General features: G+C 46.6%; 1 protein-coding gene across 2 annotated transcripts; it reads left to right on the top strand.

Moving 5' to 3' along the window:
- Positions 1–24,183: 24,183 nt before the first annotated feature.
- GRIN2A (glutamate ionotropic receptor NMDA type subunit 2A) lies at positions 24,184–245,800 on the top strand. 2 transcript variants are annotated; one of them, XM_081889073.1, is made up of 15 exons: positions 24,185–24,772; positions 26,155–26,341; positions 27,991–28,413; positions 160,071–160,663; positions 187,182–187,296; positions 191,790–191,995; positions 194,615–194,783; positions 194,931–195,084; positions 197,608–197,733; positions 200,725–200,954; positions 204,402–204,562; positions 229,552–229,739; positions 236,379–236,617; positions 241,283–242,729; positions 244,376–245,800. In XM_081889073.1, exons 3-15 carry the CDS (start codon positions 27,994–27,996, stop codon positions 244,444–244,446), a joined length of 4,119 nt encoding a protein of 1,372 aa, XP_081745199.1. In that variant the 5' UTR covers positions 24,185–24,772; positions 26,155–26,341; positions 27,991–27,993; the 3' UTR covers positions 244,447–245,800. The 2 variants fall into 2 exon arrangements, with proteins under 2 accessions (XP_081745198.1, XP_081745199.1); XM_081889072.1 differs by lacking the exon at positions 244,376–245,800 and having other exon boundaries at positions 24,184–24,772; positions 241,283–244,364.
- The last annotated feature ends 18,802 nt before the right edge of the window (positions 245,801–264,602 follow it).

Here is a 264,602-nt window from a genome sequence, read left to right as displayed (position 1 = left end):
AATAGACTCCCCACCCATTAGAATGTCACCAGCTTTTCCTCTCCCTTTGGACAATTTGCAAATCTGGGCCCTCCAGATGTTTTGGGACTGGAATTCCCATCATCCCTGACCACTGGTCCTGTTAGCTAGGTATGATGGGAGTTGTAGTCCCTAAACATCTGGAGGGTCCAGTTTGCCTATGCCTGTTCTAAAGTGTCCCACAAATGGGGCAGTGTCAGGCCACCTGGTTCAGTATTGCCTGGCAGCAGCTTTCTCCAGGGTTTCAGGCAGAGGACATTGCCAGCCCAAACCTGGAGATTTCCAGGATTGAATTGTTTGCATGCAAGGAAAATGCTCTGCCCCTGAGCTGCAGCCCTCTTCCTAGGCACAGCCTTTTCCTTTCTCCATTAGCTGTGCCAGGGCCCCCTAGGAGAACGGATGCTGTCACTATGCAGGGAGAACCTCTCTGGATCCCAGCTACGAAATCTCCTGTTCCTCAAGATCTAGGTCAGAAGCTGATTCAAGTGTAATAATTTATATTAAAACTAGGGCAGGGGAAAAAAAATCATTCTGCTATGCAGCCCTCTAAATATAGATGACACGAAACACAATACGTCATAAACTAGAAGTCTCAGTAAAGTCCCAAATTGTGGGCTAAGACATGGATTATCACTGCCACATGACAAGTTTCCTTACTAGCTACGGAAACGTAGAAACTGACTTATGATACTGAGTCAGAGCCCCGGCCCATCTGTGCTGTGTTCACTGAGCTATGTATGGCCGTTCCCTCTTCAGTTACAGTGGTACCTCAGCTTACATACGCTTCAGGTTAAAGACTCCGCTAACCCAGAAATAGTGCTTCAGGTTAAGAACTTTGCTTCAGGATGTGTCAGGGAACTGCCATTGGAGCCAGAGGGAGAGGGAGGGCTCCAGAGGGGTTCGGAGAGCGTCATGGGAAGGAGAGAAGCAGCCCATCTTCTGGGGAAGGAAATCAGCATAGCACCAGTGGAGAAGGGGGGCAGATGGGGGAATCGGCGAGGTGGTTCCATGACTCCTCGCCGGGGACCAGCAGGGAGAGCACGGGTCCTCCGCTGCCCATACCCTCCCTGCGCAGAAGGCTTCCGCGCAGGGAGAGTAGGTGGAGACTAGGCGTCAAAGAGCTTCTTTGCTGGAAGAAGTTCAAGAAACGCCCACTGACGGATTCTGCCAGCGATTGAGACAGCCACGGGCGAGTGGCTGTCCGGGTAGAAAGGGTTCACTCAGGTGACCCAGCCAGGTGTGGTGCCAATTTACGCATGAGCAACCCCTAGAACCATTACAGGATGAGAACAGAAATCGTACTCCGGCAGCGTGGCGGCAGTAGGAGGCCCCATTAGCTAAAGTGGTGCTTCAGGTTAAGAACAGTTTCAGGTTAAGAACAGACCTCCGGTACGAATTAAGTACTTAACCCGAGGTACCACTGTACAAGGATCAGACATACCTGGAGATGGAAGCACAGGATTGCAGAGTTAGAAGGGACCCTGACGGCCATCTAGCTCAACCCCCAGCAATGCAGGAACATGCAGCTGCCCCATACGGGGATTAAACTTGCAACCCTGGCATTCTCAGTACCCAAATGAGCTACCTCAGATGTGTGGGGTTGAAACTGGACCCACGGGACATGTGGTTCACCCCTGAGTTCTGGCCTCGTATCAAGAAGCCTGTATTCTTTCCCTGCCCAATAACCCCGGTTTTTAAATAAATTGCTCACAACAGACCCACACCAACTTCTAAAGCCCACCCGACACATATTTGAAGCACATGGCTTTCTCCCCACCAGCCGGGAACTATGTTTTCCTCCCAACCAAACTACAGTTCCCAGCATTCTTAAGCAAACCATGACAGTCCCAGGCATTATTTGGGGGACGGCGGGTGCTGTAAACGCGTGGATCCAGCTCTGCTATTTGTGTTGTGAACAACGCCTTTGAAAACAAAATGTATGAGATAAAATGTAAAGAAATATACAATAATAAGAGTACATTCATTTGTAAACAAAACCACAAGATTGACAGAAAGCCCATAGTGTTGGTGCAAATATTATTTTGAAATGGCTTTATGACAGAAAGCCCATAGTGTTGGTGCAAATATTATTTTGAAATGGCTTTATGACTTTTCCCCCCTTTTTTCTTTCTCTAGGTGCATAAATTTGGTATATAAACTTTGTATACATGTTGGAAATTATATTATAATATGCCCTGTAATGTAATATGATAATGTATACATATGTGACATAAGAACGTTAATAAAATAAAATTAAAAAAGAAGAAGAAAGGTTGCAGCATTTCATAGACCCATAGAATCATAGCATTTCATAGGTCCATGGAATCATAGCATTCTGTGGACCACAAGGATCATCTCCTCCAACCTTCTGCAGTGCAGGAATCTTTCGTTCAACATGGGGCTCTCAAATCCATGACCCTGAGATTAAGATTCTCATGCTACCAACTGAGCTACCCCAGTTTGGCATTGGGGACTTTTTGCTTTCGAGAAAAGGCAAGTAAGTGGCCACATGATAGAAGTGAATGAAACTATCTTTAATAAAAGATTGTTGTTTTTTTTTAAAAAAGAAGTGTATATAAGGATGTCTGGTATTTCCCCCCCCCCCTCTCTCATAACACTTAGGTAAAGGTAAAGGGCCCCTGGATGGTTAAGTCCAGTTAAAGGTGACCATGGGGTGTGGTGCTCATCTCACTTTCAGGACGAGGGAGCCAGTGTTTATCCACAGACAGCTTTCCGGGTCATGTGGCCAGCATGACTAAACCGCTTTTGGCGCAATGGAACACCGTGACAGAAACCAGAGCGCACGGAAATGCTGTTTACCTTCCTGCCACAGCAGTACCTATTTATCTACTTGCACTTTCAAACTGCTAGGTTGGCAGGAGCTGGGACAGAGCAACGGGAGCTCACTCCATCGCGGGGATTTGAACCGCCAACCCAAGAGGCTCAGTGGTTTAGACCACAGCGCCACCTGCATCCTCTACTCTCATAACACTAGAACATGTGGACTTCCAAGGAAGCTGGATGTTGGAAGATTTCCGGATGGAGAAAAGAAAATCAGGATACCTCTGACCTATGGAACTCGCTTCCCAAGGTGACAGTGACAACCACGAAGTTAGATGGGCTTGAAAGACAAATTAAAGGAGAAGAGGGCTATCGATGGCTATTGGCCTTGATGGCTATGTCTAGCTTCCACAGTTCTCTGAGCTGCTTCCATTCTTCCTCAGGATCAGGCCAGCCTCTCCCATGGTGCTTCTACTGGAGAAGAAGAAGAAGCAGAATTTGGACTTGATATCCTGCCTTTCACTCCCCTTAAGGAGTCTCAAAGCAGCTAACCATCTCCTTTCCCTTCCTCCCCCACAACAAACACTCTGTGAGGTGAGTGGGGCTGAGAGACTTCAGAGAAGTGTGACTGGCCCAAGGTCACCCAGCAGCTGCATGTGGAGGAGCGGAGACGCGAACCCGGTTCACCAGATTACGAGTCCTCCTCTCTTAACCACTACACCACACTGGACTCATGAGGAAGCACTCAATTTGCCCTAAGCCTCTGCTGGGTCTCACTCTGTAGATGGGGCTATTGCAAGACTCTCAACGCCAGCAATATGCTTTCGGGTGGAGCCAGTTTCATCTGTCGGCCCTCCGGGGTTTAGCACGCTAGCGATATATGCCAGCGTTAAGCCCTGCCCGACATCAATTGCCAAACTGCAGAGATGGAAGGGACCCCAAGGCTCATCCCCCTGCAATTCAGGACTCAGAGCTATCAAAGACAAGGTGCCCAAACCGAGAATAAAGTCATTTTCATTCATTGCGTTCCCCGACCGCACTTCAAAATTGAAGAGACCAAACATATGGGAAAGCTTCCTGACACTAAGAGCTGTTCAACAGCAGAACGGTCTCCCTTGGGAGACGGTGGGCTCTCCTTCCTTGGAGGTTTTCAAGCAGTGGTTGGGTGGGCCATCTGTCAGGGATGCTTAAGCTAAGATTTCTGCATTGCAGGGAGTTTGGACTACAGGACTCTTGGCGTCTCCTACAACTCTGCGATTCTATAATTTATGGGATATGGGGTGGTGTTTTCCGTTTTACGCTGCTGTTTTTAAATAGCAATGACATTAATTGATTATGGCTATATAACAGAAACGATGGGCCTGTTTGGCTCTCACCCCCCGCCCATCCTCAAATGCGGCCTCCCCCCCTTGGACCTCATATGTTCCATGACATTTTCCGATTGCAATGTTCTGCCCATTGGTGGGGGATACAGGACTTCCTGTTGGCTTTGCTCCTTCTCTTGCAGGAGGAAGCAAAGCGGCAGGATGTTTGTTCCTACCAGGCTATCTGGAGCCAATGCTGGGGACGCAGCCAGAGAGATCCAGGAAGGGGTGGAAATAAAGAACTTGAGGATCTAGCTGGCTGTTCTTGGCCTGCATGGCATTTCCGTGGTTTTGGGATGGTGCCAATAGAGTTGTTTTGTTGGATCGGAGGAAAGGTCCCAATCAGCCAGACATGGCAGTCCTTTTTTCCTGGGGTACTCAAGAGAATGCAGTACCAGTAACCTTTGCCCAAATGTTAAAAGTGTGGTGATGTTAGGGACTTCGCAGAGGAGGAATGCTGGAGACCACCTTTCCAGAGAAGAAGAAGACAATTCAGAATTACAACAGGGGCTTGAGGGAGGTCACAGCTCAGAGGCAGATGAGGAGGAAAGCTGGGAAATAATGGGAGAGGAGGAAGAAGAAACCAGAGGGGGGACAGCTGACGGACACAGGGTCTTTAGAAAGCATTCCAGACCCCGCCTCCCAGAACCCGGCGGGCATTGAAAGTAGTAGAGCAAATTTTTTGAGTGTCCATAGCACACTCTCAAATTCCCATGGGGCCCAGGAACCCAAAAATTAATAACTACAATTTGGAAGATAACTTGATCTTTTCTATTTTAGTTTTTTATTTTTATTGGATTATGATTTGATATGTTAATTGGATGTTTTTTATTGGAAAATTAATAAAAACGATTTAACAAAAAAAGAAAGAAAGTAGGAGAGCAAATATCAGAGACATGGCCGGCAGGGAGGAATCTGCAGAGGGGGAGGAATAGGAAGAGGCAGAGGAAAACAGGATCACACAATGAAAGTGAGATAAGCCCTTCTTGCTCTGGACTGCTGCCTGTAAGTTTTCACAGCAGCTCAGAGATGAAGGACTCAGGTGACAGGAAGGAGACTTGATTCTTCACCTGCCTGGTTTCAGGTGATGGAGGAACAGAGCTGCAGAGAGCATAGCCATCAACTGTCCCGATGCGAGTGGGACATCCTGGAATTATGGAAGCCATTCTGGCTTCGGATTGTCACGTTTTTGGTGCTGTCATGTGAGTCAGAGAGCTCAGCACAGAAAAATGTGCACATTTCATGCAAAAGAAGGTGGTCAAGTCAGAGCCTATGGAGGTGGAGGAAGGGAAGATGCTGGTCGTGCAAGCCAGGCCGCCCCCGCTAGGTCCAGAGGCTCCTCCTCCTCTGCCTGAGGAAGAGAAGCAGTCGATGAAAATGAGGTTGACGGTGGGGAAGAGGGGAAACTGGAGGTGCCAGTCCAGCACTTGCTGTGGGAACTGCTGTCGGTAACGGGGACAGGGAATGTAGACAGGGAAGCGCCATCAGGCTCGCACGGGAGCATGGCACTGAAAACACGCACCCCTCTTTTAATTGGTGGAACGTTGGTGTCTCGATCCAAGAAACAAACAAATACAATTCACAATGAGTAATTCATAATACACAGCTGTGTCAAAATTATTCATAAATGACATCAGTTGCTGGTGGCCTGCTGGAAGTGGGCAATCCCTGCCTGTTTGCTAAAAGAAAACAGTGGTGCTTTTGTGGGGGAAAGGATTCTGGAGCTGTGGGGGCCACTGCTGAAAAGGCCCCCCCAATGGGCTACGGCGCTAGGTAGTTCATCCTGCTTATGAGAGTGGCCTCATCCAGCAGCCTCGAGGTGCAGGCTGCTTGTTATATGAGAAGGCGTTCGCTTAGAAATTCAAATATATATCCCGAAGACTTAGGAATATTTTTATAAAGAACAGAGCCCATGAGTCATGATAACTGCTATAGTGGTGCGTCTGACAAGATTCTAATAGCTTTGGATTGAAATCTCTCCCCCCCTTTCCCTCCGTTATTCCTGACTAATTCTTCACACCCTCTTGTTAAGAAGGGATTTAATAATAGGCAGGGAGCAGGCATAGCAATCCGCTGTCTCTTCTCCTCCCTTGAGTCAACGTGCCTTAGGAATGAGTGGCAGCGCAAGTTGTGCTAAGCGCCCATCTTTTAAGGCGAGAAGCGGATGTCTAGGGAAATGCCGGAACTGAGGATCTGCAATCCACCATGACAAACGCTAAGCCCCGGTTTTCTGTCTTAATTTTGTAGTAGCTAATCCCAGCCAATTAAAGAGAAATGCTGAAAGGGAAGACGACACAAAGTTAAGGGGGGTGGAAATTCTTTCTGGGAATTGAAGGGTGCTTGAGGAACAGGCTGTATGCTTATGCAAGTCCCACTGGGGTTTCTTGGCTGAAACAGTTTTTGCAAGGTTCTTATTTTTCAATGTAGCCTGAAACCTACATAGCCTCATTGATTAGAGGCAAAATTGTGCAGAGTTCTGACTGCTTCACCTCAAAATATATACAGTGGTACCCCGGGTTAATTCGTTCCGGAGGTCTGTTCTTAACCTGAAACTGTTCTTAACCTGAAGCACCACTTTAGCCAAAGGGGCCTCCCGCTGCTGCCGCGCCGCCGGAGCACGATTTCTGTTCTCGCCCTGAAGCAAAGTTCTTAACCCGAGGTACTATTTCTGGGTTAGCGGAGTCTGTAACCTGAAGCATCTGTAACCTGAAGCGAATGTAACCTGAGGTACCACTGTATATTGTATGTACTGCAGAGCTGAAGTAGGTTCAGGAAAGGACAACCAAACTGATCAAGGGATCAGAGTGACTCACTGATGAAGAAAGGTTGCAAGGTTTGGAGTTTTTTTAGTTTAGGGAAACAGAGTATAGTAAAAGTCATGAATGGTGGGGGGAAAGCAGAGGGGAATTTTTTCTCCCTCTCTCATATTCTTAGAATGTGGGGCATTCAATAAAGGGGAATATTTGAAGATTTTGTGCTGACAAAAGAAAGTACTTCATGCAGGACATAGTTAAACTATGGAACTCCCTCCCACATGAAGCCAGCGAGGGCCACCAGCCCAAGCTTGAGGTTCCCCCAACTCCTTTGCTAGGGGAACCTGGTGACAACCGTGAGGTAGGGGTTGTGTGAGGTGTGTCAGTGACCAGGCAATCCTGGCATGGGTAGAAGGTGGGGGTCATGAGAAAGGCTTTGGGAATAAACCTTGAGGAACAACACATACCTGCTGTCTCATGGGACATCTTTGGGAAGAAGAAGAAGAAAAAGCTGCGGAGTAAATGCTACGCCAGAGCTTTCCAGACCTTTCACGTTGGTGACACACTTTTTAGACATGCATCATTTCGCGACACTAGCAAATCAGAGGATAAACTCAGGGGCGTAGGAAGGGGTGGGGTTGCAGTCTGCCCCAGGTGCCACCCTGACAGGGCTGTGTGTGACAAAATGGCGGGCATTATTCGTCACGGCGGGGCCTGCAGCATTCACGAGCCACAGGCTCCGTGCTGTTCGCCCTCTGCCTCCCCCCCCCGCTATAGGGCAGCTGAGGCCCCACTGTGCGCCCCATCCCTATATGGCCACAGTGCCCCTTCCCGTATGGGCACTGCACACCACATCTCGTCCCTATGGGTGCCATGCCCCATCCTGTATGGGAGCCACACCCCCATCCCTATGGGCGCCACGCCCTGTGGCACACGGTGCCGATAGGGATGGGCTGCGCCGCCGTGGTGCCCATAGGGATGGCATAGGACAGCATGGCATGGAGCATGCGGAGCCCATAGGGAAGAGGCATGCTGCGGCACCCATAGGGATGGAATGGCACAGCATGGCACGGGTGTGTGTGCAGCGCCTATAGGGATGGCATGGGATGCTGAGCACTCTGTTCCATCCCTATGGGCGCCATGTGCCCCATCCCTATGGGCAGTTTGCTCCACTCCGGACACTCTGTCCCAGGTGCTTCCTTCACCGCTGGTTAAACTATCCCCTTTCCAGCCCCGGGGGAAGCATTTGCGCGACACACCCACACACCGCAGCCAACACTAATGTAGGGGCAGCAACCTTTTTCAGCTTTTTCATCCCCCAGACCATGTGGGGCGCTGGACTATATTTTGAAAGGAATAATAATGAACGGATTCCTATGACCCACAACTAACCCTGAGGTGCATTTTAAGTAAAAGCACACATTCTACTCATGTAAAAACATGCTGATTCCTGGACTGTCTGTGGGCTGGATTGAGAAGGCGAATGGGCTGCATCCGGCCCCCGGGCCTTAGGTTGCCTACCCTTGCACTAATGTGTCATTTCACACAGTTTGGAAAGCTGAGCCCTACACAAATCCAGAGCGGAGTCCCTAAGATGGTTGGATGGCACCTTGTACACCTTCTGGCAACTCCTGCAGCCAAGCTCCTCCCGAATGTCTTGCTCTGCTTTCCTTAGGACCACACCTGTGAGGCTGAGAGAGTGTGGTGTTCTTGTCTGAGCAACCCAGGACTTCCATACACACTGCCTAGACTGGCACCTCAGGGAGGTCTCTTCGGTGCTGCACATCCAGCAAAAACAACACAAGAGACTGCAGTCATGAGTGAAAGGGTGTGGGAAAGCTCTGCGCTATGGTTTTCTTCAGAATGGACATACATTTAGTGGGAAACAGCACCTTTCATCCAAAATGCTCAGGGTCCATGTTCGTGTGTGCAGTGAAAAGCCAGAAAGTCTACAGATACAAGTTTCTGACTTGACCTACCCAGTCAGAGATGAGTAATTCAGATGCCCTTCATGCTACCAGCCTCCCACCCCCAACGAAAAAAGCCTGTTTCCCCTTTGGATGCTAAATGGAAAAAAAGGGATTTGTTTGGAGATGAAATGATTTTTGTGTTTGTGAATGAATGAGGGAGGGAGGGGGGGGCACATGGGGACTGTTCCCTGTGAACCTCAGATAACCTCCTGCTCCCCAGCTGCAGAAGAGAGAGGAGAAAGTCAGGAAATCTCTCCAGGGGATTGTCTGGCTGAGTTAAAAAGCCCCCGAGACGAAGAAGGGTGGGAGAGGGGGTGGCGCTTTTGCTGTCAGGAAGCAGCCAGCTCATGTCTTCTGCTAGCCCAGGGAACTGTGGGGGGGGGGGAGAGATAGGGATGGGGGCTGTTCAAGGCCACCGTTTCATGCATGGCTTGGTAAATTGCACGGGAATGACTGGGATGCCAAGTGCAAAGCTTGAGCCAGGTTTGCTTGGAGCGGGGAGGCCATCTGCTACCGAATGTTTTCCTGCAGTGCCCAGAACGGACGGGGGGTCTCTCTTGATCTTCCCATGTCTTGCTCTTTGGAGAAAAGGTAAGCCCCCCTTCCTTCGCACAGGAAACACCTTCAGCTTGAGGGATCCGACACTGGCTTACACCCAGTGGCGTAGCGTGGGTTGTCAGCACCCGGGGCAAGGCAAGTAATTTGTGCCCCCTAACCCATGGATTTTAGCAGGGGGCAGAGAGATGCGAGTGCGAGTGCCCCCCCCAGATGTTGCCCCCCTGCACCCCCCACGCTACGCCACTGCTTACACGGGACCAAACAAACCCATAAAGAGGGAAAGAGAGATTGATGGCAATGGCACCATCTGGCCAGGACAGCTAAAAGGAGTCTCCATATGCAGAGGCAGTCTACCTCATAGTACCAGATGATAGGGAGCAACACCTGGGGAAGACTTTCAACTATATTTGCAGGCTTTCCATTGGGCAGGGACATTGCTGCAGGCTCAAAGCGTTTGTAGACCAGGCGCAAACCAGAACACACCTTTATTTATTTGATGTATTTATATGCTGCCTTTCACCCAAGCTAGGATTCAAGGTGGCTTGGGTGCAGGTGGCACTGTGGTCTAAACCACTGAGCCTCTTGGGCTTGTTGATCAGAAGGTTGGCAGTTCGAATCTGCATGATGATGGTGATCTCCTGTTGCTCTGTCCCAGTTCCTGCCAATCTAGCAGTTCGAAAGCATACCAGTCCAAGTAGATTAAAAAGTACCACTGTGGCAGGAAGGTAAACAGCATTTCCATGTGCTCTTGCATTCATCACAGTGTCCTGTTGCATGAGAAGCGGTTTAGTCATGCTGGTCACATGAGTTGGAAAGCTGTCTGTGGACAAACGCCGGCTCCCTCGGCCTGAAAAGCGAGATGAGTGCCGCACCCCATGGTCACCTTTGACTGACTGGACTTAACAGGCCAGGGGGCCTTTACCTTTTACCTCAAGGTGGCTTCCAGCTTTTAAAAGCACCATTACAAAACAAGCCAGTTAACGAGAATGGTTAAAGTGCATCAGAACACATTCAGTGGAAGGGGCAAGCAGACTATAAAATGGAAGAATAGTATAAAGAGGTGTGGGGTATAGCTATTAATGATAAGTTAACATGTGTCATTAAGGTAAGATGGGTAACATGCAGGAGAAATGATTTCAAGGAGATATGGAGGGCGTTTGTAGAATTTGTACTGTTAAAATGGAAAGGGGTCAAACCATCGCAAGAGGTGTTGAAATTTTGGGAGGTTGGATAGTTACAGTGGAATGGTCTCAGTGGTGGGGTGCACATTTTATTTATTTATGATTATTACTTTGTCAAAATAATAATAATAATAATAATAATAATAATAATAATAATAATAATAATATAAATGCAAAAAGAAAAAAGGAACTCCATTTCCCGGGGAGGCGGGGGAACACATTTAGATCCAGCAATTAAAATCCAGTTTGCCCTGACAGCAACCCAGTGACCAGCATCTCAGTTAAACTGGAACTCGCTCCCACAGGAGGCAATGAGGGCCAGCAACATGGATGGCTTAAAAAGAGGCTTGGACAAATTCATGGAGGAGACAGATATTAGAGGGCTACTAGCCAGGATGACTATACTCTGCCTGCAGAGTTGGAGGCAGTGATCCTTCTGAATGCCTGTTGCTGGAGACCACAGGAGGACAGAGTGTGGCTCCTGTGTTCAGGACCTGCTTGCTTGGTTCTCCACAGTCATCCGGTCAGCCACCTTGAGAACAGGGATGCTGGACTAGGCAGGCTGTTGGCCTGACCCTGAAGCCTTGCCCAGGTCACAAGGTGGTTAGATTGGTCGCAACTAGGGCCAGGGCCTTTTCAGTACTGGCCCTGACTTGGTGGAACGCTCTGTCACAAGAGACTAAGGCCCTGCGGGACTTGACATCTTTCCGCAAGGCCTGCAAGACAGAGCTGTTCCGCCTGGCCTTTGGTTTGGACTCAGTCTGACCCTTATGTTTCTCTCCCCTTATGGTTTTGATGAGGCTGCATTTTAAATTGCATTTTAACATGTATTTTAAATTGGTTCCCCCCCCCATTATGTTTTTTACTGTTGTTTGCCGCCCTGAGCCCTGCTCTAGCCGGGGAGGGTGGGGTATAAATAATAATAATAATGATGATGATGATGATGTGCCAGGAAGAGAGAGGTTTGGTGGTGGAGATAGCGTATTGTACTAGGACCGTAATTTCCCTCGCAGGTTACGACTGGGAGCGCTCCTGCCAGCACCCACGGGGGAGTTACTTGGCCAGGCAGCGGCTTTTGGGGAAGTACTTTACGATCGAATCGGTGACAGCAGCACAATAGCAAGCCTGGCAGGGCCAGAGTCTTCCTTGCAAGAAGTGTGTCAAAGGTGAAATATATACCCGTTTTCCAAACCAGCAGCAATTCTTAATAAATGACAGAAGGGCTTGATTTAATGGCACTCTCCAGACAGGGTGACGCAATAGCTTTTGTTGTTGTTGTTGCTGTTGCAGGCTTTCTTATCCCTCTCCCCCTTTGGGAAAAAAATCAGGAAACGGAGCCAACTTTTGCAGCATGCATTAGAATTTCTTACAGTGTGCATAGCGAGAGAGACCTGCAGGATTGATTAATGGATTGATTGACTGCTTGTTTAGAATTGCCAGCAGAAACAGAAAATGCAGAGGCCGAGGAAGGTTATGATGGTAGACATCTAATCCAGGCAGCAGTGAAAGCACTGTTAATTTGACAGCGGGTTCAATTGCTTGCCATTTTACTAGATAGAGATCCGTTTTCCAGCTTGAGGTCCCATGTTCCCTTCTGCATGCCAGTGGTGGGCGGGGCTAGAGGCTCAAGTGGGTGGAGCAATGAATGTCGATTTTGTCCACCCTAACCTGCTGCGATGGATTACTGCAATGCACTCTCTGTGGGGCTTCCCTCCCGCTTGATCCAGAAGCTGCAGTTGGTGAAGAATGCTGCAGCACGACAGCTGACAGCACTAGGTAAAAGGTAAAGGATCCCTGGATGGTTAAGTCCAGTCAAAGGCGACTATGGGTTTGCGGCACTTGTCTCGCTTTCAAGCCAAGGGAGCCAGTGTTTGTCCACAGACAGCTTTCCGGGTCATGTGGCCAGCAGGACTAAACCACTTCTTGCGCAACTGAACACCATGACAGAAACCAGAGTGCATGGAAACACCGTTTACCTTCCTGCCACAGCAGTACCTATTTATCTACTTGCACTGGCATGCTTTTGAACTGCTAGGTTGGCAGGAGCTGGGACAGAGCAACAGGAGCTCACTCCATCATGGGGATTCAAACCACCAACCTTCTGATCGGCAAGCCCAAGGGGCTTAGTGGTTTAGACCACAGTGCCACCCGCGTATAACACCTGCGCTCAGAGATCTGCACTGGTTGCTTTGTTACCAGGCCAAATTCAGAGTGCTGCTTTATATACTAAGCTCTTAACAACTTGGGACCAGTTTACCCACAAGATCCCCTTATCCTGCCTGTGCCTGCTCAGCTGCTTCGATCTGAGAAATTGGCCCCACTACACGTGTCACATAATACCCATTCTGCATTTGCAATAACTCTACCATTTAGCGTAGCTCTTTGGAACTCACTGCCTATTGAGATCAAGCAGGTGCCCTCACTACTCTTTTCAGTGCCTGCTAAGAAATTTATTGTTTAGACAGGCCTAGCCAGATGCTCAGAAAGTTGATGCAAATTTTAATCTGTTTTAGTATTTTTATTTTTGCATGTTTTATAGCAGGGTTATAAGGTTTTCTTAATTTTCTTGTTTTATCTTTTTGTAAGCATGCTTGAGGTTTCTTTTTCTTTTTCACAATCAAGAAGCGTATACATTTTATTAAATAAAATCGTAATGACCTACCTCACAGGTTTGTTGTGGGGAGGAAAGGAAGGGTGGGGGAGAACACCATGAGCCCCTTGGAGAAAAGATGGGATTTAAAGGTAAATGTCAACAAAGGTCCGTATACTAAAAGCTCTGGTTTTCCCTGTAGTGATGTACGGAAGTGAAAGCTGGACCATAAAGAAAGCTGATCGCCGAAGAATTGATGCTTTGAATTCTGGTGCTGGAGGAGACTCTGGAGAGTCCCATGGACTGCAAGAAGATCAAACCTCTCCATTCTGAAGGAAATCGGCCCTGAGTGCTCACTGGAAGGACAGGTAATGAAGCTGAGGCTCCAATACTTTGACCACCTCATGAGAAGAGAAGACTCCCTGGAAAAGACCCTGATGTTGGGAAACATGGAGGGCACAAGGAGAAGGGGACGACAGAGGACAAGATGGTTGGACAGTGCTCTCGAAGCTACCAGCATGAGTCTGACCAAACTGCAGGAGGCAGTGGAAGACAGGAGTGCCTGGCGTGGTCTGGTCGATGGTGTCACGAAGAGTCGGACACGACTAAACGACTCAACAACAATAACAACAAGCACCTAGCCAATGAGACAATGGAGCTGCGCCATAGGCAACAGCTTTATTGGATGAAATGGAACCGTATTGCATGGATGTGGGCTGCTGCGAGAACAGGATGCTGGACCAAAAGGTGCCATTGGCCGGGTGCAGCAGAGCATTTCTTATTTCCACAAGTTTCAGGACCATGGATAGCTCCAAGTTAGCAACTCACTAAGGCAAAGGGTGTGAGCAGCCTTGGGGCTATAAACACATTTGTGGCTAAAAAAATACAGTGGTCAAGTATTTAATTCGTACCGGAGGTCCGTTCTTAACCTGAAACTGTTCTTAACCTGAAGCACAACTTTAGCTAATGGGGCCTCCCACTGCTGCCGTGCAGCCGGAGCACGATTTCTGTTCTCACCCTGAAGCAAAGTTCTTAACCCGAGGCACAATTTCTGGGTTAGTGGAATCTGTAACCTGAAGCGTCCGTAACCAGAGGTACCACTGTACAGGGCTCACCCAGACTTCCTTGCATGCCACAGTGTAAACTTTAAAGCTCCATGTTCAAGCTGCTTCTTTTGTTGCCCTGCCCCACAAAAACCTATTTACTGCTGAAAACAATTCCAAGAAAACATGAATTGTTGTTTGCTCCAATTCAGTGTTAAAGAGCAGGTTTTCTTGGGGAAACTGGTGGGGCATTTTTTTTTAGTGCTCAGATATGTGCGTGGAAAGCATGGGGCAAAAGGTTAGGGTGGACGAGCCCACAACGAGGTTGCTTACAACTTACCTACTGCATTTGCAAGCAGCTGAGGGGCTGGGGATGTCTTCACCTGACACTTATTACCTGGTTGCTTTCTCCGTTCCTGAAACCAACCCTCACACCTCCGATTCACGAAACCGCCATCTGCACACATGTGCAATGGCTGCCTCAAATGGACATGCCCCAGCTTAACTGGAAAGTGAGTTTTGGCTTGCGGTTTCCATCTGGATCCAAGCTGGTTTGAGGGGGAAACACATCAGCCAGCAGCATTTCTCAAGAAACCTGATAAGTACAGATCTGTGACTAATGTCCTGTGTGCTTGGCTCGAGACACCAGCAACAGGAGCAAGCTGGAACCAGAGTAAACGGTAATGTGTACACAACTGGAGACTTTTAAAGCCTCTGTCTCCAGATTACCTCTGCCATTATTCACCCTCTGGTGGAGAATTTCAGAACCTCAATGTGGTCTAAAGAGGGGCACTTCTCCTCCATCACCTAACCTAAGGTTACCAGATTTTTTCCAATGAATCCAGGGACACAATCAATACATACATACATACATACATACATACATACATACATACTACACATTTGGGATGTTGAAGCTGCAGTGATGGCGGTGGTAGAGGAGCGGCCGCCACCTTGACCTCAACCGCCATGTTTCCCCTTCCTCTGAGGCTTCTATCTCCTTTCTCCATGAGCCTGGGCAGCCCCTGAGTTGTTGGTTCTTTGGTGGTGGTGGTGGTGGTGGAAGCAGTATGCGGTGGGTCAGCCATGGAAGGCAGAGAAGCAGAGCTGAGAGCAGTGGCGGTGGTGAGGCTCGGGCAGCATGATGCCTCCCTTCCCATCGGAGCAGCCCCAATCCCATTCCTCCTTGAGTGCAAGCAGGAGAGGGCAGGGATCCCTCAGCTGGGAAGGGAGGCTTCCCATTGCCTAACTGAGAGATCCCTGCCCCCTCTTGCTTGCACGCAAGTAGGAGTTGGGAGGCTGTTCTGATAGGCAGCATGAAGCCTCCCTTCACAGCTTAGTTGCTGGGTTCAGGGAAGGTGGAGGCAGCCTGGAAGCTGCATCTTGGAGCTCCTGCATCACCATCATATGGGGACTTCTGAGCAGCTCCTGAAGCCAGCCATAGCCAAATGCTCTGGGCTGCTGAGACTGCGGCTGCTGCATTTCCCAGGGACATTAGATGAAATCCAGGGGCATTCTGAGGATAGAATTTGCCTGGGGACTTATTCAAAAATCTGGGGACTGTCCCTGGGAAACGGGGACATCTGTTAACCCTAACCTAACTTCCTGTTTCCTGTTCCACTGGTGAAGCAAAGTGTTGTGGAAAACATCTGGTTCCTGGGGGAAAGGCACTGCTCAGGGTCCAGGCTCTGAATTTACAGGGCCTGTTGGTCTGGGAGGTAGAAGAAGAAGAGTTTGGATTTGATATCCCACTTTATCACTACCCGAAGGAGTCTCAAAGCGGCTAACATTCTCCTTTCCCTTCCTCCCCCACAACAAACACTCTGTGAGGTGAGTGGGGCTGAGAGACTTCAGAGAAGTGTGACTAGCCCAAGGTCACCCAGTAGCTGCAGGTGGAGGAGCGGAGACGTGAACCCGGTTCCCCAGATTACGAGTCTACCACTCTTAACCACTACACCACACTGGCTCTCTGGAAGTACACTCGTACTTCCGAGGGTTCTTGTCCTATATAGTCTCCGGCTCAGTGGTTTCCTGATTTCCAGGAGACAGCTCAAGGCCCTGTACTTGATCTGATTTCATAGCTGGTGCCTCTCCAGCCTCCAACTCTGTGCCTGGATTGCTGCTGGATTCAGAGGTCAGGTCAGTTCAACTGTCTGTTGGCTTCTGTATGTGGACTGGTGGTAGGGGATGTCCTTTGCCTTAGGCTGTAGAATGTCTTGGCTTGGTCCCCGTTCCCCAACATGATGTCCTCTAGTTCATGCAGCCTACAGCTCCCATCAGCCCCAGCCATCTTGGCCACAAACAGTAGTAGTCCACAACATCTGGAATGCACCACATTGGCAGCCCTTGCTCTATGGCAGGTGCGGGGAGCCTTTGGCCCTGCAGATCATGCTGAACTACAATGCCCATCATCCCTGGCCATTGGTAATGTTGCATTAAAATGGCATCAAAAATGGTGCTTCCACCAGGTCGGAATTGCCTAGGAAAAAATGAAAATAAAACTCCATCTACTGGGTGCAACGTTCCAAGATTTATTTATTTAATTTGTTGGCCAGCTGGGCTTTCCCACCTTCCAGCAGCAACCGGTCTCCTGATGGCTCTGAGCGATATTAAACACAGAAGGGCAATTAAACAATTATGCAATATTAAAATGAAAATGAGCCAGGAAGATGAGGGTGGCATGCTGCCGGATGGCAATAACTGCTTAGGCTGCAATCCTACCTGCCAATGGATACTGAACCTCTTATTTGCCCCCAGGGCCGTATCCCCTTATGCGAGACATGCCCCCCCTAGGGCTGTGTGGTGGGTGGAGCCAGAGGCAAAAAGGGGCGGAGCAACGGGTGTCAATGGTACCTCCGTGCAGTAGAATGGTTCACCCCTCAAAGTAGAGCTGGGGAAGGGCAACATTCCCTTCCAGGCAAGCCTTGGTGGGCTGCATGCCAGCGGTGGGTGGAGCCTGCTGGGATTAATGGGAGTTTTGGTTCAGCAACGTCTGGAAGGTCAAAGGTTCTGCACACCTGCTCATGACCAAGGATGATTGGAGCTGTGGTCTGGCAACATCTGGAGGGAACAAAGATGAGGAAAGGCTCCTATGAAGAGGTGAATTACCTCTGTTTTCTGGATGCAGCAGTAGCCCGAGAGGGTTGGAAGAGAAGCCTTCTGACTTCTTTTCAGGATCTGCTTGAACTTGAACCTAGAGCCTTGACGTGGCTATGCATCTCTGCCTCTGGCATTAAGCCATTTGAGGCTACAGGCTGGGCAAGGGAGATTGTCCTTCCAGATCCAAACACATCTCTGCAAATGTCCCACCAGCCTCGCCAACGTTCCGGCAGCCCGTTGCTTGCTCCTGGCCCAGATACAGGTATCCTGGGCTGGCCCTGGGCACCAGACAGATGCTGGCCTTGGTTCCATGGCCTCCTTCCAGACACCTCTGCTTGCCAGATTTCCTATTGGTTGGCATGCTTGTTCCAACACCCTCTGAATGGGCTTTGTTGTTCAAAGCCCAGTCCTGGGTTGGGAAACCTGTGGCCTTCCATATTCTGTTGGGCACCAACTCCCATCAACCCCTACCAGTATTGCCCAGGGTCAGGAATGATGGGAGATGGAGTCTCAAAACACCCAGAGGAGGTCATGCCTAGCCCTGCCCTGGTGCAAGACACAGAGTCGTCAGAGAATGAAACACTCCCTGCAAGTTGAGGACGCTGAGTTCACTGCAAAGACCTTAACAGTACACCGCCTTAGCTTGCTCAGAGACAAATGTATGTCCCTGGCCTATTCCTCGAGATTTGAAAGACCCCTTTTGTCCACCTTGTCCCCTTCTGTCCAGATGTATCTCCTCCTTCTTGTGGAACCAACTTGCAATTCCTTGCAAGTATGGAATGGACCTGCCAGGGTTTATGACTTGTTGGCACCACAGTTCCAGCACCCTCTGAATGGACTTCACTGTGCAAAGTCCTAGTCTGGGGTCAGGAAACCTGGGGCTGGAAACACCACAGGCCTTTGGCTCCTTGCTCCCGACTGAAGTACACTCTCCATGAGATATTGACTTTGGCTTGATCCTGTTGCTGGATCACGTCTACACCTAGACTGAGGCCCCAGCTGCACTCTGCATTTTAGATAGTCCCGGCTGCACCAAAAGAGACCTGGGAGCTGTAGTTTGTTAAGGGTGCTGAGAATTGTTGGAAGATCTCCCTGCTCCACTCACAGAGCTACAATTTCCAGAGTGGTTCACCGGTCAATGCCTTTTCTCAGGGGCTAGGGGCAAAACTGGGTGCAGCAGCAAATGCAAAGGTCTGTTTTTGTATAGAAGGCTACTTTCTGCACATGGAGGAGGTGGACAGAGAAAGACCTACATTGGCTCCCACTATGCTTCTGAGCACAATTCAAAGTGTTGGTGCTGACCTTTAAAGCCCTAAATGGCCTCGGTCCAGTATTTCTGAAGGAGTGTCTCCACCCCTATTGTTCTACCCAGACACTGGGGTCCAGCGCCGAGGGCCTTCTGGCAGTTCCCTCACTGTGAGAAGCCAAGTTACAGGCAACCAGGCGTACTGGGAGCCAATGTAGGTCTTTCAGGAACAGTGTTATGTGGTCTCGGCGGCTGCCCCCAGTCACCAGTCTAGCTGCTGCATTCTGGATTAGTTGTAGTTTCCAGGTCACCTTCAAAGGTAGCCCCATGTAGAGCGCATTGCAGTAGTTCAAGCAGGAGATAACTAGAGCATGCACCACTCTGGTAAGACAGTCCACGGGCAGGTAGGGTCTCAGCCTGCATATCAGATGGAGCTTGTAGACAGCTGCCCTGGACACAGAATTGACTTGCGCCTCCATGGACAGCTGTGAGTCCAAAATGACTCCCAGGCTGCGCACCTGGTCCTTCAGGGGCACAGTTACCCCATTCAGGACCAGGGAGTCCTCCACACCAGCCCACTCCCTGTCCCCCCAAAACAGTACTTCTAATATTACCCCCAAAATGTCAAATAAACAAGACCCCTCATTCTTGGAACAAATAACATCAGCAGGCAAAATGCACCCATCAGCGCATTGCCGCCGAAGAACAGATTCATGAATAAGTCACAGCTTTATTTATTTATTTTTTGGTGTTTTTTAAAAAAAGGTCCTCTTCAATCATTTTTTAAATGAGTGCTGTCCCCTGTGGAAAGGGCGTTCGGGCTGATAGAATAGTCATAAATAATCCACATACCTTTCCTCTTGCCAGGCTAATGTGCTTAAAATAAAGTCTCTTCTCCCACATTTCCCCAACAAATAAGCATCGTCTGGCTCATTCAAGAAGAACATCTCTCTCATTCCTGGATTGGCAAAGAGAGAGGAGCAAAGGGGGGAGGAGTCACCCGCATCAAAAATGGTGCTTCTACCAGGTCGGAATTGCCCAGGGAAAAATGAATATAAAACTCCATCTATTGGGTGCGACATTCCAAGATTTATTTATTTAATTTGTTGGCCAGCTGGGCCTTCCCACCTTCCAGCAACAACCAGTCTCCTGATGGCTCTGAGCGATATTAAACACAGAAGGGCAATTAAACAATTATGTAATATTAAAATGAAAATACGCCAGGAAGATGAGGGTTGAAGAAATGAACCTATGCTGCCAATTCTCGTAGTAGAACATAAGTAAGCAGCATACAAGCGGCACACAAAACGTTACCAAACCATTCTAGGTTCTAAATCTTATATTAATAATCCAAGAATTGAGAGCGTTATGTACAAGAGCCACAAACAGAAAACTCATTCGAAGTGTGTCGAAAAGGAAGATTCAGTCTTTAAAGTTCCTTTAGCCAGGCTTCTGTAGACATCAACAAAGGTAAGCCTGATCAAACGAAGTGTCGGCGATGTTGCACTCAAGGGTTAAATATCAGCGAGGATAAGTTTGATCAAACGAAGTGTTGGTGATGTTACGCAGAAGAATTAGACAGGGTGCCGGCGTTTGTCACCTGTTTCACCCATGAAGAGTCTCGGGCTTCTTCAGTAAATTCTCTCTCACGGTTTTGATATATTTATAAACAGTCAACTTCATATGCTAAGTTCTTTCTTGATTTAAGCATTTATTCATTTACTAAGTGGGTGGCACTGTGGGTTAAACCACAGAGCCTAGGACTTGCTGATCAGAAGGTCGGCGGTTCGAATCCCCGCAACGGGGTGAGCTCCCGTTGCTCAGTCCCTGCTCCTGCCAACCTAGCAGTTCGAAAGCATGAAGTGCAAGTAGATAAATAGGTACTGCTCCAGCGGGAAGGTGAACGGCGTTTCGGTGCGCTGCTCTGGTTTGCCAGAAGCGGCTTAGTCATGCTGGCCACATGACCTGGAAGCTGTACGCCGGCTCCCTCGGCCAATAAAGCGAGATGAGCACCACAACCCCAGAGTCAGCCACGACTGGACCTAATGGTCAGGGGTCCCTTTACCTTTAGGAAGATGAGGGTGGCATACTGCTGGATGGCAGTAACTGCTAAGGCTGCAATCCTACCTGCCAAGGGGTACTGAACCTCTTATTGGCCCCCAGGGCCGTATCCCCTTATGCAAGACATGCCCCCCAAGGGCTGTGTGGTGGGTGGAGCCAGAGGCAAAAAGGGGCGGAGCAACGGGTCTCAATGGTACCTCCGTGCAGTAGAATGGTTCACCCTGCGAAGTAGAGCTGGGGACCCCTTTTCAGACCGAGGGCAACATTCCCTTCCGGGCAAGCCTTGGTGGGCTGCATGCCAGCGGTGGGTGGAGCCAGGGGCAAAAATTGGCGGAGCAATGATTTTTCCTTTGCATGGTAGGCTGGTTTCTACACACACACACACATACACACACCCCTCTCTGTCTTCCATCCAGACAAGAAAGAGGAAATATCAGGATTCAAAGGCATATTCCATCCAGGCAAAAAGAGTCAAGGAGGGTGCAAAGCAGGGCTGGTCAGAGATGTAGCCTGTGGCTGAAGAGATTAGTCTGGGGAGAGTCCTGCAGGCCAGATAGAGAGGCTGGGGACCACCGGGCCTGAGTTCCCCCTCTCCTGTCCTAAAGGATAGGAAATATTAGAATAGCAATGCATGAGCCATGTTGGATGACAGTATGGGTCCCTCACAGCTTCATCCCAGGTACCTGGAGACATCTGATGGGGCATGAAGGCAACGTTCCGTTCCCAGCATTGCTTTTCTGGTAATTTGGAGGTACACTGCCCCTGTACATGGAAGCTGCACTTCCTAGACTTCCTTCTTTATCATCATTGAGTGCTAGCCCTGTTGGTCTCCTCTGCATCTGGTCCTTCTGGGCTGATGAAGGGTCTTCTTGCTGCTTATGCTTGCAAGAGTCACATGGTGACCCCACCGCCATAGCTCAGTGGGTAGAGTATCTTCTTTGAATCCAGAAGTTCCCAGGTTCAAATCCTGACATCTTCCGTTAGAGCTCAGAATGTCCATTGCCTGGAACCCTGGAGAGCTGCCAGTCAGTGTAGACTAAGGGTTGTGGTCCAGGGATAGGCTTCAGGGCGTCTATGAACTGGAGATTTTAAAAAAAGATATTTCCAACACAATAAATTAAATTGTGGGGAATATTTTGTGTGCATGTGTCAATGTGCATTTTCTGCAGAGTTGCTCTGTAACTTCCACCTGGTTCTCAAAGGGGCCAGTGACCCCCCAAAAAAGTTAAGAACTATTGAATCATAGATAGTTGGAAGGGACCTAAACGGTCATCTAGCCCGACCCTCTGCAATGCAGCGGGTGCAGCAAATCCTAAAATACACGGACCCATGGTTTGATTCCGCATAAAGTTAGTAAGTGAGTCTCATTTTATTTAATTGGTCCTTCACTCAAGCAAGTGTGCACAGGATAGCAGCTTCCGTCTGTTTAATCGGTAGATTCAACCAAAAAAGCTTTAGTTGATCTGATTTTATTTGTCGGGGTCAAGCAGAATTCAATGGCGGACATTTGAATCAATGGTGCTCTGAGTTAAGGGCACATCTGTTTAATTCTTAAGCTGCTTTGGTTCTGGCATGTTACCGAAACAGGGTATGGAAATGTGAGAGTTTTCCCTCCCAGCGCTGAAGGATAGCTTGGCTATTACAAGGGCAGTGGGTAGTTCTCAGCCTCAGGGCCACAGTCACCTATCGGGCCACCTTCCAGGGGCCACGTGCCAGAGGTGCACAGGGCCAGAGGTAAAAGAAAGGTCACATTTTACCTGTGTGCACTAGTTATGATTCACACCTGGGCATCCTCCTCGATTCTCCTTACAGGCAGGTAAGAAGCAAGATCAGTGTTCTAGGACACATTCCAGTCAGGCAAAAACACGGAAGGATGGTGCAAGGACTAGGGAGATTGGGGTATAGCTTGATGGAGGCTTTAGGTTTCACGCTCCTAGTTTATGAAAGCATAAGAAGGTTGGACAGTGTTCTGGAAGCTACCAGCATGAGTTTGACCAAACTGCAGGAAGCAGTGGAAAACAGGAGTGCCTGGCGTGTTCTGGTCCAGGGGGTCACGAAGAATCGGACATGACTAAACAACAAAGCCTTCTTACCTCTATCAGCCCCTTAAAAACAAACAAACATCTACATTTGATCCACAGAATGCTCTATAACATGTTTACACTGGAAGAAGTTCTTCACAGTCCAGTGGGACTTGCTTCCATTCAAGTATTTATTAGTTATTATTATCATCATTATTATTATTTCATCTACGAATTGCTTCCTATGTGTGGCATTCCAAAGTGATTTATGTTGGATCAGACCCTAAATTATTGGCTTGGCTTGGAATTGAAATCATTCATGTGTATTCTTTTTTTTTTAAAAAAAACAACAACTGATTGCGGTTTTGCTGCCTAACATATCCTATTAATATTTCTGATTAAAAAACTAAATAATTAAGACTGGGAGCTCCACAAGGGCAGAATTACTCATGTTTAGGGGGTGGAAAGGGGCGGGGGGGGGGCCTAAAAGCAAACCTGCCCGTAAACCACTTTGAGCCTGTGGGGGAGAGCAGGACATCAAGGAAAGAAAACGATGGCACAGGACAAGCCAAACCCCATGAATCTGAAAGAATAAATAACCATTTATGCACCGGCAAAATCGAGGGCCCTCCCCTACTTTAGCATATTTTAAAAAATGCACATCTGTGCAATATATACACTGCCTTGATAGTTAATATGAGTTGGCAGCATCCCAAATTTTGTTGCTAAAAAAAAATATGTATCTATCTCTCACTCACCAGAGCCCTCCGTCTTCCAAGCAAGGGAGACAGCCTGCAACTTAAACAATCAATCAGCAGCTTTACAGGGAAGAGGATATAATTATTATTAATAATAATATTAATCTACAAAGTGAACATTATCTTGCCCGAGTCCCCTTCCCTCCCCTGCTCCCCTCCCCCATTTATAATTTTTTTTATTTTTTGCAACGGTGGCGGCGCGACCGGGTCCGCTCAGCCTCCCGGCCGCTCCACACCGACCTCCCGGCGGCGCGTGTGCACGTGTGGATGAGTGTGTACGCGGCGCGCTGCTGCCGGGTCGCAGGGCGGCCACACGGGGCGTCTCTCTCCTTCGCAGCGGCTCCGCCTCCCTCCCTCCCCCCGGTTTTGGGGAGGGGGTGCTGCAGAGAAGGAGCGAGGAAGACTTTTCTCCCTCCTCCCCGCTTGGGCTGGCGCTCAGGCGCTGCGTGTGAACCGCGCTCTGCTCCAGACTGCGGCCCCGCCGCCGCCGCCGCCCGCTCCTCCTCCGCCGCCCCGGGGCAGTGCACCAGCCGAGCCAAGCCCCTAGCAGCAGCCCAGCCAGCTCCGCTCAGCTGGGGCCTCCTCCTCCTCCTCCTCCTGCGCTCTTCAATCCCTCCAGCCGGCAGCCGCCTGCTGGCGAGTTGGCTCCACAATCCCTTTCCAGTGATGGAGAGAGAGAGAGAGAGAGAGAGAGAGAGAGAGAGAGAGAGAGAGAGAGAGAGAGAGAGAGAGAGAGAGAAGGGGGCTGCTGGTCTTTTTTGGGTGACACCCTCCCAATTCCTGCCCTGTTTGCTTCCACTGCAGCAGAAAAGCGCTCTCCAAACGTCGATGGGGACGAGTAATAAGTCTCCAGTTTGGGCAAGCGTCGCGCGCAATTAAAGCGCCTCGGGGTTTTTTGGGGAGAGAGATTAGCATCTCTCTCGTTTGCAAAGCAGGGCAAGCAGTTGAGGTTGTTGGACTCTGCGCGCTCTCCCTCCCTCGGCTGGGTTGGCAAACTTGGAACAGGGAGGCGGTGTATGTGTGCTTGTGCGCGCCTGTGTGCGCGCGCGCCTGTGTGTGTGAGTGTGTGTGTGTTGGATGGTTTTGGGAGCCCGAAGATGCTGCCTGGCGTGGTTCTCTCCCCCCCCCCTCTTGCGGAAGGGCACCTGAGCTGAAATCTGGGGATTAAGCAGACGCACACGCACACAAAACACAAGCACCCCCCCACCACACACTCACCACCTACACACACACACACAAACGGAGACGCGTTTCTGACGGGTGCCAAAGGAATCCTTTTGAAATGACTTGGAGGATTTTCAGCTTGGAATTATGTGGAGGGCGAATGCAGTGAGTAACAAGCGGCGGCGAAGGCGATTAAATAATAGCAATTATGATACATAAGAATTTTAAAAATGCGGAATGGGGAGGGAGAGAGAGGTGGGAGGTGGGGGGCTATGGATGGATGGTCGGTGGCGATCTTTTTGCCTGGCACTGTTGCAAAGGGGGGTGGGGTTGGGTTGCCTCGACAGTAGCGTCCATCTACCCCACCCCACCCCGCGCCAACCCCCGGCCACCCGCGAGTGAAATGGACAGATTAGGGTCCCGGCCTTTCTGCCGCTTTGCATGTCAATTTCGCCTGCCAAAAAAGAGCGAGAGAGTAAAAAAAAATTAAAATAAACGTCTTACCCCGGTGCGTTTCCCCATTTTTTTAAGCATGCAAATTAGTGCTATTAGTATTACTGGAGAGGTTTACTGAGCAGGTGGAAAAGATTTCTTTCCTCTCTCGCCGTGCCATCCCACCTTTACTCGAGAGTAAGCCCTTTGGCGCTTAGCTGAGTTTACTCTCGAGGAAGTGTGCGGAGGGTCGCTTCTTGCCTCCGTCCCAAAAAGAGGCGGCTGGTCCTCTTTTAAACACCACCCCCCATCGCCAGCCTATGCGTGTTTACTCCGAAACAAGTCCTCTTGACTTCAATGGGACTTACTTCCCAGGAAAAGATGGGAGCTAGAAACTCCTTGCGGTGGATTCCTCCAGTTGGGAACTTCAAGCTGCCAGAAGGGACCTTTACCTCGGGTAAAAGAAGGACCCTCCGTTAAATTGCAAAGGGGTTGCGGGTGTGTGTGTGTGTCTGTCCTTACTTTCCAAGTAGACCGATCGCAGCCGGGGTTATGGGAACGCAAGTTTTGGGGGGTGTTTACTCGGAAGCAAGGCCCGCCTATGCTCAGTGGGCTTTTTTTACTCCCAAGTAAGGGAGTCTGCCTAGGATCCCAACCTCTAAGGGGTGGTGTTGGGGGGGGGGCGAGGTCGCTTCATCGGTCTCTCTCTCCGCTCGCCCAAAACACACCGCAATCCTATGCATCCTGACCCGGGGAGGAAATTCCGTTGAACTCCGCGAGGGCTTCCTCGGGAGTAAGGACGCATAGGATCGCGTGCACGTCCTAGTGGAGAGAAATTGCGGCAGGAGGCGGGAGATGGAAGGAAGGACGGGGAACGGATTTCCAAGCAAGATCGCGGGCGAAACGCGCTCTCCGACAAATTACATGGAAGCAAATCAACTTTTCCCCCCACAGACGATCGGCTGCCCGGCCAGGATTTATTAATCCGCTGCGCCGCGAAGTTGCCGCTGTGTTATTTTGCGCTGTTCCGCCTGCGCTAACCTGGTGGTCTTTCTCTCGCCCCTCCCTTCCCTTCCCCTCCTCCCCGCTCTCCCCCCCAAAATCCTCCCTTTTAGACCCCCTTTGCACCGATAAGCAACCCTGCCTCGCGGGGAGGCGAGGATGTGGCGCCCCGATCTCAGCACCAACACTGGCGATCGCATCTCTGGAAAGCAGGATGGCAACCTCCCCTGACGCGCGGCGCTGAGGAGTCTTGCGAAATGCCAAACTTTGCGGCAGCGGCTACGATTTCTCACATTCCTGGTAATGCTGATTCTGATGCTGGTGGAAGGTGGCTGGCGGGGTGGTGGTGGGGAATGGGGATAAATAAATAAATATTTTTTTTTTTTGGGGGGGGGGAGAAAGTGGAGAGAAGCGCCATGGGGATGTTAGGAACGCGGCGGAGCGCCAGGAGGCGCTGTTGCTCTTGGTTTCCCTTTCGCCCCCATGAATGGAGCGAAGAAGCTAAGAATTCCCTCTCCTACGTAGTAAAGGCTAACGGTGCAGGATTTCGCAGCTTGTGTGTGTGTGTGTGTTGTGCACGGCTTTCTAATTGGTGCAAACAACCCCCCCCTTCTGCCAGCGTGGTGCATTTTTTTTTAACCCAGTGGGTTTTTTTTGGGGGGGGGGATATTTCAAATAATTAATACTTCCCAATGAAGGAGGTTTAAAAGCACGGGCTAGTGGGTTATGGCTTTACTATATAAACCCACCCACCCTCTTTCTGTCTTTTTTGCCTCTCGTGTGATCTGACTGCAGTCGGGGAAGCAGGGAAAAAAATCTGCCCTGCAACAGACAACGGCTGAGTTTGAATCCAAATGAGGTCTGGGAAAAGAGACACGTAGCTCCAGAGACCCCTCGCTCGTGCCCACCTGAAGCCTAGGGAGGGAAGAGGTTTACTCTAAGTCCCATATATCCCCCTGCTGCTGCTGGAACATGATTGATGATTGTAGATGTCAGGATGATGGGAGCATAGGATCAGAGATGCATTTCCCCCCCAGGGTGGTGGTGGTGGGGGGGTTTGATGCAAGTCAGCAGAAGGTGTAGCCCCCTCCCTCCACGAGCGGCTTTGCCACCAGACTCTGTGAGAAGGAACAACAGCCCCCCCTTTTCACCCACCCGCCCAACGAAATCCACGAAAATAAATCAGCATCCAGGGTCTTGACCCGAAGTGAAGGGGACAGTATGCATGCCAACGACTGGCCGACATCCCCGATGCCCAGCCAAAGTGGGTACATTGCCAAGGAGAGAGGGGAGTGAGGGCGGGTGAGGGTTGGGGGTGGAGAGAAGAGGGGGGGGGAAGGGTTAGAATAATGCATGTCTGAATCTGTTCCAGAAATTCAGCCAGTTCTGCGTGAGCAGCCAGCCAGCCAGCTTGAAATGAGTCTTGGAATAAAATACAATTTCTGGACAGAGGCAAGGGGAGGGGGCGGCGGCACACCAATCATTGCTGCTTCAGCCACAGCAGGAGGGAAGAGGAAAGGAGGGCAGGAAGCAGACAGGGCCTTCAAAGCCTTCAAAGATGCTTCGGAAAGTCAGGCTTTCCAAAAAGGCATCCTGAGAAGCTTCAGATATCTCATCTGCGCTGTGTCCTCAGCAGAGATTGAGCTGGTTTTATTCCCCCCCCCTCCCTGTAAGGGAAGGAGATGTGCAGGGCTGGCCAGCGGCCCTTCCGAGACCTCGAAGGCGATGTCAGTTTTGCTCTGGTGGGAGCTAAGTGTTGCACTGAGGCCGGGCGCTTAGCTGAGGTTGAACCTTTTTAGGGCCACCTTGACCCTGCAAGAGGACTCACTTCAAGGATGCCTGTTTGCAAGGTTAAGGACCGGGTCCCTGTGGGAGGCAGGGGGCTGTGGCAGTTCATCCTCGTCTTCCGCGTGATGTGACGCCCGTCCCGGGCTCCTTGTTCTCCGCAGAGCATGGAGTTGGTGAAGATGGCGCGAGTTTGCTGGAATCTCCTGGTGCTTCAGGCTCTCCTGGCAGAGTTGGCCCTCGTCTGGGGGGCAGAGAAAAGCTACCCCATCCTGAACATCGCCGTCATCCTGGGGAGGACGCAGTACGTCACGGAAAGAGAGGTCCGAGCGCTTTGGACCAGGGATATGTCCGGCGACCTCACCGTCGACGTCAATGTGGTGCCCCTTCTGGTCAACCAGACAGACCCAAAAAGCATCATCACCAATGTCTGTGACTTGATGTCAGGCACCAAGATCCACGGCGTGGTTTTCGGGGACGACACCGACCAGGAGGCGGTTGCCCAGATTTTGGATTTTATTTCGTCACAGACCTTTATTCCGATCCTGGGGATTCATGGCGGCTCGTCAATGATCATGGCGGACAAGGTAGGCGGAGAGCACATCGTTGTGTGAAGTTGGTGCCCTGCGGGGCAATGTATGCTGTCGCCTCCCTGTTTGGGCAGAAACGGAAATGGAGTGATCCTTTCATGCAGGGGTAACTAACATGTGCCCTCCAGATGCTGCTGGACTGCAGCTCCTGCTATCCAGCCAGCATGACCAATGGTTAGGGAAAGTGGGAGTTCCCACCCAACAACATCTGGAGGTCACTGAGTTGACTACTCCTGGCTTAATGGGTCGGTCTTGGCTTCCTTAAGCTGTTTGCAACTTCAGTTTCTTTGGGGAGGGGAGATATTTATTTCTGAATGATTAGACTTGTGGTTTAGCTTGGAGCGGCTTCTTCCTCAGTACCAAGACCTGCTGGTTCAGGAGCAATTTGTGGCTATTCCATGATTTTCCCTATCAACATTGGGCTGTGGGGTGTGAAAGATTAGCAAAATCTGTTTTTTCTTTGTCTTCGGTTCACAAAGGATGTTTAGATCTTCAGCAGCTTATGCACCAAAACTGCTTGGATGTCGCAAAGCCGAGGGTTTCACTCAGAACTGCATGTTTCCTTTGAGTTGTTGGATAAAAGTCTTCTCCAGCCACCCAACTCTGTGCTGAAAGGACCTCTTCCTGTCACTGTCCACTGGTTTCAGAGGTCTGATCTGCACTGCAGACTCAAGCCAGCTGAACTGTCATTTTCTTAGGGATTTTTTTTTTTTGGGGGGGGACACAGCTCTGTTGGGGATGGGGGCTAAGGATATATTTTTGCAACATGCACAGCTGCAGCTCTTGCGATCCTTAAGGGGTAACAAAGATTGCCATGCATGTGTAGTGTAGACCCTGGAAGTTATTAATCCAGCAAGCATGTCAAAAGGAAGCGATGGGGAGACTTTAACTACAGGCTAGGTGAATGCTGGCTTACCTACCTGGTGTTATGGAGAGCTGTTGGGATGTTGGCCAGGGCCGACCCTAGACATTTTACCACCTGGGGCAAACCACAAAATGGTGCTCTTTCCCTGCCAGGGAAGAAGAAGTAAATGAAGGTCTACACCAGGAACAAGGGGGTGGGATAAAGATCTACATTGGGATCTTCTGCGCCTGCGGTTCCTGCTTCTTGAGGCAGCCTCCTCACCTTGCCTCATATGTGGGCCGGCCCTGATTTCAGGAAAGTGGAACCCATTGCGGAGGGGAACTGTGTCAGGGTTGTGTGACAAGCTGCGAGTTCAAAGACTTGGGGCTTGGGATAGCACACTGTGCCTTGGTGTGCAATCAAACAAAAACTTAGCACAATGTGTGCGAGAGAGATAATAATCACCAGGGATTAGGCAACTGAGCAGTGGTGCAGTGAGACTGGATGAATCTCCAGAGCGCAATGGCAACTCTGCACATGGTACATTCGCATGATACATTTAAAGTGCTGTGATACCGTTTCAAACATCCTTGGCTTCCTCTTGCTAATTCTGGCAGCTGTAGGTTCTTACTAGTTTGCTTCCCAAGCTACAATTCTCAGAGTTCCCCATGAGGAAGAAGGCTTGATTGTTTAAACCACAGTGGGAATGGGCAGTGGTGTCTCTGGCAACTCCCAGCACTCTTAATGAACTACAGTTCCCAGGATTCCTTTGGGGGGGGGAGCCATGGCTGTTGAAAGTGGTATCATAGCACATTATCTGTCTGGTGTAAATGGGGCCTGAGGCCTCCATCTGTCAGTGTGTATAGCAAACCCTCGATAGTTCTCAAAGCCTGTGTGGAAAATGGCCTCTCTTTGTTTTGGCTCTGACAGAAGTTCCCCGTAACCCCAGCATGATGCCAAATGAAGTACCTCTTCCATGCAATGGATGACAAACGTACGAGTGTTTTCGTCACAAGGGTGACGGGCACCGCATTTGTTGACTTCTTAAAGAAAGGGATTCTCTTTGGTTTGGGAACGTCACGCCTGGGGTGAATGTGGCCCTCCAAAACTTTCTATCTGGCCCCTGGGATTTCCACAGGCCATGCCCCCTCTCCCCAGGCTCTGTTTTACACCCCCCTCGAGTGCTTTTGCTTGGCTGGGATGTGTCCTTGAACTGCAATCATGCCATTGGCCCATCCAGTTTGGTATTGTCTACACTGACTGGCAGCCGCTTCCCAGGACTTCAGAGCAAGCTCTCTCTCCCGGCCCTACCTGGTGTTAGAAACTGAGATATTTCAGCTAGGTGCCAAATGGCTCCTTAAACCAGGGTTAGAGTTGCCCAAGCAGAATGCCTGGTTGCTATTTTGGGGGCAAGATGGCTCTAAAGTCATATTTCTCAATACAAACTTTTGGGTTCCTGAAATTTATTCTGATTGTGCAGATTCTATAGGATGTGGTATTTGTGTGTTAAAACAGTTCAGATCCAGGGATCCCCGGGCATGTACCTCCAGGTGGTGGAGATGTCAGGCAGCATCCTGGTACCTGGACATCTTCACTTGGTCGCAAGTGGCCAATAGGTGCAAAATGCGCTGGGCTAATTTCTAACACTAATGGAGATGCCGTCAGGCGATTGAACCTTGAACCACCTGCAGCCCTTCCTCTCTCACTGGCCTGGATGGAGAGGTGTGTGCAGAAACCTTTGACTTTCTCTTGGCTGGAAGGTATGGTAGCTTACAGGGCAAAGGCCAGAGCTGCATCTGTTGCTCCACTTATTTTTGTCTCTGGGTCCATGCACTATTGGAATGTGTCATAGGTTTTCTGTAGGCGGAGGTAGGGAAATGCAACCCTCCGTTTGACAAATTCATTGCAGATAGAGGAGAAGATGTTCTTTAGCTGTTCTTCAATACGGCAGCAAAATGGAACCTCCATGGCAAGAGGCAGTTTACCTTTGAGTACCAGGCACTGCGAGCAAACAGATGCTGACTTGGGAAAGAAAGACCTGTCTGTCTGCTCTTGGAAGCAGTGTTCAAAATGCGCTAGGTGCGTTCTGCTACTGGGCTGGGTTCCATTGTGACTACGTGGAGATTTATGGGCACCTGGTTGTGACTGACATCTCCATCGAGCCTGCTGACTAGTCTGTAGCAAAAGATGCATGTCTTCTGCTTCTCGGCTGGCTGTGCTATAGCCTTTCCACAAGCCACCCAGATGGATCTCAGAGACCACAGTTTGCAAACCTCTGCCTTAGTCCATAGTTAAGACCTTTTCCTTTCTATGGTGTGTGTTTCTCCTTCTTGCACACAAGTGAGCTGTTGTAAGAGCAAGCTACAGTCGAGCAATGTGGCTGAGATCCTAGAACTGTAAAATTGGAAGGGATCATCTGTTCCAAGCCCCTGGTGAATAGACATTCCACTGTGGCGACCGTAACCCAGGTTTAACGTGTCATTTGGCGCCTAGTTTATATACCTGAGTTTCTAACATTGCTTGGAAGTGGAATGATGAAATAAATGGATCATTGGTTGGCTCCAGCAGGACTCTGGGTATGTATCGAACAGCAGCCTGTGATGGAGCTGGCCACTTTGCTCTTTGTCCCCAGCATTTGCTGAGCAGAGGTAGACTGCCTTTGACTATGAAGGCTCTCCGCTTCGCAATTCGAGATCACGATTAGCCATTGGTGCTTCTCTTAAATCTTCTTACACGAATTGGCCTACCCCTTTTCAAAAGCTTGTGGCGGAGGAACATCTCCCTGACAGCAAATTGCAGTGGTTAAAAGCATATTTTGCGAAGTGGTCCAGCCTTTGCTTGTCCGGAAGTTGAACGGTGAACCCAAATTCCACGGGGCATACGGGTTTACAGGATGTTATCTGTTATTACAAGCCTTAAGGGACAGGGGTGGCGCTGTGGGTTAAACCACAGAGCCTAGGACTTGCTGATCAGAAGGTCGGCGGTTCAAATCCCCACGACGGGGTGAGCTCCCATTGCTTGGTCCCTGCTCCTGCCAACCTAGCAGTTCGAAAGCATGTCCAAGTGCAAGTAGATAAATAGGTACCACTCTGGTGGGAAGGTAAACGGCGTTTCCGTGCGCTGCTGTGGTTCACCAGAAGCGGCTTAGTCATGCTGGCCACATGACCCGGAAGCTGGCTCCCTTGGCCAGTAAAGCGAGATGAGCGCCGCAACCCCAGAGTCGTCCACGACTGGACCTAATGGTCAGGGGTCCCTTTACCTTTACTATCACAAGCCTCTTCGCTGGGACGGTGGCTCCCGGGTGCATAGGATGGGGCACAACCTTTCTTGTGGCAGTACAGGGCCACTTCTAGGATGTGAAAGGTGATCTGGGAGCTCATCCCAGGGGTGTTGCACCCCAGGTCACCAAGCTGGATCAGGGCTTCCAGATTTCGAGAAGATGCTTCTGCTGGCAGCTGGAGCGTGGAAGCTCTGATCTGCAAAGAAGTTTATACCAAAGTGGAAATGGAAGCCTCTTGTATGGCAATAGGCTCTTTTGGTCCACACAGATGTGATGCACAATGAAGACCTTACAGCAGCATTAAAGTTAATTGTTACCTTCCTAGCCTTGCCTCTTCTGCTCTCCCCGGTTCTCGCCTTTGCTTGCTAGCCTTAGTTCTGCTTCCCTGCTTTTTTTTCTGTTTTGGCTTATGCCAGGGGTGGAATGTGGCCCTCCAGCTTTCTCTGTGTGGACCTCAGAACGCTCCCCAAGCCACACCCCATGCACTTTCGTCCGGCTGGATTCTGGTCCCTTGGATTCTGATAACGCCCCTTCTTTGCCTGCATGGACGATAGAGAGGAGTGTGTTTGTGCAGAAACCAGTCTACTGCAAGAAGCAATAGCCACATCCACCGTTCTGTCTCCTTTTGCCTGTGGACCTGATCACCACTGTCATGTGGCCCTCAGAAGGCTGCCCACCAGGGGATGTGGCCCCAAGACTGCGAAATCTCCCACCCGCCGGCTTTTATTGCATGGTGCCTAATACTACTTGCTGTGTTTATTATTCGTTTTATTGTTATGAACCGGGAATTGCAGTGAAGAGGTGTAACTGGCCCCATCCTGCCTGCACAGAACCTTGCCGAATCTATGAATCAGAGTAGTTCTTTTTGTAGAGCTGCAGAACTCACAACGAAGCCCCCTCTTGCCTTCCCCAGCATTGTTTTTGGCCCTTCCCTGGTCTTGCCTGCTTCCCTCTGTGAACGTTGGATGTAAGCAGCTGGGGTTGGGCAGCTGCTGTTGTTGCGGTCGTCGTGTGGCTTTGCAGAGCAGGGACAGCCAACTTCTGCCTTCTTGGGGTGTGTGTTCTGTGTCCTCCCGTGAACAGACTGGGGCCCAGCAATAAAATCTGCTGCAGAAACCAGAAGGCCAAATGCCATTTGGGCCATTTAGCATTTAAGGCTGGGTTGCAGAACCTGCTGTTCTCTAGATGTGGCTGGAGTGCATTGAATTTGTGATGCCTCAAAGGTTGGGACATGTGTCTAGGACAGGGGTGGGGAACCTGGTGCCTTCCAGGTGTTGCTGGACTCCAGCTCCCATAATTCCTTGCCATTGGCCATGCTGGCTGGGGCTGATGGGATTTGGAGTCCAACAGCAGCCAAAGAGCCACAGATCTCCCCCATCACTGATGGAGGACTTTACAAGCATGTAAGCATAGAATTATAGAATTGTAGAGTTGCAAGGGACCCCCAAATGCCATCTAGTCCAACCCCCTACAATGCAGGAATCCTGCCCACAGCCGTTCCTGGGTGGGCTGATATAAAATATTATACAACTCTGCTTAATATTTGACCGCTATCATTTACATTGCATGTGCGTGGGACGTTTCTTGGGCTTGGGCACATGGGGATTCTTCGTTGTATTTTCAGAAAACTGAAAAATAAGTTTAAAAAACCAAATCTGTCCACTGCCATCAAAATTCAATACAGTCATACCTTGGGTTACAGACACTTTGGGTTGCATGATTTCGGGTTGCGCACGGCTCTGAACCCAAAATCACCAGAATGGGTTACTTCTGGGTTTCGGCATCTGTGCATGCACAGAAGCACTAAATTGAGCTTTGTGCATGCGCAGATGCGCTGAATTGCAACCCGTGTGTGTGCAGACGCGGCACTGTGGGTTGTGAACGTGCTATCCGCACGGATCACATTCACAACCCGAGCGTCCACTGTAGAAAGATGTTAATGTTGGACAGCAGAAAGGAATATAATGTGTGTGTGTCTTTTGCAACTGAATATCTTGTTTCCTTTCCTTTCTGGCAGGCGATTTTTTTTTTATCATGTTGTGACCAAAAGATGTGGGGTGGAGGAATGAGGGGCCAGATAGATTTGCACCCGGGTGAGGAGGGCTGGGTCTGGCACTGATTGTCCATCTCAGCTGCAGATCCGGAAGGCTGAATCTGGTTAATTTCAGTTTCCCTACTTTCATTGTTTTTCTGGTTCGATTCTCCACAGTTCCATGTCACTTTTAAATTTTAAAACTAACAAAATCTTCGTGTACTGGGTGGTGTGTGACTAACGTTTACTCAGAACAGACCCAATATCTTTTTGGTACACATTACCGGGCTGGAGAACAGCATTGCAAAATTCATGGGAGTGTGAATTGTGAACAGTGACTGTGTCTTGTTTCAGTAACTGAGAACTGGGCAGGTTTGCCTTCAAATGCAAACTGGACATGATTTCTCCCTCCTCCCTTATCGACGGCACTAACCAAGATTGACCAACAGCCTGGGCCTGGTACAAGGCAGTTTCTGATGTTCTTATGTATGGAGAAAGGCTGTTAGCTGAGTGGTTGAGCATCTGCTCTGCGTGCGGAAGGTCGCTGGTTCGATCCACAATGGCCTTTCCTGGGGAAAAGGCTCCCTGTCCAAAATCCTGGAGAGCTGCTGCCAGCCAGTGCCGACAACACTGATCTAGGCAGACTGGTGGTCTGGCTCGGTGTGAGGCCGCCTCCTGTGTTTCTTCAACTCCAGGCGACGTAACACGTAGCTGAAGATGTGAAAGCTTCTTTCGCAAGGCTGAATGGCCCACCGTCACAATCCCTGCTCCTGAGATTGCCTCGTGTTTTGCCTGGGTGATGCTAGCTGCCGCTGAGGAGCCTTTGAGCCAATCTTGTTTGTCACTTATGTAAAGAGTTGATGATAATTCAGCGAGGCGTTTGCTGACTGGAGAGCCACTTATTAGCTTTTCAGCAAATAATTTCTCAGCACATCAAACCCCGAGACTGTTTCACAACAGTAGCGGAGCCGACTGAAGGCAAACCAGATATTAGAAAATAAAAATAGCTTGGGTTCTCCTCTCAATCCCCTCGCCTCCCCTCCTCGCTCCCTATAGCTTGCCTTTTCTGTAGATGTCTTTTCGGCATTGCGGTCGGGAGATGGTGAGGTAGAATTAAGAGATTTGCACCGTTTCGGGTCAGCGATCCCTGCAGATTCAGGAGTTGGGGTTGCAGGACAGAGTGGAGAACGGGCTGGCCTAGACTAGGATGCTGCATGTAAAGACTAACTGAACGATCACCCAATGGGAGTGCTGTGTGTTTGTGTGTGTCTGAAGCATGTCCCAATAGTCCTAGCTTTGTCTCTGCCTCACCTGCACCTCTTCTGCCTGCCACAGGGATTCGGCAACAAGGATGGCACAGCCACAGTCCAGTCGAGTGCTTGGGGGCAGCATAAGTACAGTGGTACCTCGGCTTACAGATGCTTCAGGTTACAGACGCTTCAGGTTACAGACTCTGCTAACCCAGAAATAGTACCTCGGGTTAAGAACTTTGCTTCAGGATGAGAACAGAAATCGTGTGGCGGTGGCACGGCAGCAGCAGAAAGCCCCATTAGCTAAAGTGGTGCCTCAGGTTAAGAACAGTATCAGGTTAAGAACGGACCTCCAGAACGAATTAAGTTCTTAACCTGAGATACCACTGTACTGCAATGCTGAATTAGAACAAAACCGATCAAGCCCCAGTATACTGTTTCCGACAGTGGTCAGCCGCTGGGCACCCATGTGCAAGATGCAGAAGGGACGCCTTTCTCCTGGTGCTTGTCCCAGCAGCTACTGAGAGCTATGCTGCCTCTGGGCATGCCTGTTCCATTCTGGAGTCTAGGTAGCTACGAACGCTCCATCTAGGAGTCTTGATAGTTATCATCGCCACTTTGCGGCTGTGAATCCCACAAGACTCATACATTAGCACCCGTTCAAGTAGCCCAGAGGAAGAAGTTATGACTAAACCTCAATCTACAGCCAGTTATCATCACCACCACCCTTGTTCTTAAATCAATAATAGTATATTTAATGTAAGATGCTTCTTTCAATGCTTTCCAAATACAGATATTTTCCCATGGTGTATGCGGATGAAGTTTAATCAAAATCAGAATTCTCGTCTTAAATGCTGAAGCAGAAGAGGCCATAAAGCTATTTTGATTTCAGATCTGCAATCTAGTTATGTGAAAAACCAAATCCCACCTCACAGACATTCAGAAACAAGGTACAGTAGAGGGACCAACTGAAAGCAGACTGAAGCAAAAGGCTCTTCAGGGACCAACCAAAAGAAAAAGGAGGAGGGAGCCAATTATATCTCTTGGAGGAGGGAGTTCCAGGGATGGTGTCACCACCGATAAGGCCCTGTCAGTTGTGCCTGCCTCTTCCACAGAGAAGGATGAAGGGTGGGAAGGGAGAGGTTTCCCATGGAGTTAGCTTATTGCCTCCCCCAACCACACAGGTGATGGTGGGAAAGGACTGGCTCATTCCTTGTTTCAATAATAATTGTCGTGCCCTCCTCTGGTGTCAGAAGTGGGATGTGCAGCAGAGATTTGTTGACAGGGTGATGTCTCTGCTTTTTAAGATACTCATAGCTTCCTCCAAAGTATCCTGGGAAGTGTAGTTTGTTAAGGGTGCCGATAGCCGATAGGAGACCTTGGTCCCCTTGCAGAGCTACATTTCCCCATGCATTTTAATTATCAATCCCTCTTCCCAGGGAACTCTAGGAATCATAGCTCTTGGAGGGGACCAATTGTCTCTTAAGAACTCTCAGCACCCTCAACAAACTACACTTCCCACAATACTTTGGGGGAAGACATTGCCATTTAAAGTGGCTTGATGTTCTCGTGAAAATAAATGGAGAGAAGGATGGTGCATTATAGGTGATTACATACATCACAATGTTAAGGAATATGTTGTCTTCAACTCTGTCCTTCCAATAACACAAACCCCTCTAACTGAAAGATTGTCTAGAGAAAACAAGGCCAGTGTTTACATGTATGAAAATGTATTTGACCTGTCTTTGACAAGAGAAGTCGGAAACCAACAAGAGAATAAGCTCTTAGAACAATGGGCTCTCTTCAGAAGCAAAAATACTTTCAGAGAGAGCACGTCTCTATAGCCCTGCTACTTGGGGAGAGAGAAAAGGAGATGGAGATGCAGACAGCATTCTTCTCAGTTGCTCGCTAAAAAGGATATTAACTAGCTGGAAGGTGTGCAGAGGATGGTGACCAAGATGATCAAGGGTCTGGAAACCAAGCTATATGAGGAATGGTTGAGGGAGTTGGACAGGTTTGGCCTGGAGAAGTTAAGACTGAGAGGTTGTTGTTGTTGTTTAGTCATTTAGTCGTGTCCCACTCTTCGTGACCCCATGGACCAGAGCACGCCAGGCACTCCTGTCTTCTACTGCCTCCTGCAGTTTGGTCAAACACATGTTAGTAGCTTTGAGAACACTGTCCAACCGCCTTGTCCTCTGCCGTCCCCTTCTTCTTGTGCCCTCCATCTTTCCCAACATCAGGGTCTTTTCCGGGAAGTCTTCTCTTCTCATGAGGTGGCCAAAGTATTGGAGCCTCAGCTTCACGATCTGTCCTTCCAGGGAGCACTCAGGGCTGATTTCCTTCAGAATGGATCGGTTTGATCTTCTTGCAGTCCATGGGACTCTCAACAGTCTCCTCCTGTACCATAATTCAAGAGCATCAGTTCTTCGGCGATCAGCCTTCTTTATGGTCCAGCTCTCACTTCCATACATCACTACCAAGAAAACCATAGCTTTAATTATCATAGCCACCTTCAAATATCTGAAGGGCTATGACATAGAAGAAGGAGTAGTCTTATGAGTAGGACTCAAACCAATGGATTCAAATGACAACAAAGAAGATTCTGACTCATTAGGAAGAACTTCCTGCTGGTTAGAGCTGTTCAACAGTGGAGGGTGGTGGACTCTCCTTCCTTGGAGGTTTTTTTTAGCAGAGCTTGGCCAGCCATCTGTCAGATCTTATTTAGCTGTGATTCCTGCATTGCAGGGGGTTGGACTAGATGACCACTGGGGTGCCTGCCAACTCTACATTTCTATGATTTGAAGGTAGTTTCCTCTTACCGTCCAGCTTCTGGGTCACTCAGTGCGACGGCACTGGATTAACTTGATGAACATTAGGCTTATTTAAATATTTTATCATATTAAATGTCATTGTGTTAATATTTAATAGAGCTGAGCAGGTTGGAACGTATTAGGTTACCTGTATTCATGTTCTGGCTGTTCTTTGGTGATCCCAACCACCCCTTAGAGGCACTTCCACCACAGAATTGCTGCCGATGTGCCAACTGCCTTTGCAGTTTACAACTTCATAGCAGAAAAATGCCACCAGCATAAATGGAAGAAAGTAAGAGGATATAGAGTGTAGCGTCCTGGCAACAGAACAATGGTTCTTACTTCAAATGGCCATTTCAGGACCAGGGAGAGCTCCAAAGGGTAGGAGGAGTTGCTCCAATACAGCCTAGGGTAATGCCTCACTGCCTCTCTACCAGGCCCAGTGCAAAACAGGCCCAATATGTCCTCCTGAAATGAGAGTCCTAGCAGCAGCCCTAGTAACTTGGATGGCTTTTAAAGAGGATCAGGCAGCTTCCTGGAATATAAGGCTAACAATGGTTGCTAATTCTTATGTCTAGGCTCTGCCTCTGTTGTCGGAGGCTATATGCCCCTGAATACTGGTTGTTGGAAACTGCTCTTGTGCTCAGGTTGGACTAGATGGGCCACTAACCTGATCTAGTAGACTCTTCTTCTGCTCTTACCTACAGGAATTAAAGTGGAGGCAACAGATATTGGTGTACCCTTCCTAAAGCCTGAGAACAGGCCTGCATATTTAGGTAATCCAATGCACCCCATTTTCATTCTTTGGCTGATAATCAAAGGGCCAGGTGACATTCCACAGGTCATCTTTGGTCCAAGAGGGTACCAGTTGCTGAACTTGAGCTTAACTCTCTCACACATGCACACACCAGCACCAGAATAAATAAGGTGCTACTTTTTGACAGGGGACCTGTGATTTGAATTTACTGGAAGGTCATTGTCATGCTTGTTGTAGTCAATTTGGGAATAGCATGTTGAATGCTATAAATAACTGGGTTTTGCAGGCCTTGCTTGCTGCCATGGTCTCTGTTGTGCAGGAGTATGGGTCAGAGTGATAGAGAAAATGGGTCAGAGTGATGGAGAAAAGGATGCTACTTAACCATGAAGCTATCAAAATCATCTAAATTGACTTGATCAGCGGGGAAGTGAGGATCACAAATTCGTACCTAAGCAGGCTGTCTGTAGATGTGAATGGAGGAGCTCCCTGGTTCTCCTTCCTCCTTCTTTAATCCCACCCCCTGTCTCCATGATTTTGAGATATTTCTAAAGCTCAATGAAACAGTCAAGGAGGTGGTATGGATTGTGGGGGCTTCCAGGTCAGCTTACCTGCTTGTACCTGAATTGGTTGTCTGGACCAGGCAGAAGAAGGATGCATATTGTCCCTGTCAAATGCATTTTAATTCTCCACTTCTTCATCCATTAACAGTGCTGGAGAATATGCTGGTTTTAATTGGAACTGACAGTTTAATAGCTTCTTTCTCTTTCTCTCACCTTTTTTGTTTTGCTGGTAACGTGCTTTGCCCAGTCTAATGAACAAGCATGTGGTTCTTGTGTGTGGTTTCTTTAAAAAAGAAATACCTTCTCAAATCTGTAGCGTAGTTCTGGACACAAGCTGGACTCTCTTGTTGGGGCAGATAATTGCAGAAGAACCCCCAAGCTGTGTACCTGCTCCTTTATAGGGTGGCGCTGTGGGTTAAACCACAGAGCCTAGGACTTGCCGATCAGAAGGTCGGCGGTTCGAATCCCTGCAACAGGGTGAGCTTCTGTTGCTCGGTCCCTGCTCCTGCCAACCTAGCAGTTCTAAAGCACATCAAAGTACAAGTAGATAAATAGGTACTGCTCTGGCGGGAAGGTAAACGGCGTTTCCGTCTGCTGCTCTGGTTCGTCAGCAGCAGCTTAGTCATGCTGGCCACATGACCCGGAAGCTGTACGCTGGCTCCCTCGGCCAATAAAGCGAGATGAGCGCCACAACCCCAGAGTCGGCCACGACTGGACCTAATGGTCAGGGGTCCCTTTACCTTTAAGCCACCAAGAGCAGGCAATCTCCCATCCTTCTGGTCTAGGGAACCACACACTAACAGTTCTGTCTGGATTGAGCTTCAGTTTGTTGGCTGTCATTGAGTCCCTTACCAAGGCAAAACAATACTCCAAATGCATTGGCTTCCTTGACAGCCCAGCATCTGAGACAATGTCTAGAGAAGTTTCACCTTAGTCAACTGATGCTGGAGCTTTGACAGTCAATTAGGAATGGGAGAGGGGGAAATAAATGAGATTCCGTTCCATTTAGAAGGGAACTTGCCTAGTTTACGTTTTCAGAAACGGTACGAGAACCGAAACACAGATTTCCCACCTTTCCAAATTTTGCATTTTGCAGAGAGTAAATCTGCATGTCCTCTGCAGCCGAGTCACGTGCACAGAAATGTATGCACTGGCATAAACTGTGCATAAAGATATTAGTGAAAATGACAGGAAATTAGGGGAAACCACTCTGCAAAAAAATGTGTGTATTAAGCAGAATTGCACACAGACATGTCTGTTAGGAGAAACGCACGCACGCTAAGATGCTGATGAATTTTCATTGGGACTTTAGAGGGGGGCAGGAATAATAAAAAGATGCCAAAATGTGGAGGACTGAGATGGAAAAGGGAGAAACGGAAATGTACAAGTTTGCCTATCCCTGGAGTCAATAGCTGTGGAGGTTCCAAAGACTGCATCCCTTCCATACCTCCAGTTTCTTCATCCTTTGTAAATTACAATAATCTGTTTAATTTCCTGGGTAGGTCGAGGGAGGAGCAGAACTTACCAGGACCACCAGTTTTATGTTGTAAATCTGCATGTTCTCTGCTTTGATTTAATGTGCCGTTCATCTTCCCCTGGCCCTGACAAGTGCCCTAAATACTACCCAAAGCCTGCCTTGGCTCTGAGGAAAAATGTGATTATGCCCTACTCAGAGTAGACCCATTGAAACCAGCCAGCTTGAGTCCATCATTTCAGTGGGTCTTCTCTGAGCATCTGATACTGGATAATGCTATATATCTATATATCTATATCTATCTATCATCTATCTATCTATCTATCTATCTATCTATCTATCTATCTATCTATCAGAATGGGGAACCCGTGACCTTTGAGATGATGTTGGACTCCCATTGGTCCAAACCAGCAGCCAGGAATGATGGGAGCTGGAGCTCAACATCTGGAGGACCACAGGTTCATCAGCCCCGCAGAGGTAGTCACCAGTAACCTTTTAGTTAGTTAGTTAGTTAGTATACTACCCTGTAAAAGGTAAAGGTAAAGGACCCAGTCAAAGTCAACTATGGGGTTGCAGTGCTCATCTCGCTTTCAGGCTGAGGGAGCTGGCGTTTGTCTACAGACAGCTTTCCGAGTCATGTGGCCAGCAGAACTAGACTGCTTTGGGTGCAACAGAACACTGTGACGGACACCAGAGTGCATGGAAACACTGTTTACCTTCCCACCACAGCGACACCTGCTTATCTATTTGCACTGGTGTGCTTTCGAACTGCTAGGTTGGCAGGAGCTGGGACGGAGCAACGGGAGCTCCCTCTGTTTTGGGGATTTGAACTGCCGACCTTCTGATCTGCAAGCCCAAGAGGCTCAGTGGTTTAGACCACAGCGCCACCCGCATCCGTGTACCTGCAGGTCTCAGATAAAATCATAATATAAAAAAACAAAATACATAATCGAAATAAAAACAAGAACAACCCAATAACCACCCCATCCCCAACTCATTTTAAAAGGGCATTAAATGTCAATCAACTAAAGGTCTGGTTAAAGAGAAATGTTTTTGCCTGGTGCCTAAAGGAAGGCAGCTGGCGAGCCTCCCTGGGGAGAGTATTCCACAAATGGGGAGCCACTGCAGAGAAGGCCCCGTTCTCGTGTTGCCACCCTCTGGATGAAGAAAGGCCTCGTGAATTTGTCCAATACTCATATATATATGTGTGTGTGTGTGTGTGTGTGTGTATGTTTTTAGCATATAATTTCCAACAATTATTAAACATACTTTTATATCTTATACAATTTTTTTGACTTCCATCAATCACATCTGAAAATTTTCCAATCTTTTCCACTTAATTTACATTTCTTACTTTCACTATTACATTTAAGTATCATAACTCGTGCCTCTCTTTTTTCTCTTCTTTGCAATATTTCATATATTCCTCCTTACAAAACTTCTTGTAGTCCTGCTAGCGTAATTTGTTGATTACAGTTGCTCTTCAAATAGTTCGTATACTTCTTCCAATCTTCTGCGAATCTCTGGTCCTGCAGGTTTCGAATCCTTCCTGTCATTTTATCCAATTCTGCGTAGTCCATTAATTTTGTCTGCCATTCTTCTTTCGTCGGTATTTCTTCTTGCTTCCATTTCTGGGTCAACAATAATCTTGTTGCTTTTGTTGCGTATAAAAACAATCCTCTTTTAAAGACACCCAGGTTGGTGGCCATTGCTGCCTCCTCCTGGAATGGGTTCCATAGCTGAACTTTGCACTGCATGAAAAAGTCCTTTTTAAAATCTATTCCAAATCCCCAACCTTCAGCTTCATTGGCTGTCCATGAGTTCTAGCGATAGGAGAGAGGGAGAGAGAAAGTTCCCTCCACCAATTTTCTCCTTGCCATGCATAAATTTATACGTTCCCATGATGTCGCCTCTTATAAAGCTTTTCTCTAAACCAAAAGTCCCAAACGTTGTAACCTTTCTTCTCCCCGGCTGCGCATCTTGCCCCCAAATTTCTCCTCCAGCTTTGCCCGATTGTCCAATTGTTTGTGAGATGCAAAGGAGCAGTCATGTTTGAAAAGCCACAAGCGACAAAGCAGGCATGATCTAAATAAGATGACAGCGAAGCCAAACTTCTGCCAAGAGCCCAAGGCAAAGGAAGGTGCCAGGAAGACCTTTTTATGGGCCCAGACTTCCCCCTCTCCCTTTCATTTTTGGTTCAAGAGCTGCTCATAATTCATTGCCAGCGTTGAGAGTTAACAGTGAGCAAGCTTGAGCTGTGATGTGGACAAACCACAGGAGGCCTGTTCTCAAACACCTCGCCTTACTGCTTATGCACGATGCTACCAAGGGGTGCTTCTGAACCACGCAGTCCAAATGCTCGGCTCCTCTGAAGTGCTCAGAAGAAACACACAGAAAAGCTCATGAAGTTTTGGGGGCCTCCTGCGCTGTACCATTCAGGGCTGGGCTGTACCACTTTAGGCGATCGCGCATGAACTGATTCAGAGCACTGGCTTTGACAGCTTAGGCCAGGTGTCAGCAAAGTTTTTCAGTCCACTGTCCCTCAGACCTTGTAGGGGGCCGGACTATATTTTGAAGAAAAAAATGAACGAATTCCTATGCCCCACAAATGACCCAGAGATGCATTTTAAATAAAAGTACACATTCTACTCATGTAAAAAACCAGGCAGGCCCCACACAGAGATGCATTTTAAATAAAAGGGCACATTCTACTCATATAAAAACATGCTGATTCCTTGACGGTCCGTGGGCCGGATTTAGAAGGCAATTGGGCCGGATCCGGCCCCTGGGTCTTCGTTTGCCTACCCATGGCTTAGGCTGCAGCCTTAACTGAAATTGGCTTACTGCAGTGCGCTGTCCGTGGTACTTCCCTTGACTTGATCCAGAAGCTGCAGTTGTTGCAGAATAAAGTGGAACAAAGGCTGGCAGGACCGAGACTCCGTCAGCATGTAATACCACAGCTCAGAAACTTGCACCAGTTGCCGTTTTGCTACTGGGCCAAGTTCAAACTGTTACAATTGGCACATAAAGCCCTGAACAGCTTGGGACTGGTTTCGTAGAATTGTAGAGTTGGAAGGGACCCTGAGGCACATCTAGTCCAAACCCCTGAAATGCAGGACTATTCAGCTGTTCCATAAAGGGATCAAACCTGCAATCTCTGCATCAAGGTCCATAAACAGCAACACCCTAGAGGTCCTGGGCCCTAAGGAAGTCAGATTAGCCTCAACCAGAGCCAGGGCCTTCTCAACACTGGCCCCGGCCTGGTGGAACACTCTGTCCCATGAGACCAGGGCCCCGCAGACAGAGTTGTTCCACCTCGCCTTTGGCTGGGAATCAACTTGATCCCCCTTCCCCTCTTTCCTTTTTCCTTTCTCCTTCTGTGATGGAACTCCTATTTGGGGACTTCCCTGGCTTTTTTCTGGTCCATGTAGGACCAGTCTGGATAGTTGACCTTGGTGAAGATTTGACGTTTTCATCCCCAAAAAGTTTTTGATTTGAGTTTCTACTGAAATGAGGCTGCATTTTAATATTGTATTTTAAGTTGTATTTTAATCAATTGTTTTTATACCTGGTGTTAGTTGCCCTGAGGCCCAGTCTTGGCTGGGGAGGGCAGGGTATAAATAAAAAAATTATTATTATTATTATTATTATTATTATTATTATTATTATTATTATTATTTAGCAACACACTCTCACCAACCAAACTTTCATTTTTTATTTTTTTATTTGGTTTTACATATTTAAGTTTACAATCATACACACCCAAAGTTACAAGATTCTCTTGAATCTCTGGACTTCCCATGGGTTTTGTTATTAAACCTTTTCTACTGCATCTTTTTAAAAATAATCCAAGTTTTTTTTTATAACTCCATTATATCCATAGTTCTCATTACATTACAAGTGTTATTGCAGTCCTGCTAATGTTTTCAACTGCTTACAGTGATCTTGAAGGTAAATTGAAATTTCCCCCCATTCCTTATGCCAGTTTTGATCTTCTTGGTTCCTGAGCTTTCTGGTCAGTTTTGCCATTTCGGCATAGCCCAACCACTTCATTTGCCATTTTTCCTCCGGTAGAGACTTTTCTCTTCTTTCCATCTCCAACTGAGCTTTCGTGGTTTGTTTGTGAATCTGCCTTACCCCATGTTGTTGATTTTGTGTGTGTGTGAATTGCAGTAAATTAAGGCTGATCAGTTCCGACAAAACTTGTGGAGTGTTATGTGCTTCTATCAATTGTGCAGAGAAGTAAAAGTTGAACAGGGACGCTGTCAAATGACAGAATCATTGGGCGCATCATCAAGGCTTCAACTATCTGTGACATAACCTCTCCATAAGTAAGCACGAGTGGCTGGAGGTCTTAATTTCATGTCACTTCTATTTACACAGTCGATGTACAGACCACACCTTACCCCAGATATGTGCCCTTGTCCACTCCCATCTGCAGAACTGTCACAGGTGCCGCATAACACTCGGTCTGCATTGGTAAGAAATCAATCTTTTAGTGCAGCCGCACTTGCCCTTTGGAACTCCCTGCCTTTGGACATTGGGTAGGTGCCGTCGCTGTTCACCCATCCCTGGCAGGCTGGCCACGTTCCCACTCAGGGTTGCCACCATGGGACCTGGATGTTGGACCAAGATGGTGTGGGAATGTTCTGGGGTGCAGGAGAGGATATATTGACTAATTATATCCTTATCCAACTTGTGCTAACAAGTTCCCAAAATATCAGCAGAGTTTATAAACATTCCCTTTTAGTTTGCAACGGTAACGTGTGCACAGGTTCGCTAGAACCTCTATAATAATTACTCTGGTAATTTCCCCTTTGATCCCTCTTAAAATACAAGACACTACACAGTCTTTATAAAAGTATAAAAGAGTTTACTCACGTTCTGTTCACAATATGATCCCAGAAGGCACACAGACTTAAAAAGGTAAAATACATTTAGAATCTATCTTGTAGCAAGATAGTTCTTATCTCCTCTCTTGGCTGGGAGCCAAGAGAGCATCCTTAGATGTTCCTCATGGAAGGAAGATGGCAGCGAGAGGCAAGAGAGAGAGGCAAGAGGCAAGAGAGACAAGAGGGAGATGGCTGGTCTGCCCTGTGCTTTTATCATTTACCTGCACAGGTGAGGCCACACCCACCTCTGGTCACATGCGGAGGAAGTCCGTCCCCAGGAAGTTCACCTGCTTGCTGGACAGACATCCCTCCCCATGTTCTAACATGTACACTCTAGGAATGTTGTCATTGACTGCTCCTGTGTTTTACATCCCACATACCCCTTCTCAGGCAATACAACATACACAAAATATAAACAACTTTATTCAACCACCCAGAGTCCCAGCTTGACACGTAGATTATGGAAACTCTCTCTTGGTAGGGGTTTCGTCAGGATGTCAGCAGTCATCTCTTGGGTGCTGCAGTAGGATAGCTCCACAAGTCCATCCTGGATCATCTGGCGTATGTAGTGGTATTTAACCCCAATGTGTTTTGTTCTGGCCAGGAACTTCTCACTCTGTGTCAGCTTCAGGCAACTTTGATTGTCCTCCAGCAAGCTGACAGGCCCTTTTCTCACCAACCCAAAGTCCTTTATGAGTTGATCAAGCCAGGCGATCTCTCTGCAGGCTTCTGTTGCTGCAACGTATTCTGATTCTGTGGAAGATAATGCTACACAGCTCTGTTTATAACTGCCCCATGCAACAGGTCCATCACCAAACATGAAAACATGACCACTTGTTGATTTATAATCAGCATTATCCCCAGCCCAATCCGCATCAGTATACCCAACCAACTTAGGGTCTCTGACGGCTGGTAACCTTAATTTACAATTCATGGTACCCTTCAAATATCGCACCACCCTCTTTACACCTGCCCAATCATGCTCAGTGGGAGAATTCACTTTTCTGCTAAGAATCCCCACAGCATTAGCTAAGTCAGGTCTACATGTGGTAACTAAATACAAAAGTTTACCAATCGCCGACCTGTAGTCATTGTTGTCTGGCAGCTGCTTCGAATCCTGCTGATTCTTCAGGAAGTCAGTAGCCATCGGTGTAGCAACTGGATGTGCATCTTGCATCTGCATGTGCTCAACTAGCTCGTGGATCTTCTGTCTTTGGCTGAGAAGAAATGAGCCGTCCTCTTCTCTTTCCACCTGGATCCCGAGGTAGTACTGGACATCTCCTAGCTCCTTGACCTCCACCTCTTTGCTAAGGTGTTTTACTATCTGTGTATAGTCTTTCTCACTTGCTGTGGCAATAATCAGGTCATCGACAAAAGCTAGAATATATGAGAATTGTCCATTATTTGACTTACTGTACAAGCACTTGTCAGCGTCGCCTTGCTTGTACCCAAGTTGCGTCAGCATTTTATGCAACTTCTGGTTCCAGGCTCTAGCAGCCTGTTTAAGTCCATAAAGTCCTTTCTGGAGTTTGCACACTAAATGCGCCTCATGTGGTTTCACAAAACCTTTGGGCTGTTTCATATAAATTTCTTCTGAAATCTGCCGATGTAGAAAAGCGGTAGCAATGTCTATGTGTTTCACTCTCATTCTCTTGGAGGCTGCAATGCTCAGAAGCATTCTTACGCTGCTGTACCTCACGGTTGGTGCAAAAACTTCATCGTAATCTTCACCAAAACGCTGTGAAAATCCCTGTGCTACAAGTCTAGCTTTGTAGCGCTGCACTTCTCCTTCTGACCCCTTCTTAACCTTGAAAACCCATTTACTGCCAATGGCCTTCTTACCGGGAGGCAGCTCAGTGAGTGTCCAGGTCTTGTTCTGATGCAGTGCATCCATCTCCTCCTGCGCGGCCTTCCTCCAGAGACTGGCTTCTGCAGCTGGCATCTCCTGTATCTCTTCCCAAGTGGAAGGTTCCTGTGGAAACGCCGACCCTGCAAAGTAGGACAACCGTAATGGTGGGACACCTTTGTTGGTTCTGGACGAGCGTCTGACCTCTGGTTCTGCAACCGCATCAGCTTCCTCATCCTCCTCCAACGCAGGCATGTCCCCATCTGAGTCCTCATCTTCGTCTCTGGTGCCGCCAGGGTTCTGGTCCTCTGCGTCTTCTAGTGTGTTGCCTGTAGGGGGCGCTGTAACACTCGAAGGCAGATTATTACTTTGTGGGGTCTCAAAAGGGAAATATACAAACTCTTGAGTCCTTTCTGACTCATCTGAAGAATCCACAACAGTGTTCTTAGTGTCTACTTTTCCATATTCATCAAAATAAACCGCATGGTATGCATTTGTCTTACCAGTTTGTAAGTCCATAATTCTGTATCCTTTGCCTCCAGAGGCATATCCCACAAGGATACCTGCTTTTGCCCTGGAGTCAAGCTTGTGTCTGTGTTCTTTGGGCACGTGGAAGTAACACGGACTTCCAAACACACGTATGTGCGAAAGATTGGGAGCTTTCCCATGCCAAAGTTCAAATGGTGTGCGCTCTGCACCTTTAGTTGGCAGTCTATTCTGCAAATAGACCGACGTGTACACTCCTTCGGCCCACAGCTTCTGTGGCAAACATGCATCCTTTAGCATGCACCTTGTCATGTCCATAATGGACCTAAACTTTCTCTCAGCTATGGCATTCTGCTGTGGTGTGTAAGGAATTGTGGTTACGTGTGCAATTCCTTCCTTGGCCAGGAGAGCCTGCGTTTCATTTGAGCAGTACTCACCTCCATTGTCACTCATTAGCACAGCTGGAGCTCTTTGGAATTTATTCTTGACCATGGCAATGTATTCCTGGAGCTTGTCCACTGTCTCACTCTTCTCTTTGAGGAAATATACAACACAAAATCTTGAAAAGTCATCCAGAAATATTAAAATATATCTATTCTTTCCCAGTGAGGGAACATTCATGGGTCCACATATGTCAGTGTGCACTATGTCAAGCACTTTGTTGCTTCTTTGTTCTGCACAACGTGGAAATGAAGGTTTTACAGCCTTCTCAGTAATACAGCTTATGCACTTTGCTGGAGCTTTGTTGCTCTGCTTTACCTGCAAACCTCTTACAAGATCTCTTTTCTGTAGATCCAGAATGACGTTGGTGTCTCTATGTCCAAGCCTTCTGTGCCATAGGTCCAGATCTGCTTCATCCTTCTGGCTGGAATGTGCCACTTTTGCAGACTGATGCTCTGAAAGATCAAGCTCATATACACCATTGATTAGCTTTGCTTGAGCAAACACTTTGCCATTTCTAGTCACTTTACATTCTCCATTTCCAAATGTGATCTGGAAACCTTTCTTGTCCAAAGTGGACACGCTAATTAAATTGCAGCTCAGCTCTGGAACATACAAAACTCTAGAGATTGTGTTCTCAATGCATTCATTGTTTATATTGCATTTCAGACTCATGGAACCTGCACCTTTTGCTTTAACAATGTTGCCATCTGCAATCTCAATTTCAGATCCTTCTTCATCATTTATCTCATTAAAATAGTCCTTTTTATATGAAAAATGTGAACTGGCACCTGAATCTAAAATCCATTTATTACGTCTATTCTCACGATTCTGGACTGTTAAATTCCTTTCTTGCAGTAGCCATGTGCATTCACATTTCCCCTTCTTTTCTCCTTTTGGCTGAAAGGGGTGGGGTTTCTTTGCTTTAGGAGCCCATTCTTTGCAATGTGTCCTTCTTTGTTACAATTGAAACAAATCACTTTCTTAGGCATCTCTTTCGACTTTGTAAATTGCCTAGATGCATAACTACTGTCTTTGCTTCTAGCATTTCTCACTGGAGATTCAGCTCTATCTCTGCATTCTTCTTTTAAATAACCAATCAAGTCTTTAAAAGTCAGACCTTGTCTATGATCCATCAAACTTACAAATGCGCTAAAGCGTGGTCCAAGTGATGATAACAAAAATGCTATCTTTGTATCTTCATCAAAAGCTTTGGGAGTCAAATCAATTCTTTGAATAATCTCAGTAAACTTGTTGATGTGCTCTGTGAATTCCTCTTTTGAATTCATCCTCAATCTGGTTAATTTACACACCAAGTTTCTGAAGCAGTTTATGCTAGATTCTCCATACACGCGCTCAATATCTCTTAAGATTTGAGATGCATCATCTGTACTATTTATTAATGATAGCTGCTCATCGCGAAGTCCACTCAAAATTATGTGTCTAGCTTCGCTGTTCATGCGTTTCCAAGCACTTATCTTGGCTAAATCCTCCTCAGACGATCCTGTAGGCTGAGGCTTTAAAGCTTCCAAAATGTGCTTATAATCTAAACATGCTATCAAGCGCTGCTTCCAGTGTATGAAATTGTGTTCATTCAGCACAGGCATTCCTAGCTTTGCATCACTATCAAAAGCTGCTCTAGCCATCTTAAAATCCAAAAATTTGAAAATTCTTCAAAATTTCAAAATTTCTCAAAATTTTAAAATCAAAATCTCAAAAATCTCAAAATATTTCTTCACTGCCTTGGGTCACTGTGAACTCTGAGGGAAGGGGGGGGTTGCTTAATCCCCACTGCACAATGGAACAAAGGACCATGTGCTTACCAGGAAGTTAACTCAGAAAAATACTACTCAACTCAAAATCACAATCCAAAGCAATCCTTCAAAAATACGCAGAAATATGCAATACTGGGCCCCATAACCCTTTGTGGGAATGTTCTGGGGTGCAGGAGAGGATATATTGACTAATTATATCCTTATCCAACTTGTGCTAACAAGTTCCCAAAATATCAGCAGAGTTTATAAACATTCCCTTTTAGTTTGCAACGGTAACGTGTGCACAGGTTCGCTAGAACCTCTATAATAATTACTCTGGTAATTTCCCCTTTGATCCCTCTTAAAATACAAGACACTACACAGTCTTTATAAAAGTATAAAAGAGTTTACTCACGTTCTGTTCACAATATGATCCCAGAAGGCACACAGACTTAAAAAGGTAAAATACATTTAGAATCTATCTTGTAGCAAGATAGTCCTTATCTCCTCTCTTGGCTGGGAGCCAAGAGAGCATCCTTAGATGTTCCTCATGGAAGGAAGATGGCAGCGAGAGGCAAGAGAGAGAGGCAAGAGGCAAGAGAGACAAGAGGGAGATGGCTGGTCTGCCCTGTGCTTTTATCATTTACCTGCACAGGTGAGGCCACACCCACCTCTGGTCACATGCGGAGGAAGTCCGTCCCCAGGAAGTTCACCTGCTTGCTGGACAGACATCCCTCCCCATGTTCTAACATGTACACTCTAGGAATGTTGTCATTGACTGCTCCTGTGTTTTACATCCCACAGATGGACCACTGGCCTGATCTGGCAAAGCTCTCCTCATGTCCTTAAACAAAAGGTAAAGGGACCCCTGACCGTTAGGTCCAGTCACTGACGACTCTGGAGTTGCGGCGCTCATCTCACTTTATTGGCCGAGGGAGCCGGCGTACAGCTTCCGGGTCATGTAGCCAGCATGACTAAGCCACTTCTGGCGAACCAGAGCAGCGCACGGAAATGCTGTTTACCTTCCCACCTATTTATCTACTTGCACTTTTGACGTGCTTTAGAACTGCTAGGTTGGCAGGAGCAGGGACCGAGCAACGGGAGCTCACCCTGTCGCGGGGATTTGAACCGCCGACCTTCTGATCAGCAAGTCCTAGGCTCTGTGGTTTAATCCACAGCGCCACCCGCATCCCTTTGTCCTTAAACAAATAAGCCTTCAAAACCACACAGATAAAATGAGAATGGGAGACATAGTGCTCCTGCAGCTGAGCCTTCCAATGGTCAGATGTACTGTACTCTTGTTCCAAGAGAGTTAAGAAGTTTTGAAAGGGAGGGGAAAGACTATAGTAGCCCCCCCTCACACCTTGGTCTTCCAGGGAGGGAAACAGACCTGGTGACATTCCTTGGTGAGGCAGACATCTGAAGGCAGCCCTGTTTAGGGGAAGTTTTTAATGTTAATGTTTTATTGTGTTTTTCATTTTCTGTTGGAAGCCATCCAGAGTGGCTGGGGAGGCCCGGCCAGATGGGCGGGGTATAAGAAATATGTTATTATTATTATATGCCCCCCAGAGGACCTTAAGGTCCACAAATGACAACACTTTGGAGGTCCCAAGTCGCAAGGTGGTTAGATTGGTCTCAACTAGGGCCAGGGCCTTTTCAGTACTGGCCCCGACTTGGTGGAACGCTCTGTCACAAGAGACTGGGGCCCTGTGGGACTTGACATCTTTCTGCAGGGTCTGCAAGACAGAGCTGCTCCGCCTGGCCTTTGGTTTGGACTCAGTCTGACCCTTATGTTTCCCTCCCCTTACGGTTTTGATCCATGGGCTACTTTCAAAATGAGGCTGCATTTTCAATTGCATTTTAACCTGTATTTTAAATTGTCCCCCCCATTATGTTTTTATTGTAATTTTACTGGTGTTAGCCGCCCTGAGCCCGGCTCTGGCTGGGGAGTGCGGGGTATAAATAAAATTTATTATCATTATTATTATTATTATTATTATTTTATTTTGTTTGTTTGTTTGTTTGTTTATCCTGATGGGTGGAATAGAGGCCTGAATCCAAGAGGCAAAGGTTTAGCTCTGGGGTGAAGGAGGAGGAGGAAGTGCAGCAAAAAAAAAAAGTTGCTAGCACATTTGCAAAGCTAAGCAGGGTCTGGTATGGTTTCAAACTGGATGGGGGACTCCGTTTTGAGATCTCTGCATTTCAGTGGGTTGGACGAGATGACTCTCGAGATTCATTTCTCTCTCTTTCGCCAATTCTCGGATTCTATAAAAAGCAGTGCCATACGGTGTATCGAACCGCCAGCTGTGGATTTCAAAAATGCTGTGAATTAGCTGGGCCCAGGTTGGAGCATGAGGCCAGGCAGCCATGGTGTAGTGGCCTGGGGTTCTGAGGAATTCAAAGACCCACGGCTATTTCTGAAGCAGGGTCCGCATCTCCCCTGCCCAACCAGCATAGAAAGGGAGCTTTTGCGTCCCTGAATCATCTTCTCACTCACTGTACTGATCTGAGACAATCAGAGTGAAAGGAGGTGAGTCAGCCATTGAGGACGGGCTCCCAGGGTCACTGTGGAGTAGCTGTGTGGGAAGAACACGGAGGAGATTTTCTGCACGCTCCAGAGCTAAGCATTTAGGAACGCTGAGAACCCAAGGCGCTTCAGTTTCAAGAGAGCGGCGAACAAGTTCTGTTAAGCAGAACGGATCTTCACGGGGGGAAAACACAACCTAAATCTCTCTGAAATAATATATCGGAGCACCTCAGACGATACTCCACTTAGCTGAAAGGCAACACAACAGAGATCTTCGTTGATTGCTGCATCCCTAATTATTTGTTGTTGTTGTTTAGTCATTTAGTCATGTCCGACTCTTCGTGACCCCCTGGACCAGAGCACGCCAGGCACTCCTGTCTTCCACTGCCTCCCGCAGTTTGGTCAAACTCATGCTGGTAGCTTCAAGAACACTGTCCAACCATCTCGTCCTCTGTCATCCCTTCTCCTTGTGCCCTCAATCTTTCCCAACATCAGGGTCTTTTCCAGGGAGTCTTCTCTTCTCATGAGGTGGCCAAAGTATTGGAGTCTCCACTTCAGGATCTGTCCTTCCAGTGAGCACTCAGGGCTGATTTCCTTCAGAATGGATAGGTTTGATCTTCTTGCAGTCCATGGGACTCTCAAGAGTCTCCTCCAGCACCATAATTCAAAAGCATCAATTCTTCGATGATCAGCCTTCTTTATGGTCCAGCTCTCACTTCCATACATTACTACTGGGGAAACCATAGCCTTAACTATACAGACCTTTGTCGGCAAGGTGATGTCTCTGCTTTTTAAGATGCTGTCTAGGTTTGTCATTGCTTTTCTCCCAAGAAGCAGGCATCTTTTAATTACTGTTGTATAATTCTAAGATTATAGTGTGATCCTAGATGGGACTTTGGGGCTGCGGCTTGACATGAAGGGACCCTGCACTTCTGAATTTTGCCACACCACTGTGGGTCAGGGGGCATGGCCTGGCCTGGCAGGCTGTGCCAGGAGCAGAGCTGGTAAGAAAACCTTCCCCGGTTTATTTTTTCTTTTGTGGCTGTTGCTGACAGATTGGGCCACCTCTTGTGTTCCAGTGTGTGGGTGAAGTAACTGCGCAGATCGGTGGGCAGGAGTGTGGAGCCCACAGCTGTCGCAGCCGAGTCCCCATCTTGTTCTCCCCCCACGGCCTGCCAGCCGAACTCACCCACCTCTTTTGGCTGAAGCAAAGGTTCTTAGGAGACGCATGTGCTGCAGGCAAGCACAGATCCTGCAATCTCTCTGTGTGGGATGCTGCGCGAGGGAGCATGGCAACTGCGCATGCCTCAGTTGTGGAGCTCAGACATGTGCCCTAAGCAAAACGGACAGCGCTGACTTTTATTTCATTTTATAATGCGCACAAAAATAATGTTGGCAACCGGCTCCAATCTTGGGCCTTTACGCCAAAAAAACCCCATCCGAACCATTTTTTTCCTCGCTGTCAGTTTGTCGGCAACCCTAATTGTTGTTTGTGTGTTCATAGCCACACAAAGCAAGGAATAAAAACTTCAGAAAAAGTCTCGCTGCTGGATCAGGTCCAAAGTAGTGTTGCCTCGTATCTGGGAAATCCTGGACATGTTCCCTTTGGGGGCGGGGTCAACGTGCCCACCTGGAGGGATTTTTACATTTTAAAGGAAATGTCTTGGGGTCTTGGGGTTTGTGTGTGTGTGTGTGTGTGTGTGTTATTTGTTTGTTTGTTTGGTTGACTCAGGCTCAGGCACAGTTGTGAGCTGGTCTGCATGCTGTGGCTGCTGCCAGCCTGAGCTGGGGAAAAAGGTGCGCAGGAGTGGAGGCCGTGGCTCAGGCTGGCAGCGGCTCGGGCAGCCCTCTCTTTTGATCCTGAAGATATGGCAACCCTAAAGTCTATGGAGGCCAGCATCCCGTTCTCATCGTGGTTAACCGGATACCCCACAGGGAAGCCTGCAACAGAGGTGGTTTTAGGGTAGCGTGACTGGTGTGGCTGTACCGGGTGCTGCCCTGCAGGGGGCGTCATGACAGTGCTGTGGAATGGAACACAAGGGGAGGGTGGGGGAACTGAATTTTAGCACCTCAGAGGGTGCTGCTGAAATTTGAGAGCCAAAAGTCCACCAACAGCACTCTCCATGGCAGTAAATTTCCGCAAATCATAGAGTTGTAGAGTTGTAAGGGACCCTCAAATGCCATCTAGTCCAACCCCCTGCAATGCAGGAATCTCAGCTGAAGCATTCATGACAGATGGCCATTCAGAGGTGTGATTCCTCTGATGGTGGAGGTAGAACACAGCCTTCATAAAAATCAGTGGCATAAAAATCAGAGCAGAGCCCTTGCAAAGAGAGAGAGAAAGAGAGAGAGAATGCTTGGAAGACCTGGGGTGGATCTACGCAAAGGAAAAAAACCCCCACCATAAATTAGTCAGAAATTAAAATCATTATAACAAAAGAAAAAAAACCTATGTAAAAATGCTATAGAATTTTTTTTGTGCTCTCTGGCACCATCTGGTGTTACATGTTTATAAAGCATTCAAATTGCTGCATTTTGGCTAATGAGTCCCTGGACTTAAAACAGGGTTGGCCATTTGTTTTGGGCTCCTGGGACCCATGGGAATTTGAGAGTGTGCTATGGACACCACCCCTTGAGGCTGCTTCTGTCTCTCACACCCAAAACAGACAGGAGGGTATGCGTGAGCCCCTGTGCTTTTCTAAGGGGCCTGGGGAGAACCTGAACCCAGGAGAATTAACGTGGATCTTCTTGAGTTTGCAGTGCACAGCAAGACATTATGGGTGTCAGCCCCATAGAAGCCCTGGTTCATGACACATTGATCTTTTTACACAGGATGACAACACAACCACCAACAGAGGGTGAACTAGGTGGTTTTGAGGGGGTCCCTTGTAAAATCCATCAGGATCTGGAATGCAGTGAATAAACCAGGAACATTGAAAGCAGGTGGATTACTAAATTTCATGCTGCCCAATAGTGAGAAATGGATTAGGTTGATTCAGCCCTCACCAGCTAGGTCTACTCCAGATATTTTGGATTGCAAATCTCATCATTCTTAAGATCCGCGTTCTTCCACGGGGACCAGCACTGGACAAATCCATCTGCTTCAGTTTCTCATGTTTGTAGTCTTTAATGCTCAGTTTCTCCACATTCAGTGCAGTTTCTCCACATTTCCACATTGCACTGTGAATTTTTCTTTACGTGCTCCTCGTGAAAATATGTATTTTTAAAAAGCAGCATTTGCGTGCCATTTTCTCTTTAATATACACACTTCTTGCACGCATTTTCTATGTGCCTTTATTGCAAAGTACACATTTCCTTCAACGCTTTCCCGTGCATTTCTCCGTAAAATGCACATCCTGCGTACTTTCCTTGCAAAAATTAGTATTTTTGTGCACACTCTGAAACAGCATCGCAAAATCCAGAGAACTGCACAATGCACCTGAGAAGCAGGTTCTGATCTGCAAGCAGCCAGCCTACTGTGAAAATCAGACGGCCTTCCCTTCTTTGGATTTTGAGAGCATATTCTCTCTCTCTCTCTCTCTCTCTCTCTCTCTGTCCCTCTCGCTCTCCCTCTGACTCAACATGGTTTCTGGGTCCTCCTGACATGTCTGTGTGGACTTGGAGCAAATGCATCTGAGCCGTGCTGTCTCACTCGCAGATGCTGTGAGTTGGTGTTTGCATTTTTAAAGAGTTTCCCATGAAAGGCAGGGAAGTGTAATTATTCTGCTGCTCTGGCAGCTTCCCCCAACTGAACCCTCCGTCCGTGAACCTCTCAAAAGCACGCACATAACAGATCACTAATTGCCAAGCAGTGAGTGAGAGGAATAAGAAGCTAACCAGGTCCTCAGGCGTCTTGCTGGTGGGCAAAATAGAATGAGTTCTGGAGATGGATTTCCATCGGTGTTGGAAAGGCGTCCATTTCCACACCTCCGATCCGTTAATAAGGCTTTGTGGCAGGAGTGGGGGCACTCGCGCCTGGGTGTCCGGGCTGGGTGTTAGGACCAGGTCATGGTGTCAGTGAAATTAGCTCGTTATTCAAAGAAACGAACAGCCCAGGAGGCCAGGCTTAGTGAGCATTGCAACTCCACCTGGTAGATCTTGCCCCAATGAGGCAGTTTTGGGGACTGAAGTCCCCGCCTTCTGACAATTGCCTAGGCACCCTCTTCTCCTGGGCCCTTCCCAAGCAACCTGAGACTCCATCAATCTGTCTGTCTCTGCTGTACCCTTTTCATACACCAGCGTGGTGTAGTGATTAAGAGCAGTAGACTCGTAATCTGGTGAACCAGGTTCGCGTCTCCGCTCCTCCACATGCAGCTGCTGGGTGACCTTGGGCTAGTCACACTTCTCTGAAGTCTCTCAGCCCCACTCGCCTCACGGAGTGTTTGTTGTGGGGGAGGAAGGGAAAAGGAGATTGTTAGCCGCTTTGAGACTTCTTAGGGTAGTGATAAAGCGGGATATCAAATCCAAACTCTTCTTCTTCTGGTCCTGGGAAACCAGGGGAGAAGAGAGCTGGTCACATGTCTGGCTTGGGGAATTCTATCCCTCCCCCAGTGGCAGAAAGAAGCAGGGAAAACCAAAGAAGAGTCTTACTAATGAGTTTATTCAACCTTTGCGGTGAGATTGCCATCAGCCTCCCATTAATGATGTTGCTCCAAATGAGCTCCTCTCCCTTCCCTTGCTACCAACATCACTTTCCCTTATGGTGTCCACCAGGACCCAGTTGTCTCTGAGTCCTTTGTTCTTGCACTCTTAACAAACACCGAGTTCTGGGAGAAGGGGTGTGTGTCAGAAATACTCTCCAGTGACAACGTGTCAGCTGGCTGCTCTGGTTCTGCCTCCCCTCCCACTTCTCCTAACACATCTTCTGTTCTCCTGTCTCTGAGCTGTGACCTTCCTCAAACCCCTGCTGTAAATCAATACTGCCTTCTGCTTCTCTGGGAGCTTCAGGAGAAGGGGGCGGGGTGCATGATCTCCACCATTCCTCCTCCAACTTGTCCCCTTCTGTCCAGTCCCTGACATCACAGCAGGAAGGAGAGACCCCCTGGCTTCTTCAGCAGCCTACCTGATCTCTTCCTCTCTGCTGTAGAAGCCAGGGGGTCTCTCCTTCCTGCTGTGAACAGCTCCTCCCTATCCTCTGCTTCTGCCTCTGTTTCTTGACTTCTCTCTGCCACAGCCTCTTCCTGCTCCTTAAGCCCTGTTACCTCCTCAAACACCTCCTCCTCCCAATTTATTCCCTCTTCTCCCTCCTTCTTCCTTCATAGCTTCTGTCCAATTCTGAGCTTCTTGAGTTAATGGTGACATCAAGGTGTATTCTTCTGGTTCTTTTTTCGTTCTTTTTTCTTTCTTTCCAAAATGTAGTCTGGCCCCCCACAAGATCTGAGGGACAGTGGACCGGCCCCCTGCTGAAAAAGTTTGCTGACCCCTGGTATGGAGCAATGAGGGCATGCTATTTGCTTTGGCGTTGGGTGGGGGCGGGTGCCACTCTGATGCTATTTGATGGCAGGGCCGGAGAGCCTCTCTGCCTGGCCCTCAAGACTCTCCCCAGCCACTCCCCCTACTGGCCCTCCTTTGCAGTGCAGGTGCTTTTGTCTGGCTGGGATGTGCCCTTTCCATGCCAACAATGCTTCTTGCTTCCCTGCATAAAGAGAGCAGGTCCGGGGGGGGGGCATATGGGCCACTTGGCCCGGCCCCCGATTCCAAAGGGCACCTCAGTCCGCATATTCACTATCACAGGGGATGCACTGGGGCGAACACGGAGGCACAAAGGCGACGGTAGCGGGAGGATTCCCTGGGGCCATGGCTGGCAGCGCACGAGAAAAGATCCCCGGCGTCCTTTTCCCTAAAATAATCCTTTTCCCTATATTGTTTTAAAAAGCACTATTGTAGATCTATATTTTCCATTTTGTCTTTATATGCAGATATGGTTCAAGCCTTGAAATAAAATGATTTGTCAGCATAACGTTTGTGAAAATTATTTATATACTTACTTATTTATAAGACTTCAGTTACCCCCACGGTAAAAAAGGGGGGGCACATTATCTACCTAGCCCGGGCCTTTGCCTGGCTCTGCAAGGCCCTGAAAGAGAGGGACGTGTGAGCGTGTGTAGAAACCAGCCTGCTTTAGAAAGGTAAATTTACACCCATTGCCCCACCCACCACTGACATGTTCCAACCCCACCCCCAGGCTCTCCAAAAAGGGAATGTTCTCTCTCCCCTGGCTGAAAAGGGGTTTCTTACCTCTAGTCGTATCTGCCTGCCTGCTGGGTTTGCTTACGTGTAAACAAAAATCCCCTAACCCCCCCCCCCCAGTGCTTTTCTCTCCGGTGATATGCGGTTCCACCCTCCCGGCTGCTCCCCTCCCCTCCCCGTCAGTTCTACCAACCCAGACTCACAATGGCTCACGATCTGCCTCCGATTTGGAAGCAGAGCATCGTCGCAGTGCTTGCGAGCGTGAGGATAACCAGGCAGCGGGAATGCAAAATTAACGAACGCGTCCTATTTGTTTTGGGCGCTGCTTGGCGGTGATAAAAGGAGTCTATATAGTGCCGCTCTTTGGGGGAAAGGGGGATGTGTTTACCCAAAATAGACTTTGAAAACATGACCTAAATCTTTGGCACTCGTCGGATGATGCTTTGAGAGCAGAGATGCAACATTCCGGGGCTGGGGAAGGAGGGTACCTTTGAGGGCGCCACGTTCATGGGAGCCTTTTGGGGTGGGTAACCGAAACGTCCTTCATGCCACCAGTGGGGCAGAGGCTGAAATGCTGGCTGGATCCTGCTTCTCCTTTCCTTTCCAGAACGCCAGTAATATTAACATTTGCATCATGCATCAGGCTTCTCCAGCTGTTTGGCTACTTCATTTTCTCAGGGGGCATCCAGACAAGCCAATTATTATTTTGCTGCTCGCGTCCTTTATTGGATGTGTGAAGTCTTTTAGCCTGGAGAGTTAAATGGAAGTTCCATTTAGGGGTAGGGTTGCCAGGTCAGGAGCATCCTAGACCCTGAGATTTCAGGGCCCAAACCTGAGACCTGGGGGCACCCCTTGGTGATGTCGCAGAGCCCCATGTAGAGTGCATTGCAGTAGTCCAAGCAGGAGATAACCAGAGCATGAACCACTCTGGCGAGACAGTCTGCGGGCAGGTAGGGTCTCAGCCTGTGTATCAGATGGAGCTGGTAGACAGCTGTCCTGGACACAGAATCAGTGGCGTAGCATGGGTTGTCAGCACCCAGGGCAAGGCAAGTAATTTGCGCCCCCTAACCTGTGGATTTGCGCCCCCTAACCCGTGGATTTGCACCCCCTAACCCCCATATGTTGCGCCCGGTGCGGCTGGGCCCCCCTGCACCCCCACACTACGCCACTGCAAAGAATTGACCTGTGCTTCCATGGACAGCTGTGAGTCCAAAGTGACTCCCAGGTTGCACACCAGGTCCTTCAGGGGCACAGTTACCGCAATCAGGGTACCCTTCTCACTGGCCCTGCTGCCATCCCCTGAAATGGCTGGCTGGAACTGGATCATTCCACTCTGACCACGTTTCTTGCTTGCCTGCATGGAGGGCAGAGGAGAGGTGTGTGTTCAAAAAGCAGTCTACTATCCAGGTAATAGTCACATACCTTGCTCTCACTACTTTTGCCTCTGGCCCTGTGGATCCCAGAAGATCTGAGGTGGCGCTTGGGCAAAGTAACCTCCGATAGGCCTCCTCCTCTGTTGTTGGGTCCGTTTACCTGGCAACTGTGCTCACAGCAATGCTATAATAATCAGAACCAGGTGACTGAGTCGAGCAGCTATTTATATTACCCACAGTGCCCCAGAGTGATGCTACGTCAGACACCCTGTGGGAAATAAATATGCTAGCTAGATAGTGAAGCCTGGCAGATTTTTTTAATATATATATAACGGGGTCCAGGGCCCTGATGGCAGCTTTTCCAAGTCGTTGGGTGCTAGCGCCAGCCTCCGTCTGTTGTGAGTGCGGCTCTCAACCCTGTACACATGCACAAATATTCTCTCCAGAAAAGCAGCTCAGAAGTTCTCCTTACCGATACATTCGCAAACAGGGAAGCTTGAGTCTGCAGTGCCTCACTAGGAAAATGCTCTGGAGCTTTAACAACTGCTTTCCTTGGGCCAAGGCCTGCCCAAAGCAGTTTACAATTAGAAAATAAGAGTCAAATGCACATGCTGTAAAATGATGGTAAAAGAGCCGCTCTAATAACTCAGAGCAGCCGAAATCAAACTGTAGCCCATAAAAACAAAGCATAGCAGCCATCAAATCTGAGTGAGTCTGCAATCTCATTATATGCCATATGTCATTCTAAATAAAATATAAGTTATAACTCTTTTCATGTGTGTGTCTTATGAAGGAGGGTAGAAATCTACTAAGCTTCTTGGGGTATTTAGAAGGGAGAGAGCATTCTTAAAATATTGATATCTATCTATCATCTATCTATCTATCTATAGCTATCTATCTATATCTATCTATCATCTATCTATCTATCTATCTATCTATCTATCTATCTATCTATCTATCTATCTATCATCTATCTCTATCTATCTATCTATCTATCTATCTATCTATCTATCTATCTATCTATCATCTATCTATCTATCATCTCTATCTATCTATCTATCATCTATCTATCTATCTATCTATCATCTATCTATCTATCTATCTATCTATCTATCTATCTATCATCTATCTATCTATCATCTATCTATCATCTATGTATATCTATCTATCTATCTATCTATCTATCTATCTATCTATCTATCTATCTATCTATATCTATCTATGATCTATCAATCTATCATCATCTATCTATCTCTATCATCTATCTATCTATCTATCATCTATCATCTATCTATCTATCTATCTATCTATCTATCTATCTATCATCTATCTATCTATCTATCTATCTATCTATCTATCTATATCTCTATCTATCTATCTATCTATCTATCTATCTATCTATCATCTATCTATCTATCTATCTATCTATCTATCTATCTATCTATCTATCTATCTATCTATCTCTATCTATCTATCTATCTATCTATCTATCTATCTATCATCTATCTATCTATCTATCTATCTATCTATCTATCTATCATCTATCTATCTATTATCTCTCATCTATCGTGTATATAGTGCTTTTTTCTGAGGGTATGCAGGGGTACGTGTACCCCTAAACATTTTGTGAATCTAAGTTTGATCTCATTGAGGGGCAGTATTTCAATATGAGTAGGAAAATGGGCGTACCCCTAAACATTTTAATTATAGAAAAATCTATCTCTCTCTCTCTCTCTCTCTCTCTCTCTCTCTCTCTCTCTCTTGTTTTTTTGCAAGTTGGGTAGGCCAGCCAGGGTTGCAGAATACAGTAGTACCTGGGGTTAAGAACTTAATTTGTTCCGGAGGTCCATTCTTAACCTGAAACTGTTCTTAACCTGAAGCACCACTTTAGCTAATGGGGCCTCCCGCTGCCGCCACGCCGCCAGAGCACAATTTCTGTTCTCATCCTGAAGCAAAGTTCTTAACCCTAGGTACTATTTCTGGGTTAGTGGAGTCTGTAACCTGAAGCGTCTGTAACCCAAGGTACCACTGTATCAGATACACAGAGAGAACACACAGAAACACAGTAAAATCTCTTTTCCTATTCTACCTAATAAAAAAGCCTCTCTTTTTTTTAACAAGTTATTTTTTTATCTCATTATAAATCATTTCCCAAAAGACTTTTGCTGATTTACAGGTCCACCACATGTGATAAAATGTACCCTCATTCTCTTTGCACTTCCAACATACATTAGACATTTTTAAAATACATTTTTGCAAGTCTTGTAGGCGTTAAATACCATCGGTACAATGCCCTAGTTCTTTAAAGGGACAGTGTGAATGTGGCGAATATCTGGCCGGCTTATCCTTGCTCTTGGGAAGCAACCCAAAGCGAATGCTGGAAAAAGTGGCCCCCACCCGCGCCAGTTTTCTTTCCCCGCATAACGGACTCCGAACCACACTCTTGACACAGCCAGGAAAGTCATGCCTGCAAATTAAGCTGCCTTTTTACATCTCGGGCTTGCAGGAGAAGATGCTGATGTGCTCTGACGAGCGTGTAGAAAACGGGGGTACAGGAATGGATTTGTCTTGTCTTTCCTCGGGGCGGAAAAGGGAGTGGATTTCCTGACTCGGCTTCTGCTGCACCTAAAAGCCCAAGTGCCTCGCTTTACATGGGAAGGGACATTGTTTTTCAGACTCCCCTGGGGGGGCGGGCCTTTCCAAACTGCCTCCGTGTACAGCCAGTAACTTTTGGGGGGAACGTGTGGGAGGTGTTTTCGCTTGTAGGTAGGTGCACTTAAAATAATGCATATCTAGAGCCCAGGGAGATTCAAGATGGAGATGCCCATTGATTTGATTGAGAGCTCTCGCTCTCTCATAAACTAGAACTCAGAGACCTCCAGTGAACCTTGCTGGATCCAGGATATATATTAAAAAAGTCCTTCTTTATGCAGCACCCGAGGGGGGGGGATGGATGGCGACCAACCTGGGCAGCTTGAAATGATGATATAGTAGTAATCATCATCATCATCATAATCATACAGTCATACCTCGGGTTACAGAGGCTTCAGGTTGTGGTTTTTTTTGGGTTATGGACCCATCGAAACCCGGAAGTACCAGAACGGGTTACTTCTGGGTTTCGGCGGTCACACATGTGCAGTAGCGCTAAATTGCGCTTTGCTCATGCGCAGAAGCGCGAATCGTAACCCGTGTGTGCGCATACGTGGCACTGTGGGTTGCGAACGTGCCTACCGCACGGATCACGTTCACAACCCGAGCATCCACTGCACTTTTATTATATATACCCCACCCATCTGGCTGGGTTTCCCCAGCCACTCTGAGTGGCTCCCAACAGAATATGAAAAACATGATAAAATTAAAAACACGGCGAAACTTCAAACATTAAAAACTTCCCAAAACAGGGCCTCCTTCAGGTGTCTTCTAAAAGTCAGGTACTTGTTTATTTCCTTGAGGGCACCACCACCGGGAAGGCCCTCTGCCCGGTTCCCTGTAACTTCACTTCTCACAGTGAGGGAACCGCCAGAAGGCCCTCGGCACTGGACCTCATTGTCCGGGCTGAGTGATGCAGGTGGATAAATTCATGGTGGAGAGGGCTACTGATGGCTGCTAGCCAGGATGGCTATGGTCTGCCCCGGTGAGGCAGTGATGCTTCTGAAAACTTAGGGCCCTCGTATTTATGGGACTGCCTCTCCTGGTACGCCCTGCAGAGGACCTTAAGGTTCATGAATAACCATAGTTTAGAGGTCCCAGGCCCTAAGGAAGTCAGACTATCCTCAACCAGGGCCAGGGCCTTTTCAGTGATGGCTCCGACCAGGTGGAATGCTCTGTCCCCTGAGACCAGGGCCCTGCAGGATTTAACTTCCTTCCGCAGGGCCTGTAAGATAGAACTATTCTGCCTGGCTTTCAACTTGAACTTAGCCTGATCTTTTATTCCCCTTCCTTCCCCCCTCCCCTTTTTTTAAGATTACGCACTCTGGGATCCCACAGCTAATTCTCCCCTGGCCTCCTTGCTGGCCCAAGTAGGACTAACCTAGCCAGCTAGCCCTAATGTTTATCGGATGGATTTTCCCCTAAATTGATTTTAGAACTTTGAATTTATTGTTATTCACGCTTTTATACTGTATTTTATGCTGTTTTTTGTTGTATCACAATTAAATGATTTAAATTTGTTGTTAGCCGCCCTGAGCCCGGTTTTCTGAACCAGCAAGGGCGGGGTATAAATAAATTATTATTATTATTATTATTATTCTGAAAACCAGTTGCTGGAAGCCTCCGGAGGGGAGAGTTGCTTTTGTGCTTGTGCCTTTATTGGAGGTTTCCCATTGGGGATGCAGGATGCTGGACTAGAGAGGCCACTGGCCTGATCCTGAAGCCTCATCTTCTGTTCCTACCTTGGGCAAAGCACCCTCCGTGGGCCTTCCTTCCTCCGTAATTCTACCTCCTCCCTGCAGCAGGTCCAGCAGGATCTTGTCAGTGGGGCCCTTTACTGGGACAAGGGCTCTTTTCTTTTCTTTTCTTTTTAATAATAATTTTTATTACATTTTCAGTTTTGTCCGAATCACAATTTCCATACATAAACCAATAAACTCAAACATCGTTCTATCCGAGCATCGACTTCCCTACATATTTGCTTTATGCTTAGCATTTCTATAACCACTTTTTTAAACCTTCTCTCTTATTTTTATGTTTCCCCTTATTAAATGTAAATCAGCTCCTTACATTCTCATTGCAAAACATTTCAACTCAAAGCTACAAACGTTTTCAGATGTTTACAATGTTCTTTCATATATAATATGAATTTTCTCCAGTCGTTTTGAAACAGTTCGTCACGCTGATTCCGGATCTTCCCCGTCAGCTTTGCTAACTCTACGTATTCCGCCATCTTACTCCGCCATTCTTCCAGCGTTGGGACAAGGGCTCTTTTCAGGATAAAGACCATGCTCTTAAGGAACGCCAGCCCCCGAATAATAAGTTCAGTTCATTTCTTTTTTGCAGCTTTCCAAGGCTCCATTTCGATAGCTGCTTACACTTGTTTTATTTGTTCTCCTCCATTTTTAACGTCTTACTTTTACTTACTGTTTTTACTGCCACCTTTCTGAAGCTTGTATGCTCAGAAGCCACTCTGGAGAGAGATTTCTTTCTTAAAATGTAGCAACCAGGCAGAGGCGGTGTTAGCGTAGAATGACCAGTTCAGCCGCACTGGGTGCCGTTCTGCAGGGCGTGCCACAACAACGCTGTAGAACAGAGCATGAGAGGTGTGGGGGGGGGGCCTGATTTTAAAAAATCTTATTTATTGATTTTTCACAAAAAACCCTTCACAAATTTTAACATAGACTGTAAGTTGCTTTATTTGTTGACTTCCTCTCATTCCCTCCCATAGTTTCCATATTTGCCCTTGAATGCTAGATGTATTCAATACATCTATTTCAACCTATTTGTCTTAATAAGTCACGCTGTTGCTCATATTTCAAGTCCTGCGTTTTCATCTCGATATAATAGTGTTTTTTTTAAACCACTCAATAAAATGTCTCCAGTCCTCAAGGAATTTTTCATCATTTTGGTCTCTAACCTTTGCTGTTAATCTTCCCCGTTCCAAGTACTCCATCATTTTCAAAAGCCAATCTTCCTTTCTTGGAACCTCTCCTTCGGCACCAAATTTTAGTGTCGCACAGCGTGCTGCTGAAATTTGAGAGCCCAAAATCCGCCACCTTATGTGGCTAAGGTTGCTAGGTCAAGAACAGCCTGGACCCTGAGATTTCAGACCCCGAACCTGAGATGTCACAGAGGAAGCCCCTGGAGATGGAGGTTAATTGGGAGAGGAGAGTGGAAGAGGGCAGACCCCCCCTCCCCGAGTGTCTCTGCTATCATTTGTAGGCAGCTCCTCCTGCGCTGCAGCTTCCAAGCCCATAAATATATATATTTCTCGCTCACCTGGAAATTCAAGCCCTCTACCTGCCACCTGGTGGGGGCCAGGCAAACTGGAGACTTCAGGTCTGCCCTGGAGGGTCTGGGAGCCCTGAGAGCCAGTGTGGTGTAGTGGTTAAGAGCGATGGACTCGTAATCTGGTGAACCGGGTTTGATTCCACATGCAGCTGCTGGGTGACCTTGGGCTAGTCACACTTCTCTGAAGTCTCTCAGCCCCACTCACCTCACAGAGTGTTTGTTGTGGGGGAGGAAGGGAAAGGAGAATGTTAGCTACTTTGAGACTGCTTCGGGTAGTGATAAAGTGGGATATCAAATCCAAACTCTTCTAAATTTGGCATAGAAATGTTTCAATTCAAAAAAGCAAATGAGTAACAAACCTGGCTTTTTCCTAGCACTGATGTTAACAGCTGCGTACGTAAACTATCATAAGGGGTTACATAGCACAGTTTGTGCTGCATTGTGGCTATTTTAGTCATTGAGGCCGAAGGAACAGCTTATGCATATTTTCCTTGCAGTTACACTGCAGCATGGGGTTTGTGGTTTTGATGGCTACAAGATGGAGGACTTGCCTGTCAAGAACAGAGTGGATCTAAAGGAAGACATGCAAATTCCTGGTCTGCCCCTCCACTCTCAAATTCAGAGCGTTGTTCTGCTCAAATTCTTCCTGGAATCCCATTGTAGGTAAGAACTCAGCAGGAACTCCCGATAGTCCTGAACGCACATTGTGAAAACTTGCTGAGAAAGTCAGATAAGTTACTTCAAACTGCCCTGAACCGACCAACGGAGGTTTCTAATTCTGCCCTCATCTCTTAATTAAAACGATTCCTCCCCCCCTCCGCCCCAATTTAGCTGCAGAGAAGTATTCCGAGATGCAATTAGTTAGTTTTGATTAAAGGTAAATGCGCCCAGGGGTAGAGAGGGTTGGTAATGAGATGCTTATGTAACATGGCGTGAGGTCGAGAGCTCGCAATTGGAGTTCCCGTAAAGTATATTTTGGGTCATCTTTTCTTAATTAAGAAGGCACTGAGGGTTATGGATGGCTGGGACGGAGCCTTCCTGGAAGAGAGTAAATATCCTACATGGCTGCGTGGAGCTCCAGATCATTAGGATGAACCCATATAAGTTTTTGAAGACACACACAGTCTCCGACGTGCCTCTCAGTCTGCTATTCTGTCCTTGTTTACCTGGGAGAAGAGTCCTGCTGGATTAGCCCAAAGGACCATCGGGCCTAGCCTCCTCTCTTCCAACCAGAAACCCACAAGCCAAAACATTCCTCTTCTCCCAGGCCTTGGGCTAATGAAACAACCCATGTTCTCTTAAACTCTCTCTGTGGGGTCATGGTTTTTGTCTGTTAACTATGTACAGTAGTACCTCGGGTTAAGTACTTAATTCGTTCCGGAGGTGTGTTCTTAACCTGAAACTGTTCTTAACCTGAGGTACCACTTTAGCTAATGGGGCCTCCTGCTGCTGCCGCGCCGCCAGAGCACAATTTCTGTTCTCATCCTGAAGCAAAGTTCTTAACCCGAGGTACTATTTCTGGGTTAGCGGAGTCTGTAACCTGAAGCGTTTGTAACCTGAAGCGTATGTAACCCGAGGTACCACTGTACATATTTTTGTGCTTTTCAAATTGCAAACTGCCCTATGATCCTCGAGTGAAGGGCAGTATAGAATATTTAACAACAACAACAGGGTCTGAACACAATAGCTCTTGAATTATGGTGCTGGAGGAGACTCTTGAGTCCCATGGACTGCAAGAAGATCAAACCTATCCATTCTGAAGGAAATAAGCCCTGAGTGCTCACTGGAAGGACAGATCCTGAAGCTGAGGCTCCAATACTTTGGCCACCTCATGAGAAGAGAAGACTCCCTGGAAAAGACCCTGATGTTGGGAAAGATGGAGGGCACAAGGAGAAGGGGACAACAGAGGACGGGATGGCTGGACAGTGTTCTCGAAGCTACCAACATGAGTTTGACCAAACTGCGGGAGGCAGTGGAAGACAGGAGTGCCTGGCGTGCTTTGGTCCATGGGGTCACGAAGAGTCGGACACGACTAAACGACTAAACAACAACATCCTGATCTGTAAACCCAAAGAAAGGTCCCTTGGGAGTGGATTGGAAAGAGGATACAGGATATCCAAAATGCCAGAATGGCCAGTTCCTGCAGTTTGTTAAAGAAAGGTGTAAACTTAAAACGCTGCCCACAGAGCCGGACAGGTCCTGAAACAGCAGGAGAAGGTCACAGCTTGCCCACAAAGTGCTAATCGGTTAAGCTTTGCTTATACAAAAATGAGCCGAGTAAGCTTGCATCAATGGCCCAGTTAACTCACTCCTGGCTTAAAGGTCCCAACTCTCACCCGTCTCCCAAAAAAGGAGTAGTTGCCACAGTGCCAGATTTATGTATAGGCTAAGTAGTCTGAAGCCTAGGGCTTTAGATGCACTTTCTTCAAGAGATAAGTTTAGGATAATATCCTTTATTCCTATATTAGATGCACTTGAAGCCAATTTAAAAAGAAGTACTGTGTACAGTGATGTTGCACAATTGTGTCCCATTCTTGCTATTCTGATAGCATCCAAGCAAGAAATTCAGCAAGGTGTTGAACTCTCGATGGAAGCACACCCAGAAGATGTTGACCTGAAACTTATTGAACTTTGCACTTTCACCTGTACACCTGTGGAAGACAGGAGTGCCTGGCGTGCTCTGGTCCATGGGGTCACGAAGAGTCAGACATGACTGAATGACTAAACAACAGCAACTCTTCATTCCCAGAAATTGGTATTCAGAGACACATTTTCCTTCTGATCCCAGAGGCAGTCTATTGCCTTCATGACTAACAGCTATTAGGGATGGGGAAATCTGTCAATTTCGTTTCCTCTTTGTTTCTTTATTTTTCCAAACAACTCTCTACATTTCTGCATCAGCTTACATTTTAAAAAGTATCAATGAAAAATCACCAGCAAATTTGTGTGTGATTTTGCTCTATCTACAAATGCCTGCAAAGCAATTTCCTCTAATATAATGCATTTTGCAGGTTCTGTTTCCCCTAATATATGCATACTTTATCAGTGCATTTGCACTTTGGTACACATTACTTGGCTGGAGAACTGCATTGAAAAATTCAGAGAAGGGTGAATGTCTAGGATAGCTAAGTTTTTCTTTGCTTGTTATTGAAAAAAGCGCAAATTATGTATGCTTGCCTAGAAATTCCTCCCCCCCCCCCGCTTTGTGGCCATTGATAGTCTCAACCTTCATTTCTCTGTCTAATTCCCATTTAAAGTCATCTAAGGCTGTAGTTCTAGCCCCTGGGAGGAAGCCCCATTGAATTCCGTAGGATTGACTTCTGAATTGGCATGGCTAAGACTGCTCTGTAAGTTAGTGGCCCTTGCCGCATGTCGTGGCCAGTAGCGTCATGGCAAATTCAGAAGCAGACACAGCCACTAAGGTTATGCAACCATCTAAGATTATACAATAATCTTACAATTAACAATAATCAGGATTCATTGCAATGATCAGTGCAGGTCACGAGACGTTGCCTTTCAGCGAGATCCACCATTTTCTGTGCAAGTGCTTTGGAGTGCTCAAAAATCTTCTTTCAAAGTGACTTAAGCTATGTTTCCCTTGACCTTCCCATACCCTCCAACATTTCTCCGATGAAAATGGGGACACCCTATTCCATACCCTCCAACGTTTCTCCGATTTCTCCGATGAAAATAGGGACATCCTATTCCATACCCACCAACGTTTCTCTGATTTCTCCGATGGAAATAGGTATGTCCTGCCATACCCTCCAATATTTCTCTGATGAAAATAGGGACTTCCTCAGGCAGGCATGGCCAAACTTGGCCCTCCAGATGTTTTGGGACTACAACTCCCATCACCCCTAGCTAACAGGACCAGTGGCCAGGATTGATGGGGATTATAGTCCCAAAACATCTGGAGGGCCAAGTTTGGCCATGCCTGACCTAAGGAAAAGCAGAGTGTTCTAGGATCAAATCAGAAACCAGGGCATCTTCTGCAGAACGATGGAGGAGACGCTCCTTCAGGTATACTGGGCCGAGGCCGTTTAGGGCTTTAAAGGACAGCACCAACACTTTGAATTGTGCTCTGAAACGTACTGGGAGCCAATGTATTGCCTACTGGCCAGCTTCTTTAGATGATCCTGGGTTCTAGACCAGGGCTGGGGGGGGAACTTGTAGCCCTCCAGTTATTGCTGGACTACAACTCCCATCAGCCCTGACCATTGGCTGTGCTGGCCAGGGAGTTGAAGCCCCAGCTGCCCCCACCCCCTGGGAACCAAGTCCTTTAGCCAAGAGAGATAAGCCCGGCCCCAATCCTGAACTCTTTCTCTGGAGCCACATTAAAACCTTTTTATCAACGCAGGCATTTTATAGATGGCTGAGTCAGTTGTTATTCCTCTCGGTTCCATTGTATTTTATGATGTTTCTAATACTGAATGACAGCTTTAAAACGTTCATGTTCTCCACCCTCCCGGATCTTTCTTATTTTATTTTTAAATAGAGGCATGGTACACATATTCTTAAAATAAAGTAACAGAATCCAATAAGCCAATTGCTTTTCCAGGTAAAGGAAATGTTCTAGCCTGTCGGTCATTTTGATAGCCCTATCCTGGCTTCTGTGGCAACCAGAATTATATGTCGTATTCCAAATGTGGCCACACCATAGATTTATATGAAGTTCTTACCATGCCGGCAGTTTCGTTTTCATGGTTCGTGATGTGAATTTGCGCACTCAGGTTTCTAAATAATAATAATAATAATAATAATAATAATAATAATTTATTATTTATACCCCGCCCATCTGGCTGGGCCTCCCCAGCCACTCTGGGTGGCTTCCATAAAAACCAAAAATACAGTAAAATATCACACGTTAAAAACTTCCCTGAACAGGGCTGCCTTAAGATGTCTTCTGAATGTCAGGTAGTTGTTTATCGCTTTGACATCTGCTGGAAGGGCGTTCCACAGGGCGGGTGCCACTACCGAGAAGCCCCTCTGCCTGGTTCCCTGTAGCTTTGCTTCTCACAATGAGGGAACCACCAGAAGGCCCTCGGCGCTGGACCTCAGCATCCGGGCAGAATGATGGGGGTGGAGACGCTCCTTCAGGTATACTGGACTGAGGCCGTTTAGGGCTTTAAAGGTCAGCACCAACACTTTGAATTGTGCTCGGAAACATACTGGGAGCCAATGTAGGTCTTTCAAGACCGGTGTTATATGGTCTCGGCGGCTGCTCCCAGTCACCAGTCTAGCTGCCGCATTCTGCCTACATCCTGTAGAAGTCTATCAAATATATTTTCTCTGCACAATCGGGATGAATTTGAGGAACCAAAATGCCTTTTCTGTGCAGCCTGGGCAGGAGGAGTGGACAATGTTGTAGTTAATGGTTGTCACTTGTCTTAACTTATCCGCCACACCACTGCCCTGCTCACAGTTCTGAAGAATATTCTGACGTTATGAATGGTCCCTGTCATCATTAAGAAAAAGAGGTCAGAACAGGCCAATATATATGGATCAAGTGACTTTTCTTCTTTAAGTTCTCAGAGTTCTTTTTTTTATATAAACAATTTTTATTGAATTTTGCAGTTCTATAAACAACATAGTCCATCAACATAAATCACAAAGAAAAGATAAGCATACAGTCCCTTTTCCATCTCCCCCCACCCTCAACCTCCCCTTCTGCTTCTTTTACTATTTTGTCATTCTGCATATTTTAGTATATCTTAACTTCATACCCTTTTACCTAAATGCACTGTTTTCTTCTAAATTTTATATCAAACCATTGAAATCACATATTGTACTTATTTGTTTTCATATCATCCTTCTATACCTTTAACATTCATTTTTATATATGTTTTCTCAAACCCTGCTAATGAGACTAGTTCTTTACAGTACTTCTGCAGATATAATATAAATAAGTTCCAGTCTTTTTAAAAGTCTTTGTTGTCTTTATCTCTTAATCTTGCTGTAAGTTTCGCCACTTCTGCGTAGTCCATCACTTTAAGTTGCCAGCTTTCTTTCTTTGGTATCTTATCGTCTTTCCATCTTTGAGCCAACAGAACCCTGGAAGTTCTCAGAGTTCTTAACCCAGCTCAAGGCTGTCATCCGAACTAGCCAATCACAGTCAGTCCATGAAAAATAAAGACTTGTCCCCAAATGACAGCCAGACATTCCCTTTTAGTGACTGTAACCTTGGTTTAAGGAGCCATTTGGTGCCTAGCTTAGATACCTGAGTTTCTAACTCCGGGCAGGAGGTGTATACAGTGGTACCTTGGGTTACATACGCTTCAGGTTACATACGCTTCAGGTTACACACTCCGCTAACCCAGAAATAGTGCTTCAGGTTAAGAACTTTGCTTCAGGATAAGAACAGATATTGGACTCCGGCGGCCCGGCAGCAGCAGGAGGCCCCATTAGCTAAAGTGGTGCTTCAGGTTAAGAACAGTTTCAGGTTAAGTACGGACCTCTGGAATGAATTAAGTACTTAACCCAAGGTACCACTGTAGTTCAAAATAGACAAGCAGTTTTTGAAAGGAAACAATGAGTTGAGAAGTTACACTTCCTGTGGAAGCCTGAGGCCACAGTTCTATGAATCCAGTCGTACCTTTATTGGCTCCCCAGATCACTGCAATATACTTTCTGGCCATCATTAGGGCAGCGTTGTGGAGTTGCAAGGAGCATGTCAGTGTTTCCCTGACAGCATGGAGAGTAAGGGTTCCTTCAGACTCTTGTTATCTTGCGAGAGGGATTCAAGGGCATTTTTGGAAATACAGGTTCATGCAGCGGAAGTGGATTAAAGTCCTCTTCTTTTTTGAAAGAATGACCTTTTGCAATCAGGAAAGAGACAGGGTAATGCACTGAAAGGTGTGGGGCGAGTGCAAGATTAACAGCAAGATGTGCAAGCACCCCACAAGCCAATCAGGATGAGTATCTGTGGTTGTATGACCATCCCAGGAGCAAATCAGAATACCGTATTTTTCGCTCCACAAGACACATTTTTTTCCTCCTAAAAAATAAGGGGAAATGTCTGTACGTCTTGTGGAGTGAATGCATGGTCCCTGGAGCCGAATTGCCCAGGGACAAAAAGCAGATTATTTTATTATTATTTTTTTTGGAAGGGGGTGTTGGAAACAAAGCAGCTGATCGTTTGCTGATCGGGGAGAGATATAAGGGAAGCTAGAGATAAAGGAGGCTGCCTGGGAGGGGGGAGGTAAAAGCACACGGATCCTCAGGATTTTTGCACTGGGTCACCCCAGATTTACCATCAGATCACATAGCATGTCCATGGCTATAGCCTGCACCAAAAAAATCACTTATCCACTGTTTTGTGGGGCCACAATGGTGCAAAAACATGGTTACAAAGCACGGATCCACATAGATCCTCAGGATTTTTGCACTGGGCTACCCCAAACTCACCGTCAAATCACATATCGTGTCTGTGGCCACAGCAGGAACCACAAAAATCATACATTCACTCTTTTGTTCAGAATATTTTCCCCCTTGTTTTCCACCTCTAAAAACTAGGTGCATCTTACGGAGTGAAAATAGCTCAGTAAAGACTGGGCACAGTCTAACCACAGCATGAGCATTGTGGAATCAAATCAGGACAAATGCTGAAAAAACAGGGTGGCTGGGAGAACCCTATGATCTATGGGCCCTGCTAGGAGTTCCCTGGTCCAAGCCCTTAAAAAACGGTGGGTTCCCTGCAAACTCAGCTGGTGTGCCTTGAGAGGTGTCCCAGCATCCCTTGCTGCATGAGAAGCCCCCCACAGCTCTGTGTTCTTCAACCTTGGTTCCTCACTTGCTATTAGACTGCATGTCCCATCATGCCCTGCCACCTTTGCTAAATCATCAGTGGTGATGGGAGTTGTAGTCCAACAGCTTATGCAGGTTCCCATCCTTGAAGAACACTGTGTGTAGCTGATTCAGAGGGGTCTCAAATGGTAAGTCACAGGTTTTTTGAATCCAAGAGAGAAAGAGAGAAAGAGAGAAAGAGAGAAAGAGAGAAAGAGAGAAAGAGAGAAAGAAAGCAATTTTCTCAGAAGCCCGATCTGTTTCTGTTGCATACAGCTGTTGTGGTTCTTTAAGATCTAAGCAAGTTGCTCCATTCTGACTTGCTTTGCTGCCATGGACATTGTTGATGGATGCAGCTGCGACAGCAAGCAGGTCAAGGGAAGCAGAGAATCCCAGGAGGGAACAAATGTTCTAACGAGATAAGAAGCGGGGAACGTTCGGCACTTGGGGAAGGGGGAGTTGGAAGTGGCATTGGTGATGCGATTAAATGGATCCAGAATGGAAAGAGGTGCCTTTGGCAGGTCGAGGTTTGCCGGTGGGGAAATCTAGCGCATTTGCATCCAAGCTATATCGAGGGCCTACAGCTTCCATTGTTCGATTGCAGGCAAGAAGACAAGATCGGAGCCAGTGGAGTGACTTGGGAGCTTCTGGCGAGATCAGGTCTGGCAGGCAGACCCTGAGCTTCAGCTATCATGTTCCAGGCTTGTATACAAGAGGCGTTTCTGAATGGTGGTGCATCATTGCTCTCTCTCTCTCTGTAATTGCAGCTGCCTTTTGGAACTGCTAGGGAGGGAGACAGGAAGGCCCCAGAGCCAACTAATTCTGGGTTCTGCACCATTCTCCTCCATGCTGAGTTCTGCAGGGACTTAGGAGGTGGAAGATGACAGCCAGTGGTACCCCCTGGGATGGCTCTTAGGAATAAGGCAGGCATGAATGGGTATGGCTGAAGGTGGACTGGGGTTGGTGGGGCAGTGCCCCATTTGACCCAGTGGACTAGTAGAGAATTTGTTTCATCCGTGGGTGAGAACTGGTTCTCCTGCACATTTCATTGTGACACCTTCAGCTCCTTTGGATGTGAGATTCTGTGAGGTGCTCTGCTCCAAGAGTAGCACATCTGCCCATAGAGTTATGTGATCCTGTATCTCATTTTTGCCTGTAAATGAGTGCTGAAGTCTCTCCTGCGAGGCCTGTTGGCTGGTTGGGTGGATTGATCGAAATGGTCCTTCTTTATTACTCCCTAGCAACAAATAAACACTTGCAGTGTAGCAGAGCTCTTATTGACCAGCATCTGCTTGGGTGTGGTGACGTGGACACACAGCTATTTTTAAATTCCCTCTTCTCCCAGCGAAATCAGAGGGAGGGCAATTTCTTGCATCAGGTCTAGAGCTTGTGTCAAGCTGTCCTGCTAAGAGGGTCCTGGTCGCAGGCTGAAGGGCCATCGGTCCTCAGCTGTGCCCTCCTCATTCCACCCGTGTCTCCACCCCATCTTTGCTCTTCCGAGACAGAACATTTGCTGCTTTCCATCAGACTAAACCATTTTCTGCCAGGTGCTATGCCTCCCCTCTAGTTAACATATAATCAAAGAATCATAGAATTGTAGAGTTGGAAGAGACCTTGGGGATCCTAGTCTAATCCAATTCCCTGCAATGTGGAAATATGCAGCCATCCCATACGGGAATCAAACCTGCAACCTTCGTGTTATCAGCACCACGCTCTAACCAACCGAGCTATCCAGGAAGCAGGAAAACAGGAAGCTGCCTATACGGAGTCAAAACTCCTAGTCCATCGAACTTACTCTCATTTACTACCTGTGATTCCCCCAGGATTTCAGGAAGGAGTCTTTTCCCAGATGCTTGGAACTGAATCTAGGACCTTCCCCGTGCAAAATAGGGGCTCTGCCACTCACATATGGCCGTCCCTGTGAAAAGCAAAGTAAGGTTCCACCAGGGGCAGATTTGGGGCAGTTCAAGCTGTCATTGCAGTTGCATGGGGCACCTTCTCAAAGCCCAGTATAGTTCTTGCCCATCTTCGGGAAGGAAGTGTTAGGGCTCTGACTGGGTCCTAGAGGAGTCCTTCCTCCTTCCCAAAGCTGGCCAAGCACTTGCTGGGCTTTGGGAAGGAGGTAGGAAGGCTCTAGGACCCTCCCAGAGCCTCATGCCTCCTTCCCAAAGCTCCGCTTAAGCTGGCACAGTGAGGGCTAGTGGGAGTGGATTACCAAGGTCTGCCCCTGGTTTTAGGGCTCATAAAGGGTTGGTAGGAGCATAGGAAACTGCCTTGGATTGCCATGCAATGGTCCATCTAACCCAGTACTGTTTACACTGAGTGGCAGCAGCTGTAAGAACCATCTAGCTCAAAGACCTAGTCAGGCAGAGAATTGGAATAGGACTTAAAAGTGCAGGAACACCTGCAAAGAACAATGTTTTCCCCCCAAAGAACGTTAACATGAGCAACAATTTCTGACCAGAAAGAAGACACCACAGAGCAGATTTACATATTATGCCCCTCCCCCCGTATTATCAGCATTACATCTCAAACCCAATTTGCAGCTGGGCCTTGTGCAAAAGACCCAGGGGTTGTGGCCCTCCTGCCCCAGGATTCCCCTTAACCATGCCCCTTGTTCAAGTAGAGTGTCTGAAAATGTCATGTTTCATGTACCGGTCTGCGTGGTGAAAGGAGAGGCAAGGATCAGGGCCTCTAATGTGGAATGTAGTGCTTGCAGAGGCATGTATGGGAGGAGGTTCAAGCTGTTGTGAGTAAATGCGTAGAACCTGGGTTGTGTATTCACACCAGGACAGTCTAAATCCTGCACCTTAGAGTGTGTTCAGAATATTGAGACATCTCATTCCATTCTGCCTTTATTATTAACTAGGGAGGGCCCATTTCTCATTTTTCCAATCTGAAATTCAGTTCTCTACATCACTTTATAATTTTTTAAGAAGTCCTCATAAAATTCACCAGAATTTTAGTGTGGATTTCTCCCAACATGCACACTTTTGCATGGAATGCTGCCTAATAAACACATGTTTTGCAATGCAACTTCCCCCTATAATAATGCATAGGATTATGATTATTAAATATATGCATATATAGCTAGACTTTACATTAGGACCTGTATTTTTCTACACATGACTTGGCCTGAGAACCTTATTGCAAGAATTGGAGAAATGCGAATTTCAGAGAATAGCTGTGTTTCAGTTCGCGTCTCATTTTGCAAAGTGTGAGTCAGGTGAGCTCGCCTGTAAATGTGAACTGGACTGAACTTCTCTCCCCATCCCTGGTTCTTACTAACAGCGCCCCTTCAAGGTCTGACATAAGGCTTCACTCTACTTGGGTTAAAACCAGCTAAAAGTCAAAATGGAACAGGAAATAATTCAGCTGGGCAATTTCAGCTTGGGATCAGGTCAGTTTTTCTATTATCTTATTTAAGTACAACACACACACCAGATTACATTGCAACGCTCACTGGCAAATGCACATGTCTCTGTCACACGCCCGCCCACTGTTCTTGTGTAGGAGTGTAATGGGCTCGGAATAGACAGACAAAGGCGAAAACTCTTCCCTAAGACAGGGAACTGAACATTTTGCTCCTCTCCTAGCCACGTCATCTATGCTTCTTTGTTTTTTTTCTACTCCCCCCACCGCAAAATTCTTCAACTTCTCTGCCTTTTCCTGCCAATCTTATTAGGCAGCTGTCAGAGTTTGCTCCTGAACCCCACATGAAAAACTGATATGCCACAGCAGCTGAGTGAATGAGATGTGCGTCAGGATATTCCTGTTTTGAGTTTTACATCTACTAGGGCCACCTTCCCACCAGCCATTTAAATAACAGAGTCCAAACTTTTAAACAACCATGGTTTCCTCCAAAGAATTCTGGGAGCTGTAGTTTGTTAAGGGGGCTGGGAGTTCATAGCAAACCCCTTGTTCCTCTTACAGAGCTACAATTCATTGGATTCATCACAAAGGGGAATGGATTATATACCTGAAAGAGCATCTCTACCCCCATCGTTCAGCCTGGACACTAAGGTCCAGCACTGAGGGCCTTCTGGTGGTTCCCTCACTGTGAGGTTACAGGAAACCAGGCAGAGGGCCTTCTCGGTAGTGGCACCCGCCCTGTGGAACGCCCTCCCATCAGATGTCAAGGAAATAAATGACTATCTGACTTTTAGAAGACATCTGAAGGCAACCCTGTTTAGGGAAGTTTTTAATGTTTGATGTTTTATCATGTTTTTAATATTTGTTAGGAGCTGTTCAGAATAGCTGGGGAGGCTCGGCCAGATGGGTGGGGTATAAGTAATAAGTTACTCTGAGGATTGTAGGTCTGGGAGGGGACTAGGAGGGTAGCAGACATATTTAAGTGGGTCCATATCTAATAGACATTTTTCCAGCAAGGTCACATCAGGAAAAGTTTGGTTTTGGAGATGCAGTGGTACCTTGGTTTACGAACTTAATCCGTTCTGGAAGTCCGTTCTTAAACCAAAGCTGTTCTTAAACCAAGGCATGCTTTCCCATAGCAGCAGGGGACTCAATTTACAAATAGAACACACTCAACAGGAAGCGGAGCATGTTCTCCTTCCAAGGCAAAGTTCACAAATTAAAACACCTACTTCTGGGGTTTGCAGTGTTCTTAATCCAAGATTCACAAACTAAAAGGTAAAGGGACCCCTGACCATTAGGCCCAGTTGTGACTGACTCTGGGGTTGTGGTGCTCATCTTGCTTTATTGGCCGAGGGAGCCGGCGTACAGCTTCCAGGTCACATGGTCAGCATGGCTAAGCCGCTTCTGGCCAACCAGAGCAGTGCATGGAAACGCCGTTTACCTTCCCACCAGAGCGGTACCTATTTATCTACTTGCACTTTGACGTGCTTCCAAACTGCTAGGATGGAACCGCTGACCTTCTGATCAGCAAGTCCTAGGCTCTGTGGTTTAACCCACAGCGCCACCCGCATCCCTATTCACAAACTAAGCTGTTCTTAAAACAAGGTACCATTGTAATACTACCTGCATGGCCGTTCAAACAAGCTAGTTCAGGACCATGGATAGCTCCCAGAGAACTTTGCTGGCTGTAGCTCTCTGCCATATTGTAGTCAATGGATTTTGTCTCAGCAAAATACCAACTCTCAGCATCCTTAACAAACGACAGCTCCCAGAATTCTTTTGGGGAAGCCATGACTGTTGAAAATGGTATCATAGCACTTTGAATGTAGGGTATGAATGTAGCCCAGGTGGTCATTAAAGAAGTGGCTGTAGTTGGCTCACCTACAAAAAGGGGTTGGGGGTTGGGAATGATGGTGATGATGCCTCCAGAAGCAACTTTGGTTCACATTGCTTTTTTTCCCTTTAAATGGGGCTAGTAGACCCATTCTGAGTCGCGTGCCTCAAATGGATTATTTTTGTTGTTGTATATATTTCAACAATCCCAAAGTTTGAGAGTAGCACAGGTGTTGTAAAGGTGGTTGCAAACAACTCCATTGGAGAAGAGAACAGTGACTACCCAGACCCCTTTGCTGGTTGTGAAGGCCCCCCAATAATCATAATAATATATTTATACCCTGCTCATCTGGCTGGGTTTCCCCAGCCACTCTGGGCAGCTCCCAACAGAATATTAAAAACACGATAAAACATCAAACATTAAAAACTTCCCTAAACAGGGCTGCCTTCAGATGTCTTCTAAAAGCAAGATAGTTGTTTGTTTCCTTGACATCTGATGGGAGGGTGTTCCACAGGGTGGGTGCCACTACCAAGCAGGCCCTCTGCCTGGTTCCCTGTAACTTGGCTTCTCGCAGTGAGGGAACCACCAGAAGGCCCTCAGAGCTGGACCTCGGCATCCTGGCGGAATGATGGGGGTGGAGATGCTCCTTCAGGTATACTGAGCCAAGGCCATTTAGGGCTTTAAAGGTCAGCACCAAGACTTTGAATTGTGCTTGGAAACGTACTGGGAGCCAATATAGGTCTTTCAGGACCGGTGTTATGTGGTCTTGGCGGCCACTCCCAGTCACCAGTCTAGCTGCCTCATTCTGGATTAGTTGTAGGTGTTGTAAAGGTTGTTGCAAACAACCACACTGGAGAAGAAAACAGTGACTACCCAGACCTCATTGCTGGTTGCGAAGGGGCCCCCATAACAGTTCAAGCATCAGGAACCCAAAGATGTAGGTCCGCCACTGGTGTTGGAGACAATAATGGTTCTGAATGCCAGTTTTACTGGAAGCCACAGGTGTGTGTGTGTGTGTGTGTGTGTGTGTGTGTGTGTGTGGGAGAGTGTTCTTGTGTTCCAGTCCTGCTCATGGATTTCTTACAGGCATCTGTCTGGCTACAATGAGAGAGGAATGATGGACAAGTTGGACCACCAGCCTGATCCAGCAGTCTCTCCTTATGTTCTTATGATAGCGCTCAGACTCAGTGAATGACAGCTTGTTAGCTTGCTAGGTTCCTATGCCAACCACCTGATGGCTTTTTCACCTTTGGTACCCCAGAGCTGAAGAGCATCTCTGGCTTTGCATGCTCAGATTTGGGTACAATTCCTCTCCTCCTGATGCATCTCTCCTTTTGAAACCCACATTCGTATACGGGAAGAAAAGGGAGCTTGGGTGTTGGAGCCTTCTCTCCCTCCACCCCCGCCGCCCCCAGCTCCCTAAAAGGACTAGCAAGAGAAAGCATTAATAGGAACAGTTCGTTCTCGCTGACACTTTTGTTAGCTTTGGGAACTTCAGTAGGAGGGAAAGTTTCAGCAAGGACGGAGGTGCGTCATTCAGGCAAGCGCTTGAAACGGGATCCCATCTTGACAGCAGCGAGACTCAGCGGTTCAGAAGGAAAGCGTTGGCAGGCGGGAGGCTTGAAGGCTAAGGATAGGACAGGGGTTCAACATAAGGTACAGGAAGATGCCTTACAGGGAGTCAGCCCATTGATCCATGCAGCATAGTGCTGCCTGCACTGGCTGGCAGCAGCTCTTCAAGGTTTCAGGAAGTGGTTTCTCCAAGCCCGATCTGGAGACACCAGGAATCGAACTTGTGACCTGCTTTATCAATGAGTTATGGTTCTGCAGTTTATTGTCAGCACATGGGTAGAACAGTGTCAGATTTACGTATGAGCTAAACAAGCTATAGCTTAGGGCCCCATTCTCTTGCCTCCCCCAATATACTTCTTCTTAATTGTATTTCACTATTAATATACTTCTTCTTAATTGTATTTCAGTTCAACAATTACTGTGATAGAATACAGATTTTGTTATGTGCGAATGGCTTTAGATACCTGTTAGGTCCATAAATTTCCACATAGTGTATATTCAAAAAAAACAGGGACAATTTGTTGTTGACAAAGGACAGCTGGACATATAATTGGCCCCATTACCTTCAGTTCGCAACTGGACCTAACGGTCAGCGGTCCCTTTACCTTTTACCTTCAGTAGCTTAGGGCCCCATCAAACCTAAGTCCGGCCCTGGGGGAGAATGTCAGAAAGAGCCATGTTCACACCATCTATTGGAAGTACTAGGAAGCCATGGCTTCCCCCCCAAAATTCTGGGAGTTGCAGGTTTTTTTTAAAGCTGCTAAGAGTTGTCCTTCACAGAGCTACAATTCCCAGAGTTCCCTGGGAAGAGGGGTGGTTGGTTAAACTGCTCTAGCAACTTGGGATGGCTTTGATTGTCTCCTGCTGAGTGTAAACGAACTGTGAAAAAGACTCTATGAATTGGAATGTGGAGATGATAGAGGTGCCTTTCCCTGTTTATCTGTTTTGCAACAAGAAAAATCTTGCTTTTGTTGTTTTTTTTTAAAGAGGATTGGACAAATTCATAGAAAGAGGGTGATCAATGGCTAGTAGCCACAATGTCTGTGCTCTGCCTGCAATGAACAAATTCCTATGCCCCACAAATAATCCAGAGATGCATTTTAAATAAAAGCACACATTCTACTCATGTAAAAACACCAGGCAGGCCCCACAAATAACCCAGAGATGCATTTCAAATAAAAGGACACATTCTACTCATGTAAAAACACGCTGATTCCCAGACTGTCCACAGGCTGGATTGTGAGGTCGAATGGGCCACATCCGGCCCCTGGGCCTCAGGTTGCCTACCCCTGTTCTATGCTTCCCACTTGGCCACTGTGGGAGCAGGATGCTGAACTAGAGAAGCTGTTGGCCGGATCCAGAAGGGTTTTGATGTTCTGATGTTCATGCAGAATGCCCAAGGCTGCTCTGACTCTCACGCTGTGCCCCTGAATCATCCCCTTAATCCTGTCCTTTGTGGACAGCACCGGCTGCCCCAGATGTTTGCTTGCTTCTGGGATCCTTGCTCAACCAACAAGAGTCCATCTCTCTCTTTCTCTCTGATCAGGATTGCCAGGAAAAACCCTGCGGCAGCCTTCTGCACGCTCTGGAATTATGGGTTGCCCATGCATGCCTGCTTTTCCAGTTTGTAGGACACACGCCTTAGTGGAACGATGTTAATGAATGCTGCCCCAAGGCACAGCAAGCTGGGGTCGTCACCTCGAGGGACACTAATTAACGGGTTGTGCTGCACTGCAGCACTTCTTTACCGGCTGGGACAGCTGCCAGTTTGGGTCATGGGTCCATTTCAAATTAAGGTCAGTTTGCCCCCTGTCTAAAATGGCATTCAAACCATGATCGACGTGCTCTTTCTGTTGTTTGCAATCAAAATAAATAAATAAGCGAGGCAAGGGCCCCGCAGCTGGCAACACCAGGAAAACTGAGTGTCTATTGATGTGGTTGCTAGTTGCTTGTGCCAAAGCATCATTCTGCTGCGATTGGCAGAGTTGGTTTGTGGATTTTTTTTTTAATGAACCACATGTGTTTTTTGATTATCATGCTTTATTATCTCTGGGTGTTTGTGCGTGTGTGTTTGTGTGTATGTGTACACACACAATATCTGCTCATTGGATCCTGCTCATGAATCACTTTGCAATAAAGTATCCCAAAGCGATTTAGCAGTAAAAACCTCAACAGCGAAAAACAGTTAAAAACCATTTTGTTTGTAAGAAGAAATTAAAAGTGTAAAAAACGTTTTGAAAGGTTGCAAGCTGCTTGGAGATCTCGTTTGTGTGACAAGCGACCAGCAAGTTCTAATAACAGTATTGATGCTATTGACATTAGTATTAGTATTGTGATTAGTATTGATCAGGGCAGCCAAAAAGAACAGCGTTATCAAAGCATTGAAGAGGGAGCCACCAGAACAAAGATGTTTAGGATCTAGATGCAAAATAAACACTGAACCGAAATCAACCTCCCCACAAAGCAAAAATTAGAGATCCAAAGAGAATATTGCTTTGCTGTAGGTGGATAGCAGCAAATCCAGAGTGTCCCAGGGAAGAAAGGAGAGTTGGTGCAGGAGGAAGTGAGCAATGGAAGATTAACAGGCAGCTGAATTTTGGAGCCTAAAGTCATCCTTCGGAAGAAACCTGCAAACGAAATCTGAGCGACTAAAATAAAGCTTGTTCCGAACTGGAACCAGTCCAAGACTGATGTGAAGGACATGAGGCAGGAGTTAATAATGCAGGTGAGCTGCGCATAGGTGAGCTGCAAGCAAGCTGCCGGCCAGCTCTGTGGAGGCTCCTTTTATTGACACAATATGCAAACCCAGGCAGATACATTTTGGGCTGTGACCTTCACACATCTTCCGGTCCCGAGATAGTGGAGTGGTACAAAGTTATTTTGGCACCTGTTTCCACCACATCATTGTCCCCTTGCACAGTGTATGACGAAGGAGTCAAAGATCTCAGAGACAAAGGTTACAGACAGGACACCACAGACTACTGAGACCCAAAAGGTTAGACAGAGGGCAAGATGTTCAGACAGCTGTGGCCTTATCTGTGAGGGGGAGTGTGCTCTTCACCCAGCGATCATTCCTACAGAGATCTATAGTCTGAGCGCTTGTTGGGGTGGAGAAGATGAGGCAAAGGCACTTTGCAACAAACCATGGCAGGCTGGTCTCCCCATCGCTCAGCCTGGCTTGACTTGCAAACCAAGTTTTCATTCATTTGTATGCCACTTTCCCACATACAAACACCAAGAAACCGTAGATGTCAGGAATGCCACTTGATCTGCTCTGGGCTATCATAGAATCACATAATTGTAGAGTTGGAAGGGACTCCCAAAGGTCATCTAGTCCAACCCCCGGCACTGCAGGAACCACAGCCTTTTGTCTGTGTACTCCCTGCATTTCCTTCTTTTGACCTGTGCTGCATGGTGGCGCCCAAGGGTCATTGGTCTGATACCCACAGTGGGTTTGAACTTAGACTTTGGTAGCTGGCTGCAATGTCTGTGCGCCAACACCAGGAGGCAGCATGCATCTGAAAACCAGTCACTGGGGGATGACTATGAGACAAGGCTTGTGGACTTTCTGTGGGTCTTTGGTTGGCCACTATGATGGGTGGCACTGTGGGTTAAACCACAGAGCCTCTTGGGCTTGCCAATCAGAAGGTCGGTGGTTCGAATCCCCACGACGGGGTGAGCTCCCGTTGCTCGGTCCCTGCTCCTGCCCACCTAGCAGTTCAAAAGCACGTCAAAGTGCAAGTAGATAAAGAGGTACCACTCCAGCGGGAAGGTAAACGGTGTTTATGTGCGCTGCTCTGGTTCGCCAGAAGTGGCTTAGTCATGCTGGCCACATGACCCGGAAGCTATATGCTGGCTCCCTTGGCCAGTAAAGCGAGATGAGCGTCACAACCTCAGAGTCGTCCGCAACTGGACCTAATGGTCAGGGGTCCCTTTACCTTTACCTAGATAATAGCCCTTTGGTCTGCTCTAGCAGAGCTCGTCTGATGTTTTGATGACAAATCTGCTCTTGTGATTTACCTCTGGGAAACGGAGAACTATATAGTGAAACGTACTCTAATAAACTTATTGTCAAGGCACCCTCCCCTTCTTATGTTTTAAATATATATATAAAATACTCTGGCCTATTACACACAGTCTGTGTAGTGGCACCGGGAGGGGGGGGGGCGGAGAGCAGGCGGAGGCGGGGCTGGCGTGATGGCACCCCACTGGGATCACACTGCCGGGGGCAGTACGCTTCCCCCCCACTCCACCAGTGAGTCTGTGTTTCCTGATTACCCAGCTTCCCTTCCTGCAATCCGAATATTATGAAGTGAGAAAGAGAAAGGAGAGATAGAAAGAGCAGGGAGGAAGGTGGAGAGAGAGAGAGAAAGAGATGAGTCATGGCTTTTAAATGGCAGCTAATAAAATGTTCATTAATTGACATTAGCCACTGAACCCGAATGCAATAAATCAAACCTTTCCACAGTTTTTCCTTAACTGGATGCTGGACTCGATGGGCCAAATGACATGATCCAGCACAGGCTTTCTCAACCTTGGCCCTCCAGATCATGGGTAGGCAAGCTAAGGCCCGGGGACCAGATCAGGCCCAATCGCCTTCTAAATCTGACCCACGGGTGGTCCGAGAATCAGCGTGTTTTCACATGAGTAGAATGCATCCGTTTATTTAAAATGCATCTCTGGGTTATTTGTGGGGCATAGGAATTTTTTCATTCCCCCCCCCAAAAAAATATATAGTCCGGCCCCCCATAAGGTCTGAGGGACAGTGGGCCGGCCCCCTGCTGAAAAGTTTGCTGACCCCTGCTCCAGATGTTTTTGGCCTACAACTCCCATGATCCCTAGCTAGCAGGACTAGTGGTCAGAGATGATGGCTATTGTAGTCTCAAAACATCTGGAGGGCCACGTTTGAGAAAGCCTGATCTAGCAGGCTCTTCTTGTATATTTTACGGCATCCAGCCAACCCGATGTGGCCTGAAATCCTTCTGCGTCAGGGAAGGGGAACCCCTGGTCTTCCAGATGTTGCTCAACAAAAACTCCCATCGGTCCCAGGAAGCAGAGGTGTGTTCCTTTCAAAAGGTACGTAAGCCTGGAGGAATCAAGACCAGGGTTGGCAGGGCAATGTCCCGTTTCATAGCCTCCAGCATTCCTCAGATGAATAGAGGGGCGTTTCTCATCCCCCCCGACCCTCCTTGACCCCCATTTTTTGTCCATCCCTCCCACAGAGCTTTTCCTATCAGAAGGCAAGTGCCACCATCAGAACACCAACGGGACACAGCAAACCCACCCTCCACCGTCCTGAGAAAACCCCTTGATTTGATTTGGTTCTTTGGCAGATATACAAAAAGAAAAACACACACTGATTAATTGACTTTAGAAAAGGGGCAAGATTAGACATGGATGCACAAAGCATTTTTAAAAATTCATTATTTCATCATTTAATTTCGCTACCTCTTCATATATTAAAAATATATCCAAGCGGCGTACAAAAAAACTTGAAGCAACAACGGACCACATAAACAAAATATTACGGAAACACACGATTACGCATAAAAACGTTACATTAATACATAAAGTGGTACCTCGGGTTGAGTACTTAATTCGTTCCGGAGGTCCGTTCTTAACCTGAAACTGTTCTTAACCTGAAGCACCACTTTAGCCAGTGGGGCCTCCTGCTGCTGCCATGCCGCCTCTGCACAATTTCTGTTCTCATCCTGAAGCAAAGTTCTTAACCCGAGGTAATATTTCTGGGTTAGCGGAGTCTGTAACCTGAAGCGTCTGTAACCCGAGGTACCACTGTATCACAATTCCTTTTTGTTCTGGCACACCCTTGCTCTCAGCCTCTGGGTTTTCAGCCAGGGTTCGAACAAACTCTCAGCTCACCCACAAAGGTTCCCCATTAAGAAGAGGTTCTGGAAACAGTGGGCATCAGCCTGGTCTCTCACTTCAAGCTGGATGTTACTTCCTTAGGCTGCTCACAGCTCTGTTCCCTTCAACTGCATTCTCCCAGCTCCAAGTACAGCAAGTTTGTTGAGTTTCCTAGGGGTTCCAGAGGGCCTCCCCCACTCACAGCTCTTTCTTAAGCCTGTCGTTTACTCCTCCTCCAGCTGCTTTTTAAGAAGCACCAATACGCCTTGCACTCATCTCTCCCTTTCTTCCTGCCCAGGGGAGTCCTACCTTCTGCCTACCCCTCAGATCCAGCACGTCAGGCAGAGCTGGGCCTCGGGGGATGGTAGTTTTTTCTCCTCCTTCTCCTCTCTCCAGGAGGCACTACGAGCTGCCCAAGGGAGGAAGTTAGCAGCCACTGCCGCCATCACTCAGGACAAATCCTGGCTCCTCTTTCTCCTCAAGCTCAGCAGTGGGTCACTGGTGAGGAAAACAGGAACATACTTGGATCAAATCAGAAGCCGGGAAGGCATTCATAATTCCGGGACAGTCTCTGGAAAATCAGGACTATTGGAGAGTACAGTGGTATCTTGGGTTACAGATGCTTCAGGTTACAGATGCTTCAGGTTACAGACTCCGCTAACCCAGAAATAGTACCTCGGGTTAAGAACTTTGCTTCAGGATGAGAACAGAAATCGTGCTCCAGCGGCAAGGCAGCAGCAGGAGGCCCCATTAGCTAAAGTGGTGCTTCAGGTTAAGAACAGTTTCAGGTTAAGAACGGACCTCTGGAATGAATTAAGTACTTAACCTGAGGTACCACTGTAAAGTGGTACAGTTTAAGAACAGTTTCAGGTTAAGAACGAACCTCCAGAGTGAATTAAGTTTTTAATCCGATGTACCACTGTATGCCTGCGAGGGCTCCAATTGGAGAACAGCCTTCACCAAAGGTGTCATGGGCTTTGAAGACACTCAAACTCAGGACACAAGGGAGAAACATGCTAAGAGGAAGGCACACTTGGCAAATCCACACCGTGATCAACTCCCACCCGGAAACCAATGTCCCCACTGCGGAAGGACGTATGGATCCAGAACTGGCCTCCACAGTCATTGTTAAAACTGTGTTTATGGAAGACAATCCTACTCGGCTACGAGGGATCGCCAAAGAAGCCATTTGCTCTGCTGCCCCAACACCTTGGTTCAACTTCTGTGCAACAGTGGCCTGCAGCCATCTTGCCACCCCTTTCCTCCTCCTTTCCCCAGAACGTCTGGGAGGGCCGCCTCTGTCGAATCCGAGAGCCAAGGTTTGACGCTGAAAGGAAATCACTCAGCAAGATGTTGCTAATTGGATTCCAGTTCAATCTAGCCGACCAAGCAAAGGCGACAGCGGAGAGATCTGAGTCTTTTTAGGAATGACATGAGAACAATGAATTAATCTGGAGAAGAACAGAGAGGGGCCTCTCTCTCATTTCTGAGGATGTAATTCAGCAGAGGGCTGTTGTAATGCTTCCTGGATATCGGGAACATCTTTTTGCCATTCTCTTCCTTATCTCTTTTCAGAAGCTGAGCTTGAAGATTTCCCCACCCCGGGTTTTTTTCTTTTTTAATTTCAGCTTCTCCTCCTTCTATTCAAGTCTTTCCTGCACTCTAAAAATATCCCCCGGGGCATTGGATAAGGGCACCGTCTGGCCCGGGTGTGACCCAGCAATGAGGAGGATGTCAAGAAGAGCTGAATTAGTTGTCCTGCTGACCTCTCATCCCCAATCTCCTGCTGAAGAATGAACTGAGGAGTTAAATGATAGTTAACACCAAATTATTTTTGCATGCAAAAAGCTTCGCCTCCAAGCAGGCCGCTTCTGGAGCTCTGCTTTTGCAGTCAGTAGGCATCTGAGTCCATGTTCCAGCTCCTTGCATCTCCTTCTACACCAGGGGCCAGCAAGCTTTTTCTGCAGGGGGCCGGTCCACTGTCCCTCAGACCTTGTGGGGGGGCTGGACTATATTTTGAGGAGGGAGCCCCTCCTCCTCTCCCTCCTCCCAACTATATTTTGAGGAGGGACCCCCCCAACTCTTCTCTCCCTTCTCCACAGCACTGGACAAGCCCCAGTGGCTGCTTACCTGTGCCTTGCGAGTGGCAGGGGCTGGCGGTGGTGGTGGAGGGACGATGAGCGTCGCAAAAGGGCTGGCTCCGGAGAGGGGCTGCTTAAAATGGCGCTAACCTAAGAACTAAATAGATTGTATATCCTGGTCAATCTGCTGGACTCTGATTTCTTATACAGTGGTACCTCGGGTTACATATGCTTCAAGTTACATACGCTTCAGGTTACAGTCTCTGCTAATGCAGAAATAGTACCTCGGGTTAAGAACTTTGTTTCAGGATGAGAACAGAAATCGTGCTCCAGCAGCAAGGCAGCAGCAGGAGGCCCCATTAGCTAAAGTGGTGCTTCAGGTTAAGAACAGTTTCAGGTTAAGAATGGACCTCGGGAATGAATTAAGTACTTAAACCGAGGTACCACTGTAATATGCTTTGTTTATATGATAAGTTGGTCTACAGAACCACATATTTTGATATATGTTGAATCGTATTTAAAAAAGACTAAAAAAGAATTCTATAAAAGAATTTAAATAGTTACATACATCCTGTCACGTTCTGTGTTTTGTATACCCTTCCTCCTCTAGGCAGGGCGGGGAGAAACCAGGAGGAGGGAGGAAGGAGGCGTTGCTGCAGTTTGTGTGTGTGTGGGGGGGGGGGATGGCACAGCCCAAACAATCAGAATCCCCATACTGATTCTCACGGCGATTCCCGGACTGTCCGCGGGCCGGATCCAGAAGGCAATCAGACTGGATCTGGCCCCCGGGCCTTAGTTTGCTGACCCATGTTCTACACAATGTAGGTTGTTATGGCTGCATTTTAAAGTGTGTTTGTGTGTACACATGCACATACATTGCTTGTAGACTCCCAGCTGAATGTGCAACCCAATTTTTTGAAAACGCACTGGGTTTTGTTTTGTTTTAAACTGCAGATATTGTTCCCACAAGGTGCAGTGAAGGCCATCCACTTAAGACAGCTTTAAAAGAGGGCTAGGGAAATTCACGAAGGAGAACTCTATTGATGGTCACTATCCACAATGGCTGCCTCCACAGTTGGGGCAGTGATGCCTCTTAATATCAGTTGCTGGACATTACAGGAGGGGAGATTTGCTCTTGTGTTCAGGTGCTGCTGGAGGATTTCCCATAATGAGCGCCTAGTTGACCACTGTGAGAACAGGACATTGGTCTGCATGGGCTGATCCAGTAGGCTCTTCTAATGTTCTTAGGACATTATGGTGGGGTTCTTGGATCCTGAACGCCCTGGAACTCAGATGTTTTGGCTCCTGAACGTCGCAAACCCGGAAGTGATTGTTCCGGTTTGCGGTTGTCCTTTTGGAACCCGAAAGTCCAGCGGGGCTTCCGATTGGCTGCAGGAGCTTCCTCCAGCCAATCTGAAGCCACAGTTTGGTTTCTGAACATTTCGGAAGTCAAATGCACTTCCGGAACAGATTCCCTTCGACTTCCAAGGTACGACTGTAATAATAATTTGAAAGAAGCTCCCTGAAGAAACCTGGGAACTGTAGTTTCCCCCACTGAACTAAAATCCTCAGCACCCTTGACAAACTGCAGTTCCCAGGATTCCTTGCAGGATGGATGTAAAATGAGCTTCAAATGCATAGTTTGTACCCAGCTGTCGTCTCTTGGGGAGTGGTGCAGCGCAGGTGTACCTGGGGCAGAATTGTGAGTTTTCCTGCTCAACCGAGCAAGTTCTTCCTCCTTCTTCCAGGGGGAAGTGTCAAGTGCAATTCAGGTGTGTGAATGAAGAGTGCCAGAGGCAGCCTGCCACCTCCTTTTTCCTTGGGCTCCTTGCTTGAGCCGGCTCCTTAAAGGTGACACTGATTTTGCGGTCAGCTCGGAGTGTGTTTGCAAGCCCTGTTTGCTTACTCTCTGAGTCATTGGAATATGACACAGGCATCAAGCTGGAAATGTACACCACGCAAGGCGGGCGGCCTTTGTTGCATTTTCAAAAAAGCAGCTTCTCGCAAGGAGGCAGCTTGATTCCCGCCTCCCTCCTGCCCTCTTCTCTGTAAGCACGGAAATAAACATTTGCTCATATTCAGAATGGGGGCAACATGACTCGTGGATTCTGGAACTGGATCGGCAGAAGAGGAGAGAGCAGCTGGCTGTCCCTTAGCCAAACGCAAGCCTTGAATCATAAGAGCATCTGAAGAGGGCCGCTGGATCAGACCAGCATTGTGGCCAACTGCATGCCTGTGATAAGTCCCACAAGCAAGGCATGAAGGCAATATCCCCTTCCCCATCAGTTAGCATCTGGAGGTAGACTACCCCCTGAATGTGGTGTTCCCATAAGCCATCATGACTAAGAACTATAGAGAGACCTCTTTTCCTTATATTGGTCCAATTCCCCTTTAAACTACATTATAGATGGGGAGCCTGTGGTCTTACAGGTGTTGTTGAACTCTTGTCCAGCTGTCAGATGCTGATGATGGTTGCTCATGAGTAACCAGGTAGGACTCCGACCTGTTTACAGGTTTTATTGTGCAAACTATTTACAGTGCAGATCTACAAAGTTCATGTACGTTTTAGTCACTTGCAGAATCCGGGAGTGCCCCCTTCCGGCTTCTCCCCCAACATAAGAACTTCGGCACCCCAAGCCTCCTCCTCCCCTCCTTACGTTTCACCCCTCTGCGCAAGCTGGGCAACGGAAGTGGCGTGTGTCCCTCCTGGCCAGCTTGGTGAGATGAGGTGCTTGGGCTCTCAGCAGCATGCTCAAGCCCTTTCCTCGCATGGCCGGCCCCTTCCCTCTCTTCTCCACTGGAGGTGTGGTTTTTCCCACCGCTGGAAGAGGAACGGCTCCTTAGGAGTTTCGGAGGCTCTCTGTATCCCAACGGCCCCCCTGCCTCCCTCCCCTGTTCCGATGGCAGTCCCCTGACACCATCTATTGAACTACTGTCAGGAGTGCAGGGGACTCCCAAATTCTGATGGGTGCACTCTAGTTCTGGGTTTCTCCATTCGGTTCAAAGGGGCATGGTTGGTTGCCTTGTGCCTCCCAGGCTCTGTTCACCCTCTATTCAGGCTCTGTGCCCCCCCTCCCGAGCACACACCTCCAGCGCAGCTACCCGGTCCACCAGGGTGGGTAGCAACACTTGCCCTGTCACGGGCTTCAGCAACCCATGCTATGACACTGTACTCAGCAGCCTCATGCGGCATCCACTGCTGGAAGTTGAGGGATACCACACCATTATGTGACAGCCACTGTCATGTGACTTAAAGCAGGGGGGAGGGACCTGTGGCCCTCCAGATGTTGCTGGACTAGAAGGCCCATCATCTCTCACCATCGGCCATGTTGACTAGGTCTGATGGAGTTTGGAGTACATCAACATCTGGAGGATGGCAAATCCCCTATCCTCGACAATGAACCTGGTTGCTCAGCTCACTCCTGAATCTTCTGCTTGCTGCTCAGCCATTCCCTGTCCCCATTTCGCCCTGATTGACCCTGCTTTGCCTCCTGTTCCAACCATCAGCAGGGGTTCCTGCCACTTCTCCATCTTTTAGCTCCATCCCCAGGTGCCTGCAGGCCTCCTGGTGTTCCCACCCCATCCCCACGGCTGCACTCAGCCACAATCCCTCGCCTCACAAAACCCTGTCATCTGCATCAGGCGCCAATTTCAGGCAACAGCTTGGGCGCAGCAGACCTCACCTTATCGACCGGACTGCAGCTCTGCAGGAAAGCTACCTGCTGCAAACCCGGCTCCTGGCTCAGTTCTCACTAATGCCGCGTAGCCCAGAGGCTGGGATTCCAAAGCCGCTAAGAGCCTTCCTCTTTTCACCAGTCTTCGTTTCATTATTTTGCTGCTGCCGCCCCATTAAGCACAGGCCATTCATCGAGACGGGACCGTTTAGTCAAGAGATGTTTGCTGGTGCACTGATAGGGCTACGCAGGAGGGGAGAGAAACCCAGAGGTTGGGAGGTTTTCCACTCTGGCCCATTGCTAGAACTCCCCATTTAGGACTGGGAGATAAATTCAGTTTAGTTTGCATTTAAAAGTGCATGCATGGTTTCTAAAACACACACACACGTTTTCTGTATGGAAATCCTTCGCAATTACAGTCGTACCTTGGTTTTCGAACAGCTTGCCTCCCAAACGCCACAAAACCAGAAGTGACTGTTCCGGTTTGTGAACTACCGTATTTTTTCCTCTATAAAACTCACTTTTTCCCTCCTAAAAAGTAAGGGGAAATGTGTGTGCATCTTATGGAGTGAATGCAGGCTGCGCAGCTATCCCAGAAGCCAGAACAGCAAGAGCGATTGCTGCTTTCACTGCGCAGCGATCCCTCTTGCTGTTCTGGCTTCTGAGATTCAGAATATATTTTTTCTTGTTTTCCTCCTCCAAAAACTAGGTGCGTCTTGTGGTCTGGTGCATCTTATAGAGCGAAAAATACAGTATTTTTCGAAGCCAAACATCTGACGGGGCTTCTGCGGCTTCTGATTGGCTGCAGGAGCTTCCAAGGTAGGACTGTATATACCCAATACACAGAACCTAACAAAGGGCCAGTACGAATGGGCTCTCTGCACCCTTACCATGGCAAAGAAAGACTGGTATTGATGAACTGGAAAAACAAAAATGTGTCTCCCTTCAGATAGAAGTTCTGTATAATCTTGTAATAAATGAATAAATTGTGTATAAACATAGAACTGACAGGGACAAATTTAATTATATTTGGAAATCATTTTTAATAAACACTATATTAGGTTAAATTTAGTATGAGTACAATAATAACCTTGCCAGTTTATGTCCCCCATCCTTTGTATTATTTATTCAGTGCTTTTTTTCTGGAGGGATGCAGGGGTATGCATACCCCTAAACGTTTTGTGAATCTTTGTACTTTTGTCCATTTACTGTATTTATTTTCCCCAATTTGAACTATAAAATGGTAATTTTCTTGATCAAAATGAGAGTACCTCTAAACATATATATATGCCCATAAACATTTTGTGAATCTAAGTTTGGCCTCATTGAGGGGCAGTATTTCAATATGGGTGGGAAAATGAGAATATCCTTCACTTTTTTTTCCAGAAAAAAACACTGTATATATTTATTTTTACATGGCTGTATCTTACCAGTTCTTATCCTTTTCATGCCTTATTATTATTTCCCCCTTTTCCTTATTTTTCAATGCTTTCTAAAACTTGGGACCAGTTTACCTGCAAGATCTCAGGCCCTGAGACCATACTTTGGGACTAACATAATGTAGGGCTAATATGGGCTCTTAATGAGGGTGAAAGCGGAGAGCGCAAAATATGGTCTGAAGCTCAACATCAAAAAAACGAAGATCATGGCCACTGGTCCCATCACCTCCTGGCAAATAGAAGGGGAAGAAATGAAGGCAGTGAGAGATTTTATTTTCTTGGGCTCCATGATCACTGCAGATGGTGACAGCAGTCACGAAATTAAAAGACACCTGCTTCTTGGGAGAAAAGCGATGACAAACCTAGACAGCATCTTAAAAAGCAGAGATGTCACCTTGCCGACATAGGTCTGTATAGTTAAAGGCATGGTTTTCCCAGTAGTGATGTATGGAAGTGAGAGCTGGACCATAAAGAAGGTTGATCACTGAAGAATTGATGGTTTTGAATTCTGGTGCTGGAGGAGACTCTTCTTCTTGGACTCTTCTTCTTATTTTAAAAGCGAATTATCTCTGTAACAGGCAGATCTTCCTCCATTTATATCACACCGAGAATAATATTGCTACTACAACTTTCGTTTGTGATGCACTGATTAGGTTTGGCTGAGAGGCAGTGGCTGGCACCCAAAGTTGCACCCAGTGAGCTTTGTGCCTGAGTGGGGGACTTGAACCTTGGTCTCTCCCAGGTCCTGATCTGAGCCTCTAACCACAGCAACACACTGTCTTGCAACGATCTTCCACTTGCTCATCACAAAACAATATGCAGGTTGTGATAAGCCTGGAAATGAGAAGGGTGAGACCAGCTAAAGATGCAGGTGGTGCTGTGGTCTAAACTACTGAGCCTCTTGGGCTTGGTGTTTGGAAGGTCGGCGGTTCGAATCCCTGCGATGGGGTGAGCTCCCATTGCTCTGTCCCAGCTCCTGCCAACCTAGCAGTTCAAAAGCATACCAGTGCAAGTAGATAAATAGGTACCGCTGTGGCAAGAAGGTAAATGGCGTTTCCATTTCCACTCTGGCACTTGTCATGGTCCTCCATGCACCAGAAGTGGTTTAGTCCTGCCGGCCACATGACCTGGGAAGCTGTCTGTGGACAAACGCCAGCTCCCTTGGCCTGAAAGTGAGATGAGTGCCGCAACCCCATAGTCACCTTTGACTGGACTTAACTGTACAGGGGTCCTTTACCATTACCTTTTACCTTAAAGAGCCTCACCTTTGCAACTGGGGCAGAGAGGGGAGAAACAACAACAACAACAACACCATGTTAAGCATGCTGGTTATAGCTTGCCATTCCTGCTCTGGACCAAAACCTTGGAAGATGACTAATGAATTTTCAGGGAAGATCCCAAAGAGAAGTGCAGGGATCAGTCATGGTTTATTCTGGATCAAAAAATGCAGAATCTGCTTTCCTCCAAAAAAAATATGGGGGAGAGGAGGGAGAGAGGAAAATTTGTGCAGGGTGAGATAAGAGTTGGCAACACCTAGAGCTCTAAATGGCCTCTCAGGATACCGTCCAACAATTAATCTTGATTTTGTTCAATATCCTGGCATTGGCCCCTTGCTCAGCACCACACTTCAGAAAATGCAGGCACTTTGTCACCCCTGTTGCTTTCATTACCTGCTGCCTCTGAGACTGCCAACTCCCTGGTCGTAGAATCATAGAATTGTAGAATTGGAAGGGACCACAAGGCTCATCTGGTCCAACTCCCTGTGATGCAGGAATATGCAGCTGTCTCAAATGGGGAGTGAACCTGTGCCCTTTCTGTTATCCCCACCATGCTCTTGTTGAGAATTTCCATTCCACCTTAAGGAGCAGACGTGTGGAACTGTTGCGTGTCACATGTCTGTTTACATTCCAGCACAGCTTGCTGGGAACTTCCGTTGTGTGTATTGCTTTTGCTTTTCCCTGTCTCTCTGAGAAGACGAAGAGAGAGACGACATGTTTCTTTGTCCTGATTTATGAATGATTGATTCATAAATGTGCACAGTTCGATCTGCTGCTAGTGTGCCCTGGCTTTGAAGCCTGGGTCGCTGATTTACGTCGGAGCAGAGGCCGATGGGTCTACACAGTGGGACGGCTAGAAGGAGACGGCCCAGCTGGGGCTAGCCGGCTGGCCTTACGGCCCTCTGCATGTCGACAGCTCTAACCATCTGGAAGAGGTTGTAGTTCAATAGGTAGAGCAGCAAAGAAGAAGATGATGATGATGAAGAAGAAGCTCTTCTAGGCTGCATCAACAGAGATGTAGTGTCCAGGTCAAGGGAAGTATTGGTACTGCTCCCTTGTGCCTTGGTCAGACCATACCTGAAGTCCTGTGTCCATTTCTGGGTGCCACAATTTAGAAAGGATATTGACAAGCTGGAACGTGTGCAGAGGAGGGTGACCAAGATGATCCAGGTTCTGGAAACCAAGTCATATGAGGAATGGTTGAAGGAGCTGGGTATGTTTAGCCTGGATAAGAGGAGATTGAGATATGAAATCCATCTTCAAATATCTTAAGGATTGTCACACGGAAGATGGAACAAGCTTGTTTTTCTCCTGCTCCTGACCCAAAACAATAGATTCAAGTTCCAAGAAAGGAGATTCTGACTAACCACCAGGAAGAGCTTTCTGACAGCAAGAGCTGTTTGACAGTAGAATGGTCTTCCCTCGGAAGATGGTGGGCTCTCCTTCCTTGGAGGTTTCTAAGCAGAGGTTGGATGGCCATCTGTCATAGTTTACCTGAGATTCCTGCATTGCAGGGAGTTGGACTAAATCAGGCTTCCTCAAACTTGGCCCTCCAGCTGTTTTGAGACTACAAGTCCTATCATCCCTGACCACTGGTCCTGCTAGCTAGGGATCATTGGAGTTGTAGTCCAAAAACATCTGGAGGGCCGAGTTTGAGGAACCCTGATGACCATTGGGGTCTCTTCCAACTCTCAATTCTATGATACTTGTCGTGTAACAAAGCTCAGGGTTGAAGCCATCTCTCATCTTCTCCCTCCCCACCTTGCCCTGCTCTCCGGTGTGATTCATTGCAGCCTCTAGAGCAGCAGATGGAGGTGTTCTGCTTGTCTGCATTCCCTTTGCGGCTCGAGGGCCAGCCAGCTCACGGCAACAAGCAAATCTAGCCCATTGATCTGTGCAGGAGTTTGAGTCAATTGCAAAACGAGATGTCCCTTCATCAGCACAGGTCATCGGAAAGGCCTTTGCCGGTGTGATGCTTGGCAGCTCTGCTCCAGCTTCGAGTACGATCCCCTTGGTTGTGTGCCAATGGAAATCTTCCAGCAGACTGTGTCCCTGAGGATAAGGAGACACCCTTGGTTTTGAGTCATCTGCTATCGCTACTATATTTATTGTCAATATTATGTTTTTGAGTATACTGCTCAACCACTGCTTTTACCCCATCTTCATAGCCCACCAACTCTTTTCATTTCAAATTTTATTTCCCATGTCACACTGTATTACAAATGTAATATTAAACTAGGGTGTAAATATATAGGTAAAGGTAAAGGGACCCCTGACCATTAGGTCCAGTCGTGGCCGACTCTGGGGTTGTGGCGCTCATCTCGCTTTATTGGCCGAGGGAACCGGCATACAGCTTCCGGGTCATGTGACCAGCATGACTAAGCCGCTTCTGGTGAACCAGAGCAGCGCACGGAAATGCTGTTTACCTTCCCGCCACAGCAATACCTATTTATCTACTTGCACTTTGACGTGCTTTCAAACTGCTAGGTTGGCAGGAGCAGAGACCGAGCAATGGGAGCTCACCCCGTCATGGGGATTCAAACCACCAACCTTCTGATCGGCAAGCCCTAGGCTCTGTGGTTTAACCCACAGCGCCACCTGCGTCCCACAAATATATATGTGTGTGTAAGTGTGTGTGTATTTGTGGCATTTGTTTCTTGATTTTATGAATAGTCAGGGATTTGGGAGATCAGTTCCAATGGCATACAGAATGGCTTGGTCTTTGCAAAGAGGGGAGGAAGATTGTAGAGTTGAAAAGGACCCTGAAGATCATCTAGTTCAACTCCATGCAGGAATATGCAGTTGTCAGGGACCGTGCTGAGGAGGGCTGCACTGAAGAGGAATGGTGGGAGCCATCCCCTCCCCCTGCTCTGAATCTTCCCAGGAGCAGGAGGACAGCATAGATTTGGAACAGTGGTTTGCAGAGGGGCATAGTTCAGAAGGCAGAAGCTGGGAAATACTGGATGGGGAATATACAGGGATGTGCACCTAGTAGATCACGATCTACCGGTAGATCCCCAGCTGATCCTGTTAGATAGCTGGATCCTTATTGTGTACAAAAAGTTACAGAGGGGAAAAGCTTAAAAACTCTGTGCAATCCTCCCCCCTAAAGCTCAGCAACTCTGGGCAACCCACCCACCAACCCCACCCACGCTTCTCCTCCCTCCAATGACAATGGGTAGATCACTGCCAGTAATTTTTACACTGGGAGTAGATCGCAGTCTCTTGGGAGTTGGACATGCCTGAGCTAGCAGAAGGAGAAACACTGGGAGGGAGAGGGTTCACAGATTCACAGGCATTGGACAGCATTCCTCCACCGCCCTCCGCAAGGTTGAGAAGAGCTCAGAAAGTATCGGAACAGAAATCACAGAGGGAAGAAGCTCAGACTACAAGACATAGGAGTGATGTAGATTAATAGGGATGGAAGGGGGAGTATCCCTTAATTGGGAGCACCACCATTCTGGTTAGACACTTTCTTCTTCACTGTGTTTATTACAGAAACTAACTGGTAAGGATTTCCTTTCGTTTGATCTGCTTATTTACTGCCACGGGGAAGGAATCCGATCCCCCAAGCCTGTCAGTAGTTGTCCCACATGGAGATTGAACCTGCAGCCTTGGCGTTATAAACACCACAGTCTAACCGACTGAGCTATTGGTTGATTATCTGAGTCATTTTTTGCATTGAGGGCACTCTGTTGTCACCTACAACGGGCTACGCTTTGGGGTCCTGGGGGTTGGCCTTTGGGCCTGGTGGGCACGCCAGTGTGAGCAATGGCACCAGGGTGTGCCCGTCAGGATCAAAACCAAGACGCCCTCTGAGGAGAAGGACTTCATGGCGTGACCATGGCATGCAGATGTAATACGACTCCGGAGAGGTGTATCCCCTCTATTTATTACTTGGACAAATTTAATTTGTTGCAATTTGTTTTATTTGGATTGCTGCAGATCCTCCAAGACATTATATTTAATACATATCCCCTGGTTGCCAAAGTTATTTGTCTCAACTCTTTCTCCGGCGGATGGCAATTTCAGTTTCTCATTCCCCATCTCCTCCCCCCATCTTAAATTCAGTTCTCCACACTTTCCACATCAAATTGCTGCTTCTTCTTTTTAAATCCTCATGGCAATTCATTGGCATTTTAGTGCAAATTTATTATAATGCAGTACACACTTTTGCTGTGTGCAATTTTGCCCAATGTACAAATTTCAGCAAAGCAATTTCTCCTAACGTGGTGCCATTTCGGTATTTAATTATCTAATGTTTTTCATACCCTGCCTTTCCTCCAAGTTGAGATTTAAGGCAGCTCCCAGCATCTAAAGAACATCAATTATAAAATATAGAGCAATGAAAACAAACTAATTGAAAACAATAGTCAAAATTCCTGTGACTGCTGCCACAGCTGGAGGAAGCAATGCTTCTGAATGCCAGGTGGGCCACTGGCCTCATCCAGAAGGCTCTTCTTATGATCTTCTGTGCCCTCGCGAGAGGGGAAATGACATAGACAGAGTCACCCACCTTCCCAATGGCAGAACTCACTGACTCCTGCCTCTGTTACCCTGCTACTCCTTAAGTTACCCTGCTAAGGTAAGGATTCTTTCTTTCTTTCTTTCTTTCTTTCTTTCTTTCTTTCTTTCTTTCTTTCTTTCTTTCTTTCTTTCTTTCTTTCTTTCTTTCTTTCGTTCCATAAAAAGGATACAATATTAGATAATAAGAGTTTATGCACTGCTAATGAATTGAAGCCTCCAGACTGCAGATAAAGGCCTATAATTTACCATTAATTTCCCTAGGTGTATGTGTGTGTGTAGATACATATGCGTGTGTATGCAAATATATATATATATATATATATATATATATATATATATATATATATATATATGCTTTCGTAGATTTTCACGGGTACAGGAATGTAGGTTTTGGTGTCCTCGGGTGTCTTCCCGTGTAAAAGTTGGGGTGTCTAGGCGACGTTTCGACGAGGTCTCACTCGTCATCTTCAGGCTGGTGCTTTCGGCTTCTTGTTACTGGAACAGAGCAGGATCTCAGTGTTTGAGTTCCTATAAATACTGTTGAGGGGGTGTGGTGTATAGCCTCCAATGTTCTGGGCAGAGGGGAAGTTCCCAGGCTAGTGTGCCTTTTCTTCTTTTGTTCCTTAATTACTTGAGGGATATCTTGAGTGATTTCTTGAGTGATATCCTGAGTACCACTTAGGTGGGTCATTAGGTGTGGATTAGTTGCTAAAGTCTTTGTGTCTTGACCTCTTGAACTTTGTGAAGAGTTTTTCTGAGAAGATGGCTGTATTGCACTTAGTTGTGCTCTGGCTTGGCTTCGTGTATAGGGGCGAGCTGTGGTTTTGTGGCCTGTGTCAGCCAGATCTGTGTAGGGATTGCAGGTGGGTGCAGCATCCGGAGGTGCCACCATGGTTTGGCTACTGGATGGTGTCTGTAATTTATCTGTGGAGAGGGTCTGGGTTTGGGTCTGGTGTGGTTGATTGGTGATGGCGTTCTGTGTGCCTCTGGATCTGGTGTCAGTTTTTGTGGGGAGGGCTAATTTCCAGATGTCTGGCAAGCGGGATGTGTCGTCACGCTTGTTCATGTTGTGAGGGTGTTTCTCTATCTCGATGGCTTCCATGATTATTCTCTTGTGGTGATGTTCCATGTTAAAGAGCAATTTGGAATCTGCAAAATTAATTTCGTGTCCTGTTTCTTTCATGTGTTGGAAAAGAGAGGAAGTTTTTTCTTCTTTTTTGACGGCATTCTTGTGTTCTGCGATACGTGCATTTATTCGTCTGTTTGTTTGTCCAATGTACGTGGCTGGGCAGACTTTGCAGGGTATTTCATAGACCCCTTGGTTTTCCAACTGGATTTTATCCTTGGGGTTTCTGAGGATATTGGCTATTATTTGGTTGGTGCAAAAGGCTGTTTTGATATTGTGTTTATGGAGGATTTTGCTAATTTTATCTGTAGTGCCCTTGATATAAGGAAGGAGGGCCATGCCATTGTTTTCTTCTGTGTCTTGGTTTTTGGGGGGTGTTTCTTTTTGGATTAGCTTCGTAACCCTGTTTTGCTGGTATATATATATATATATGCAGGTTTTGGTGTCCTCGGGTGTCTTCCCGTGTAAAAGTTGGGGTGTCTAGGCGACGTTTCGACGAGGTCTCACTCGTCATCTTCAGGCTGGTGCTTTCGGCTTCTTGTTACTGGAACAGAGCAGGATCTCAGTGTTTGAGTTCCTATAAATACTGTTGAGGGGGTGTGGTGTATAGCCTCCAATGTTCTGGGCAGAGAGGAAGTTCCCAGGCTAGTGTGCCTTTTCTTCTTTTGTTCCTTAATTACTTGAGGGATATCTTGAGTGATTTCTTGAGTGATATCCTGAGTACCACTTAGGTGGGTCATTAGGTGTGGATTAAAAAAGAAGAAAAAACTTCCTCTCTTTTCCAACACATGAAAGAAACAGGACACGAAATTAATTTTGCAGATTCCAAATTGCTCTTTAACATGGAACATCACCACAAGAGAATAATCATGGAAGCCATCGAGATAGAGAAACACCCTCACAACATGAACAAGCGTGACGACACATCCCGCTTGCCAGACATCTGGAAATTAGCCCTCCCCACAAAAACTGACACCAGATCCAGAGGCACACAGAACGCTATCACCAATCAACCACACCAGACCCAAACCCAGACCCTCTCCACAGATAAATTACAGACACCATCCAGTAGCCAAACCATGGTGGCACCTCCGGATGCTGCACCCCCCTGCAATCCCTACACAGATCTGGCTGACACAGGCCACAAAACCACAGCTCGCCCCTATACACGAAGCCAAGCCAGAGCACAACTAAGTGCAGTACAGCCATCTTCTCAGAAAAACTCTTCACAAAGTTCAAGAGGTCAAGACACAAAGACTTTAGCAACTAATCCACACCTAATGACCCACCTAAGTGGTACTCAGGATATCACTCAAGAAATCACTCAAGATATCCCTCAAGTAATTAAGGAACAAAAGAAGAAAAGGCACACTAGCCTGGGAACTTCCTCTCTGCCCAGAACATTGGAGGCTATACACCACACCCCCTCAACAGTATTTATAGGAACTCAAACACTGAGATCCTGCTCTGTTCCAGTAACAAGAAGCCGAAAGCACCAGCCTGAAGATGACGAGTGAGACCTCGTCGAAACGTCGCCTAGACACCCCAACTTTTACACGGGAAGACACCCGAGGACACCAAAACCTGCATTCCTGTACCCGTGAAAATCTACGAAAGCATATATATATATATATATATGATTCCTTCCCGCTATTCCCTCCCTCCCTCCCTCTCCCCCTCTCTCCATCCCACCCTTGACAATTTTCCAGAGGCTTTTAACTTATTACGACTGAGTGGTATTAAACTGGGTATTTTGAAACTTAAAGGGATTTAGAAAAGGATCTGATAAGCTTGCTTTTGCGAAAACTGGAATGCCTTATCTTGACCGCACAGAGGGGCTAATCTGTACTTCAGGGTAGCAAGCACAATAGACTGCACTATCCCCCCCAGCCCCCGAACCTTAACGTCAGATCTGTTCATTATTTGTCTAGGCGATGTATCAAATGTTCATTGCTCAGTGAGTATGGTGTTTGGGTTTGGTGTTTTTTTTGCCAAGAGTGGAACCGGGGAGATGAAAGGGCGATTGCCTTGCCTTCAAGATTAGAGATTCCGCAGTGATCTGCCTACTAGTCTGCCTGGGCTGGCTTCCTCTGTTGCCTTTCCATCATAGCTGTCAACGTTTCCATTTTTTAAAGGGAGCTTCCCTTATTCCGAATGGGATTCCTCACAAGAAAAGGGAAAAGTTGACAGCTTATGCTTTCCATGCCCGTTCATTTCTATAGAACCAAAATGGTGCGGAACCAAATGGTGAAAATGTCCTGGAAGTCTTGTCTTGTAAAGGCCATCTTGGTAGGCGAGATAACCCCAGGACTTTGCAAGAATGAGCTCATATGTTTATCTGCTTTGAAGCCTTAGTTTTGGTTCAGGAGAGGTTTCTCATGCTGTCTGCAGCGCTGGATTTAGATGAAGAGAAGCCCTAGGCTATTCCATTTGTGAAGCCCCTCCCAACCCCCCCAGCCTCACGACTAGAAGAAAATGGAAAAGAGTGTTATAAACAAAATTGAGTGAAGCCAAGGATGATGACGGGTATTAAAAATTCTGCAATTCACAATTTCTCCTCTAAAGGACACCAGAAAACTTCATCAAAATTTGTTTGTCTCAGTTTGTCACTTTCAATGTACAGAACGTTCAGTGCGGACAACCTCTCTTGAGACATTGTAGCCCTTAATTCATTTTTAATTCTTTTGAGTCTTGAAAAACTCATCTCTCCCGAGCAATTAGTGACCATAAAGCTAAGAAATAGCTGCAAGATTGTTTCCACATTAGGAAAGGCCATATGAATTTTTTTCTTGTATATGATATGATAAATTATATTTATCAAGATTGCTCTGCTGTAAGCCTATGGCTTTATCTCACATGAAAGTGCAAATTTCAATAAGTTTCAGGTCAACATCTTCTGGGTGTGCTTCCATCAAGAGTTCAACACCTTGCTGAATTTCTTGCTTGGATGCTATCAGAATAGCAAGAATGGAAAACAATTGTGCAACATCACTGTACACAGTACTTCTTTTTAAATTGTCTTCAAGTGCATCTAATATAGGAATAAAGGATATTATCCTAAACTTATCTCTTGAAGAAACTGCATCTAAGGCCCTAGGCTTCAGACTACTTAGCCTATACATAAATCTGGCACTGTGACAACTACTCCCTTTTTGGGAGACAGGTGAGAGTTGGGACAGGAGTGAGTTAACTGGGCTATTGATGTCAGCTTACTCTGCTTGTTTTTCTATAAGCAAAGCATAACCTCTTAGCACTTTGTGGGCAAGCTGTGACCTTCTCCTGCTGTTTCAGGACCTGTCCGGCTCTGTGGGCAGCGTTTTAAGTTTACACCTTTCTTTAACAAAGTACAGGAACTGGTCATTCTGGTATTTTGGATATCCTGTATCATCTTTCCAATCCACTCCCAAGGGACCTTTCTTTGGGTTACAGATCAGGATGTTGTTGTTTAGTCATTTAGTCGTGTCCGACTCTTCGTGACCCCATGGACCAGAGCATGCCAGGCACTCCTATTTTCCACTGCTTCCCGCAGTTTGGTCAGACTCATGCTGGTAGCTTCGAGAACACTGTCCAACCATCTCGTCCTCTGTCGTCCCCTTCTCCTTGTGCCCTCCATCTTTCCCAACATCAGGGTCTTTTCCAGGGAGTCTTCTCTTCTCATGAGGTGGCCAAAGTATTGGAGCCTCAGCTTCAGGATCTGTCCTTCCAGTGAGCACTCAGGGCTGATTTTCTTTAGAAGGGATAGGCTTGATCTTCTTGCAGTCCATGGGACTCTCAAGAGTCTCCTCCAGCACCATAATTCAAAAGCATCTATTCTTCGGCGATCAGCCTTCTTTTTGGTCCAGCTCTCACTTCCATACATCACTACTGGGAAAATGATATCTTTAACTAGACGGACCTTTGTCATCAAGATGATGACAAAGGATAACCCTGCCTATTTCCCTGTCAAGGCTCAAGGCGGCAAATCAGCTCCTCACGTCCCAAATCTAAGCTAGTAGCACCAGGCATTGTCTCCTTTGATAGCTGATGATGAGCCTTCAAGGAGACACCAGTGTCCTCAAGCAACCAGCTTCTCTAGGGCGTTGTTGCCCAAGAGGGAAGGATGCAACTCTTAAGACTTTTCCATTTAGAGAAATGGCAGGTCGGAGAAGACATGGTGCATATTTAAAAAAATTATACAGGACATGGAGAATGAGAACAGAGTCGTAAAATGGTAAAAGAGTATTGGGAAATAATCCATAATGAATTGAAAAAAAGATGTTTAAAAGTACTTTCCCCTCAGAATTATCCCCAACAAAAAGGACTCTGGTCTAGTAGCAAACTGCTTTTCACTCTGCCTTCCACCTCACTCTCTAAAGACAGGTAAATTCTAGCCCTACCTGGAGATACCATTGGGCACCTGGAAATTCCCAGGTGTCAAAAAAGGTTGTTTATGTATGCTACTACTGCAGCCTGTGTTTCGTTAGCCCCCAAATGGAAAGTGAGCGAGGTCCCAGAATGGCAACTTAAGTTGACAGAATATGCACAGCTTGCAGACTTAACATATAGAATAAGAGAACAAGAAGAACACACGTTTAGAGAAGACTGGAAAACGTTTATTGAAGATATGGGGGGAAACTGTGTGCACTTGAAAACGTTGGCAGCATTAAGATAAATTCAACAGTGTAAATAAGTTTTGATGGATGTAATAATGGAATACTGAATGGTTTAGTTTGTGTAAAAATTGTGGGGATTTATGATATGCAAAATGAACCATGGAAGGAGAAGAAGTCACTGATATAAGGATGTTTAAATGAGTATCTTAAATTGTAAAACAGAAAATGTAATAAAAATGATATACATACACACATATATATATATATATAGGATGGGAACAGAGATAAGTTTTTCTCCCTCTCCTTCTAATGCTGGAACTCATGAACATCCAGTGAATGATTGATGAATTGTACAGTTGGAAGGGACCACGATGGTCATCTCGTCCAACCCTCAATGATGCAGGGATCTCAGCTAAAGCATCCATGACAGATGGACGCCCAACCTCTACTTAAAAACCACCCATGAAGGATTGTCCGCAACCTCCCGAGGGAATCCATTCCACTCTTGAACAACTCATACTGTCAGAAAGTCCTTCTTCACATGCCATATAGTTAAACTTTGGAACTCCTTCCCACAGGAGGGGGTGATGACCACCATCTTGGATGGCTTTAAAAGAAGATTAGAGAAATTCATGGAGGAGAGGGCTTCTACCCACGATGGCTCTGCTTTGCCTCCATGGTCAGAGGAAGGAACACTTCTGAATGTTGCTGGAAGCCAAAGGAGGGGAGAAGGCTGTTATGCTTGATTCCTGCTTTTGGGCTTCCTTCTTCTTCTTTGGCAACCCCTCATAGCCGAGTAAGATTGTCTTCCATAAACACGGTTTTAACAATGAGTCCGTAAGTGACTGTGGAGGCCAATTCTGGATCCACCCATCCTTCCACAGTGGGGACATAGGTTTCCAGACGGAAGTTGATCAGGGTGTGTATTTGCGAAGCGTGCCTTCTTCTTAGCACGCTTCTCCCTTGTGTCCTGAGTTTGAGTGTCATCAAAGCCCATGACACCTTTGTTAAAGGCTGTTCTCCAACTGGAGCACTCACAGGCCAGTGTTTCCCATTTGTCAGTGTTTATACTACATTTTTAAAGATTTGACTTAAGACAGTCTTTAAACCTCTTTTGTTGGCCACCAGCATTACGCTTTCCATTTTTAAGTTTGGAATAGAGTAGTTGCTTTGGAAGACGATCATCGGGCATCTGCAAAACATGACCAGTCCAACGAAGTTGATGTTGAAGAATCATTGCTTTGACACTGGTGATCTTTGCTTCTTCCAGTACACTGGTATTAGTTCGTCTGTCTTCCCAAGTGATGGGTTAAATTTTTCGGAGACACTGTTTTCTGGGCTTCCTAAAAGTCTCTGGTTAGCTGCTGTGAGAATAGGATGCTGGATTGAATGGGTCATTGGCCTGATCCAGCAAAGATATTCTTGTGTTGTGGATGTACCGCAAATGATTATTGCTGGCAATGCCAACTTTGCCGAAATGCAGCTATTAGCGCACACACACACACACACACACACACACACTAGCAGGAAAGGGGAGGAGGGATGTGAGGGTAGGCTGGGAGGAAGTCCCATCGCAGCAGTTAATAGCAGGAATAAAAACCCTTTTAAATGTATAAATGAGGTGGAAACGAGGGAAGCCAGTGAGAGAATGCAAGCCCCAGTCAGGAGAAATTTGCAAAGGAGCTAATGATATCAAGCAAACAAACAATTTAATAAATATGCCAGACCCTGGAAGCTTGCCAGGGATTTAGCACCGAGCGTTTTGGAACACCCTGGTGGAAACTGTTTCCTGATTGACAGGGCCTTGCAGCAAAGCTAAATGTGTTCTTGGCTTTGTTCTCCCTTGAAGAAGATCTTGCGGAGATACTTGGGACAAAACAGTGCTTTTGTGCGAGGATAAATCAGGCGAAATCTGTCAGGGTTGAAGTGTTATAAAACAACTTGATAGCTGTGCTAATAGGTTAAGGCAACGTTTAAACTCCTTGTACTTTTTATTTTTTTTCCAAAGTCTAGCGTCCTTTAAAACTGGACTTTCCCTTTTATTAAAATATTGGCTTTTTAAAGCACTCTCCTCACTCAGTTCCACATACAGCAGGTTTAGTGAGTTTCCCTGGGGGGTCCCAAAGATGGAAAAAAACCCCACCCTGCCACTCACAATTCCTTCTCCAGCCTCTGACCTGTCCTCCTCCAGCTGCTTTCAATTCAGTTCCTTGATTTGGTTCGGTCTGCATATTGGCAGCTGCTGCAAAGATGCCTCTGAAAATGAGCAGAGGGCATCATAGTATTTACTGCTCCCTATCCCCAAAGTGGGACGCAGGTGGCGCTATGGGTTAAAGCCTCAGCGCCTAGGACTTGCCGATTGAAAGGTCGGCGGTTCGAATCCCTGCGGCGGGGTGCGCTCCCGCTGCTCGGTCCCAGCGCCTGCCAACCTAGCAGTTCGAAAGCACCTCCGGGTGCGAGTAGATAAATAGGGACCGCTTACCAGCGGGAAGGTAAACGGCGTCCCGTGTGCGGCTCTGGCTCGCCAGAGCAGCGATGTCACGCTGGCCACGTGACCCGGAAGTGTCTTCGGACAGCGCTGGTCCCTGGCCTCTTGAGTGAGATGGGCGCACAACCCCAGAGTCTGTCAAGACTGGCCCGTACGGGCAGGGGTACCTTTACCTTTACCTTTATCCCCAAAGTGATTCTCTTAAAGGCATGAAATCTAGGGGTGCTGGCAACCCAAACAGCTGTTCAATTTCCTTCCTTTGGGATGTAAAGGTAAAGGGACCCCTGACCATTAGGTCCAGTCATGGCTGACTCTGGGGTTGCGGCGCTCATCTCGCTTTACTGGCCGAGGGAGCCGGTGTACGGCTTCTGGGTCATGTGGCCAGCATGACTAAGCCGCTTCTGGCAAACAGAGCAGCGCATGGAAACGCCGTTTACCTTCCCGCCGGAGTGGTACCTATTTATCTACTTGCACTTTGATGTGCTTTTGAACTGCTAGGTTGGCAGGAGCTGGGACCGAGCAATGGGAGCTCACCCTGTCATGGGGATTCGAACCACCAACCTTCTGATCGACAAGCCCTAGGCTCTGTGGTTTAACCCACAGCACCACCTGGGTCCCCCTTCCTTTGGGATGAGGCCGAGTTAAAAATAATTCCCCCATCCGAGGAGCACCAAGGGTCTCCCAAACAGGGATGGTTTTGTCCCAGGCATTGGCCGAGAGTTTCCTGACGTCAGATCAATCAAGGGATTTGGTGTGGAATGCCTGCCAGGTAAGGGAACCTCCTGAAGCAATGCTTCTGGGATGCCTCTACTTTGGTGAAAGGAACTCTCCCAATCTTAGCTTGTGTTTAGGGAGAGGAAAAAAGACCGTGAGGATGGAGGCCAAAGAAGGTTAGAGGCATCTCTAATGAAGTGGAGGGGAACATTTTAAGCTGCAGGTAGGCCTTGCTCAAGCTGGTTAATCCCATTAACCAGTTAAGAGCCTCTTAACAGGCAGACTCCGAGGCAGTCCAGCCACAAGGAGAAGCGAAAGCTGTCCTGGTTCATATCTGGTGCCAGTGCCGGATTTATGTACGGTGGTATCTCGGGTTACAGATGCTTCAGGTTACAGAATCCGCTAACCCAGAAATAGTATCTCGGCTTAAGAACTTTGCTTCAGGATGAGAACAGAAATCGCATAGTGGCGGCGTGGCAGCAGTGGCAGGCCCCATTAGCTAAAGTGGTGCTTCAGGTTAAGAACAGTTTCAGGTTAAGAATGGACCTCCAGAAAGAATTAAGTTCTTAACCCGAGGTACCACTGTACAGAATTCAGCCTGGCGAGTAGTTGCATTTTACTTCAGCACTTCTGAAATAGTTGCATTTTACTTCAGCAGTGACTGGAACAGCATCCTCATGCCTCTTTTATTGACCATTCTGGGTCACCCAACCACTGCCCCAGTGTCCTTTCTCCTGGTAGAGTGTTTGTTGTGGGGGAGGAAGGGAAAGGAGAAGGTTAGCCGCTTTGAGACTCCTCTGGGTAGTGATAAAGCGGGATATCAAATCCAAACTCCTCCTCTTCTTCTTCTCTGTGAGGTGAGTGGGGCTGAGAGACTTCAAAGAAGTGTGACTGGCCCAAGGTCACCCAGCAGCTGCATGTGGAGGAGCGGGGAATCGAACCCGGTTCCCCAGATTATGAGTCTACCGCTCTTAACCACTACACCACACTGGCTGTCAATTAGCTGCAATTCCACCCGCCGCAGTTTCACCTGCCATTCAATCGCTTGAGTGTTGCCTTTCATTTCATTTAAATTTGGGTTCCCCTTCCCATTGTATTTCAACTGGATTATTTATGTAAGTCACTTTGGGAAGCCTACCAGAAAGAGGGATAAAAATGGAAGAAACACACAAATAAAGAGGAGCAAGCTGATTATCTTTGGTTGACGGAGTTCACAGTTCCACAGAGAAACATTGTGAGTTCAGCATTATGCAGGATAGCCAATGGCAGCTGGGAAGCTCTGCGGAGCCACCAAGCTCCCAGTCTGTTTGGAAAGAATGCTTTCTATCATGCTTGTCAATCAAGCCCTTGGTCCCGCCTGCTTCCTGGGTGCTAATTAACTGGCAGATAGCAAAATCCAATTTGTATTTATTTCCAGTCTTAGCAATAGTTGAAAGAAGGAGGTTTGCTGACCTGATGGCTGAATTTAAGGGCTATTATGCGGCGTATGGGCTCAGTGAATGTTCCTCTCTCGAGACATTCCTCCATTCCCAAAACTTCTGTCTCCAGCATGATGAATGCTTTCTTCAGAGCATGTGGGGATTATCCTTGAACTCTCTTACCCCAAAAGTGAGTTTTTGTAGTTAAGATTTATACCTTGGTTCATTGAACTTTTGGTTGAACTTTTGGTACTTTTGCTTGAACTGGGCGCTGTTCCACCAATCTCAGCCTTCCTTCCCCTAGTGTTGCAAAACAGCAGCGTCGGGGCTGAAGGAAAACTCCATGCAGTGAGTGAGGAAGAACAAAAGGTTTATTGCTTGGCTAGCCAGCAAGCTGACTCAGAGGAATCAGTTTCCAAAGTCTGAGCCCCTTGAAAAGGGAGGGGCTCCTTCATATATACATTTCTGTTATCTCTTAAGGCACTACATATGCATAAAGGTAAAGGGACCCCTGACCGTTAGGTCCAGTTGTGGCCAAGTCTGGGGTTGCGGCACTCATCTCGCTTCACTGGCTGAGAGAGCCGGCGTACAGCTTCCGGGTCATGTGGCCAGCATGACTAAGCTGCTTCTGGCGAACCAGAGCAGCGCACGGAAACGCCGTTTACCTTCCCGCCAGAGCGCTACCTCTTTATCTACTTGCACTTTGATGTGCTTTCGAACTGCTAGGTTGGCAGGAGCAGGGACTGAGCAATGGAAGCTCACCCCGTTGTGGGGATTCAAACTGCCGACCTTCTGATTGGCAAACCCTAGGCTCTGTGGTTTAACCACAGCACCACCTGTGTCCCATCGACATATGCATAAACTGTGGCAAAATCCTTCCTATCCTAGGCTACATCGCCCTATTAGCATACCATTTATGGTCTTTCCTTAATTGCAAATACATTAAGCAAGCACACAAAGAACTCTCTCTAAGCAGCACCTTGCTGCAGGTGATCCTTCTGCATTCCTTTCCTTATATGGGTTTCCCTAAGGGAGTTTAGGACATGGAGCAAGACATGTCTCCCTTTCTTATGCAGACACTCTGGAATGTGTTTTTGCGAGACAAAGATAACAGCTCATGGTATGAGAATAGGATAGCCTGGCTTGAAAGTCTCTATATGCATCACTAGCCCCCACCTGCCTGTCTTCTTGCTCTCAACCAATCCAAGGGCTGGAAATGGCTGTGAGTTTCACCCTCCTCTTGGTATTGTCCTTGAAGCATTCAGCTGGGAAGAGAATGGGGGCAAGGCTAGAATTAGCTGCCTCTGCCTCTCATTGGTTCTGGCTCCACATGCCTCTGAATCCCAGTTGCCAGGAATCACATGGGGAGAGTTGCTGGTCCTTCTTGCTGCTTTCCTGTATGGGCATCTGGTCAGCCACTGTGAGAACAGGACGCTACATGAGATGGGCCATTGGCTTGGTCTAGAAAGACGTCTTTTTATATTCTTAGATGGTGCTCTGGGGGCACAGAGCTTTGTTGGCCAGGTTTTCAGGCGGTTCCCTCGTTGCGAGAAGTGTGGTTACAGGGAACCAGACAGAGGGCCTTCTCGGTAGTGGCGCCCGCCCTGTGGAACGCCGTCCCTTCAGATGTGAAGGAAAGAAGCAACTATCTGATCTTTAAAAGACATCTGAAGGCAGCCCTGTTTAGGGAAGTTTTTAATATTTAATGCTGTATTGTTTTTAACACTCAATTGGGAGCCGCCCAGAGTGGCTGGGGAAACTCAGCCAGATGGGTGGGGTATAAATAAATTATTATTATTATTATTATTCACACAGGGGTGTACAGAGTGGGGGACGGAGGGGGCGGGTCGCCCCGGGTGCCACTCTGGGGTGTGTGTGACAAGATGGCCCCTGCCTCCCCCCAGCTGTAGAGCGCCCGAGGGCATGCACAGTCAGTATGGGCGCCGGTTGCGCACCATCCGTTTGGGCTGCCGCTCTCACATGCCGTCCATACAGGTGTCCATACGGGCTGTCTCTTGCATGGCGACTGTACAGGCTGTCGCGCATGCACACTCTGTACAGGATACTGCACATGCGCACCCAGTATGGGATGCTGTGCATGTGCAGTCCGTACAGATGTTGTGCGTGCACCACCGGGTAGTTCTCCCTGCCCCTCGGCGTCCCGCCCCAGCTGCCGGAGAGGGTTTCTCTGCCACTGCATGCACACAGCAGTTTACTCTATTTCCACGACATTTCTACATTATTATCTGAGCTTTCACACAACGTAAAAGCCACTTCTAGATACCAAGTGGAAGTTTTTGTGCCCATTTCCATGTCAACTGTTCCCATGCACACACACAAAAACCACCCTGTTTGCAGCCCCCTCAATCCAGAAAATTGCACACGGGTAAAGAGATGAAATTTGGGGGCAGATGCTGGCATAACATTTCATTCCAGAGATTTTCATAGGGGAACTGGAGCATGCATGTGCAGAATGCCTGAGGGAGAAGCGACATTGTCCAATGGCGTTTGTTGTTGTGACACACTAGCGGTGTGAATGACATTTAGAGCAAATTATTAGCCACAGTTCTGCAATGCAACAGGAACTTCAGGGTGAAAGGAATGTTAGGAAAACAAGTGCTAGCGTTACAATCCAGAAAACCAACAAAATGTTCCCCATGTGTGAATTCATCCAAAGGGAAAAATCATTATTGACACTTATTTAAGACTGGCAACATCTTACGGACTTTCTGCTTTAAGGAGAAAATGAAACTTGTAATACCTGGATTCGAAGACTGAAAAAATATACTGGTTTAGAAAAGTTAGAATGGTTGGATGTTAATGAGTGAATACTATGTTTAGCTGCAGCACAGAGAACCAGAAATCTTTTTATCTTTCTTTATTCTTTTCTCTCTCTCTTTCCTCTTTTCTTTTCTCTCTTTTCCTTTCTTCCTTTTTTCTTTTTAAAAGCATATTTTTATGCCTCTGTTCTTTTTTTGGGGGGCGGGGGATTAAGTATTTCAGTGCATTATAAAATGATACTTTGTGATTGGTATGATTTTTTGTATATATTTGGACAAGTATCAATAAAAATACTATTTTTTTAAAAAAAATGCACCCAAGTACCGTATTTTTTGCTCTATAAGAATCACTTTTTCCCTCCTAAAAAGTAATGGAGAATGCATGTGCATCTTATGGAGCGAAAACAGACTGCGCAGCTATCCCAGAAGCCAGAACAGCAAGAGGGATTGCTGCTTTCACTGCACAGTGATCCCTCTTGCTGTTCTGGCTTCTGAGATTCAGAATACTTTTTTTCTTGTTTTCCTCCTCCCAAAACTAGGTGCGTCCGGTGATCTGGTGCATCTTATAGAGCGAAAAATACGGTATGACACCGGAGCCATGCTATCAATGGGCCCAGTTTGGAGACCATGCCAACAACTATCAGTTCTATTTGCAGAATCAGGGATGGTGGATAATAATAATAATAATAATAATAATAATAATAATAATAATAATACATTATTTATACCCCACTCATCTGACTGGGTTGCCCCAGCCACTCTGGATAGCTCCCAACAAATTAGAAAATCACAGTAAAACTTCAAACATGAAAAGCTTCCCAATACAGGGCTGCCTTCAGATGTCTTCTGAAATTCATATAGCTGTTTGTTTCCTTGACATCTGATGGGAGGGCGTTCCACAGGGCGGGCGCCACTACTGAGAAGGCCCTCTGCCTGGATACCTGTAGCCTCACTTCTCGCAGGGAGGGAACTGCCAGAAGGCCCTTGGAGCTGGACCTCAGTGTCCTGGGTGAAAGATGAGGTGGAGACGCTCCTTCACGTGTACGGGACTGGAGCTGTGGGGGAAGGTGGGTTTGGAAAAGAAGGTATGGAAAATCCTAGTGCAGTGGTACCTTGGGTTACAGACGCTTCAGGTTACAGACACTTCAGGTTACAGACTCTGCTAACCCAGAAATAGTACCTTGGGTTAAGAACTTTGCTTCAGGATGAGAACAGAAATTGTGGTGTGGCAGCAGCAGGAGGCCCTATTAGCTAAAGTGGCACTTCAGGTTAAGAACAGTTTCAGCTTAAGAACGGACCTCCGGAACGAATTAAGTTCTTAACCCGAGGTACAACTGTATTTGATTGAGCAGTGCCAATAACCTTCACAGTATTTTCCTCCATTTTGGTGACGGAAAGCGGGAGAAGCCACTGCCAGAGACAACAAGCTGGGCACCCAAAATTAATTAGACAGGCATGATAAGAGCGGAAGTAGCAGCCAGGGGACAACTTTGCAAGGTTTTGCTCAGTCAAGCCTGTGACGAAGGGCAGCCTTGCGGAAGGAAAGAGGCCCGAGAGGCAAGGGAAAGACGCCTCCCGGATTTCAGAAGCTCTCCGCAAAGTTTTGCGGCCGATTCACTTCTCTGCACCCTCTAAGTGTTGTGGCAGGTGTGAGCTGTGTTTTAAGGGAGGGCTGGCAGGCGTGGGATGCTTTCGCTTGGTTGTGATGGATTTTGACACATTGAGATTGAGAGGTGCGCACCTCAAGCCTGAATGTGAGAAAAGGAAATGGCTGCAAAGTTTTTCTTCTTCACCGCAGTTATACCTGGCCTTTCCGCCAAAAGCGATTTCGGAACAGCCTACGAATGTTGCTTCTAAGACGGTCACTGGCCTCAGGCTTACAATCCAAAAGGGCATGGCACGCGAGGAAAAAAGGAAGGGGAGGGAGGAGTAAAAAGCCTGAGACCTTGAAGTTACTGTTCTTACACAGTGCTCCCCCCCTCCAAAAAAATGTTTAGGGGTTCACTCATTTTGACTCAAGAACACCACCATTTTATAGTTCAAATCGGGAAATACAAATAGAGTAAATGGACAAAAGTACAAAGATTCACAAAATATTTAGGGGTATGCGTACCCATGCATCCCCTCAGAAAAAAAGCACTGTTCTTACATATTATATACATACGTAATTTTATTTGTATGCCGCCTTCCCATAGTTGAAACCGCGCTCAAGGTGGCTCACAACATGAAAAAACACATAATTATAAACATAACAAAAGTAGTCATAAACAATAAATGACATTTGCTCTTTTCTTTCTATTTTACTATTCCCCAGTATTCCTGAGATAAGCATTTCTCTATTGACTGCTATCTTAACTTGAAATACATCAGAAATAAACTTTATAATCTTTTGCCAATATTCCTTTACACAAATGCATCCTTTCTTGTAACATGAAGCCATTGGTTCGAGTGACTATCCCCAAATCAACGACTGAGCTTCCCAGCTGAGTAGTGATTTGAACCCAGGTCTCCCTTGGGTCCTAGACTGAAACTCGGACCACTACACCACCCTGGCTCCCTAAAGACACCCCCAGTGAATGGATCAATCCAGCAAAACCCCCATGATGAGTCAACAAAGATTCATTTGATGGCCAGTGCTCTGGCTTGTTTCCTGAAGACGCCCCCTCCAGCCCCAGGTTTGGGAGGCCCTGTCCACCCTAATATACTTCACGCTTCCCATAAATCCCTCGGCACCCAGAACTCTCCTTGCCAGGCTCTCAACCTGCCAAGAGGGCAAAGATCCAGCATCTTATCTGCCTGCCCGAAATCACTCCAACTGAATCACAGGCTACCCAACCTCTCCAGGCTCCAACTGAAAATTAAACCATTCATTATTGCCTCCTACATCTCAGGACCCTTTGCCAGTACCTGATCTCATCCTCTAGGAAATAAACCGAGTCGTGTGTGTGTGTGTGTGTGTGTGTGTGTGTGTGTTTTAATAGAAGACTGAACATCGGCAGTAAATAACTTGCCGTTCCCACCGAACTACTGGCTCTCCATCTGCCTGGGGAGATAAAGATTGCACACCAATGGCCAAAAGCGCATTGGGGCATAATGAGGAGGACATCAGGCCCTGCGCCATTCCTCCATATGCATGTTGTGCCAGGTGAAAGGAAGCATTTTCATGCCTCTCTGGACAACGGCCGGCCCGCTGCATTCAGGAAAGGATTTGCTGCTACTTCTGCAATGCTACGAATCAAAGGGTGCAGCTCTCCATATGAAAACAAGTTTTCTACGAATGCTCAGCCACAGGCAAAATGTGAAGCCTTCGGTTTGTTGTGCTTTTATTTACGGGGTGAAGGGGGATTATTTGCCTGGCCAAACCCTCCTTGACATGCACAAACACAGAGAATCATACACCTAGAGAGAAGGGAGAAGGGAGAGATGGAGGAGAAGGCAGCAGCTTGTGAACTGCTTCAGCAAGAACGGAAGGTGGTGGAGAGGGAACAGAGAGATGCAGCAAAGCCGAACAGCTCACAACGCAACGCCAGTATTTCCAGGGCAGCTAAAATGAGAGGTGTTGGGTTTTTCCAGAAGGAGGACAGCTCCCAGAATTTGCAAGCCACATTTTAAGTGTACAAAGAGATTCACAAGCCTAACCACGTCTGTTCAAAAGTTAAGTCCTGCTGAATTTATTGCCAGATGTGGTTAGGCTTCCGCTGCAACTAGGGATGGGTGAATCGGACAATTTCAGCCCTTTCAGTTTCTCATTTTCCCACCTTAAATTCATTTTTCCACATTCCCATATCCGTATGCAGAATTATTAATTTTTAGAGTGCTCGTGAAAATCCACCAGCATTTTAGTGCTCATTTTCCCCATCCATGTACATTTTTGTGATATGTCATGCAGGTCAACGTCTGTAAAATTGTATTTTCGGTTTATGAAGCATTCTATATCCACCCAACACGCTGACGAAGAATTCTACGAAACAGTAGTCAATATCCAGAATCAGTGTTCAGTGTTGGACATCATATTTGTTGAACACACAAAGCTTCGCAGCTTGTCTTTCATCGTACAAAGTTTGGTACCTTTCATTTAAAGATTTTCAGAGACTTTGAGACTAAAGATTTCATTTTGAACTTTTTATGGTTTGAAAGAATTCTATCAAGATTGTCTATTACATATGTACATGATCATTGTGTTGCCTAGACATTGCTGACGTTCTCTTTGCAACACAGGGGTTTGTTTGGATACTAGTTGGACCACTAGTCTGCTTCAGTATAAAGCAGCTTTCTGCATTTCATTTTTTTGGGGGGAAAGACCATAGCTCAGTGGGTAAAGCATCCAGGGGTCCAGCTTCAATCCCTGGCATCTCCAGGCAGGGGAAAAACTCTCCTCTTAAAACCTCAGATAACTGCTGCCGGTCAGTTGGGCCATTGGCCTGACTCAGTGTCAGTCCATTTCCTATGCCTTAAGGAATTGTGGCTCAATAGCAGAGCATCTGCTTTAGATGCAGAAAGTCCTGACTTCAGTTTCAAGGCTGGGAAAGGCTTCAGCGTAGAGCTTGAGGGGGTGAGGGCCATGCATGAGGCCAGAGAGTCATGGAGGAGGCTGTCCCTTGAGCTGCCAAGAGTATGAGCCAGGCTTCAGTCAGGTGTTAGGGAACTTTGCCTCGGGATTAACTCAGCTCTTTAAAACCGGCCTTCCGTCTCCCTCCCCCCTTTTTTTGATGTAATGGAATATGAAAGGAGCTGTTCTCTCAGACAAAATTTTCCATCAGAAGAGCTTTTTATATTATTAAAATTGAATCAAGGCAAGGCAGAGAGATGGAGGGGGGGCTTGCCTGCATGCTTTCCCCCCGGACCACCAGAAATGCAGGCGCCGTGTCTTTTGAATGCACCACCTCTTTGGGCTAGATAAGTTTTTCTCTGTTCCGTTTTATTGCTTTCTGAAAAGGCCTAATGAGTCGCAGGGCTGCAGCTGAGGGGTTTCTCATGCACAAGGAGCTGGTCTTGCTCTGAGATGGGCCATTGGTCCATCTAACTCAAGGGAAAGTAATTGATTCAGCTAAATGCTCCAGGAGGACATTCCCAGTTCCACCTGGTAGGGAAGGCTGGTGTCCACTGGGTAGAAATTAGGGAGGCCAACAGCAGGTGGCGCTACAGCCTATGATAGGCAGAGCCAACCAATACTGGTTTCATCCCCACCTTCATTCCATGGTCTACAGCGGCAACACTGAGACTGAGGATGAAGCTGATAGCCAGTGCCACCCCCAAGACTGATTGCAAGCAAGGAGGTGGGCAGGTGTGGGCTGGCTGAGGGCAGAGTGATCTTGGTGGGGCAGTGCCCTACTTGCCCGAATGGACCAGCCTCCACTTCTATCTGGAGGTGCTTGAGATTGGACCAGGGACCTTCTGCCAGGACCGGCCCACCCGTGAGGCAAGGTTGAAGTGACCACCTCGGGTGGCAGAATCCACAGGAGCAGGAGATCTGCCTCTAAGGAATGCATCACTCACTGCTCAGTGGCACCCTCCTTGGAGGCCAGATTTGCCTCCTCCTCAGCAGCCCCTCTTCCCAATGCTGCCTCTACAGTGGCTTCTTGGTAGAGAGGAGGCACTGCTGGTCTCCTTGCACCCTTGTTCCTGATGTAGACCTTCACTCACCTCTTCTTCCCTAGTGATGGTAGAGTAGGGCCATTTTGTGTCTTGCCTCAGCTGCCAAATGTCTTAGGCCAGCCCTGCCTTCTGCATACAAATAAGATATTCTACTGCTGAGATACAGCCCTTCCTGGGTGCAGAATATGTCCAGTTCAATCCCTGGTATCTCCAGTTAGTGCCGGAAATGGCCCTACTGAGTTCAAAGGGAAATGGAGGCATCTTGTTTGGGTGTTGAGGTGGTTTCACACTCTCATTGATATCATCAGAAACATGGAGGGTTGTTTTTTTCTTCCTGCTTAGGAACTGGACTTGGAGGGTGGGGTGGGCTTGGGGAACCAAGCTATTTTCTAACTTTATAAATACACTGTTACATATCACCCCATGCTCTGAGTGGTGAGAAACTGCATTGGTTCCAGCTGCTTACCTAGGGTTCCTTTTCCTTGGACTGAAGATCAGCAGAGACTGTGGTGCCTTTAGGATATATCATGGGTAGGCAAACTAAGGCCCGGGGGCTGGATTCGGCCCAATCGCCTTCTAAATCCGGCCCTTGGGTGGTCCAGGAATCAGCGTGTTTTTACATGAGTAGAATGTGTGTTTTTATTTATAATGCATCTCTGGGTTATTTGTGGGACATAGGAATTCGTTCATTCTCCCCCTCCAAAATATAGTCCAGCCCCCCATAAGGTCTGAGGGACAGTGGACCAGCCCCCTGCTGAAAAAGTTTGCTGACCACTGGGATATATGGTTTAATTTACACACATACATACAACTTGAGCATAAGATGCTTCTCCAACAAGAGAGCCAGTGTGGTGTAGTCGTTAAGAGTGGTAGTCTGTTAATCTGGTGAAACGGGTTCGCTTCCCCGCTCCTCCATATGCAGCTGCTGGGTGACCTTGGGCTAGTCAAACTTCTCTGAAGTCTCTCGGCCTCACTCACCTCACACAGTGTTTGTTGTGGGGAAAGAAGGGAAAGGAGATTGTTAGCCACTTTGAGACTCCTTAGGGTAGTGATAAAGTGGGATATCAAATCTATACTACTATTCTTCTTCTTCTTCTTCTTCTTCTTCTTCTTCTTCTTCTTCTTCTTCTTCTTCTTCTTCTTCTTCTTCTTCTCCTCCTCCTCCAATAGTCACAGCACTGGATCTAGCACAAGTCAAGCATCTCTCTGTGCCTTTTGCAAGACTCACATGCAATGCACAGGTTATTGTTCTTCTACCTATCAGCTAGGGGTGGGAGGCCCACCCATTCATTCTATGGCACAGAGCAGCTTCTTTGGTTATGTTAATCATGGTGCTTAACTTGCCAGCCCAAGTCATTGCCTAGACCATTGGTTTTCAACCAATGTGCCATGGCACTCTGGGGCACCTTGAATGATGGTCAGGGGTGCTGCAGGCAATGCTGGCCTCTGTCCCTCTTTCCTTCCCTCCCTTCCTCTGATGCCCTCTCACATCTCTGCCTCCCAAAGGCTTGCACAACTGTTTGTTGCTGCACCCCTTGCTACAAACTCCCCAGGTGAATGGTGCCTCTGGGGCTGCCCGGGGGGGTGTTCCTAGGCCCCGGTGGGGCAGTGTGAGGCGGCACCTCTCTTTGGGGTGGGGCAGAAGCTGTGGCTGCCCAGAGGACTCCCCAGGAGAGGGGAGAAGAGAGGAGGCTGAGGGAAAACTCCACAAGGAAGGGTGTTTGAAAAAGGGTGAGGGGCTGCCAGCTTTGCAGGCAAGGGGTGACATAACTGGGCTCCTGACCCCCACGGGGTGCTGCAGAAAGTATATAGTTGGTCAAGGGAGTTGTGGACCCCCCCAAAAGCTGAAAGCCGCTGGCCTAGACAAAGGGGATGGTTTGACAAGCTTAGTCTCATACCTTTTACCCTGACAGATACAGGAACCCAGTAAGTGGAAGGGACTTGGGGCAGACTGATACAACCTCCGCAAGCCTAAAACAATACCCAGAGCCCAATTCCCAATCAAACTGTGATTCGCTTGGTGTTTTTCTTCTGCTAATATTTGACACAAAAGAAACCATGATCTCATAATGCAGGGTGGACTCTGCCTTGTCTCAGAGCGTTTTGATTTGGGTCTGCAAGTTTGAATGATTTCTCTCTCCCCCCCTCCTCCTTTGAAGGCTCCACATTTCTATTAAGACATCCATCTGTTTCTGTGCAGCTGTGACATCCTTGCGGAGTGATTCTGTCAGTCTCCTACTTTATTACTTTGAAATGACTTTGAGTATTGCTTTAACCCATCGGGGCTGAGGGCTCTTTTCTCGGCGAAATGTCCAGAAGAACTGAGAGATAAAAAGGGGGAGGCTGCTTCCTAGGGTTTCTCTCCCCCCCCCACTATTAAAAGGTGTGTAGCCCACTCTATTTCCAGGTTTTCAGAGGGGAGAACATGCTTTCTACCTCTCTTTCCCCAGAGCAGTAGGGAAATTTAGGGTATCAGTTTTTGTCATGCAGAGAGAGAGAATGGGTGCATGAGAAAGAGCATGTTCTGGAATCTTAGGCTGCCTTCTGCGATAAGCTCTTTATTGACCAGTGCCAATAGATGAGGGGGAAGCAGATGGCAATATCTCAATAGTTTTAATGCAGCACCAGTCCCTCAAAGGCAGGGGTGGGGAAAATTGTTTTTCAGCCAGTCACATTCCTTCCTTAGCAAACATCCAGGATCCAGTAATGGGTGGGACCAGAGACAAAGTGGGTGGAGCAATGAATATAGATGTTCCCTTTGAATAGTAGGCTGTTTCCTGCACACACCACACTCTTATCTTCCACCCAGGCATCATTCAGGGGTACTTCCCAGCAAGTCAAAGCCACTCAGCAGAGGTTATGGCTCTCAAGGGTTGAATTAAGTGGCCTGAAGGGTCATTGCTGGAAGCAGCATGTAACCCAAACTCTACAGGTATCCAGCTACCATTGGTCTAAAGATGCAACATTTTGGCTTTGGCCTTCTCAAGATGCTTTGATACAGAAAGTCCATAGTGGCAGAGTGTCTGCTTTGCACGGAGGTAGCCCCAGGTTCAATCTCTGAGCACCTCCAGGCAGCGCTGGGACATACTCCTTGCCTGAAACTCCAGAGAACTGCTGTCCATCAGTGTTGAAGACACTGAGCTAGATGAACCGATGGTCTGAGTCTGTGTAAGGCAGTTTCCTATGCTTCTGTGGTGTGAATTAAAGGGCGTTGTTGCTTTAGCTCATGGAGGATGAGGCTGTCAATGGCTCCTCGCCACAATGGCCTTGGCCTGTCTCCATAGTCAAGAGTTTGTTATGTACTGAATTGAATAGGATCCAAACTGCAGCAGTCTGATTGGTCCTAGAACAATAGGATCCAAAAGGCAGCAGTCTGATTGGTCCTAGAACAATAGGATTCAGAATGCAGCAGTCTGATTGGTCCTAGAACAATGCAGCAGTATGATTGGTTGGCAGGAACCACCCAATCATGCTCCAGATAGAAGTGAATCCACAACCTGATTGGCTTACAGTAGAATTCTGGAATTAGCCAATCATGTGCAGCCCATTGTGTAAATAATGTATATAAAGCAGATACTTTGAGGGGACTTTCATTCATTCCTCCTCACCACTATGAGCTGAATAAAGAGCATGAAATCACCTTGCGACTCTGAGTATATTTCAAGTTAGTAATGGTTCTCAATACCAGTTGCTGGAAGCTGTAGGAGGGAAGAATGGTCTTGTGCTCATGTCCTGCTTGTGGGTTTCCCAGAGGCATCTGGTTGGCCACTCTGAGAAGAGGATGCTGGACTAGATGGGCCATTGGCCTGATCCAACAGGCTCTTCTTATGTAGCCAATGTGGTGTGTGTGTGTGTGGGGGGGGAGAGAGAGAGAGAGAGAGAGAGAGAGAGAGAGAGAGAGGAGATCTTTGGGGAATTAAGTCCTACATTTTGGAAGTGTGGTGCTTCTCAAACTGGGTAATTAATGTGAGCAGAAGGGATATTACAAATAATGCCAAGCCAAACTTCGGGGTTCAGTGTTTGCTTTATCTCAAGGAAGCATTGTGTGGACAGAGATGATACCATTTTCAGCAATGAGCCTTATAAACAACAGTAAACATAGTGCTAAGTGTATCCCTGGAAAGGAGGCGTCATTCCCCTTCACATACTCCCCCCCCCCAACAAGATTACTTGAAACAAAATGCACACACACAGAGTCACATTTCATGAATACAAATGTCTGCCGTGTTGGGTTTAGATGTTTCAGAATGCTGCTGTTTATTTCATGAGGATTTTCAGGACAGGCTTTCATAGCAGAAGGGGCTGGAGTGGATTGATTAAGGAAGGCGGTGAAAAAAAGAGGGCTGTGAAACCGAGTGATAATAGAGGGAGGATAGCCAATGTGGTGTCATCCAGATGTTTTTGGGTTTCAGCTCTCATCAGCCCCAGGCAGCATGGCGATTGGTCAAAGATGATGGGAGCTAGCCTCCAGTAACATGCAGATGGCCAAAGATTCCACATTCCTGATGCAGACTATACAAAGTCTCTTCACTACATACCCATTTCATTTTGCATGCCACCCCTGGGCAAATTTCCATTTTGGGGGTTGGGAGGTATGGAGACTGTTGCCACTGGCTTCCATGATTAAAGCACTAGCTGGTGAAAACCTATTCACCTATTCCCAGAGGAGGGGCTTCCACCTTGGAAAGGACCTGACCTTGACAGTGTTTGGATCATGTGTAGACCAAGCCCAGCCAGTGCTCCATCTCTAAGTAAGGTTATAGATTAAAGCTTGCTCTTGGAGCTGAAATTGGAGGAGAGGAAGACCTTGCCATGGGGGCATCATGAATCGGGACCTGTGGAAGTCATGATACTCAAAGGAACTTGCAGACTGGGGGGCAGGCACAGCTGGACTTATCCCCCCATATTCTGAACTCTCTCAGTGAGCAACAGATCCACATGAAGAACAGCAGGAGCCATGAGCTCAACAGTGAGTGCATCCTCTTGGTGCAGCACAACACACCTCATGTCAAAGTCCTACTTGGGAGGAGGAAACAAGGCCAGAACAATATTCAGATTCAGGACCCGAACTTGAATGGAGCAAACAGCCTAGGTAACTTCACAATCCCACTCCCCTTTGCTCGCAGGAAACTGCTGAGGCAACAGTCTCCATGGACCGGCTGCCAGACTAGGTGCCTTCTGCTCATCTGCTCTCCTGTTCAGCACTAGGTGATGGACAGCTCCCTTGCCTGGCTGGAATGGGCCAATGCTTTTCAAAAACTCAGGCAAGAAGGCCAGAGGAATCAAAACAGGCTTTGCAGCCACTTCAATCTCAAAGGAGGGGAAAATATGGTAAGCTAAAATAGTTTTTGTTAGGAGGTCTGAGTTTACCATCCCTCCATCTATGCTGAAAATCAGCTTTATCTCCCCCCTCCCAATTTGTTTTTTAAATAAGGCTTTAAAAACATTGCCGACATAATGCAGACACTGGAAGCCGAAACGTACGAGAGTTTTGCAAAGTGACATTATTGCACCTGATAGAAATGGAACAGCGAAGACTACTGCGTATGCACTAGAAGAGATTGCATTGCTCCAACAGCCCAAATTAACCTTTTCAGGGATTATCTTAAAGAATTTTCATTCCTGGCCTGCCAGAAATTTCCATTTCATTTTCATTTCTGGTCTGCCCCTCCTATGAGCTGCAGGCAGGCAACCGTTTAAAACCAAGCAGATGTATCAGATCGCTACAGAGAAAAGAAACGGATTAGAGCCTTGGTTACGGTATTGGCAGACTGATAAAGGGAGACAGACGAGGGAGATCTGAATGGCTATCCAAAACTGGGCCTTAGTTACAAAGGTCTGGTGGAGGAAATGCCACTTTTATTTGATTGATTTTGCAAACTTAGAAGCCATCTAGTTTTGCAAAGACTGGGGTTAGAGGGAAGGACATATGGAGAGCTGACGACATCTCTCAGGGATTTGATATCTCCATCGTCTTCCAAGAAGCATTTAATGGAGAAATACTAGCAACTAAGAACCCAAGAACATCAGAATAGTCCTGCTGGTTCAGGCCAGTGACCCATCTAGTTCAGAATTCTGTTCTCACAGTGGTCAACCAGATGCCCCAGTTGGAAACCCTTGAGCAGGTAATCCTTACAACAGCCTTATAAGGTAGGCTTGCTGTACTCTCCTCGTATTACAGCTGGGAAGGCTGAGAGGAAAGGGCAACCTATGAAGTTAATGGCAGTGCAGGGATTCAAACTGGGCACTCCCTGATTTGTAGTCCAGCCTCTTTGTTGCGTGGTGGTAAACAGCTCCTTCCTTCCACACTTTCTCACCTTCTGCCAGCTGCCGGGCTCTGCCACTTGCATTCGAATCCATTCAGTTGCAAAAGCTATTTAGATTATTTTTAATATCGCCCTTTCCACAGGCCACAGGGTGGTCTGGAGGAAAAGCAAATTGCCAGATATGGGTGGTTAAATCCATTGAAAAGCAAGACAATCCTTTAAATTCAGAAACATACACACAAAACACCACAATGAACAGCAGCAGCAGCAATCAGATCTCTTCATCCAAACACTTGTCAGAAAAGATGACCAGTTAGAAGAGATGAGGCCCAAACTCAAAATTGAAGGATGGCCACCACTGAAAAGGCCCTTTCTTGAGGCCCTTGCACCACATACATCATCCCATGTAGGGACCAACAGGAGGGCCTCACCTATTGATCATAGGGTTGCCAGGTCAGGAGCATCCCTGACTTTAAGATGTCAGGGCCCAAAACTGACTCCTAGGGGCAACTCCTGGAGACGGTGGTTAATTGGGAGAGGGGAATGGAGGCACTCAGACCCCTGCCCAAGTCTTTATGCCGGGGTTTCCCAAACTTGGGCCTCCATCTGTTTTTGGACTACAACTCCCATCAACCTTAGCTAGCAGGACCAGTGGTCTGGGATGATGGGAACTGTAGTCCAAAAACAGCTAGAGACCCAAGTTTGGGAAACCCTAGTCTATGCTATGATTTGCTGCCAGCTCCTTCTGCTAGGAAGCTTGCAAGCTGCATGTGCAGTTTTCTTAATAATGTCATATTACTATCAGAGGCACTCCTGCACTGCTGGAGATTCAGGTCCTCTCCCTGCCACTTGGACTAAGCAAGTCTGGAGACTTCTGACCAGACCTAGCAATGCTAGCTGATCACATAGTAATTGCAAGCCAGTGTGGAAGAAGGTGTTCTTGCAGATATCTGGGTCCAAATACATTCAGGGCTTTCAGTGTCCAAGTAAATAGCCTTGAATTTGGCCTGGAAAACAACGAAAACATTCCCTATCAAAATGCCCCAGATCTGGAATCCGGGAGCTCCAGCTGATTTAGAAATCAAACAGCAGAGTCCAGGATGTGAGCTGACCTGGTTTGGCTTCCTTTTTGGAACAGCCGCTCTATCTGATTCTGCCTTGAAAAAGGGCAAGTGTCCACACACTTAAGGTGGCCGCAAGTGTCTGGTTCATGAACAGGTGTTACGCTGCCTTCCCTCCCTCCGCTCCCCTCTGGTTTCTCTCTCTCTCCCTCCCTCCCATTCCTCCATGTTTGCCGCCACTCAGTGAGACATCTTCTTCCTTTCCCATTGAGGAAACGCTGTTGAGGCAGGAGGGGAAGGCTGGAGTTTGAAAGGAAATGCGATCGGACATTCTGCAGGTAAACACCTGTGCGGAAACAGTGGCTCTGCCTGCCTGCCTGCATTCATTCTGTTAAACACACGCACACGCGCGCACACACACACACACACACACACACACACACACACACAGAGGAGAAGATGCCAAAAGCATCTCTGGAGAAGAAGATTCACTATGACTGCAAGCAAGTGAGGTACCACTGGGTGGCAGGTTTGACGCTGACCTCATTCCATGATTGCACAGCTAAGTGCTAAGCCAGGCTTTTGTTTTTTTTAATTCATTCAGAAAGGGAGCTGGCACTGGATTGAGGAAGGGGAGCCCAATGCATGGCAGGGAATTTAATCCCCCCACCCTCAGTTTGTTACTCCTACTTCACGTGGACCCATTAAAATGAATTGTTGTGACTAACAACCATCCCTTTATTTTAGTGGGTCTGCCCTGGTGGGATTTACTGTCTGGTGTATGCGTTTCTAAACCTGCTTTTGAAGCAAGTGACTATAGGGAAGTGAGCCAGGAAGGTAAGGACCAGCGTTGACCATGGCCACTGTGCTTCTGAGGAGGAATCCAGGCAGCTGCTCTTTTGCACCAAGAGCTAAAATGTGCATTAGGTTTGCCAGGCCTCTGTAATGGGTCCTATGGAGACATCAAGGAGGGGAACAGGCTGGTCCTGGAGAAGAAGGGGAGGACCTCATAGTTGTTGTTGTTGTTGTTGTTGTTGTTGTTGTTGTTGTTGTTGTTGTTGTTGTTGTTCTTCTTCTTCTTCTTCTTCTTCTTCTTCTTCTTCTTCTTCTTCTTCTTCTTCTTCTTCTTCTTCTCCTTCTCCTTCTCCTCCTTCTCCTTCTCCTTCTTCTCCTTCTCCTCCTCCTCCTCCTCCTCCTCCTCCTCCTCCTCCTCCTCCTCCTCCTCCTCCTCCTCCTTCTTCTCCTCCTTCTCCTTCTCCTTCTCCTTCTTCTTCCTCTTCCTCTTCCTCTTCCTCTTAATTTATTGCCTGCCCTCCACCATAAGGTCTCCCCCCCAAAAAAATACAAGATTAAAAACAATTTAAAACAACTTACAACCATAAAAAGCTAGGTCTCCTAGGTCTTAATCTGACTTTCTAACTACATAGCAACAACAACAACATAAATAATAATAATTTATACCCCGCCCATCTGGCTGGGTTCCCTCAGCTACTCTGGGTCTCTGGGTGGCTCCGGGCAGATTATTATTATTATTATTATTATTATTATTATTATTATTATTATACATTAAAAACTTCCCTAAACAGGGCTGCCTTCAGATGTCTTTTAAAAGTCAGATAGTTGTTTATTTCCTTGACATCTGATGGGGGGGGGCATTCCACAGGGTGGGCGCCACTACCGAGAAGGCCCTCTCGGCTCTCATGTGATGTAGACATGTATAGATGACTATTTATACAAAAATGCATTGTGATCAGTGAACGTTGCTTTGTGAAAGTGGGGATGGAAGGCAAAATTGCACCCAAAGATGTGTATATTCCACATTTATATATTATTTACTGTATTTTTCGCACCATAGGGCACACTGGACCATAGGGCGCACCCAGTTTTTTTGGGGGGAAATAAAGGGGAAAAAATTATTTTCCGCCCAGGCGCGGGGCTGGGACGGGGGAAGCTCGAGCTTCCCCCGACCCCAGCCCCCAAACAGGCAAGTCTCTGCAAGCCGTGGGAGCGCTCCCGCTGCTTGCTGAGAGGTCCGTGAAGCCTGGATGCGCTGAGCTCAGCGCGCGCAGGCTTCAGGATGCAGGCAACTCTCCGCAAGCAGCGGGAGCCCAGCGCTGTCTCCCGAGTTTGCGGGGCTGGCGACGGGGAGGAGCAGGCTTCTCCCCCCGCCAGCCTTCTAGCCAAGTCGGGGGACAGCGGGAAGGGTGCGCTGCGCCTCTCCCGCTGTTCCCCGTGTTTGCGGGGCTGGCGACGGGGAGGAGCAGGCTTCTCCCCCCCGCCAGCCTTCTAGCCAAGTCGGGGGACAGTGGGAAGGGCGCGCTGCGCCTCTCTCGCTGTCTCCCGAGTTTGTGGGGCTGGCGACGGGGAGGAGCAGGCTTCTCCACCTGCCAGCCTTCTAGCCAAGTCGGGGGACAGTGGGAAGGGCGCGCTGCGCCTCTCTCGCTGTCTCCCGAGTTTGTGGGGCTGGCGACGGGGAGGAGCAGGCTTCTCCCCCCCGCCAGCCTTCTAGCCAAGTCGGGGGACAGTGGGAAGGGCGCGCTGCGCCTCTCCCGCTGTCTCCCGAGTTTGTGGGGCTGGCGACGGGGAGGAGCAGGCTTCTCCCCCCTGCCAGCCTTCTAGCCAAGTCGGGGGACAGCGGGAAGGGTGCACTGTGCCTCTCCCGCTGTCCCCCAAGCTTGTGGGGCTGGCGGTGGGGCTCTCCTGAAGCCTGGAGAGCGAGAGGGGTCGGTGCGCACCGACCCCTCTCGCTCTCCAGGCTTCAGCGAAAGCCTGCATTCTCACCATAGGACGCACACACATTTCCCCTTCATTTTTGGAGGGGAAAAAGTGCATCCTATGGTGTGAAAAATACGGTATATTATATTACACATTTTTGGGTAATATGCACTAAAATGTGGGCACATTTTCACGAGGACTATACACACACAAGTGGAAATGATGTGGAAATGTGGTGATCCAAACGGAAACAATGGGAGACAGAGAGAATCTTAAATCAACAGCTCTGCTGAAAATTGACAGAGTGGCCCGACTATATTTGCAGTGCGCAGGGCCTGCCAGTTATTTGGGACCACTTTATAGAAGCCTGTGTCTTCCGAGTGTGCCTTTCACATATCTTTGAGAGCAGGTATAGGCAAAGTCGGCCCTCCAGATGTTTTGGGACTACAATTCCCATCATCCCTGACCACTGGTCCTGCTAGCTAGGGATGATGGGAGTTGTAGTCCCAAAACATCTGGAGGGCCGACTTTGCCTATGCCTGTCTGAGAGCATCCTCTTCCTTCCCGCTATGGCAGCATTAACCTTCCTTGCGAGCGAAACCTGGAGAGACTTTTTACTACAAGCTCAGGCCGCTGAATCGCTTCCAATTAGAGCTGATTTGATGTTAATTAGCATGGTGCTGCTTGGTAAGCTCTTTAGCACTTATTATAGGCGAGAGATGAAAGTGCCAGGGAATTACGAGCCCTGCTTTTGAAGCAAGTGACTTTTGGGAAGGAAAGGAAGGTGAGCCAGGAAGGCAAGGACCAACGTTGACCAGGGCCATTGTTGCTTCTAAAGAGAGATCCAGGCAGCTGCCCCTTTGCATGGTGAGCCACCAGCTCTGTGTAATTCCAGAAAGTGAGGCCAATCTTCAGGCTGACCACCAAACCAGTTTTAAAGGCCTGCTACTTAGGCCACACCTGCACTTTGCATTTAAAGCTGTCACTCTTTCAAAAAAGTTTCAACTAAGGCACCAAAAAGAGACAAAGAAAACAAAGAACCAAACATTTAAAACTATAAAACGTCACAGCCTAGAAGAACAAAAATACAAAGATGCAACTCCAGCTCCAAAGGGGTACTGAAGTAATGGGCCGCGGGTGGCGCTGTGGTCTAAACCACTGAGCCTCTTGGTCTTGCTGATCAGAAGGTCGGCGGTTCGAATCCTCATGATGGGGTGAGCTCCCGTTGCTTGGTCCCAGCTCCTGCCAACCTAGCAGTTCGAAAGCATGCCAGTGCAAGTAGATAAATAGGTACCACTCCGGCGGGAAGGTAAATGGTGTTTCCATGTGTTCTGGTTTCCATCATGGTGTCCCGTTGCACCAGAAGCGGTTTAGTCCTGCTGGCCACATGACCCAGAAAGCTGTCTGTGGACAAACGCCAGCTCCCTCAGCCTGAAAGTGAGTTGAGCACCGCAACCCCATAGTTGCCTTTGACTGGACTTAGCCGTCCAGGAGTCCTTCACCTTTTTTCTTTACCCTTTACAGAAGTAACAACTCAAAGATTCACTTAACCAATAATGAAGATTTATGAAAAAATCAAAGTGTTCTCCACCTGTAAGCACAAAAAATGATTGAGAATAAAGGTTCTATATAGCCTTAAATAAGCCAGACATGGGCATATATTGATGAGACTGTATGCCTCAATATTTGTATGAGATAGGAAATCATTCTATATATAAAAACTGCCATTCAAGCTCTGCCCTTCAGATTTTCCTTATTCTTCTGTTGAGTTCTGAAAGGGGCATCCTGAGACTGAGGAGGACATAGGAGCCAACTCCTAAAGGCTGAGGTCCCTTAGCCCCCTCCCCAATTAAATAATTGAGACCATTGCCTTCCATATGGTTGCGTGTGCAATGTCTTGTGATTGATTATGCAGGGTGGGGCTTACCAGGACACCCCCAATATTTTATTCAGGTTGGCACCCCTGGGGGAGGAAGAAGATGACAGCCAGGCCCCCACCCTCTGAGCAGGTTGAAAGTAAGAAGGTAGGAAGGTGAAGGGGGCTGAGTGAGATTGGTGGGGCAGTGCCCCATTGGATCTGCCTCCAAGCAGTGAAAGCTGACTCAAAAATGATGTGATGGCAAAGATGATTTGGGGAAAACTTTCCAATCTTATGGTTTGAGAACTTGTTTTTTTTTCTTCTGGAAATGCCTGTGTTTGGCTTCCTCTTGGGTCAATTGTGATGGCTGTCAACTATGGACAATAATAAAAGTCTGGCCGACTGACTGATTTGAGACATGGCTCGATCAATAGGTCTGATCGTGCGTTAAGGAAAAGTTGCCACTCTGCATTCTGTAACTTTGCAAAGAGATGTTCTAGCAAGTCCCTGCTCAGCCTTTAGTTGTGATCAGTGAAAATTTGGAAGCTGAGCTCTGGTATTATCAACTGGTTTTCCATTTGTAGTCTTCTTATTCCCTCCCCATCCCCGACTCCTTATTTCTGGTATTTTTATTAGAGCCTTTTATCACCTCGATCTTTCAAATGTGCCATTATAATATACTGTTCTGTCACGATGAGGTACTTTAAGTTGCATTTACATTTTATCACCATAGTGTTTGTCTGCAGGATAAGACAACGGGAGCCAACTGAGTTACAGCAAACTGGTTCCATTTGTTTCAGTGGAACCTACTCACGAGACCAAATGGTACAACACACAGTACACAATCCTATGTGGGTCTGCTCAGAAGTTTTATTGTTTTCAGCAGCTCTTACTCTCATTGGCTATATTCAAATGAAGGAAATCTACTGCATATCAACCTAAGCAAGTTGTGCTTCCTTTTTCTGGTTATTGGGCTATAACTTTTCATAGCACACAGATAAACTTTGTTGCGTTACGTTCTTCGTTAAATTATCTTTCCATTGTTGTATAATTTTATGCAGTGCTTTTTTTTCTTTTAAAAAATGTACTCTCATTTTGACTCACCAGAAAATCACCATTTTATAGTTCAAATTGGGGAAAATAAATACAGCAAATGGATAAAAGTACAAGGATTCACAAAATGTTTAGGGGTATGCGTCCCCTGCGTACCCCCAGAAAAAAAACACTGATTATGGTATGACTCCAAAAAAAGTGGTGTTATGAGCCATCAAACCTTGGAAATACACTTTCCCCAAAAGGTTTACACAATTTTGGCCACTAATGTACACGTATGAGGGGGTGGAGGATGGGCAAGAGACGAATCATTAACCTTCACCTTCCTGGGCCATAAAATATTATGACTGCTTCTCTCCAAGGGCCTGATAAGGCATAATTAATTAAGTCATGTTTGCTGTGCACATTCAGATCCACAGATGAAAGTAGTTATGTAACTGCACTAAATTGTTCGCCTTTCACAATCCCCTTCCTTCCACGCCCCCCCCCGAATCATAGCAGAGTAGACCACTTTCACAAATACCTTTGGAGCGTTCCTAACAACATTTGAATATTCACAACCTTGGCCTTTTTTGTTGGGGTGATGGAAGAGAAAAGGGGAGCGTCAAGGAAGGCCTGTAAAAATCTGTGCCTTTCTCCGACGTTCGTCTTCCTTAGAAAAGACCCATTGACATCGATGGACATGACTAATTTGGATCTATTAATCTCAGTAGAACTAGGCTGCGTTCACCTTGCAGTTTTATTCCTCCCCCCACCCCGCCGATATTTCCCTGCCTGCTAACTTCCACATTATGTTTGAGCTTCCACGTGGTATAAAAACCACTTCTGGAAATCTAGCGAAATCTTACGGAAGCTTAGCGTTCATTCCCATGTTGGTTTCCCCCAGCAAAAATCTGTTTGCAGCTCCATTAACCCAGAGAATCATGGGAGTAAATTGATGAGATTTGGGAGGGTACAACAACAGACATTTCTCTTCTTCCAGAGTCCTGGAGAAGCAGGCATGTAAGGAAAACCTGTGGGAATGGAGCTACATTCTCCAATGGCATTGGTGGCTGTGTCATTCTGTGCCCACTGGAGTAGATGGAATATAGTGTGACTTGCCGACATACCAATTTTTCAATTTTTTTTTAATGTTTAGGGGTACTCTCATTTTGACTCAAGAAAACCACCATTTTATAGTTCAAATTGGGGGAAATAAATGCAGTTAGTGAACAAAAGTACAAAGATTCACAAAATGTTTAGGGGTCTGCGTACCCCCAGAAGAAAAGCACTGAACATATCAGTCAAAAAGCTGCAGTTCTGTAACGCAACAGTTACTGCAATGTGAAAGGAATGTTAGAAAATAGAAAATAGACATGCTAGCATTGTAGCCAGGAAAACTAACACAACTTCCCCCATGTCTGAATGCATGCCTACTCTCAGTAAGGGTCAGTTGGATACCACTCAATACTCCTACATTATTATTTCTTTAAGTATCAATGCCTATTATGGAAACAGTTCTTCCTCTCACAAATAGAGCATGAAGGAGATGTCTGCTCCCCTTGTCTGTCCACAGCATCACCACTCCGTGGTATACTGCTCTTGGAGAGGGAAGTTTCATCTTCCAATGACGTTGTACAAATAATCGTTACTGTTTTGCAAACTTTTGAATCTTGATTTTTAAAAATCCCCCTCTTTCCTCCTATCTCCCTTCCATTTCCTGCACCGTATTTCACCTCTCCCTTCCCTAAGCCAACTACCTTTGTGGGAAAATTAAAAAGCACACACACACACCCAGAAAACCAAATCTGTGCTACTTTGATGTATTCTTTCCATGGCCCATTCAGATTGCCTTAAGTAGGATGTCATTTTAGGGAAGCTTCAGAAGGGAGGAAAAAACACCTGCACTGGATTTGTAGCTCTGAAGAGATTGAAAGAAGCCTTAAACGTAATCTGAGCAAAGGGCATCCACTTGCTTTGAGCCTTTGACAGTGGCTCCCTTTGATTGATTGGGGGCTTAAGTTATATCTGATGCTGCCTTAAGCTGAGCCGCAGCACTGCATATGATAATGCAGTCCCCCCTTCTCAACGCTGGCTTGCCATTGGACGTGCGGGGAAGAGGGACCATTTTCTATCTATTGGTCCTGAAACAGGTGCTGAGCATCACCCATGGCATCCTCGGGACATAGGAAGCCTCCTTATACAGAGTCAGACCATTGGTCCACCTAGCTGACCCACTTGCTGGATCATCGCCTTGTCATGGTGAGTGGGCTTGTATGTTCCTATGATGGAATCTCGTACTCCCAGTAGGGTCACCCAAGGTGGTAAGGTCAAAGGGAAGGAGCTAGACAAAGAATGATCCAAGAAGTCCTCAATGGCAGAACAGGTGGATGATAACAAGCGGTATGTTACAATGGCTGTGAAGGCGGATGAAGGCTGCAGCAGATAGGAATCTACCGGTTTGTCGTGACTACTTCATGCCATCGGAACAGAGCACTACTGCAAAGACTGTGCATTGGTCAGCGTGCACTGATCTACACACACAAAACAAATTCATGCACAGGTGTCTTCCCAAAAAATAAATAAAAAAAGATGAGACCACCTAGCTGAGTGCAGAAGGCTCATGATTCAGTGGCAGGGCACCTGCTTAGCAATAAAGAAGGTCCCTGGTTCAATCCCAAACATCTCCAGTTGGGGTGAAATTTTGGAGAGCTGCTGCTATTGAGCATGGACAATGCTGTGCTAGGCGGACTGAGATCTGGCTCAGTATGAGGCAACGCAACCTCCTGTGTCCACACTAAGTAGGTTACCGGTGTTAGAAACTCCAATATATAAGCTAGGTGCCAAATGCCTTCTTCAACTAGGGTTGCAGTCGCCAGAACGGAATGTCTAGTTGCCATGTTTGCGCAAGATGGCTCTCAAGTCTTATTGTTCAGATGATGGACTGACTGTGATGGATGATCAGTTAAACATCTGACTAGTTCAGGTGACCACCTCGAGCTTGGTTAAGAACTCTGAGAACTTAAAGAAGGTACAGGGACAGCCCACCTACTGTATTTTTCGCTCCATAAGACACACCTAGTTTTTAGAGGAGGAAAGGGGGAAAGCCCTATTTTGGGGGGGATCAGCTCACAGTTGTGCAGCTTCTTTTGCAAAGGGGAAAAGCCCCTTTTTTTGAGGATCAGCTCACAGTTGTTGAGCTTACTTTGCAAAGGGAAAAAAATCCTGTTTTTATGGGGTTCGACTCACAGTTCTGCAGCTTCTTTAGTAAAGGAAAGGGAGCCGTTTCTACAGTTTCCAGACAGATAATCTCATCAGCCAGTCACATGTCGCTGGGGAAACAAACAGCCTCCGTTTGCAGAACATTCAACAATGGAGGCCTGGGCAAGGGGCCGGGGCCGGAAGGGGAGCCAGTGATTGATCACACATTCATTCCATAAGACGCACAGACATTTCCCCTTACTTTTTAGGAGGAAAAAAGTGCATCTTATGGAGTGAAAAATACGGTATGTATTGGCCTATTGAGACCTCTTTTTCTTAAGGGTGACAGAGACCATTCATAACATTGGAATATTCTTCACAACTATGAGCAGGACAGTGGGGTGGGGGAAGTGAAGGCAAGTGACAGCCATTAATGTTGCTCACCACTCCTGCTCAGGGGAGCAACATGTTGGGCAGAAGATTCCTGCATTGCCAGGGGTTGTGGTCCTTTACAACTCTTCTATGGTTCACTGTTCAAGGACACATTCCAGCCATGCCAATGCCCTGGTGGTGGTCTTATCCTGGGGAGATTCCCAGGGGCTGACCGGAAATGTGGGAGGCCACCTTTGTCCTCTGGGTCTGTGGTTCCCAACCCGTGCTCTAACCACTGAGTGAGACAAGACTTGTCAACTGACTTTGGACCTTGACTGGAGCCTCCAGCTTTAGACACAGTCTACCCCTGTCTCCCTGCTAGTCAATAGGGGAAAGGGGCCATCCTTTTGCCCTCCGTGTCCTCATGGGCTTCCCAGAGGCATCTGCTGGGCTGCTGATTACCAGACATGATGGCCTGATCTGGCAAAGTGATCTTAATTAGCACTGAAGAGCATCAGGTTCTTGTTAATTGCCTGCCAGTCAAGCTCTGCAAGAGGGCCTCCTCTAAACAAATCCTCTTGAGACCCCTGCATCTTCATATTTTTGTTCAGTATATTATGCTGAGGTTAATGCCAGTTAACAACATGGAACAGGAAGAGGAGCAGCACTGCGGGAGGGTAGAGGAATTCATTTCTTGCATCGGTAGCAAAACGCCAAGATTCTTCCTAATCATATAGCCATCCCTCCTCGCTGCTGGGTGGCAGAGAAGCGGGTCAGAAGATTTTTGGCAGCAAACGGTCTTTTTGGATGCCGGGAGCTGGAAGCCAGTTGCCTCGCCTGCTTATTTCCTGACAGCAATAAAGGAATGGGATGCGGTCCCACGGCATTGCTTGCTGAGAGCTAAGCTTTCCCCTGGACTTGCTGAGTGGGCACATTCTCGCCTCTGCTATTTTCTGCTGCAGCCTCAAAGCGACTGCAGCCCCTGACGTTTTGCAGTCGCAAAGTGCCAGCGTTCTCTTGCAGTGCTACCACCAGCAGCCTGCTTTCGAGAATCCCTGTTTGCAGGCTCGGTCCCTGTTTCCAAGACCATCTCTGCAAGTAGAGCCTTTGCTAGAAGCCACGGATAATCTTATCGGCCATGAATTTGCCCAGTCCTCTTCTTTCAAAGTCATCCAAGTTGGTGATCATCACTACCATTTAACTAGCACTGTGCAAAGATATAATTTTTCTTCTTTTTTTCAATTATATTTCATTAAGTTTCAACATTTTTAACATATACAATCAAAGCACAATTGCATCTTTCCCCCCCCCCCCGTCGTCTTCCCACCCTGTTTTCCACGGAGTTGTTTTTTCTCCCTTTCTGCTACATCCTATCAGCTATCCATTAGATCATAACCATGATATTATAATCTAATTACTTCTGTTGCTCATAGGTCAAACCCTGCCTGCGAGTTCATCATACTATAATACTTCTTTAAATAATCCGAAAAAGGCACCCATTCTTCCACAAAACACTCATCATTAGATTCTCTTAATTTTGCTGTTAATTTTGCAGCAAAATTCTGCATAGTCCATTATCTTATCCATTCTTCTTTGGTGGGAATGAAGACGTACTTTCTTTTGTCTGCCCTGAATCCCCCAGACAAATCACCACCCCACCTTTGTCTGACTTTCTCCACTTTTTGGAGAAGTTTTTTTTTTTTAATGTTGTGAGTGAAGGAGCTAACTATTGTGGGGGAAGGCACCTGAGGAATAATTTGTTGTTGTTTAGTCGTTTAGTCGTGTCCGACTCTTCGTAACCCCGTGGGACCAGAGCACGCCAGGCACTCCTGTCTTCCACTGCCTCCCGCAGTTTGGTCAAACTCATGTTCGTAGCTTCGAGAACACTGTCCAACCATCTCGTCCTCTGTCGTCCTCTTCTCCTTGTGCCCTCCATCTATCCCAACATCAGGATCTTTTCCAGGGAGTCTTCTCTTCTCATGAGGTAGCCAAAGTATTGGAGACTCAGCTTCAGGATCTGTCCTTCCAGTGAGCACTCAGGGCTGATTTCCTTCAGAATGGAGAGGTTTGATCTTCTTGCAGTCTATGGGACTCTCAAGAGTCTCCTCCAGCACCATCAATTCTTCAGCGATCAGCCTTCTTTATGGTCCAGCTCTCACTTCCATACATCACTACTGGGAAAACCATAGCTTTAACTATACAGACCTTTGTCGGCAAGGTGGTGTCTCTGCTTTTTAAGATGCTGTCTAGGTTTGTCATTACTTTTCTCCCAATTTCATGACTGCTGAGGAAAAATAGAACGATAGAACTGTAGAGTTGCAAGAGACCCTAAGAGCCATCTAGTGGGAATCCTGCCCACAGCCGTGTCTGGGTGAGCTCAAACCACCGACCTTCTTGTTAACAGCTAGATGCATTGACCCGATTCACCATCTCAGCTGGGGAGATGGTAGAAAAGATGGGGAACTGGAGGCCAGTGAAAATAGGAATAAGGGAGCAAGAGACCAAGGGAAGGGAGGGGTAGAGAGGCAGAGGTTTGAGAGAGGTTGAGGAGGGAGGAAAGAGATAGAGACATCTTTCTGCTTGTAAGGGCTTTCTCAAGACTCTTTAAAGTGGTATGACGATACTTTAAATGCGTAGTGCAGATGGGGCCCAAAGTCCTACAAAGAATAGACCTACTGAAATTAGTAAGGTCAAGGTAAAGGAGCCCTGGGCAGTTAAGCCACGTCAAAGGCAACTATGGGGTTGCGGTGCTCCTCTCGCTTTCAGGCCGAGGGAGCCGGCGTTTGTCCACAGACAGCTTTCCGGGTCATGTGGCCAGCAGGACTAAACCACATCTGGCACAACAGAACACCGTGAGCACATGGAAACGCCGTTTACCTTCCTGCCACAGCGGCACCTATTTATCTACTTGCACTGGTGTGCTTTCGAACTGCTAGGTTGGCAGGAGCTGGGACAGAGCAACGGGAGCTCACCCTGTTGCAGGAATTCAGACTGCCAGCCTTCTGATTGGGAAGCCCAAGAGGCTCAGTGGTTTAGACCACATTAGTGGACCCAAGCTAGCTGTGTTTATTAACTTCAGCTGGTCTGTTCTGAGTAGGAAGTATCAAATCCCACTCTTAGACTGCAATGGCCCAAGTTCAAATCATTCCCTGGCCATGAAATTCACATGGGCTAATGACTGCCTCTTATCCTGACCTTCCTCATAAGGTGGTGTCCGGGGTAGGAGCAAGAATCACGAATGCCACCTTGGGTTCCTTGGAGGAAAGACAGAAGACAAATAAACTACCCCCCCTTTTATATGGTCATCTAACCCAGCAGCCTTCATCACACAGCAAATCCCATCGCCAAAGTATGCATCATACAAAATGGTACTTTTATTGTCTCTAAAGATGGAGGTACATCAAATAACCCTCACACAGCATGGCTAATGCTGGAGGATGGGAGTGTTGATGCTGGCCAAAGGCTCCAAAGTTAGCATGTGCTTTTAATTTATGGTGCAGATATAATGCTGTCTGTTGGCTGGGGAGGGGGGCAGGGAGGATGGGAAACTGGGGGGAAGGTTGCGCAGACACGCAATAGAGTGCCTGGAATACAAACCAGTCTATTTTCTCCACCCTTTCGTTCCTGTTTTAAGCTTTCGCTGGCTGTTTGAAATGCATGCCTGTGCTCCTTTGTCTTATGAAGTATGACTCTCTCTCAAAGATGCAACAGAAAATTGTCCCAGAAGACAATACAAAGAGGGGGGAAAAACAAAAGACAGTGGTTGGAGAGGAGCACGGGACTTTCAGTATGCCAAAAAGAAATGTTTCTTCATTTCTAACACTTGCTGGTTTTATTTTGGACAGTGAGGCTGCAGTGAGGCTGCCTATCCCTACTTACCCGCGATGTTGGGAAGGGCGAAGCAGTCAATTTCGATTTATTTCCATTTATTATTTTGCAGATCTTAAGTTCAGATCTCCACATTTCTACGCTGGTTTGTGGCTTTTGCTTTTTTGTGTGAAAATTCATGAAAATTCTACTGTGAATTTCTCTTAATCTACACATGTTCGCAAATGCATTTTTCCCTAGTATGAATGCTTTTGCAAAGTAATTTGGCGTAGCATGGTTTTATATGTGATCTTTCGTGGACAGATGGTTTCTTATGCACACAGACTATGCATTTTTGTAAGCATGATGACTGCGGAACTGCATTGTAAAATCTGGAGAGATCGCAGCACCCAAAATGCCCGCCAAGATCTCGTGCAAAAAAGCTCGAATTCTTTCTCAACAGCCAGTTTCAACCTAAGTCGTGTTAGGGGCAGACAGATGTGTTCAGGTGAATTCTCGGCCCAGTATACCTGAAGGAGCGTCTCCACTCTCATCGTTCTGCCCAGACACTGAGGTCCAGCTCTGAGGAGCCTTCTGGTGGTTCCCTCCCTGTGTAAGAAATGAAGTTACAGGGAACCAGGCAGAGGGCCTTCTTGGTAGTGGTGTCCGCCCTGTGGAACGCCCTCCCATCAGATGTCAAGGAAATAAACAACTATCTGACTTTTAGAAGACCAGATATCTTCTAAAAGTCAGATAATTGTTTATCTCCTTGACATCTGATGGGATGGCGCCATACTGAGAAGACCCTGTTTAGGGAAGTTTTTATTGTTTGATGTTATATCGTGTTTTTAATATTCTGTTGGGAGCAACCCAGAGTGGCTGAGGAAACCCAGTTGGATGGGCAGGGTATAAATAATGAGTTGTTGTTGTTGTTTGTTTGTTTATTTATTTATTTATTTATTAATTAATTATTATTACGCTGGACTGGATGGGCTTTTGGGTCTGCCAATATAGAGCAGGCCCCTCTATATTGTTATGAGAGCCCCAAGGGCCAAATTGAGGGGGCTGGAGGGTTGCTTTTGGTCTGTAGACATGAAGTTCCACAGCCTTGGAAAATGGCCTCACCCAGACCAACTCCAGCTCTCTTCATCCATTGGTTGCTGTAGATATTCAGGTTGACAGCAGAGGAGCGATCCATCTCCTGAAGAGTTCCATTGGCCTCTTTCCTTTCTCTTGGCAAGATCCAGGGGGATTGCTTTTTGCCTCTCTGTGCTGTATTTATGAGTAAAACTTGGGGGCTGCCATCTGGCTGCTTCTGCGAGCGCTAAATCAAGTTTTGAACAAAATGCAGGCATCTGGGCAGGGAGTGGGGTGGGTGTGGGGGGAATGCTGTGGGAAGTAATCTAAATCCCCAGCATTTACATTCCCGATTCCCCCAGTGCCGTTGGGATACTCCGCGGAATGCGGATCAGCCATTCGTTTAGCATAATTCAGTTGGGGCTATTGAGATAATGAATGTACATATTGCCATTGCTCTTCGTAGCATCTGTCTCTGAGGAATAATGCTCTGCCCACAGCTGTTTCCGTGTTGGGTGCAAGGGACTTGGGAATAATGTGGGGCAGGACATGCATTTTTCAGATGGTAGTAACAGCGGCAGTAGCAGCTGCAGCAACAAAAACAATAGGAGAAGGAGAAGGGGCAATGGAGCACACTGGTTAGAGCAGAGCTGGGGGATTCTTGTATATTTTTTATGTTGGTGAAAACAACATAAGCATTCATTATATCTAGTCCAGTGTTGCCTATGCCAAAGTTTCCCCAACTGCTGACCATGTCCATTATCTTCATTCATGTGACCAATAGTGTGTCTGCAAAAATAGAATTAAAATCCATAGAGCATCAAGCACAATGTGTAACAATTGCTAGGGCAGGGATAGAAACCATTTAAGTCATCCACCAAGAACCTCAGCAATTTTTGATTGATCCATGGGGGAAGAAACAACTTTGGGAACCACTAGTCTATACTGACTGACTGAGGTTCTCCAGGGCTCAGACAGTAGTCAGCCCTAGACATAGGAGTCAACTCTTAGGGGCCAAGGTCGCTTCAGCCCCCCCCCCCAAATTTGAGGGGGCCAATTTCCAAAGTTGATGGGCATTGGCAACAGATTTATGTATAAGCCAAACAAGCTACAGCTTAGGGCCCCACTCTCTTGGGCCCCCCAAAAAAAATTAAAGGAAAAAAAAAACTTGGATGTACATTTCCAAAATATAAGATAGAAAACAAATAAAATAAAACCTACATACAGTAACAGTGGCAAATGGCTTTAGATACTTAGTAGGTTCATAAATAGGGACGCGGGTGGCGCTGTGGGTTAAACCACAGAGCCTAGGACTTGCCAATCAGAAGATTGGCAGTTCGAATCCCCGCGATGGGGTGAGCTCCTGTTGCCCGGTCCCTGCTCCTGCCAACCTAGCAGTTCGAAAGCACATCAAAGTGCAAGTAGATAAATAGGTACCGCTCCGGCGGGAAGGTAAATGTCGTTTCCATGCACTGCTCTGGTTTCTCCAGAAGCGGCTTAGTCATGCTGGCCACATGACCTGGAAGCTGTACGCCGACTCCCTCAGCCAATAAAGCGAGATGAGCACCGCAACCCCAGAGTCGGTCACAACTGGACTTAATGGTCAGGGGTCCCTTTACCTCTACCTTTTAGGTTCCTAAATTACCACATAGCATATATTCAACACAAAAACCAGCGATAATTTGTTGTTGACAAAGGACAGCTGGACATAGGAAGGGCCCCATTACCTTCAGTAGTTTAGGGCCTCATGAAACCTAAATCCAGCCTTGGGCATTGCTATTCAAGTTGTGTGTGTTTGCCGTGTCTTGTGATCAATTATGTATCAGCCTGGATAGCTCAGTTGGTTAGAGACAAGGTTGCAGGTTCGATCCCTGCATGGGACAGATGCCTATTCCTCCATTGGATGGGGGGTTGGACTAGATGATCCTCAGGGTCCCTTCCAACTCTACAGTTCTATGATTCTATGTGGATACACTCCCCTATTTTGAGATGCCAAGGATTGAAACTGCTAGGTTCTGCATGCCAAGGAGATGCTCTGCAAAGCAGGTGCACTGTGCCTTTTCCCAGAATGCATACTGTCACTGAATTGCGCCCGATTCCAAGCCATCCCTTGAGTTGCAAACAGGAGTGCCAACTTGGCCCCGCGACTATGGGTGCCCGGGGCCATGGGTACCATGCAGCGTGTATGGCCCTTCCTGAAGCAATGATTCTTCAACATCAACTTCGTTGGACTGGTCATGTTGTGCGGATGCCTGACAATCGTCTTCCAAAGCAACTACTCTATTCCCAACATAAAAATGGAAAGCGTAATGCTGGTGGTCAACAAAAGAGGTTCAAAGACTCTCTCAAGGCAATTTTTTTAAAACGTAGTATAAACACCAACAATTGGAAAACACTTGCCTGCGAGCGCTCCAATTGGAGAACAGCCTTCACCAAAGGTGTCATGGGCTTTTAAGTTACAGATAGGTAGCCGTGTTGGTCTGCCATAGTCAAAACAAAAAAAAATCCTTCCAGTAGCACCTTAAAGACCAACTAAGTTAGTTCTTAGTATGAGCTTTCGTGTGCATGCACAAGAAGTAACTTAGTTGGTCTTTAAGGTGCTATTGGAAGGAATTTTTTTGTATCGACTATGGGCTTTTAAGACACTCAAACTCAGGACACAAGGGAGAAACATGCTAAGAGGAAGGCATACTTGGCAAATCCACACCATGGTCAACTCCTGCCCGGAAACCCATGTCCCCACTGTGGAAGGATGTGTGGATCCAGAATTGGCCTCCACAGTCTTTTATGGACTCATTGTTAAAACCGTATTTATGGAAGACAATCTTACTCGGCTATGAGTGATAGCCAAAGAAGAAGAAAGATCCTGACACCGAAATTTGTGGGTGCCCAGCTCCTTCATGCGGAGTTTTGTGGGTGCTCAGGCATCCAGGGCTCCAGGGAGTTGGCACCTATGATGGCAAACGTAGTCTTTGCTCTCCCTGACAAAAACCCACCCCTTTACCGTGGTGTGTGGTACATCTTATGAAGAGTTAGGGCTGGAGTTCCCTGGTAGTCTAGACAGTCATTCCAAACAGGAGGATTCCAATGACAGAGTAATAGTGTAATAGCAACAAATAATACATCTTGGGCATGAGCCATTTCCGTGATCAATATCATCTAATCAGTGTCGTTTTCTCCTTAGTTGTGAAGAATAGGGAGCCCGAGGGCTCTTGTCTGCTAAGCAATTTGATTCAATTTGGCAATTTGATTCGCCTGGCAATTGATCTTTGTGACAAAATGGATGCCCTTTCGTCTCCCCACGGTTCCTTAATTAAACACTATCTCTTTCTGTCTTCACCCGGCGAGCAACAGGTTGGATTCAACCTAATCCAAACGGGAGGGGAAGAGGGCAGAACTGGAACCTGGATCTTCCTTTTTGAGAGAGGCAAGTTGCTTAACCACCACGGTGGCGGTGAGTGGAGCTCAGTTGGCGGGAAAGAAGATTGTCAGCCTCTGAATCACAGCCAGTATTTGCTGGTAGGGTGAAAGGCAGGGAGGCCAACAGTAGGTGGCAGCAGAGTGAAGGATAGCCAGTGGGGGCTGTCTGAGAGCAGACTGAGGTCAGTGGGGCAGTGGACCAAACTCCACCGCTTGCAATTGCAGAGGAGCAAAAACACGAAGCTTTCAAGAGTCAGGATTAGGGATGTGTGACTCTGTCCATTTTGGTTTCTTCCAATCTTAAGATCAGCTCTCCACATCTCCACATCAAGCTTGCAATAAATAATAAAAAAGATTCTTGTGATAATTCAACAGGATTCTAGTGTGAATTTCTCCTCATATACCCAAATTTGTATGCCCTTTTGCTAATGCACAGATGTTTCCAAAGCAATCTCCCCTAATATAATGCATTCTTACATGTTGTCTTCACTGCCACAAACATTTGTATGCACACTTGATCCTAGTACACGCATTTGTGTACACGTCACCTGGCTTGAGAACGGCACTGCAACATTTAAGGAAGAATGGATTCTGAAGAATGGCTGTGATTCAGTCTTCATAAAAGGTAAAGGTAAAGGTACCCCTGCCCGTACGGGCCAGTCTTGCCAGACTCTGGGGTTGTGCGCCCATCTCACTCAAGAGGCCAGGGGCCAGCGCTGTCCGGAGACACTTCCGGGTCACGTGGCCAGCGTGACATCGCTGCTCTGGCAAGCCAGAGCTGCACACGGAAACGCCGTTTACCTTCCCGCTAGAAAGCGGTCCCTATTTATCTACTTGCACCCGAGGGTGCTTTCGAACTGCTAGGTTGGCAGGCGCTGGGACCGAGCAACGGGAGCGCACCCCGCCGCGGGGATTCGAACCGCCGACCTTTCGATCGGCAAGCCCTAGGCACTGAGGCTTTTACCCACAGCGCCACCCGCGTCCCCTCAGTCTTCATAGTATGCTGCAAAAGAGAATGAGGCAGTTTTGCTTTCAAATGTGAATTGAATAAAATTCCTTCCCTGGCCCTAGTCAGGGCACATGAGAAGTGCTCCAGGAGAGAGCCACCTTGGCCTCCTGCGTAAAAGCTAATTTTACTCTTGAGTAAAATTTACACGTGAGTAAATTTTACTCTTGAGTAAAATTTAGCTCAATAAAACCTTATGGGGTTGCACCCAATCCTATGGCTTGTATCAAGTTATTTGTTCATTTCATACTGTTTGATTGTAATCCCCTCCAAAAAACCCCCCTCATGTGGTTTAAGAAAAGAATAAACCAGTAAAAGACAGTTAAAATACTAAAAAAAATACCAGCAATAACACCCCCCCCAATAGCATTCTAAAAAGCTGGGTAAATCCTGTTAAACTCAGAGGAGACCTATTACAATTAAGTAACTCAAGTTAATCATGCCCATTCTTGGCAGTGGGTCTACTCTGAGCAGGGCTCTAACTCCCATTTTGTTTTTCACATTCTTATCATCATCTGCGAGGATGTGTGGTGGTTTTGCATGTTTCTAGATGTAACCTTTTTTTTTGTTTCTAGAAACCTTTTGCATGTTTCTAGATGTAACCTTTTAAAGGAGGTGCTTACTCCATAAAAAACCCCCGAACATATTCTGCACATTAGGTAAACTGAAAGTGAGGGAGCGAGGAGAGTTAGGAAAGAAGAAGTTTTATCCTTAATTGTTAGCTTCGTTAAAAGCCTTCCGATTTCAACCCAAATTCCATCTCCCAACACTGTTATTTTCTTCTTCTTCTTCTAAATTTATTGGGTTTAATGATAACCTTTCGGGAACAAAGAGCCTGGGGGATTTAATGTGCCACGTGAGAGCGAAAGGAAGACAAGATTTCTCTCCAATGTGGCGGGTAATTGAAAGAGGGTCCGGATGCTGCTGGGGGGGGGGGGATTTGGAATTAATAGTGAGGATTTCAGAACCAAGACACTTTCAAAACGTCTTAGAGAGGTAATCACCCTTAGCCTTGCAACAGGGCACCTTCCATCGATGTCCCTCAGGCATCAGCTGCCGTCGCAAGCCCTCGCTCACAATGAGCGAGTTAGCAGTGCAGAAGGAATCCTTTAATGCTTCTGGGTTTATAAAATAACCATGGTTTCCATTCAAGAGTGGAAGGGTTGGACTCCCTCCCCCCGTCCCCCACTTATCCTAAACTGCACCCAGGGCCGGACTTAGGTTTGATGAGGCCCTAAGCTATGGAAGGTAATGAGGCCCTTTCTATGTCCAGCTGTCCTTTGTCAACAACAAATTGTCGCTGTTTTTTTTTGTGTTGAATATATGCTATATGGTAAATTACGGACCTAATAGGTATCTCAAGCCATTTGCACATAACAAAATGTGTGTTTTATCAAAGTAATTGTTGAACTGAAATACAATTAAGAAGAAGTATATTAAATAGTGAAATACAATTAAGAAGTATATTAATAGTGAAATAATTATTAAGCTCTAACTTAAAATGATTTTTTAAAAATTCATAACAAATTTAACAATGCAAACACATTGGCATTTGGCAATAAGAAAAGTTCCTTTAGAAACACAATTTACAAAGTCTCATTATTTTTTGGGGGGGGCCCAAGAGAGTGGGGCCCTAAGCTATAGCTTGTTCAGCTTACAGTGGTACCTTGTGTTACATACGCTTCAGGTTACAGACACTTCAGGTTATAGACTCTGCTAACCCAGAAATAGTACCTCGGGTTAAGAACTTTGCTTCAGGATGAGAACAGAAATAGTGCTCCAGCGGCGCGGTGGCAGCAGGAGGCCCCATTAGCTAAAGTGATGCTTCAGGTTAAGAACAGTTTCAGGTTAAGAACAGACCTCCAGAACGAATTAAGTTCTCAACCCGAGGTACCACTGTATATGTAAATCAAGCACTGGCTGCACCTGCAAGAACAGACGTTTGTGCGTAGTCAAGAGGTGGGGGGCATTTTTTTTTCAAACCAAGGGCCACGTATGGTGGCCGTTGTAGTGAAGCAAAAATGGGCAGAGCAGCAAATGTCAATTTCAACTTTTTCCCCGGCTTCTTCCCTCTCGCAAACCCAACTCTGTCCTTGATCCAGGCTAGCGAGAGTTGAAAGGCACAATTCAACCAAGCAAACAAGTACAGTCATACCTCGGGTTGAATGTGCTTCGGGATGAGCGTGTTTGAGTTGCGCTCCGCGGCAGCCTGGAAGTAACTGAGCACTTTACTTCCGGGTTTCGCTGCTTGCGCATGCGCAGACGCTCAAAATGACATCACGCGTATGCGCAGAAGCGGCAAAAAGCATCGCACGTGTGCGCAGACGTGCCATCGCTGGTTATGTTTGCTTCTAGATGTGAACGGGGCTCTGGAACGGATCCCGTTCGCATCTAGAGGTACCACTGTACCTAAGGAACACACAAGGCAGGGTTGGTGAAGGATATCTGCTGATATTCTTCCTTCCTTTCCCCAAACTTCCATGTCAATTACATCAGAATTTTAGAGGTACCTTCCAACACTACAATTCTACAATTCCATGATTTGCAAAGCTATCATCTGTTATTTCTCTTTATTGAACTGTCTCAGGTTACAGTGGGACAGGATTGTCATGCAATCCTATGCATGTCTCTTCAGAAGCACATTATATGGAGTGCAACTGGGCTTTCCCCCAGGCAAGTGTGTATAGGATTGCACCTTCAATGGATCTGATTTTACTTTAGGAGTCCCTTTGCTGCCCATCTTTTTTCTCTTTTAAAACATTAACCCGCCACTGTCAGATTTACAGAGGGGAAATCTCTCTCTTTCTCACCTTGCCTCCAGTGCTGCTTGTCGGAAAGGATGAGGGCGAAAGCGGCTTTTCTTCTTTTGTAGTGCGATGCTATTCTCAATGGGATTTCGCGCGGAAGGGAATGAAATTGGAGCGGAAGGGAGGCAATCGTGGTGGTGGTGGGGAGCCAGGGCAGAAAATGCTCATTTGTTAAATAAAAAGGTACAGGGACACATGAGTGAGTCAAATAGATGATGGGAGCTCATCTTTGTTCTGCCTCTTTCTCCATGTCTCTCTAGATTTTAATTATCTGGCCATCTGCATATTTTCTTTCTGTAACCTCAAAATGCATTTGTCCTTAGCCTGGGGAAATCAGAGACTTGGGGTTGGTGGGAGCCGACTTGTGGAACTTCTGTCTTGCTTTCCTGTGCTTCTGAAGACCCAGTAGCCAATGTTGCAAATGCCATTGGTATATAATATTTATTTATTTATTTCCTGCCCATCTGGCTGGGTTTCCCCAGCCACTCTGGGCGGCTCCCAACAGAATATTTAAAACACGATAAAACATCAAACATTAAAAACTTTCCTAAACAGGGCTGCCTTCAGATGTCTTCTAAAAGCCAGATAGTTGTTTATTTCCTTGACATCTGATGGGAGGGCATTCCACAGGCTGGGCGCCACTACCAAGAAGGCCCTCTGCCTAGTTCCCTGAAACCTCACTTCTTGCAGGGAGGGAACCGCCAGAAGGCCCTTGGAGATGGACCTCAGTGTCCGGGCTGAACAATGGGGGTGGAGACGTGCCTTCAGGTATACTGGGCTGAGGCCGTTTAGGGCTTTAAAGGTCAGCACCAACACTTTGAATTGTGCTTGGAAACGTACTGGGAGCCAATGAAGGTCTTTCAGGATTAGTGTTATATGGTCTCAGCGGCCACTCACAGTCACCAGTCTAGCTGCCGCATTCTGGATTAATTGTAGTTTCAGATTGTATGTGCACACTGATATATCAGGTGTCAAGAGTGCTTCCCAGCCAAAGGATTGCACACAGCAGATGCTTAACTTTTTTTGGTCAAAGATAACACAGTCACTTCTACAGCTCTGCATACTTACTCACACCATTTAGCATCTAGGCAGCTATTTCCAGGTCCATGATCTCTGAAGCAGTTGGAGCCACAGACTAGACTTCTGCGACCTTCCTGTTGCGTTGACTGGGAGCTCAGCTCCTTTCTGGAATTCAAAATTCTTTTACCCATTAACTGCTGTTCTATCATTCTAAGCATGCATGTCTTATGCAGCTGGCTTCAGTAGGCAGATCTTAGTGTTCGAGTAAATCTCCAAAATCTCCAGATCTCAAGTCTACACTGCCCTGATGTAAAATGTGGTTTTGCTTTGGGTGAATCTACAAAACAAAAACGAAACATATTTTCCAATGGGAAGTACTTTCTTTCATTTTCTTTTAAAAGCGGTTCAAGTTAAGCCTCTCCTTATTCATTCACAGCTTGATCAGTTTAATTTGGAAAGAGCCGGTTTGCCGGAGAATGAGGAAGCTCTCTGCTATTAAAACCTATCAGGGAATAATTATCGCCCAAGTTGCACACTGATTTGCTATTTAGTGGGAGCGAAGAGTGGCCGACTTCACCACTGGCACAAAAAACGTAAAGAAACACACAGAGCGAGTGAAATGGTCCCAGCTAATTGTGCCTTCTTGCCTTTGCATCAAATCCCCCATTGAATGAGAAATATTGCAGAGTCCCTTTGCAAACACCCTTCCCAATTTGGCAATGACCCCCAGAGGCTGAAAAGTCCTAATGCACTTTTCCCATCCCATTTCTTGCCTATTCAGTAATTATGTACACCATATTAATTCAAGGATGGGGAATTCTGGCCTTTTGTTCTTGCCTTCTAGACTCTCCTCAACTGCACCCCTCACTGAACATCCTCCTTGGTGGTTTCTGCCTGCTTAGAATATCTCTCTGGATTCTGATAAGGCCTTTTGCTTTTCTGAATGTGGGAATCTGAAAGGTCTGTTAGAGGAGGTAGAACCTAGGTAAAGGGACCCCTGACCATTAGGTCTAGTCATCGACGACTCTGGGGTTGCAGAGCTCATCTCACTTTATTGGCCGAGGGAGCTGGCGTACAGCATGACTAAGCCACTTCTGGCGAACCAGAGGAGCGCATGGAAACACCGTTTACCTTCCCGCTGGAGTGGTACCTATTTATCTACTTGCACTTCGTGCTTTCGAACTGCTAGGTTGGCAGGAGCAGGGACCAAGCAACGGGAGCTCACTCCATCACAGGGGATTCGAACTGTCAACCTTCTGATCGGCCAGCTCTAGGTTCTGTGGTTTAACCCACAGCGTCATCCGCATCCCAGGTAGAACCTAGCTGTCCAATAAATAATTACATTTCTTGCTCTGTCCACTTTTGCCTCTGCTCCTACCACTAGCATGCGACCCCTGGAAGGCATCCCTAAAGGGTCAAAATAGGTTCCCTACCCCTGCATTAAATGATATCTAAGAGGAGGTGTTGGCAGGGATGTATTGTAATATGGTTGCACCAATGCTGTCCTATCAGTGGCTGGTCAATGGCAATTTGAATTCATTTTATTTAACTAATTTATATACTGCTTTACTAGTCTTATACAGTGTACAAGAAATACAATATAGAAAAGGTCTGCGGGAATGTTCAGGGTGGCAGGAGAGAATATAACTGTTTATTAATATCCTTCCTAACTTGCACTATCAAGTTCCTTTATGTAGCAGAGTTATATTCACCTTTTACATGCACAGCAGATAGCTGGCTGCAGCCTCTGGTGAGCTTCTCACTATTGTCTCAGATTGAATTGTATGTTCATGATAAGTTCCCTTGAATCCCCCTTAAAAAGAATAGAAATGCCACAATCTTTGAATAAGAAGTTTACTCACATCAGTTCACAGTTGGATTCCTAAAGGCAGACTTAGTTACAAATATGTACATGTGGATCTACCGCCATATGGGGGAATAATCCCAGTGCTTCTGTTAGCTGAGAGCTAGCAGAGCAGTCCTAGCTAAAAAGCTGACTGAACGGAGAAGGAAGTCAAAAAGAAGAAGTGTGCTGCGTGACTCATCCTTTTGTTACCTGGACAGGTTAGGTCATGTCCACCCTTTATCACATGCAAAAGGAAGGATGCTCCAGCCAGGAGGAACAGGAAGTTTTGACTGGCTGGACCAAACATTCCCTCGCATGTCTTCTTTAGCATTGCAAAGAATGTTGTACTTGACTGCTTCTCAAGGTCAACATTGGTTAAAAAGATAAGACCAGAGTTCAATTAAAATGCTGCTGACAGAGGCAGATTTAGGGCAATGCAACCGGTTCCATTGCCCTGGGTGCCAAGCCTAGGGGCACCGCAACTATGACATAGTGAATGGAGCAGAGCAGAAGATGAGAGGCAGTGGGGGGCATGCACCAAATTTGGGGCTCACACAGGGCAGCACTGAAATTTGAAAGAGCAAAGTCTGCCCTGTTGCTGTAATTTTTAAAAAGTATTCAGTAGGCACTAGAAATTCAACAGGGTCAGGTCTCTTTCTCTCTCTCTCTTGCCATTTCATTTTTATTAATTTTACAATAATGCTTTCCATTTACAATTTGGCTTTTTAGGGCCATGACTTCCTTCAAACCTTCCTTATGATTTTCTATCTTTCATTTCAAATTTCTGCATTTTCACTACTTAACTATTGCTTTCAAATCAAAAACATCAAAGCATCATATTTTCTTATTCCTCTCTGCAGTGATTTTTATACCTTTGCTTACAAAGTTTCTTGCAACCCTACCATCTTGTTTGACTGACTACAATTGTCTTTCAAATAATTTTCAAATTTAGTCCAGTCCTTGATGAACTTCTGGTCCCGCTGTTCTCAGATTCTTCCCAACATTTTGGCCAGTTCCGCATACTCCAGGGGGTCTCTCTGATCTCAACTGCAATGGGAGCACATGAAATTTGCCCCACGTTATTCAATTCATAGCTCCTGGTGGATCCAAGCTGTGCATCTGAGAGGTGGGAGACCACAGACAGTGACTTCCTCTAAGATTTCAATGATTGGGCAGGGATCTGGGATCTGGCAGTCACTGAGGCATCCTGGACCGAAGTTGTTAAGGACCTTGTAAATTAATACAAGAACCTCAAACCTGGCTGGTGCCGTATGAACAGCCAATGAAAGCTTTTGAGCTCCAGAGCTACATGCTGGCAAGAGTGTGTTCCCTTCAACAGTGCAGCTGCAGTATTTTGCACCAGCTGGAGCCCACTTGTCTTCCTCTGCTTGTTGAGAAAGCTCCTTCAGGCTGCCTTGAATCTCCAGAAGAAGGCTCAGCTAAAGCATCTCAGGTGGCAGTATTAGGAAAGGCTTTTGTATCTTGGAGAGCTGCTTCAAGGCAAGGAACATGATACTGGGCTCCATAGACCTAGGAATGGGGAAGAAATTTGATCCTGTTTGCATTTAAAGGCAAAGCTACCTCATTCACACTTTCTGAAACAATACGAGAACAGAAGCATCGCCAACCTCCAAAATGCACTCATTTTTGAGTTTTGCAATGCAGTGCTCCAGCCAAGTAATGTATACAAAAATACATACAATTGGTGTAAATTGTGCATCAAATTGCATGATAAATGAATGAATGATAGAATCCATAGAGTTGGAAGGGACCCTGGTAGCACCTGATTTCTCACATCACCAGTAGATTGGACTAGATCAGCGGTGGGAACCTTTTCCAGGCTGAATATCACTTCCGGAGGCAGCAGGGCAGCGGTGGGTGGAGCCAGAGGTAAAAGTGGGTGGGAGCAGTCAAATACAACATTCCTTGGTTTCCTAGAGTGGTCATGCAGGGGATGTTTGGTCCACCCATTTGAAACTTCCTGTTCCTCCTGGGTTGGAGCATCTTTCCTTGCATGTGAGTAGTGGGTGGCGTGACCTTTCCAGACCTGGTAAAAGGCCAAGGCATGCTGCCTCTCTCTCCCTTTTCCATCTTCCTTTCGTCCTGCAAACTTCCCGGACTGCTAACTGCCATCACTAGGTCAACCCACATATGGGGCAAACCTGTTTGTATATGCTTGTAACTTTAAGCCTTAAGCCTGCTTTCAGGGATCACACTGTGCTCTGCCTGATCGTGAGTAAACTTTCTTTTTATCGCTTATGAAAAGGACTGTGGTGTCTTTATTCTTTTAGGAGGGATTCAAGGGGGTCTTACCAGGAAAATATTAGAACACATTTCAAGCCAGATTTAATTTCTTATTGTCTTAAGAAACTCACACAAGTTTGCAACTGGTTTTCTGCTGTGTAAAGGAGAATGCACTCTGCTAAGTAAAGGAACTTGCTAGCGCAAGTTAGGAAGGATATTAATAAACAATATATCCCCTCCTTCCACCCTGAACATTCCCACAGCATTTACCTCTAGGAGGTGACATTCCAGCCATTTCTACATGCACACTTCCATCCAAGGAAGCAAGAAGCAACATTTGAGGTTGAGGACCCATTCCAGTTAGGCGCAAACACTTAACAAGGATGTGGAGGAAGACTAGTAAGGAATGTGGCCTGTGGAGAGTGCCAAGGGCCAGGTGAAGAAGCCTGGAGGGCCACATCCATTCTTTAGAGCAGGGTTTCTCAAATTTGGGTCTCCAGCTGTCGTTGGACTGCAACTCCTGTCATGCCTAGCCAGCAGGACCTGTGTTCAGGGATGGTGGGAATTGTAGTTCCAAAACAGCTGGAGACACAAGTTTGGGAAACTCCGTCTTAGAGCTACCCCATCTCTGGACTAGATGATTTTCCAACTCTGAGATTCTGTAAGGATGAAAGCTATCTCTCTGGTATGTTGGGCCCAGCTGGTTTCGGGCTTAGCGTATTGAACTGGCTGATGAGAGAGAAGGAAAGAAAACTTTTGGGAAAAGTCCTAAGCATCTCGTCCCTCTTGGGATTGGTTAATTTTCTCGGCTCTCTCTGCAATTAGTCTGCCTAGCCTTTTTCTTCTCCCTAAAAAAAGAGACAAGCGCTGATTTGTTGTTTGGGGGAAATGATGCAGAAGGCAGTGAAATAATAATAAAAACAAAGCTCCGATGGGAATTCGAAGTGCAATGCCATCTGCCTTCATTACGAGCAGTCAGAGGGAATTACACGCTATCTCCCAGTGGTGGAGAAATCTGATAAACAGATAAATTTCATGGTAAAGTTGGACCCTCTGGCAGATGTTAGTTGGCCACTGCGAAGAAGGGAAAGGCAGAGATTTGAGCCGCCTAGAAATGGCTTGTTGAGTGAAGGAATATTGCATATTGGGGCTGTTATGTACTGAAGTTCTCACCCTGGGCCAGCAGGGGGATACTGTAGATAGTTATGCAAATGAAGGATCGAAAGTGAAGTTCAGTGATTGGATAGTTTGTATGCAAATGAAGGATCGAAAGTGATGTTCAGTGATTCGATAGTTTTAGAAAGTTGTTACAGTAACAAGATACTGGAGCTCTATATAAGCAGGCTGACTGAGCCCTTCAGCTCAGTTCAGTTCTGGCCTCAGAATAAAGAAGAGCTGTTTGAAGAATTGCTGTGTCATCTGATATGCTCGCCCACAGCTTAACAGGGGCCATGTTTTAAGAAGGGAGAAAATGCCTCAGGTTGACTCCCTCCAGCCTATCAAGACTTAAGATTCCTTTTCCCCACAACAGCCACCATTTTTCATCCGATTATCACCAGGGCAGCAACCTTTAATAAATTGATTAACCAGCTTTGGTTGATTAATTGTTGGAGGCTAATAAGAGCAAATTTGAACCAGTTGGGCTGCAAGCTTAAGGGCATGAGAAGTGATTTGGTCCCACTGTGCTATTGCCACAAGGAATTAGAAGAAAGAATGTAATAAACGTTGCCCAAGGGTGTTGAGTCTGATGGGGCGAGCTAGCTAGCCGCTAATCTGGATGGGGCTTCTGATGTGTGATGGACCGGTCCTGGGTCTGGCTCCTGATGAGTGGGAGCTGGTGTTTTTACCAGCCAATCAGGAAGGAGGAGGAGGAGGAGGAGAGAGAGAGGAATTTAAGTTAGATGCTATCTGTTAAAACCACATATTTAATCAGGGTGGGAGTCTCTGCTTGCATAATTACAGGGGGTGGACTGGATGGATCCTTCAACTCAGGATGCCTTCCAACTGCCCCCACCTTTTGACAGCCCCAGATTGCTCCAGGGGAGATCTGGGGCTGCCTTGACTCACCTTGGACAAATCCTGAATCAGCTTGAATTGATTGATGATCTGGGATTTGTCCAGACCGGGTGCACAGCCTGACTGGCCTAAGATCACCTGGTAAAGTTTTCAGATGGGTGGAGGGTTAGGACAGTGAAATTAGGGACGGAATTATTTTATTTCCAATAGCTGATGTTGTGAACCATCATAGTGTTTGTCTTGCAGATATTTCAGGTCAGCCTAGAAATGTCATAAACTTTACAAACTTGTGTTTCCTGGCCCCATTGTCTGCCACCTTTTTTTCTATACCATTCTCCTGTGTGTATCTGCCTTAGCCCTTAGGTGCTGGGCTATTAATGTTCCTACCACAATAAATCTGTTCCTCCTTCAGACTCCTTTTTGCTTTTTGCTGTGAGAGATTCTGGTCCTTGTCTTGGGCTGGCCCATTCTTTCTCTTCTACTTTGTTGTCGAGCATGAAATTTGGGATTTTGCAGTTTCCGTCCTGTGAACAATCAGAACATTTTCAGAGCAGAAAACCCCGAAGGTGTGTGCCAATTAAAGCTAATGCACACCTGCTCAACGAGAGGAGAAAAAACCTAATTTATTTTTGGGTGAGCTGCTCTTACATTATGTTCCTTTGAGATGTCTGCTTTCATGAACTTCACACGCTAAAGCCAGAACGATTTGAGGCCTTGCGGGAAAAAGTCCCAAAGAACTGCACAGCGCCTGTGCTGTTGTAAGCCTTGTAGTTAATGCAAATGATGGCAGTAGAGAATGCATTTACACACCCAGGACTTGGGCTAATATATATGTGTGGTTGGTGAGCAGCTATCCATGGCTTCCGCTTAAAAACATGCATAATCTCCACCAGGATTCCTGCTTCTTTCCTCCCCTTTGGTTGATGTTCTGCATCTTGTAATGCTTGTCTTTTGTCACTAGGTGCCGCTAGAGTTCTGCCCCAGGGGGCCGGCCCACTGTCACTCAGACCTTGTGGGGAGCAGACTATATTTTTTTTGGGGGGGGGAATGAACTAATTCCTATGCCCCACAAATAACCCAGAAATACATTTTAAATAAAAGGACACATTCTACTCATGTAAAAACAGGCCAGATTTAGAAGGTGATTGAGCAGGATCCGGCCCCCGGGCCTTAGTTTGCCTACCCATGCTTTAGCCACAACCGACATGTGGTTAAAACAGGATGAGGAGGACCACACTAGCTCTGCCCAACTGTTCCTGTCCCCCCACCACAAGTTGGAGGGCTGGATGTATGCAGTGTGGAACTTTCTCTACTGGAGTGGGCTCCCTGCACAACCTTTGTCTTCCACAAGGAGATAGGACTTGCAGGAAGCCTTATCTTCTCAATATGTAGAAGGGGGTGAAGCCGTGAATGGGAATGCAGCAGAGAAGATGGTATCAATGGATTCCTTCCTCTCCCTTTCATAAAATGAGGCTCAGACAGCTGGGCTTTGGGCTGAATGACCAGAATATGGCTGACTTTAGCCTTCTGGCAATGAGGTGGCAAGAATTTCAGTAGGGAGAACTGCCACCCACTTGGTTGTGTTCTGGTTTGATGTTGGAGCCATGAGGAAAGATGCAAAGCTGGAAGACCACAAAAAGCTCCAAGGGAGCTATAGAATCCCAAAAAAGGTTGGGAGCAGGCCTTCTGTACCTTTGTCTCTAGGCTCCACCCCTTGAGAGCCTAAGTCAACCCTCTGTCCTGAAGAAGAATGTTCCTCACATGTACCACAGCCTCCCTCCTGGTGCACTCCTGAACTGGTGATGTGCAGGATGAGGCATCTCCTTATTCAGGGGAAGGGGGTTTCATTTAGGTCTTGGTTCTGGCCCTACAGACCTAGGTGGCCTGGTAGACCCTATAGCTTTCTCTGGAGCTTCTTGTCCAACCACCTCAGGCCCACTGGTCTCCTTGTCTTCCACAGTCACCTCTGACCCATCTCCTTATCTGGTGCCCCTGCAGCCTCTGATTCAATGTCCAGATAAATGGGTTGTGACACCTGCTTCCCCACAAAAAAGGACCCAACATCCCCTCACCGGTTTATGTGAATCATCCTGTCAAACATTGCCCTTTTCCCAGCTGCCAAGCCTTTCACGATCTCGGATGAGTCACATAGGGGAGCCCACCCAATCAGAGATCTCACATATGTGGGAAGATGCCATGATGTCACACGGCCAATCAGACTGGGCTGCCTGATATCATCGCTGAGTGCAAGCCTGGGAAATTCTCAAAGGGAATGTTGTTTTTCATCTCTGCTAGGTATTTTATGCAGGGGCCAGGGGGGAAGAGAACTAGTTTTGACTCAAATGAAGAATGAGAGAGTTGGGTATGTTTAGCATGGATAATAATAATAATAATAATAATAATAATAATAATAATAATAATAATTTATTTATACCCTGCCCATCTGGCTGGGCTTCCCCAGCCACTCTGGGTGGCTTCCAACAAAGATTAAATGTCACACATTAAAAACTTCCCTGAACAGGGCTGCCTTCAGATGTCTTTTAAATGTGAGGTTTATCTCTTTGACATCTGATGGGAGGGAGTTCCACAGGGCGGGTGCCACTACCAAGAAGGCCCTATGCTTGGTTCCCTGTACCTTTCCTTCTCGCAGTGAGGGAACTGCCAGAAGGCCCTCGGCGCTGGACCTCAGTGTCCAGGCAGAACGATGGGGGTGGAGACGCTCCTTCAGGTATAAGAGGAGACTAAGAGGAGATATGCCTGGCGTGCTCTGGTCCATGGGGTCACGAAGAGTCGGAAACGACTAAACAACAACAACAAGAGGAGATATGATAGCCAACTTCAGATATCTTAAGGACTGTCACGTGGAAGATGGAGCAAGCCCGTTTTCTCCTGCTCCAGAGGGGAGGGCCTGAACCAATGGCTCCAGGTTACAAGAAAGCCAGAAACTGCCTCAGCCCCTAGGAGTTTGTGCCTATGCCCAACACTCCTATACAGATCCTGTTTTTGCTGATAAAGAGTTAATTCCAACTTGCTCTGTGCAATTTACTGCTGGCTCGCTTCTGTCACATCCTGTATCATTTTAATAGTGAGAGCCATGCTCATGAACAGAGATTCGTAAAGGAGCAAAACAGCTCAATCGGTGTGTAGTTTGACTCTGTTTTTTTAAAAAAAGATTTTTATTGAAGTTTCAAAGATTTATGTAAGAAACAAAACAGAACAAAAATACAAACAGACAAAAATAACAAGGAACAAGTATAATTTCAATCCCTTATTTTCTTATAACTTACTTCCCCGACTTCCTCATACCTCCCCTTTCTGTATACCAATTTCTAATTTGTTAATTCAGCAAATCCTTTCCCTTGTTTTTCAATTAATTTTTAACCTTTCTTTTCATTTTACTTATCCATTACCGCTGAAAACCATGTAATTTCTAAACCAGCATCATTCTAACAGTCATTAATTTTACAATGTTTCTTAAGATAATCCTTAAATTTCTTCCAATCTTCTTCCGCTGTCTCTCTCCCCTGGTCGGTGTGTAGTTTGACTCTGATTGGTTTGTGTGTCATCAGTGAAAGGGCTCCATCCACAATCCGCTCAATGACATCATTAGTTGTGATTCCTGCATTGCAGGGTGTGGGCCTAGATGAGCCAGTGTAGTGTAGTGGTTAAGAGCGGTAGACTCGTAATCTGGGGAACTGGGTTCGATTCCCCGCTCCTCCACATGCAGCTGCTGGGTGACCTTGAGTCAGTCATACTTCTTTGAAGTCTCTCAGCCCCACTCACCTCACAGAGTGTTTGTTGTGGGGAAGGAAGGGAGAATGTTAGCCACTTTGAGACTCCTGAAGGGGAGTGAAAGGCGGGATATCAAATCCAAACTCTTTTTCTTTTTCTTCTTTGGGTTCCCTTGTAGCTCTGTATTTCTCTGATTATGACACGGAAGCCACTTAAGGGTAATGGCTGGTTTCTGCGGAAGGTTCCAAATCTCTCAAGCCATCTTGCTTCCAAGAAAGCGAGAGCGAGAGCACGTAATGAGGCAATAGAACATCCCTGACCACTGGTCCTGTTAGCTAAGGGGTGATGGGAGTTGTAGTCCCAAAACATCTGGAGGGCTGAGTTTGCCTATGTCTGCTTTAGAACAAGGATCCACAATGTACACTGAAGGAAACCTTTATACCATGCAATATCCTTTTTCTCACTTCGAGTAGTCAGATTTCAATTTGAGAGCGAACACACAGGGCTAAACAGAGGGGCTGTGTTGTTCCGAGAAAGTTAATTGAGCTCAAAACTAAATTGGTCACCTGGCGTCCGATAAACGATGCAGTGTTCATTTTATGGTGAATATTGGGAGGGACGCAGTCTGCGTTTGGAGAGCTACTAATATAAACTTCTATTGTTGTGTGTGTTTGTGTGTATGTGAGAGTTACACTCCCAAATGTCTGCATCTTCATAGAACCACATAATTGTAGAGTTGAAAGACATCTCCAGAGTTATCTAGTCCAAGCCCCTGAAATGCGGAAATAACAGCTAATGTTAGGATATCACAGAACTTGGAAAAGAAAATCAACAACTAAAGTGATAAAAGCACAGAGAAACCATCCATGCAAGGAATGTCTGGGGCCTTTTTAGTGCAGGGGAGCAAGATTAAAAGGGGGTACAGTCAAACTTCCGTCCTTGAACAGCTCCGCTTTTGAATGTTTCAGCTCCTGAATGCGGAAAACCCGCAAGTAAATGCTCCGGTTTTTTAACGCTTTTCGGAACCCGAACATCTGACGCGGCTTCCGTTTTGAGTTCCCCTATTGATTTGAGGCTTCCGCTTTCAGTTTTTGGTTTCCTAACGTTTAGGAAGTCGAGCAGTCTTCCGGAATGGATTACGTTTGAAAACCTAGGTTCCACTGTACATGATATTCCGGCTAAACATTTAGAAGAACTTTCTGATGGTAAGAGCTGTTTGACAGTTGAATGGACTCCCTCAGAAGGTGGTGGACTCTTTCAATGGAGGCATTCAAACCCCTTGCAGGGGTTCTTTAGTTATGATCCCTTTATTGCAAGGCTTTGGACTAGATCAGCCTTTCTCAACCTGTGGGTCCCCAGATGTTGTTGAACTACAACTCCCATCACCCCTAGCTAGCAAGACCAGAGCTCAGGGATGATGGGAGTTGTAGTCCTACAACATCTGAGGACCCATAGGTTGAGAACAGCTGGACTAGATAAACCTTGGGGGTTCCTTCAACTCTACAGTTCTCTGATTCTAAACCTTACCTACAGATCAATCTAATCAACTTCTCCCTTCCTTCCCTCCTTTGTAGGATGTGATGTCCACATTTTTCCAGTTTGGGGCTTCCATCCAACAGGAAGCCATCATCATGCTAAAATTCATGCAATACTACGACTGGCATGTCTTCTCCTTGGTCACCAGCACTTTCCCCGGCTACCGAGACTTCATCAGCTTTATCAAGTACACTGTGGAGAACAGTTTTGTGGGCTGGGACATGCAGAACATCATCACCCTCGACACACCCATCGGTGACGCCAAGACGACGATTCAGCTGAAGAAGATCCACTCCTCTGTCATCTTGCTTTACTGCTCGAAGGACGAAGCTGTTTACATCCTGGAGGAGGCCCGTTCCTTAGGGCTGACTGGTTACGACTTCTTCTGGATCGTTCCCAGCTTGGTTAGCGGGAACATGGAAATTACTCCCAAAGAGTTCCCTGCGGGGCTGATTTCGGTGTCCTATGATGAGTGGGACTACCCTTTGGATGCCCGGGTACGCGATGGCCTTGGGGTTATTGCTACGGCTGCATCAGCCATGTTGGAAAAGTATTCGTTCATCCCCGAGACAAAGACGAGTTGCTACGGACAGCAGGAGAACGGCGAACGGCCATCTCACAGGCTGCACAAGTAAGGCTTCCTCTGCTCATTTGTTCTTTTAAAAATTGTGATATCTGCAGCTTTTGAGATCTGGGGGGAAATTACGGTAGCTGATCTGTGTAGATCAAGGGTGAGGAATTGGTGGCCCTTCAGATGTTGCTGGACAGCAGCTGCCACCATTGGATTGTTACGTGGGGCTGCCGAGAAGGCAGTGAGGGAACTGGCAGAAGACCCTCGGCGCTGGACCTCAGTGTCCAGGTTGAATGATGGGGGTGGAGACACTCCTTCAGGAATCCTGGGCTGAGGCCGTTTCAGGCTTTCGAGGTCAGCACCAACACTTTGAATTGTGCTTGGAAACACCTGCACTAGTTGCCATGTCACCTCAATTCAAGGTGCTCACACCAGTCTTTACAGGCCTAAAGGACTCAGGCCCCAAATACCCCAAAGACCACCTCCTTCCCTACAGATCTTCTTGGGTATTAAGACTAGCAAAAAGGGGAGGGAATGGATATATTGGTAGTTCCTCTGCCCTCAGAACCTTTGGGAGTAGCAGCCTGGGAGAGGGTCTTCTCTGTGGTGGCCCCTCATTTGCAGAACTCCCTCCCCACATTAGACAGCTTCCAGGGAATTGTAAAGACCCTCCTCTTTACCTTGGCTTGTGACACTCAAGGTGCATATTTTAAGGATCCACTTTATATCTATAATTGCTTGTTGCTTTAAACTTTTTTTAAGATTGTGTTTTAATTGCTGTAGCCCAGCTTGGAACCTTAGAGTGAAGGACGAGTAATAAATTGTATAGTAATAATAATAATAATTGACAGTGGAGACTGGGGCTGATGCGAGTTGGAGTCCAGCAACATCTGGAGAGCTTCAGATTCCCCACTCCTAGTGCAGATGATGATGGTGATGTTTCATGCACCTTACTTCCTGATGTGGCAGGAAGCTCTGCAGGCAGCATTTTGCAGTGTGCAAGGAGGTCAGGACCTCAGATCAGATACCCGAGCAGTGGAACTCAAGCTCTGCTACCCTTTATACCAACGAGGCAGCTTGAGGAACGAGTTACCAACCCACTGTTTGTATAGCGCCACAACTGGAGGTGGCCAAAGGGTGATACTGCAAGCCCTTATTTTAAATGCTTGCAAACCTTTCTCTTGGGGGACTGTGGGAATGCAGACTCTAACTTGGTCTGCCCTTCTCTTTGCATCATAGGAGACATACAGTGGTACCTCGGGTTAAGTAGTTAATTCATTCCAGAGGTCCGTCCTTAACCTGAAACTGTTCTTAAGCTGAAGCATCACTTTAGCTAATGGGGCTTCCTGCTGCCATTGCGCCGCCGGAGCACGGTTTCTGTTCTCATCCTGAAGCAAAGTTCTTAACCCGAGGTACTATTTTTGGGTTAGCAGAGTCTGTAACCTGAAGCGTCTGTAACCCAAGGTACCACTATAATTGAAATAAGTCTCTCACTTTATGAAATGTTGTTAGGGGGATTTAGAGGGTTTTGTGTACAATTATTTTTAATGGCCAACTGCTCTGATAGTCAAGGATCTGTCGCTGCAGATGAAGCACATAATGAGCACATTGAGAAAGGGAAACAGTGTATTCATGAAATGAGTAGCTGCTTGATGAGTCAAAGTTGCGTTCAGAACATCACAAAACTGCTAATTTAGGGCTGTTCCAAGTGACCTGTTTATTGAACATTCATTGTGATTTGTTTGCGGGGAGATTAGAGGATATTGGCTATTTACTGAGCATTCATTGTGATGTGTTTGGAGAGAGGTTAGATGACGTGTCAAAGCAAGTGACATCCCATGCTTTCCAGTGCATTTCCCCTTTACTTTCCTTACAGCAAAAAGTCCAGTCTTTGGGGAAGTAGATTTGTTGTGCAAGGCTCTAATTGTGCAACCTTGCCTGGGGTGTGATTGAATCCGACCCCCAACTAACAATTGCCTAGAAACGCCCTTAGTCTCAGGTCACACCACACCACATATGTAAAGCACATTTATACCACGTTAACAATCATGACTCCCCCCCCCCCCGAATCATGGGAACTGTAGTTCACTCTCCAAAAAGCTACCGTATTCTTCGCTCTATAACACGCACCTGACCATAACACGCACGTAGTTTTTAGAGGAGGAAAATCGTAGGCATGCCACCCATAGGCATTCCCTCCATAACACGCACAGACATTTCCCCTTACCTTTTAGGAGGAAAAAAGTGAGTGTTATGGTGCAAAAAAATACGGTATAATTCTCAGCACCTTTAATAAACTACATTTCACCAGGAAATCATGCACTTTAAATATATGATGTGGCTATCTAACCACTTAGTTCTTTCCTCCCCCTCACTTTCCCTGAACGGCACATATTTTTCACAAAGTTTCATTTCTTTTCAAATAAGGAGCCTTGCTTTCCTGCTCCTACAGAGAGTCAGATATCGATCGTGCCCTTTTTCAGACTCTGCTATTATTTGCGTTGCTGAAAGGGAATGAGACCTTGAAAACGATTCTTCACATAAGTTGTGACAGTGTAAGGCAGGTTCACACAATTGTTGGGTTGATTGTTTGGCAAAGTTGTTGCGGGGGGCACCTCTGAAAAAACACACAATTGACCCTACCTCTTCTCGTGACTGATAATAATAATAATAATAAAAATAATAATACTTTATTTATACCCTGCCCATCTGGCTGGGTTTCCCAAGCCACTCTGGGCAGCTTCCAACAAATTATTAAAAATACATTAAAACACCAGTCATTCAAAACTTCCCTAAACAGGGCTGCCTTTAGATGTCTCCTAAACACCAGATAGTTATTTCCTTAACATCTGATGGGAGGACGTTCCACAAGGTGGGCGCCACCACCGAGAAGGCCCTCTGCCTGGTTCCCTGTAACTTTGCTTCTCGCAGTGAGGGAACCGCCAGAAGGGCCTCAGCGCTGGACCTCAGTGTCTGGGCAGAACAATGGGAGTGGAGACACTCCTTCACACAAATTACTCTTCAAAAGCAGAGATTTGGGACATATCCAGTGTTAGGGCAAAGTCTTACCCTTTGCCTAGCCACACACTGAGACCACGGCTACACCTGAACTTAGGCATCATAGTGACCTCCACATTAAAGCCTTTGGGGGGGGGGAACTGTGTTGGTAGTCCAAAGACTGCATCTACCAGTAAGAACACTTTCCCACCAGTTCCTTTCTCCTCTCTCAAGACGCCACATCAGGCTTTGTCTCCTCTTCCTACTTTCCTCCCCTGGATTCTATGACTCTGTCTGAGGCTTATAAAATATCAGGAGGAACCTGGATGATTGCATCCCCTTATCATAAGGTTTCCAGACATCCCCGTTTCCCGGGGACAGTCCCCGGATTTAGAAATCAGATGACAAAATCCATCTATTTAGTAGGAAATTGAAAAGTGTCCCCAGATTCATTGAAAAAAATCTGGTAAGCTTCCCTTATCAGCTGCATCCTTATTTACCTGCAGCCCCTCCTGCCTGATTACTGGCCAATCTATCTGGTATGTTATTCCTGAATGGTTGGAATCACTCAAGGAAAAATTAAATACAGCAGAGAGGGAAACATGGGATAGACTGGTGACTGGGACCGGCAGCCGAGACCACATAACACTGGTCCTGAAAGACCAACATTGGCTCCCAGTACATTTCCGAGCACAATTCAAAGTGTTGGTGCTGATTTGAAAGCCCTAAATGGCCTCGGCCCAGTAGACCTGAAGGAGCGCCTCCACAATGAGGTCCAGTGCCGAGGCCCTTCTGGCAGTTCCCTCACTGTGAGAAGCGAAGTTACAGGGAACCAGGCAGAGGGCCTTCTTGGTAGTCTTGAGAGAGACAGAGGCCAACATCAACAACAAAATTTCTCCTGAGACCCCAGAGAAATAAATTATGAAAACCTGTATTCTCGTACATACACCACAACTTATAGCAGTGCACATCTGTAGAACACATTCTTTTTATGTGACCCACAAGTTAATTATAAACCTTTGGAACTGGTCTTTGATATTCAGAAGAATTTGCAAATGAAATGAAGCTCCTCCATTCTCTCACAAAGATTTCTTTATGCTTTATTCCTTTTGCCAGTCTTCATTTGTGAGTCAATTTCCCCCCGCAAGGGCAATACATCATACTCTCTTGTACCAAACATTCGAGTTCGCAACTTTTAAGTCCTTCTGGAATGTGGCTATCGCCATACATGCAGCTATTAAGAGAAATCCAATTAGTAGTTTATCCACCAAGTCCTGATTCTCATTTAAATACAGATTCAGTTACACAAGCTCTGGAGACTTTGTGACATGCTGGTGTGTGATTTTACTCATCTCATTAAATGCTTGTTCCCCAAAATTTACCACCTGGGGGCATGCTACCACAAGTGCCTATAGCTGCCTCTGTCCCCACACCCTCGCCAGCGCATAGATGACATTATGTTTATGCATATATGAAAGCTGCCTATTCCAGAAGCTGCAGTGAGTCATAGCTATCAACCGTCCCTTATTTGGCGGGAAAGTCCCTTATCCCAGCGCCGTGTCCCGCTGCTGTCCCTTATTGATGATGTCCCTTAAATTTCCCGGGTTTCAAAGGAAGCAGCTCCTCTCCCTCCCTCCCTCCCTGCCGGCCAGGGAAGAGGGAGGCTCCAACTGTGTTGCTTGGCTGCATTGCTCACCCAATAAGGAGTCTAAGAACGACTGGGGGGTGGAGCTTGCATGCCTTGTGCCGATCAAATCGGCCGCGTTGCCTGGGGACTCACCTTTGCTCAGCGCTTCCCAGCGGAGAGGTGATGGTGGTTTTCCTTGCTGCATCCCCTTTGCCGGGTTGCTGCGCTGTGAGAACCACCGCTTGAGGCTTTGTTTGGCTGCTGGCTGGGCTTTCTGCCTTTGGCTTGGAGGGGCTCAGAAGTTGAACATACCTGTGCTTGGAAAATCCCTTATTTTGGCTGCTGATCCCTTATTTTTGAGGCTGCTGGTCCCTTATTTTCAAATCTGTAAGTTGACAGCTATGGAGTGAGTGTAGAAGGAAGCAGCTAAGCTGCTCATGGGGACAGGTTACTGGCAACATGTTGCTTTTTTGCTCAGAGAGCTTCCAATTTGTTACCGGTCCGGGTTCAAAAATTATTTATTATTACATAAATGCTGTAAAATGTTATACCCGATTTCTTTCCCTATTTGTATAATAACAATAAATGCACTATATAACCACAAATAAGTTACATTTACATAGACTTTCAGTTCCTGTAGAAGCATATCCATAAATATTCACCTAATCAAAAAACCACAATATCCTACGCTCCCCAGTATAACATAGATCATCATATCGCTACGATACATTTGGTTCTTCCTATTATTAAACACCTTAATCTATGCTCCTGGATCATAACTTATTTTAAGATGTTTGGCTTCCCCCAAACTATGAATATTGGTTTGCTGAATCCTGTTCTTTGCTGTTCCAACAGGAGAAGAGCAAACTTAATTTCTCAATGCACTCGTTTTCTCATTGCTAGATGAAGCCAGAGGAGCTGGCTTGTAAAATTTTTATTTCCCTTTGAGAAATAAAACATTGCACCTTAAGATTCCACCATCACCGTCTCATGAAATAGGCTTCTCCTTCTGGATAAAGTTGGAATAAGGCAGTGCCAGTTTGGAAGAAAAATGAATAACTCTCGCCATCCTTCCTAATGACACTCATTCAAACACATCCAGTGGTTTCACAGGATGAAGCTAGGAAATGGACTCTGTGGAGAAACTCTCACCCTTTGCTAAAGGCGTCTGAGTATGCCTCTGTTTCCACAGGCCTTGCATTACTGATTGCGCCCAAGATAGCGTTGATACGGACCACATTTCATTAATGACTTTAATCCCTTGCACCTTAAATAATTTGGTTGAGCTGGGACCGAGATCTTAATTAGAGCAACTCTCATTTCACGCATGGCTGCCTTTCGATGGGCTTACCTGCCGGAGTCGGCTCACAACGCCACTTGCAAATATTTTGCTTCCTTTTTGCTTTGCTTTTTTTAAAAAAACCCAAACTATAATGCTTAAACAGGTTGATATTGCATATTCCGGAAGCACTGGGACAGATCAGGGGGTCTGAGATCGGCACATGTGGAACCCTCCTGCCTCTCCCCTGCCCCCATGCTAGTAGCTGGCAGAGCCAGAGGGAAAAGTAGGTGTGGCCATTTCACACAGCAGAAGCCAGAGAGTTCTATATACCGTATTTTTCACTCCATAAGACGCACCTAGTTTTTAGAGGAGGAAAACAAGAAAAAAAATATTCTGAACGAAACAGTGGATGTATGATTTTTGCGGTTCATGCTGTGGCCACAGACATGTGATCTGATGGTGAATTTGGGGAGACCCAATGCAAAAATCCTGAGGATCCATGGGCTTTTAACTCCCCCCTCCCAGGCAGCCTCCTAGCCTCCCTTATCTCTCTCCTGATCCCACCAACCAGCTGTTTCCTTTCAACACTCCCTTCCCTCTTGTTTGCCTTAGTGTTTTTTCCTTAGCTGGAGCAGTTTTTTGTTCCTCTTTTTCTTCTAATGCCTCTCCTTATTGCTTTAGTCTTCCTGTTTCCCCCCTTTGCAAGTTTGCTGTCTTCACCTCCCCCTTCTCAGGCAGCCTCCTTTATTGCTAGCATCCCTTATCTCCCTCCCGACTGCTTGCTGATCAGCGGCTTTGTTTCAACACCCACTCCTCTCTTCCAAAAAAAAAAGCATGATCTGCTTTTTGCCCCTGGGCAATTCGGGTCGAGGGACCACACATTCGCTCCATAAGACGCACAGACATTTCCCCTTACTTTTTAGGAAGAAAAAATGCGTCTTATGGAGGCAAGCAAGAAGCATTACAGAGCAGGGACATGTTCCAGGCAAGCGAGAGCGCGCAGGAAAGGTGTGGAGTGCTGATGATGAGGAGACCCCTGAGGGCCGTTTTGAGAGGTCTAGAGGGCCACATATACCCAGCCCCTGTTTTCAAGGCAATGCCACGAGGCGTAAATCAACAGTGACATTATGACGCCCTGTTTGCATACACACCATCCTTCCGGACCTCCTCATTAAAAAGCTGACTGACATGAACCTTTCTTCTACCATCTGCGACTGGATTAAAGACTTTCTGATAGATCGGACACAAACAGCGAGGATTGGACATATAACATCTAATTCCTTGAAAATCAGCACTGGCACACCACAGGGATCTGTCCTAAGTCCCTACCTGTATTCATTGTATACATACGATTGTGTATCATCTGACCCGTCTACTGCAGTTATTAAGTTTGCAGATGACACCACCATAATGGGTTTAATAACAGGTGGAGACGAATCAGCGTATAGAGGGGAGGTCCAAAAAATGTCTACATGGTGCCTAAGGTACAACTTGCACCTTAATATCAGCAAGACAAAGGAGATGGTGTTGGACTTTTGGAGGAAGAGAGGAGAACTAGCCCCACTGTACATCACGGAGGGCTGTGTGGAGAGAGTCTCTTCCTTTCAATTCTTAGGAGTTTATCTCAGCGAAGACCTTACTTGGAAAATAAATACAACCCAGGTGGTTAAGAAAGCCCAAAAGAGACTCTGTCTCCTCAGAGTATTGTGAAAGAACGATGTCAATCAACATTTGATGATCTCTTTCTACCAGTCAACAATAGAAAGTGTCCTTTCATCACGGTATGGTACGCTGGTTTGACAGCAACTGATAGGAAGTGCCTACAGAGGGTGGTGAATACAGCGCAATATATTATGGGCTGTCCCGTGAATCCACTGGATGAAATAGTGGAAGAAGGTTGCCTCAGGAGAGTGAGGAAAATTCTCAGGGATGATTCACACCCTGGCCAGCAATTTCTTGATCTCCTGCCCTCAGGCAGAAGATATAGAAGCATGATTAGTTGTGCCAACAGGGTAAAGAACAGCTTCTATCCGTGGGCTGTTAGGCTGCTGAATGAAAAGATAGCAACAGGGCAACTGACTTTCGGGTTTGGTGGGTGTGCGTCAGTAAACGAGGGGAATCAAGACTAAGAGAGCTGAGTGGGGGGTGCTCATGTAATCTCACTGTATACAAGTTGTACAAGTGACAAAGTATTTCAATACTGGTGTTACACACAACCCAACCCAATCTCCAAAACGTGAGAGACTCCGGGGATCCCAGCATCTACCGAGGGTCTGGTTCCTTGGAAGGAAGGTCAGTGGAGATGTCTTTAGGATGTATGGTTTTATTTATACACATATCTACATCCTGAGCATAGGGTACAGGGGCTCACAGCATCAATACCTGAACAGATCTTGCTCCCCCATTAGGTCTCCCATGAAGGCTTGAGCCCAGGCCAGGGCACGGCGTGGCCCTGTGTCCCCAGCTTACAGCACCAGTCCATCTCTTTCTCACAATCTTCTCCTATACAAAAGGTCCCCTTAGCTTATTGTTCTACACCCTAGAATAATGTGGCACCCAACCACGTTAGCTGGGGAAAGGTCCACTCATTTGTCTCTATGGCAACCTTTTTGAAGATGATAAATCACAACACTTAGCCAAAGTCATTACCTTAACAAAGGAACTGGTTGGCCTGGCTTAGCAACCTTTTCAACTACATTCTAAGCAAACTTGGAAAGGACCCAGACTGATTCCCCCAAACTAATAACACTATAGTCATACCTCAGGTTACAGATGCTTCAGTTTGCATTTTTTTGGGTTACGGACCCGTCAAAACCTTGAAGTATCGGAACAGGTTACTTCCAGGTTTTGGGGTTGTGCATGCGCAGAAGCGCTAAATCACACTTTGCGCATGCGCAGAAGTGCCGAATCGCAACCCGCACGTGTGCAGATGCGCTGCTGCGGTGAACGGTGCTGGTTGCGAACGTGCACAGATCACGTTCGCAACCCGAGCGTCCACTGTACTCTCCAATAGCTCCATACTACATTCACAGGGCCAGCCCCACCATGATCCAGAGTGAGGCATCTGCCACAGGCAGTGGATACTGGAGGATGGAAGCAGCCTCCCTGGCTGCTCCCGTTCTTCTGAGCTGGCAGTCCCTAAGGGTGAAGGCAGTTCAAAGATGGAGTTGAGTCTTTATTAGCAAAAACACGATCTCCATAGACTTGGTTGTGTGTCAGGCCTAATGAGCAGAGCACCTCATTCCCGGTAATCTTCCTCGATGAAAATCAGCTCTCAGACAAGGCGGAGAGGAGCTTATCACTGCAGAACACACCCATGACTCTTCACCAGCCTGATCCATCTCTGCTTCTGGGCCAGAGGTATAGCATTGGTGGGGCGAGGGAGAGCCATTTCCCAGGGTGCATTTTTCCCCAGGGCGCATTTTGCTCCTTGCGCTGCCTCTGCCAGCCTCCCGCTGCTTTGCGAGTCCGATCCCACATCCCAGTTAAAGTGCTCATTTTAACATCCTTAAAATATCAGCAACATCCCTTCTTCTCTTTCTGTGGTTCATTTTGTATATCTTATATCCCTGCATATTTTACAAAAACTGTACCATTCTGCATTCCATTATTCCACCCATCAAAACTTATTTACACTGTTGGATTTATTTTAATGCTGCCAGCCTTTTCAGCTGTACACAGTTATTTCCCATATATTCAAGAAATGTTTTCCAATCTTCTCTAAATGTATGTTCTTCTTGTTCTTTTATTCTATATCTTAAGTCTGCAAGCTGTGCATATTCTGTCAACTTAAGTTGCCATACTTTGACTGGGATCTTGCTCGTTTTCCATTTTGGGGGCTAGCAAAACACGGACCACAGTAGTGGCATACATAAATAACCCTTTTTGACACTTGGAAATTTCAGTCTGAATTATCCCCCAAAGAAAGAACTCTGGGTTTTTTGGGGGGAAAGTACTTTTAAACATTTTTTAAATTAATTATGGGGGGAAAATGGATCATTTCCCAATACCCTTTTACCCTTTTACAAGTCCAGTTTCTGCCCCTGATTCTGAACTTCTCTCTGCCATAGAGTCTCTGCGCTCACTAAGCCCTGTCACCTCTCCAGCTTCCAACACCTCCTCTTCCTAGTCTTTGCATGTTCAGACTCAGATATCTCCCCCCTAAATAAATTCACATTTGACTCAAATTTTAGTTTTGGTTTTGGGCAGAATTTAGGCCACAACTTTATTGATTACAGAAAGTGAGTGGTTGCATAGGGTCTGGTTCGACTAGCTCCCTGCACCCTTGCAGGCAGCGCTGACCCAGGGTTCCAGCATAGGTCAGCCAAGGGTGAACACCTGGGTAGGCAAAAAGCCGGGCACAGACTATGTCCACCACCCAGATGCCCCCCTGGACTCAGGCACAGGCACAACCCCCTCTCGGGGGTTGACTAAACCAGTTGAGTCCCTGGATTCCTTTAACGGAATACCCTTCATATAGGGATGGCGAGAGCGTTCCCCCATTCCTATCACCTGAACCAGAGCCTATCCGCAACCTTACAAGTTGTGATGATTTGCTATGCGGCAGGCGAAACCCAAATGGCAACAGCCCATCAGCCAAGTGGGGGAAATTCCTGCCGTGCCCCTGTCCCAATGACAGACAACACACGACGGCATAGCAAGGTCAAGCACACAGCCCTAAAAATAGGGAGAGGTGGGTGGTTGTTCTGAATGCACAAGCTGAAAGAGGAAGATGTGGGTCACGTACATGGGTATATCTGTTTGGACTGTGCCCCATTGGCCAGATTAAACCCAACATCAAAGGACCTACCAATCGGGTGTTGTGGCTAGCCAATCTTACCCACCCATAACACAGGAGGTCAGTCTCCAGGTCTCACCACAACACGTGCCCTCTTTTAGGGAGGACACGATTTCCTCTCTTTTCCCTCTGACCACTCATTGTTGTCTCACCACCACTCCCTGGGCTCTGAGCCTTCTTCCCTTGGTAGTTCCCCAGCTGGTTCCTTCCACCATTCCTCTGTGTCCAACCAGTCTATGATGTTGGCTTCCTCCAGGTCTAAACAATCCCATGGAGAGACCAATCACTAGCCAGACAGCAGGAGCAGACCAGGATGCGCAGGCCTAGTTTTGAGCACAAAAAGAGCTGGGCCCCAAATCTTCTGCCCTTGGCTGTCATCTGGGGCTGCATGCAGAGTTTACAGTTACTAGAGGTGGCGGCTATTACAAGGTGGCTGTTGATGATTATCCGTTAATGGAGATCTCCGATTACACTTAAAACAACAGCAGCAACAACAGTTCATCCATCAAAATGCTCGCATAGGCTGCCAACGCAGGAAGCAGACTTAATTGTGTGTGGCTTCTTTCCCCAGCATTGTGTTTTCAAGGCTGCCTTACAAGTTGTTGTTGTTGTTTGTTGTTATTTTGCACTGCAGAAGTCAATACATATGTCAGGGATGGCATAATGAGAGAAGGCATTTCAAAGGCTCCACTTGTGACTATTTAAAAATCTGGATACGAGTGAGTTAAAGGAGCAGTTCGTGTTACAGATTTGTTGACTCAGTGGCTTGTTGTTGTTTAGTCGTTTCTGACTCTTTGTGACCCCTTGGAGCAGAGCACACCAGGCACTCCTGTCTTCCACTGCCTCCCACAGTTTGGTCAGACTCATGCTGGTAGCTTCAAGAACACTGTCCCACCATCTTGTCCTCTGTTGTCCCCTTCTCCTTCTGCCCTCCATCTTTCCCAACATCAGGGTCTTTTCCAGGGAGTCTTCTCTTCTCATGAGGTGGCCAAAGTATTGGAGTCTCAGTTTCAGGATCCGTCCTTCCAGTGACCACTCAGGGCTGATTTCCTTCAGAATGGAGAGGTTTGATAAGGGGCACTCAGTGGCTACTAACCCCAATCACTGTGTTCTACCTCCACTGTCAGAGGCAGTGCACTTGTGAATACTAGCTGCATAAAACCTTGGGAGGGGAGAGCAGTCATGAGCACCCCCTCTAGGGAGGAAGGCTGCGGCTCTGAGGTTTCTTATTTTAGAAAGAAAGGGTGAGTAAGAGGGAGCGCGATCGGAGTTTACAAAAGTATACGTGGCATGGAGGAAACGATAGAGGAATGTTTGCCTCCCCATCTCTCATAACACTAGAACTCAGGGACACCAAGTGGAGCTGAATGTTGGAGAGATAAAAGGAAGCATATATTCGTGCAGTATAGGGACGTGGGCGGCGCTGTGGGTTAAACCACACAGCCTAGGACTTGCCGATCAGAAGGTCAGCGGTTCGAATCCCCACGACGGGGTGAGCTCCCATTGTTCGGTCCCTGCTCCTGCCAACCTAGCAGTTCGAAAGCACGTCAAAGTGCAAGTAGATAAATAGGTACCACTCTGGAGGGAAGGTAAATGGCGTTTCCGTGTGCTGCTCTGGTTCGCCAGAAGCGGTTTTGTCATGCTGGCCACATGACCTGGAAGCTGTACACTGGCTCCCTCGGCCAATAAAACGAGATGAGTGTCGCAACCCCAGAGTCGGTCATGACTGGACCTAATGGTCAGGAGTCCCTTTACCTTTACCTTTATTCGTGCAGTGCAGAGCAAACTTTTGGAGTGCACACCTGCGGAGGCAGTGAGAGCCCTGGACTTGGGTGGCTTTAAAAGAGGACTTGGCAAATTCATGGAAGGAGAAGGCTACCAATGGCTACTGGCCATGATGGCTCTGCTCTGCCTCTGCAGTTGTGGGCAGTAATGCTTTTGAATACAAGTTACTAAGAACCTCAGGAGGGGAGAGCCAGTGTGGTGTAGTGGTTAAGAGCGGTAGTCTCGTAATCTGGGGAACCGGGTTCGCCTCCCCGCTCCTCCACATGAAGCTGCTGGGTGACCTTGGGCTAGTTACACTTCTTTGAAGTTTCTCAGCCCCACTCACCTCACAGAGTGTTTGTTGTGGGGGAGGAAGGGAAAGGAGAATGTTAGCCGCCTTGAGACTCCTTAAGGGGAGTGATAAAGCGGGATATCAAATCCAAACTCTTCTTCTTCTTCTACTTGTGGTCAGGTCCTCCTTGCAGGTTTTCCACAGGCATCTGGTCGGCCACTGTGAGAACAGGATGCTGGATTAATAATAATAATAATAATAAATTTTATTTATATCCCGCGCTCCCCAGCCGAGACCGGGCTCAGGGAGGCTAACACCAAGTACAAAACAATTGATTAAAATACAACTTAAAAACAAGATTAAAATACAACATTAAAATGCAGCCTCATTTCAGTAGAAACTCAAATCAATAAACTTTTTGGGGATGGAAACGTCAAATCTTCACCAAGGCCAACTATCCAAACTGGTCCTACGTGGGCCAGAAAAAAGCCAGGGAAGTCCCCAAATAGGAGTTCCATCACAGAAGGAAAAAGGAAAAAGGAAAGAGGGGGAGGGGATTATATGGGCCACTGGCCTGATCCAGTAGCCTCTTCTTATGTTCTTAATTAAGGGACACTGGGTTAAACCACAGTGCCTAGGACTTGCCGATCAGAAGGTTGGCCGTTCGAATCCCCATGACGGGGTGAGCTCCCGTTGCTCGGTCCCTGCTCCTGCCAACCTAGCAGTTCGAAAGCATGTCAATAGGTACCAGATAAATAGGTACCACTCCGGTGGGAAGGTAAATGGCATTTCCATGAGCTGCTCTGGTTTGCCAGAAGCGGCTTAGTCATGCTGGCCACATGACCCAGAAGCTCCCTTGGCCAGAGGAGCACCGCAACCCCAGAGTCAGCCACGAATGGACCTAATGGTCAGTGGTCCCTTTACCTTTTACCTATGTTCTTAATTACTCTAAGCCCCCCCCCCCCCAATGCACAGGCCTATGTGCATGATAGGAAGGTCATAGCTCTGCAGTGGAGCATCTTCAGAAGGTCTGCAGTTCAGTCCCTGGCATCTCCAGAGGTGCTGGTTTTGTGGCCGCTCCAAGTAGACAACATGGAGCAGAACTAAATGGAGCATAAAATGATGCGTTGTTGTTTTTTGTTCATTTATTTAATTTCTACGTTGCCCTTCATCTGAGGATCACAACGTGGTTTGCAATATAAAAACACAAAAATGCATACCATAGTAACATGGTGTAGAGAAAGTAGACAGTTTTTCTCTAATATCATACTAAAGCCCAGAGTTGTTCAATGAAGCTGAATTTTGCATGATTCAGTTCATCCAGAAAGGGCATCATTTTTCTATGTGATTTAGCAGACAGCTCATATAAAAACTGCGGACAGTCGGAGCTATCTTAGGCCATGTTCACACCATATATTTAAAGTGCTGTGGTGCCACTTTAAACAGCCACAGCTTCCCTTAAAGAACTCTGGAAGCTGTTAAGGGTGCTGAGAATTGTTAGGAACCCCCCTATTCCTCTCACAGAGCTCCAGTTCCAAGAGCACCACGCAAAGAGGGATTGGCTGTGAAACTGCTCTGGTCTCCCTATTCAGCTCTCATTTCATCAACACTGCCCAGTCATGATCAGTGCCCATGGGGACTGGTAGGGCGGAAGGCAGGGAGCCCCACAGTAGGTGGCGCCAGAGAGCCAACAGCAGACACAGCCAACTCATTTTGGTTCTGTCTCCACCGTCCTCCCTGCTGAGTTTTACAAGGGCAACACTGAGGCTAAGGAAGTGGAGGAGGAAGCCGACAGCGAGGCTTGGACTGGGTGTAAGTAAGATGGAAGACAAGCGGGGAAGGACTGAGGGCAGACTGTGGTTGGTGGAGCAGTGCCCCGTTTGCCCAAATAGAGAAGACTCCACTGTTCCTCTCCAGCCCTGCACCACTCCCTTCTTGACTGCTTTTCCTGGGCTGACATGTTTCTTGCCTCCTGATTGCTTGATTGCCTGGGACTCATTTTGGACTCACAGCTGTGCATGGAGGCGCAGGTCAATTCTGTGTCCAGAGCAGTTATCTACCAGCTCCATCTGGTACACAGGCTGAGACCCTACCTGCCTGCAGACAGTCTCACCAGAGTGGTGCATGCTCTGGTTATCTCCTGCTTGGACTACTGCAATGCACTCTATGTGGGGCTACCTTTGAAGGTGACCTGGAAACTGCAACTCATCCAGAATGTGGCAGCTAGACTGGTGACTGGGGGCGGCTGACGAGACCACATAACACTGGTCCTGAAAGACCTACATTGGCTCCCAGTATGTTTCTGGGCAAAATTCAAACTGCTGGTGCTGACCTTTAAAGCCCAGTATACCTGAAGGAGCATCTTCACTCCCATTGTTCAGCCTGGACACTGAGGTCCAGCTCAGAGGCCCTTCTGGCAGTTGCCTAACTGCGAGAAGCGAAGTTACAGGGAACCAGGCAGAGGGCCTTCTCAGTGGTGGCACCCGCCCTGAGGAACACCCTCCTACCAGATGTCAAGGAAATAAACAACTATCTGACTTTTGGAAGACATCTGAAGGCAGCCGTGTTATGGGAAGTTTTTAATGTTAGAAGTTTTATTGTGCTTTTAATATTTTGTTGGGAGCCGCCCAGAGTGGCTGGGGAAACCCAGCCAGTTGGACAGGGTATATTATTATTATTATTATTATTATTATTATTATTATTATTATTATTACTACTACTACTACTACTACTACTACTTGTATGTGTGTAGAATGTAGGAAGTTAAAAGTCCCATCTGTGGGTCCTTCCACTTTTGCCTCTGGTCCCACCAGACCCCAGAAGGTTCTCCCTGAAGCAGGACCAGAAAGATCTCCTACCCTTGTTTTAGCTCAGGCTTCCTCAACCTTGGCCCTCCAGATGTTCTGAGACTACATCTCCCATCATCCCTGACCACTGGTTCTGCTAGCTAGGGATCATGGGAGTTGTAGGCCAAAAACATCTCAAGGACTGAGTTTGAGGAAGCCTGTTTTAGCTCATCAGAAGATGTAATGGCAATGCCTGCATCTGTTTGAATAGTATGTTTGCAAACTGGGTCAAAAGTCTCAGACCGTTTCTGGTCTCCCTGCTTCGGAGAAAAGTTTCCACATTTCCACGTTGACGTGCACAGAGTGGGTTGTTCTGTTTGCTTTCAACATAGGCTCTTGATGGTCTGCAAACAGCCACTTGTTTCTCCTTTGCTTTCGATTCAGCGTTCCTGCTAATCATTTTTATTGTATTACCGTAACTGGCCACAAGGTGTCTCCATTGCTTTTCTGAATCGCCGTTGAAATCGCACACGTTTTTAATAATCCCATTAAGAGTTTATATGGAAAAGTTTCTTTTCAACGATTGGACCTGGTTCTCTGACATCCTTCTCCAGGGCAGACTCTGGTTCGTTTGGTGTCAAATCCAAATGTTAACATGGGGGAACAAAGCAATAGGAAGTTCAGAGGGTTGTAAGAAGCAGCCTTCTATCGAGTCCGTTCAGCTAGATCGGTATTGTCAACGCTAAGCAGGATGGAAACGTCAAGTGCTGCTATATTACAACTCCCATAATCCCTGACTGTTGGGCCATTCTGGCTGGGACTGATGGGAGCTGGACTCCAACAACATCTGGAGGGCCACAGATTCTATGTCCCTGGCCTAGGTAAAGAACCCCTGACCATTAGGTCCAGTCGTGGCCGACTCTGGGGTGGCGGCGCTCATCTCACTTTATTGGCCGAGGGAGCCGGCGTACAGCTTCCGGGTCATGTGGCCAGCATGACTAAGCCACTTCTGGCGAACCAGAGCAGGGCACGAAAATGCCGTTTACCTTCCCTGTTTATCTACTTGCACTTTGACATGCTTTTGAACTGCTAGGTTGGCAGCAGCAGGCACCGAACAACAGGAGCTCGTCCCATCGCGGGGATTTGAACCACTGACCTTCTGATCGGCAAGCCCTAGGCCACCCATGTCCCTGTCCCTGGCCTACACAGTGGGAATTCCTGGTTGCAAATGGCAGACAAGCCAAACTTTACCTGGAGATGCCAAGAATTGTGTCTGGGGCCTTCTCTATAACAGGAAATGCTCTGCCACTGAGCTTTGCCCCTAATTGCAGAGGTTGAAGCTGGGATCTGCTGCAGGTCATTTTAGGATGTGAAACTTAATTTTTGCAAATTTATTCATTGAGGGGTCTTATTCTGGGGTGTGTGGAATTCAAATCTGCTATTATTTTTGTGACTAGACAGCATGTAACTTGGTAAGTCTTAGACCCTCCTAGCGTGCCTATTTTCCAAGGACAGTCCCGGATTTACAGAAGCCGGCCCAGTTTCTGATCTGATTCCAGAATCTCTCTATTTCCATCAGTTAAATGTTGGAGGGTATGGTAGGATGTCCCTGTTTTCTTTGGAGAAATGTTGCAGGCTATGGAGTTATGCGATCCCTGAGCTACCGGTAAATATCTGTACAACCTTTAGAAGACATCTGAAGTACTGAAAAGTACTGAAAAGGCCCTGGCCCTAGTTGAGACCACTCTAACCACCTTGTGGCTCGGGATCTCCAAAGTGTTGTTATTTGTGGACCTTAAGGTCCTCCGTGAGGCATACCAGGAGAGGCGGCCCCGTAGGTACGAGGGTCCTAGTTGCTGAGATCATGAGCGAAAGAGTGCTATTGTGCTTACATCATCCTTGCTGGTTTCTTGGAAGCATCCAGCTGGCAATTGTGAGAACAGGATGCTGAAATCTGGGCACCACAGTTCAAGAAGGACACTGACAAACTGGAACGTGTCCAGAGGAGGGCAACCAAAATGGTCAAAGGCCTGGAAATGATGCCTTATGAGGAACGGCTAAGGGAGCTGGGCATGTTTAGCCTGGAGAAGAGGAGGTTAAGGGGTGATATGATAGCTATGTTCAAATATATAAAAGGATGTGACATAGAGGAGGGAGAAAGATTGTTTTCTGCTGCTCCAGAGAAGCGGACACGGAGCAATGGATCCAAACTACAAGAAAGAAGATTCCACCTCAACATTAGGAAGAACTTCCTGACAGTAAGAGCTGTTCGACAGTGGAATTTGCTGCCAAGGAGTGTGGTGGAGTCTCCTTCTTTGGAGGTCTTTAAGCAGAGGCTTGACAACCATATGTCAGGAGTGCTCTGATGGTGTTTCCTGCTTGGCAGGGGGTTGGACTCGATCACCCTTGTGGTCTCTTCCAACTCTATGATTCTATGAAATAGATGGGAAGATGGAATGGTTGGTGGATTAAGAGAAGGACCAAGGCTCACCTGTAGAGCATCTGCTTTGCACGCAGAAGGTCCCAGTTTCAATTCCCAGTATCTCCAGGTAGTACTGGAAGAGACAATTAACTGAAATCCTGGCAGGCCACTGCCAGTCTGTGCAGGCAATATTGAGCCAGATGACCCAGTAGTCTGACCCACTAAAGCATCTTTCAATGTTCCTTTGGTTTTGATTTGATCTGGGAAAGCAATTCTTTCATTAAAATAAATAAATGCATAATCAGTTACAGAGTTCTTCCTGGTGCCACTGAGGCTGCTACTCATACAGCTGCGAAATAAAGTTACGGGGATATAGGCCTTTGGTTAACTAGATGTTATATTCAAACTTTTTGCAGTTCTCGCCGTTTTATTGTCCTGTTACATCTGATTATGGTCTTCCAGTCCATTTTATCTTTAAATCTATTGACAGAAAGAGGAACACACTGACTGCTTTGAGATTTCAGCCCATGCCCATAGCATATTTAGAGGTGAGATTTGCTAGAATGCCTGCAAATTGTCATTGATGCATTTGTGGGCAGAGAGGGGTTGGAATATATTGTTCCCTACGTATTGTAGTGTTGCCTGTATCATTCCTCTAGGGATAGGGATTTTTTCCCTCCGCCTTTAAGAGGTTCTTGAGACAGTTTCTTTCTTTCTTTTCACAGTAGGGAGGGAATCTGTTACTTCTTGGTTGATAGAGATAAATATATCCCAGGTACTCTTTCTGTGCTTGCCTTAGCAGCACACAGATCAAGCAAAACCGTTTCACGCAGAATGGGGTGCAACACTCTGGAAATTCTCTCTGCTAAAATGTATCTTTCTGCTTGACTATGGGGAAAACCCTAGGGGGAACAGCTGGAACAGATCTATGGATGAGCCATAGGCACCAACTCCTAGGGGCTAAGGCAGTTTGGGGACCCCAATGCTTTTTCTTTCTTTCTTTTTCGAAATTTTGTTCATTTGGTTTTTCATAATGTTAATGCATAACATATATAACCATTATATGGTTTTGAATTATGGTGCTGGAGGAGACTCTTGAGAGTCCCATGGACTGCAAGAAGATCCAACCTATCCATTCTGAAGGAAATCAGCCCTGAGTGGTCACTGGAAGGACAGATCTTGAAGCTGAGGCTCCAACACTTTGGCCACCTCATGAGAAGAGAAGACTCCCTGGAAAAGACCCTGGTGCTGGGAAAGATGGAGGGCACAAGGAGAAGGGGACAGCAGAGGATGAGATGGTGGGACAGTGTTCTCGAAGCTACCAGCATGAGTTTGACCATACTGCGGGAGGCAGTGGAAGACAGGAGTGCCTGGCGTGCTCTGGTCCATGGGGCCATGGAGAGTCGGACACGACTAAATGACTAAACAACAACAACAACAACAACCATTAAAAAATAAAAATAAAACAAAAGGTTCCTCAAACCTTTGGACCTCCCTCCTTCCCTCCCTGGGTTCCAAGTCAATCTTTCATTTCTGGATCTTTTACTGTAATCTGTCTAATAAGCATCCATAGTTTCCAAAGTTTGTGTTACTTTACAAGTGTCATTGTATTCCTGCTAATGAGCTCATCTGTTTACGGTGGTCTCTCAAATATATTATAAAGTTATTCCATTCTTTCACAAATATTTGGTCTTCCTGATTTCTCATCTTTCCCATCATTCTTGTCATTTCGGCATAATCCATCAACTTACTCTGCGGTTCTTCTTTGGTTGGTACTTTATCTTCTTTCCATCCATGGGCTAAGAACATCCGTGCTGCTGTTGTAGTATACATAAACAGTCTTTTCTTTTCTTTTGGTAGTTCTGCACCTATGATTCCTGACAAAAAAACTTCTGTTTTTTTTAAAAAAAACAAGTTATCTTAAACTTTTTTTTTAATTCATTATATATCATTTCCCAATGCTTTTTAAAAATCTTTATTGCATTTTTTTTACAAAAACAAATCAGTTGAACATTGCATCCAGATACCTAAAAATACAAAGAAAAGAAAGAAGTAGAAATATAAAAAGAAAATAAATAGAAAAGAGGGGGAAATGCAAAAAAGAATTTGTCAAGTACACAAAATTGTTCAAAGGATACAAACACTAATTTAAATATTCTATACACCAGGTTCTCAGAAAGAAATGCATTTTCCTTTCTTTCTTTCTTTCTTTCTTTCTTTCTTTCTTTCTTTCTTTCTTTCTTTCTTTCTTTCTTTCTTTCTTTCTTGTCACTTTCTTTCTGCTCTGGAAAACTACCGGTAGTTTGAATCTCTGCTATATTAGTTTGACTTCCCTCTATCTCTTTGCGGCTTCAACACTTCTCTTAAGTAACAGGTATTTTGTATTCATTTATTTACAATCCATTCCCCCCATTATATCTGCAACAGATATAATGTATAATGACATCATTCCCCAATGCTTTTCTCTTAGTGGGACAGGTCCTCCCAATGTTCAGAGGGTGGAGGAGGGGGAACATGGAGCCGGGCGCGAAATGGCTTTGGTACCTGGTCGCTCCTCCTCCTGCCACATGGGGGAGGGAAGCAGCCCCCAGTCAGTGGTCCAACAGGAGGAGGAAGAGGATGCCAATACTGGAGCAAAGTCGGTGTGGCTTAGTAGCCAAAAACTCCTCCTGCTGCTGCTGCCGCCACTGGCGGGGGTGGGGGGATGGTTTCCCCAGTCTTTCCTTTCCACCGGCCCCTGGGGCTGTGCTGCCACCCCCCTCCGGCTCCTTGCAGCATTACAGGCATAATGTCAGGATGTTGTGTTGGGTGCCCACAATCTTTTTCAGAAGTTGGCGCTTCTGGGCTGAGCCGTCTGATTCCTGGCTCCGTTGCTGTGAAGTCCCTAAACTGACTCAGCTGTTATAAAGGAGGGAAAAAAAACTGCTCCTTTTCACTTATGGCATAGCCAAGAGCCCATATGGAGTCCATAAGTGGGTTCCCTATCGGTAGGAGAAAATAACAGAGGCCAACCAGAGTATATTGAGAAGCAAAGCGGCTAGTAAGCTTGATCTTTATTAACTGTTGCAAGAGGGTCCTCACTCGCCACACGCAGGAGGGAGGATAGAACTCAGAACAATGGTGCGCAAGCCCTTATATAGAATTTTGAAATTGCCCACACTGTAGCCCAAGACAACCTGCCAAAAACATCATACATACATCACAGAAGGAGGAGGTCTACAGCAGAAATCCTGCCTGCCAGGATACCTGATAATGGTCACTGATTGCATTACCTGGTCAATCTGGCCATTCTTTTGTGATGGTTAATACTTTAGTTCAGGCACAGGCAAACTCGACCCTCCAGATGTTTGGGACTACAATTCCCATCATCCCTGACCACTGGTCCTGTTAGCCAGGGATGATGGAAGTTGTAGTCCCAAAACATCTGGAGGGCCGAGTTTGCCTATGCCTGCTTTCATTCTTGAATCCAGGTCACAGGCTCACTCTATTCATACACAAATGCAGCCTTAAGACAGGATTTGCAAGCAAAAAGACAGTGGGAAGGCTTTCCCCATTTGCCTCCCTTACTGCAGAGGAATATTTGAGGTCATTGGGAGAGTCAAAATGGCTTCAGGGTTGCTCTCCCATACTATTTCCGACACATGGTTCATATATTTAGATACGTGTGCATTTATGAATATTTATTCTGTATTTGAGACCTTAGAATTTTTATAACACTGCTGAAGATGTGTGCCCGTGAAAATCCCAAACCATTCGTCTCAGCCATGTGACCTGGAATCCTGTCACAGACCACTATTTTAACGGCTTGTTTCCCTCCCCTGCCAGGCTTAGGCAGAGTGGAAATAGCAGAACGAGGTCTAGATCCATTTTAACTTTACACCAGCCTGGTTTATGTCAGCTTCTCGTACACAGGATTGCTCCTAAAGTCTGCATTTTTGTGTGATAACTAATAGCTCTTTCACTGACTGACTGATGGCATTGTGGTTCAGAAGTTTTGTTCTAAAGCGCCTCTGCCAATGACTATTTTTTTTAAAAAAAATATTGTGATCTCTCGTGGGCTGGTTGAAGCTCTCCGGGAAGAGAGAAACAATGTGCGTTTCTGAGGTATGCTGAGAAAGCAGCTGGAAAGGGAAATGTGTGTGGAGGCCAGGGAAAGAACTGTGTGTGAAAGGATGTGCTATTTGCCATCTTTTGGATCAGCCAAAAAACCCACCAAACTGAACCTGGTGAAGCGAAGAACAGTGTGTGTTGAGTATAGCTGAATGCAAGATGTTGGAGGCTGCAGAAGGGGAAAGCAGACTCTCTGAGTGTCCCTATTTTCCAGGCTCAGCCTCAGATTTACAGAAGCAGTCCCAGTTTCTGATTTGATCCCAGAATATCCCACTTTTCCTTAGGACATCCTGATTTTCATCAGAGAAATGTTGAAGGATATAGTGTTATGTGACTCCTGAGCCAAGGGCTATACTCAACTATACAACCTTTGAAAGGCATCTGAAGGCAGCCCTGTATAGGGAATTCTTAAATGTTTAATGTTTTAGTATGTTTTCATATATGTTGGAAGCCTCCCAGAGTGACTGGGACAAGCCAGTCAGGTGGCTGGAGTATAAATAATAGAATTATTATGATGGAATAGGACACCCCTATTTTCATCAGATAAATGTTGGAAGGTATGGGAGACTGCTCTTGTGCTTGTGTCCTATTTGTGGGTTTCCAACAGATTCATAGGATCATAGAATTGTAGAGTTGGAAGACACCCTGGGGGATTGGCTGCTGTGAGATGTAAGGGTAAAAGGTAAAGGACCCCTGGACGGTTAAGTCCAGCCAAAGGCGACTATGGGGTTGTGGCGCTCATCTTGCTTTCAGTCCGAGGGAGCTGGCATTTGCCCACAGACAGTTTTCCAGGTCATGTGGCCAGCATGACTAAACCACTTCTGGAGCAACGGCACACCATGACAGAAATCAGAGCGCACAGAAACGCCGTTTACCTTCCGGCTGCAGCAGTACCTATTTATCTACTTGCACTGGCGTGCTTTCTAACTGCTAGGTTGGCAGGAGCTGGGACAGAGCAATGGGAGCTCACCCCATCATGAGGATTCGAACCGCCGACCTTCTGATCAGCAAGCCCAAGAGGCTCAGTGGTTTAGACCACAGCACCACCTGCTCCCCTGCTGCTGAGAGAACAGGATGCTAGACTAGATGGGCCAGTGGTCTGATCCAGCAGAGCTCTTCTTACGATGGGTGGATTGAGTGCTGAATGAGAAGGTTGAGGAAGCTCCATCCAGCTAGGTGACTACACATATAAGCCTAGGATGATGTCAGCAGCTTCCAGGACCCCTCTTCATTGTGAGATTTTGTGGAAGTTTTGTTGGGCACCTGGGTGAGAGCTGAGATGAAGAGCCAAGAGGCTGAGAGGGGATGTACGCCTGCTTGCAGACTTCCCATAGAGGAATCTGGTGGACCACTGTGAAAACAGGATGCTGGACTAGATGGGATCTTCTCTTGTTCTCATAATCATAATCCAGAAGGGGGGGGGGGAGCTGTTTGGTTTAAATGTTCAGAAACAGCATTCTAGAAATCTCCCACCAGTGTCGAAGACTTAGAACCAACACTACATTATTTGATAACATCTGTAAAGATTTATTTTGGGTACAGTGTGCTGTTTCTGCCGATCAAAAACCAGCAAATCCATTTTCCCAGTTGCTACAGAGCTAGGCAAAACATGATTGGAACAATCTATTACTAGCATAAAACCGAACATGGGCTTAATAGCTTTCCAGGCTTGAGAAATTGCTCTCCTGCTCTTTGGTAATGGGCAAGGTTCTTTTGTTTTTTGCTGGCCTCATTCATACGTGCAAGTTGATGCTCCCAAGAACCAACGACTTATGCATATGCCTGAGCCAGACCATAATGACATAGGGATGTGCATTATTTTAAAGTTGCTGCGTTTTGCCTGTTAACAACTCCCAGCACCATTAACAAATGACACTACCCAGGATTCCGTTTTTGTGGGGGTGCGGGGAGCCACGATCATTTAAAGTGGCATGATACTGCTTCAAATGTATAATGCAGATTGGGCCTTGCTTTCTTCCTAGCTAGCCCTGCTATACCCTGCAAGGAGGCTGTCCGATGGGGGATTTGGTTGATTTTTCAGCTCAGCCTGTGCTTGAACACATTTCCGATTTGCTGCGTAGCTGAACCAAAGCTTTGTTCGCAGGAGGAACGGCTGAATCTCTGGAATCAACAAAGAAGCAGCTTTCCTGTATCATATACCTTGCCAGTGGCGTAGCGTGGGTTGTCAGCACCCGGGGCAAGGCAAGTAATTTGCACCCCCTAACCCGTGGATTTGTGCCCCCTAACCCCCAGATATTGCGGCCGGCCCCCCCTGCACCCCCCATGCTACGCCACTGTACCTTGCAGCATATTTCAAGAAAGGCTCTGGAAAGTGTTATGAATGAGATTTCAAGAAATAATGAAATGAAAGATTGCCTAAAAAAGATATTAGAATAAACTAAAATTAACAGCCCCTTTTTCTCGCTGGTTCAGATCTGTGATCCATGAAACTAATTCCATGAGCCTTAGAAGGGGACTGGGAAGAATTGCTGGGACGGCTGGTGTTCGTTGCAACTGGACTTGTGTGGAAGGCTGGGAGGCCAACAGTAGGTGGCAGCAGAGCTGATCGCAGGCAGAGCTAACTTAGTTCTAGTTTTGGCGCCATCTTCCTGCCTTCTTGAGTTCTGCAAGGGCAACACTGAGACCCTGGAGGAGGAAGCTGTCATGCAGTGCTGCCTCCTGGAGGCTGTAAGGGAGAAGGCAAACAGGTGGGGTCTGGCTGAGTGAAGTTGGTGGGGCAGTGCCTCATTGGCTAATGGGCTGTTTCCTTATTATCTCTCACTGTTTCCATATTATCATATGGAACATATTATTCCATATGTTGGAGGGTATGTATTAGCCACCTGTACAACTTTCGTAATTGCTCCTCCACCCGCTTTTGCCTCTGTCATTTCCCACCACTGACATTTCACCCCCCAAGAACATCACATGCAAAGACCTCCTGGAGCAGCAAAAAGGTTTCCCAGTCTTGTTGTCAGGAGACCTATGTGGAGCTGTAGTTAAAGGCAGTTTGGAAACAGCAACTGGTCCAAAATGCACACACTGGAGCGTTCAGTGCAGCCACACAACTGGATTGAGCCATGTGGAGCTTTAGGCATCTTCATTCGTTGTGTATCTGTTTGCAAGTGTGATACAAGTCCCAGTGCTATTGGCCTGAACAATCAAGGATGAGGATATATTCTGAATCACCACCTCCCCTATGAACCAGCCCTGGTCTCCACAGTCATGTCTCTGCCTGTCTCTGCATCCCATCACCACTAGAGATATATTGTTTGGGTACCAGAGGCAGAGACTTTTTGGTGGTGAGACAAAACTGTGGAAGAATCCATCTAGCGTGCCCTCTCTCTTTCTCTCTCTGCTTGGTATTTGAAACTCCCTTGTTCAATGTTTAGTGGCCCGAAGCCTTCTGAAATTGCCTCTACTCTGCTGTTGTTACAGTTATAGGCGTTGAATTGTGTTCTTTCGCATTTTGCTTCAAAAACTTTGAATGAGCGATGCCTTTGACATTTGTAAGCTGTGCTGGGGTTTATGGAAAAGCCAGCTCAAGATCTAAACAGGTAATAAATTCTCATCAGATCCCACTGGGTAAACAAGCGCAACTGCAGCATAAGCTAACGGATGCTTGGCGCAAATGAATAAAGCCCGTCTTTTTACTGTCACAACCATTTCTCCCTTTCTGTATCGCGGTATCACACTCCCAGTGGCACTTAGCTGCAAAATCACAGATGCAGGTTTTTTATCAGAATCATTATTGTGTGCTTTAGGTGTGTTATTATCTGCAACAGGCTTCGTTTACCATCACGACCCCTTTTCGAAAGCACAGGCATCTCTCTCTTCAGGGCAGAACACAGATTGAAATCCTGGATGTGTGCCGCATGGACTGCTAAATTAATCGTGCATCGTCTTGCACATCTGCTCACTGCTGTACTTTTCCTTGCAGGTCCAGCGATAAATGATATTTTCAATCTGGCCACAATTTGGCCACTCCTTTTCTGAAGGTCCCACAGATATTGGAAAGGGGTGAGGGGATGATCTTCTCGAATATGCTCTCTGTCCAATACACTCCGCTGCCCTGGCTAGTGCAGGGACTTTGCAGCAGCCCAGCAGAAGCAGTGGATGCTCTCCAGACCATTCATACTGGCTCATCTCTCATAGTCTAACTTATTATGTGGCGGGATAAGAAATGGCCCGCGCTTTGCAGAATTGGGCACATCTGCATAATGGCTTGGCCGTCACTTCAAAGGAACAGCCTCTTGGTCCCTTTAGCCCTGCAGGCTTTGACTGCAAAACCACACTTACAGAGGAATTAAGCGCCGCCGATCTTAATGGGACTAATTCCCCAGCGCGTACATGGCGGATTTGGTTTCAGCCCCCCAAAAAGAGCAAAGAGAGGATTTATGGTGCATGTTTCGTCGGAGCTAATCCAATGACTGAATTAGCTTGCTCATTAACCGTTGGACAGCTCATTAATTTCCCTTTGAACGTTTCCTTTCTCTCTAGGTTTATGATGAATGTGACCTGGGAAGGCAGGGATTTATCCTTCACCGAAGATGGCTACCAGGCGCACCCCAGACTGGTGGTCATTGTGCTAAATCAAACCCGGTCGTGGGAGAAGGTAAGGCCTTGGGGCTCACGAAAGAGAAGCAGAAACAATTACTCGGTTCCATTTCTTAAAATAGCTTTTGAATTTCATGCACGGAGCACAGAGCATGCACTATTTGCTTTGTGCCTTGCCGTTGCCTTCTGCATATTGGCGTCTTTCCCTGCTCTTGGTATTTTCCAATGCATAGGAATGTAAGACAAGCCCTGATGGATCATTCCAATGGCCCACCTGACAGTGGAGGTAGAACATAGGCTTCATGGCTAGCATATTCATAAAACTACAGAAAGAAGGTATTTCTTGGTGCAACTGGCTATGTGGCTAGGGAGGGGACCCTAGCTCAGTGGTGGAGTAGAAACCCCCCACCTCCAGTTAAATGGACCATGTAGCAGGAAAAGACCCCTGGCTGACACCCTGGAGGTACAAAGCTGAGCCTACCATTAGGCAGATGCTAAGAGGGAGGCACAGGAAGCGGGTGGCACTGTGGGTTAAACCACAGAGCCTAGGACTTGCCGATCAGCAGTTCAAATGCCCATGACGTGGTGAGCTCCTATTGCTCGGTCCCTGCTCCTGTCCACCTAGCAGTTCGAAAGCACGTCAAAGTGCAAGTAGATAAATAGGTACAGCTCCGGCGGGAAGGTAAACAGTGTTTCCGTGAGTTGCTCTGGTTTGCCAGAAGCGGCTTAGTCATGCTAGCCATGTGACCCGGAAGCTGTATGCCGACTTCCTCGGCCAGTAAAGCGAGATGAGCACCACAACCCCAGAGTCGGCCACGACGGGACCTAACGGTCAGGGGTCCCTTTACCTTTAAGAGGGAGGTACAGAGGAGACAGAAGACATCGGAAGGCAGTCCTCTGTCGGGAAGTTTTTAATGTTTGATGTTTTATTGTGTTTCGATATATGCTGTAAGCTGCCCAGAGTGGCTAGGGAAACCCAGCCAGATGGGTGGGGTATAAATATTATTATTATTATTATTATTATTATTATTATTATTATTATTATTATTACTACTACTACTACTACTACTACTACTACTACTATTGGGTTTGCAGTGGAGAATTGTCCTTTTGCGTCAGTGGAGCACCACAGTGATCAGCCAGCACTCACCTCATTGCCTTCTTACTTGCAACCAGTTTAATGGGTGGCACTGTCTGGCAGATAGGGCTGGAGACAGCAGAAGAACAATTGCAAATGTTACCTTTGTAATGTCAGCTGTGTTTCTGCACACATTCGCATGCCATCCAGACAAGGAAGAGGCATTCTCAGAGTTACAACATACACTCCATGCAAACCGCAGAATGTGACGACACCCTACATTTCTATGCATATAGGAAGACATGTAAGATGTAGCTGGCCCCTTCGTCTTCCTCTCTCTCCAAAAAAAGAGAAGAAAGGTAGCCCTGGGATTTGATTTGAGGATGGTTCCAAACGACACGGAAAGGCTTGGATTTTAACTCAATTTAGCTCTCAATTAATTCACTGTTGCAGCGCGGCAGTCCCATCTGTAAAAAGCTGGCGTCCTTATTAATCTCATCTGTAACTAAACGTGGAGAGAGAGAGAGAGAGAGAGAGAGAGAGAGAGAGAGAGATGAAGCAGAGTGTTGCTGGTCACATTCAATCATTTCTATATACCATTTACTGTATAATTCTTTGCCAGAGTCACATGCTCCCAAAAACCTTTTACCGTGCTGCTCAAGGGCCATTTTAACTTTGAGAGAATGGTGCGATTCTCCATATGGGCAGCAATTAAAGCTGCCGTGCATTAATTCATGGTAATCATGATTCTTGGTGCATAATAGCAGTTATGTTTAAGAATGCTGGAGAGAGAGAAAGGAAAGAAACGGATGATCGTCAAGGGCACACAGTTGCTTACGGTGCCCATTAGACGAGCGCGGGGAAATGTGCAGCAAGTTGAACAAAGACTGAGCCAAAATAACAAGGGGGAGCAAAGGACCCGGACGGATTTGTTGGGCCGGCCCTGACAATAGGCATCAGGGGGCTGTGGCCGATATCCCCTGCAGTCAGCTTGGCAGCTAGAAAAGGTGAAGCAAATGGCAAATGGATTGAGAGCTCGAACTTCTGTGAAAGGCAAACCAAAATTGGGAGTAGCTCTCAGATGTTGTTGGACTACATATCCCATCATCCCTTGATCACTAGCCATGCTGACCAAGGCTGATGGGAGCCGGAGTTCAAGAACATCTGGAGAGCATTGTGTTGTCTACCCTGGGGCTAAACATTTGGGTATGTCTTAGTTTGGGCATGGGGTGGTGGTAGACACAAGATAGTGAGGAGATTTCATCCCTCCCATATCCAAGAATCTCCTGATGAGTCTGCTGATTCTCCAGAGAGGAGGGGCGGTGTTCTGCTCTCTACTTATTCTGCTCCAGCACCACATCAAAGAGTCAGTCAGTGTGTCGGAGAGAGAGAGACTGAGTGTTAGAGATCGTGTGTATAGATAAGGTTGCTGCTAAGAGCAGCTGCAGACACTCAGTGCAGTTCAGCATTCATTTTCATTTAGACCTCATTTAGCTCTGTATATAGCTGTATAATAGTTGTAGATAGAATAAAGAAGATATTCTACAGAGCTGCTCTCCGAGTTGTTTATGCTCTGCTATACTCTGCTGTGCGACGACTGTCTTCTTGTGGAAGTGAATCCGGTGCTCACAACTCTAAGCTGTGAGTCCACAGCACTTTGACCTGTTCCTGTCCAGAAGGTGGTCTCTGGAAGTGCTACCCAGCTCGCCTAGCCCAGTCGGGGCTGAAGTGTATGAGTCCAGTTGGTGACACTGGCTCAAGGGCGATGCTGACAGATAGGGGTTTATAAAAATTAGGCACGGTGGAGAAGGGGTCTGAGACCATTTCTTTGTAAGGTTAGATCTCCAGTGAGATTGCATAAGAGAATGAGCAAAAATAACATCTTCCCCTCAAGGCACTACAGTTCCCAGAGTTCCCTGGGGAAAGGGATTGATTGTTAAACTGTTCTGGGAATTAAAGCTCCTTGAGGGGGATAGGGGGGTCTCCTACCAACTCTCAGCACCCCTAACAAACTTCAGCTCCCAGAATTCTTTGGGGGAAGCCATGACTTGTTTAAAGTGGTATCATTGTGCTTGAAGTGTATTGTGTGAATCGCTACCATCTATGGCAGTGTAGAATTGGTTACCTGCTTTGGCTATTGTCCTTAGATTGTCTTCCATGAACTGTGTTGGCGCTAACTGAGAGAATCAGCAACTAGCCCAGGGTCACCCAGTGGGCTTCGTGGCTCAGTAGGGGATTTGAACCCTTGTCTCCCAGGTCCTAGTCCAACACTCTAACCACTATACTACCACAGGCTCAATATAGCAGAGTGCCTCCTTTAAGATCACTCATTTGGGTCCCTGAAGCCAACTGTCTCATCAGGTTTTCCCTCGTACACTGCCACTAGCCTGCCTCATCCCCAGCCCATTGTGTTAACCTGATTAACAATATACTGTTGTCTTCCTCAAAACTGTTCTGCTTCTGGTAATTGTTCCTTCCATTTCAAAATAGCAGGGAAAATGGACACCCCCTCGCCAAAGCATCCATCATCTTTCTCAGCCAAGACTTTAAATGCTCTTTTGAGAATTAGCGCCCACGCTCCCAGAGTGGAAGGATCTATGAATATCTTTTATTGTGCAATAAAGGACAATATTCATTCCCAAGGACTGATTAGCAGCTTTGCATTGTGTGGCATCCTTGAGGAGTCTCATTCCTTTTTAGTTTTATATTCAGCCTCTCTCTGTTCCTTCAAATGACCGGCCAGCAAAAACCTGCTTTAAGAGGTTGCCTTTTCTCTCTTTTCTGCAATTAATTCTGGTGGTTCAGTGGGGATTTAGTGGGGCAGCCTGGGCAAAGAGGGGACAGGGAGCCTTTGACAGTCCTCTGTATCTCATCAGGAGTATACATGAGGCCTTCCGTTACAGAGTATTTAGCCCAGTATTGTCTGCTTTGACCGCTGGAAATTCTCCAGGGTCTTAGGATATTTCTCATCCCCCTGCTACTGAATTCTTTTAAAACTGGGATTCTGGGAATAGAATCTTTGGCCTTCTGCATTCAAAGCAGCTGACCTACCACCCAGCTTCAGGTGCTCCTGAAGAAGATATGAGGCTGTAGCTCAGGGGTAGAACACCTGTTTTGCATGCAGAAGGTCCTAGGTTTGATCCCTAGCATCTCCAGGTAAGGCAGGCTAAATTTCAAAAATCACATTGCCATTATATGCTATTTTACCCCATTTATTCCAATTCAAGGGAAACACAATGAAAATGTGGGCGGCGAGAGGTAATTGATTACGTGTTGTTTGCAGACTGAAAGCAACAGTAGGTGTGCATTGAACTTCAATGCAAGCTGCTTATAAAAAATAAATCTGCAGACTGTTGAGGAAAGAGGGCAAGCTGCCCTCAAGAATGGGGAAAAATGATACAAGCTGAAATGGGCAGCTTTGCTCATGCAGAGATCAACTGCCTCTGAGCTGTGTTCACGTCTCCCCATTGCAGGTGGGGAAATGGGAGAACAAAACACTTCTGCATAAGCATTCGGTGTGGCCCAGGTTCAATTCCTTCAACGACAGCGAGCCGGACAACAACCACTTGAGCATCGTCACGTTGGAAGAAGCCCCTTTTGTCATCGTGGAGGACATGGACCCTTTGACGGAGACCTGCGTGAAGAACACGGTGCCCTGCCGGAAGTTTGTCATCATTAAGTAAGTCCATGATTTCCCAACCCCACCATCAAAGGGCTTTCCCCAGAGAAGTCTTTCCTGGTGTTGAAAAAGCCAAAGGGTGAAGGCTTTAAGTGTGAAGGCCAGTGGGTTGGATCTTAGCTTTCTGCTCTACAATTCCACAGCCAAACTGCATCTGGCCTCCAGTGGCTGCTGAATCCAAGCCCAGTTCCCTCTCAAAATCCACCTGTTTTCAGAGGTGGCACCACGTATGTGCGATATCCTTCCCAGAAAGCTGTGGATGACACTGAACACTGAGCATTTTAGGAGAGGCCACAACAGATGGGTCACAGCAATGCTGTTGCTGCCATCTTGGATTCTGGCTTAGGCTGACCAGATGAAAGGAACGTTCCACGCGTGTCTGGGCTAAGATGCGTTCTTCTGATGAAGGTGCTTTCCATCCATTTCCATGAGTGTTGCAACGTGGCTGGAGAAAGCCATGAGACAATTTAGAACAAAGTCCGTGTTTCTACCCAACAACATGCTCCACCTTCCTATATCTGTGCCTCTGTTGAGAGAGCTCTGTATGGAGCAAGGATACTTTGTTCACTTCCTAGTTTATTCCGAGGGCTTTCTAGATTTCTCCCATATTGCAAAAAGAGCTGCTTTTCAACAGCTTCTCAGCCTTTCAGTGTAACAGCCACTGCTTTTCATTTCGTAGTAATGCTAAGGCATACTACTCTGTGAATTGTCATTTTGGGATTTTTTATTATTATTATTATTATTATTATTATTATTATTATTATTATTATTATTATTTTCTGTAAATAGTAAATTTTATTAGTATTTTCCACACAACAATGAAAAATAACAATGCACAAAACACAAAAACAGGCATATAAAAAAAACCAAATCCAAATGTTACAAATTAATAATATAAACACTAAAAAGGAAAACAAACATTGATTTCCACCAATCCCACAGCACCTCCTTTACCTCTCACTGTGTCTTCCTGTTTTCCTGATCATCTCTATCCTAGTACCTAGATATAAATCCCTCTTTCTTATCCTTTCACTTCACTAGGTTATTCCAGACTCAGCCAGATTTCTGTCCTCGAACCTTGGCTTTTAAGGAATTCATTTAGGAACTCCCATTCCTTTTTCACTTCACTTTTTGATTTTTGTCTTATTATAGCTGTCAATTTGGCTAATTCTAAATATTCTGAAAGCTTACATAACCAATCTCCCCTAGTGAGTAACTGATTCCCTTTCCAGTACTTAACCACCAGGATTCTTGCTGCAGACGTTGTGTATAAGAAAAAAATAGTTTTGTCTTTTGGAATATCGTCATTTAAAATTCCTAAAAGGAATGCCTCTGGTCTTTTACTATATGATATTCTTAGTATTTTCTTTATTTCTTCATGGATCATGCTTCAAAATTTCCCAATTTCGGGGCATGTCCACCACATATGGTAGGAGGTTCCTCTTTGTTTCTTACATCGCCAGCACTTATTATATGTTTTATTCATTTTTGCCAGCTGTCAGGGAATTGCCATCGGAGCTAGAGGCGGAGGGAAGGCTCCAGAGGGATGCCGGAGAGGGTCCCAGTAGGGAGAGAGGCAGCCCATCTGCTGGGGAAGGAAATCAGCGTAGCACCAGTGGAGAAGGGGGGCAGAAGGGGGAATCGGCGAGGGGGCCCCAGGACTCCTTGCCGGAGACCAGCGGGGAGAGCACGGGTCCTCCGCTGCCCACACCCTCCCTGCACAGAAGACTTCCGCGCAGGGAGAGTAGGAGGAGACTAGGCGTCAAAGAACTTCTTTGCTGGAAGAAGTTCAAGAAACGCCCACTGACGGATTCTGCCAGCGATTGAGACAGCCACGGGTGAGAGGCTGTCCAGACAGAAAGGGTTCAACCAGGTAACCTAACCAGGAGTGGCAGCAACTTACGCACGAGCAACCCCTAGAACCATTACACCAGCCTTTCTGGTGCCAAGTACCACCTATGATGCATTTTCATATAGTTCTCTCTTATTAGGTAACATGCTGTGAAATTTATATTTTTTGTCCATAGTATTTCTCATTCATTATATTCAATTGAGTGGCCCAGATCTTGTTCCCATTTTTAATAGCGTCATTTTGGGATTCATAATGTACATTATTAAGTTTAAATCAAATGGGTTCCATGTGGTGAGTCAGAGGTAGGTCTTGGATCTGGGCCACTGTTTTAGGAAACTCAGGAAGGTATCTGTTTATAATACCCATATAATAATGTCACATATTGATACATATAGGGTGGTATTCAGTTAGGTTTTGCTCAGAATAATGAATGGACATGACTAGTTATTAGGTCATAGTGTGACAGAAAATGTAAGAAGAGCTGTGCTGATCAAATTGCAGGTGTTTCTCGTCCAACATTCTCTTCCACACCCAGGTGATGACTTCCTGAATGCCCAAAGCAGCACATGCAGCCAGCAGGCATTTCCTGTTATTTCCCTGTGCAATTGATATTGAGATACACTGCCCCTGAACATGGAGGTTTTGCATAGACATCCTGACTAGAAATACTCATGCACAGAACCCAAGTGTTTGCCTACCCCCTTTAAAAGCCAAGAGGTCCCTTTGGGTTTCTTAGTTAGTTAGCTTTTGTTTGCTTGCCTCATCAGCAACATCACCAAGGAAGGAAAGAACGTGAAGAAATGTTGCAAGGGCTTCTGTATCGACATCCTGAAGAAGCTCTCCAAAGCCATCAAGTTCACCTACGACCTCTACCTGGTGACCAATGGCAAGCACGGGAAGAAGATCAACAACGAGTGGAACGGAATGATTGGGGAAGTAAGTTATGTTAGGTAAAAGAGCTCTTAAGTCGAAAGTTGGCCACGCACAAACGTTCTGATTTTGCCTGAGATGGGACAGACCTCCCTTGGTGGACTGACCTTGTCTGTCTTTTCTTTTTCTCTCTTTCTTCTCTTTGGGCATCAGGTGGTCAAAAAGCAAGCCGTGATGGCCGTGGGATCCCTCACCATCAACGGCGAGCGTTCGGAGGTGGTTGATTTTTCTGTGCCCTTTGTAGAAACGGGAATAAGCGTCATGGTGTCACGGAGTAACGGCACGGTGTCTCCATCTGCTTTTTTAGGTAAGCCCCCTCCCATTCTCCTGTTTCTATAGACTGATTCAGCTTTATCTCTCTCCTTCCCGTATACTTTGACAGCTTTCATTCTCCCCCCACCCTCCCCCAAAACCTGCACAGTACGCCTAGCAGTTCCATGACACATTTCTGTCACTCTTTTACAAATTGCACATTTAAAAGTTTGGAGAACAGGCTCGTCTGCTTAATATAGTGCTGAAGACGGGGGCCTACTTTCAGCCAGGGAGCTAGAAACTTCTTCTGCCATATTTGACGTGCTCTCGGTCAGTGGCGTAGCGTGGGTTGTCAGCACCCGGGGCAAGGCAAGTAATTTGCGCCCCCTAACCCGTGGATTTGCGCCCCCTAACCCTAACCCCCAGATGTTGCGCCCGGTGCGGCCGGCCCCCCCTGCACCCCCCAAGATACGCCACTGCTCTCGGCGCAGTTCTTTGGATGCTAGGTGGTCACAAGCACCAGTGAAATATACTCAGAGTTGAGAGTGGATTTCATGCTCTTTATTCAGCTCATAGTGGTGAGGAGGAATGGAAGTTCCCCCAGAATGTCTGCTTTATATACATTATTTACACAATGGGCCCCACGTGATTGGCTAATTCCGGGATTCACCTGTAAGCCAATCTGGTTGCGGATTCACTTCCACCTGGAGCTGGATTGGGTGGCTCCTGTGGACCAATCAGACAGCTGCATTCTGGACCCTATTGTTCTAGGACCAATCAGACAGCTGCATTCTGGACCCTATTGTTCTAGGATCAATCAGACTGCTGCATTCTGAATCCTATTGTTCTAGGATCAATCAGACTGCTGCCTTTTGGATCCTATTCAACTCAGTACATAACAGCCAGCCTGCTCTGCGAAATCCCCCAGGGGCAGGGTGAGGATTGAGAGATTAAATGGTGAGGACGGCAGATCTGCAGTCCTGAAAGGAATACGGATGTGTCTTCAGACGCTGCAGCAGAAGCACTGGACTTGCATTGCTATTAGAGAGTTTATTTCTTTTGTTCATTTCTTTATTATTTATCATGTTTACATCCCACCTTCTTTCCTCCAAGGAGTTCAAGGTGGTGCAAGCCGTCCTCCCCCTTTTGCTGCAGGTTCTTCTTACTTTACTGCCTTATGCCTCCCTCTCTGTTTTGTACTTGCCTTGGTTTCCATGAAGCCGGATTTTTGTTTGCTTTTACTTTAGCCTATTTGGTGTTATTGCATTATGGTTTACTAGGGTTGTTGCCCCTTTTAAGTTTCAGTAATACAAAGCATTAAAATAAAATCATAAAAGGTACACACATCTTGGAAACCAAGCCCTATGAGGAACGGTTGAAGGAGCTGGGTATGTTTAGCCTGGAAAAGAGGAGACTGAAAGGGGATATGGTAGCCATCTTCAAATATCTGAAGGGATGCCATATGGAAGATGGAGCCCAGATCTCCTGTCCCTCCCCTTCTGTTGTTTTAACTTTGAAAACTTTTTAAAAAATTAAAATTTAATATATTTTTTTTTAAATCCCAACTTTGCTTTCAGGCTGGCTCTCCTTCTGAAAACTGGCATGCATTAGCACCTACAGATATACATTAGCTCAGTGGTCCCCAAAGTGGGTGGTACTACCCACAGGGGGAGGTGGGATTAGCTAGCAGGATGCTAAGAGGCAAGGGGGTGTTGGAAACGTTAATGATTATTAGCCTTTGCAAAGCTGATATCCCTGGATCAAGTTAATCAGTTCTGTTGAATCAATTAAACTAAATAGTTTTAAATGGCTTTTGAATAAATGTGCAATTGATTGCTATTTTATTGTGTTATTATCTTCCTTAGTGGCCTGTGCAAACCACTATTCTGATTATTATTATTTTTTAGGATAGGGGACGCGGGAGATGAATTTATGGAACTAAGGGGGCCCCCAGAGTTTGGGATCTGCATTAGCTCATACAGTTTCCTGAAAATTTGTGCTTGCCCTCCAATTGGGTGCTTGCAAACTGTGCTCTCCTCCCAAGAGTTGCTAAACCTTTGCCTCCCACCCCCAGCCAAAATAGAATCTTGATCTGGACGTGCCCTAATTATGGAGGCAAAATCCCAGGAGAGAAATGACAGTGAAGCGAGAATGGCGTCTCCCCCCGCCCCCCTCTAATCAATTTAACCTAACCTGACATCTTTCCATGTGCTAGCTATGCATCCAACTGCAGCACAGATCTTGGTGACCCTGAGCAAAGTTGCAAGGGGGGGGGGCTTTTGTTTCTATTATACCTCTTCTCCGCCCCTTGGGCTTTCTTCCCAGGCCAAGATCCCTGCATGGGACTCTCCTCCTGACACTCGAGATGCATTGCTGGGGGGGGGGGTCTCTCTGTCTCTCTCTCCAGCCTGCATTGCGACTCCGGGGAGACGTAGCCGCCTTGTCAGATTACCTGCTGCTATTTTGGTTCTTAAAACACACACAAAATCTCCGGCGAGCAAGCAACCGCGTCAAGGCTTCCTTCCCCTCTCCCCGCAGAAGGCTGTTTGTTGCGACTCATGCTCTCTTCTTTCCGCAGAGCCCTTCAGCGCTTCGGTCTGGGTGATGATGTTTGTGATGTTGCTGATTGTGTCGGCCATCGCCGTCTTTGTGTTTGAGTATTTCAGCCCTGTGGGCTACAACCGGAACCTGGCACAAGGGAAAGGTACGACTCCGTGTTCAGGGAACGACTCACCAGAACTTTCCTTCTGTCTCCTTTCTTGCCTTTCCCACCGCTTTGCACCTCCTTAGCCCCGTTTTGGCTTCCTGGGAAACAGACAGCACACAATGGAAGTGGTCAGAGAGTCTCATTTAATATGTGGCCTACAATGGACTAGTTCTTTGTGGGCGACTCTCACAGTCCTTGGCTGAGATGGGCACGTTCTTTTGCACACATAGGGGGCCCTGAGATCAGCCCCTGAAAGTCCGTCTCAAAGAAAGGACTTCTTCAGGCAGGGCACAGTTAAACTATGGAACTCATTCCTCCAGGAGGCAGCCATGACTGCCAACCTAGATGGCTTTCAAAGAGAATTGGACAAATTCACGGAGGAGAGGGCTGTTGAGAGTGTTGGGCTTTCGGAGGAAGAGAGGAGAACTAGCCCCGCTGTACATCAGGGAGGGCTGTGTGGAGAGTCTCTTCCTTTCAATTCCTAGGAGTTTATCTCAGTGAAGACCTTACTTGGAAAATAAATACAACCCAGGTGGTACAGAAAGCCCAACAGAGACTCCATCTCCTCAGATGGAGCGGAAGAATGATGTCAATCAACATTTGATGATATCCTTCTACCGGTCCACAATAGAAAGTGTCCTTTCCTACTGCATCACAGTGTGGTACGCTGGTTTGACATCAACTGATAGGAAGTGCCTACAGAGGGTGGTGAATACAGCACAAGATATTATGGGCTGTCCCATGAATCCACTGGATGAAATAGCAGAAGAACGTTGCCTCAGGAGAGTGAGGAAAATTCTCAGGGATGATTCACACCCTGGCCAGCAATTTCTTGATCTCCTGCCCTCAGGCAGAAGATATAGAAGCATGATTAGTTGCACCAACAGGGTAAAGAACAGCTTCTCTCCGTGGGCTGTTAGGCTGCTGAATGAAAAGATAACAACAGGGCAACTGACTTTCGGGTTTGGTGGGTGTGCGTCAGTAAACGAGGGGAATTAAGACTAAGAGAGCTGAGTGGGGGTGCTTGTGTAATCTCACTGTATACAAGTTTTACAAGTGACAATAAAGTACAGTGGTACCTCAGGTTAAGTACTTAATTCGTTCTGGAGGTCCGTACTTAACCTGAAACTGTTCTTAACCTGAAGCACCACTTTAGCTAATGGGCCTCCCGCTGCTGCCGTGCCGCCAGAGCACGATTTCTGTTCTCATCCTGAAGCAAAGTTCTTAACCTGAAGCACTATTTCTGGGTTAGCGGAGTCTGTAACCTGAAGCGTATGTAGCCCAAAGTACCACTGTATTTCAATTTTTTTTTGGATGGCGCTAGGCATGATGGCTATGCTGTGCATCGATGACAGCAGCCTGTTATTGTATTCTTAGCCCACTGCCCCCACAAAGCCTTAGGGTGGTGTTCCAAATTTGTTGGCACTAGGGATGGGCAGATATATGAGTTTCTTTGCATTCTTCGTTTTTCCAACCTGAAGCCCAGTTCTCTGCATTTCCAGACCAGTTTGTGGTTGTTATATTTCATGGTTCCCTGGGATGAAAGAGGTCCACCCTGGGAACTGTAGCTCTGGGAGGCGAATATAGAAGTTTTGCAACAACTCTCAGCACCCTTTAAAAGCTACCTCACCAAGAATTCTTTGGGAGAAACCATTGCTGTTTACAATGACACCATAGAGCTGCAAATGTATGCCAAACCCTCCAACATTTCTCTGATGAAAATAGGGACATCCCATTCCATAATGATAATTTTACTATTTGTACCCCACACGTCTTACTGGATTTGCGCCAGCCACTCTGAGCAGCTTCTAACATATATACAATCATAGGAAAACACTGAACATTAAAAACAATTTCCCTGTACAGAATTGCCTTCTGGTGGCTCAGAGGTCAGATACGCTCCAACATTTCTCCGATGAAAATAGGGTGGCGCTGTGGGTTAAACCACAGAGCCTAGGACTTGCCGATCAGAAGGTCGGCGGTTTGAATCCCCGCAATGGGGTGATCTCCCGTTGCTCGGTCCCTGCTCCTGCCAACCTAGTAGTTCAAAAGCACGTCAAAGTGCAAGTAGATAAATAGGTACCGCTCTGGCATTTCCGTGTGCTGCTCTGGTTTGCCAGAAGACGCTTAGTCATGCTGGCCACATGACCTGGAGGCTGTCTGCGGACAAACGCCGGCTCCCTCGGCCTATAGAGCAAGATGAGCGCGCAACCCCAGAGTCGGCCACAACTGGACCTAATGGTCAGGGGTCCCTTTACCCTTTTTAAGGAAAAGTGGGACATTCTGGGATCAAATCAGAAACTGCGATGACTTACCATATTTTTCACCCTATAGGACACACCGTCCCATAAGGCGCACCTAGTTTTTTTGGGGGGAAATAAAGGGGGGAAAATTATTTTTCCCCCCCAGGCACGGGGCTGGGGCGGAGGAGGCCTGAGCTTCCCCCGACCTCAGCCCCCAAACAGGCAGCTCTCTGCAAGCCGTGGGAGCCCAGCGCTGGCTCCCACTGCTTGCTGAGAGGTCCGCGAAGCTTGGACGCGCTGATCTCAGCGCGCACAGGCTTCAGCATGCAGGCAACTCTCCGCAAGCAGCGGGAGCGCTCCGACCCCTCTTGCTCTCCAGGCTTCAGCGAATGCCTGAATTCGCCCCATAGGGCGCACACACATTTCCCCTTCATTTTTGGAGGGGGGAAAAGTGCGTCCTATAGGGTGAAAAATACGGTATCTAAATCAGGGATGTCCATGGAAAATAGGGAGACTTGGAGGGTCTGGTTTGGTGAGAATGTGGCCTAAATCATACTTAGAACAGACCCAGTGAAACCAGTTGACTAAAAATAGTTTAACTGAATCCCTTCGATTTTTTTGACTCTGAGTAGGACTTGGTCAGCTGCAACTTGCTAAAACAGCAGCAGCATTATGGTGAAGACCTCAGGAACCCTTTCCTTGCAATGGATGCCTTATCCTAACGTCAGTTCTTTGTGACTTGCAGATCCGCATGGACCATCTTTCACAATCGGGAAAGCCGTGTGGCTGTTGTGGGGCCTGGTGTTTAACAACTCTGTGCCGGTTCAGAATCCAAAAGGAACCACCAGCAAGATCATGGTGTCCGTCTGGGCTTTCTTTGCTGTCATATTCCTGGCAAGCTACACAGCCAACTTGGCTGCATTCATGATCCAGGAGGAATTTGTTGACCAGGTGACCGGCCTCAGCGATAAGAAGGTGAGTTCCATCTCTTGTTTCTCTCCCCATTCCTCAGGCTTGTTGCATTAGTGGTGAGAGATGGGGTGGATAGGAGAGGGAAGAAATTTGGTTTGGTTCTCATTTAAAGGCATACCTACCAAATCCACACGTTATGAAACAAGATGCAAACCGAATTATAGCCATCCTTTGAAATTTGCATGCCCCTGGATTTTGCAAAGCTGTTCTGCAGCCATGTCATGCAGTTTAGAAATTGTACATTTAGGTAAAATGTGTGTAAAAATGCATATATTACTGAAAACAGGATACAAAAAATGCATTATATTAGGGGAATTGCTTTGCAAAATTGTGTATGGTAAGCAAAATTTCAGGCAAAAATGTCAAAACAAAAAAATTCCTTCCAGTAGCACCTTAAAGACCAACTAAGTTAGTTCTTGGTATGAGCTTTCGTGTGCATGCACACTTCTTCACATACCGTGTGCATGCACACGAAAGCTCATACCAAGAACTAACTTAGTTGGTCTTTAAGGTGCTACTGGAAGGAATTTTTTTGTTTTGACTATGGCAGACCAACACGGCTACCTATCTGTAACAGGCAAAAATGTGTGAATTAGGAGAAAACCACCCTAAAATGCTGGTGAATTTTCATGAAACATTTTTTTTTAAAAAAATGCACACTGGTATGGAAATAGTGCTTTGCTCTTTTGCAATCTGAATTTTAATACATATGTTTCAATTCTTTTATGCTATAATTACTTTTTAATGATTATCTTTTACAAGTTTTTAGCCTTCTATATTTTATCTGTGTTGGTTTTAATTTGTGCAAGACACCTTGAGTCCCAGCCTGTGGAAGATGCAGGCTGTGAACGCGGAGAACTGAATTTAGGATTGGGAAACTGAGAAACTAATCTGACAGATTTAACATGGAGTACATGATTTGAGATCTGATTCTTACACTGAATCTGCCCCAACTGCACTGGCTCCCAATTTATTTTCTGGAGTCATTTCAAAGTACTGGTTTTGACCTATCAAGCCTTACTTAGCTCAGGACGTCAGAGACTGTCCAGAGACCCAACAAATCATTACAAATCAATACACAATTCCTACAGCCTACCTCCAGGTTAATCAAGCATTTTGTTTAGAATATAGGGCTCATTTGTTCTTGCAACCACCGATAAAAACTTTGCCACTGCTAACGTTCTAGCATTTGTCCGGTCTTCCAGTAGGAACCTGACATAGTGAGCCTCTGATTTTCCCGGGAAAGGTACCAGCAAGGGTAGAATCAGTTCAGCCCTGGCCTGCTCATATTTTGCACAATACAACAAAATATGATTTATGGACTCGATGTCTTGAGCACACGAGCAAAGTCTGTCCTGGTAGGGAACTCCTCTCAACCTACCATCCAACACTGCAGAGGGAAAGACATTTAGTCTGGCTTTGGTGAAAAGCCTTCGGTAGTTAGGTACTGTCAGGTTTTTGATGTAAGATGTTAACTTAAAGACATACCCATATTGAACTCCTACTGCCAGCGGACTACAGACTGCGTGTGATCGAGATCGCAAGTCACTGTGTGCATTGTCTCATAATCTTTGCTTTAAAATCTTTTGGGCGCCTTCATAACCCAGGTAATACAGTTGGAGGGGGGAGACAGACCAATAGAGGTGGCTTTTTTAGCCATGGTTTTCTGCCATTTGCTGTCAAATTCCTAATTGGTCAGGTATTGGTACAAACCCTTCCCTAGATTAAACACTGAAATCCTGAGCCAATGTTTTAGGGCAGCCCACCACGCTTTAGTTGAAATTGGGCATTCACCAGCTTCTAACAGAAGTACGGAGTTGGGGACGCAGTTAGGTACCTGCAGCAGAGATCGTAAGAATTTTGCCTGAAAGCCACCTTTTCAGGGGTGGCCCACTGTTTGTGGAAAGCTCTTCCCAACACCAACACTGTCAGTTTTGGGGTGTTCTAGACCTTTGGTAGCTAAGTCTATCTCTAATGTGACACATCACTTTTAGTGGGTTAGGACAGGACTGTGTGGTTAGATAAACGTTTTAGGAATCTTGTGCATTGCTCTTTGTGTTTTGCCTTTCAATTGATTCTATCCATCTGCATTTTTCTGCTTAAGTTGTTTTGAGACTTTGTATGAAAGTGATTGACGCATGTATTAAAATCATCGTCCTCTCCAGAATTTTAGTCAATACGCTGTCTGGGAACAAGTATTGAGGACACCCCCCCCCCTCTGCCTGAGGGAAAGTTGTTCCCAGTCAAAAGTTGTCAACATGCCAAGCTAGATGGAGCGGTGCTTTGACTTGGTGGGATGCATTTTACCATTTCCTTCTGCAAATAAGTTTCTGAGCACAAACAATCCCCAAAGCGTTAGGTGGACCAATGGTCGGATTCTGTAGAAGGCAGCTTCCACTGATGAGGCCACAGCTCAGTGAGATAACATGTTCTTTACACATAGAAGGTTGCAAGTCAAGTTGGGCTGGGAAACAGCATTCGTCACCAGAGGTCCTAGAACAGGCATAGGCAAACCCAGCCCTCCAGATGTTTTGGGACTACAATTCCCACCATCCCTGACCACTGGTCCTGTTAGCTAGGGATCATGGGGGTTGTAGTCCCAAAACATCTGGAGGGCCGAGTTTGCCTATGTCCATCCTAGAGAGCTGCTGCTCAGTGGTAGAACATTCATGCAAAAGGCACCAGGTTCAACCTCTGAGCCTCTTTGGCTTGCCAATCAGAAGATCGGTGGTTTGAATCCCCATGATGGGGTGAGCGCCCATTGATCTGTCCCAGCTCCTGCCAACCTAGCAGTTCGAAAGCACACTAGTGCAAGTAGATAAATAGGTACTGCTGTGGCGGGAAGGTAAACGGCGTTTCCATGCGCTGCGAATCAGTACAGATCAAGAGTAGTCGATGTGGTGCCTTTCAGATGTTGTTGAACTCTAACTCCCATCTTCCCCAGCTGGTGTGGCCAGCGTTCAGGGAAAGTGGGACTCACAGTCGAGCAACGTACGGAGCGCACCATGTCCCAGCTTCAGTAGCCAATGGCATCTTCAGACAGGACTGGGAAAGACCCCTGCTTCTGAGACTCTGGAGAGCTGTTGCCATTCAGTGTAGACCAATGTTCTTCCAGGTTGGGTTCCCAGATGTGGATGGACTCCAACTCCTATAATCCTTAGACCTTTTGGCTAAGCTGGCTGTGGATGATGGGAATTGGAGTCCATCCACATCTTGGGACTCAATAACACTGGTTTAGACAATACTGAGCTAAATGGACCAATGGCCTCACTTGACCTAAGGCAAACTTACTGTGCACTTATGGGAGTGGCTGATACTTGGGCCAAATGGACCAATGGCCTTTGTTAACTTCATTAATTCATCAAGTCCATGGTGAGACAAAAACCCATTCTTCCATGTGTTCAAAGACGGCTTTCTTAGTTTGTCTTTCTCCTTCCTCCTCCTTTCCAGTTTCAACAACCATACGCCTATTCACCTCCTTTTCGGTTCGGGACTGTCCCAAATGGGAGCACGGAGAGAAATATCAGGAACAACTATAAGGAGATGCATGCCTACATGGTGAAATACAACCAGAAAGGAGTGGAGGATGCCTTGGTCAGTTTGAAAACTGGGTAAGTGGGGTTTTATTTTTATTTTGAACCATGGGTGCTCCACTTCTGATGTCCAAAATGGTCAGCCCAAAAGAGTGAAAAATGGACAGGTATTTCTTTTATTGAATGTCCTGGATCTGCTTCAAACATTCCCAGATTCAGGATACTGGGTATCAGGATTGGGAAATGCATGATGGGAGAGTAGCTTGATGGTCGGACCCCAGGTATTTGCCCTGGATCTGGCCCACACGCTTCTCCCCATGCCACAGCCCTTCCTCACATTATGCCCCTACTGGGCCTGCTTCTCTCCCTCCTTGAATACGTTTTTGACTACGTTTCTGAGCACAATTCAAAGTGTTGGTGTTGACCTTTAAAGCCCTAAACGGCCTCGGCCCAGTATACCTGAAGGAGCGTCTCCACCCTCATCGTTCTGCCCAGACACTGAGGTCCTCCTCCAAGGACCTTCTGGTGGTTCCTTCATTGCAAGAAGCAAAGCTACAGGGAACCAGGCAGAGGGCCTTCTCGGTAGTGGCACCCGCCCTGTGGAACGCCCTCCCATCAGATGTCAAAGAGATAAACAACTACCTGACATTTAGGAGACATCTGAAGGCAGCCTTGTTTAGGGAAGTTTTTAATGTGTGACATTTTAGTGTATTTTTGGTCTTTGTTGGAAGCTGCCCAAAGTGGCTGGGGAAACCCAGCCAGATGGACGGGGTTCAAATAATAAATTAGTATTGTTATTGTTGTTGTTGTTGAATGCTTCTGCCTGCCTAGAAATGTGTCCTTGAAATCTGATCGTGCCTCTTGCTTTGCTGGTTGGAGAATAGGGAAGGTTGTTGTCAGTTGGTGGTGTGGTTGCTCGAGAGCAAACAGGCAAGCCTCCGACCTGTCTTTTCCAGGTTTTATTCTTAGTGCAAACTATTTACAGTGAAGAGCATCTCAAGTTCATGTCTGGCTCAGTTGCTAGCAGAATCTGGGAGTGGTCGGTCTTTGTACCTCCCCCAGCATAACAGTCTCGTGACCCCCAACCTTCTCCTCCCTTCCCTGCGCCGAAACCTACTGCGCAGACTGGGCGCTGGCAAAGGGGTACTTCCCTCCTCTCCGGTTTGTTCAGCCTCTCCCTAGCACCCCCTGGTCCCACACCTCCTCCCCACTGGAGGTGGGGCTTTCCTCCTCACCAGAGGAGGAAGTGCTTTGCAAGATTTTCGGAGGTTCCCTCTAACACAACTGCCCTTCCACCTCTCGCCTCTGAGCTGGTGGCAGTTCCCTGACAGTTGTGTTTGACTGCATAGAAACTAGCCTACTGCACAAAGGCAAGATTTCACAGAATCATAGAGTTGGAAGGGATCCTAAGGGTCATCTAGCCCAACCCCCTTCAATGCAGGAAGATTTGCGTTCATTACTTGTCCCACTTCACCCTCTGGCCACACTCACCACTGGCATGGCCCTTGGAGGGTTACCCAGAAGGGAATTTGGCCCTCAAGGTTGACAGCTGGTCCTTATCTCCGAGTTAAAGCATCCTGATGATTCTCCTCAGCAAATGCTGTGCTTCCTTTCTTAGATCTGCTTTGACGGAGATACATATGGAATGAGCAAATGGAAATACAATGAAATATCTATTGCTGCGGCTTTGACTACACACTGGCATTTGGCCTTTCTGCCCAGTGCTTAGCATTCTGACATAATTGATTTGATTCTTATATGCCCAGGCCACTTTTCCGATATCGAGGAGGTTCACAAGGACTGTGGCTAGTGTAAGAGATAGATCTGGCAGCAGAGGGGGCAGAAATTCAGTCCCAGCCAGGTTGACGGAAGGGGCCTTGTGGTCTCGCATCTTCCTCTGATGCAGCCAGTAAAGGCTGTGGATAGAGTCAGTTCTGGGAGAGGAGGAGCCCAGCGGTCTCAGCAAAGTTGACAGAAGGGGCCTCGCTCTCTTACCTCTCCCTCTTCTGCAGTCAGGTGAAATCTAACAGTAGAACAGCATCACTATACCCTCCAATGGCCCTGAAAGCCCCAGGATTGTCATGGAAACTCTTAAGCCATCGTGGCCTCTCCCGAATTCCTAAGGGGCCTTCCCTTCCATTCAGTGTTTCAACGTGTTACTGGAAGTTCAGATCCATGCATCCCTCTAACACATTTCTCAGATCTATGCCTCCCGCTCCCTCTTCCTGCTCCACTCAATATGGCGCCACTTCCTGTTTTGATGAGAACAAGGTCTGGGTCGCTTGAATGCCCCTAAAATGGTTTTTCACCGTTTCCCTGCTTCTCGGTCGGTTGGTCTCCCATAAAGAAAGCAGGAAGTGGGGGAGTGAAAGGGGACTGGGCCTGTCCGCAAAGCCATGGCCATGGCTGTGAGGGGTGCTGAGGGGTCATGGGTGCTAAAGAGCAGCCATTACACTCGCTTGGCTCTGGTTTGCTTTGTTTGGCTACTGAGACTGTGCTGCTGCCCCAGCCTCTGAGGAGGAAGCACATGGGTTGGTGGTGGTAGTGGTAGACACAACACAGATGTAGAAGATGTCCCTATTTTCATCTGAGGAATGATGGAGGGTATGCGAATCTCAGGATCAGGCTAGAAAGAGGTTCTTGTGAACCCTCAGTAATAATAATAATAATTTATTTGTACCCCGTCCATCTGGCTGGGTTTCCCCAGCCACTCTGGGAGGCTTCCAATGAAAATTAAAAATACATTAAATTAAAATTAAAAATACATTAAAAACTTCCCTGAACAGGGCTGCTTTCAGATGTCTTCTAAATGTCAGGTAGTTGTTTATCTCTATGACATCTGATGGGAGGGCGTTCCACAGGGCGGGCGCCACTACCAAGAAGGACCTCTGCCTGGTTCCCTGTAGTTTTGCTTCTCGCAATGAGGGAACCGCCAGAAGGCCCTCAGCGCTGGACCTCAGCATCCGGGCAGAACGATGGGGGTGGAGACGCTCCTTCAGTGTGACGTTCCAGGGCAACCAGGACCACCTTTTGGAAAATCCACTTGGTTCCAGCTGTGGCAGCTGCTTTTACCTCCCGTCCTCTTGACAGCGCGAGCCATTCATTGCCGTTGACGGATCTCCTCGGCTGTGACTTCCTTTTCTTAAGTGATTTCTCAACGTGGGCATCCCAAGGTGTCTGCGCCGGTTTTTTGACAGACACCTTCTGCAGCAGATGGTGCAAATCGCCTGTCATGTACGGTCTTTTCATGATCAATACACAACAACTGCTACATACTCCTAAGGGGATGAGCTTTGGTCTCAGGGAACTTAAGGAAGGATTGTGAGGTGAGAGAAAAGCTCTCCATCAGGGGCTTCAGCGTTCGGGCACAGCTGCCTGGCATTTATCAGAACTTCTGCTGTTTTTAGTTTTGTTTGCTAAAAGCCAGTTCTACAGTTCTTAATATTGGGCAAATGCTTTCACTGTAGAGTTTTCAACACTTGCCTCATGCTTATTTTTTTAGGCAAGCCTGTTCAGATATATAATTTAACTGGGTTGACCCCAACTAAGTCCTAGGTAGAGTAGATCCATTACAGTTAACGGAGCCAAGTTAGTCAGGTCTCTTAATTTTTGTTGGGTCTACTTAGAGTAGGACTGACAGTGGATCTCACCCACTATGTGTATTCAAAGAATTATAGAATGGTAGAGTTGGAAGGGAATTCGAAGGTCCGACCCCCAGCAATGCAGGATTCATTTTTAAAATGGGTGGTTTTTAATCTATATTTTGATAATTTCAGTATGTCTGTTTGTTGTTTTTTAAGTCTGTTTTCATTTTTTTTCATTTTTTTGGTACTATTTTATGTAAAACGCTCAGATTTAAAGTGGCATGTCTAGAATTTGCTAAATAAAAATAAATACAGTGGTACCTCAAGTTACATCCGCTTCAGGTTACATCCGCTTCAGGTTACAGACTCCGCTAACCCATAAATAGTGCTTCAGGTTAAGACCTTTGCTTCAGGATGAAAACGGAAATCGTGCTCCAGCAGGGCAGTGGCAGCAGGAGGCCCCGTTAGCTAAAGTGGTGCTTCAGGTTAAGAACAGTTTCAGGTTAAGAACGGACCTCTGGAATGAATTAAGTACTTAACCTGAGGTACCACTGTAAATAGAAATAGAATTTGTAAGTACCACAGCACTATAACAAACAAACAAACATGGGAGCATAAGTAGAGTCCCACCAGGAAAGGTTGGGAAATTCACCTGGTCTGCACCATTGCAGACCATTGCACAGATCTGATGCTGGTCCATTTTGGAATCCACTCTTCTGCTCTCTGCCTTCAGGAAGGATAGAGACAAAATGTGCAATACTATAGCTAATAGGGAGGAACACAATAAGACAAATGAGCCTGGTTGCTGGATCAAACCAAAGGCCCATCTAGTCCAGCCAGAAATCATATTTTTCACAGTTCACTTTTTAAAATTATTCCTTAAAGGAGATTAATGTTGACGTTTCTTCTTTTCTTGCGTCGACTACTACCATATCAAAGAATTGCCTCACGATGACTGGTCCACGATAAAAACAATGCCAGACCTTTAGAAGGCGTATGTGGTCTTTATCAACTTTCAATTCATTGCTCACAATAGTTTGGGATTCAGCCTAATCCCTGGTGCTGAATAATGTATCGGGGCATTGAGCCAATGAGCAGGAAGAAATATTACGAGTTTGGCAAGATGATCCATCACCCATCGATGTTGTGGGCTTCTGTGGGTCAATGCCAGTTTTGGTCCTGGCATTTTGAATTACTATGGTTTGAGGATGACAAAACACCCCGGTACTAAGAAGAGCCCTGCAGGTTTAGGCCAAAGCCCCACCTGTCCCTGCAGAACGTTCTTATAGTGGCTATCAAGAAGTCCATGAGAAGGCCACAAACAGAATCTGAGAACCACAGCACACTTTCCACCTGTGATTCCCAGCTACCAGTATATAAAAGCCATACTACTTCCCGCAATGCAGGTTGTTGTTGTTGTTTAGTCGTTTAGTCGTGTCCGACTCTTCTTGACCCCATGGACCAGAGCACACCAGGCACTCCTGTCTTCCACTGCCTCCCGCAGTTTGGTCAAACTCATGTTCGTAGCTTCGAGAACACTGTCCAACCATCTCGTCCTCTGTCGTCCCCTTCTCCTTGTGCCCTCCATCTTTCCCAACATCAGGCTCTTTTCCAGGGAGTCTTCTCTTCTCATGAGGTAGCCAAAGTCTTGGAGCCTCAACTTCAAGATCTGTCCTTCCAGTGAGCACTCAGGGCTGATTTCCTTCAGAATGGAGAGGTTGGATCTTCTTGCAGTCCATGGGACTCTCAAAAGTCTCCTCCAGCACCATAATTCAAAAGCATCAATTCTTTGGCGATCAGCCTTCTTTATGGTCCAGCTCTCACTTCCATACATCACTACTGGGAAAACCATAGCTTTAACTATACGGACCTTTGTCGGCAAGGTGATGTCTCTGCTTTTTAAGATGCTGTCTAGGTTTGTCATTGCTTTTCTCTCAAGAAGCAAGCGTCTTTTAATTTCGTGACTGCTGTCACCATCTGCAGTGATCATGGAGCCCAAGAAGGTAAAATCTCTCACTGCCTCCATTTCTTCCCCTACTGTTTGCCAGGAGGTGATGGGCCCAGTGGTCATGATCTTAGTTTTTTTGATGTTGAGCTTCAGACCATATTTTGCGCTTTCCTCTTTCACCCTCATTAAAAGGTTCTTTAATTCCTCCCCACTTTCTGCCATCAAGGTTGTGTCATCTGCAGATCTGAGGTTGTTGATATTTCTTCCGCCAGTCTCAATTCCGTCTTGGGATTCATCCAGCCCAGCCTTTCGCATGATGAATTCTGCATATAAGTTAAATAAGCAGGGAGACAATATACAGCCTTGTCGTACTTCTTTCCCAATTTTGAACCAATCAGTTGTTCTATATCCAGTTCTAACTGTAGCTTCTTGTCCCACATAGAGATTTCTCAGGAGACGGATGAGGTGATCAGGCACTAGGATGTAGCAATCCTGGCTAGTAGCCATTGATAGCCCAATCCTCCATCAAGTTGTCTAATCCACTTTGTTATATATATATATAATTTATTTTCCATTTAATTATATACATTCACATCATCATTATTTACTTTATGCCCTGGCTCTTTAGAGTCTATCAACTTCCTTCTCTCCCGCCTCTTGGCTTTCTAAATTAACCTTTATATCATTGCATTATGTACGTTTTCCAATTCTAATTGCACTCATTATAAAATGACTCAAAATTTAAACAAAGGTAGAAAGGTAGAAAATTTCTCATTACAAGTCTTCAGACAACCCTGCTGGTGGTGTTAATTGCTTACAATGATCTTTCAGATATCGTATAAATTTACTCCAGTCTTTTTGGAATACTTGATCCTGCTGGTTTCGGATTTTTCACCAGTTCTGCAAAGCCCGTCATCTTCACCTGCCACTCTTCTTTCATTGGTAGCTCTTGTTGTTTCCATTTTGGGGCTAAATGAATTCTTGCCACAGTTGTTGCATACATAAACAGTCTTTTATCTTCTCTTGGTATCTCTTTACCCACTATACCCAACAGAAAGGCTTCTGGTTTTTTAACAAAAATATTTTTAAACATTTTCTTTAACTCATTATATACCATTTCCAAGAAAGCCTTTACCTCTTTGCAAGTCCACCACATGTGGAAGAAGATACCTCCCCTTTCTTTACATTTCCAACACTCACTGGTTCTTTTCTTGCACATTTTAGCCAGTTTAGCTGGTGTTAAATACCATCTATACATCATTTTCACAACATTTTGTTTTAAGTGCACAGCATGCAGTAAAATTAATATCTCCCTTCCACAACTTTTCCCAGGATTCTAACTGAATATTATATCCATTATTGAAACCCATCCAAGTTGGTGGCCTTCACTACCTCTCCAGCAGCAAATTCCATAGTTCACCTACGAGCTCTGCAAAAAAAAAAAAAAAGCTTCCTTTTTATCTGTCCTGAATCTTCCAATATTCAGCATCGTCAGGTGGTCCTGGGTGTTGCCCTTCCCAAAATTGCCACATTCCCTGAAGAAGAAGAAAAAGCATATGTGTTTCAGCTGATGCTCCCAGATGCCCTGCAAGACGAGTTAAATATGGACACAGTGTTTAATAGATTAGATTATTATAGCAAATTTCTTCAGGGGTTGCAGGGAGCAGGCATCTCAGAGCCTGCGGACACAGATCCAATCTATACTCAATCAGATTTGCTGCCTGTGGGAAGAATAATGCAATGAAGGCTATTGCAAGGTGTCACTTTGAACTTCGCCCTGACTGATGTTTCTTATCAATGACATAAAGAGCCCCTGGAAGGGAGGGAGGCAGATGCCTCCCCTCCCTGAAGACTGAACCAATTTCTCCTTCATCCCCAGTAACCTCTGATATGGAGAGAGTACCAGGTACCAATGAGGGAGTGCCAGAAGGTCACATTTGGTTCCTGTTCTGAGGTTCCCCACCCCTGTGATAAAGGAATGGAATAGGGGCTGGAAGGAATTCTCTCTTCCTTAAATCAAATAATTGTAGCATTGGAAGTGACCTCAAGGAAGCCCAACCCCTTGCAATGCAGTCCTCACAACTAAAGTATCCTGAGAGGTGGCCATCCAATCTCTATTTTTGAACCTTCCAAGGTAGTCCGCCCCACTGTCAAAGAGCTCTTATTGTTCCTAATGTTTAAGTGGAATCTCCTTTCTTGTAATTTGCACCCGTTGCTTCAGGGCCAACCTCTGGAAAAGGAGAAAACAAGCTTCTCCATCTTCCATGTGACAGCCCTTAAGACATAGAGGCTCAGGTGGCCTCAGTGGCCCAGAGTGCCTTCCATCAGCTTTGGCGGGTGGCCCAGCTACACTTCTATCTGGACAGGGATAGCCTAATTACTGTTGTCACAATGTGGGTGGCGCTGTGGGTTAAACCACAGAGCCTAGGGCTTGCCGATCAGATGGTTGGTGGTTCGAATCCCCACGACGGGGTGAGCTCCCATTGCTTGGTCCCTGCTCTTGCCAACCTAGGAGTTCGAAAGCACGAAGTGCAAGTAGATAAATAGGTACTGCTTTGGTGGGAAGGGAAATGGCATTTCCATGCGCTGCTCTGGTTTGCCATAAGCAGCTTAGTCATGCTGGCCACATGACCCGGAAGCTGTATGCTGGCTTCCTCGGCCAGTAAAGCAAGATGAGCGCTGCAACGCTAGAGTCGTCCGCGACTGGACCTAATGGTCAGGGGTCCCTTTACCTTTTATGCTCTGGTAACCTCAAGGTTAGATTACTACAATGTGTTCTACCTCTGAAGATGGTTTGGAAACTTCAGCTAGTGCAGAATTCAGCAGCCAAGTTGGCTACCCGTTAGTTTCTGGGCCCAATTCAAAGTGTTGGTTTTGACCTTTAAAGCCTTAAATGAGAGGTGGAAACATGAGAATGGGTCTTCTCTGCAGTGGCTCCCCATCTGTGGAATTCTCTCCCCAGGGAGCTTCGCCTGGCGCCAGGCAAAAACATTCCTTTTTAACCAGACCTTTGGTTGATTTGATTGACATACTATGCCCTTTTAAAATGTGTGAGGGGTTTCTTTTGGGGGGGTATTGAGTTGTTCTATTTTGATTATATATTTTGTGGTTTTATATTTTGATTTTGTTCTGTGAACCACCCTGAGACCTCCAGGCATAGGGCAGTATATCAGTTCAATAAATAATAATAATATTTGAAGGTTGCTATTAAATCTCCTCTTAGTCTCCTCTTCTCCAGGCTAAACATACCCAACTCCCTCAGCCATTCCTCCTAAAGTTTGGTTTCCAGACCCTTTATCATTTTGGTTGCCCTCCTCTGCAGACGTTTCAGCTTGTCAATTTCTTTCTTAAACTGTGGTGCCCAGAACTGGACACAGAATTCCAGGTGGGGTCTGACCAAGGCAGAATAGAGTGCTCCTCTTACTTCCCTTGATCTAGACATTATACTTCTCTTGATGAAGCCTAGAATAGCATTTGATTTTTATTTTTATTTTTTGCTGCTGCTGCAACACATACTGTCAGAGCAAGCCACCAGTAAATCACACTGTGTAAGTTGCAGTTAACTCTTTATTAGTAAGAACATGTTCTGCACAGACTTAGTGGAGTGTTAGGCCACAGTAGGTATTGTCCCATGGATCACTTGCCAAGACTGAAAGTCCCTGCTTCCCCACAGCCAGCCCTCCTCTCCAGGGCTTTTCCCAGCATTTGGAGACTGGGCATGCATGAAGCCAGTCTCTCCTCCACCCTCTTCATACCTCTTCTGGTTCTAGAAGACTCTTCACCAGCTAGACTCATCTCTGCCTCTTTGTCTCCCTCCTTTCCTGCTTCAGCTTCTGCCTCCGATTCTGGGCTTCTCTCTGCCACAGACTCTCCCTGCTCACTAAGCCCGGTTACCTCTTCAGCTTCCGACACCTCATTCTCCCATTCATCATCTTCTCCTTCTGACCACTCACCCTCTGACCACTTCCTTTGATCCACCACCACTCCCTGGGCTCTGATCTTTCTTTCCATGGTGGTTCCCCAGCTGGTTCCTTCCGTCATTCCTGTGCATCCAACCAGCCCAGGACACATACCTGGTTCTTTGCTGGCCACTTTTTAATTTGGCAAAGGTGCCATTTAACCTGAAGACAGCTTCTCCCGGCACCGCAAGACATAGAATAGGGAGCTGTGCATAGACAAATGAATTGCAATGGAAAAGTGTCCCTTTTCTTGGCTTCTTGATGAAAAGGGAGGGGGAGGAAGGCGAATCCAACTAAGAGATAACAAATAGCTCTTCCAAACATCCGCGGTTCAGGCTCCTGCTATGACAGTTTGGCTCCCAACTGCTTCCTTTTCTGGCAAATGAGAAAGGAAACCGTCTTCACCAGGCAGAAAGGAGGCACGAGGAAGCGGCTGAAAGCCTTTGCAGAATCTGTGGGATCTGGCAATTGCACTGTGGAGCTTTTGATGGTGCTTGTAGCCTTCTCTCCCTCTCTCCCCCCACTCTCTGTTGTTGCTTCGTATGTTGCTGTGCGAGAATGTGAAGTTTTGACAGATGAGGCTGGTAAGGGGAGATTAGAAACAGTGTGGGAATGCTTTGTCCTCCCTGAAGTTTGGATTCCCCCTCCTGCACTGTTCCCCCCTTCTTAAGCATGTGAGAAGAAGGTGCTCTCGTACTGATGATGATTACGGTCAGAGGCTGTTAATTTGAGAAGGAGGAGGAAGAAAGAATGGTGAACTATGAGGGGTATCAGACTAGGATCTGGAAGAGACTAGGATTCAAATCACCAACAAAGAAACTCACTAGGTGACTTGGGGAGCCAGTCACTGCCTCTTGGCCTAACCTACAGTCCGCATTGGAAACCCATGAAATGCTCACAATTGTGTACAGAGATGAGTAACTCAAAAGACAGTGTTTAAGCGTTTCTTTGAAGGGCGGCAAACAATCGAAGATGACCCTTGGCCCGGCAGACTGGTGGCGAGCAGAACGGCGGCAAATGTTGACAGAGTTTGTGAGTTATTGATGCAGGATTGGTGTCCATCCATCCAAATGATGGTGGAAGAATTGCATATTTTGCATGAAATTGTTACTGAGTTGTCCCACCCTCCATATTCTCCCGATCTGGCCCCACCAGATTTCTTACTTTTTCCAAAACTTCTGGACTTAAAAGGCACAGATTTTCCAACATTTCACACATCCAAGCTGCTGTGATGAGGGAACTGAAAGCAGTATGAAAAAAGGACTTCTCCAGAAGTTTCCAACAGTTCTACAAACATTGTCAAAGGTGCATTATATCAGAGGGGGCCTACTTTGAAGGCCTGTAAGGTTGTATGTTCAAATATTTCTTGCTGTCCGATTTCTGTGACCATTCACTGAGCCTTCTGGTCACACCTTGTAAAAAAAATACTGGTGGTGTGGAAGGAAATGTGTTTTTTTCCCTCCCTTCCATAATTTTAGAATTTGACATCTAATGAAACTGATTTGTGGGATGTTCAGGTCAGCCAAAGAAAGAAAGACTTCACACACAGAGATAATTAATGGAATTTGCTATATTGAGATGCTGCCTGTTTGGGTGACCTTACAAAAGGGGAGGACAGATTCATTGGATAGGTCCATGGCTAAATAGTGCATCTATGTTCAGGAGCAATATATCAGTTGCTCTGAATATCAGTTGATGGGGAGCAACAACAGGGTATAGACATTGCTCCACCTGTGGGCTTCCCAGAAGTATCTGACTAGCTTCCTGTTGTGAACCAGGTGCTAGAGGAGAAATTTGTTAGGTTTACATTGTAAAGTTCATAGGACACATCCCAGATGTGTATACTGGTCAGAATTCAGCTTTTTCTAGGATTGCACACATGCCTGAATTTTGCAATGCAGTTTTGGTTTAAGAAGGCATGAGAAAGGAAGGAAGGAAGGAAGGAAGGAAGGAAGGAAGGAAGGAAGGAAGGAAGGAAGGAAGAAAGAAAGAAAGAAAGAAAGAAAGAAAGAAAGAAAGAAAGAAAGAAAGAAAGAAAGAAAGAAAGAAAGAAAGAAAGAAAGAAAGGCTTCGTGGGGGAAATGTGTATGGAGATACATATTTTTGGAGAAAATGTAGTGGAAAGTATACAAAAATATTACATATTTTGGGGGAGAATACATATACAGTGGTACCTCGTGTTACCTATGCTTCAGGTTACATACGCTTCAGGTTACAGACTCCACTAACCCAGAAATAGTACCTCGGGTTAAGAACTTTGCTTCAGGATAATAACAGAAATCGTGCTCTGGCGGCGCGGCAGCAGCAGGAGGCCCCATTAGCTAAAGTGGTGCTTCAGGTTAAGAATAGTTTCAGGTTAAGTATGGACCTCCGGAACGAATTAAGTACTTAACCTGAGGTACCACTGTAAAATGCTTATAAAGTATGCATAGTTTAAATGCAAAATTTTCAATTTTTTTTAAAAAATCCACAAAAAAGATTATGGAATGGATGTATGATTCAGTCTGTGCAGAACTGATGTGAAAAGGAAGTTGCCTGACTCCTCCATTGCTAGACTGATCTAGATGGGTGGTTTTTATGGAGAAGAGGTACTGGTTGCTCCATTTTTTACTGCACCAACAGAGAAGTGCTAACAGCTGCTATTTAGATTAGGGCTGGTGGGAAGAGCAAAATTTGGCAACCATTTGTCACATAGAGTAACTACGAAAGTTATTTCTATACCATCTACTTAGTTATATCAGACAGAATGAGTTCAGATCAATAGATCAGGCATAAAAAAAATCACACGGTGTGGAAAGATAGATTGCAAAAAAAGATTTTTCTGGGGACAGTATTTCTAAATCTGAGACTGGCAGAGTGCTCTCGGTAAACCATATTCTAGGGTAGCAGTTCTTGATTTATGTTGCAGGACCGGGAGCTGAACGAATCCATTTCCTGTGATTTGTATATGTGTGTGTAAGAAAGCAGCCTTGCAAATTGGCATATGAAAGCTACTAACCTGTCCAAACGTTTACTTCCCAATCGGCCTACATAAGCCAGTGGAAGCCATTAGGAATAGTTTCACAACCTGAAGTATAGCGTTAGAGTAGCAAGAGGCTTCGAGGGGTTCCAACCTCTTTATGCAGGGTTCCGTTTCCTTGGAATGAAGTTCAGCAGAGACTGTGGTGTCTTTAGGATATATGGGTTTTATTTACATATCTATTCAACCTGAGCATAGGATGTAGGGGCTCGTGGCAGGAGCACCTCAACAGACCTTGATTCCCCATTTGGTTTCTAGGGAAGCTCCAAAGTCTAGTTTGGGTTCAGCACAGAGCAAGACATGTCTTTGTCTCCAGTTTCCAGCATCAGCCAAACACACCCACGTAACTCTGGCTATTGTTCTTGTATCTACCAGCCATGTGAGGTGGAAGGGAGAGAGGCCCATCCATTTGTTTCTATGGAAACAGAGCTCAGTCTTTTAAGATGCAGGGTACTTAACTGAGTGGCTAAGGTTAAAAAACTAGTTTGACCTGTTCACCTAGTTCCTTATACATCCTAGCTTCAAAGCTACCGGATCACAGATTTGGAATGGACCCAGGACATCATCAAAACCAGACATGTTCAACCGGTCGACTGTGATTGATGGGTAGATCCCTGGGGTGTTTGTGGTCGATCGCGACTGATCATGGGCAATCGTGAGCAAGGAATCTCATTGCCCCCTCCCCTGGTGATAGGTTCATCTGCTGCTGCAGCAGCTCCAAGTAATTCGGCAGCAAGCACAAGTAATTGAGCATTATGCTTGTGAATGGCAGTGCTGTTCGGTCAGTTGACTGATTCCCCCCCCCCCAAAAGTAGCTTTAGAACTCTGACCGCCCCCCCAAAAGCTCAACAACTCTGGGCAACCCAATGTCAATGGGTAGATCAATTCCAGTTTTTTTTATACTGGGAGTAGACCGCAGTCTCTAGGGAGTTGGACGTGCCTGATCTAGACTGAACCCATAACAATACAGTGGTACCTCGGGTTACATTCGCTTCAGGTTACAGATGCTTCAGGTTACAGACTCCGCTAACCCAGAAATAGTACCTTGGGTTAAGAACTTTGCTTCAGGATGAGAACAGAAATCGTGCTCCAGTGGTGCGGCGGCAGCGGGAGGCCTCAGGTTAAGAACAGTTTCAGGTTAAGAACGGACATCCGGAACAAATTAAGTACTTAACCCGAGGTACCACTGTACATACAAATACCTTCCACGTTGCAAACAGGGACCCTCTTGATCCAAAAGAAATTCTTTGCCACAGAGCAGCAATCCCTCCTCAAAGGCCCTTCTCAATTAGGGATGTTGGGGAATCCTGATGAAAATGGGATCATGAACAGAAGTTGCCATTGTCTGCCCCACATCTGGAACAGAAGTCAGCCCAGAGATCGTGATCAGTATCTGCTGCTGCTGTTGCTTTTGCTCCTCAAACAATGCCTCGCGGGTTCCCCCCTCGCCATCCCCATTTGCATTGTGTTTCCCTTGTGGTGGAATGAATGGGGTGGAATAACATAATGCCAAGCTGATTTTTGTAATTTACCTGGCCCTTCCTAGAGATGACAGGGGGGTAGAAATTGAGACCCTCTGCATGCAAAGCAGATGCTCTGCTTCTAAGCTACGACTTGCACCCCGAATGTAAAGCCCTGTGTACATTAATGGAACGACAACAACAATAATCGCACACTTGTAACCACATCATAACAGACTCCCTGTGTAGCAAAGCTAAATAGCTTTGCACGCAACTTTCCTCCTCTGTGTGCCCCTCTGACAGAGAAAAGACAATTTTCTAAGCTGGCACACAGAGGAGTGAGGGTGACATCAGAGGGAGCCTGACAGATGTGAGTGTGTCAGTTTGACTTACTATGGACAAGCAATGCAGAACACTTGGTAGGTTTATTTTTATTTTCTACCCTGCCTGAAAGGTGCCATGAAGCTCCATTTGTCAAACTGCATTAAGGGCACCGCAAAAGCTCATCTCTTCCTTCCTTCAGCCGCCCAGCACAAACGCCGGGTTCCTTTGCAGCGCAGGGTTGACATCAGCTCTTAGAAAATGTATGGTTGCATGCCACCCCAATTTCTGAGTGGTGAGAGACTCCTGGGGTTCCAGGTGCTCACCTGGGGCTCAGTTTCCCTGGAATGAAGGTCAGCGGAGACTGTAGTGTCTTTAGGATATATGGCTTTATTTACATATCTATTCAACCTGAGTGTAGGGTGGAGGGGCTCGTGGTAGGAGCACCCCAACAGATCTTGCTTCCCCATTTGGTTTTCAAGGAAGCTCCAAAGTCCAGCTTGGGTTCAGCACAGAGCAAGACATGTCTCTGTCTCCAGCTTCCAGCATCAGCCAAACTCACCCACACAACTCTGGCTATTTTTTCTTCTATCTACCAGCCAGGTGAGGTGGATGGGAGAAAGATCTTTCGGATATATGGCTTTATTTGCACATATTTGCAACCTGATGGGAGGGCTCATGGCATCAACACACCAACGCATCCTGCTTCTCCCTTAGTCCAGCACAGATCCAGCATGTGTCTGTGTCTCTAGCTTTTCCAACCTGCATCCAGCTCAGCTCACACTGCAAACTATTGTTGTCCTATAAGCCAGGTGAAGGGGTGAGAAACGCACATCCTAGGTCAGGAAACCAAGCCGTATGAGGAATGGTTGAAGGAGCTGCGTATGTTTAGCCTGGAGAAGAGGAAACTGAGAGGTGATATGATAGTCATCTTCAAACATCTGAATTGCTGTCACATGGAAGATGGAGCAAGCTTGTTTTCTCCTGCTCCAGAGGGGAGGACCTGAACCTGTGATGGCCTGGGACTTAGGCTTGGACTTGGAGCCAGAGGAGTCTCAGTCTGCACTGGATCCTTTGCCTCAGGCAGCAGCTGAACCTAGTCTGGGGCCTGATTCTGAAGAGCCACAGACTGCACAGGTTCCTCTGCAACAAGCACCAGCTGGGCCGAGTCAGGGGCCTGAGCCTGCCCTGGCTCCAGATGCGGGGATTACCTCGTTGCCTTCAGATGGGCAATCACTTACAGCTGCTCCACTACCGGTTGGGTCAGGGGAGGCTGAGGCGGCCTCTGGGTCTAGTAACCCACCGACATCTCCTGAGCTTCAGAGACTGAGGTCTGAGAGAAGGAGAGAGCTGAGTACTCGCAGGAGGAGTGCTCACCTTCAGGCAAGACAGGGAGGTGAGTCACTGGGGGATGAGGACCAGTCGTTACCCCGACAGAGATAAAAGGCTGCTGGACCCCGCCCCAAGTTGCGGGAGCAACATTGCTGTTTGCCAGAACCTGCCTGAGACCCTGTGCCTGACTTTGCCTGGTTTCCTGCCTTTGTGTCCTGCCTTGGCCCTGTCGGACTGACTCCTTGTGGAACCCTTGAATTCGGGACCGGACCTGGACCACGTTACTTGGGTTACCCCCGAGCCCAGCAGAGAACTAACGGCTTCAAGTTACAAGAAAAGAGATTCCAACCAAACACCAGGAAAAACTTTCTGGCTGTAAGAGCTGTTCGACAGTGGAACAGACTTGTTCCGGAGGTTGTGGGGTCTCCTTCCTTGGAGGTTTTTAAGCAGAGGGTGGACGGTCACCTGTCATGAATGTTTTAGCTGAGATTCCTGCATTGCAGGGGGTTGGACTAGGTGACCATTGGGTTCCCTTCCAATTCTACAATCCAATGACTTGCCTGGAGGGCACCCTCACTTAGTTGTAGCTTTCCCAACACAACACATTCTTCTGGGGTGCTGATGAGGAGACACAAGTGGTCAGATATGGTCATTGTCTCACAAAGGCTTTACATCAGCTTCTAGCAAATGTATGGTTGCACGCCACCCCAATCTCATAGTGGTGATAAACTCCAGGGGTACTAGGTACTTACCCAGGGTTTGACTGGTTCAACAAACTCCTCTTGTCAGATTCTAACATAACTGGGTACAGGACCCCAAGAATGGTAAGGGATGCAGGGTGTTGTCCAGACCAACACCCCAAACCTTCAACAGTACAAAAGGTCCTTATATATACCAAGATAACCCAGTAGAGCATGGATGGGGGACCCCAAACCAGGGAGCTGTTGGTGGCCCTCCAAATGTCTTCTTCTGGCTCTCAGGACTCCCACAGGACACTCCCCATGGGTCATTCTCCACAAGCCCCTCAAGAGCTTTCACACAGCTGGTGTCACGACTCACAGGCCAACTGCCTAGTGAAACCAGAGCTGTGGAGAGCTTCTTCCAGTTATTTTATTTAAATGAACAGAATACACAGAAAGACCCATGTATTATGTTCCCTCAGTCTCGAGACGTTGCTCAGAGCGCCCACCCCCCTTGCTGTACTTCCTAGCTTCCAAACCCTTCTTTACACTCTATGGTGGCTGGCAAAAGAGTCTTTCCATCTCTGTTTGGCTTTCTGGTCTGAGACACAAAGGGAGTGTCTGGTTCTGGGAGAACCAGGCTTTCGAGTGACATAATATCAACTGTCTGTTGTACTGTTTTTACCACTTCTGAATCCTGTCTTTGTTCAGAACTAGAGCATCTGCTAGCTTGCTCCTGTTCCTCATGCCCCATTATTTCCCAATTCTTTGCTGCTGCTTCTGGAGTGTGTGCCATTCGCCACCACCCTGAACCTAGGTCCATACTATCTTAATCTTCCTCATGCCTGGAAGCCTTTTGGGGTGAAGGTGTGATGGCCTGGGACTCGGGCTCAGACTCGGAACCAGAGGAGTCTCAGTCCGCACCGGATCCTTTGCCTCAGGCATCATCTGAACCAAGTCTGGGGCCTGATTCTGAAGAGCCCCCATCTGCACAGGTTCCCCTGCAACAAGCACCAGCTGGACCAAGTCAGGGGCCTAAGCCTGCCCTGGCTCCAGATGCGGGGATTGCCTTGCTGCCTTCAGCTGGGCCATCACTTACAGCTGCTCCACTACCAGTTGGGTCAGGAGGGGCTGAGGAGGCCTCTGGGTCTAGTAACCCACTGACATCTCCTGAGCTGCAGAGACTAAGGTCTGAGAGGAGAGACCTGAGTACTCGCAGGAGGAGTGCTCGCCTTCGGGCGAAACAGGGAGGTGAGTCACCGGGGGATTAGGACCGGCCGTTACCCCGACAAAGATAAAAGGCTGTTGGACCCCACCCCAGGTTGCAGGAGCAACATTGCTGTTTGCTAGAACCTGCCTGAGACCCTGTGCCTGACCTAGCCTGGTCTCCTGCCTTTGTGTTCTGCCTTGGTCCTGTCGGACTGACTCCTTGTGGAATCCTTGGATTCGGGACCGGATCTGGACCGTGTTGCTCAGGTTAACCCCCAACCCCAGCACAGAAAGTCTCCACCACTCCTTCTCATCCGCCCAGTGCCTGACATCTGGAATGTGTGTCTACTTGCGTTGAGACAATGCCCTTTTCTCTCCTGGGACCATTTGCACTGGAACCAGGTGTTCCGCCACAGCCTCTCCTCCCTGAGCGACGCCACCAGCCGCTCTCCATCTTTACGAGAGAGACTTTTGCTAGTCTTGTTGATTTCCCACTTTGAAAACTTTGCCTGAAAGACATGTAATGAACACCGGGATTGTATCAAGCGCCGAAGCCATTTGTTTCTACTTTCTCTCTCAACGAGTCTTTTTATAAAGAGAGTTAAGCAGCGCGGCCCTGTCAGCGAAATCTTATTTCCTAGCACGGTGATGGATGGCTGTGCACTACTCAGGCAACAGGGGCGATAACACAGAGTTATGTAACAGTGGTAATAACGGGATGCAATCTTCAGGGGACAATGTTGCTCTCGGGGAGATTCTGTCCATGATGCAGTGCTGTGTACTCTCAGAGGATTTTGGTGAGGGGTCAGGAGAGGCTCCAGGTGGAGCCAGTGAACTCTGAAACTCAGGAAGATAATGTTTGCTTTGCATGATGAAAGGCCCAGGCTCAACGTTCTGCCCGGACACTGAGGCCTAGCGCCAAGGGCCTTCTGGCAGTTCCCTCACTGCGAGAAGCCAAGTTACAGGGAACCAGGCAGAGGGCCTTCTCGGTAGTGGCACCCGCCCTCTGGAATGCCCTCCCACCAGATGTCAAAGAGAAGAACAACTACCAAACTTTTAGAAGACATCTGAAGACAGCCCTCTTTAAGGAAGCGTTTAATGTTTAACAGACTACTGTATTTTAATAGTTTGTTGGAAGCCACCCAGAGTGGCTGGGGAAACCCAGCCAGATGGGTGGGGTATAAACAATAAATTATTATTTATTATTATTACCAACATCTGGCATCTCCAGGCAGAGCCAGAAGAAACTCCCTTTCTGACACACCGGAGAGCTGCTGCCAGTCAGTGTTGGAAGTATTTAGCTGGGTGGACCAATGGTATGACTTTTTAACTAGGGGCCTCTGCTCCTGCTTGTGTTGCTCACCAACTGTCAGGGGTTGGACTGAGGAGGAATGGTGGGAACTGCCCCCCCTTTCCCCTGAACCTTCTCGAGAACAGGAGCACAGTATAGATTTAGAACAGTGGTTTGCAGAAAGGCATAGTTCAGAGGCTGCAGAGCGGAGAAGCCGGGAAATATTGAAGGAGGAACAGCAGGAAGAAGAAGCCCCACCAGGGGAGTGACAGCTGAAAGACTCAGTGTCCTTGGAGAGCATTCCTGACCCCTCACTCTCCCAGGACTAGGCAGGTATTGAGGGTAGTAGAACAGAGAGATCAGCGGCAGAAAGCTCAGATTAGCCGATGTAGTAAAATAGGGAAGATGGGGTGGGACTTTACTTGGAGCAACGTCATTATTCGGGAAGGCTGCATTCCTTCGTCGCTCTCTGTGTGTGATTGAATAAATTGCTTGGCAAGAACTTTTATCATTTCTCTGCCACCGTGGGAGAGATCTGATTCCCCGAAACTGGACACCAACACTGCCAATGTTCCAGTCCTTTACTAACCTTTCACCCCTTTGCATCCCCATGCTTTCCAACCCACCCTCCAACTCCCCACATCCTTTCTCAGCTTTTGTCCACCTCCCTGACACACCCTTGCCAATCCCTATCCTCAGACCACAAGCTTCTAGCACCCTGCTGTGTGCACGTGCGTGTGAATAAATGGGTTGGTGGCGGGTGGTGGTGGTTGCAATTATGACACAGGGAACATGGGAAGACCAGCCTAGGCCACTCACCAACCTGCTTGTTAGCGCTCTCTCTCTCTCTCTCTCTCTCTCTCTCTCTCTCTCTCTCTCTCTCTCTCTCTCTCCCTCCCTCTCTCTTTATGATCATTTTTATTAGTTTTACATATAATCACATTACATAGCATCATATCACTTTATTATATCTCTTTGGCTCAACTGAGCCTATCGGCTTCCCTCCCTCCTGCCTAATGGTTTACAAAATTAAATTTTGCATTCTTGCATTTCACTACCTCTCCTATTCAAATCTATGCTTCCAGGTGCCATAATAAAGCTGCAGAGATAGTGCAGGATAGTTCGCACCCCAGAAATGATCTCTTTCAGCTTCTGCCTTCTGGAAGAAGGTACAGGGTTATAAAGACTAGGACTAGCTGCCTGAGAAACAGTTTCTATCCAAATGAGATTTTGGTTTTAAACGCAGTGTAAGGAGTCTCTATGGGAGTCCAGTGGTACCTCGGGTTACAGACGCTTCAGGTTACAGACGCCACTAACCCTTAACCTCGGGTTAAGAACTTTGCTTCAGGATGAGAACAGAAATCATGCAGCAGTGGCAGCAGTAGGCCCTATTAGCTAAAGTGGTGCTTCAGGTTAAGAACAGTTTCAGGTTAAGAACAGACCTCCAGAACGAATTAAGTTCTTAACCCGAGGTGCCACTGTATATTGTATTTTAAAAATGGGGTATCAGAGTTTTTAGGGGGCTAACCAGGTTGGGATAGCTGGGATAGCAGGCTTGTTGGTTTTGAATGTCTTATGTAGACCCCGCCCCCATTTTGTTGTTCTGTATGGGACAATGACAATAAAGATTATCGTACTATCATACTATTCTTGTTATATCATTACCTAAGGTGTTAAGTTATTCAGCCCGAATAAGTAATAACTTCATCTTACACCTCTTCAACTAACCCCGCTAGTGATGTTAACTGCTTACAGTTGTCTTTCAAATATACTGTAATATAAATTTATTCTGGTCTGATCTCACTGGTTCTGGATTCTTCTCATCAGTTTCATCTGCCACTCTTCTTTTGTTGGTACTTCATGTTGCTTCCATTTTTGGGCTAACAAAGTTCTTGCCTCAGTTGTTGCACATAAGAACAATTTTTTAATCTTGTCTCGGTATCTCTTTACCCACTATACCCAATAAGAAAGCTTCTGTGTTTTTTAAATAAGGGTGTTTTTGAACATTTTCTTTAACTCATTATATATCATTTCCCAGAAAGCTTTTACATCTTTACATGTCCTCCACGTATGATAAAAAGTACCTTCCTTTTCCTTACATTTCCAACATTCATTTTTTTGTTCTGTACATTTTAGCCAATTTAACTGGTGTTAAATACCACCTGTACATCATTTTCATTACATTTTATTTAAGTGCACTGCATGCAGTAAAATTAAGGTCTCTCTGCTGGCCTGGTCACTCATGCTATGTTCTCCATCTGGCCTTCATCATTCATGACAGTTCCTGAAAGCAACACTTTCTCCTGCCTCTGTTCTTCTAATGCATTTGGAGGAATCGTCCCAGCTACTCACTTGTGTTCCTTATGCGAACTAAGCATAGGTGTGCCATCGTGCCTGCTTCATTTACATAGTAACACAGGAAGCTGCCTTCTGATGAATCAGACCAACAATGAATCAGACCACTCGAGCCATTGTGGTGTAGTGGTTAGGAGCAGTAGACTCATAATCTGGGGAACCGGGTTCGTGTCCCCGCTCCTCCACATGCAGCTGCTGGGTGACCTTAGGCCAGTCACACTTCTTTGAAGTCTCTCAGCCCCACTCACCTCATAGAGTCTTTGTTGTGGGGGAGGAATGCAAAGGAGATTGTTAGCTGCTTTGAGACTCCTTTGGGTAGTGATAAAGCGGGATATCAAATCCAAACTCCTCCTCCTCCTCTTCTTCCTCTTCCTCTTCCTCCTCCTCCTCTTCTTCTTCCATGCAGTTCAGTATTGTCTAACAGGGATCAGCAAACCTTTTCAGCAGGGGGCCAGTCCACTGCCCCTCAGACCTTGTGGGGGGCCAGACAATATTTTGAAGGGGGGAAATGAACAAATTCCTATGCCCCACAAATAACCCACAGATGCATTTTAAATAAAAGGACACATTCTACTCATGTAAAAACACGCAGATTCCTGGACCGTCCGTGGGCCGGATTTAGAAGGCGATTGGGCCGGATCCGGCCCCCGGGCCTTAGTTTGCCTACCCATGGTCTACAATGACGGACAACAGCTCAGGATTTTTAACCGGGCTTCTTCCCTGCCTCCAGCTGTCCGTGCCAGAGATTGAAAGTGTGACCCCCTCCTATTGTGCTGCAGTTCTTCCTGCAGGTTGCAGAGTTCTTGGTGCAGAACTTTGAATTACTCTTATAGCAAAAGTAGCAGCAACACATGCCAGCTGTTGTTGTCCCTGCTGATTTTACCAAGCAAGGCTATTCCCATAGTGTGTGTGTGTGTTCAAGCAGAAGCAGCTGCTTTATTTGGAATACAGTGGTACCTCAGGTTACAGACGCTTCAGGTTACATACGCTTCAGGTTACAGACTCTGCTAACCCAGAAATAGTGCTTCAGGTTAAGAACTTTGCTTCAGGATGAGAACATAAATCGTGATCTGGTGGTGCGGCAGCAGCAGCAGGCCCCATTAGCTAAAGTGGTGCTTCAGGTTAAGAACAGTTTCAGGTTAAGTACGGACCTCCAGAATGAATTAAGTACTTAACCTGAGGTACCACTGTAAATGGGAAAGGGGCTGTAGATCAATGGTAGAGCATCTGTCTTGCAGGCAAAAGGTCCCAGGTTCAATACTGAAATAGATGTGTTCTGACTCTGTATAGCGCAGTTGCCTATGTGTTGTCCAAAGCTATGAGTCACCACCTATGTATTTGGGGTAGCTGAGTGGGAGAGCACCTGCTTTGCATGCAAAAGATGCCAGGTTCAATCCCTGACATCTCCAGGTAGAGCTGAGATGGACCCTCTCCTGAAAGCCTGGTGAGCCCCTGCCAATCAGGGAAGACATTACTGAACTACCAACTCCATCTGGTACGCAGGCTGAGACCCTACCTGCCCGCGGACTGTCTCGCCAGAGTGGTGCATGCTCTGGTTATCTCCCGCTTGGACTACTGCAATGCGCTCTATGTGGTGCTACCATTGAAGGTGACCCGGAAACTACAACTAATCCAGAATGCGGCAGCTAGACTGGTGACTGGGAGCGGCTGCTGAGACCACATAACACCGGTCTTGAAAGACCTACATTGGCTCCCAGTACGTTTCCGAGCACAATTCAAAGTGTTGGTGTTGACCTTTAAAGCCCTAAACGGCCTCGGCCCAGTATACCTGAAGGAGCGTCTCCACCCTTATCGTTCTGCCCGGACACTGAGGTCCAGCGCCGAGGGCCTTCTGATGGTTCCCTCATTGTGAGAAGCAAAGCTACAGGGAACCAGGCAGAGGGCCTTCTCGGTGGTGGTGCCCGCCATGTGGAACGCCCTCCCATCAGATGTCAAAGAGATAAACAACTACCTGACATTCAGAAAACATCTGAAGGCAGCCCTGTTCAGGGAAGTTTTTAATGTGTGACATTTTAGTGTATTTTTGGTCTCTGTGGAAGCCGCCCAGAGTGGCTGGGGAAACCCAGCCAGATGGACGGGGTTCAAATAATAAATTATTATGAACTGTATGGACCATGTTTCTGACTCTGTATAAAGCAGCGACCTATGTAGCGATTGTCTTTTCGCCACCTTCTTTTTGTAAAGTGGAACTGCCCTGACTAATTTTTTTATTTTAAATGTTCCACAGCATGTTCACTCCCCGCCCCACCTTGCTTCTCTTGAAAAGTAGAAATAATGAGGGCAGGGACTGTGAACCTTGAAAGAAGATTTTCGTGTCTATTTTAAAAACAGATCCTTTACACGGTTACATCTGATAGCCTCGGAAAGGCCTTCCACTATCTCAAAGAGGATTGAATTTCTACCTTCCTTTTCTATAATCCACCTGGCGCTTTAGTTCATGTTATTATTTGGGGCTGATAATATTATTATGATGACCATTACACGATAAGGTTGTGTCAGAAAGATGGATTTAATCATAGAATGGCATACTTGAAATAATTTCTGATTGACTACAGTATATTGGGTACAATATTCTTCCTTCCTTCCTTCCTTCCTTCCTTCCTTCCTTCCTTCCTTCCTTCCTTCCTTCCTTCCTTCCTTCCTTCCTTCCTTCCTTCCTTCCTTCCCCCCCTCCCGCTTCAAGACTGAAATTCCCAGTTGTCAAAAAAGTTTATTTATGTATGCCACTACTGCGGCCCGTGTTTTGTTAGCCCAAAAATAGAAAATGAGCGAGGTTCCAACTAAAGAAGATTGGCAACTTAAACTGATGGAATATGCGCAGCTCGCAGACTTAACTTATAGAATAAGAGAACAAGAAGAACATACGTTTAGAGAAGACTGGAAAACGTTTATTGAGTATATGGAAAATATCTGTGTACAGCTGAAAACGCTGGCAGCATTAAGATAAATTCAACATTGTAAATAAGTTATGATGGGTGTAATAATGGAAGACTAAATGGTATAGTTTCTGTAAAATATGCAGGGATTTATGATATGTAAAATGAACCATGGGAAGAGAAGAAGTCAAGTCATTGATATCTTAAGGATGTATAAATGAGTACTTTAAATTGTAAAACACACACACACACACACACACATATATATGAAAGTGTGTGTGAAATAATGTGTATTCAAGCTTTGGGTAGACAGGCAGAAGGAGATTTATAAATGTGTGTGTGTGTGTGTGTGTGTGTGTGTGTGTGTGACGAATTCCAGAGGAGCCATCCTGTTAGACAGCAATAGATTGCAGTGGATTACTTTGAAGTCACTTCAGCCCCTCTGTGTCCTGTATTTTGTATTTTGCCAGAACAAAGGTGGCAGCCCTACTGTAACCCATGGCAGTTAACTCCTTAAATTTGTAAGATTATTCTTTCCTCTCCTGGTCATTGTTTGAAAGTGCAGAAGCCTCTTAACCTTTTCTCCCCCTCCCCTTTTTATGAAGATTACCCGCTCTGGGATCCCACAGCTAATTCTCCCCTGGTCTCCTCGCTGGCCCACATAGGACTAACTTAGCCAGCTAGCCCTGGTGATCATCTAATGTTTATTGGATAGATTTCCCCCCTAAATCGATTTTTGAATTCTGAATTTATTGTTATTCATGTTTTATACTGTATTTTATGCTGTTTATGGTTGCATCAATTAAGTGTTTAAAATTTGTTGTTAGCTGCCCTGAGCCCAGTTTTCTGAACCGGGAAGGGTGGGGTATAAATAAAAAAATATATTTATTATTTAACCTTGCTGGAGAATCCTTCTGAGTGCCGCTAGGCCACCAACGCCAAGGGGGACAATCCTGCGCTCACTTGCCTGCTGTCTTGAATGTGTCTTGTAAAACACCACTTTTTATTTTAGGAAGTTGGATGCTTTCATCTATGATGCAGCGGTGCTGAACTACAAGGCCGGGCGGGATGAGGGGTGCAAGCTGGTGACCATCGGCAGTGGGTACATCTTTGCCACAACGGGCTATGGGATCGCTCTCCAGAAGGGGTCGCCGTGGAAAAGGGCCATTGATCTTGCATTGCTGCAATTTGTCGGCGATGGTAAGTCAGAAGGACTTTTCTTTCCTGCTCGAGGTGTTCTTGCAAGAGGGGCAAGAGGAGCCAGTGTGGTGTAGTGGTTAAGAGTGGTGGACTTGTAATCTGGGGAACCGGGTTTGATTCCCCACTCCTCCACATGCAGCTTGGGCCAGTCACACTTCTCTGAAGTCTCTCAGCCTCACTCACCTCACAGAGTGCTTGTTGTGGGGGAGGAAGGGAAAGGAGATTGTTAGCTGCTTTGAGACTCCTTCGGGTAGTGATAAAGCGGGATATCAAATCCAAACTTCTTCTTCTTATTATTATTCATTCTTTTCATTTCGTTTATGCATTGCCTCCCATCAAAGAACCCAGAGCGATCAGCAATTAAAGCATCAGTAGAAAAATTTGCAATAAAAACAATTAAGGAAACCATTTCAGATCTGATACAGAAAGAGACTAGGATAAGAAATCTCCACACAAGAGGATTCTTGAATAAGGAATGTACTCAGTATGTGCTGAAAAAACCAGCAGGGAGTTCCAAAGGATACCACCACTACTAAAGTATTAAGAAGAATTTAGGTTATTAAATTATTAACATTAATGCTATTAGTTGATTATAACCATTATTTTCTATTATTATTATTATTATTATTATTATTATTATTATTATTATTAATAATTTAACAAAGTATTAGGCCACCCCATAACAAAGTTCCCTGAGCCACCTAAAATATAATTCATTTGTAAAGTTCCACTTTTCATTTCAGGATGATGAGCATAGTTCAGCTTCGTCTTTTCATAAGCTTATTCTTCATGTATTTACGTATCACCTTTTGCATGTATGTCAGGGTGATTTCTAAACACCATAAAAGCACCTTAAAATATCTTTAAAAACAGTCCAAAATAAATGAGGAAGGAAGGCAGATTGAAGAACAACACGAAACGAACAGCTAAGACAGAGATCTTTTCACCCAGGTGGAAAAGCTTGTCAAAACAATGTTGCCCTTGTAGTATTCAGAAGGAGGAGAAAACTAGGAGGAGTTGGCAGTGCCTTTCATTGGCTCTGGCACCACCTGCTGTTGGCCTCCCTGCCGTCTACCCAATGGGCCTTAGCTCCTATGGGCAACAGCACCTTCTGAGCACGAAGCTCCAGTCTTCCTAAACTGGAGAAATTGACAGAAGGCTTATATATTGCATCATGGAACCCTGAGGAGCACAGCACGTCCACCGAATCTGCCGAGATACTGTCCTGTCAACAAAAGCCGGACCACTGGAATCAGATGGGAGATTCCAATTCTGCCCTCTTTGTAACAAGTGCCCCATCAAACTGCCCATTCATTCCTCTGGGAGAAATGTCATTTATGATAATGTTGGAGGCTGAGCCTGCTTCCTACCTGGAGGGTGAACTGTGGTGCTGAAGATTGCAGCCATCGGCATCATAAATCATCCTTTCTTTCCTCTCCCCCAACCAGTCTGAACTTTTTCTGCAAAGCATTCCCAGTGCAGTGTTCCCACTGTTTCCTTTGGAGTAGAGAGGGGATATAGCCGGGGGATTATGCTTTGCCTGGCATGATATGAGAGAGAGAGAGAGAGAGAGAGAGAGAGAGAGAGAGAGAGAGAGAGAGAGAGAGAGAGAGAGAGAGAGAGAAATATCAGATGTTCTGCTTAACAATCCAAAGCCTACTGAGCTTTGAAGAACAGGGTCACGGCAGACTATAGGTAGCTATTAGCTTTCAAATAGCCTTGATAGCTATTACTCAGTCATCTCTGTTCCAAGGAGAGGTTGCTTGTTGTTTTGAAGCCGGTCAACTTCTTCATCCTCAAATGGCCTCTCAGCGCAGGGTAATTGCATTATTTGGAAAGCTCTTGTGTGTGTCATCCTGTGCTTCATTTGACTCTAGGGTGACCGTGTGGATGTGGGAATGCTGAGGGTGGCAGGAGAGGATATATTGATTCTTAATACCCTTCCTAACTCGCGCTAGCAAGTTTCTTTATATAGCAGAGTGCATTCCCCCTTTTATGCAGCACAAAGCTGGCTGCAAACTCGCATGAGACAACAAACAATTCAATCTGGCTTGCCCAGATTGAGATATGTCTTATTATTCCTGGTAAGACCCCCTTGGAGCCCTCCTAAAAGAATAAAGACACAACAGTCTTATTCATAAGTAACAAAAAGTAGTTTCTCCTCACGATCAGGCAGAGCACATTGTGATCCCTGAAGGCAGGTTTTTAGGCTTAAAGTTACAAACATGTACAAACAGGTTTACCCCATATGGGAGATAACCTGGGGGACTGCTTGGCTGGCAGCCAGCAGTCCAGTCCAGGTGAATCAGGAAGTTTGAAAAAGAAGATTAGAGAGAGGGAAGAAGTGGCTGCTTGACTTGGCCTTTTACCAGGTCTGGAAAGGTCTCGCCCACCTACCAGTCACATGCAAGAAAGGATGCTCCAGGCCAGGAGGAACAGGAAGTTCAACTGACTGAACCAACATGCCCTGCATGACCACTCTAGCAAAACAAGGAATGCTGAACTTGACTGCTCCCAGTGGATTACATGTTCCATTGAGAGTCCGTCAAGGCTGAGAACAGCGGGACTGTTGTGGCGTCTAGTCCGCTTCCATTGTGCCAACCTGCTTCTCCCGGCTACAGCAGAGTATCTTGCGCAGCGGTGCCTGTGTGGAAGGAGTCTTAGCCATGCAGTAAAACTCTCGTACAACAGCTGCTTCTATTCTACGAAGCTTTATTGTACCGCAGCAAAACAACAACCAGGAGATAGCGAAGGCTGATGCTTCTCCTGTCACAGCCAAAACAGAAAGTAAAAAACGTTCACATAACAAAGATGCAAACACACCCCCTGTGACAGGACATCATTTCCCTTGAGCTGTTAACCCTGTAAGCTCTGGGTATCCTCACATTACATCCCACAGTGGACTAACTTGCTGACGTTTGTTCACTGGTGAGCCTTGCAGATGAAATACTGCTGCCTAGGATGGGAGAAAAGCAATGACAAACCTAAACAGCATCTTAAAAAGCAGAGACATCACCTTGCCAACAAAGGTCAGTATAGTAAAAGCTATGGTTTTCCCAGTAGTGATGTATGGAAGTGAGAGCTGGACTGCAAGAAGATCCAACCTATCCATTCTGAAGGAAATCAGCCCTGAGTGCTCACTGGAAGGGCAGATCGTGAAGCTGAGGCTCCAATACTTTGGCCACCTCGTGAGAAGAGAAGACTCCCTGGAAAAGACCCTGATGTTGGGAAAGATGGAGGGCACAAGGAGAAGGGGATGACAGAGGACGAGATGGTTGGACAGTGTTCTCGAAGCTACCAGCATGAGTTTGACCAAACTGCGGGAGGCAGTGGAAGACAGGAGTGCCTGGCATGCTCTGGTCCATGGGGTCACGAAGAGTCGGACACAACTAAACGACTAAACAACAACAAGGCTGTGTGATCCTGTCCCTTTACTGGAAACAGAGCTGCACAGCTGATGCAGGATTAAACCCTGTCCTCCAGCCCATCAGCTGCCAGTGACATCAGTTAAATGGTGGGTGGGCATGATCCGGGGGAAATGGCTTAGTGGGCCAAGTTGGACCCCTTGACCGGCTACGATTAACCCATGATTGACTCAGCCATCTTTCCAGAATTTTTTTCTTTTTTTAATATTATGGCGGCAGAGGAAAAATTTGAAGCACAAAATAAACATTTTTTTAAAGTCGCGGAGGCCAGAAGGCACCTTGAAAGTGGGTAGGTGGGTGGTGGGAGAATCCTTAATGATTTTGCTAATTTCTTTTTAAGAAAGCTGCAAGACATTTCTCTTTCCCTCCACCCCCACTTTCCTTTCATTCAGGATGTCTCCTCTTCTTAACTTTAGTCCTCACCGCCTTAGATGGGAAGCCCTCCGGCATTCACAGAAGCTGAAAGCATTTAGGTGGGAGTGATGTGCAATGCATCAGTCTGGTGCGATTTGCAGTGACTTATTCAACGATTTCTTTCAAAGTTCTCCTCGATCGTGATTTTCTCTCTCCACAAGCCTCCCCCCAACAACCCCACAAGCCATGAGAGATTTACTCTTTGTCCTGCCTTGAATAGCCACTTTCCCTTCTCTAATTACATCAGCTTTGTAACAAAAGGAGACGTCTTCTTATCACAGCAGTTCTTAACAGCTATACAGAAACAGCAACAAAAAGCCATCAGGGTTTTTTTTTGGGGGGGGATGAGGGGAACCAAGAATACTGTACTGGCTTTGGTATATGTACAATGTTGCTTTATTGCATAATTATTCCTCGCTCTTATTAGCATTGCAAACTGGCTGAAAGAAGTTCCATTCTGCCCCGCTCAACACCAGTACAAATCAATAGGGACAGGCAGATACCAGTGAAATGACTTATGTTCACAGTTGTCTCTCAGAGGTGCTGGACAGGAATCACCAATATTGTGCAGCAATACTACAGATACGACTGAATAAATTTTTCTGTTCCGGTTTCTCATTTTACCCAATCTGAAGTGTGTGATTTGGTGGGTTTTTTTTTTAATCAAATCAGATCTTTATTATTAATGATCAAAGACCAGACCGGAAACTGTGATTAGAAGCACATAGGATACATTTACAGATGTGAAGAAGAATAAGAATAAAGATAATAATTTTGAAAGGAATATTAAAAAGTAATAAAGTAAATAAAAGTAGCATAAAATAAGTAGAATGGGCACCAACATTTATGAAAACTAGAGTCATAGCACAAACTTCAAAAAAGGAAGTTACAGAATGTCTGAAGTAAGTTCTTGGGGAGTTTATTTTATTTTATTTCCCATGGACATCCCCCCTCTAGCACTGTATTGCTTTTAGGAACAGGACATAGCATGTTACACTATCCCTTTCCCAAGTCCAAGAAGGCAGGAGTTTGGAGCTACAGTCATACCTCAGGTTGCGAATGATGTGGGTTGCACATTTTTAGGTTACGGACACGCCGAACCCAGAAGTACCGGAATGGATTACTTCCGGGTTTCGGCGCTTGCACATGCGCAGAATCACTAAATTGCGCTTTGCACATGCGCAGAATCACTGAATTACGTCACGCGTGTGCACAGATGTGGCGCTGCGGGTTGTGAACGCTGCGGGTTGCGAACGTGCCTCCCACATGGATCACGTTCGCAACCCGAGGTTCCACTGTATTAGGCAGCTGTGGCTTCAGCAGCTCAGAGTGGGAGCTTGTGGTATAAACACCGACAACTGGGAATCCCTGGCCTGCGAGCACTCCAGTTGGAGAACAGCCAAGGTGTCATGGGCTTTGAAGATGCTTGAACTCAGGACGCAAGGGAGAAACGTGCTAAGAGGAAGGCACGCTTGAAAAACCCTCACCATGATCAACTCCTGCCCGGAAACCTATGTACCCACTGTGGAAGGACATGTGGGTCCAGAATCAGCCTCCACAGTCACTTATGGACTTTATGGACTTTATGGAAGACAATCTTACTCGGCTACGAGTGATCGCAAAAGAAAAAGAAGATACGAGCTGGAAGCTCCATCTTTTCCTGGATCCCTGAAACTCTCGCGAGGTGCTTCCAAGGCTTCCCCATTCTCCTGAGTAGCCTCATGTGCAGTTTATGGGTATGTTTAATATTATTTATTTACACCAAAAAGAGACACCTCAAAGAGACTTTGCAGGATAAAACATAATCAATAGAAGCAGTTTAAAAACAGGGGAAACAAAACGATGAAGACTGAAATGCTCATCCAATAATATATTAAAAACGAGTCCTACTCAGTGCTGTTAGAAATAACTTAAGGGGAATGGACAATGTTTGCAGCGTATCTGGAAAATATGGTAATTGCGAGCAAGTGAAAACGGTAGCAGGATTAGTGTAAATTCAGCAGTACAATTTTATGTTGTGGTAATATGCAAATGGGGGGGGGAATGAAAATGTTTGAATAGAATATGCAGCAATAATGGAAAACTAAAAAGAACCATGGAAAAGGAGGAAGGGAAGTTGGCAACTGATTTATTTCTGGGGAATGTATAAATGTGGAAAATGCATAACTGAATTTTTAAAATTAAAAATATATATAAAAAATAGAAGTAACCTAATTAGTCAAGGCCTGACTGAATGAAAAGGTCTTAGTCTGGTGCCTACAGATTGTCAATGATGGTGCCAGGCACATCTCTGTGGGAAGAACATTCCACAGATCGGGGGCCACCACTGATAAGACCTGTTCTTATGTAGCCATCCTTCACATCTCCCTCAGATGGGGCACAAGGAGAAAGGCCTCTGATGGAAGTCACAGGCTAGTTTGTACATGGTGAGGTAGTCCTTGAGGTGGCCCTGACACTCCTGTATGTCTTGGTGTCTACTCTGCCCCTGTGGCCTTGACGGAGATTGTGGGGAGGAATCTGAGAACCAGCCAGGAACCCAGGCAGCTGGCATGAGAACCTCAATTTTGGGACAGGGATATCCATCTCTAACGCCTCTTCAGGGGCACTGGCATTGTGGAGAGCTGCCAGTGGCAGCCTTGCTCCTTCTCTGAGACCTCTGATTCCAGGTCTGGGGAGGGGCTGAGCCCTGACGCCCATGCAGCATAGAAACATCTCACTGGTTTCCACCCCTGAGATCTTCTTGGATTTCCATACCTTAACTGTTAGGACCTCATTATTATTTTGTTCTCCTGTTTTCCAGGCGAAATGGAGGAACTGGAAACTCTGTGGCTGACAGGCATTTGCCACAACGAGAAGAATGAGGTCATGAGCAGCCAGCTGGACATTGACAACATGGCAGGTGTCTTCTACATGCTTGCTGCTGCCATGGCCCTCAGCCTCATCACGTTCATCTGGGAGCACCTGTTTTATTGGAAGCTGAGGTTCTGCTTCACTGGAGTTTGCTCTGACAGGCCAGGACTGCTTTATTCCATCAGCAGGGTAAGCTTCTCTGTGTGTTTCAATTAGTATTATGCTCACCCGTAAGGCCTCCACATCAGAGACCAGGACGAGCATTAGAAAGGAAGGAACGTCTTCCATGGCTCATGGGAGAACAGGGAGGTGATCTGGTGGGCCTTTCTGGCAAAGGTGCTCCAAAGAGTTGGTGTTGTCAAAGAAGGAATCCTTCCTCTGTCATAGTTCATAGAATTGTAGAGTTGGAAGGGACCATGAGGGTCATCTAATACAACTTCCCGCCATGCAGGACTCTTTTTGCCCAGTTTGGGGCTCAAACCCACAACCCTGGGGTTAAGAGTATCATGCCCTACCAACTGAGCCATCAAGAAAGTGTCATCTGAATTATTCTCAGCATACCCTTGATGGCTGTGTTCTATCTCAACCATCAGTGACAGTGTGCTTTGGAATGGTAGCTGCTAGGAATCACAGATGGTGAGAAGGTTGCTGTGCTCCCCATAAGCATCTGTGAGAACACAGTCCTGGTCTAGATGAGCCACTGGTCTCATCCAGCAAGCTCTTCTTTGTTTCTTATGTTCAGTGAAAGAAGGGCAATGGAGCTAGAGCTCTAAGGTATTCAGCCAATGGGGAAGTGTACATGCGAAGAGATTGTTCCGCTTTCCAAGGGACGGAGCTGAAACTCAATGGTAGAACTTCTCCCTGGCTTGCAGAATATCCCAGGTTCCACTTCCAGCATCTTCAGGCAGGACTGGGAAAGGCTCTTGTCTGAAACCCTACTCTGACAGCCAGTGTAGGCAATACTGATGTACATGGACCAACAATCGGACTTAGTATAAGGCAACGTCCTGTTTTTGTGGAAGGAGCAGGGGCACTGGAAGGGAGGTGGGTTGCCCCAGGTGCCACCATGGAGGGGGGTGACAAATTATCAAGGAACAATTACTGCCCTACTAGGGCAGTTCATAAAAAACTTTTTTTAAAAAAATGCCTGCTCCAAAGGTCTTATCTTACTACAATAGGGCTTATAGAGCTATATATGAAATTCCATGCATATCAGTTAATATCTTGACCCTCCTCCATGAAAATAGCTGTTTACTTGGCCATTTACCCATGTCACTAAAATTTCAATTCAGTGGAGCAGGGTCAAGATATTAACTGATATGCATGAAATTTCAGATGTAGATATGTAATCCCTAGTTTAGTAAAATAAGACATTTGGAGCAGGCATTTTGAAAAAAAGGGTTTTTTTATGAACCACCCTACTGCCCGACCATCCGCTGGGCTTCCCGGGTCCTGGAAAGTTGGTCTATGTGAATAAAATGAAACTAGGCTGAGTAGATTAGGCCTTGCCTTGCCTTCACCTTTTGCAGGCAAAAAATAATAATAAAAAATCAATCAATGCTGGGGGGGGGGGGGGTGACAAGAAATTTACCATACTGGGTACCACCTGACCTCCTCTGGGAAGGACCAAAGCCTGAACAATTTCAGGATGGAAAGGGAACTAGAAACACATTCGGGGGAAAAGATACATCAGCATACAGAAGACGTAATGCATAGGTTTCGCGAACACATGGTGCAGAGTTGTGTGACCTCTGTCCCTCCCCCTTTACTTTCATAACTCAAAACATTAAATCTGCCTGAGCTTATATTTTGCAGCATTAAATGGCAAAGCACAACATCTCAGGCACAATGTCCCCCATTAATTGCTCTCCTTGAATAAGTGCAATTAGCTTTCTGCATGAAGTAATTTGTCTACAAAAGATGAAGCCTTTTTTATTTTAAAAAATAGTAATAATAATAATGTAACTAGTAGCAAAAGTGAAATTTTAATTACCAAATAAGTTATTTGTTTAAACAAACAGCTGTAAACATGCTTAGCCTTAATCTCTGGCAACTTACAGTGGTGTGTGTGTGTGTTTTAATTAGTTAATTGACTCTGATTCTGTGTTTGCCAGAAATGTTCAGAAAATAGTTGGATGGAACCACTGAGCTCATATCTAATTCTGTGCATGAGAGAGAGAGAGAGAGAGCGCGCACACAATTGAGAGCGAGGGAGGGTGGAACTGCACTAGGGTTTTCTCGAAAAGATTGTATCCTGGCTCAAACTCACAAATCTCCCCGCACACTTTCTGGCTTACAGGACCTGTTAGTATGCAGCCTACACTGGCATACCCAAATTGCTTTGCTGTCCATAAAAATGGTTTGCTGGATCCAGCCAAGATCCATCCAGTCCAGCAATCTGTTTATACCTTCAGCCAGATGTTCACAAGCTGGTGGACAGGAAGGTTGATTGGCTTCTCCTCTGCATCTCCTCTACTCAGAATCCTCTGGAACATGAGCACTCCATTTGGCTGTTCTGGCTAACAGCTGTTGACATGTCCATCTTCCATTAATTCCCCCCTGTTTGGGGTGAGGAAGCAGCCGAGGTGGTTGCCCTCCAGATGTTGTTGGATTCCATTTCCCATTAGATCAGAGGCAGCCAAGGTGGTTGCCCTCCAGATGTTGTTGGATTCCATTTCCCATTAAATCAGAGGTAACCAAGGTGGTTGCCCTCCAGATGTTGTTGGATTCCATTTCTCATTAGATCAGAGGTTGCCAACATGGTTGGCCTTCAGATGTCATGGGAGTCCAGTTCCCAATGCGTCAGAGATAGCCAACGTGGCTGCCATCCAGCTCTTGTCGTGCTCTGTTTCCCATTATTTCAGGTTTGTGTAGTGCAGATGTGGGGAAACCTTTTTCATCCCCCTGGTCCAAATTCCTTTCTGGACAACGTACTACATGCCAACGCTGACAGGGCCAGAAGCAAAAGTGGGCAAAGCAGTGAATGGGCACATTTCTTTCAGACAGTTGCCTGGTTTCTGCACATTGACTCTCCCACTCTTCTCTGTCCTCCATCCAGACATGCAAGAGAGGATAATGATATCAGAGTTCAAGGACACAGGCCAGCCAGGCAAAAATACTCAAGGGGGATTAGGACAGGAACAGTGGGGAGAGTCCTGAGGGCTACATAGAGAGGTTTGCAGGGCCACATCCACCCCTCAGGTCTGAGGTTCCCTACCTCTGGCTTATTGTTTCAGGAAGTGAAAATAGGCAAGCTCACATGGAAATGTGGACTGAATTGAATCTCAGTCCCTTAGCTGATGCCCATTTAAAAGGCCCAGGTGGATGGGATTCTTGCACTAACCTGTTCTGGATATGGCATTATAATTATTGCCAGCTGTAAGAACAATCTTCTCCTTTGGTTTCCAGCTAGGTACTAAGGTTGAAGGGGACGTGGGTGGCACTGTGGGTTAAACCACAGAGCCTAGGGCTTGCTGATCAGAAGGTCGGTGGTTCGAATCCCCATGACAGGGTGAGCTCCCGTTGCTCGGTCCCTGCTCCTGCCAACCTAGCAGTTCGAAAGCATGTCAAAGTGCAAGTAGATAAATAGGTACCACTCTGGCGGGAAGGTAAACGGCGTTTCCATGCGCTGCTCTGGTTCGCCAGAAGAGGCTTAGTCATGCTGGCCACATGACCCAGAAGCTGTACGCCCGCTCCCTCGGCCAATAAAGTGAGATGTGCGCCACAACCCCAGAGTCGGTCACCTTTTACTTTTACTAAGGTTGAAATACTGGGGGCAGATCATTGCTGCCATTGCAGCAGTTTTCAGGAGCTGCGGAGGTTGAGCGCAGGCCAAGCGGAGGGTTTCCTGCAGTTACCTGGTTGGCCTCTGTGGGGAACAGGATGCTGGACTAGGTGGGTCATTGGTTCTGATCCAGCAAGGCTCCTCTTCTATTCCATTTTGGAAGGAGAGAGAGACTGGGAGCGAGAGAGTGTGCGAGAGAGTGCCAAGTTGCACCCACAGAGCAGGATGGGGCACGCGATTGGTCTCTGAGGTCTCCAAACCATGGTTTGTGATGCAAACAGCATCTTTGCTGATGCAGGAGAACTGCTACTGAATCCCACAGGGCTGCTGCTTCAATCCCCATGGTATCCAACAGTTTGCTACTGTTTTGCATGAAGGTGCAGGCTGTCCAGGCTATGCAACTGAAATCCTAAGGGTATCATTACCTACGTGTGTAGAATGTCTGTACCTATGCAACAAGGAACATAGGATGCTGTCTTAGACTGAGCCAAGCCAGTGGTCCACCTAGCTCACTGTTGTTTATATTGACTGGCAATAGCTCCCTCCAGTGTTTCAGGTAGGGAGTCTCTCCCAGCCCTAGCAGGAAACACCAGGATTTGAACTGGGAACCTTTTGCATGTAAAGCAGACGCTCTGTTATTAAGCTATGGCCCTTCCCCTCAAAGAAAGGTGGGGAACCTTTTCAAGCCCAAGGGTTTCAGTGGGTGGGGCAGCCTTCCAGGGGATTCATTGTGGGGTTCGAAGCAAAAGTGATCAGAACAACATGTGTGATTCTGGACTTATGCGTAGCTGGCTACATTCCAGCCACACAAAAACCAGAGGTGTCTTTATGCATGGAGAAGGAGAATACACTTGCACATATCTCCATCTCAGTCATCTATCCAGGCAAGCTAGGACACGTTCTAGCCAGTAAAAAATATTCAAGGAGGACTTTGCATGAGGATAGTCCTGAGGGAGGGACAGAGACCCCGGGGGGGGCATATTTGACCTACAGGCTGGAGGCTCCCTACCCCCTGCTTTGAAGGGTTGACGATTTGAAACTTTATCCATTTTGTGTTGCTTCTCATTTAGGGTATTTACAGCTGCATCCATGGGGTCCACATAGAAGAAAAGAAGAAGTCCCCCGACTTCACCCTGACGAGTTCTCAAACGAATATGTTGAAGCTCCTGCGGTCGGCGAAGAACATGACCAACATCAACCCCTCCCGGATAAACTCCCCCAAAAGAACCGCCGATTTTATCCACAGGGGGTCCTTGATAATGGACATGATGATGGACAAGGGGAATTTGATCTTCTCCGACAACAACAGGCCCTTTCCCCCGAAGGAGAACATTTTCAGCGACAACATAGGTGACCTACAGACATTCATGGGCAACCGCCACAAGGACAGCCTCAACAACTACGTTTTCCAAGGGCAGCACCCGCTCACGCTGAACGAATCCAATCCCAACACGGTGGAAGTCGCCGTTGCGGCAGAAGCCAAAGGGAACTCGCGCCCGAGACAGCTGTGGAGAAAATCGGTCGAATCGTTGCGGCAAGAATCTCTGCGGCAGGGCTCTCTCCAGCGAGAAAACGATTCTGACGACAACCGGCAGCATTCGTTGAAAGGCCCAAGGTACCTCCCCGAAGAGATCATCCGCTCAGACGTTTCAGATACCTCGAGCCGGGCCACCTGCCACATGGAGCCTGAAAACAACAACAAGCACCACAAGTCAAAGGACAATGTTAAAAAACGGCCTGTAGCGAAATACCCGAAGGACTGTAGCGAAGTCGAGCTGACATATCTGAAAAACAAGTCTCTGCCTCGGGATAAAATTTACATTATAGATGCAGATAAAGAGCGTGGCTTTTACCTGGACACGCCCCAGTATATCGAGAACATTATCCTCCCGGAGACAATGGAGTTCTCCGACGTTTATCAGGATCACAACGACAACTACCGGAATTCGGAGCCGAGTAACAGGACTCCTTTGCCGAACGAGGAAAGTCTTCCAAGCAACGACCAGTACAAGCTGTACCCGAAGCACTACGGCACGAAAGATAAGAACGCAACCTTCGGTGAAGCCAACGACCGCTACCGGCAGAACGCTACCCACTGCAGGAGCTGCCTTTCCAGTCTGCCCAGCTACGCCGGACACCATTTGAGCCGCTCGCCTTACAAGTGTGATGCCTGCGTACGGATGGGGAACCTGTATGACATCGACGAAGACCAGATGTTGCAGGACACCGGCAACTCGGCCCAGCGGGAGGAAGAGGTGTACCGGCACGACTGGGTCCAGAACAACAAAACCCAGCCCCCCAAGAAAAGCAGGCTGAGGATCAGCCGGCAACACTCTTTCGACAACCTTCTGGACAACAAGCCCAAGGAAGTGGACGTCGGGAGGCCGGCCCGGAGCATCAGCCTGAAAGACAAAGAGAAGTTTCTGGAAGGCAGCCCTTATGCAAACCTGTTTAACGCCCCCCAAAGCAAACTCTTGAGCAGCAAGGCTCCGCTTTTCACACGCACCTTGGACGACGGTAAGAGGATCAAGTCCCTGTATTCCGACCGTTCCGCGGAGAACCCTTTTCTGCACTCTTATTACGACGACCAGCACTTGGTTCTGGGGCGGAGCCCCGCGGGCCTTTATAAACACTCCTTGCCCACAAAAGCGAGAAATGATAGTTACTCAAGGTCGTCGATAAAATCGACCGCCTCATACTGTTCCAGAGACGGCCGGGTCCACAACGACATGTACATTTCGGAGCATGGGATGCCTTATGTTGCAAATAAGAATAGCGTGTACTCAGCTCCAAGAGTTTTAAATTCCTGCAGCAATAGACGCGTGTATAAGAAGATGCCTAGCATTGAATCAGATGTTTAGCTTTTTTTCCATTCACATTTTTATCTAGAGGGAAAAACATAGTTGCCAGCATCCGAGAGCCAAACGGGGTCTCCTTAGCAGTCCTCTGGGAACTGAGGGTCTGCGATGCCTTCCATTGATTGATCTCGCCTGTTGAACCAAAAAGAAAAAAGGAAAGGGAAGAGGGAGTAGGAAGAACGATAGAAAAAAAACCCCCATCCCTCCAAGGGCATATCTATACTACAAACATATATTGTTTTATTTGACTGCAGTGTCTTTCCCCAGAGCATCCTGGGAAACCGCAGTTTGGTGATAGTGCCTCAGATCCCATGGTTACACCCACACCAGACATTTAAAGCACTACTTTACCACTTTGAACAGCCATGGCTCCCCCAAAAGAATCCTGGGAACCGTAGTCTGTTAAGGGTGCTGGGAGTTGTTAAGAACTCCCCTCTACCCCCCTGGGAGAGCTACGATTGTTCCCTGGGAAGAGGGATTGACTGTTAAACCACTGTGGTGACTGTAGCTCTCTGAAGGGACGAGGGGCCTCCAATTCACGGCGCCAATAACAAACTACAGTTCCCAGAATCCTTAAGGGGTGACACTGTGACTGTTCAAATGGTATTGTAGCGAATTACCTATACAGTGGGCATGTGGCCCATATTAGCAACCCGCAGCTCTGTTTGGAAGGCTACCATCCCCTAGGAAGAGGGAGAAACCATCAACCCACTTCCCGCCTTGCAGTGTAAATACACCCTTAGGGATCAGTTCAAGCCCGGGCAGAAATGGGCACCATTTCTGGTCTGTCCATTTTGGAATCCTGCTGGGATATGTTGGCAACTATGTTATTTTTTATATTAGGGTGGTTCTTTTTCCCCTTGTCCATCAGACTTGAGTCCTTCTCGCACTTTCCACTGGCGTATTTATGTCCTCCCAGACGTTTATTTTTTAGTAGAGAATAAGCAATATGGTATGCATGTACTTTGACACAGAACAAAGAAAAAAAATGTTAAGAATGCATTTGTACACTGACAAAAGTAAGACTTGTCAAAGAGATTAGAGTTAGTCTTTTTTTTAAAGAAACAGACAAAATGAAAAACTATATATATACATATATATAGCTATATCTATACGATTTAGTTTCATCTTTGTTTTTAAACACAGTCAAACAAAAGCAAAAAATAATTATATATCTATCTATATCTATATATCTATATATATCTATATATCTATCTATATATACATATATATAAATATATATATATACATCCTCAGGGCCCATGAATGGAAACAATATTGTGTTCATCTTTGTCTGTCTTACAGAGACCAAGGCTGCAATCCACAGAGGACTTCTCCTCCGCCAAGCCCCATTGAAAGGAATGGAAGTTTCATAATTGCTAATAGAGGTCCCACACGTTCAGATAGCAGCTCCAAGCTGGGCGCTGTGGTGGTGCAACCAGGAAGGGGTGGGAACCTCGCCCAGGAAAGGCAGGGAGCTTCTTTCCCCGTCTCCCCATCTAACACTGAACAGACAGACCACGCTAGTCCCTGCCGAGGCCAGGCTGGGCTGTGGTGGGCGTTACCTTACCCGGGACGAAGTCTGGGGAGAGCTGGGAGGCTGGGCGAGGAACAGAAAGACGAGACCACACAGTCTCCCGGCATTTCTATGGCTTAACCAAACCTGGAGACTTCTTAACTTCCAGCCTCCGAGCTATCCAAGGGGCTGGCCTTAGGGTGACTTTGATTCTCTGCCAGCCCGAAGAGGGGCACTGAGGTCTATGCTCGCAAGAGTTCCAGCTACTCCACCTGCCTGGGGAAGCAAGCGGCCTCACATGCTGAGCTGTCTTGTCTCCCCTAACAGTCCCGGTGGGCGTACCAGTGGGGGTGAAGGGGGACAATACATGTCAGATGTTTGAGCTCCTGATCTTTCCCAAGGTAGAGTCGCTTGGCTGCTCCCTACACTGAACAAGCACAAAAGTCCAAGTCCAATTTCCTTGGACAACTCCCATTCTTTTTAATGGTCCTTGGGGGTCAGTTTCACATAGATTCATAGAACTGCCGAGTTCTAAGGGACCCTAGGATGTTATGGCCCCCATTCTCAACACAGGGTTGCCTCCTTCTCTTACAGGCCCTGCACCCGCCTACCTTTCCCAGGCGTTTAGCAGGTGCTCCATGCTTTTCCTGGTGTGGAGATGAGTGCTAGGGAAAGGTTCAACTGTGACATTTCTCTGTGCCAGGGCTGAGCCTAGAGCAGGGCTTCCCCAAACCTGGGCCTTTAGCTGTTCTTTGAACTACAGTTCCCATCATTCCTGACCACTGCTAGCTAGGGATGATGGGAGTTGTAGTCCAAAAACAGCTGAAGACCCGAGTGGGGAAACCCTGGCCTAGACAGTAGGGCTGGTAAGCCTGTTTTGAGGACGTTTCAAAACCGTTCCATGGCAATACGTGGAGATGTGGGCAAAAGGTGTCCCCACCTGAGGTTGGCGAGCCTCTGCACACAATTAACTTGCCAGCAGGAGGCAGCCACCACATGGAGAGACTTTAAATGGCCTCTTTCTGGTCACAGCAATGTGCCTGGTGGCCCCAGACACAGGAGGAGAAGTTCCTGGGAGATTGTGCCCATCTAGTTAACAACCCACACAATTCTGCTCCAGCGTAAATTCCATGAAAATATTGATATTGCTGCATAAGGAAAGCAGACCTCAAAGGATAGCACTTTACTGTTGACATTTGTAAAACAAACAAACACTTTAGTCTTGAAGGCGTCTCGTTGCTTATGGGACAGCTAAGGGTGGATTCAGACATTATGAATGCAGCGCAGGCAGTTTGTGGGAAACATACACACAACCATCTTCTTGAGTTGGGCACCATCTTATATCTATCAGATGATATCCAACTGCCATGCTCAAAGCTGACCTATTGAAATCTGAGTTGGGTATTACTCTATATCTATTGAGGCAGTGTTCCCCAACCTTGGGCCTCCAGCTGTTTTTGGACTACAACTCCCATCATCCCTCGCTAGCAAGACCAGTGGTCAAGGATGATGGGAATTGTAGTCCAAAAACAGCTGGAGGCCCAAGGTTGGAGAACATTGTATTGAGGGATATCCAGCTAAGTCATGCTTGACATAGAGCTACTTGAATCCATTGATTTAAATAGGTCTGTTCTTGAGTATTACTAATGAATATCACCCACCATGTTTGTAAGAAACAACCATGAAGATCAGATGAAAAACACACACCCTAGGGGTGCTCTTCCTATCATGGGAACATGCTACATATGCATCAAGTTGTGTGTTGAAGTTTCAGCTGCAGCCTGGGGCCCTCACTCACCACAGGGCTGCATCTGTATGTGTGTGTTTTTCAAGAACAGCCTTGCATCGTCTAAATCCACCGTAAAGTCCAGGGAGGAGATTCTGGAGAGACCAATTTGGGGAGTGAAGCCAAATATATATATATATATAATAATGCGGGGAAGGGGAAGAAAAAAAACATAGGCCCAACTCATTGCACTTGTAAGACGATGGTTTCTGTTGGTGTCCAAATGCTTTCATTCTCTTTCATAGACACTCGTTTTGTAATGAAATTGGTTTGTAGAAAACTCCACAGTCCAACTTCTCAGCTGGAAAATCTCTGCAGCTGGAAACGTAGATATTTCTAAGTCTTGGTGTATGGAGCTTACATCTGTAAAGCTGTAGACCTCATAATCTAACTTGAAACCTAAATGTGTACACAAGTATGTGTCTCTTCCTTGTTGGTGATGATAACTCAGGGCTGTATAGTATCTCTCTTCGCCTTGTTCCTTCACATTGTTCAAAAAGAAAAAAGAAAAAGAAAAAAAGAGAACCCAACAACACTGGCACCAATATAACCATTGCTCATTTGTTTACAACCCAGTAGTGGTCCCATTCTGATTAACCGTATGTTAATGTTAACTGCAGTTGTTAATGTACGACACCAACAGCCATATATGTCGAATGGACTCAACCTGGAATGCAGTACCAAATTGTCTGACTGTAGTCTGGAAGTGTAGCATTTCTCAGTAGTGACTTGCTTTCCTTCTAGAACTCCCGTGTATGTATGTTTGTATGTATGTTGGAACATTGTTATTTTTTTTTCTTCTTTAATCCGATCCATCTTAAATACTCAATATATGCACATGACATGTATAAATTAGGTAGCTGCAGAACACGCTAGGGAGATAACAACCTCCCAGTGCTCATGTCAAATAACACTGGAGTAGGAAGGAGGAAATAGGGACACACTCCAGGTTTGGTTTCTGAGTTACTTCACACACACACACACACACACATATATATATAGATATATATACACACACACAATGCCATGATGAAAAAATGTGCACTATGTGGATACATGTCACTTTAAGGGGAAAAAACAAACCAAGGAGAGAAGGGAAACACAGACCTGAATTAATATGCTTTAGCATCTGTTTAATGATCCTGCCGCAACATGGGGTGGAGACGGATGGTGGCTAAAATTAAATGGCCCTGCTGAGTGCCAAATGTAATACTTAGACCAGCTTTGCCCAATGTGACAGCCTCCAGTTGTTTGGGATCACGAGTCCCATCAACTGATGGGAGTTGTAGTCCAAACCATCTAGGGGGCACCAGGTGGAGAAAGCTTGATGTAGACAACCTGGAAATTTGTAGCTTGATGCTCTCCAACCTGGGAAGAAAAGAAGGTTGGACTCCCTTGATTATGGAATGTGCTGGGAAGTACTTTGTAAGTTCTTTCATTAGAACAGGGCTGAGATACCTGTGTTCCTGGACTAAAGCTCCCATCAGCCACAGCCAGCTGTCAAGGATGATGGAAGTTGTAGCCTAGCAACTGGTGGAGAGCCTCGGCTTCCACATTGCTGCTTTAAAATGTTACAAAGCTTCAGTTTAAAAGTGTAGAAAATGAGGACAAGTATGGCCCAGTCCCATCTATGCTTACTGGGACGTAAACATGACTTAGTTCTGTAGGTTTCTTCCCAAGTAAGCATGTATAAAATGTTGCTTTAGAAGAATACCTATTATTTTAGGGCAGTGGGGTTCTCAAATTCTTCCCACTACGGACCACTTGGAAATTGCAGAGGGTTGTTATGATTTTTCTGCTTGTTGTAGCAATTGCAGTGGGCTGTGGTCAGCGCTGCGTGATTGTTAACTATCTATATTTTTATTCCTTTTATTTCTCATGGTGTTGGATTGTGTTGCAGTCTGCATTCCACAGACTGCAGCTTGCGATGCAATTAAAATATGAAATAAAAGAAGCAATAAAAAAACAATAGGAATATTTGATGGGGGCATGCCACTGGTGGTCTATGGCCCTTAGTTTGAGAACTTCTTTCCTCAGGAAACCTGCTTATCAAGGAGAAAATTGGACAGATTTCTCCCACTCCAAATGCTATCTGGCAATTCTCATATTTCCAAGGCAGTGACTGTCAAGGCATTTATTCTGAAATCACCCCAACCCCACAATATGCACATGCCACCTACAATAGCTTTCTCCAACCTGATGCTCTCCAGATACTTGAGACTACAATTCCCATCAGCCCCAGCCAGCACGGCTGATGGTCAGTAATGATGCAATTGAGTAGCATCTGGGAAAGCTAGTCTGCAATTCAATTAAACTGCGATACCTGGCCGTGTGTTTAAGGGTAGGCAGGTGAGGCACTGCAAGTCAAAGCACATTTGAACACTGGAAGCATTTCAAAAGCAGGTTATGATGTCTCTTGAGAGCAGAGGAGACCTGTTGCTTGAAAACATCACCCCTCCATTGAGATCCTTGCTTCTTGTACTGAAGCTGATTTCACATTTTAAATAGGAGTTGCTTTCAGCCAAAAGCATAGGAGGTGATGGTTCATGTGCTCTTTCTGAAACGTGGGTTGGAACCCTCAGGTGCTGGTAGTCAGAGTTGCATTCATCACTGTTCAGAATGGTCTCTTCTTTGGGAGGAGAGGAAAGTGGACCAACCATTGCTGGTCACTGCCCCACATCTACCCACCGCCCTCAACTGTTGAGGTTTCCTTCTTGAAATAAGCCGTTTCTCATTTGTTTCCACTATTGGCTGGTCTTGCTTGCCTAGGCAAAAGCAGCAGGTAATAGACATGCAGGCATCTTCTCCCAAGTGGGTTGGCCAACTAGAGTTGATCAACTCTAATGGAAACTTGGCCTTCTGTAGGTTGTAGCAAACTACACCCACGGCTTCATAAGAAAACCAGGCCTCCAGAAGGCAACTCTGTGCTGCTATTTATTTAACATTTATTATATATATATGCGGCTGAAATAAGGAAATTGCACTATGCGAAACTGTAGATTTTGATATGGAACCTTACTGCAGTTTTAAATACGAGTGTTTACAGCTTTTTTAAAATATATATATATAGAAAAATGGGTATCCAGATGAGCTTTTAAAAGTGTGATTCTTAGTCTGCATTTTGCACTGGAAATGCCAGCCTGATTTTTAAATAGCAGTCTGGCCCATGTGGATGTTTGGTGCTCTAGAACAAAAACCATTCAATGTGGACAGCCAAACCTAATGTGGGGATGGGGGAGATATCAAATATGATGCAGGAGTTTTGGGTTGTGCTTATGACTGTTGGCCACGATTCCTAAAATCTCCCATATGGATGAACAGGTAGTCCTTCCATAAGGGTTGTGCTTAGATGCTGTGGGTGGTGAGGATCTGGTGGAGGTGAATAGATCACCTCCAACTAGAAGTCTAACTTCACAAGTTACTTTCCTACTCTTCCCAATGCTTCTTGTTGGTGAGATGCCATTGTCTTGAAAAGAACATGCACATCTCAGAAACCAGTTCTTCTCTAACGTACAAAACCTGAATAGGTGTGTTCACACATTACACCATACACAGGTGTTTGCATGAAAATGTGCTCACTTGTGGATTTGGGATGCACAACTGTTGTGTATGCTTGCTGAACATTACATTTGAATAATGGCATGAGTGTATAGCTGCGTTCTTTGAATACATAGGTACAAGGTTCCAATGTAATGTGTGAACACCCCTAATGTGGTTTTTCACCCCCTCGGATGGTGACCAGTCAAGAGACGATTCCCAAACCAATGATGATGTTGGGTGTCATGTTTTGCCAGGATGTTGTACCAGTTTGTGCCTGTTTCGATCCCAGAAGCTCACATGCTCTAGCAATTCGATGCAGAACTTATATGCCTGTAAGCCAAAGAATTCATTCAGTAGTTAGATCCAGATAAATCAACCATGCTTTACTCTTGACTGTTCCATGGGCAAAGCGAAATTGCTAATAGGGCCCACCTTTTATACTATCCAACGGGCACAAAGCCCACTGATTTGATCTCCTGCAAAAACCCCAACAAAAATGGGAGGCAGAATTGCACCTCCAGCTCAGCTATTGTGGTTGTGGCCAGTATAAGGATTGGCTATAGCTTGATGATAGTTGGGATGGGAGAGATGTGACTCAGTTTTCATCCAAAAGGTGAAAGGAGGGAGATCAGGGCAGGGTATAGAGCTGAAAGCATGCAAGTATGCCTAGATCAAGTCTCTAAGACCTTCAGGATGCTCTGCAATGACATTGCTGCCAATATTTCTTTGGACACAATCTACCATGGGTTTCTTTGGCATTAACGCCACTGAAGTGAGCAGCATTTACTGGTGGATTTCTCCCAGAGAATCAGGATCCCCCAAAAGATTACCGGGGTGGGCAGGAACCTTTTAGGCAAAAATGCATGCCAAATCATACACAGGAGGAGAAATGTGCTCTAAAAATGCAGATGAGTTATTTTAAAATGGGGTGAACTGAATTTAAGATAGGAAAAAAGAGAAACAGCAGCATGGACTGCTTTGTCCAGATCTAGCGCAGACACCTGTAGATTGCACTGTAAATATGGACACACAAAATGGAAAAAGGGGAGGGCACTTCCCCAGATAAGATTAATACAAATCCATTTGCATACAAGGTCTTCCAGTATAAATGCATTGCTTCTCAGACATGCGCAAATGCGTTGAAAGCTAGATTTTATTTCAATAAAAAAGATCGAAATACAAGTCATCATGACTGTACACAGAAGCTTGCCAAATTGCAAATGCAAGTTGCACAGTGTGATGAGGAAATCAAATCACAAAGAGCTGCCAGTCAGCTCCCCCATTTTGTAGTTCCTTGCGAGTTATACATTCAGATGCCAACGTATCATACCATATGTGATTACAATTTATACTCTTAATGCACAGAGCACTGACATCAGGTCATCTCCTTGTGGCTCTAAACGGGTCTTCCAGGATGTGTTCTGCTGAATTTACACATTTATTAATAAGATTGCTTCCTCCAACATGCATAATAGGACCCACTGGGGTTGCCGTGGTTTAAGCTTTCTTACAATACCTGCTGCACTGAGGGCTTATCTTTCCATTTTAAAGCTTCATGCCCAAACACCCTTTCCCTGCAAAGACTTCTCCAAGCGTGCTTTCCCTATGAAGACATGCTCTTTAGTGCTCAATTGGAGCAAACAGCAATTTGGGTTTTCCACCGAGTGCTGTTTGCTCCGATTGAACTTTAAAGAGCAGGTTTTCACGGGGAAAACTCCAGAGCAAATAAAGGGTGCTCACTCATGGAGCTTGAAAGCATGGACCATGCCTGGAAAGTGCAGATGAGAGTTAAGTGTGGCTATGTCCCAACTGTGTTGTATACATACAGTGTTGGATGCAGTTATGATGCATTGTATTTTCAAGAGTGATGGAATTTTTTTTGTTTTGGAGATAAGAAAACAGGACATTAATAGCTGTCAGCTTTGTGTATGGATATGGGGCTTTGTGGGGGAGGTTATACAGCGGCAGCTTCTGTAAATCCTTTTCTCCCCGTGAGCGTTCCTGCATGAGATTCAACTTTTCAAGCACCTGTTTGCCTCATTCACATCACAATTCCTCCCACCACATGGAGCTGTAACTTTTAAAACAGAGCTTAGCCTTCACTGTCTTTCTTTCATGGTGCAGATTTGAAGGTGGATTAATCACCATAGCCAAAGCTTTTCCAGACTTTCATTGGCAGGGCAGAAATGAGAAGTGCTTTTGTGCTCCTATGGTTTTTCTCTGCAGCCCTCGTTTTCCTCCTGTGGGAAAGATTTAGGCTAACTCCTCAGCTGCCCTATACCCCCAGTTTGGGTCCCCCCCTGGGGTGTTGAGAAGGTTGTGGATCTCTCAGTTCTGTGCTTTTTCCTGATTCCCCCTTGAACATCCTCAAATCACCTCAGATTTGGTCTTCTTGGCCCCAACATCTTATGGGCACAGTAGCAAGGAGAAGGGCTCTGACATGGTTTATCGTAGGCCCCTTTAGATTCCCTCCCTGTGGTAATAGGATTGCAGCCATGGGTGTCAAATCCCCCCCCATATATATATTAAAAATCTTAATGTATGAAGAGGCCCTTAATAGATCTCTGTTGAGCAGAGCAAGTTGATATGGAGGTTCTGAACGCAGCTGTCCATTTGTGATGGGGGTTCACCGATGGAAGTCAAAACCTAGCACTGACTTTGTCCAGTAACCGAACCTGTATTGTGTGAACGCACCATCAGAAATGGAGCACTGGGATGTTCATCGAGAACACTCAAGGTTTTGAATCATTGAAAAACCAAGCTCAACAATTTTAAGACGTGCACATACACACTCAAGAGTCACCAAATACACAAGTTACGTCCGTACACACTCTTAGAGACTTCTTTAAAACTGGTAGTTGGATATGATGTCCTGATAACACAGTGGGATGCAAGTAATTTGTGACCCAGGAATCTTTTTTTCCCATTTGTTTGTTTGTTTCTCTGTTGACCTGTTCTGTCTAAACAGTCGTTTACCCCTCCAGCATATTTAAATCCAAATGCATGACTTAAGTGCTAATACTGTATAAATAATATTTTTCAGACATATCTACAAAAAAACAAAACAAAAACCCACAAATGTTTGCTTCAAACTTTTGATGATAGAAAAGGGCGGGTGGGGAGAGTATATAATGAACATGGTTGTCTTCAAGGTGTATTGTATTTTTCATTTTTGTTAAATATGTAGGAGGGGGAAAAGAAAGAGAGAAAGAGAGAGAGAAAGAGAGAGAGAGAGATGGAAGATAGGAAGAGAGCGGGGAAGACGTGAATGTTTGCGTATATTGAAATGTATATACCTGTGAGAGAAAACACATGTGCCAAGTATAACAAGATGTACAAAATGTAAATACATGAAAATTTCATTTTTCTAATAAAGATAATTTCTGCCAATTGATATGAAAATGGGAAAAAAGAAAACCTCCGTCATTTTGCTTCCCTCTGTTCATTAGTATAGTGATTTTCAAAATGTGTTCTTTGGGTGCAACCAGATGTGGGGAATATTGCCTTAATTTTTCCTATTATAATGCTGGTGCCTCTGTCTCATATTCCTTTCACGCCGCAGTAGCTTGTATCATGGAACTGTGGCTTTTTGACTGATATGCCACCATGTTGTGCTAAATTTCATTCGTACTGGTGGGTGTGATGTGACACAACAACTAGTGTCAATGGACAACATCGCTATGCCCTCAACAATTCTGCACGTGTGTGCTTCTGTCTCCCCACACCCCTGATTCCCCCATGGAAACAGCAGGAAAGAACCAGTACAGCTCCCCATTTCCAGTGCTGAATTTCCACCAGATTCCACTAGACTCCCAGAAGTGGCTTTTAGAGTGTGTGAAAGCTCAAATATAACATGGAAAATAACAGAAAATGTCAGGAAGCAGAATAAGCAAGTGGTTCCCAGTTAGAGGTCCACAGAATGCACCCAGGGGGTCTGCAGCCCCATGCCTTGCCTCCCCCCAACTTTTTCTCTTTTGTTCAGTCATTTTTGCATGGTAATACAGTCATACCTTGGTTCTTGAATGTCTTGTGACTTGAATGTTTTGGCTCCCAAATGCCACAAACCTGGAAGTGAGTGTTCTGGTTTGTGAATGTTTTCGGGAAGCCAAAAATCCAGCGTGGCTTCTGATTGAGTGCAGGAAGCTCCTGCCATGCCTTGGATTTTGGAAGTCGAACGGACTTCTGGAACAGATTCCATCCGAGAACCAAGGTACGACGGTATCATGAATTTTATGGTCTGTTTTAGTGCTGTGATTTTTCAAGGTATTGGCCAAAATCGGTTTTGAAATCACAGCACAATAACGATTTTGACTTGGCAATACGCAGCAATATACATTTTCTGGGTTAAGGGGGCTGCAATTCCACACACCCTCCCCCAAAATCAAATAACTCAGAACTAAACATGCACTATATTCCATTCATTTTCTGGAAGCGGCTTTTACGTTGTGTGAAAGCTCAAATATAATGTGGAAATTAGCAGTTAGGGAAAAGGAATTAACTGCCACATGAGTGCAGCCTTCGTTAGATCAGAAATGGGGAATTGACCATCCTGTGTTGCTTTGTCGCAGGCATTCTGTGGAGAGCTCAGAACCCCCACTATGGCAATCTCAGGAATTTGTCATCTGAGGAGTACTATTTCTGAGCAGCAATATATGGGGTGAAGCAGTTCCTTGGGGAGAACTGAACCGGAGACCTTCTGCATGCAAAGCAGATGTTCTCCCACTGGGATATAGCCTGTTCTTTCTGTACTCCCGGGGGTGGGGTACTGGGTGGGCTAGGAAAAGCTATGCGCACTCACTTGCTTTCATGCCATGCCCAGACTGGAGAGAAGCATTGTGCAATCTTGGCCAAGCATTTTGAAAGATGTAAAACCCTAACTGTGGATACAAGACAGAAAATCTCCAGGATCCTTTTTGTGCGGCCCTCATTGTAGCAGACATAAGAGGGAATGATCTGTGGCGAGAGAGAACTTTCATTTTTCTGAGGGCTGCCTTTCCTTCCTCCTCCAGATATTCTCCACGAATCCTTAATGAAAGGTTCTCTGTATTGGAAGAGGGAAGAAATATCTAAATATCAAGGTGGCTTGTAAAAAAAAAATGCAATAGTTATAATTTGGAGGATGAAACGATAAAATTAATGGTTACTTGATCAGGAATTGGCAGCATATACATCCAGCCACTGAATAGTTTTGATAGGATTGCCAGACCTCCAAGTCTGACTCGAAGCCTCCAGGTCTGCTTGGCCCCCTCCAGGTGGCCAGTGCAGAGCTTGAAAGGTGGTTGATATTTTTTAATGAAGAAGAATTAAGAAGACTGTGCATGCAGCTTACAAACTTCAGCCTGACAAGAGCTGGCTGCAAATTATAGTATAGACACCCTGGGGCATCTGCTTCTTCAGCTCCCCTCTCCCAATTAACCTCCATCTCCAGGGCCCATCTGATGACATCACCAGGGCCTGCTCCTGGGTTTCAGGTTTGGCCCCTGAAATCTCAGGGGCCAGTATGCTCCTCATCTGGCAAACCTAATAAAACTCAAATTTTAAAATCTGAGGTCTTTGTAAGGGAAATGTGTTGTTGTTGTTTTAAAGTTATTTGCCGTGCAATCTTCTACACATTCATGCTGCTTTTGATTTTATGGTTTCATGTCCCATTTTGCACTTAAATTGACTTTATCCTTATTTATTGTAAGCTACCCAGATAACTTGATGTTCTCTGGCTGGCTTGATAAATGTCATAAACAAGAAAAAACATCAATCAAATGTTTGCTCGGAAGAGAAGTCCCATCATGAGCAACGGAACTCACTCCCAAGATTTCTAAATCGTTGTCAGTGTTAAGAAAATTCAAAAGTCTCCCCTGTAAACTATTAATTCAGGAGGGTAGAATAGATGAGAAAGAAAGAAAATTAGCAGAGATACGTAAACTATCACCATATTCTGCCCCCTGTCCGGAGGAATTGTTTTAGACATTGCAAGCTGTTAAACATTTGTTACCAAATAAATAATACTGATACAAAAAGTATACAAAAGTCGGAGGATGTATATAAAAAACGGCTTGGAGTCATGCTGTAAAAAGGACGAATAAAGAAAAACACAATGGGTTTCATTAGTTCTCCATCCAAACAGAAGAAGAAGAAGAGTTTGGATTTGATATCCCGCCTTTCACTCCCCTTCAGGAGTCTCAAAGCGGCTAACAATCTCCTTTCCCTTCCTCCCCCACAACAAACACTCTGTGAGGTGAGCGGGGCTGAGAGACTTCAGAGAAGTGTGACTGGCCCAAGGTCACCCAGCAGCTGCATGTGGAGGAGCGGAGACGCGAACCCGGTTCCCCAGATTACGTGACTACCGCTCTTAACCACTACACCACACTGGCTCTCTGTTATATGTTATATCCTGTAATCCTCTGGCCCCTGGGAGGGAATTCCATTTGGTTGCCCTGGGAAACATTGGGTTTCCCTCTGCAAAGGCAATGAGTGAGTGATCTCCACTCTTGGAGAGAGAGAGAGAGATCTGGCGCTCGATTCCTCACCCACTTCAAGGTGGCATATTCCACAGTTCTTGACAACTGACATCAGAGTGCTAATATTGGTAGTGTGGCTGGTGGGAAAGAGAAAATTCTGGAGCAGACTGTGGAGGAACCATGGGAAAGAGCCTGGTGCCCCGACACAACCTCAAACTGGAGAATAAACTACTCCAGCCCTTTGTCATGGAGGGCAAATGTAAAGAAAATAAAACAAGAGGTAGATGGGAAAATGGAAGAGTGGTGTAAAAGGCAGAGGGACCAATTGTAGATGGCACCAAAACCAATGACAAGCAGAGCTTTGCCCCCATCGTCCTCCCTGCTAAGTTCTACAAGGGGCAACCACCCCCTGGGCTGGTGTTAAATAAGAAGGCAGGTAGGTGAAGGCAGGCTGAGGGCAGACTGACACTTGTGGGGCAGTGCCCCACTCACCAAAATGGACAACATCCATTGCTTGTTAGGACAGGTGGGGAGAGCGTCATTCTGTTCACCTCCTTCTTGCAAACTTCCCATAGGCATCAGTTTAGCCACAGTGAGAACAAGTTGCTGGAATAGATGAGTCATTGGCCTGAATAGTAGCTGGGCTCTTAGCTACTTACGTTAACCCTCCCCTACAGAAACATAACTGAGTCCAATATTGTTCACGGAATTTGGCACGTTTCACCTAGAATTATTTGTATTTCAATAGTTTTTTTATATACAAAAAAGATGTCCTAACATGTTAGATCATTGTGCAGTTTCTGCCCTGGGCTCCTTTGGGAACAAGAGCAGGATATAAATTGAATAAATGAAAAGAATAAAAAAAATGGCAAATGCAGGGACACATCAGTCAAAGAAAGGACTTGCCTTCATCTCCTGGTTGTGAACTTCCCATTTGGGGATCTGGTTGGTCACAGTGGAAAACAGGGCATTGGACTAGATGGACCATTGGCCTGACACAAAAGAGATGCTCTTCTGTCCTTTTAATTCTTGATCCCCTGTTCTGGGACTGCGGAACCTGTGGTCTTCCAGATATTGCTGGACACCAGCTCCCATGATCCCTGAGGATTGGGGCTGTAAGAGTTGGGAATCCAAAAACAAATGAGAGAAACACATTGACTACACCTGCTCTAAGTTTCTATCTGTTAGTGCATGAGGTGGGGAGTGGCGAGGAGATGGCTGGTCCAAGCAGGCAGTCCCAATAGTTCCTGCCTGGGAGCCAGGCTAATCAGCAAAGCTTTATAAAGTCTGATAGGGCCCCGTTTACTCTTTGTGTCCCTGCTGTGTTTGAAGCGTTGTGCCACCTTCTGACCATCTGTGGTGGTGGAGCAGCCAGCCAGCAGTTCCATCTGCCTTCAGTTCTCTATAGTTATCCAAGGACAGGCATGCTAGGTACCACAGCCAAAGTCCCTAGTTTGAGATCCCAGCAGAGCACATTAAGCATGTAAACATGTACTCTTGCTGTCTCGCTTTGTAGCTAAGCCTCAGGGCTTCCAGATGTCAAACATACACCTTTCTCCAACCCTACACACATCTCTTTCTCCATCCCAAAGACAGGAAAATCTGGATCAATTAGGGCTGTGTAGCCACTCCAGCCCAATCCCAAATCCTAAACCAAGTCTGGCCAATTTGGGATTGACTAACTCTGTTTAGAAAGGGACGTGGGTGGTGCTGTGGGTTAAACCACAGAGCCTAGGACTTGCTGATCAGAAGGTCGGCGGTTCGAATCCCCACAACGGGGTGAGCTCCCATTGCTCAGTCCCTGCTCCTGCCAACCTAGCAGTTCGAAAGCATGTCAAAGTGCAAGTAGATAAATAGGTACCTCTCCGGTGGGAAGGTAAACGGCATTTCCATGCGCTGCTCTGGTTCGCCAGAAGTGGCTTAGCCATGCTGGCCACATGACCCGGAAGCTGTACGTCGGCTCCCTCGGCCAATAAAGCGAGATGAGCACCGCAACCCCAGAGTTGGCCACGACTGGACCTAATGGTCAGGGGTCCCTTTACCTTTACCTTTAACTCTGTATAAGATTGCTTCCTTCAGCCCTGAGTGCTCACTGGAAGGACAGATCGTGAAGCTGAGACTCCAGTACTTTGGCCACCTCATGAGAAGAGAAGACTCCCTGGAAAAGACCCTGATGTTGGGAAAGATGGAGGGCACAAGGAGAAGGGGATGACTGAGGACGAGATGGTTGGACAGTGTTCTCGAAGCTACAAACATGAGTCTGACCAAACTGTGTGAGGCAGTGGAAGACAGAAGTGCCTGGCGTGCTCTGGTCCAGGGGGTCACAAAGAGTCGGACACGACTAAACGACTAAACAACAACAATATTGCTTCCTATGTTTCTGGTGTCACACAACACCCCAGACTCTGCTGAGTGGTAGCAAGAGATTCCAGGGGTCTTGGTGCTCACCAAAGGTTGTGTTTCTGTTAGAAAGTCAAGGCACAGTGGCTCTGCAGTGTCCTGGAAGTATGGTTTATTTGCACAGTGTCTCTCGTTGACCATCTCATAGCTGCCGCAAGCTTGCGTCCAAAGCATCAGCCAGTCTCTTGGTGGAACCTCTTCCAGCCAGCATTGCACATTCTCCCTACCTCCTTCTTTTCACTTCCCAGCAGCCTTTGCAGAAAACTAGTCCTCCCCTTCCACTTCCAGCGTCCTCTTGTCACCCTGGCAAACTGTTTCACAAGCCTCCTGCCCAAAGGCACCTTTTCCTGGGGTGATACCACATGTCATATGATCCTGGCAGCTCCTCCTTTCTTGTCCAATGCCAAATGTCTCACCATTTGCCAGGGTAATGACGCTGCTATCACTTGCCTTTGTTCTTGCATGGCACCTCTCCAAGCCCAGCTCCCAAGCTGGCTTGACGTCAAATCCCATGATTGCTAATTTCAGAAATTATGGGGAGAAACTGGCCCTCAGGAAATTTAGGAGATCCTTGCCCCTTGCAAACCCAAAAGATGCATGAGGAAAGACCATAGCTTGGTGGTAGAACATCTGCTGTGCATGGCTTGGAGAGACCCTGGTCTGAAATCTAGGAGAACTACTGTCAGTCAGTGTAGACCATATTCAGTGGATAGACCCAATTGGTTGCCTCAGCAAGGGTCTCTTCTTCTGCTCCTCATCTTCCTAAATGCTTCTGAAGACAGGATCAGTCTGCTCCCAGCAGCTGCACATTGTTGCAAAAATATGCCCTTTGTTTGTTCTTGGATAGGCAGAACCCAATTACCCACCAAGAGCTGAGGAGTCAGGAACAACAGAGTAGGCACAGCCAAGACTTTATTTCTAAAACAGCGCTGAGTGGTCAATTCCCCAGGCTATTGCTCCAAGAGGATTGACCAAGAGCTTTGGGCGATGCTCATCTCTTATACACAAGGCTACACAAATACCTGGCATAGGTCCAGAATACTACATACTGTATTGGCAAAAAAGCAGTTAGAAGCAGTCTGAGCACACTAGGCAGGTATAAGCAGTTCAAACAGGTTTTGACCAGTTGTATGATGGTCAAGGTAAGAAAGATTGTATTACCATACCATGTATAGGCATTTCTGTCTAAAACATTCCTTAAGGGTTCAAGTGCAGTTCTCATTTCTCCAATAAAAATAGGGACGTCCCATTCCATAATGATAATTTTACTATTTATACCCCACATATCGTACTGGGATGCCCCAGCCACTCTGGGCGGCTTCCCACATATGTAAAAACAGAATAAAACATTAAACATTAAAAAAAAAAAACACCTTCCCTATACAGGATTGCCTTCAGACGGCTTGGGGTTTGGATAATTACATATCCTTCAATGTTTCTTGAATAGGGACATTCCAGGATCAAATCAAAAATTGGAACGGCTTCTCTGAATCAGGGATGTCCCTGGAAAATAGGGACACTTGGAGGGTCTGATGTCATGGCTGTACTTCAGCTAAGTAGGGACGTGGGTGGCGCTGTGGTCTAAACCACTGAGCCTCTTGGGCTTGCCGATCTGAAGGTCGGTGGTTCGAATCCCTGCAATGGAGTGAGCTCCCGTTGCTCTGTCCTAGCTTCTGCCAACCTAGCAGTTCAAAAGCACGCCAGTGCAAGTAGATAAATAGGTACCGCTGCGGCATTTCCATGCACTTTGGTTTCCGTCACAGTGTTCCGTTGTGCAGAAGCGGTTTAGTCCTGCTGGCCACATGACCCGGAAAGCTGTCTGCGGACAACGCCGGCTCCCTCGGCCTGAGAGCGAGATGAGCGCCGCAACCCCATAGTCGCCTTTGACTGGATTTAACCATCCAGGGGTCCTTTACTGTCAGGGAACTGCCATCGGAGCCAGAGGCGGAGGGAAGGCTCCAGAGCGATGCCGGAGAGGGTCCCAGCAGGGAGAGAGGCAGCCCATCTGCTGGGGAAGGAAATCAGCGTAACACCAGGGGTGAAGGGAGACAGATGGGGGAATCAGAGAGAAGGCTCCAGGACTCTTCACCGGAGACCAGTGGGGAGAGTATGGGTCCTCCACTGCCCACACCCTCCCTGCGCAGAAGACTTCCGTGCAGGGAGAGTAGGAGGAGACTTGGCGTCAAAGAACTTCTTTGCTGGAAGAAGTTCGAGAAACGCCCACTGACGGATTCTGCCAGCGATTGAGACAGCCACGAAGTGAAAGGCTGTCCAGACAGAAAGGGTTCAACCAGGCAACCTAGCCAGGAGTGGCGGCAACTTACGCACGAGCAACCCCCTAGAACCATTACATTTACCTGTTACCTTTACTTCAGGTAAGCAAACAAGATTAGATGCAGAAAGGCAAAGGCTAGTGGATACAGATACACAAGTAGAACTACAAAGATCCATTTTTATTCAGCAGCATTCTGTGTTGTGGGTTGTGAGGGGAGAGTCCACTCCCACCCACTCACCCCCAAGCTCCTATCTTGAGACTGCCCCCTTGGGCATGAGTCTCGATGAGATCTCCTGTCTCTCTTTGCTCAGTGGCTCAGAGCAGATGCTTCCAATGGGGGAAAGGAACAAGTGCAGCGTGAATTCTGGAGGCCGACGTCCCCTGTCATTTGCTCTCAGCTCCCGGCAATACAAGCTGCTGCTGCAGAGCACATTTTATTTAGAGCATGTTACATAAAAACAAAGAAAGACAAAACAAAGACGAGGGGGGCGGCGTGTTGGGAGGGCTGCGCCATGCACTGCTTTGGAACCCTGTGCAACTTGCCATAAGGAAATGCGGCATAATCAGAAACTACTTGGTGCAGACGTAATTTTCAAGAGCTGCCGGTTTTTCGTGCTTTTGCAGTTCTGATCCAAATGCAGAACAACACACACACATAAGCCACGATGCAACAGCAAAAGCCAACCTGCTGGATGCAAGGGAAGTATGCTTTATAGCCCCTTTCCCCCCATAATGCAGTTTGGGCTGTGGAAAAGCAAGGCTGCCTTTTAGCAAATAATGTGCATGTGTGTGTTTGTGTGTGCCATGGAAGCAAGTCAAAATATGTGACTCCGAATGTGATGATTGTCTCATTGAGCCACAGGCAGTATGTCCTGCTAGCATCAGACACACCCCGTTATCCTACACCTGGAACATAAAGCCACAAAGGCCTCTTCCGGCTGGACTTCCTGTTATTTCCCTTAGGTTGCTTTGCTTTCTATATTGCAGTGTCCTTGGGGCAGGGGCCTGCACATTTTCTCAAAATCTCCAGTGTTTATAAACTGCTTTTCACCGTATATGATCACAAAGCAGTTTGCACACCGATCAAGAAAGCAATCCAGCAATCAGAAAATAATATTGTTATGAGTATTTTGGGGAGGGCAGTCTGCTTGAAGCCCTGAGTCAATTCCAGTTCTTGTGATCCTGCTTCTATGAAGGTTGAACTATGAGATGATGGGAAGGGGCCCAACAGGGCCCGCCACAGCCCTGAGAGGGCACCAGTGGGTCCATTGCAGCTTCGGCAACATCGACAGCATCTGTCACAGCTACAGGTAGGCCCAACAGAGCCCATCGCTGCCTCAGGAAGGCCTGACAGAGCCCACCTGGCTGTGGAATATTGAGGGGGCCCAGCCCCCCTTTAATTTTTTTGGGGGGGGCTTGGCCCCCCACCCGCTCCTTGATGGCACCCCTGCCTGTGGCCTTGCCCACCATTGGCATGTTGCAAAGAAGGGAGTGTGTCCCTCAGACCACATGTTGCACTGAAAGAAGTTTCCATATCCTGTATTTGACAGTCGTCAATGGATATTTGCCAGTAGATCAGCTTGCAGGTGTGGAACCCTCCGCGAGATCCTCTCTGCATTGGGCCGGCAGCAACAAGAGGATTCACCCGCACCCTCCTGATGAGTAAGGTACAAGAACATCAGAAGGCACAATATTTGTCGAAGTTGTTGCCCCTTGCTGCATTTGACAGTGCCGAGGCAATCTTCTCGCGCTGATTGTCTCAGCTGTCAAGCATCTACAGACTCCAGGCACCGTTCGTATTTTTCTCCGTATGCAAAGAAACGCGCACAGCTGTGACAGTCTTTGCAAAACAGCCATTTCCCTTTTGTAACCTCGGATTTAACAACCCGGTGAAATAAAGGAAGAAAGAAGCGCCGGGACATTATATTTTTGCACGTGTGCCTTTGAAAAACTTGATCATAAACTCTGAGGCGCAGCCAAACACTTAGGAATGATTGAAAGTCTTCCCCGAACCCACTTTCTCTTTGAATGTCTGGAACTCAATTGAACCTGATAAGATCAGTCGGTACAGTTTTCAGCTGGCATTTAATCAGTTCCAGAGCAATTTTCCATTACAGTTCTGTATGTCTCACATTCTACCTCCGTCCCCTTCCCCCCAAAAATCCGCCATTGTTCTTTGTGGTTGGGTAATTGTCGTCCTTTCAAATACATGTTTTCTCTTATTCATCTGTTTCCTCTGGAGAACTCCACAATAGGCTTTTGACAGATTTTTTTCATACATTAGCAAAAAGGGAGTCAGCTGCTCGATTATTTCGGATGGGCATAAATCCATTTAACACAAACCTGGCTAACAGACATGCCTGCTCCCATGACTCGCTGGCTTGCTGGCTGTGTCTCTGCTTGAACATAAATCCATTTTGCAACCTAAAGATGGATCCGTCCTGTGGGCAGTCATATGTACCCTCAGTCTAGACCTTCAGGGTATTCTCTAATTGAGGCTCATCTGCATGTCTGCCTTGGGAGCTGGTGGGGTTGTCAAGGCCTGGCATGCAGCTTGCAGGATAGCTTTCCCTCAGCCTTGGGACCGACAATAAATGATAATGGGAGTTGTAGTCTAATAACGTTTTCTTGGATGCCCAAGGTTGAACCAACAAGAGCAGAAGACCTGGCGTTTACAACCAGGCTTGGCCAAGTCCAAAGACTTCATACTATTCATGAAATAAAGGGGCCTATTTTGCATGGTAGAGGTAAAGGACCCCTGGACCGTTAAGTCTAGTCAAAGGCAACTATAGGGTTGTGGCGCTCATCTTGCTTTCAGGCTGAGGGAGCCAGCGTTTGTCCTCAGACAACTTTCCAGGTCACATGGCCAGGATGACTAAACCGCTTCTGGCGCAATGGAACACCGTGACAGAAACCAGAACGCATGGAAATGCCACTTACCTTCCCACCGCAGCGGTACATATTTGTCTATTTGCACACTGGCATGCTTTTGAACTGCTAGGTTGGCAAGAGCTGGGACACAGTAGCAGGAGCTCACCCTGTCATGGGGATTCAAACTGCTGACCTTCTGATTGACAAGGCCAAGAGGCTCAGTGGTTTAGACCATAGCGCCACCCTGGTTATTTTGCATGACCCCATTCTGATCTGGAATGGAAATGTAAGAGGGGTCTAAGGTCTCAGCATAGACCCCTCCAAGTGGCTCACTTGGCTAGGCTTTGTGGGATAACCAGTCTCACATTACCAACAAGCTTAAGTCTAATTAATGTGTGAAGGGGTTAAGACCATAGAGTAAGCTGTCCTGCCAGGCTTAGCTCACCTTGGGAGGGAGTAGGTAATCAAGCCTTTGTTCCTCCTCAATCTACCTTACTATCTCAACATGTGAGGAGGTCTGAGGTGTTGCTCCAAGTTCAGACTGAATGGCTTTCACAAGCCATTCTTGTGTTCCTATACCAATAATTTAGGAACTTCCTCCACTGTGTGTGTGGAGTCTCCTTCTTTGGAGGTCTTTAAGCAGAGGCTTGACAACCATATGTCAGGAGTGCTCTGATGGCGTTTCCTGC

This window comes from Podarcis melisellensis (assembly GCF_964234715.1).
Source record: "Podarcis melisellensis genome assembly, chromosome: 14".
In the NCBI taxonomy this organism is placed as follows: domain Eukaryota; kingdom Metazoa; phylum Chordata; class Lepidosauria; order Squamata; family Lacertidae; genus Podarcis; species Podarcis melisellensis.
This window is presented reverse-complemented; position numbering and strand designations above follow the sequence as displayed.

Excerpts from the sequence above, each read along its gene's own strand:
- GRIN2A (XM_081889072.1), top strand. The coding sequence starts at position 27,994 with ATGGAGTTGGTGAAGATGGCGCGAGTTTGCTGGAATCTCCTGGTGCTT. Across the intron at positions 160,664-187,181 it reads CCATCTCACAGGCTGCACAA|GTTTATGATGAATGTGACCT; the intron begins GTAAGGCTTCCT and ends CTTTCTCTCTAG. Across the intron at positions 195,085-197,607 it reads GTCTCCATCTGCTTTTTTAG|AGCCCTTCAGCGCTTCGGTC; the intron begins GTAAGCCCCCTC and ends TTCTTTCCGCAG.